Source organism: Onychostruthus taczanowskii, unplaced genomic scaffold (assembly GCF_017590055.1).
Source record: "Onychostruthus taczanowskii isolate IOZ18803 unplaced genomic scaffold, ASM1759005v1 scaffold87, whole genome shotgun sequence".
Classification (NCBI taxonomy): Eukaryota; Metazoa; Chordata; class Aves; order Passeriformes; family Passeridae; genus Onychostruthus; species Onychostruthus taczanowskii.
Window position 1 is genome coordinate 2,009,918 of NW_024506662.1, and position 270,822 is coordinate 2,280,739.

The following is a 270,822-nucleotide window of genomic DNA, read 5'->3' on the forward strand; positions in this document are numbered from 1 at the left end:
CCGGACTCGGGCCCCGCCGCCGCCCCCCGACCGCAACTTCGCCGCCGCCGCGGGGGGACGGGGACGGCGGGCCGCCCTTCCCCCGCCGCCACTAACAATGGGCCCTTCCCCCACCGCGGGGCTCCCCTCGGCCCGGCCCCCTCCCCCGCCGCCGGCCGATCCCCCCGGCTCCCATTCCCGTTCCCGTTCCCGGCTGTGCGCCGTCCGACGCGGGGGGCGCGGAGCATCGCCCCCCGCCCCGCGCCCGCCGCCCGCTCCGGAGCCGGCCGCTCACCTCATGGTGCTGCCCGCGGTCGGGGAGCCGCTCCCGCTGCCTCGCTCGCTGCGCTGTCTCCCCCGCCGCGCTCCGCCGCTCGCCGCGTCCCCGCAGAGCGAGACCCCCGGAGAGCGAGACCCCCGCCCGGCAGCGCCGCCCGCCCGCTCCGCCGCTCCCTCCGCCGCCGGGCCGGGCCAGACCACCGCGGGGAGCCGGGGGTGGGAGGGGACGGGAGAGGTGGGGGAAAGGGGCGGGGAGGAGCGAACCACCGCGCGGGAAGGGCGGGGGGAAAGGAGGAGGAGGAGAGCGAGAGCGGGCGGGAACCGCCCGCCCGTGGCAGCTTCTTCCCCGGCGGCCGCGGGAGTCGCCCCGGAGCGGAGGGGCGGGATGGGCTCCCGGAGAGCCGCGTCCCGGGCGGCGGAGCCCGGCGTGTGAACGCCGCCCGCTGCCCGTGCCCCGCTCGGCCCCGCGCTGCCGCACCGGGCTCTGTCCGGCCCGCAGCGCCCGCCCGGCGCGGCCCGAACGCCGAGCCCCGGTTCGGCAGGTACCGGCAGCACTGCGGGCAGCCGCCCCTCGGTGCCCCGGGAAGCCAGTGGCCTGAGCCTTTCTCAGGAATGCAGGAATGTTATTTCTGCATCTTTCGGTAGCCCCGCGCCTGCCCTAAATGCAGATTTACCTTCTGCTTTCGGTACCCGCAGCGGACCCAGCACACTGTGCGAGTAACTTTAACCCAGCTCGTGTTCGGCTCCTTTCTCTCAACTAGCGAGTGAATGAATGCCCGTTGTCTTTCGTCTCGGCTAAAAGAAGTGATGAGCAAGTGTCTTTGCAATTCCCAATGCTGTTAAGCCATCTTGGTGCTTCTGCACCTCCAATTTAATTTTTCCCTAAGGACCACTGCTTTCTAGGGTCTAGCAGTAAAAATATACATGAGAAACAAACGTGTAAACATCTTTATAAGTGTCTAGACTTCTAGCTATAAAAAATGAAGATTAAAAAAATTGTATATGTATTTCTGCTGTAGGTTCCACACATGTAAGGGGATTTTACCATGAGTCTCAGCTATTTGACACCACCTCTTCCTTGATCAGTGAGGCAGAGTTACTCTCTGTCAATTAATGGTGTCAGTAGCACAGTAAGAGATGAACTAATCAATGGGGAAAAAAAGGCCAGTTGTTAGAAAACACTAACTTGGGAACAAGGACAGGCTCTGAAACTGAAGCTAATGAAGAATAGTTTAGTAAGAAAACATGTTTTTACTGGCAAAGGAATGATGTCAATGAAAATGTTGCAGTAGAGGTGAATCACAAAATGCAGATGAGTAATCAGAAGAAAAGTGACATCGTGATCTTAAAAATTGTGTACCTTTGTCAACAATGTAAAGACAGTCTGAAAAAGGGACACAATTGAATCTGATAAATAAAATTACCTTAATTGCTTTCAACAAATGCTGAGGACTCTAATGACTGCCAGTGGACCTCAGTTCTTAAGGCATAATGAATTTTCTAAGATCTGGGCTTCCTATCATCAGAACATCCTCCAAATAAAAGGTTTGGAAAGAAAGCCATCCTGGCAGTGAAAAGTCTCTTGAAGGCAGCCAAGCAGAAATGTTAAAATCTGTATCTACATAGATACATCTAAGATGTATGTCTAGCGGGCTTCAGCAGGTACATCAGTAGAAGGAGTGGCAGAGACAGAAGAAGGAGGATTTTGTTGAAAGACACCAGTTGTTCTACAACAGAAAAAAATCGGGATCATAATGTGTTTGTCCTGATGCAACTGTCTGGTCTTATTAGTCAAACCTAAAAGAATTTTGACTGTGATAGGTATATAAAAACCACTGAAAGTATGCCTGGGCTCCAGGTCTGCCTGAGAGGGAATGAAAATAGCCAGAAGCTTTTACTCCTGCAAAATAACTATTATCGCCATTTGTGTTATATTACTAGGTGTTCTTAGCCAAATCAGATACGGCCATAGCTGGATTTCTCAAGACCTACTCAGTGGTACAATAGAATTTGTAAAAATGCCAGAAGAATCATTTTGCATGCTGGCATCGCAGATGTCACCAAGTGCAAAGTCATTTTGGACGCTAGCTTAGTCAAAAATCCCATTGAATTAATCTGTAACAAAATACTAAATCTGCAGTAAGTCATATTAGCAGCTACATGAGAAGGAGAGGAGCCAAAATTATATAGGGCAGAAATCAAATTATGAATGTTGAATGCCTCTTTCTTTCCAGGTCAATTTAGTGAGGTTATTGTCAAGAAATGAAAGTAGTCTAGCAGAGGAAGGAGTTAGTGTCATGTACATGTTTATGGTACTGAATTATGCATTGAGAAATCTGCCTGCTCTCGCAGCAGACTGCCTGCTCCCAAGCCGTAATAGCTCGGCGTGTCCTGTGTCCAAGTCACTTGGTGCGACCCTGCTGTCACCTTTCTCGCTGACAGGATCCTCCAGCAGCACAGCATGGGTGTCAATGCCCTCTGCACCCTCTCCCACCGCTCTCCCTTCTTCTGGCAATGATAAAACCAGTGTGGCAGAAAGCCTTCTTAGCTGCTGGTGTCACGCTAATAACCTGAGGCCCGTGGCAACCTACGAGGCAGTGCCATGTAATGGTTCTTCTAATCAGTGTCCGAGGATTGTGTTCATGCCTTTCTTCCTCTGGATCCAAGCAGCTCAGAATACCCCAAAACCACTTTGCATTCTTCCCTCCTGCATTTTGTGCTGCTCAGCTGCAAGTTAGGACTGGAGTTCAGGTGCTTTGAAAAGCTAAGCCAGCTCAGGTTGAGCGGTGTGGTGTGCCTGCTCTCCAAACAACCTGACTAATGAAGGCTTTCTGAAAGCTACAGAAATGGCTCACGCAGGCAGAAACCAGAAGAGGATGTGCTCCTGTTTCCTATCAGCCAAATGCAAGAGGCTTGGTAGGCTGCTCCTGAGTAAACCCAGTGGATCCCATCACATCTCATCAGTATGGATCACCCTTGATACAGGGTCAGGAGGAGGATACATGATGTTCTAATGTTCCAGAGACATTCAGGGAATCCAAAAGCTTCAAAAAGCAGAGTAATGCTTTCTCTCACGGTGAGATTTCCCCTGTCTTCTCCCGCTTTCCAGTCTTTGTTTCTTCAGAAAGGAAAAAGTAGCTGAGATCTTCATATGTCTTACAAAAGTCAGTGTCCCAGGACAGCAGCTCGTATGCAAGATTACTTTGGCCTTCTTCAATGACTGTAAATAACATAAAGCAGGACACGGTCAAAGAAGTTTCTGGAACAGGGGAAAGTGTTTTGCTGTTGTATTTTTTTCTGGTGGTTTTGTCTTTTTGAGGGTTATTGTTTTTTTCACTCGATAGACCCAGAGTTTGGTTTTTGAATATGTAAGAAAAGATACTTTATTTCACTTGTTTGGATTATTTTCTATAGAAGAAGTATAGAAAGAAAACACAATTTGCTAGATAATAGAAGTGAAAGAGTTGCAACAACAAAGCATGAGCTTTCTCTCCAGAGATAGTGAAGGGCTTTCCAAAAATGGTGGACTAAAAGAAAATAGCTCTGACAGTGTGCTTCTGGTATCATTGAAGATTATCAAAACAGAAGTGAATTAAGTAATTGAACATATTTTTCTCATCAGTGATTATGTTAATCTAATTTATAAATACATCTTTTGCTCTGGACCAGACACAGAGCTGACGCCTGAACCAATTCTGTGAGGTCATGGTTAGTTGAACAAAATGAAGATCCAACTATTATATAGATAGTTAAACTATACTGGCTACTATAATTCTTACTGTCCTCTTCTTGCTTTCCTTCAACCTCAAGTCATTTTCAATTTCAGGTTGCCATGAGTCAGCTGGCTGCTGAACTGTTGCATAGCAGACCATTAAAGGAAATGCTTTCAACTAAAAACTCCTTAGTTTTATTTTATTTATGAAATTACACAGTTTTTCCTAACTGCCTTCTGGGGAAGGGGGAGTAAACAATCTCTAAAATTCTCTAGGAATGCTAAAATAAACAATTATTGGCATGACTCAGCAGATAACAACAACAATAGCCAAGAAGGTCTTTTCTTAAAGGAACAATATTTTTATTCTGTTGTAAAAAAGGCAAAAACAACATCACCAGCAAAGGAAGCAAATCTTTTGCTATCAAACACAGTCCTTTGACTGCCAAAGGTGAAACTTGGTCTTCCTACCAGCACACCCTGCTCCTTGTTGTGCAAGTAAACAACTCCTAGATCTTCCATCAGGCACCTCCAAAGAGGAATGAAAACAACAGCTGACGCTTTCTGCTGTGCTTCTTTCCACCAAGATTCCTAAAAGTGCCCCCCACACTATCAAATAGCATCAGCACATCAAACCACAAGCCCCTGGAGATGTGAGTGGGGAGTATGGCATGTGTCTTTCAGGCTGTTCCCAGTAGACTCAAATACTTAAGTGAAAATTCCTTGTATAAAAAGGGATTGGTTTTCCCCCCTAGGTTTACCATGAAAAGAATTTGTATTGTGCTGCAGGCTATTCAGTGAGGGTTGAAGTCTCTTTTTGTGTAAGTACTGTCTATCAAGTGTAAATCGATGTGTTGTGTACTTAGTGCAAAAATGCTTTTCTGACACTCAGATAAATTATGATTGTTGTTTTGACCCTAGTCTTTCATTCGCCTCCACTCAGCTGCTGACTTTTGTGGTTTCTGAGATGAAATGTTGATTTAGGACCAGTGCAATTGACCAATCTCATCTCTTCCTTTCCATCTAATTTTATACTCTTATCCCCTAATAGTCTTATTTGCCACCACTCTGCATTCTTCTTATGCATTACCAATAAAATGTATTCATTATGTCCTCTCTCCCTTGCTAATGTCTCAGAACAAATTGTACTCTGCTGCTTTATCTTTTGCTGGAGCAAAGTCAAGGCACAAAGCTGGCCCAGGATTTGGTTAGGATTGTTTTGAGCCATCTTTTCTTACAACTCTAGATGAGTTCTTCTCTGAGGTCCTCAATCACAGCCAAATATTTGGGCCATTATTAATTAGTTATTATTAATAATTGTTAAGTTCCTACAGTGTTCTTGTAGCATAACAAAGGGCAGGCTTCTTGCCTAGAAGAGCTATGTATGGCATGTCTACACTGCAGTCTCCCATGTCTAAGCCAGCTTTAAAATACCCAGGTATTACTTATCTTACTCTACCTTAAAGTGCACTGAGCTCTGCAAGCAGCTTCTACAACCCCAGCTGAGCTCTGACTTCACCAGAGCACATTCACTGCCCTGAGATTCATCCTGTCTGAGATTAGGCAGGCAGATGCCAAAGGAAATGGTGTAGCCTTGCAGGTGGAAGCCTGTACTGAATTTCACCAACTTAACATTACCTTGCACTACCCTGGGGTTATTTTACTCAGACTCTGTTGCAAATAATGTTCTGCATTTTGTCCATCTTTCTCCTTTCTCCTCCCTTCTATTTTAGATGAATGACAACACACTTACTATTGCTGGTAAGTTTTCATTCACTACAAAGTTGGAATAACTTACCATGCAAGTACTGTCCCAGTTATAGATGAATGACAACACTTTTACTATAGCTGGTTAGTTTCCATTGACTGCAAAGTCGGAATAACTTGCAGTAAAAATAATGTCCTGATTATAGATGAATTACAACACTTTTGCTATTGTGAGTGAGCACCTGTGGATTGCAAAGCTGTTAGTAACCTACAATACAAATGTTGTTCCAAGAAAGGTTGCAGCTTAGTCAGATGATAACCTTTTTAGTCCTTTTCCAGCACTGCAGATTCTGCTTTCTGGCAATAGCTATAGCCAGTTCCATAATTTGGATTTCAAATTTAGTAAGTGATAAATCATGCATGAGACCCAAAATATACAAAGCAGCAGTTGCAAAAATATTCTTCCTCAGTATTTTAGAAAGAACATCACAAAATTTTTTTGCCAAAAGAATTAATGTTTCTATAAAAAGACATGTGAAGAAATGAGCTCTTAAGAGATTACAACGTTAACCCATGCCATTATTATTACTATAACTAGCTAGAAACTATTTCAGAATGTAGATATACTCTATAACATCAATGAGAAGGAATTCCTTGCAACTGGCCCTAAGTCACGCTTACAGGACTAGGGATCTTAACCATAATCACTCTCTGCTGAGTATTTATTTATTCTCCACTTCCTCTGTTAGTTCAGCTCCCATGTGTCACAAATACAACCACATAAACAGTGATGGATTTTCTCCAGCTCCTTCCACCCTCAGAGCACAGAACCACCTCGTACCCTGTTTCCTGTGTCACAGGTTTATTTCTAAACAACTCATCCCGAGTGTTTGACACTGACTGGAGTGCTGCAGTCAGGAATTCAGCTACACGGTCAACTGACTGCTTTCCAAGAATACCACTCATTAAAAAGTACTGCTGGAGACTCTACATTCAAATCCTTGCTGAATGCTGGGCTTTCCTACTGGTTAATAAGACAGGATTCATCTTCCGGAGCATGTAAATAAGTAGAGGTAGGGAAAGACCAATAAAAATTCCCCACCAGGCTTTTTTCAGACTTTTCAAAAAACAACCTTCTACTGTCTGGAATACATTTTACTGTAAGAAGTTCTTCTTTGTAAAACTTCCCTTGTTTCTCTTAGACTTACTGTATCTAGATAAATTCTATCTTCCCTGGTTTTTTTCTGTTCTAAATAGCTATAAATTTTGTCACAGATTTCTTCAGACATCAACTATCCCAAAAATATCAACTGCTCTCTGTCACCAAACAAAATTTTTCATTGTTCCCATAGCTCACTTTCTCAAAAGCTTCCACTGACACTTTGTGGTTTTGTTCTAAGCTCCATCTCATGTCTCTAGTCCTGGACACAAGGGCACAAAACTATTCTTTATTCAAGGTACAAACAACTGCTCTTTGCTTCTGAACATGGAAACAGAAATCATATTTCAAGAGACTGTTTCCACTAGAGTTGTTGTCAGTCTTAAAGATTCTATGGATTTATACTAAAGGACAGGTCAAGAACAGGTAGCACCAAGTGGAGACAGAATGATTTGTAACCCTAAGAGATGCTCAGACAATAATTTTATTTAATTGTCATGACTGGTTGAACATTTCTAAACTTCCAATTGTGAATAGAGGTTGCTTTGTGCAGGGAAATGCCTCTTCTAACAATGATCCATTCATTCTGCTGTGACTACACCAGTGGGCGAAGAGGAAATGCCAGCTTTGCAATGTTTTGAATTATTATTTTTATTAAAACAACTGTACTAGGGTATTGGCACATCTACAAAGAAATAAAACCCTTCCATTGCTTACCTGTTCATGGTTTAGAATCATGTTAACTTTTAGCAGCCATAACCATTAGCATCTAATAGGGTTGGTATATTCATAAAATCATCAATAAAACCAACCAAGAGCTCCTGGACAAAATCAAACAGAAAAAGGAGCCTACAGAGGGTGGAAGCAGGAACAGGTAGCCTGGGAGGAATATAGACAGAATTGTAGCCAGGGATCAAATTATGAAAGCCAAAACTCTCATGGAATTAAACCTGGCCATGGACATCAAGGAGAACAAAAAAGGCTTCTATAGGTACATTGATGATAAAAGAAAAACCAAGGAAAATGTGGGCCATCTTCAGAAGGAAACAGAAGACCTGGTTACCCAGGTGGGACATGGAGAAGTGTGAGGTCTCAATGAAGTTTTTGCCTCCATTTTCACCAGCAGGGGCTCCAGCCACACCAGCCAAAGGCAAAGGTGGTGACTGGGGGAATGGAGAACCACGGCAGTGTAAGGGAAGAACAGGTACCACACCACCTAAGGAATGTGAAGGTGTACAGATCCATGGAACCTCGTGAGGTGCATGAGATGCATGGGCACCAGTGGGTGAAGTGGCTGAGCCACTGTCCATCGTATGTGAGAAATTGTGGCAGTCTGGTGAAGCTGGCAGTTGGTGGATAAGGAATTGGCTGGATGGTCACTCTGCAGGAGCTGTGGTCAGCAGCTCGATGTCCAAGTGGAAACCAGTGATGAGTGGTGCTCCTCAGGGGTCACTGGGGACCAGTGCTGTCTAACACCACTGTCAGTGACAGGGACTGGGGATGGAGCGCACCCTCAGCACGTTTGCTGGGGACACAAGCTGAGTGCTGCTGTCAGTGTGCTGCAGGGAAGGGACACCACAGGGACCTTGACAGGACTGGGCCCATGGGAACCTTATGAAGCTCAGCAAGGCCAAGTGTAAGGTCCTGCACCTGGATCTTGGCATCCATCCCTGGAAGTGTTCAAGGCCAGTTTAGGTGGGCCTTTGAGCAACCTGCTGTAGTGGAAGGTGTCTCTGCCTAAGGCAGGGGGTTGGAACTAGATGGTCTTTAAGGTCCCTTCCAACCTAAACCATCCTAGGATTCTGTGGTTGTACAAATATGAGCTAATGTGTTGATAAATACATGTTCAGATAAAAATGCTAGGAAGATAAGATGCCCATCTCTTTCCACAAGAAGTGATGGATAAGGTGAAAAATGCACAACTGAATGGGAATCTATGCAAGGTTGCCAGGCTGTTCTTAAAACCCAGCAGCAAGGGCAATCCTTGTGTGCTCCTTTGGAGCAATGGCTAAGAACAAGAGCAGGAAATTAAATGGGGCTTCAGCAAGAAGGTGGTGAGGTTACAATGCTAAAAAATTTATAAAATCCTGTATGAATTCATCAGCATTTGTCATGAGAAAAGAACAAATCATTGATCTACAAAGGCAGGGAATTAATTTTTTTTAAAAGGAATTACCATATAATCATGTTTCATAGACATTATTCTAAACATAACAACATCACTCTAAACCAAATCCAGAGAAAATATAATACCAAAGTCAGTCTGCCATTGTAGAGGTGGGCTTTGCATTTATCCATTTAATTTTGGCTTTAAAACCAAAGGAGGCCAGTTACTTACACTGATAAAGCTGCTGTGCATTGCCCTTCCATCTCTTAACTTCATCACGAAAACTCAAAAGGAGCTTTAAAGCAGACACATTACAAGATTCTTTTGGCAATGACCATCATCAACTTCACATTCTTCTCCATAATCTGGAACAGATGGAGTGTCCAGAGGACAGCTGAAAGCAGATATGTGCCTCCTGTCCCACCAAAGCACAGAGATTCCTGCCTCATAATGGTGCTTTCAGGCTGACCATGCCTGTGGTAACTCAGAGCAGGCTGGAAGCTGCTGCAGCATTTGCTTGGGAAGGGAGAGGAGTTAGGTAAAGCTCAGAAGATGAACTAGCCCAGAGAATTACAGGAGGATTTCATGCATGAATCAGATCGTGTTAGGTCAAAGCACTCCACAAGAAGTGATGCCTTCGAACCTGAACAAAATGGGACTAAAAGCATTGCTTTGGAGTCCTGGTCTGTGACTTCTACAGAGATGTAGGAAATTTCACCCTAGTAAACAAATTCTGGTTGCATTCATATTAAATTAAATAAGAAAGAGGTGCTCTTGCCTCCACTTACATTCAGATCACTAAGGAAAGCTCAAAGCTGTTGATTTTTTTGGGAAGATCAGCCTGGTGTTGGCTGCAGGAAGGTCTTGGACACAGGAGTCCTTCTTGAGCACAGCTTAATCCACAAGCTTTCTCTACAAACCTCTTCATTTGTAGCATTTTCAGGCAATTTTTGGAATGGACCTTGTAAGTCACAGAATAAGCAAGTTACCCTCATTATCACTGCATTACAGCCTCACCCAGGACAGCAATGCTGGTTCATGTGCTACACAAGTCCCTGAGCATGTTCTCTGTGTGTGAGTTAACCTTTAACATAAATCAGCTGAGACTCCGACCCACATAAACTGTGACCTTACAACAGGGCATTTCTTCTTCCCTTCAGTTTCCAACACAGCAGCTCATCTTTTCATTTACATGAAGATCTTTTACATCAATTACAGCTGAATTTTATGCTATAATTAAGATCCCTTTGCACCAAAAAAAAGTGGTTCAAAATGCATTAATTAATTACATTAAATAAGCACACAAGAGACTGCCTTGCATTTTTTGTTCCTCATCTAAGAATTCTGTGAAGCCAGCTGCAATTCACAAAATTGCTCAGCTTCACAAGCATTTCTCCCTCAAATTCTTAGACCTTTTGGACATCTTACTGGTTTCTGTGAGGGCTCTCAAGCAGCCAAAAATGTGTTTCTCTTTCTACATCCTGCTGTGTGTACCCTTGCTAAATCCTTCACAACAGGTTTTCCTCAAAAGCTGAGAATTTTCCATAGCTGAGGTTTTACCTACAAAGTTCTGCAGACAGACTCTCCTGAGATGCTGACCTCACTTGTTTAATGATTTCTCTCCAGCTACTGCATTCTTACAGCAGAGTTCTGGCTAGTTGTAAGAACCAGGGGAAGACTTGTCCAACTGCATTCAGGGGACTTAAATGTAACAGCAGAGACAATCCTGTTAATCCACAAGGCAATTAAAAAAATTCGTCCTAAGCATCCAAGATTTTATCTTCATTGTCTCTTCTCCTTTATTCTGTAAAGAAAAATTTAGTTTAATGTTAAATTCATTATTATGGCTGTGACAGATGCGTATGGAAACTATGGAGTAATTGCAGAAGGGTGGTCATTAGTAGGGAAAAACAGAAATGCTTAGTTGGAAACAGTGATCTTCCATAATCCATCAAAATGCCAAGATTGCTGAATATTCACTTCAAAAGACAGATTCTTTGATGCTATTGCACTTTACAATGGGTTTGTCCAAATGGGAGTATTGTGCAGAATTCTGGTTTCTGGTGTCTTTAGCACAGCTGGAATAAATGCTGAAGAATTCCCATGCGTTTGCAAAGCTTACTGGGAATCTTTGTGCAAGAAAAGGGAAGGGTTGGAAGCTATGAGCACACGAGACACAAATCATAGTCCACATTCAGAATACCTGGCTGGCAGCACCCAAAAGGCTGGAGGATGGATCTGCTAATGCCATGTTCTCCCTCTGCACTGCCTGCTTAGCTCCTCTGGGATGGAAGGAAAGATAATGGCAGCCTTTGGCTTCGTGCCTGTCATTGCCATGACACTTCCATACGTTCCCTTCAGCACTGTGTATGTCTCCCTTTACCTCTCAGCAGCAGCAGCATCAGTTACTCCACAGGAAACGTCTCGAAATAAGCCTTTCATTCGAGGAGTCTGCCAAAATGAAAACACTTTTAGAAAGAGAAAACTGATCTGCTAAACAGAAATAAATCTGAAATTAACTGAAACCAAAATCACATGTTTCCCCCCTATGCCCCCACCCAGGTCTCTGGATGTTGGGAACCTTAAGCTCCACTTTGAAACTAAATTAGACTCACAGTCTGAAAACTGACCTCAGAGTGAAACTTTGGTGGAGTGGCTTGAGATGATATGTTCTCTACTTAGATATAAATGCACAACTTTAGATCCCCTGTACTCACAAGTTGTTTCCTAGAAACAAAATCTTATGATTTTCCATTAAATTAGATTGTGTATTTTAATTAATTCTCTAGTCTTTCTCTGGAAGCAAAACATCAAATAGAAGAGACATCTGCACTGTTCTAATTGACTTAAATAGAAATAATGAATGTGCAACCTTTGGGTTGATTGGACACCTGGATTATTTCTCACTGAGAAAAATAATACATCTATCCACAAGCAAATTTTCAGAAGAGAGAGTGTGATAATTTCATCAAAAAAGCATTAAGTTAAAAAAGTGGGCTAGAATTACACACATTTACTGAGCAGAGCCTCTACTCCATCCCCTGTTAGGGCTTCACTTTGAAGACTGAAGTGAAACAGCAACAGTTTATTTATTTTTGAGATTTCCATAATAGAGGAGAAAAGAGGATCTGGTCCATGTACTTAGCTACAGACTATCTAGGAATTCTTCTGAGTAAAACACACCAGGATTTGCAGTTGCCACCTTTATTGCCTCTGACAGAAATAATTCCACTGAAATATATATATTTTTTTTTCAGAGACATTGGGTTTACATTTTATTAAAAAGGATAAAGCTGTTGTTATACCTAGAAAGCAAGAAGCCTTTCCAAAAACGAGTACCTTGAACTAATTTTTACAGAATACAGACCATTTACTTCACAAAATTAAACTCTTGTATTTGGAATTTCATGTACAAAACACAAACCTTGGGAACAATTCCCATAAGGATTCATTTAACAAGCTTCATCATGTGGAAAGGGTATAAAGCAACCAAAAACCTAAAATGGCTGCTCGGCATTACATTGCTCTGTGACTGCAAGCATGATTTGCAACAATGCATTTTCTGCCCTTGTTTCTTTAGCTTAGTGCTGAATTATAAATGAACAACCGGATCCTGGCATTCTTCTAGTTCAAAAATAAAATTAACCTGTTTGAGGGACACTTTTTTAACACACTCAGTCAATTAATTCTTTAAAAGGAAATGCTTTATTTAAAGAAAAAAGGCCCCAACCCATCTCAGACCTTTCTGTTTTGCTCTTAAATGAAGAGTAAAGATAGCTGCATGTAAAACCAGGCCAAACAGTTCCATGTCAGCCTGTTTGATGCAGTTTAATCAATTGTGGATAACCAATCCACAGAAAAGGCAACTGGTTTGCTTTGGCTGGATTTGAATTTAGACATGCAGTAAATTTATCCACTGATGTAGGTATTTGACAACACATGAAGTTCTGCAAAATCACATTCAGTCTGCCTGACAGCATGAACCTTTTTGTCTGCTCAACACTTGTGGTCCATATCTGTTATTAAATAATGTACACAAATGCTGCAACAAACGAATCATAAATAATTACTGAGTGTTTTTTTTTAATAGATGACGCAAGTCCCTGCCTCAGGGGTTTGCTGTCTACCTCAAAAATGGGCTAAAAAGATGGAAAATTATACACAACACCAGAAATTAGCAGAGGTCTGGCACTGCTCAGTACTAAAGGCTTGAGAGAAGACGTTGGTGTGAACGAAGAAGAGGCAGAAGTGTGAAGTTCAAAGCCAAGAGCACAGGAACACCAAAAAGCCATCCAAGGTTTACTTTCATCCTGGGTGTGATCTCAAGAGCTGCTGGAGGGAGAATCACCAGGTAGCCAGTCCTTGCTGTATTTCCAGCTCTGTCCCAGCTCCACCTGAATGTTCCTCATTAAACAGATGCAGATCTAGGAAGGTGTGACCAATCTAAGAGATGCTGCTCTGCTTGCAGGCCCCCAGCTGGGCATGGAGCTTGTCCTTGTGCCTTTCCAAAAGCCTCAGCACGGGGCTGTGAGTGGCTCAGTGGGGCATTCCCAGGGGTTAAGGCAGACTGGAGGAGAGGACTGTCCCAGCACTTTGCATCCCCTGACCACAACCATCAAAATAGCTCTCAAGCTGTCAACCACAGCCCTGGGGAACAGGGAAGGTTCTTCAGCTCTCTCCTTGTATTACAGGCCTGGATTAGGCTGATTTAGCCTTTTTTTTTTTTTTTTTTTTTTTTTTTTGTAAATAAGGCATCAGAATCTGCCAACAACATTCCTCTCATTTTATCTGATCTCATAAGAATTATTTTTAGTGAGAACTGGTTTGCCCTGAAAGAAAGCTATTCTCTAAAAAAAGCTTTGTACACTTAAGACATATGGGACAGAAGGAAGCCTGCATCTAGCATTGCTTTTTTCTTTCAGTCACCAGAAAAACCCTGAAATTGCCCTTTTTAGCAAAGAGAAAAGATAAATGGGTTCATTCTGAATCAAAAATAATAGATATGTCTTGTGCCATTCTTGACAACCTTTTCTGAAGTCTCATTAGCTCACAGAACATGTGCACAACTCCTACCGCTAAAAAATCTACACAGGTGTAATTCCACCGAAATAACAGTTGAATAGCTGTAGTAGAATGAGAGCTATTTTTGTCACTTCTCTCACAAAAATTAATTGAAATAAATACTTTACAGGGGTAGGAGCAGCCAGTCCTCCTTTCTGACCAGCTTACAAGCACTGGAGACATTGCTCAGGGTCATCATACTCTGTATTTTGGCGCACAGACTTAGTGAATGGCATGCATGTTATGCTTACTAAGCTACTTTGGATAAACATGGAAAAAATCTAGTGGTGTAGTTGTCACAGACCAAAATGGTTTCATGTGCTATGTGATTTGAAGGGAGATTCCTTTGCTGTGTGTCATTTACCTTTTATACATTGCTGCTGAGCAGTATTTCATAACCATTCATTCTTTGGATGCCCACACTGACATTGTTATATACATACAGGCAGAAAAAAATGGGAACTGTGTGTTCTTACTCCACGTCACATTATAGTCCACAAACAGCTTTATTGCTCTTTACCATGTTTGGGAACAAAGGCAAAGGGATGACCTGTGTCTCACAGCAGAACAATTTCCTTCTCACACTTGGAAAACAGAGCTCCTCTCTTTTACATATGGTTTGTGTACACATGCATAGCCTTGGGACATCAGGATCTGAGGAGGAAAACCTCTCATGTTTCATATGTAAATCAGTGACAGCCCTGGTCATGTGCTAAATGATAAATAAGCTGGCATGGTGGAGTCAGCAAAAACCTTTCATGCTTTAATTTTTAACATCATTTCTCAAGCCATGATCCTGCAAGTCATAAGGGTTTTTGAGTGGGTTGGGCCCTGTCATGAATGAACTGTTGGCATAACTGATACAACAGCAAACAGCTTTGGGAAAAGAACTGCTTGTGTCTCTCTGGCACAGAGCACAAGACCATCTTGCTGATTCCTGCCTTTCCTGGCACACCTGGAGTGCACTCACTGTGCCTCAGTCACTGGGAATTCCTTGAATCCATTGACACCATGGGGAGAGAATGATGATATTTAGGATACAACAGAAATTGAAGTTAACATGGGATCTGTTTTTCCTTCCTGTCTCCTGTGGCACTCTGTGATGCCTCTGTGTCTCCATTTCTGCCTTCATGGTGATAATTTCCCCATCCCAGGAAGTCTGAGAGCCTGTAAATGTGTTTAATGTGAACTGAGGTCATTGGTTGCAACTTTCAAAGCAGATGTAGCTATTTTGTACAGGAGGTTATGACATTATGGATAATAAAGATAAGGCTTCCCGTAGCTGAGGTTTTTACACTCTCCATTTAATTCACTGTTTTCTTGCTGAATTACAGTATTCCAACATTAGCAAGTACTAATGATGACAGCTGAAAGTTACACTGCTGGATATCCAACTCATCTCAATGCTTTGGAATAAATAAAGCAAAAATGAAGGATACTGTATTGCCTTAAAAACATTCACATCCTTTCCTGTAGTAATCCTAGGCCATCCTTACCCTGAAGGAGGGATGGATCACAAATGCTGATACCAAGGAGGCAACTTTTACTGTTCCTTTCAGAAGCCTCTCATTTAGACCAAACCTCTGCCCATTGCTTTTCAGTCATTCAGTAAAGAATGGGCAGGCTTGGATTAAACTTTCATGCTGTGACAGAGAGCAAGGTGGAGCAAATGGGAGCAGCCCTGTGACAAATATTTAGGGTACCTGGGGTACCACAGAGCTTGGAAGCAAGGGAGCCCAGGATGAGGTCTAGAAGGAGGAGCTCCTGGCAGTGGAATATGGCAATGGTGGGGACTAAAACTTGAGGCTGAAAGGAGACTGAGAAACAGGGATGGAGACAAGGAGATGTAAGACTAAAAGGGCTAAACTGGGAGTAAGAAGGAAAAGCTAGAGTAAGTAGGAGTTGAACACTTCAGAGTTGTATTAAGAGCTGACACTATGCTTAAATGGGTTCCTCCCAGAACCTGGAATAGAACCCAAAATTTCTGACTTGCATATTTTTCTATTTTTCCTACTGAGATCTAGTAAAAAAATAAAAAAAGGATGCCTTTTCTCCTTGCAGCCTGCACAGCGATGATATACCTCTGCATGGTGAGAGCTGCCCATGAACCTCTGCTTCAATCTGTGGATCTGGAATTCCTTCCAACGAAACAAATGGAAGTGAATGTAGTAACATGTGAAAGGAAACCAACTTTCCTCCCTTAAAAAGCTAAGAAATTCTTTGATATGTATAAAAATATATGCACACACACGCAAAGTAGTGTGAAGAGAACTTGTGATGTCACTGCCTTCAGAAAGCAGGAAGTACAGGAATACAACAATTGGAGCTCAACCATTGCTCATCTGCTCTGAGCACTTCCATTTTTATCCAGCCTATTTCTTACACCTCGTGCAGAGGCTCCTCCAAGTCCTCTGGTGCTCCACAGTTACTTCAGCCTTTTATTCTCGGGAAGTGTTTGGGTAGTGGTAGTCCCTAAGTCAGAGATCCTGCCTGTTCATGGACTACTTCACCATCTAAAGAATCTGGACTGTAATTCCATAGCTGGAACTTTTCACTGCAGTGCTCAAATAGAATTCAACCAACCCCCAGCTTATCTTGCTGTTCTTCCTACTCTTCCTCCTTTTATTTTTTCTTTGCTTCTTGGGGTTTTATTTTTTTTCACACTTTTTCAACAAAAAAATGAAAGCATTCTATATTTCTTCATCGCTCTTTTCCTTTCCACCTCTTCTGTTTCTGTGCTTCTTTTCCACAATTAGCTCTTTTTTTTTTTTTTCTTAATTTTTATTTCCCTCTCCTGTCACAATGAATGGAGCTTGAGCCTGGATCTTGCATTATCTTAATAATTATTCGAACCTGTATTACGTCTTCAGACTAGTCACAAGAGTTAAAACTTTTTTTAAAAATATTTTTTTCTATAAAAACTGATCCTAGGCAGCCTTCCAATTATGATATCAGTCTTGTAACGTTTGCCTGAATTTGCTGACATCCTGAAGGAATGATCTCAAGAGGTGTATTCTCCTGGCTGAAAGGGCCAGCAATGACACATCAGTCAGTGTTAGCCTGCCCACAGCTGATTATTTTGGGGGTTGGAATGGTGCAAGTGGAGAGAATGGAGCCCCCCAAGAGGCATGATCTGGAAACAGCTGGAATAAAGATGTGCAGGAAGGATGAGGGGTTAGGAAAAGAAAATCTGAGGAGAAAAAGGAGGAGCTTAAGAGCCCAGAGGCAGAAGCAGCAGTAGCCTAGAGCAGAGATTTTCTGAGTGTGATGGAGAACAGGAAAATAAGAACTGATTAACTTTTAGTTACATAGTAATTTTAATCCATGAAAAAGCCTCCTGGTGGTATCAGAATGAGAGCCAGTGATAACTGGGGAGTTTATAATGAAACACCATAGCCTGTTTTCTCCTCAGCTCTGCTCTATCATCTTCTTATCCATCCCTATTTTCCCTGCCTAGACCTGTCCAGCTCCTACAGGAGTTAACAAAGAGCTTTGCCATCAGCTCCAGGAGGAGCACAGTTGTGAATTATTGTAAATTGAGGCCAGCCTTGGCAACAGGCTCACAGAAGGGCCAGTTCCACATCAGGAAGCAGAGGATGTTTCACTGACAGTGTTAATGCACTGTCAGTGCATCAGCAATAAAACTTCTGGTTTCTGGCATATTTTGGAGCAACATGACAAAAAATTGCAGAATCCACAATATTATCCTACCCACAGTTTTCTACTGACCCTAATTACAGTTCTGTTGCTCAAGCTATATAATTTGATTTTCAACAGCACACCAAAAAGGCAGGAGCTCAGCAGTTCCCAGAGCCATTGCACAATTTGCTGGACAAATGTGTTCTGCTTCTGGTCAGGACTTAGGTGAATAATTAATTAGGAAGTTAGATGTCCAAACATGTCTCCAGTAGGTCTACAGAGCAAGAACAGTTAGTTAGGGATGGCATGCCTGGATGCCACTCCAAATGCTGAAAGTTGCTGGTAGCTCTTTTCTCTAATGGCAGGTGATAGATCCAGTGGAGGCCACAGTGTTCTTGCACTTTCATTCCAAGTGTAATTTTCATGTTTTCAGAGATAACCAAAGGACTAAGCACCACTGGTCTGGTGGCACTTGGCCCTCGTGCATATGACAACAAAAACAATGCTGGAAAAGGAGATACTCATTTTACTCACCATGTATCTTGTTTGGCCCTTAAAGCATTTTGCCTTTCTCTTATTTCCATACAGGTCCATTTTTGTTTATTTTGCCATTGAAGTTCTCGATCTTTTTTTTTTGGCTGATTGTGTTGTCATACACCACGAGCTGACTCTGCCAGATGAGCATTGCTGTGGTTCAGTCAAGAGCTGACACCCCTCAGCTAACCTGTCCTTCTGAAGAAGGCTTCCACCTGATCCAGCAGGAAATCTTTGCTTCCACCTACCTCTGCAGAGACATCAATGCAAACCCAGTCAAAAGTCCAGCTAAGGTGAATGTCAGTAGACAATCAGGCTTTCCATGTGTTTAGGTTTGGAAAGACAGGTGACTGCTAAGGAAGGCAGGACCCTCCTCTGAAATGGAAAATGTAAACCACCCACTTCTGAATTGCTATACATTTTAAATTAAGGGTCTCTCAGGCAAAAAATATGGGAGCAAGAAATAACAGTTCATTAATAGGGAAGAAAATAAAAGGATAAAATAAATAATGCAGTAAATCAAAACAACACTGACAGAGTCAGAACACAACCTGACACCCTGTTGGTCAGAGTGCTGGTAGCAGTCCAATTGGAATTGTGGCTGCAGTCCTCCTGGAGTGTCAGGTGTGGCTCTGTTGGAGCAGGGATCCTGTAGAAAAGGGTGTAGTCTTCCTCTGGAGATCCAGTGGAAGAAGAGGCAGCTGCTGTTCCTCTGGGAAATCCAGTGGAGAAGCCGTGCTGGTGTTCCAGAATCTCCAGATTATATCCAGGTAGGAATGCTTGGCTCCTCCCTCTGGGTGGAGCGTCTCCCAATGGGATGCTGTAGTTGTTATCAGCCATGCAGTGACATTCCATAGCCTGTTATCAGCAGATGTCTCCCAGGAGGGAGGAGGAGTGGTTGTGAAAGAGATAAGGAAAACTGCCCACTGAACAGAAGACAGCTGCCATACAGACAGTAAATAGAATACATCTTGCCTTGCAGTCGGGGACACCATGAGGAAACTGAGGTGTGACAGCTCTTTGCACCCAAGGTTGCCTGGGTGGCAATGACCTCCAGCCAAGCAGCAGGCGGGAAGCCAAGGCAGCCACTTCTGTAGCTGTGGCAGCAAAATTCACCAGAGCTCATCTCTCAACATGGAGTAAAGTTCTTGGCATCAGTGGGAATCAGGCTTCCTCTGACTAAAGGGAAAAGTAGCAAGGGACATGATTTTAGATTGCTACTGATTTTGTTTCACTTTCAAAGGCAGCAAGATCAAAATTTGAATTCTAATTATGTGCCTTTTTTTTAAGGCACAGCAGCTAACTAATTCCCATCAGTGCTTTCCCTAAGATCAGAAGCAAAGTTGTCACTAAAATATATTTTTTCAATTCCAAGCCAGTCATATAAGTAGAGTGCCTAAGATGCATCAGTTCAATGGTGCTCCCATTCCATGTTTAATAATAAAATAAACCCAAAAATTACTAATGCAATCTCAAATCCTGCAGGCTATTGAAAATTGCAGACTATTGTCTGAGCTTGCACTCTGACCCCAGCTTATGTTTGTCTGCTGAAGCACAGTAAGCACATATGATATTACAGAGCAAATAAAACACACAATTAAGCCAACACATTCAGGCAGATAAAACTAATGAAAGGTTTAGCTCTTCTCAAAAATAATGTGCTCAGTAGAAGACAATCTCTTGAAGCACGTGCAATGTCTGAACATAATACATTTCCATGCTTAGATTTTCAAAACTGCAAAATACAGACATTTATAGATACGTGTCTCAAATGCAAAATAATCTTTTTGGAAGGAGTAGACAGTATCTTTTTCTGACACACTGGAGGGGAATAATGTTCATTGTTTATGCATTTGCTCAAGCAGTGGAATTTTGCATGGCTAAACTTCACTTCATCAGATGTATATCAGTTTAAATTAGCTCAAAATCCAACTCAACATTCATTTTTAGATCACAGTCTTCAGAGGAACTGATTTATCAGGATGCCTAAATCCAGATGCACTACAAATAAGCTAGGAAAGACAAATAAGCCTCTTGGCATAAAACAAATGAGCCAGAGGGAAAAAGAAACGTGAAAAAAGGAACAGCTCAGGGAAAGTAAGAAAAAACCTGCCAGTGGGAAGAATGCAGAGTTTCAGATTCCAGACAGTGCCCCACTTGGATTTCCTCATGCTCTACCTTCCCTCCAGCCCTTCCTTTTTTATTTTTATTCTTTCTCCTTTTTTTACCATTGCCTCCTGGACCACCTTCCCTGCTCGCATCCATCAGCTCTCCAGTTTTGCATTTGCATTCCTTTTGAAACCACATCTCTTTAACAAACCTTATAAACCATTTGGAGTGCCTGAATGAGAACAGTTTGGAAGGACCAAAAAAAGCTTTGGGCATGGTCTGAGTAATGGTAGCTGCCTGCGTATGCTTCAAGCTCCCAACAAATACAAAAACAATCACCCCAAGAAGAGGATCTTGAAAGTCAGTTAATAGCAGACCCTTATCATCCTTCTGTCAGGTGTATTGATTTGCTGACAGTGGAGCTGTGAAGATTTTGTAGAAGAGGAAAGTTTATATAAGAGAAAAAAGTGAAGGAAAATTGAAATGTTTGTAGGATACCAGTCCTGTCAAGAAACAGTGGCCAAGTGTTAGAATAACTACCCTTTGAGAAATTGGGGATTAAAGGTAAAGCACTTCTGGCCAGAGACCAGGCCTTCTTAGCTGGGGAGCAGCCCAACACAGAGAAATCCTTCTTCCTGCACAAACTTTCCACTGATGATGGCTAATTAACCTGGTACTTGGTTAAAAATTTAACATATTTGTCAGGTCTGACTCAGTTCTTGTTCATCACTATTTAAGAACACAACAGTGTCTCATTTTCATCCATGTTCATGTAGTCTAGCTTGTACAGAGAGGTAAATGAACTCAGAGAAGTTAGACCTCAGATTATGCAGAAGAAAGAGTTCTATCAGGTAGCCCTGAGTGTAAAGACAGTCAGTGCCACATATATTACCATTATACACTGCATTTCATTTTGCTCCTTTTGTTTCCTATCAGACTCCCCAGAGGCCTTAGCTTGTATTCATTCACTCTCTCAAACGTCTTCCCAGATGCTCAAATCCCACTTCTGTTATTGCAGTTTCTTTTAAATTTGTCTGGATCCCTTGTGCAGAGTCAGGACTTTACTGTTCCTCAGCTCAGCATTCTCCTGGCTGGACTCCAGCTCAGGTAATTATATCCAGAGCTCTCTCAGACTTCTCTCTCTAGCTGCCTTTGGAAAAGTTATTCTTCCTTTTCTTTAGCAAGCTGCTTTATAACATTGCAGATCCTGGGAACTGATGGGATGTGTATTTTGGAGAGGCTGTGCATTATGCATTAGGGGTGAACCAACACCTTCCTCAGTGGGACTGAGAGTACTGACACAGCTTCCTTTCTTTTTCATTTCAATGCTATTTTAAGTGGGCAGTTGTCACACCAAGCAGAAGCTGAAGGACAAAAATTTGGTCCAGATGAATCTGTTGTTGCTATTTGGATGTGGAGACTTCACCCTCTAATTTCCTATTCTGAATCTAGCCTGGATTTGTTCAATAGATGTTCAGTGGCTTATGTCACTTGAGCCGGTTGTCACAAGATGCTCACAAAAATAGATTCCTCACTTTTTGGGAGAAATATCAATACAGAGGCTAAAGAGAGAGCAAGCACTGCTAGAGGTGATGCTGCTACATCAACCAGGAGGGAAACTACAAAGCAAAAGCAGTAGAAAACTTAATCTTGCAACGCCTCTGTTCAATCCAGTAGTTCTCTCTTTCTTATATTTATCCAGTGCTAGGGCAAAGACAGGTCAGGGTATCCTTTCCAAGGAAAAGGATTCATACAGAATCACCAGGAGTCTAAAACATTAAGAGAGACAAAATATTTTCCTTCTTAACTAAGAAGTGTGAACAATAAAGTTAGGCAAATTTCAGAAAGGAAAAGAGATATATAGTAACAAAAACCCCGAAAATAAAGAATTGTAAGTGATCTCCTTACTAGACACAGCTCATTTCCTGCAGGATGTGGGCATGAGAACTGGCTGCAAGTACTTATGCAAGCTCATGTAACTGCTTACTGCAGTGCAGTTCTTCCAAGGCAAAGAAAAGGACCTTCACACATCAAACAAGTAAACTCTGATCAATTCTCACTCCCTCACCTTGGAGGAATTTGAGTTGTTGCTATCAGCAGAATTTTAAGCTGTTCCCTAGTCTGGGCAGAACTGCTGCACTCAGAAAAATCTTGGGAAGACAAATGATTCAGGAGAGGTCAACCTGTGCTCAGGAGAAGCTTAAGAAATGCTTTCCTAATCTAAACTTGAAGGTTTTACTTTCACCATGGGCCATCTCTCAGGGGAGGATCATCAGAGAGCAGCCTCATCTGCATGGCCTCACTTGGAATGGAGATTGGACCAAATTAGCTCCAGAGGACCCTTCATGCCCGCTCTGCACCCACAGGGAAATTCTTCACACCACAGAAATTCCTACCAAGGAAAAACAATAAAAGAAGCATCCATCAGATTAAAAAGTAATATAGACTATATACAATATATTTTTGTTTTCTTTTCCTCCCAAATCTCCAAGTTTTAAAAGCTGCCAGGTCCAGCTCAGCTTTCATGTTAAAAAACACCATTTATACCCAGTGAGGCCATGACTGAACTTGGATCACTTGCTGAATTAGGATTTCCAGAGAAGTCACAACCATCACAGCCTTCATGTGACGATGTCCAGCCAGCTGAGATGGTTTCTGCACTTGTCCCAGAAGTGAATAGAGGGGAAGGGAAGGAGCAGGGGTCTGCAGAAGTGTACATCTGGAAGTTTAACTTGACTCTGCTGCAGAGTTAAGTTAGCACAGCCTCTGTGCAGTTTTGATGGCAGGACTTGGCCAGTGCAAAAACAGCTGGCACCAAGTTCATCTTCCTCCCCCTCTGCTAAACAGCCCTTTCATGCAAAAAGAAATTGACCCCACTGTACTCAGTAACATTTTTATCCTCCCTCCCCTGCAGTTCAGGGGTACGTGAGCAGTCATAAATCCATATTTGAAGTGCTGCTGACTGCTTTAGAACTTGGGCAGTAAAGGAAATAAAGTAAGCACATAAGCATGTAGCCCTTGCACTGTTAAACATGGCATCTAGTGCTGGGGATAACTAAAAGTATGGCTGACTAAGGAACTAAATAAAACTGTAGGGCACTACAGTATGATTTATATCACATGTGTTTTTCTGTAATTTTTCTAAGTGGAAACCAGGAATAGGTGCAGGACAACAAGAACAAACATATTTTAGGATTCTTACTGCAATCAAAGCACTGGGGACGAGGAAGGAGTGAAAGTATACAAACATACTTGAGCAAGTATGGAATATTTATGACGGAGAAATATTCACTCTATAATGGTATCCATGTAGAATGGAATTCTATTGGCTTATATTATACCAGATGATTGATGATGGTGCAACATAAATAGGTAATGAGCAATGTAATCTGTATTATTTCATGCTTGTTTATTTTCAAGAGGTGATACAAGAATAAAGTGAATTCTACACCTTCGTAAACTTCAGCATCTGTTTCTTTTTTCTGTTTGAAAACTTTAAACATCAAGCAGGTTTTGGGACCTGCAAGCAAGCAAGTAAAAATTGCTTCCTTATGTCCAACCCAGGATTTTCTTATTAGTCATTATGAGTAAAGATGTCTAATGTAAGAACAGCAACAGTTTAATCTTCCACAGAACCCAAATATTTCAAGTACATTGCTAATGTTACCAGGTGAATTTGCATTGAACAGTGATATGGATTTTATCAAAGAGAAGCAAATGCACTGCTTCTCTTTATGGAAGCTATGGATCAAATTTTCAAGAGCACTCCAGGGACTTTACACACAGGGCAAGCACACCATGCTATAATCCTCACCTTATTTTAGTCCTTTGGTAAAAGAGCCTCAGACTGCTCCTGTACATTTCTCCAAATGCAGTGACAATCTCCTGTTCCCAAAATTTGTTAGGGCAGCTGTGTATTTTCCTAAAGAAAATGCTGTCAGAGAAACTAAAGGAATGCTTGAACTACGACTTTACCAGGAAGTCCTTTTTCGCTGTGTGATTGCAAACGTTTGTAGATGAGTGAAACTGTTTTGAGTCAAACTTAAAAAAGAATGTGGAAATAACCATTAGCAAGCCAGAGGTGTCTGTGAAGATCATAGAGGATATATTGAGGGATATTAAGAGAGTGCTGCGATTCAGCTGGGAAAGATCAAAGAGAGCTAGATAACAGCCAGGGGACATCAGAGTACCATGAAAGTTGCTGAGGATGTAGGAAAAGCCTGTCTAGTGCTGTGGGACATAAGGGAAGCTGAATAAGATATGTGTGTCAAGAAACATCCCAGGGTGATGCAGAAAACCAGAGGACACATCCTCATGGCCCAGCTGTCTGAGAAGGCCTTGCAGTGGCGTGAGATGCCAGCCTCAGGATGATGAGGAAAACCAGGGAAGGTGGAGAATTGCTAGGGACACAAGACTATTGGAATGTACCAATATTACTGATGGGACTGCCTTGGCAGCTAACAGGAAGGAATGTCACTGAATGCAATCACATCTAGAAGGGCTACAGCTGCTGGGTAGAGCTACAAGGATGTTTGAAATAACAGTCAGAGCGTCCCTATTTTATGGTGAATAACACATGACGCTGCACATCAGTGACTAATAAAGTCAAATGAAGAACAATTAGAAATATGCCAAGGGAAATACATCATATCACAAAATAGAAAAAAAGAATTCATTGCTAGAGAGCATAAGGGAGAATCTGGAAAATGCTTTCAGCAAAAAGCTCCTCAGCCTTAGGAACCTTCTTGGAGCAGCTGCTAAGCCTGAAGAAGGCTATAGCATGTTAGGGAATGAGAGAGCAACTGTAAGGTGCCAGAAACAGTGAAGCAGATTGTGAGCTGAATGACAAATGTGTCAGTGGCTGGTTGCTATAAGGGGCCGCAGTGTCAGGAAATGTTGGAGCCTGCTGTGCTGCTTCTGGAGGCATCCAGGAAGGATGCAAGTGAAAGAACACTGTACAGGTTAAATAGCAGCAAGAAACATCAGAGAAGAATATGAACACCTTTAAGCCTGTTCAGCAGAGGGATCCAGATTAAGGCAGTGACTTATTGGAGTGGCCACATAGAAACTAAGGCAAGGCTGTGATCTTCCAAGGGTCCAAGATACCAGGAAAAAGCTGGAGAAAGAATGCAGATTGCCAGGGGGACTGAAGAATCCTACATATAAACTAGGGACAACTGAAAGCTGTGAGATTGTCAGGAAGCACAGGGTAAAGTCACAGACTTAACTCAGATGTCTGGTTTCACCGTTTGACTAATAGAAGAAAGATGTGACCCAAGATAATCCTGCCTGCTTCTTTTTGGGAGAGCAGAACAGAACCCCTTTCAGTACTGTCTTAAAGCAATGAATGCTTCCTGCTGAACAACCATACAAGGCCTTGTATGGAAAATAGCTATCTATCCTATGTCATTGTATGTGTTTAAACTGGGCCTTGGAAACCACACGAGACCAGGAGAGGAAAATAATCTCTTTGGGACAAGGGAAAATCTTAAAGGACTAAGTTGTGCTTAGGTCTGTGTGCTGGTGCAAGGAGCCCTTCTGCCCTTCTCAGCACAGTTACAAGCAGGTAAATATCCCCAGTCTTTATAATGAGTTTAGAAAATACTGAGAGAGAGAAAAGCAGTGTGGAAAATATGTTTTATTCATGCATTCATCTAACTCCAGAGCACTGGCACTAAATAGAGTAACATGGCCAATGTATTTATAATTCAAGGTGCCAACTGGCTCTGGAGCAATGCCTTGCTGGAGCCTGGGCAGAGCGAGGCCCTCAGCCCCCATCTGGCAACCCAGTTTTACAGAGGAGACACTGTTTGAAACCTGCTCCTTGCTGCACATCTTCCCCAGGGAATGCCAGGCACCAGGACTTGAGCAGCACAGCTCCTCCCTCCCTCCCTCTAGCACAGCTCAGCCCCAGGAGAGCCACTCTGCAGCCTGAGTTTGGACAGGGAGGTGCAACGGGGAAGAAGACAAAGGGTTATTTTTTGTCAGATCTGCTGTGGAAGGCTGAAAACAGCCAGGTTTCCAACCTCTTTCCTTTGTTTGCCTTAGGTCTCCCAGTTTCTATATCAGGCTCTGGTTCAGCTTCCATTAGCGCTTCCTCATCAACATCGCTAACAATGGTTTCTTCACTGAGGGTATCACTAGGATTAGACTTACTGCCAGAATCCTCTGGCACAAAATCACTGTCTGAGTCAGAGCAGAGAAATAATTAACCCTCATGATACTTCTCTGAAGAATGAACAGAATACCTAATAAGATTTATGGGACATCAAACTGATGCTGCTCCTAAGGAGAAAAGCATCTGCTCACTGAAGTTGTCATCGCCACCGAGGAGTGAGGAGGTTCCTGAGTGGACACAGGAGACATCCTCACCTCACCTTAAGGCAACCTGCATCCCCTTAACTGAGTTAGTTACCTTACATGTCCAAACAGCAAACCAGTTGTTTACTGCTCTGGCCCTGGATTAGATCATGGTTTCATTTCCTTAAAAAAAAAAAATCTATCAGAGTCAAAGGATTCTCAGCTTCTGTGAAACTGGCCAGGCTGGAGGAAAGTAGGGCAAGACTATCTTACCTGAAATTACCAGCATTTGATTTGCAAATGGCCTTCAAATACTCCTGATCATATTCTTGTTATGTAAGATTAGATTTATCATTTCACTTACAATTCCAGAACTGAAATAGAACAGCTGAAAAATTTTCCCCACATATGGCGAAGAGTGTTGCCCCACAGAAGAGAAAATAAGCACCAAAATATATACAAATTTGCAGGCTTTTGCTGTTTTCAACTCTAGAGACAAGAGTTTTCTTTCCCTACAAAAAGCAATCAGTCACTTCAGTGGCAGACATTTGCAACCAAAACTAATTAACTTTCTAGGTCCAGAAGGATCCCCTCCCAAAAGCTGCTAATATGTCTCAGCAGGGTAGAAAAAGGATAGTACAGTCCTAGCTGGCTGGGAGGGATCTCTGGAGAAGTACATATGATACAGATTTCTTCTCTGCAAAAAACCAGTAGTCTGCTAAGATCTGGAAGCCTCAAAATCCTTTCACTTCTGCTGGGAATTTAGTTCAAAGCAGCTGCATGTAAATGTTGCATAGCAAATGCTACACTGGCCAATCTTTCTCATTATTCCTGTTTTTAAATCAACAAGAATAAACTATATGGAAGAGGAGCTTGGTTTAGGGCAGCCAGTTTTACCCTGTTTTAAACTAAAAGTGAAAACAACCCCAAGGAAAAAAGAAAGAAAAATATTTGAAATATGTATGAGCAACTGCCCTGCCCTGCCTCATCTCTTTGTGCTGCATAAAGGGGACACAGATTGTTGAATCTTTTATACAGAGAGATCTGGCCACAGATTCATCAGAAAGCATCCAGAAAGCATTCCCAGTTCCCGTCCCTCCCAGCCAGGAGTGGGTAAGAGGCAGGGAGACAAAGCAGGAGGATCAGTAGCAGGCTGGGAATTGCCTGAAGGCTCATCGTCTTTCTCCAGGCCCTAAAAGAGTGAGAGCAGTGAGTATTTCCTCCTCATTCATATTCCTTGCATAAGTGTTTCTGGTATCTGCGACCTCTATACTTCTGCCTCATCTAAAAGAAAGGGGAACTTTGTCAGTAATTCCTGAAGGAGGAAGATCACTTCAACCTTTGACTTACTACTCATTAAAAAAAATGAGATCAGTAAAAGTTGCTAATGGAGAGAGAAAAACACCTCAGCACGAATGCAATGGTTAGGGCACATTGTAAATCTTGTTAGGAGCTATCCCTTCAACATTAAATTACAGCCATGGCATGGAATTTATGCAGATATTCTCCCTGCCCCCACTCCTAAACACCACCTAGGTCTCCTTTCATATTTTTAATCTAATCCAAATCTTTTGAAAACACTAACCTTAGAGATTTGATGTTAAAATTCCTCTGCAGACCCAAGCCAACTAAAGAGCCAGGTAAATCCTGGCAACGTCCATGACAAGGGTCTTAAGAGCAGCAGTATGTTGGGAGTGAGGAAGCCCTTCCCAGCACTGATCCCAGCTCTTGTGTATGCTTTATGTGGGTCTGTGAGCCCAGTACTACACAAGGTCTGGATCAAACACCTCTTAGAAGAAGCTGCCATACTGCAGACATCCAAGGAATGTGTGTGCTTGCAGTTGTTCCAGGAACTGGCAACACAAATGTCAAGCATCCATTTTGATGCTAATTTGATCATAATTTGGACCTCCACCCTCACCAGCCCTTGACCAAGGACAAAGGCTTGAACAGAGGAGCTTGAGGAGCTTGCAAGGTCTTTATTCAGCCCTGCATTCTTGGCCACAGCTGCTCAGCACAAAGTTCTGCTGCTGCTCTGAGTCTGGGAAGGGGTAAACGGGGAAACAGCTCCTCTGCTGCAGCTTCCCAAGCTATGCCAGCCAGGCTGCCCAGCAGGCCCATGTGCTGGAGTCCTCCTCTGCCTGCAGCCCAGGGGATGGGAGAAGCTGCTGATTCAGATCCACTCCTCCTGCTCAGCCCGTCCTACTTCTTGTGGAAATTACCACCTCTTGAGATCTGCCTGCAGAGTAGGCTCCTGTGGACACCCCCTCAGCTACTTCGGTCAACCTGGGCCAGACTTAAATGGATTAAGTAGGAGGTTTTTGCTAGCCCAGTTTGATTGAAGTGGGTTGAGGGGTACTTACACATGCATTTCTGCAAACACATCCTGAGAGGGCATTAATTCCCTGGAAAAGGCAATGAATAAGTAGCAGGGACTACCAGCTCTTGTACTGCCACAGCTAAATCAAGAGTCCACTCAAATGAGGCTCTGTGAATTCGGGGACAGGCATGAATTTTCTCTGCAAACAGTGAAAGCTAATATTTCCCACCAGCTGCAGGTTGCTGCTCTCACAGCAGCGCTGGGGGAAGGGGAAGCCTGTTACTCTCACTTGAGCAAGAAGTTGGCAGGGTTCACCTGCCGGGAAAGTTGAGGCCTTAGCATTACAGCTGCTCTGTCTCCCTTTCTGTAGGCTGAACTGAGGAGGAGGCAATTTCCATCTGATCCAGACTCAGACATGTAGCTCAGAATTAGAAGTCAACTTAAGTCAAAAAATTCGGAAAGCCCTTCCACCCCAGCTGCAGTTACACAGCTCCAGAGGATTTAGGAAGGTATCACTGTAAGCATCTAATCTCTCTCTTGCCTCTTCTGGTGCTTTGTACTCAATTACGTCAGCCATGGCAGCATGAACAGCACAGGTAAACCAGCCTTAAGTCATGCCTATCAAATAAAAAGCTTTGCTGCTTAAAGATTAATGTAAGAAATCAATGTGCTTGCAGCGTGTGCCAGCAGATGATCTAAGCCCATCTTAAGCAGGCTCAGAAACTTCACGTAATGGTGATACAAAAATCTATGAGCAGTTAATGCTAAGACTGCCTGTCTGCTTCCAGAGTGCTTCAAATGCTGGTTCATGAGCTGGCTACCAGATGTGCTCCTCTTTTCCCTGAAGGCCATCACGAGGACTGCTATTTCATTCTCAAACCTCAACAGCCAGCGTGGTGACAGCAGAGAGGTTACTCTCTAACATTTGTCTCCTGCACGACAGCACATCCATTTGAATACCTTGTTATGCTGAAGGAACTGAAGTGACCACTTAACAGGAAGGGATGAATCTTTCCAGCTATCAAAACTGAGCCGCTTAACAAGAACACTGTCAGAACAGCATCCAAAAATGAAAGGGCAGTTTCTGTTCAGGATAGAACATGGCCATGGCAGGGATGACTCTCTTTCCAGAGTAATGGCTGTTGCCATCCACATACCTACACTCCCTAACAAAGTGTTAAATTTTAACACATATTAAATTACATTGTCTTTTCTGATGTTAAAGTAAATTAGGGAACAATGCTGCCTTGGGCAAGGTCATTGCTCAAGTGTCTGACAAGTGTAGATCACGGTGTGCCCTGATCAGGGCCCCGTGTTTGGAGCGTGCTCCTTTCACAGGAGCAGGGCACTGGGGAAAAGGAATGAGGATAGTGACAGGCATCCAGGTTTTACCCTGCCCTGAAGCTGTGACTGGGCTGTGACAGGTACCAGGACAGTGCCCTGGAATCCTGCTGCCCACACACAGCCTTAACTGCCATGAACTGTCTTTTAACAACAAAGTGTCACCAACATTTAATTATCCTGCTAAGACAATATGAGCCTGAATGACTCTGTAAAATGCTTGTGTCCAAAATAATAGAAAACTGGCATTGATGTAATTAACTGTGTATGGCTCAACCTGGCAAAACCTTCAGCCAAGCTGCGTAAAACATAAAACCCCTAAAAAGGAGCCGCGTGCTTTGTGCTCCTTCAGGAGCCGTGGAGTGAAACCTGTGGCTCAGACTGGCGTGTTCTAACCCATCCAGGAGCACAAAGTGCTTCTCACTGCAGGCTCGGTTCTCATGGGCACGGAGACTCAGAAGCCAGGGAGAAGTCAAGACCTCGAATCTCAGTGCATTCAAGATTTATCTGCATCCCTATGCACATAAATGCATCTTTCAAAGGAAAAAAAAATAGCCCCGTGTGATTAAAGTCTGCATCAGTACAAATCCCAGGCTGGTTTAGACCATACACACACAAGAATGGAATGTATAATCACAATGCCTGGGATTCTCCTTAACTTTGCTAAGGGCTGGGTTGAAGCTATTTTGAAAGAAGCAACTACATCTCCTTTAAGTATTAAGCACTCTTGGCAGTAATAATTGCCTTGTAACTAACTCCTCATTAGCACTCTCTCAGACCTGAATTACTGCGCCGACTTTATGTTGCTCCTGGTCCAAGAACAGGATTATCATCCCGGCACCAAAGTCTGCTCTTAATTATACTGTTACAGATACAAAAAAAAAAAAAAAAAATCCAATGGAATGACTCTGGATTTAGAGCAGCATAACTGAGATCAGTTTGTACCATTGTTTCCCATCTAATCCACAATTTAGCATGATAAAGCACAGTGTTCTATACAAAGCTTCTTTTAGCTGGGAAGACCAGCTTGTTTTACCCACCAGTAGTGTGTCATGGTGACAGATAACCATTTTAATGAATTTAGTACCCTTATCTGAATTCCTTATCCAGGAGAGAAAAATAGTTTTACAAAAAAAAAAAAAAAAAAAAAAAAAAAAAAAGAATATGGCACCTGCATTAGATAGAACAAAAGTGTTAATGTGAAGAACAGGAAACCAAATGTCTGACCCTGAGTGATGCTAAGCAGCTGCAGCTTCCACGAACTTTGCAGGAGTTGTAAGATCTCCGTGGATGATATTTTAAAATCTAATGCAATGCTTTCTCTATTTCTACTATTTCATTTCAGTTTGTCATTAATGCAAAGGAAAACACTAGATAAAACACCTGAAGAGATCACCATGTACAATCCAGATGCCTGAACACAGCTTTACGAAGCAGAACTTGCAGTGGCAATGCATGTAGGAGCTTGATCAAAGAGAGATAATTAATCATGTACATACAGGTTGGATGAGGGGAAAAGGCCTGAGGAAAACCCACATGAAAAGTCTTCATCACACAAGTACTTACATTATTGCTTCATAGCTTTTTATGGCCTTAAATCCAAGCAAAAAAAGACATTATCTAAGGTGGTCTAGGGAATACAGCAAGGATATACAGAGACAGACTGAGGAAAGGGTAAACGAGGCTTTACAGCATTCCACATTTCATTTGCAAGTGATGGAATGGGCCGTTAAGACCGTTGGAATGATTTCTTGCATGGCAGAAAGCAGAAACTCAAGAAAAGAAAGAAAGATAAGTATGTATGTTTTAGCAGAATTCTTACTAACTACTAAATTATTATTGGCTGCATACCAAACACTCCACACAGTGGTAAACAACTGTTCATTTTATTTCACTAAACAAAAAGCCCATTGAAGGATTTCTACTATTACTGCACTCACTGGAACTCACTTGAAAAATACAGTTTTGGACATACATCAAATACAACTTACAGCTGAATAGCTGCAGTGGTCTGACTTACTTTCCAAACATGTCAAGAAAATGTTCTGTTCTCCAGGCAAAAGGAGAACAACAGAGCACAGCAGTGCACTAACTACAGGTATCAGACATTCCCTGGGGCTCAGAAATAGCTTCTCTTCTTAATTGTGGAGAGTTCAGCAACTGGCCCTGCTTTCAGGAGAACTGGGGGCAGGGGTGGTTTCATATCCAGCCCCTCATTTTTGGTGGCAATCCAGCAAAACCAGTAGGAATTCCCATATTCTGTCTTGCCACCAAAAAAGGTGCGTTTTCAACAGCTGTGGCAGCACAACAGTACATAAGGCCACATATTAAACTAGAAAACCAAACTCATCTCAGTAAAAAAAAGTGTTGCTAAAAATGGTGTTGCTTTTAAGCCCAGCATTGGTTTGATCCCCAGTGCAGAGTCACAAACAGCTGTGGCAGCACAGTGTGGGGCCATAGGTGGTGGTGGCAGTGGCAGGGATGACAAAATCCTTAAGATCTGCAGCCAGGAACAGGTTATGCAGAGCTGTGTACCAGGCTGTAAAGAACTGTCATTGTGACACATCCCATTTCCCTCACAGGCAAGGCCAGTTATGAAATCCCTCTCTGTTCTTTGCCCTGGCTGCTGCAGTTGGTCACCTCCAAAATAGTGCCTATAGAACAGTTTTAGAAGCTGCATCCTAAAATGGATGCTGGAAATCATCTAGGTTATGGGGAAAAAAATATACTACAATGGTTTTTTTTTTCCTGATCTTGCTCTGTTGCATTAGCTCAGCTGCAGAGCTAATGACTGGGCATTGGCTCCTGAACCCCTTCTGTGTCAAAGAACACACAAAAGATCCTGAACATTTGAGTCAAAACTAAAATCCTCTCTAAAGTGCTTATGACTGGACAGCCCAAAACTGAGGCTCTTTCAGAAGGTGCACCCGTGTCCCACTTGAAGACCTGGACCCAAATTTGGTGAACAACGGCTCTGCAAAATGTGTGTTACAGGGTTTGTGCTCCCCACACCTTTCCTTTCCACATGTTTACATCCCCTACATGTCTGTACAACACTACCAAATGCAATTCTTACTCTGCTGCTATAAATAGGTACCCCAACTTAAGGAGAGTAGAGAACCATTCTGTCCAGGTTGGGTTCTGTGTCTGGGATGATTGCTTTAGGCTCTGTCCATAAACCTATCACCTGATAATCTGTTGATTCTCAGCATCTCTGAAGACAACTCCTGTAGATCTGAAGCTGGGTTCTATGACACATCAGTGCCTAAACCCTGTGAGCAGTGCTGGAAAGAAAGAAAAAAAAAAAATCCTTAAATCTTTCCACCCTCCATAGCCCCCACTCATTGGTGCAAAGCCCTTTACCAGAATTGTTTAGACCACAAAACACCCACAAGTCACAATTTATGAAGTTTGGCAGCCTAATCACTGTAGACTTTCTCAGAGTAGATCCCCACAGTAACAATTATTTTCTGCTTTACTGACTCAGGGATTTTCATTCTAGTTTTTCTCCCCTTACCTCCCATCCACTCTTTTATTTCTAGGCCACATTTCTTCATTCTCTCTTGCACGTATTGTGCCTTTTGTGGCCAAAAAAAGCCTGCAGCTATAGTATTTCCCCATGTTGCTAGTGGAGACTGCAACAGCCTGCATAATTTGTCCCCTCAAATGCAGATCTGCCCTAAACCTTCCGGTTTATTTGTTTGGCCACACTGGTGAGTTTCGAGTTGTTCAGTAAAACTTGGAGATGTGAATCATTATCGGGAGCTTTTGGGTTTTCAGTGAATCCCTGTGAAATAGAGAACAGAAACTGCAAGTTTTAGGTGCTTGTTGTCACTGCAGCAGCAGCACAAGCCGTGTGACACGAGGCTCCGTGCCTGGCTGCAGGCTTTGTTCTGTAAAGGCACAAAAAATATTGCGGGCAATGGGATTTTAAAAACACACCGGGAGAAATCTCAGATCCTTTTTTTTCCACCCTCATTTCCTTTTTGAAGGGGATTCTATTCCATTCAGCCTCTTCCTCAGAGAGCAGCTTTAGTTTAGCGACGCCTCAGCACCCCTCAGAGCAGGGAAGGCAGCGAGGGGCTCCCACACAACCTTTTTGTTCCACACGAAGCCAACCTCCAGCCTCACGCAGGCCCTTCCAGCCTGGGAAAACCTGGGAATTGCTCCAGCCGGGAGGGCCGGCCGAGCGAACAGAACACCTCAGCCGCACGGCCCTCACCTCCCGCCGGACCCTCAGGGCCCCGCTGCCCCACCCGCATCCCCCGTGGCCTCAGAGCGTGAATTTACCGCGGAGACACCCCGTACCTGGCCTGGCATCAACCCGCAAGCGCCGGCCCCGGGCGGGTGGGCGCTCCGCCGGCGGCGGGGCTCGAACCCGCCACCCACGGGCCCCCAGCCCCGGCCGCCACCGGGCGCCTCTCCCTGCGCGGAGGGCGGGGAGCGCCGCCTCCACCCCGCCGCGCCTCCAGGGGTCGCTGTGGCGGGAGCGCTGAGTTACGCGCGCCGCGATTGGGCGGCGCTGTGCCGCGGGCCAATGGCAGGCGGCGTCTCAGCCGCGCGCCCGCCCGCCCCCGGTGCCATCTTGCCGCGGCCGCGGGGAGCCGAGCGCGCCCGGCCATGCCGCACTTCCAGGCCTGGGAGGAGTTCACCCGCGCCGCCGAGAAGCTCTACCTCGCCGACCCCATGAAGGTGGGACAGCCCCGGTCGGGAGGGGAGGGTGCGCGGCCCGGCCGCGGGAGCGGCGATCTGGAGGCGGCTGCAGCTGCGCGCAGCTCGGCGGGGGCGGCGGGCGGTGTCGGGCCCGGGGCTTCGCTGGTGGCTGCACCGGGGAGGCGAGAACTGCAGAATCGCAGATTAGGTTGGAAAAGAGCTCTGAGATCGTCGAGTCCAACCTATGACCGAATCAGCCATATTGAGTAGGCCGCAGGTAACCCTAAGTGCCACGTCTGCTTATTTTTTGAACGCTTCCAGGGATGGCGACTCCACCACCTCTCTGGGCAGCCCTTTCCAATGCACGGTCACCCTTTCTATGAAGAAATTTCTTCTAATGCCCGCCCTAAACCCACCCTAGCACAGCTTTAGCCTGTGTGCAGGTGCACCCTCCTGTCGGGGAGTTGTGGGAAGCGATAAGGTCACTCCTGAGCCTCCTCTTCTCCAGGCTGAGCAAGCTCCATTGCCCTGCTCTGGATTCCCTGCAGCACCTCCGCGTCCTTCCTGCAGTGGCAGAACTGTGCCCAGAACTGGACACAGCCCTTGGAGCGTGGCCTCAGCAGCGTCGAGTGCGGGGAAAAGAGCCTGCGAGGAAGGGGATTGCTCCTTGGTGTTGCAGCTGGCAGTCCTTTCCTGTGGAGCGGGAGCGTCCTTTCGTTTACAGCCCCAGGAGCATCCCTAGGGAACGGTGTTCCAGCTGCTGTTACTGGCTGCTGGGGTGAACCTCAAGAGCTGAACTTCAAAGACATTGAGCTCATTCATTATATACCTGTGTGTTGGAAACCGAGGTTAAGAGTTCTGCTGAAGTATCAATAATTAGTTTATTTTAGGAGTTTATAGCGTTTAAGATCTGTATTATTTGAATTTGTCATGTCATTAGCTCAATGCGTTGCATTGTTGCCTGCAGTGACGTTTCAGACTGGAAGGCATTTGCATCCTAAAGAACAGTTCCTCAAGGACATAACTTCTTGGTTTATGACTGTTTCTTGTTTCTGGTCACTTTTTGGGAACGTGGTTTATGCAAATATTAAAATTAACCTCAGTCTTCAGAAAAAGCATGATAGTTCGCCTAAAAAGCAGCACAAAAATGTGATGTGAAACTCACACCTGAGAAAACTTCAGTAAAAAAGGCCTAGTGTTCTTCACCAAAAATAGGGTAACTAGAGAAACCTTCAGAAGATTAAATTAATATCTGATTATTTAAAGCAGATTAGCTCTGCCTTTTAGTTAGCACAGAGACACCATATGTGATTGCTGCTGATAATCATATTGCCCAGTTTTGCCTTCCTAGGCTCTGTGACATAAATTAAATGAAAGAAGGGATGTCACTGCAGCCAGGAGTTGCTCTTCCCCTTACCTCTAAAGGTAATCTCTTCCCATCCACGGCAGTAAATTTGTTACAGAGGGGTTTATATAGGCTCTGTTGTCACAACACAAGTACCCTCCTGTTAATTTGGCAGAGAATAAGCCCCAGCAGTTTTGTAATGGGGCTTGCTGGGAAGCTGAAGGAAGAACAGGAGCTGTGGGAGATGGGTGTGTGTTCTCCAGCCAGGTGCTGAGTGCTGTTGCCTTAGCAGGAGCAGGTTATGGATGCACGGAGCGTGTTCCTGCTGCCTGTGCCAGCCTCTGGTGCCTTTGGGGCTGCTCAGCAGGGAGATGTGCTGTTACACCGCTGCTGTGCTCAGGAGGTGGCAGTTTGTTAAACAGAGGGTGAATCTGTGGTGAGATCCACTCTGCAACAGGAATTTCAAAATGTATTTGTAGCAAAGGAGGTTGTTGGCCATTAGCACAAATCAGTGCACAATAAAAACTTTGCGAGTTCAGAATGCTCTCAAAGGCAACCTTGCTTTGTTTCCAGTTCCTGATGTTAGCTGAGGCTGCAAACTGTGCTGGGGCGGGGGGAACCACTTAATGCTCAGCCACTGAGGATGTGGATATTTAACAGTGTGACTTTGAGAACTTTGGTGATTTGAGGGTCCAGAGGGACTGGATGGGTCAGAGCTCAGGGCAGGTGAGCAGGATTAGCTGTGATAACAGTTCAGGTACCATAGCAGAAAAAGTGGTGGTGTTGAGCCTGCCCCACTCAGCTGATCCCTTTCAAGTCTTCATGTGGAGCTACTCTTTTTTGAAGTGTTTCAAGCCTACAAACACAGGCTTCCAGTAGTTTTTTCTGGGCTGTGATACACAGCGAGGGGGTGTCTCGTCTCCATGTGACTCTCATGGTTTGTCCTGCCTGTCTCCAAGGTCTCTGCAACTGTTGTTGCTGAATTTGCAGGGTTTTTGAACATGCCCAGTGTTAACCTTGCTGGTGCTGCTAGAAAACCAGCCTACATTGTAAGGCAGGGAAATGTGGGGGGTCAAATTCCACAGCACCTTGGCTGTGGGATCACAGCTCCCACAGCACCAGAGCTGAGCACTGCCACAGAGGTGCTGGAAACATGGTGCAGTACATAATTATGGTTAAGGGTAGTCTGAATGTGGGCAGATCCCCTTCAATATATGCTGAGAATTGTTGCTGTCGGTGCTAATTCCTAAAATATTAAAAATTAAAATGTTTGTCATTTCAGGTCCGTGTTGTCCTCAAATACCGACATTGTGATGGGAACCTCTGTATCAAAGTAACAGATGATGTGGCTGTAAGTACAGAGCACATTCCCCTTTCAGAGCTTCTTGTACCACTCACAGACTTGTGTTTATTGTCAGTCAGCCTGGGAGCTCCTGGACACTGCCTTGAGAGTGCCTGACAGTTTTCTAAAAACTTGTACTCAGCCTTTCCCTATTGCTGTGTCTGCGTTGACACTGACCAGTTCAGGAGCATTTTCAAACAGGTGTTTACTACTGGTTTACTACAGGTGTTTACTACTGTGAGTGGGGTCCTTTGATCTGCTCAGGGTGGTGAAAGCTTCCAGCCATAGGTGAAGTTCCTTCTTTGTGATTATGAGACTGAGTGACAGCAATGTTCCAGCTAAGGAGCTGTTTTTCTGCAGTCCAGGGTATTCTGGTGCTCTGCAGTCCAGACACAGTATTCTGCCCTACTCTTGCCTTCAGACTTGGAAAAGAGTCAAATTTCTTCTTTCCAGGAAAAGTAGTCTGGCATTGGAATTTCAAGTGCCTGGAATGGATGTGAAACTCCAGCAAAGGCACTTCTTGATAGGGCAGTAGGGCTGAGCTGTTGACTGTGGGGCACTGATAATGGGGAATTTAAGGGTAATTTTGTTGAAATCTCCCATAGGAAAAGTTGGAGTCAGGTGATAAAACTCTTCTGGGGTATAGGTTACCTTTAGGATGTTACACCAGGTTGGGGAAAATGGGGACTGGTTTCAGCATTTGGGTTGGGTTATTTTAGTGTTTGGGGGTTTTTGGTTTTTTGGTTTTTTTTTTTTTTTTAATTTTAATCAGATTCTGTGTTCCCTATTTAGGGCTGTCTTAGAAAAACAGGTTTTGCTTGGGGAAGGGGATCCCTTTCAATGGGAAATACTGAATTTTATGTCCCTGGCAGTGTAACATTAAGGACTGTGAAAGGCAAAATAAGCTTGCTTTCAGAATATAAAGAATTGGCAAATAACAGGTTTGAAATACGTTTCTGTGTTTAGACAACACAAAAAAAGGACAGCTTTAAAACCCAAGCTTTAACAGCTTTTTGGAGCTAGAAGAAACTAGTATAAATCATGAGTTTCCCTGTTCTCAGTATGGGAGGCATGAGCATTAAGGAGAAGTTTAAAAGCAACCACAGATATGTTTGTGCTCTGAAACGGGGTAGGTGTGTTGGTGCTGCCTCTGGTAACTGCTGAACATTTCGGTGCTCTCCTTGTTCTGTGTGTTCCAAGCACAAATGCACAGCAGCTACAAACAAGGTAAGAGCAGTCGAAGTGAGATCTGATATCAGGAACTTTGTCTTGCAGTGTTTGCTGTACAGAACAGACCAGGCACAAGACGTGAAGAAGATTGAGAAATTCCACAGTCAGCTCATGCGGCTCATGGTGGCCAAGGAATCCCGCAGTGCTGCCATGGAAACAGACTGAAGGGCTGCCAAGGAAATCGCTGCTCTGGTCATATTTCACTGGAAGCAAATCTTTGGGATTTCAACGAAAAACTGGGGCAGGAGATGCTTTTATGTACTGAAGTGGACTGATGACAAGTCTGAAGCATTTTCACCCCTCAGACTCCACTTTGGAAATCTAGGAAAATAAGTGCTTTCAATTGAAAGCTTATATTTATTTTTGGGTATTAAGCAACTATTCTTACACATTAGGTATGCTAAGAAGACAAGTAAATATTTTAAATCTACAGTATGTTAATGCAGATTTGTTAGGCCACAGGCATACTTCTGGAAAGTTACTGTAAAATTTCATATAGATTTCATTGTGTTCATACCTTATGCTGGTTTATTCTCAAAATGAGAGGGTTTATTAATCTAATACTGTAGCATGGTGACTGGGTTTAATAAATATTTACATACATTATATAAATCTGTTGGGTTTAGAATAACATGTTTTCTGAACTGAAATGTTGAAATTGCCAATTTGTATTACCACTGTCGCTGGCAGCACTCTAGCTTTTGGTGTTGCACTCAGTCATAAGATGTGCAACATTATCCATAATGCAGTTTGTAGAACTCTTATACTGGCTAAGTGATTAAACTTCTGTATTTTAAAAATTAAAACAGAACTTCACTTAATATTCCTAGAGATCTGTGAGAAACTGGGAGGGTTTTTTTCTGCTTGTGCAAATACTGTTACTAAAAAACAGTCAGTGGCTTTTTTACATACTTGAACTATTTTGTACTAGCAGGGGTTTGTTTTCCCATCCTTGCTTCAGGCAGAGTTGAAGTATATCAGCAAGACAAATTCTAGAAGCTCTTGCCTATTATGCTAATAGAAAATATCCAACTGCACACTACCCAGATTCCTTATTCTAGCAGCTTGTTAACTGCAATTTCAAATGTTACATGTGGCAGGTGGATGTCAGCCAAATGAATAAATGGATGAAAACACCTTAATAAATACTTAAATACCACTGTCAGAAATAGACCAATGCTCCTGTAGCTTAGATGTGTTTCTCACAGTAACCTCTGGTAAGCTGATGGAAGCTTTAATTGTCTCTTGTAAAAAAGCTTTTTGTTTGAAAACCCAGTAGCTAAAATTGATACTTGCTTTGACTAGGTCTTGCATGCTTGAAAACAGATCAATGTTTTCATGTAATTAGGCTATTGGTATAACTAGGTGCTTTCAGAACTGATTTTTTGGATTAAGCCAAGCCACAAAAGTAAAGCAGGACCATACTTGTAGTGGCATTTTTATATAATGAAACAATCTATTTAGGTAGCTACCTGCTGTCACTTACATAAAAATAATGGAGCTACTGGGAAGCAGTGGACTTTCCACATTTGCCAAAAGCTTGGAAAAAACCCACCAGGCTTGAATATTGCATTAGAGTACCCTTTCAGCTGAACACAGAATGTTGCACTTTGTTGTAAAATAGTGCAGCACTGAATTCCTGGTGACTGCTCAAAATTCTGGTCTGCAACAGTGACTGGTACGTGTGTAACATTTTTGTATCGGCTTTTGAAATATAAATAAAGCCAGAGAGAAGGCTGGACTCTGTTCATTGTTAAACTTTCATGAAATACTGTAATACTGAATTTTTTTTTTTTTTTGGTGCTCCAAATAACTTCACTAATATTTGCAATATAGTAGTAGGGGGACTGGGTGTACCAAGTGGCTGAAAGACTTCAGCTTTATTCCCCAGTAGGTTTTAGAGGAGGAGCAGTTACAGCACTGTATATTAGAGCAGCAGTTTTCAGGCAAAACAGGCAAGGGAACACATTTCTACTTTTCTAAATTCAGAAATTATTTCCCCAAAACCCTGGGGAAATACAGTTGCCACTTTTGTAGGAGTGATGTATTGTTAAGCTTGTTCTCCATATACTCAGAAGAAACGAGTGGTTCTGTGCAGTCAGAATGCAAAAGAAAATATTGCAAAGCTGCTGCTTAAGAAAATTAACTGGTATGGGAACTTGTTCAGAAAAATATAGGTGCTTCATGACTTTGTCCTGGAATTCTCAGCCATTTCCACGCTGTGTCCATGGGGCAGTAGAGAAGCTCTGAATTGCAGGCTCTGTTTCTTTCATGCCTACGCTCTCGCTGAGAGTATGTGTGCTTATGTACGCTGATCACTTCCCCAATAAACATCCCTGAGCTGGTCCATCATGTTGCCAACTACTTGACTGTGTCCTCTGGTGTGTGATTAAAAAATCAGTTTATTGTGGCTGCTGCAGCAAAGGGGTGCTCACAGTACCTGAATCTCTGTGTTGGGCAGCCCAGCTTGGCAGAGACTGCTGCTCTCCAGCCTGGAGCTGGTGCATATTACAGGCTGCAATCAGGCAGGAGCACATGGGCAGCCTGTGCAGTGACAGACAGGTGACCTTGGCAGAGGTGGAATGATCGGAAAAAGTAGGATGCTTTTCCATGCTACAGCTAATTTTGCTGCTGCCTGATAGTTATCTTCAGTAATTGTTCTGTTTGGTGAGGGTAGTTTAATGAAAAGATAAGGGCCGCCTTCTGTTCCAAGAATTTGGGTTAGTTAACCCATGGAATTTATTTTGTTTCTCTGGGGTTCTCACCTGCTGGGTTCCCTGAGTGTCTTGATTTCAATTCTTTGTGAAAAGCACTTCATATCTGAGCTCTCTCTTATATGCAACTACTTCTGTTTCCAATTTAAGGGGTTTCAACCCTGAGCTGCTCCATATGTAATCCATTGTGGAAGTGTATTCTGGAGTGCAGGAAGATTTTTAAATTATCTGGAGAAGTGAGAAGTTTGGTCACAGGTTTTTGTTTTAGAGAGTCTTTTGAAAGAGGCCTTCCTATTAAAGCCCTGACCTAACTTCTGGGAGTGACAGGTTTATTCTGGAAAACTTGATGCTTTGGTGCTGGAATCTGTCAAAGTGGGAAATGGAGCCAAAGCCAAGCAGGTGCTTTTAAAACTGTTTTAACTTGTCAAAAGAATTATGTTTCATGTGAGTGAGTTTCTTCACGCAGTATAAAAGCGGGTAATACTCAGCATTTTGCTGGAACAAACGTGAGGAAACCTTTTTGTCAGTAGGACTGGGATGATCCCTTGTTACTGTAGGCTGATCTTAAAGGGTTAAGTCATTTTAGATGTTCTTAGGTGTCCATCCTGTTTAGGTAGGATGAATCCCTCACTTTGATCACCTGGGAGAAGGATAGAGCACAGTTACCTTACCCACCTTCTCTCTTCTTGGAGGAGCACAAACCTCACAGGAATTACACTGTAACCACCTCTCAAATGAAGTTTGGTCTGAAGTGGAAGTACATAGAGAATAAGTGGGTTTTTTTTTCTGTAAACTTACCTAGGCTGCAGATTGTGCACAAGTCCAGATCCTTGAAGATTCTGTGAGCATTAGTGGGTGTCCTTAGGGAGCAGGAGCTTAGCTGAAGACTGGTATTCTTTGTACAGTGCTGTGTGCTGAGGCACCTTCCAATTGACTGAAGCAAAGCTGTTTTGATCAAATAAATCCAAGGAGTCCTTTTGTTAGGTAACTGTCTTAAAGGATCTTCACTTTTTTTTAGGAGAAACTAGTCTATGAAGAGCTGCATCTAATTCCTTGCTTATGTTAATAGTGATATGCTTTTCAAGACATGGGGGTGTCTCTTCTAAAATGCTGATACTACTTTAAGGGTAGATGCTGTGTGATTCAACACAACTTTTGTTTATAAAGATATTATCTGTTAAAAAGAGCTTTGAGAGTTCAAGGACTGGTATTTAAATACAAGCAGTGGTTGAATTGTCTTTGTTGCTGCAGACGACATAAAAACATGCCTTTCATCTCTTATTACTTTCACATAAGCAGATCTTTAGTGTAAGTAGGCTCTTCAGGCTGGCTTTCAGATAAACCTCCCCACCCTGATACTGGGCTGAAGTGTTTGAGTCACTACAGACTGGAGACAGATGTGGGCTTTTTAGTCTGTAGAAATGTTATTTTTGAGATGAGAATGATGCTTAAATGTATTTTAGCAGCAGATTAGTTACTCAGCAGAATGCAAAGTTTGTTAACCCCTGCTTATTATGCAAGAATGTGTGTGTGCCCAGTACCAGCTCCACCAGGATAAACGCTCCTGGGAGGAGGTGGGCTTAAGCTGGACCATGTAAAAGTGAGGTCTGTGGGAACTGAGCAAAAAAAAGCATGGTAATGGCGTGATAGCAGAATTACTGCCTTCCTGCAAGTCCAGGCCCATGCTGTTGAACATGATCTTTGTTTCTGGTGAAGGTGAGTCCTGATGTTCTCACACTGTGCCAAGGTAGTTGTAGGGGTGTGCTCTTGGATTCCTGTGATGGGAAAGCAATTACTTTCTGCCATTCTAAAAGCATCTAAAGCCCTGAGTGCCATCTCTGAGTCTCCTGTGTGGAAGTGCCTGATCTAGCAGGAGCCAGTGTGCTCGCCCTGTTATGACTCCTCAGACAGTTCCTGGGTGTTGTGAATATTTGGATTACAAAACCAAGAGTATAGAGTTTCTCTTAAACGGTAATGCTGGAATTTATAAAAGTGTTTTCCATTTAAATCAAGACCAGCTCTGAGGATATTTTGCTTTGTTTAGCAAGTTTTGGTTTTGTGTTCACATTCTTTTGCCGCCTTTTTGGTGGCAATTCTTGGTAATTTTTTTAGAACTTAAAATATCAGTCATACCGTGAGGTCTGGGATAGATTGATTTTTTTTTTCCATTTCCTTTGAAGGTGTATGTGCATGTTGGGTTCTTTTTCTGTCTAGAAGAAGACATGTTCTTCTGTTCATGAAAAGACTGGTCTGCATTGTCCTGCTTTTACTGAGAACCTTCCTGAGCTACAGCAAGATTCCAAAGACTGGCTCCTTGGAGAGGGGCTTGAGTTTTCTGGACACCTCCTGAATGGCTGTGCTGGCTGGCAGTGAGCAAATGAGAGTTCAGGCAGCTGAAATGTGCATTTTAACTGGGTTGCTCATGCATGTAAATACAGCCACCTCCAGTGCAGCTCTGCTAGCATTGTGTGGCTGGAGATGAAAGGCTCGCCTCGGGGCGCTGACAAATGAGCTCTGGCAAACCCAGTGCGGCTCCAAATGTTACTTTGCAAAGGCATCTGCTCCGGTAAGGAGTCAGCAAGGCAGGGGATGAACTAATGCCTCACACACGTCCCTGTGAAATTCGGTGTCTTGCTTTAAGTTGCCTTAAAAGACAGCTTTTTTAAATTTGGGGGCAGGAGGCAAAGTGACCTTTCAGTGATCGACAGTTCGGGGGTGGGTGTGCCATTCACATTCTCTGAACAGGGAGAGATGTAATTCTCTCTCTCAGAAAAGTCTGCATTGTGGCTCTTTGGGATCAGTTATTGGATTAAAAGGGAAAATAATCTAGGTGTCAGTTCTTTTCTCCTGGGTTTTACTCCTGGAGAAGCACAGAGAGAAGAAAGAGAAAATAATTCTCATCTCTACTTGCTGCTCCTGTTGTTTTTGCACGTGTGGCATGTGTTAGGAAGATTGTTTACCTGAGGTGTTTTGTCAATTGGATTCTACTGAGGATTTTGTTTCTTTAACCAATTGGAAAAAGCTGTGTCCTGGTTGTCTGGAGTTTTTTCTAATAGTATTATTTAGTATTTTTTGTAGTATAGCATCTCTTTAATATGGTATAGTATAATGTAATATAATATAGTTTAATAAAGCAATTATTCAACATTCTGAATCTATGGAGTCAGATACCAATCATTCCCTACGTTGGGGGTGCCCTACATTACTATAGGTGAGTTTTTCAAAAACACATTTTCTGCGGCAGTGCTCTTGTACAGCTGAGGTCACTAACCAAAGGAATAAACAAATTTCATCAGGGATTGTTGGTTTGTGCCCAGAGGCAAACCTTCTGTGCTTGCTCACACAGCAGAGCCGGTGACACGTGAGTAAAACCCTGCAAATAAGCAACCTTTGCAAATAGCCCCTGACCCTCCACAGATGTTGATGGTCCATGAGTGTGCAGGCTGGGATTCCACAGCAGCCTTGGTCCACAGAGCAGCTGCCTGCTGGTCCCCCTTGCCTCTAGCAGTGGATCCAGTGGGTCTGAGCCCCAGCTGAGCTGTTCCCATGCACCAGAGCATCAGAAAACCCCTTGATGTTCTGGAGAGCTGCCATGAGGTGTTCCACCTGGTTAGTGTGCTGAGGTGGTCACAAAAGGTCAGCTGAGGGCTATTGGTTCCTCTGGGTCTGGATTCAAGGGACTGGAGATGGTAGTTCATGTTCGGACTCAGGTGTTTATTATTTCTTATCAGTAAAACAGTCTCACAACCATGAGTTCAGCAGCTTTTCATTAGAAGGCACAGAATAGCTAACTGTCTCTTGTTACAAGGTCTTTTAGGACTAAACTATCTAATTAAGAAAGGACACCTGGATTATTTTCCCTTCTAACCCAATACCTGATCCCTGAAGCCCGCAATGCAGACTTTTCTGCCCAATTACAAAACACCACCCAAACCCATGAAGAAGAAAGAAGAAGAAGCATGAAGAAGAAACCCAGGACAACACCCTGTGCCTCCATCTCACTTCCATCTACAACATACTAAAAATCCCAAAACCTAAATTTCTCACCAAGTGATACACCTACACTACTCTCTATAATCTATTGTACACTTTTGTGGATTCTACTCTATGCTAAAGTCTAGGAAACTTTCTCCGTGAATGAGGGTCAAAGCCAGTGCTCCCCTGGGGGTCAGGACACCCCAGAGCAGACAGAGAAATATTCACTGTGCCCTGGGTTTCTACAGAGGGCTACAGGAGTGAAATGGAAGGGTTGGGAGCTCCGAGAGGGGTGAGGAAAACGATGGGAGTGAAGGAACCAGTTAGATTGCCTTGGCTTGCCGTGGAACCACAGCCTAAAAAACTCACCTTGGAACTTCCCTGACTTGCTTGTAAAAGCCTCCTGTCACTTTATATACTCTGTAATATGCATGCTATGTAATATTTACCTAAAAACTAGATTTGTCTGAATTTATTTCTGCATTGTTCTAGTTCTTGTGGATGGTACAGAAAGGGTGGAACCAAAACCTGTAAATTATATTCTTCCTAGAAGCCTGTAACGCTCTGGTAGTCTCTCAGAGCAGCCAGACCTGAACATATGGTACAAGGTGTAAATTGTACTATGGATTTATAAAACTGTGTTGTAGTTCCTAACGTTTCTGAAGTGCCAGTGTTGGGGCAGGATTGAAGAGGGATCAGCAGGTTAAGTGTAATCCAGCAGGAATGGTTCAGTGAGCGGTAGCTGTTCCAAACCAATATGTTCTTAAGATGCCTCCAGAATGTATCCAGGTGGCCAACCCTCAAAACAGAAACACTGAATCACCTCCTGGATGTGATTTTGCTGGTGGTGAAAATGGACTATTTTGATTTTGCAGAGAAAAGTTTTCCTTCCTCATTTTTTTGACTCCTGTATTAAGCTTCCTTTTCTGACACTTCACTCTCTTCTTTTTAATTTGTTTTAAACTTATTCTTTCTCTTCAGAGTTTTCATGCTCCCCTTATTTTCCTCTTTACAGTTGATCATGGTGATGTTATACTTGGCTTAGGGGAAGAGGATTGTTTTACAGTTGTAGCTTTACCTTCTGCTTGTGGGTGTAGATAAAGGATTTTATTCTCAAAGTTGAGCTTCAGAAGAGGGACATTCTGCATTGTCACACTTGGGAAGAGCACATGTGTAGGTGTCACTGAAGCATTAATATGAAACTGCATGGCCACCTCCCTCAGCCAAGGAAATGGTTTTACTGGATATGAACAGATTACTTGGACTTCAGCAAATCGAAAGATCCTTCAGCTCATACTCTGTATTGGAGTATCTACATAGATTGTAGCAATTAATTTGCTTTCCTATAGTGCAAATTGCAATCTTCTTGGCATTATTTTATTTGGCTGATGACTGTCTTCCAGTCTACAACTTGTAAAAGATGAGATATCAGCAATTCTCCATAATTGCTGGTAAAACATTGATCAAAATATTGATCAATACCTGTTGTACAATGTAAAGAGTGATTTTTAAAGATTAAAAACCATTGTTTTATCTGTTGTTGTCAGCTTCTCTGTACTTACATGAATCTTTGTTTGAACTCTCTGCAGTTGCCCTCCTACCAGTAGTCCCATAAGTTTCTATCATGGCCACATCCTTCCCTTAATTTCTGTAACAAACTCCAGCTGCTTTGAAGGTGGATATTGTGTGTATTGTTCCTCTATGCTGTGTATTGTTCCTTTACCTCAGCCTGATGCTAAAGCAAAAATTACTTAGAGGAATGCCAGACCATGGAGTTGCTAATGTTTTCCATTTGTCTTTCTTAGAATATCACAAGCTGGAAAGAATCCTCAAGGATCATCAATTCCAACTCCCTGCTCCTCACAGGGCTACCTAAAACTAATCCATATGATTAAGAGCATAGTGCAGATGCTCCTTGAAATCTGACAGGCTGGATGCCTTGAGCACTTCTCTGTGGCCTGGTCCAGTGGCTGACCACTCTGTGAAGAACCTTTTCCTAATGTCTAATCTGAATTTCCTCTGAAGCAGCTTCATTCCATTCTCTTGTGTCCTGCTGTTGATCACCAGAGAAAGGAGATCTGCACCTCACTGCTGGGCTGTGATGAGTTCACCCCTCAGACTTCTCCAAGTTCAACAAACCAAGAGACCTCAGCTGCTCCTACTGAGCCTTCCCCTGAGGCCTTTCACCAGGCTGGTCACCCTCCTCTGAGCACACTTTAATAGTTTCTTGTCCTTCTCAGGTTGTGGTGCCCAGAACTGCAATCAGGGCTCGAGGTGAGGCTGCACCAGCAGGGAGCAGATCAGGCACTCACCTCCCTCATCATGCTGAGCCTGGTGACCTCAGGGCATGGCTGGCCTTCTGCCTCTAGTGGTGTTTGCATCTCTGTGCTGTCCTCTGCTAGGCTCTGGGAGTTGTATGGTGCCACAAGAAACAGCCAAAGCAGTTCCAGTCGGGAGGGATCCATGTGAAGCACTAACCCTGCTGTAACCTTCCTCTGTCCATGTCTGGGTGAGGTACCCGTGGATGTTCTCAGTTCAGCTGAAGAAAGAGCAGGGATAATTTCTCCCAGGCTGAGCCTGGGAATCTTAGACAAAAGAATTCAAACAATTATTATCTCTCTTTCTGTAACCATTGTTTATAGCTATGGCTCTCCACGGTGTGCTGTTCGTAGTCACCAATAACATGAGATGTTTCTACTTTGAGACCAATCGGGTCCCACTTAGCGAGTGAGACTATAAAGCTCACAACTTATTGCTAATAAAATTATTCTTAGCCTTCTGATCCACCTGAAGACTGGAGTCTTTCTTTACATCCCTGACTCAGCAGCGTCAGGCACCTGCTTTGCCCATTGCTCTTTGCTGCTGCTACTGCTGTAAGGAATCATGGAATTGCTTAGGTTGGAAAAGAGCCTCTAAGATCTTCAAGTCCAGCCATTAACCCAGCACTGCCAATCCCACCTCTAAGCTGTGTCTCCTAAGGGTTCAGGGCTGCTAGAGCACGGAGAAAAACTACTCTGAAGTGATTTGTCAAGTTAAGAAGGTGAACACCCACTGGAAAACATCTATGCCAGAGGGATATCCCCACAACAGGGACTTTGAGCTACCCTGTCCACTTCAAAAAAGGAAGGACTGGGAGGGCCTCAGTGGTAACAGGGCTTTCCTGGATGACTGAGCACAGCTGTTTCCAGAGCCTGGGACAGCCTGGATAAAGTACACCTACCTACTTTGACACTGCATCTTCAGCAAGTTACAGAGGCTGGAGTTGCTAACTAGAGATTTGGAATTGACATCCTTATGACAAATAGAGGACAGAAAAAATGCAAATTGTCATTGGTTAAAGTAGTCAAATAGAGTATTTTGCTGGCTTTGGCTGGGGTAATTTCCTTTCCAGTGGCTGCTGTGGGGCTGTGGTTTGGATGAGTGCTGAAAGCAGTGCTGATAGCACAGGGATGTTTTTGCTGTTGTTTGGCAGAGCTTGCACACACCCAGCCCTGCTCTGCTCCTCTCCCCACCCCAGTGCCCAAAGGGACACCCCACAGCCCAGGGCATCGTGTCCAGCAGGTAGAGCTGGGGAAGGAGGAGGAAGGGGGTGTTTGAGTCTCATTTCCCAATAACTGCTATGTGGGATGGAGCCTCTCTTTTCAGTTGCCCATGGGAAGCAGGGAACTAATTCCTTGTTTTGCTTTTCTTGCATGTGCATCATTTGCTTTACCTCCTGAAGTGTTTTTATTTCTATCCATGAGTTTTCTGACTTCTACTCCTCTGATTCTCACCCTGATCCTGCTGGTGGGGGAGTGAGTGACTGACTGTGGTGCTTGGCTGCCAGCTGGGGTTAAACAGTGCCAACTATCTGTGTGGTAACTGTAATAAAGGGTTATGACCTTGGCACACAACACAGTTGCATTTTTAACTTTCATCCCCTAGAAGTTATGTTTACTATCAAATTCAGCACAGTCTTGTTTGTGTGTAAGTGAAATCTATGTAGTCTTACAGAAGAAAGGTGGACTGCTACTAATATTTTTGGTGTCTCAAGAAAAACAGAACAGAGCAGTTTGTGAAAATAGGTGCCCCAAAAGGGGTAGAACTCAGCCAGCACATTTGGTGTGGAAAAAGAAAACTACAAGAAAGGACAAAACTTGCTTACAGAACAGTTTAGGGATGTGTTGCTTTAAAGAAGACTGGTTTTTAATTTAGGTACTATTGCTGCTCATAACAAAAGAGAGTGAGAGCTACACCAAAGGCTCTGGGCAAAGGACTGCTTGAGCAGAATGTGGTGATTGGGCTGAAGAGGCTGAAAGATGTGAAAGGAATCTTTATCTGTGCCACAGGTCTATCTGTGGAGAGCCCAACAATCCAAAGAGGAGCTGAGATGGTGTGGTGGAGGTGATGGAAAAAGAAGATTGGATCTTGGGAGTGAAGCAATAGGTGAAAACTGAGATTGAATGGTAAAACCTCAGCGATGGTGAAGAGTTTAATGTTTGCTTGTTCTGTTTTTCCTGGTGGCATGAATTGCTACAGCCTGACCTTCTGAGGCTCATTGAGATCTCTCCGCCCAAATTGGGAAGACAGACCTTGGAGAGCACGTGTTCAGGGAACAAGCAGCTCTGTTTGAAGCATTTTTGGCTTTTTCCTTCTGTTGGGCACAGTCTGTGCTCCTCTCGAGTTCTACTCCCTGCGAGCCCGGCTGGGAGCCGCAGGGCATCTCCCGGTGGTGACACCAGCGGATTCCCGGCCGTGTCCCAGCCCTGCAGGGCATCTCCCGGTGGTGACACCAGCGGATTCCCGGCCGTGTCCCATCCCTGCCGGGCATCTCCCGGTGGTGACACCAGGTGATTCCCGGCCGTGTCCCAGCCCTGCCGGGCACCTCCCGGTGGTGACAGCAGGTGATTCCCGGCCGTGTCCCAGCCCTGCCGGGCGGCTGGCAGGCGGCGTTCGCATCCCGGGGCTGTGCGGGGACAAACCTCTGTCCCGGGCAGAGCTACATCTCCCGGCGGGCTGCGGAGCGGGGGCACGGCTCGGGGGTCCCGGGGGTCCCGGGGTTCCCGGGGTCTCGGTGCCCGCTCCCGCCGGCCGGTGAGAGCGAGCGGCGGGCGCGGTCCCGGGATGCGGCGCTGGGCTCGGGAAGTTCCCGGCGGGATGCGAGCCGTGCCCCGGCGGGGAGAGCAGCTTCGGCTCCTCCTGTGGCAAAGGAAAGAGCTTTCCCAAGCCAGTCCGTGTGTCCAAGCCCGCTGAAGGTCCGTCAGTGCCAGGGATTTGGAGAGTGCGCGGGGCTCCGCTGCTGCTGCTGCTCCGCGGATTCCTAACAATGGGAATTGTTCACGCGCTGGGTCCTCTGGGGACTTTTTGCTGATTTCGGGAACAGGAAGGCTCTAATCTGCATTCCTGATAGGGGAGCGTGTGTGGCATCTCCAACAGCTGGAGCCAGAGGTGCTTTTCCAGGGTAAGGTCCCTGATAAGCGGGATTTACCAGTGCTTATGGAAACAACAATTTTATTTAGCGTTCCTCGGGAATGTGGCCAGGTTTCCTTGCTTAGTTAAAGTAAGTCACTCTAACTATTGGCATGTGAATGGTTTCGGTTTGGTTTATTTGCTCATTTCTAAATGGGGATATGAAATCGAAGTTTTATTTATTTATGGATAATTTTGCCAGACCTGAGGATGATTTGATTGAGTATTTTATGTGTAATTCCCTTTGCTGAACAAGCGTTTTGGGCATGAGAAGAAAACATTGTAAGTTTAACGCCCATATTTTGTTGCATAATTGAGCAATCTGCAAAGACTAAGCAAATTATGTACTCTGCTCAAGCTGGGTTTAGTTTGTCAGAATTCAGTTGAGATTTTGATTGCCCAGGAGTTAAAACATACCATTTCCAAATGCATTGCTTAATTTTCCAACTCTGCTTAGTTAGGCTGCTTTCTCTTCCCTTCTTTTCCTAGCCTGGCTTTATCTAAAATAAGAGAAATTGCCTGGTAATTCTAGGTGAACCTACAAGATAGGATCAGTCTTAGAAGCCAATATCTCAGAGTTACTCAGAGAGTCACAAAAGCAGGGTTCATATTTTGGTTGGCACTACTCCTTGGAGATGCTGTGCTTCCCCCCTGAAGCAGATATTGCTCCTGTTTGAAGAAGGCTAAAGCTGAGGCCTGAGTGCACAGATTGCTAATGCTTACTGAAAATCGATGGAAGATAGTCCCCAAAAGCAATTAAGGAACTTTGAAAATCAATCCACAGTTGAAGTTGTCCAAGGACAGGGATTAGATCTTTGTCAGAGCTGAAGTCTTTGTGGGAAGGTCCTGGCACAGTGTCAAGTTCATGGCTCTTTGTTCTGCGTCTTTTCCAGTCTGAATTCGTTTCCAGTCAAAAAATTAAGAAAAAAAAATCATTCAAACTTGTGTGTGATTTGCTAAACTCTGCTGGCTTGTTATTTTTCCCAGGGTTTGAGGTTTTATTTTGTGTGATCATAGCGTTGAGGTAAATAATTTGAAATAGAGCACAGTGGGTAATAACCAGTGCAGTCAGAATCCACATGCAATTTGTCTGTATGAATTGCCCAAAATAGGCTTTGGATTACTGGGTGTTTTAAAAGGCTTTTTTGCCTCCTGTTGATTTACTGTACCTTAAGTATTTGGTCATTCTGTAGGGTAATACCATTCCTTTCAGCCTGTTTGTTCATCCAGGGTTTCAACAAAGCTTTCAGACCTACTCAGGATTTTTAGGCATCAAATGGCAATGTTTTAATCTTGTAAGCACTGTGAAACAAGCTCAGGCTCCTTATTGGAAGGACCAATTTGTTCTGAGTAATTACAAAAGGTAAATGAAACTGTTAGGGGTAATAATTCTGGAATGGTAATATTCCCAGAAATTCTTGTTGCTTCAATAATAGTTTGTCAAGTAATTTGTCAGTAGAGAAGCAGCAAAGCAGAGCTGGGGGTGGTAGGGGAAGCACAGCTTACAGCTCTAGGCAAAGCAAATCGATTATCTTACATGTTCCCATGCACATTTCTTGTTGGAATATTCAAATCCTGTGGCCAGATGAGCAGAGGTAAAGCCTTGCCTTTGTGGTAGGGTGTGCATTATTTCATTGAGCCTGCAAGAGGATTTTCTTCATGCCATGCACAATCCCAGAAGCAGGGCAGACTTCTGTAAAGTGCAAGTTCCAAATGTGGCAAATAGATCTCTAATTACTGTCTAAGTCCCTGAAGAAAAGTCACTTGGAAAGTAGAGCATCTTGCTTCTCTCTGAAGGGCTTTGGTGTGCTTGTAATTAATGTTGAAAATACTTTTTTCCCTTCTGAATACTACTGCTGAAAAAGTCCTGGATTCTTCCTCTGCACACATTATTTTTAATTAAAAGCATCACTGTGTGTGTAAATGGGTGTTTACATAAATAGTAAAGCACAAAACATCATCTTCTAAAGTGGCATTTGCTTTAATATCTTGGTCATGCTAGACATGGCAGGATGGCTGACAGTGATTTGAAAACACCCTGGGGTTTATGCTTGGTTCTTTTAAGCAGCATTCTGAGTTCTTTATATCTATTTAAGCATGTTGTTATTGATTAAATGCTTTCTGATTGGCAGGGCTGGGAATATTTTTGTGGGAATTGTGGCAGCCATGCTTTGCTAGTTGTTCTCTCTGATAGTGCATTTGCCAGAATGAAGAAATGGCCTGTGATCGTGTTTATGGAGGGATCCTGCTGGATTAAAGAACAGGAGCTGTTTGCTGGCTTTCCTCTCTGGAAAGTGAGCTGTCACCTAACATTCCTCCAGCTTTTTTTTTTTTTAAACATCTCTGCAGGAGATTATTAGGTGCAATCCATGGGACATAGAAAGGGCTCAGCAAACTTTTGGGCTTTGTTGTTCTTTTTGTCTCCAGCAATTCTCCTCACATTTATTGAGCCCAGCAGTCAAATTTTGTTCCTCCTGTGAGTTCTGCAGTTAGGACACGCAGCTCCTGCTCTCCCTGTTTGTTCTGTTTCTGCAGCCTGGGTGGGCTTGGCTGTCTGATAGCAGACAAGTCTCCCTCTCAGGTAGGACACCCGTGTGTGAGGAATCAAAACCCAAGCTCTGCTGGAGCACCAAGCCCTCCTGGGTGCTTCATCAAGAGTGCTAATTGCTCTCATCTGGTGGGGACAGGTAGTGCATTTTTCTAGATGAAGGCCATGAATCCAAACAGAACTTAAATATTGTTATTAAGGGAGAGATAAAGTAGCAAGAATTGTTCTTGTTACATGTTTACTCTGGCACATCCTTTTGGTGTTGCAGTTATTTGACAGAAAATGATGGCTACCATCTGTTCCCCTCCTCTGGCATCATTCAAAGTTCCTTTCCTCGTTGGGAACGAAGTCTTTGTAGAGAGACAACAAGTTTTGGTCTCTTCCTGTTTCCATAGTCACATTTAATATTATTTTTTCCTTTTACATTTACAGCTCTAGGCAAAATGAATTGATTATCTTATGTATTATTTTGCACATTTCTTGCATTATACTCGGAGTATGCAGGTTTTGTGGCCAGGGAGCCTGGTGTCCCAGAAAAAGAAGGAGATCTGAAATAATAGATGAAGTAAGGAGTCTCTCACAGGGGTAAGAGGGAGTCAGACATCATCGAGGAAGGAGGAATTGTAGCATCATAGAAAAAGGAGGAAATGTGGAAAAGTTGGACATGACAGAGGATTGAGATCATCTCACACTGAGGAAGGAGAAAGTCTCACACACTGGGAAGAGAGAGTCTGGCACCATGAAGGAAGAAGAGAGTCTGACATCACAGAGGAATGATGGATTTGGGCGTCTCAGAGGTAAGAGGGAGTGTGGCATCACACATGGAAAAGGGAAGGAAGGAAGGAAGGAAGGAAGGAAGGAAGGAAGGAAGGAAGGAAGTGCCATCACAGAGGAAAGAGAGAGGGTTGCACAGAGGTAAGAGCAAGTCGGCATCAGGAAGGAAGAAGAAAGTGGCACACTGAGGAAGGAAGAGAGGGGTCTGACATCACAGAGCTGGATATCATAGAGGTAAGAGGGAATGTGGTGTCCTGAAGGAAGGAGAGGGTCTGGCATCACTGAGAAAGGAAGAAATGGTCATAGAGATAAGAGAAAATCTGACATCACAGAGGAAAGAAATAATGTGATGTCACAGAAAAAAACAGGAAATCTTCACTACTGGAGGATGGAGTCTCATCCTAGAGGTAAGAGGGAGACTGGTGTGACAGAGGTAAGAGGAAGTCTGGCATCACAGAGGGTGGAGGTCATCTTGCATCCCAGAGGAAGGAGGGAGTTTGGCATCACAGGGGTTAGAGGGAGTCTCACATCATGGGGCAAGGAGCACATTCTCATTCATGCTGCCCTGACTACTTGGAGTCGTGATCCTAATTGAAATTCACAATGTGCACCTCATCTGTCTTGCAGTTTACCAGAAAATTCCTCTGGCAGTCTTTATATTCATCGTTTCTCTCTCCACACCTTCTTTTAACTGAAGGGTTGTCATGTACTTTGTTCTTACCTACCTCAGACTGCTTGCACTCTTTTTTTTCCCCTCTAAAGCACCACATATACATCAATTCTGCATGTTTTAATAATTAAAGGTTTCAGTAACACAGTTTTCTAACAGTGCTAATACAAAAAGCTTGTAAATCTTCTAGCTGAAAAGATCTTTCCCTCCCTGATTCCTTGGAAGAATCTTCAGAGACTCAGACTGATGGAAGATCCTGCAGTAGACAGAAGGGGCCATGCTGTGCTGTACCACCGAGCAGTTTGGGATGAAAACAAGACTTATCTGGAGATCAGGGCAGGCAAAACGTTGGCAATAAAGCCACGGCAGGGAAGGAGGGCAACCTTTTACTCTTCACTGCTGGAGGATTTGGTGAAGCTAAAATTAGAGCCCAAATTTGCCTCAGGACCTGAGGAACAATTACCTCGATCTCATTTCCTTATCTGTAATATCTCACTCTTTTGGTTCATTTCCACCTCCTCTGTAAAATGCAGATGCTGGCACAGGATGAGGAGGTGAACCTCATTATTGCTAGAAACTCCAGTGGAAGGCAAAACAGAGACCAAGTGCTGTTCATCATTTCTTTTCAGACGCTAGGAGAGAAATGTTGAAGTAAAGCTCAAGATATTGTGGCTAAGCATTGTTTAAAAAACTTGTTGCTGGCATGGTATCCTTCCCTCCTTTAACTGGAAGATGGGATTTGAGAGAGCTTTCAGCTGTGTTCATCCTCCATTGTGTGCCAGGCTGTTGTCCCTTCTCTGCACCCCTGCAAAAAAACCTGTTCTTGCTGGGATTTGGGGATCATTAATAGACTAAAGGCTGGATAGGATAAATAGGATAAAATCTTTGCATGATCTCACCTTAATGCATTATTATGGTAGTTTGAACAGCTCTTTCACCCTTAATTATTGTGGCTGAACAGTGCTGATTTAAGAGTCCTTTCGTGGCTTTTCTGTCTGCAGAGTCTGAAACAGAAATTATTGCAGATGGAGAGTGCATCTCATTTCTCCTGAATCATGCACACAGTCATTAGATCACATTAATGGGCATCACACAGATCCCAAGCTGGATTCTGTCAGTTTGTGTTTGTGCAGCCCAAAGGCTTTTTTTAGACTCTTGAAAGAGAGTGGGTTTGTTCAAACATAATAGAAGCAAAATAAGGAAAATTGAGATAAACAAATCACGTTTTTAAGCAGCACGGAATAAAGCGTAGGGCACGGCTTTGAAAGAACAAGTAATGTTGCTTAGATATGTGTTCTTGTCAATTGAGTTCCTTCCTCTTAAGAAAGCAGTGTGCAGTATTTTAAATAATGATGGGGTCTGAGCTTTGGCCGGCCAGTGGTTGCAGACATTCTGGGCAAAGTGTGTACCAGTGAACTTAGTCCCAGACTGCTTTTCTTTTGTGCTTAGTTAGACTCGGGTCTCAGTGCCTGTGGATTTTCAGCGTAGTGCTGGAGAGTTAACAAGGGATTGTAACTGCGGGAAAAATGCGGTGGGAATGCGTCGTGTAAGGCGCTCAACCACTGCTCTGGAATAACGTGCCTCCAAGGACAAGCGCTGTGGGTGCGAGCCCTGGTGAGGCAGAGGGCACCCCCAGAGCCTGAACTGGCCCTGTGGCTTGTTCCTGTTGGCCAGGGGACAAAGCTGCAGGGGAGCAGTGCTCAGTGCCAGAGCTGTGGGGTGTTCCAGCAGGGAACCCCAACCCTGAGCGGGAGCAGCGTGCCCCACTCCTGGGGCAGGCCTGAGGGACTGTGGTTTCACTGCTTTGGGGACGTGACCTCACTCCTTGCTTGCAGCCTTCTAATTAAGTTCCTTCTGTAATGGTTAATTTCTGATAGTGAACAGTCTAGGGAAAAAAAAAAAAAAGTAAAATAGGATGATATCATCTCTTCCTGCTGTTTTGGAGATAGCATTGTATGCCACCTCCCTGTGGCAATAAAAAAATGTAAATGCTAAATTTCTTATCGAGACAAGCCAGAAACTCTGTTGGATTTGTATTTCCTGTCTTTGATTTGCTTTCCTGCGTAGGATGCTTTATTTCATCCCATGCCTGCCTCTCCTCCTCCCCTACAATGTTAATGCAGCATTTTATGCTCACCTGGGAGATGTTATCACTTGTAGGCAAAGCAATTTCTGCGTTGCTAAGCTATTTTCAAGCTTGTCATGATGCTCCATAAACTACAGAAGTGGGAAGATTTTCTTCTATGAGTGACTTGATGGTTTTCTGTCTGTTTCTGGTGCAACATGATGGCAAAAATGTGGTGCCTGGAGAGGGTGGGGGACAGACTGAGGGTGAAGCTGTGGGGACTGTGCTGTGTCTTCACTCCTTTTAGGCTGTGGCAGTGCTCAGGGACTCTGTTACAGGTGCCATGAGTTTTTGAAGTCCTTCAGTGGGTTTGTTTTTCCTTTCTTGGGAAGAGTAACCTGCAATTGCTGCTCTTTGGGCAAACAAGCATGCAAACAAAGGTGCTGCAGCAGAGATGTGTTTTTGGTAAAGCCTGATGTGGGACCACATGTAAGAGAACAAAAGTAAACAGAAAAATCATTCCAAATGGAGCTGTTATTTCTCCTGCAGAGTAATTATTAATCAATAATCCTTGTGTCTCTCAGAATGTGCCAAGTGCTCTGAGCTGCCTCGCAGTGTGCTGGTGAACCAGTCCTGGAGAGGAAATGTTATTAACCCTAAGCCATGATTACCTCTGGAAGCAGCAGAGTCTCACAGCTCCTGCCTCAGCCACGCAGCAGCAGCTTTGCCCTGGCAGAGTTTGGTAGCCCCCTCAAAGCTGTGAGTGTTGTGCATCACTCATTGCAGCTGGGTGGTGTTTGGGCCAGAAGGCATTTCCAGCATTAAGCTGAAGGTCTGCACAGTTGGTTATTTGTCCAAAACCATGTTTCAGATGGATTCTAATTCTGCAAGGCTAAGATGGATGGTTACTCACAGAAGGAGAGGGGGATTATACCATAAAGCTGTTTAATAGATGACCTCTGTGAAAATGAAGAGCTGTGTTCTCTGGGGCATCTCTTCCTGTGTACTGATGAAGACAAAGCAAGAGACAGGACATAGCTTTGATGTAAATAATAATTGCTCTGTTCCTGTGGACCCCTTAGCTCTGATGTCAATGCACAGATAGGGGACCAATTGAAATGCAGAAAGGTGCTGAAAACCAGGAGTGTCTTGTATTTGCAGGGTTCCCAGACGAAGGAAGGAAATGATGAATCTAACTCCATGTCCTTAGAAGGCTAATTTATTATTTTATGATATGATATGATATGATATGATATGATATGATATTATATTAAAGAATGGTATACTAAAACTATGCTAAATAATACAGAAAGGATACAGACAGAAGGCTAGAAGACACTACTGAAAACTCGTGTCTCTCTCCTCCAGATCTGACACAGTTTGGCCCTTGATTGGCCAATAAGTAAAAACAATCCACATGAAACCAATGAAACAACCACCTGTGGGTAAACAATCTCCAACCACATTCCAAAGCAGCAAAACACAGGAGAAGCAAATGAGATAATTATTGTTTTCCTTTTTCTCTGAGGCTTCTCAGCTTCCCAGGAGAAAAATCCTGGGCAAGGGATTTTTCCAGAAAATATGACTGTGACAGGAGTGTTTCCAATAGGGAGCTGTAAGATACTGTAAGGAAGTTCTGAGGTTTTCTTGCAAAAGTATTTCACGAGATGTGCTTGGCCTTCTTCAAGAGGAGCTTGGTTTATTTACTGGGCCCATTGCATTTCAACATTTTTCTTTGAAAACATGTTTTTAAAGCAGCAAACCGAAAACATTCCTCCTTGAACTCTTTAGGATAAAAGTACTGTCTAAGGTACTTAAGTGTTGTCTGTAAACAATATCCACTTGGGGGTACAGCAAAGTCTCAGCACCTAAGGACCATGGAATAAGTGGAAATATTTCCTTCTAAGGTCTTGCCTTTGGTCACATAAAAAGAGGAAAAAGGCAAACCAAAGCATGAACTCCCTTTGAAGCACTCGTTTATAAAGGCATGGTGCCAGTGTGGTTGCATCAAGAGACTTCAGACAATAAAACCGCCAGCGCTTGGTTGTTGACATCTCTGAAAAATGAGGGTAGAAAAGCGTTTTTGTACCTGTTTGTCCTTCCACCTTCATGGTACTGTATCGCTGCATGTGGAACAAGTGTTAAGGAGCTGATAACTTCCACTCCAGCACAGATCCCAGCAGTGATTAGTGGAGGGAATTCTGGTGCCTCACAACTGAGGCTGCTTTGTGCCGCTCAAACAACTCACCAGGGCTCCAGAGAAGCAGCTTGGATAGCGACCTTGGGAAACCACTGCTCTGAGCTGCCTCCTCTGGGCCCAGGCTGGAGCTGCTGGCAGGAACGTGCTGCATCCCAGCAGCTCATCCCTCACAAAACAGTTCCCTTGGGTCAGCTGGTGCCAGTCCAAGCACTGCCGATGCGCTTGGTCCTTCCCTTCGCGGCACTCACAGCAAAATGTGACGCTCTCGGAGCTCTGGGAGCCGTGTTCGTTATCATCAGGAATTTTACAGGCACTTTCAAGGCAACTGGGAAAGGTTGGATACAGAGAGTCCCTCTGTTAGCAAAAGCTAACCCAACCAAAATCAGAGGTGGCATCTTCCATGTCAGGATGACATCTCGTGCAAAGCAATTTGTCAGCAGCCCCAACTATCTGCAGTGGAAGTCAGGATTCTTGTGGGACCTGAAGCTGGTTTTGGCACTTACTACTGGATGGTAAACAAGCTCATCCTCCAGTCTGGAATTCACTGCAAAAAATGGGGGCCTGTTCACACAGCCGGTTCTTCCCACACGTGGTCCAGGCTGAATGCAAAACGCACACATTTGCACACAGTCCCTCCCCAGGTCTTCTGCTGCAAAAATTCTGCTTTCTCAAGTATCCTTGAGAGGAGATGGGGGGAGCAGAGGTGGTTCTGCAGCTCTGGGTGTGGACATGAGGGTTTCAGGCTGACAGAGGTTCAGCTCCTGGGCAGAGCAGCTCCGTGCTGGGAGCTGTGCCCTGTCTGTGCTCCAGGGCTGTGCCGCTGATGCAGCAGGAGCCAGGGCAAGGAGAGCTCTGCTTTGGGAGACAGCCCAGCCTGAACAACGGGGCTGGCACTGACTGCAGCTCTTCTGTTTGCTGGGGAGCTCTGGACTTGGCCAAGAATTGGGATTTTTCAGTGAGGTGTTCGCACAGTTATGGTGGTGAACTTTTCTCATGGCTCCAGTTGTGTTGTGATTTTGGGGAAGCTGCTGTTTTTCTGCATGAAGGCTTAGGAGTAGAAATGTTATAAAATGCTGTGGTAGGTATCATTTCTATGTAAAGTGCTCTGAGGTTTCTAGAAGCCCCTCCAGTTTTGCTTTGCAGTAAAATTTAATTGTGCTCAGGATGCTCCTAAACTGCATTGGTTTGTGTGCTGAGGCAAGCTGAAATTGGATAAACTTTTTAATTCAGGGGAGAGTTATGGCCTGGGTGTTGTAAAGGTGGGAAAAGAGTGTTGTCCTGTGCTCCAGATAACATTGTGAAGAAAAACAAGTGGGAGAAATTATGGAAGCACTAGTGAAACAAATAAACAAATCAAGTTTTTTCAGTGCCTATCATTCCCAATAGCTCCAGCCTGTGAGGATTCAGGCACTTTCAAGGCTGTAGCACTTGCATGTGTAAAAAATAGAGTTTTAAAAATTTTTTTCCTCTTTTTTTTTTTAGCTTGTTCAATCTGCACAGTGCCTGGACAAATGTTCAATCTGCACAGATGTTTTATGGTTGCTTATCTTGACTTGTGCATTTATTTATTTATTTATTCATTTATTGTCAGCCATTAGAAAATTAAACTCAAGAAGTTGACTACAACATGTTCTGTCACATGAAGGCACTTAAACGATTCCATTCAGTTTCATTCCTGCTCTAATCCTGTGAATTCCCATTAACTTGTGCTAAAATTCCTGTTTTGATCCAGGAGTAAATTTGGTGCATTCTGAGGACTCTTTGAGCCATTCCAGAGCATCAAATTACTCTGCAGCAGCAAAACTCACAAAACCTTCTGGCTCTAGAGAGAATGAAGACGTTCTGGGTCATAAACAATCCTTGCCCTACAGAAGTTTTGAAATACTTGATGTCTTAGTAATTCCCCAGCAAATTAGTGTTTGAAGCATGATATTCTTTAAAATTATCCATTAAAAGGATGACAGTACTGTTCCCCAAACCACCTTGCTAAGGTTTCTTACATTTAAAGGCATGCTTGAAAACATTAATTATTAAAGACAAGTCTAAGTGTTTTTTCTACTTGCAGCACAAAACAGTCCAAGTATATCCAAGAAGGTTTTCTTTTGTTGTTGTTGTTGGGGTGTTCTGTTTGACTGCAGCACAGCAGCCCTGCAGCTGGGTTATGCAGGTGTGCTGTGAAATCAGGCTGCTCTGCACCTTGACAGAATTTTGTCACAATGTGATCACATTTTACAGCATGGGCTTTTGTTTTCTCTTTAAAACAGTTCACAGGGAGAAGGAAAGGGAAGGTCTGACTGCCCTTTACACTGCGTTCAAGGGTTGTGCAAATATATCCCTGCTCCACTTCCTGGCTGGCTGGGAGGTACAAGGTGGCTGCCCTCACGCTGTTGGCTTTTTATTCTGTATATATGTTCTGTCTTGCTTTTCTTTCCCTCTGAATCAGTAGACATGCAAGCCTTGCTGAAGATATGCTGTGCCCTGGGAGTTGTGGGGAATCTGGAACTTCAGAGGAAGAGAAGGCATTAAATGTGAATTGTATAATTGTAATTATGAAGCTATGTTATATTTATGTCATATTTACATTATAATGACTATTTAATTGCCACATTACCTCTTTAACTTACTTTGAGCTCTGTTTTTATTATGTGTCTTTTATTTAAAACAATTCTTCCTCATTTGGGTAGGTTGAAACATTCTATTTCAGAAATTTCACAGAAGTACTGATATCCTGTGAGTGCCAGCACATCCAGTAGCTGGAATCCTGTCTGAAAAGGGAAAAGCCCTCACAAAGAATGTGTGTCTCTCTGAGCTGGCTGGGCTCACCAGAGTTCTGTTCTTCTCTTGCAGGCATTATGCTGCTCGAGGTGCTCCTGGTCCTGGGGACACTCCTCATCTACTTCTTGTTTTCCAAGAAGAATGAGGAGAGGCTGCCCTTCAAAGATGGGTGGTGGGGCAGGGGACAGAAGCCTGTGACTAAAGAAGACTCAAGCATTAGGCCATTTAAGGTGGAGGCTGCAGAGGAAGAGCTGAGTGTAAGCAAATCTCTGTGCTGGGGGAAGGGAAGGAAGAAACGGCCAAATGATGCAGAACGTGTTTGGAAGTAATTTTTAAATGGAACCAACAGGGTGCCAGTGATGTGCAGGTCTTGGGGGAAGGGGTTTTTCAGTACTTCAGAAGATAGGTATGAATAGGCAGATCTCGCTGTGTAATTTTGTTCTCAGCTGGCTCTTGCATGATTGCTGGTAAATAAACTTACTCTGCAAAGCCTAATAAACATAAAAATCATATTACAGATTACTCAACTCTGTTTTTCTGTTTGTGCATTTTCCTCAGTTTGTGTAGACCAGAATAAGAACAATGTCTTTTTTCCCCCCCCCTTTCTTTCCAAAGCAATTACAAATACCTCATTTTCTTGACTGCTTTATGTTTGCAGCTGTGTTGGATGCTGATTCTTCTGTAATTAATAGTCTACTTTGGTCAACACTAAATTACTGTGGTAATTACAGTAAACACATACGTTGCAGAGTTTGTTGGATAGAAAGATTTTGATTGTGTGTGTTAAACCAGGGACTGAACCATTTCATAGATCTTTGTGGAGTCATGGTTCAAACAATACTCATGGGATTGCTCATGTTATTAATTTATAATAGATTCCTAATTTCTCAGCAAGGCCTGGGTTTTTTAACACTTTGCTTACCCTTCTTAATAATACCAAAAGACATTGGTCTCCATTCTGTTTTCCCCTTACACTGCAGACACTAAGATGGATAATTTCTAACTTTAAAATGATTGAGCAGGATTAGATTTCCAGACCTGCCTTTCAGCCACTCTGTGGTTCTGTTTGCAGCAGGAAGGGGCTCTTGGCTGTCTTTCCCTGCTGAGTGATTTTGGAGTGGTCTTGCAGTGTCACCAGCATCCCCTGTACTCCTGAAGAGCAGTGGGAAGGTGACTGCCATTGTTATACCAGACTGGCAAACTTCAGTCTGGTTTCACCAACTTTCTGTCTGTGCAAAATCCTTCTGAATGTTCCCTGGTGAACACCTCCCACTCCTGGGTTTGGGAAGGAAAGCAAAAGGTTTGGGCCAGATCCATGCACTGACTGTGAGGAAGGTACCCAGGAAAGGAGCAAGAGTTACCCCTTGGTGCCCCAGCGGGTCCAGCAGAGCAGCTTGCCCTCTGTGGTTCCCAGCCCGGCGGAACAAAGGCTGAGAACAGCTGTGAATGGAAGGGGAAGGAGGCCACCTGCAGGAGGAAAAGGACTGGAACAGCTGATGGAGCAAAAGGCACAGGTGTCTAATTAGAGATGTTATTTCCATTGTTCTCGTTTCACGTGGGAATAACTAGAAACCACACATAGCCCAAGAGAGCAGACACAAGTGCTTTTTAATGTCTTTTCTCTCTCTTTCCCTGTAGGATTTATTTAGGAGACTGGACCAGGCTCGATTCACTGAGCCACTGGAGAACAGCTGCTTCCATTATGGAACTAACTTGCTGCATCTCAGGAAGGTGGTGTCCTACTGGAAAAACCAGTTCAATTGGAAGAAACAAGTTGAAGTCCTCAACAAGTACCCACAATTCAAAACAAAGATTCAAGGTGTGTTGCTTTCCCCCTTAAAATACAACCAGCAATAGATAAATTTGTCTGCAGGGGAGCTTGGTGGGAAGAAGGCTCTGGTTGTGCCACAGGGCTTTCCCTCCCTGGCTGCCACAGTCTGGATCAGGGGCAGCACTGCTGAAGGAGCAGGGAACTCCTTGGTTGTAACTGAAGCCTTCAGGACAAGGAATGACAAATGGAATTCCCTGTGCATGAGCAGGCTGTCAGCTGGTGTTAGCAGGAGCCAAGCACGAGTGTTTGGGAGCAGAAGTGGATCTTAAGACGTACACATGTTGCCTGCCTTGCATGCAGTCATGCAAAAATTGCCGCAGATGTCTCCTCTTGCTCCTTGGAGCTGCCCAGCTGCTGCTGTCACAGTGAAGCCATCAGCCTGGCAGGACAGATGTGCTCTGCTGCACCTCCTCAAGCATTCCCAGGCCTAGGAGTGTGCAGTGCCTCTCCCCTGGGGTTGATGTGCTGCCGGGAATGGTTTCTCTTCATTCATTCTTTCCAAAGAGTTCATTCAGCCAAGGTCTGCTGGTGCTGGAGCTTGGCCAGACTGGCCTTTTTAAAATGCCTGATTTAGGGTGGTGCTTAGGTCCTCTTGTAGGTCTAGAGCACAGCAGGCAATTGTCACCCGTGATGGCAAAATTTAACCTTAACAGGGTATTTTGTTCTGTTTTTACTTGCACCCGTAACTGTGTGTTATTTCAAAAGGTGTAGTTTGCCATGGTACTTTAAATGGATTTGGGACAATAAATGGTGCTACATAGTGGTTAGAGCTTAAAGCACTTATTTAAATGATGGTTAGTGCTGAAAAAGATAAAACCAGAAAGTCTTCCCTTGAAAAAGAAGAAAAAAACACCATCTGAGACAAGAAAAGGGAGAAGCAGCTAAGGACAATGCTCTATGTATAGCAATGGGAAGGGAAATTTCAGTGTTGGGAAAGATTACAGAGAGGAGATATGAAAAGACAAGGTCAAACATGCTGTGTATCAGATTCCTACCTTCTGTCATCACTTGAAAGCTTTTCAGAGAATGCAGAGATTCACAGGAGTGTCAAGGATGGGGAAATCTCAAGTCAGTGAAAGACGGTGGGATTGCTGGTGAACTGGAGTTGATGTGAGTAAAACATGCTTAAATTCATCAAGAAATGAGGCAGTCAGGCTCTGCTGGGAACAAATTCCTGTTTCCTGGAAAACAAAGCCCTGAGTTAGTATGAGGAAGAGCAGCTCACCTGAAGCAGGTAATGAAATGCTGTGTGGAGCTTTCCTGCTGGAAAGAGTCAAAATGGAAACCACCCTGTTGATTTTACCTTTCACTGGTCAAACTGGAGACTGGTACTAGAACACAGGTTCCTGTCTTGGTTTATTCACTCAAAGAGATACTGAAAGCTTTGGCCAAAGGGTAGGAAAGAGCTACAAAAATGAACACTTTGACTCTCTTTTAGCAAGGCATAAAATCCTCAGTTTGGCATGATTGGTTTACCAGCAGTTAAGATGTGTGACCTGATTACAGGAGGCTTCCACAGACAGAGAATATTTAGTGAAGGCTTTTAAAATTCCTTTTGTGCAGCATTTAGAGTCAGTGGCTGGGGACAGGAGCCAGACATATTCAAATGGAAAGTAAGGCATGAACAAAATGAGGAAAGTGATTCATGCCCCCAGACAAACAGCTGCACGTTGTGATGGATTCCTTATCTCTTGGTGCCTTCAAGATGCAATTGTAGGCCTTTCAGGAAGAAAAATCTCGGGCTGACTGAAGCCCATCCTGTGCCATGTAGAGACATTTGGGTAAAATTTAAGGGTACTTGGACTAAATGATGTAATTGTCTCCTCTGCCTGTTAGCTGTGTGAGTCACTCTGTTACCGTTGGTAGATTGCTTCACTCCTATGTCTTAATTTGCCAATTTATTTTAAAACAGAAATAGCCAACCTCATTTGGCTGCTGTGATGCTTAATTTCCCATTATAAAGTACTTTAAAGTCCTTGGATGAATGTATCCAGAGAGGTGCAGTGTGTTTTCATGCTCACCAGAAAAAAAAAAAGGACAGGCAAAAGCTTTATTCCTAATCTGTTCTGTGATTAGCTTCAGTGTCAAGGTAAATTTGGGCATGCTAATGAATGATTTTGTTTTTACAGGCATTGATATCCATTTTGTTCATGTAAAGCCTCCTTGTTTGCCTGAAGACCAGGCTGCAAAGCCACTGTTAATGGTCCATGGTTGGCCTGGTTCATTCTACGAGTTTTACAAAATTATCCCTCTGCTGACGGATCCTGCAAGCCACGGCCTCGGCCATGAGCACATTTTTGAAGTCATTTGCCCATCCATCCCTGGTTATGGTTTCTCAGAAGCACCCCACAAGCAAGGTATGGCACAGGAGAAGAAACTGAACCCCCACAAGCCCAGCCTCAGAGTGAGGCAGCCTCTGTTAGCAGAACAGCAACTCCTGTTACACACTTCTTGTTTTCCCAGTGAGGAAACAGAGATCCTGTGTGTTGTGTGGGATGAGGGACATAAGGGGGTGACTTGGGGTGACATCACTGGCTAGCTCCTGGAGCAGTGTGTAGATAATTTAAAAAGAACCATAAAAAGGAATTGACAACTCAAGAGTTGTAGTTGCATCCATGAATTGTCTGTGAGCGAGCAGGCAGGGTAAATTTCATTTATTACTGTTCCTTTTTGGTGTTTTGCATCCATATTCGACAGCATTGTACAGGTAGGTGAGAAGGAAGAGTTGAAACAAAGCAGTTCATGTGTCCACGTGGCAGATTGCAGTCAAACACCTGCTTGCTCAGCTTGTGCTCTGAGTTATACAAACACAAACTGCAGAAAATTGAGGCAAGGTAGTGTTTAAAGTGATACTGAATTTAGTATTTTATTGCATGTGCAGATGTGGAGAAGGTTTGGTTTGCTTTTCTCTGCTTCCCTGGTTACAGTTTTTGTGGCCAGCATTCAGAGCAGTGGAGAGGTCTGCAACAAAGGCTGGAGTTTGTCCTCCTCATGTTTTCTGCTTGCTCCCTGTGCTTGGATGCTGAGCAAGGGCTTGCATACAGTCAGGCAAGGAGAAAGGGACTGGTAGCTTTGGAGGAGCTGGAACTTTGCCTTGATGTGGAGAATCAGTGCTGCAGGGTCAGGAGTGTGGGTGGAATTAATGCAACAAAAGTGTTCTTTTCTTTAAATGCAGGCTTCAATTCCGTGAGTGCTGCTTCTGTTTTTTATGAATTGATGCTCAGACTGGGATTCAATGAGTTCTACACCCAGGGTGGTGACTGTGGCTGGCTCATCTGCACCAACCTGGCCCAGATAGCTCCCAGGTGAGTACACCCTTGGTGCAGCTGTTTTATCTGTCAATAGTTTATTTCCTGTGCACTTGGGAGTTCCTGCCCAAGTCCTCGCTGTGTAGGTTCTCCCTTTGGTGCTCAGCATTAAGCAAAGATCCAAAATTACATACCTTAGTTTATATTCAATGTTTTTCTTTCAAACGGTTGTGCAGCAGTTTTGTGGTGGCCTCGCTGAGGTCTGTAGTGGGACAAGTACTTGTAAAGAAAATGAAAAGGAGGATTTGTGGCTTAGTGCCCTGGAGTGTGTGCTGATTACTGACTGTTGTCCCTTTGGCTTGTCCCTTGTTTTTGTGTGAAAAGCCACACCACAAAGGGCAGCTGAGGTCATGATGTAATTAACAGGCTGGGATTCAAGTATGTCCGTGTATTTTATGTTATTTCTGTTAATAACATTTTAAATGTTACAGGTCACAGCACCAGGCCTGGCAGAGTTCAAGAAGCGTTTGGGCAACACTCTCAGGCACATGGTGTGATTTTTGGGGCTGTCCTGTGAAGGGCCAGGAGCTGGACTTTGCTGATCCTTGTGGGTTCCTTCCAACTCAGGATATTCTATGATTCTAAATACACCAGCTTTGAACTTTTGTTAACTTTTTGTTAACTTATGGGTTTGTTTTTTTTTTTTTTTTTGGTCTTTAGCCATGTGAAAGGTCTCCATTTAAACATGGTCTTGGTTTCGAAGCTGGGACTCTCTCACCTGCTCTCCGTCCTGCTGGGCCGGCACTTCCCAGGGCTCTTTGGATTCCAGGATGAAGATGTCAGGAGGATGTTCCCCTTCTTGAAGAAATGCCTCTACAAGATCTTCTCTGAGTTTGGCTATGCTCACATACAGACTACAAAACCGGATACTGTTGGTAAAACAAACAAATAATAAAAACCCACAACCTTTTTTGAGCTCGGGATACCCGAGTCTCTTCACTTTAGTTGTACTTTCATAGAAACAAAATGTACTGCTTAAAACATGCAGAAAATAGGTGTTTTTGCAGTGTATCTGCACATCCAAACTGAGCATGCTCCGAGTGCCACTGACCTCATTTTCCAGTTTTCATAAATAAAATAGATTGTTTTACATTTTTCAACTTCTGCTATCACTGGGGACTGTAATTCCATTTGAAATGTAGCTCTGCTGAGAGCAAAAGATAATTTCTTCTCAGAGAATGGATCACATTGAAGTAATGTAAACTACAAGAAGCCTTTAGCTGTCTCAGCACACAATGTAGCTTATTTATTATAGTGATAAGTAATACCTGAGAAGTAAAATCAAATTTCACTTTCACTCATTGTTCTGAATCACTTGCAGATTTCAAGGAAAAAGAAATGTAGCTGTGAATGTTCTTTTTACATGAGTTAGTCACTCAGATGGTTTAACTGCTTCAAGTATCTGAGTATTAAGTGTTTCTATTTTAAAAACGTCTTTTGTGACTGAATTGGACAACTGAGTCAAGAGTACTGACTACATTTTAGTTTGGTGCAGTAGCAATTCACTGATGGATTTTATTAAAAATATAGCTAAGGGAAATATTTCTTAATGGCTTTCCATAAGCTTACTTACAGAGGCAGGTATGTTCTTAAAATGTGTAGGCAAAAGGATAATTGTATGGATTTAAAATAATTTTGCTTCTGTTGAGTTTTGGTTTCTAAAAATTGCCAGTCTTTTGTGCTTTAGGAAAGAGAGGGAAGCTGATGTTTGAAAGATGCCTAAGCCATGCTCCTTCTCAATCAGAATTCTGGCTGGTTGCTGTCCTTGCCACTCCTGAGTGGTCTGTCAGAGCAGACTGGGAACCAGCAGCCCGTTCATGCTTTGGGAGCTGGAGCATTTCTGCAGTTCTCCAAAGGACAAAGAAGAGAGGATCAGGGCAGTGGCAGGTTCCTAAAAGGGGAAAAACACTCTGAAGAAATTTCTGGCAGAAATGCCTACATTCCAAGTGCTCTGAGGATCAGTGTCAGTTTTTCTCTGTGTAAACAGATGCATTCTACTCACAGTGAGTAGCTGAGAACAGGCTAGTGCTTGTCATGTCCAGCACATCTGAAAGTGCTCAACAGAACTTTCTCAAACACTTGCTATTTCAGTTATCAAGAGTGGTTGCTTAATAATTGAAATCCCACTGTCATGTTTAAATTGCAATTACTGGTGAAATTGCGCCAGCTGCAGTGTTAGGCACCTTCCTGGAAGGCTGGGTTGCAAGGGTGGAACTTCTAATTCCACCAGATTCCCAAATTCAACTTCAAAGCTGTTGCCAAGGAACTTGCTGTTCCTTGGGAACAGCTTTTTCTCATGTTTTACTGAGAAGCTGGGACAGTTTACAGTCCCTGTATTTCACAGCATTAGGATGTGTGACCAAAGCTCCAAGTGCAGGTGTGTTCTTTCTGTCCAGGAAAAGCAAACTAATATAAAATCATATAGATATAAAATCTATACGAAGGCTTATTCTACATGAAAGCAGTTTGCTATTGCTAATTCAGAAGATGGAGCATTTAGCAGAGCCTTGCTGTTCCTTAATGACTTTCTAATAATCCTTAAAATGTTTTTGCTGTTAGATAATGCTGCAAATCCTCCTGGTCATGTGTAGGCATGCGGGGTTTGGCTCTGTAATGCTGTTTAGTACATGACAACTTTCAGATTAATGGAAGCAAACCCTCCTTGGCACATAGAGCTTAATCTTATTAGCTTACCAGAAAAAAAGAAAAGCCAGCAGAAATCCAATACTGTTACATCAGTTCAAAAAATGTTCAGTGAGAGCTAATGTGGAGCCTGCTCATTTGCAGACACTTCCAGTTTATGGTTTGGCATTAAATGCCTCCAACTCATTGTACTATTTTATTTATTTAAGAAAGCAGCTGATGGAACAGCTTTGTAAAGTTACATCCCCTATATTATAACAAGCAGCTTCTCTAACACGCTGAGTTCTGTAGTTGGATATCACTTACAAGTAAATTTTCCTCCTCCTTTCCAGGCTGTGGTTTGAATGACTCTCCTGTGGGACTGGCTGCATACATCTTGGAGAAGTTTTCCTCGTGGACTGATATGGAATTCCAGAACCTAGAGGATGGAGGACTAGAGAGGTAAGCCCTTTCTCCCCTGCCATTTTGCATGAGGTGACTGAGCCCAGAGTCACAGCTGAGGAGGTTTGTCTGCCGTGGTCACCTCACACCTCAGGGAGCCTGTAGTGACCACAGCTGGTGCAGGGCTGCACTCCAGCACACAGAGAGGCAAACAGGCCATGGGGGTTGGTGGATTCCCTTCCCACTTCCATCTCCTAGGAAAGAAATACACCCTGCAACTCCTGGATATTAAAAACTGACTTATGGGGAAGAATCTCATTAAGACACAAAATCCAAAAGTTTAACCCACATTAAGATGCTGGCAGCTCATGATTCATTGTAATACTAACAATTAACTCCCTGAGAATTGGCTTTGGATTGACTGTTACAGCTTCATCTACCTACCATTTGCTAATAAAGGATTATGTTTAGTGGGCAGCAGAAACCAGAGCTGAAATCCCTTTTGAGAACTACCTGGCAGGAATGGAGAGAGGGGGCATGCTACGGAAAGGCCCATCTGCAGCAGATTTGCATGGAAAGTTTGCCCTGCATACAGCTAATATTTTTATATGAAGCATGCACTGTTTACAGCACATGTTGGTGTGTGAGGGCTCTGTTGAGGGCTCACAGTAGCATTTCAGATTATCATTAATAAATGGCACAAGCTGCTGCCTGTGCTGTTCTGCTCCCACCCTCCCAGTCTGTGGACAGGAGAGACAGCCATGCTGGAGCATAAGGTGCTTGTTGGAATCTGCCTTCCATGTAGGAGTTAAAATGTGACTTCCCAGTTTATGTCTGAAAGCCTTTAGCATCCTTAATTGGTCAGTGGCAGACAGAGGGGGAGTAATAACTTCACCTCTCCACTCTTAACCACTATTTATTTCCTAAAATTTTTTTTTCCCCCTTACAACCAAACCAAAATCAAGTCCCTGCTAAAGTGATGCAAATCATTCTTCAGTTGTAATTTAGCAATCTCTTGGGCTTGCATTTTCAGGAAGTTCAGCCTGGATGACCTGCTCACCAATATCATGATCTACTGGGTGTCAGGATGCATTGTCTCCTCCATGCGTTTCTACAAAGAAAACTTGGAGAAGGGGATAGGCACACAGAAACATGAGAAGTAAGTGTATCTTCTTCTCTTTAAATATTTTGCCCTGATCTTAATTTTATAGTTGCATGCCTTATAGATTCCTGAATGCTGAGGAAAAACACTGCTCTCTCACAGTATTCCTCTGCAAGACAGACCAGGTGGTTGATGTGCTTGGAAAACACGGTGCTTAGGTAGGAATCCTGAGCCCTCAGTGAGGAGATCTGACTGGAGGCACTGCTTGAGGGCCTCCTATTCTTGGTGTAGCCATGTATTCCTGATTTCATTTCAGTTACTAAATCAGTCTGTGACTGAGTCACACAGTCAGTTTAGTTTAGTTTTCTTGGTTGTAGTTTTAGTACTTTTCTGGACACACTTTTCCTGTTTCTGCAAAAAGCTTAAGTCTTTCCTTTGGAAGGAACTTCAGGCTGCTGACAAACTGCATCATTGAGAAGTCAGTGAGACTGGTGTTCCTGCTGCTGCTCAGACTCTTCAGACAGCAGCTTGGTTGCATGTACTTGTGTCAGCCTGAGTAAGAGTGAAGGCTTAAACCTGCCCCGAGGTATTTTCACCCACAGCTTAGTGCCAGGGTATTTATTTAGCTGTGAAATGATGCTCCCAGGAAGCTGACTCAGTTCCTGAAGCCGCTGTGGCTATGCTGTGGGCAGTATCTTGCTCTGGTTCTGCCTGCATTAGATGAGCTGTGTGAGCTTCTAAGTGCCTGGAGGACAGAGTCTCAGAGTCCTGTGTGAAGTTCTGACCTCAGCCTTCCAGTGGCTATGTGCCCAACACTTTTTGTATCTACATTTTAAAGTCTGTCACTTCTGACAATGCAGCTTATGTGTATGGGATATTCAAATCTAGAAAATGTGGCTCTTAGAACAAGCACAGATCATTCACACCCCTCACATCCAGTTGCTTCCTTATGCTTCCTAATGTGAAGAATGTTTGTAGTGTGCATTTGTGCCAGTTAAAAGCAAGAGCTATTTCACAAGGTATAGTCCCACATATAGAAATGTTGCTTCTGAACTAGTCTAGATTATCAGTATTCCTCTCTTCTCCCCCCCATTAAGTAATTATTCTCCTGCCTACCCTCCTGTTGTCCTGCCAGGCTTAGCATATTTGAGTGATTTTCTTCTCTGTAAATCTCTCTCCATTCTTATAAAATGGTGTGCTTGCCCATCAATTTGAGCGCTGTGTGCAGCAAGAGGAAATTTGCTGCCCACCACCTCCTAGGGCTCTCCTTTCCCTTCCCATGCTTCTGAGCCTCATGCCCTGGATCCCCTGCAAAATTTCCTTAATATCACCGCATGCAAAAATAAAAGAGAGGGGTTTTTTTCCTTAGGAATTATAGTGTTGTCTTCAGTTTTAGGATCTGAAAGTCAAATTTTTAATGCCTAACAAGAGCTTGCCCAACTGTTCAGGAACATTTTTTTGGGACTTTTGATTTGTTTCAGATTTAAGTGTTTGGAAGATGACAATGATTCTCTCTCCTCTCTCAGGCTCACAGTACAGGTACCCACTGGCATTGCTGCCTTCCCTAATGAAATCCTGCACATACCCCAGGCTTGGGCCAAGAAGAAATACACCAACATTGTCTCCTTCCATTTCATGCCTCGGGGTGGCCACTTCGCAGCTTTAGAGGAACCTGAACTTCTTGCTAAAGATATCCTGCAATTTGTTGACAAAGTAGAGAAAGAGCATCTCTGGAGAAAGAAAGGGGAATAACTTCCCTAAGAAACAGCAGGGTAATTACTTCTAGCTTAGCACATGTACAGGGTTTACTAAGTCTGCTGTAATCCATGTAATTAGATCTTATTGTTGACCAGATGTGAGCAAGGACAGAAAGAAAAATACACTGTATCTCCATGAGATACTGCCATGGGGACCAACAGATTTCGGGCTGGTTTTTTTTTTTTTTTTTTTTTTTGTTCAGCTAGGCTAAAAAAGTAGCATGAAGAGTGCTTGAGTATCTTCTGAAACATGTTGTGTAGTATTTTTGACTCTTGCTTTGAGATTGAAAAATAGACCTCACAACAACTAATGTACCTAGTAACAGTAAAATTGTTATGAAAGGCTTTTTCTTTTCATGGCAGCAGTAAAATTTGAGTTGCTGTGAGTATGAAGTTCTTCATGTAAAGGGTAGGGAGCAGCCTGGCAGGACCTAACTTGCATGAGTGCATCAATCAATCAATCAGCATTGATGAGCTACTTTAAACTGATGAGTATCTTTAAACTGCCTTCTGCTGGCTGCCTTTCTCTTCCAGCCTGGGCTCTAAAGCAGCTTCCTGGCTGTGAAGAAGCTGGACTGCCCTGTGCCAGGCTCCTGGGATATGTGAGGAGCAGCTGACAGACACAGGTGCCTGTAGCTCAGCCCAGGAGGTGGGGCTGGGGAGGGGTAATTGCAGCCCAGCTACCTCTGCACAGAATTTGTACCCTTAAATCATAGCCCTAGGTAGGCTCAACACACTGTGGCTTTGCACTGCTTTGGCAGGGTGTTATAAATACCTCTTACTAAAGGATAAAAATATTATTAATTCAAAATTAAAGGAAAAATGAATTAAATTTTTTAGTAGCTCCTGTGTGATTTTTTAAAATTCTTTCAATAACTGAGATTTTGCTTGGTACCAGCTAGGAGAATCATCAGCTCAGAACCTATCAGTTCTGTACTCCATCTGTCACAGAGGTCAGATTGAAGGCAAACTGCTCAAAGAAAATTGAAGGGCTGTATGGCTTTACCAGCTCCTGTCCCTAGTGTGTGCAGCTGAGCTTCAAACAGGTCTTAAACCATTTCCAGATGACTGATTTCAGTGTGGTTTTGTTCTCCAGTCACTTCTGATGTCCTTCTCTACTTCTGAAAGCACAGGGAAATACACTCTATCAATAACACTTGCATGGATTAGTATTATTCCACAACATTAATTGAAAGGGAAGCTAAGATCAGAAGCTCAGCAGATCCATGCTCCATCCCACAAGGCTTTAGATTCAAGCATGCCATGCAGTTTGTTTCACAGGAGGCAAGTGGACTCTCCAGCTGGGCACATTCAAACCCTAGTGCTGAGAGCCACCACCAACCCTGACAGAAAATCATCAGGGCAGATGGGCTGTGAAGCCTGGATCAGTTTTCTGAGCAGAGGTGAGACTTCTTGCTCCCTTTCCTCTGCCTGCTGCTCCTGGGTGCCAGTAGAGCAAGGCAGATGAGCTCTCAGCTCTCCTTGATAGATTTGATCCTCAAGCTGTTCTTCAGTTAAGACAGCTACTTGCTTCCAGAACAGTAGTGAGCACTAATTCCATGCTTATTTGTAAAAGCTTTAATTCAGTCTGAATTTGTCTTCACATGTGCAAAATGGTGTGTGATGCAGGCCAGTCTGTTTTGAACACTCTGGAGGAAAACACAGAATCATTTCCTTTGAAATAGACTCTGTGGAGAAGACCCTCCCCAAACTTGTTTCAGGAGCAGTATGGTGAAAGCGAGATCCTTGTTCAGGAGGAATTGGCTCACCTCTGACAGGAACAGCCTCTACAGGCACCACTGCACACCCTCCTGCACAAGTCTGTTCTGTCCTGCCCTGGTCTGCACACCAAGTAATTTTCTTCAGGGTTTGATAAGCTACTGTCTGAAAGAGAGACAAATCTGGACCTAAAAGGTCTAGATTTTAGGAGCTTAAAAAAGACAATTAAATACCTGATATACAGCAGTTTTTGTTCTGAATTTTGATGTCACACTTCTCAAACCTTAAGCCCACAGGTATCAGTAGCTGTTACTCATCACCTACTTACCTGCAGTTAAATAAAAATGCAGTGAAATACTATGACAAAGTGAAAAAGCATGAAATTAGCTATAAGTAGCTGTAAAACCTGCCCTCAGTTCCTCTTCCATTTTCAAAATAACCCTCTGGCTTTAGCAAAACACAGCCAATCCCACCACCTCTAGTGCAAGGTTTAACACTGTCTGTGAGCCAGTGGTAGCATCTGCATCTCGTCCTGTAGTGAGCAACTCCCCCAGGAGCCTGAAATCTGGATCTGACATGCACCTTGAGTGAATCCAGATTCACTTCTGATACTCTCTGGTACCAGCTACAGGCAATTATTTGGTACAGATAACCAGAAATAGTTTAACAGTTTTAACATCTAATGGTTTTAACATTTCTATTACATTTCTATTACTATTAGCAAGTAGCTGCATATCAGACTATTGCAATAATAATAATAATAAGCAGTACAAAATGAGTCCCTGCTCTGTTACAATTGTTCTTATTTATGTCCCTGCCATTCAGCCAGGGAATTTTCTCTAAAAAGGCTAAGTGTGATGCTCTTGGGCTGGCTGAGCTGTTTCTTGGGAATAAGGCTCTGAAAGAGTAGCTACAATCTTCAGCATAGCACAGAATATGGTGACACTTTGATGCTCAAAACATTATGTTTTGCTATAGGGCCATTTCTTAATGAAGCACCAATTTCTGGCCCAAAGTTACCCCAAAGTCTCTGCTCAAAGACACTAAAACTGTCCTAAAAGCCCTGCCACATTAAGTTGCTCCAAAACATGCATTTATCCCACGCTGAAACCAGAAGTAGCTGACCTAAACCTTGCTTTTTAATTATCCAGTTATAGCTCATTAAGAGTCTCGATAAGAGGTTTGGAACCATGGAGATGCCACTGAAAATAAACAACTTGTACTCTTCCTCCCCAGCTGAAGTGCTTTGAAAAGTGTCTGCTTCTGGTATGGAAAAATACAAGTAAGGTCATAATCTTCTCATACAGCTCCAGATAAACAAACTCCCACTACAACCAAATTTGAGTTCTGATTTTTAAACTGCAAACCATAATGTCCTGAAAAATCCAAGTCACCATATGCAGCCTTTGGACATCTTACACAACAAGACAGGACTTCATATACATTAAACAAAAATGTCAGGCATTACTCAGCTCGTGAATGGAAAAAAATATGAATAGAACTCACACTTTCATAAGAAAAAAGAAGTGCAACCATCATTTAATGGAAAATAAGATGTGTTAAGACTAGCATCAGAGTTAGTTCTAGATCCGTGAAGGTCCCAATGATCACCACTGAGTCAGCTACAATTGCTCAGGGGCAGGACTGAGGTTCAAGGCAGTCAATCAAATGCACAATTCTGTTTTACAGCAAGTGCAATACATAATATGCACTAAATGAAGACACATTTTTGTCTGCAAGAGCAGTGGAAAGATCCTCCTGGTGCTGTGGAAAAAGACAAGGAATAAATCCATATTGATTTCAGTGCAGCTTATTTTAAACCACTGAGAAATGATGCTGCTTGTTTTACTTGCTGTAATAGCACTTCAAGGAACATAAGTCACACTAAAACTGTCTTGCTCAGGATTAGTTTTCTTTCATGGAAGAAATACCCTGTGCAGTGCCAGACAGCCCTGATGGTGTTATGCCAGTGCTGCTAGAAGAATTAGCCCCATTACAATTGTCAGCTGTCTTCTGGAGAGCAGATATTTATAAACAGGTCTGTGCTGAGTGGTGACAGCTCCTTCCCCTGGCTAGGTGTGGTCCAAAGCTCAGGCTTCCAAATCCCTTCCTGACTGGGCTGAAAGATGCTGAGGATGATGGTGCCCTCCCCGTGTTTAAGAACGGAATGTCTGCAGTTTTGAGGATAGGGTGAACCATAAAAGAGATTGAAATGATGATTTTCATCACCTTCTTAAATGAAAGACAATCCTTTGCAGCAGTAGTTCAAACCACTGCAGGCGATCAGAGGGAGTGCAGCACAGGGAAGGGGGAGCAGAAACACCAAGGGACAAACTCCAGTCAAGCACCCAAAGAACCAAGAGCTCTTTTTCAGCCAAGCCTGCATTGTTGGGTGGTTTTGTGTACAGACACATTTCTACCTCATGAGTTCTAGGAATTCTTGTACAGGCTTCAGGGAGCTAAGGTCCAGCCCTGCATTTTTGTCTTAGTGGAAGATTTTTATCACCCCAAGTCTTTTGTGGCTCAAAGTTTTTTGCAGTGATCAGAAGGCAATTTTTAGTATTTCAGAGAAACCAGAGGCAAAGGGAGTTTAAGAAATATCTCACACAAACTGAGCAGAAGAACCCAGTGCAGAACACTCTACTCTTTTTCTTTTTAAAGATAGATAACTTAAATTATTCCTCTTAAAGGTGCTCAATTGATTTATTTCTCAATTTTTGCCCTTTTCTTCCCAGCAGATTCTGATTTCCCATCTCAAAAGGGAATTAAGTTTTCCTATTTCAGGAACACTTTTGAAGTTACAGATTTAAAATATAAAAGAACAAGAAAACCTTACTTCATTCTCTAAATCTAGAATTCTATCATAAAGAATTTCAATGCCTGCAACCAAATTATGGTGCTTAGCAATTCTTTAAATCACTTGGTATTTTCATCTGTGGGGAGAGCTGCTGGTTTTATTTCTCTGTCTCTGTAGATGGAGGGGAAAAATACTGATAATTTGCCTTAGGGGAAAAAACCTATTTAGAATTCCAAATAAGTTTTGACATGGAACATCTTCACTTGAAAGAAACAACTTAGTGCTTTACATTTCAGGAGAGCAGGCTATAAAAAAGCCAATCAGTCTGAAAATCCAAGCATAAACCAGCACCAAATGCATGAAAGATTTTCATACAGAAGGAAGGCCAGCTGTGTACAAAAATACATATCTCTTACATTTCCTCAGCTCTCAGTCTTCCTCCTGTACTGCAATTTTTTTATTTCAATTAACATCTAAGAAGCACAACAGATAGGAACCTTTCAAAACCAGTCCCTAACTTTCACCCTTTTGGGAGGTTCACAACCACACAGCAGTAGTGATGAGACAGCAAGAAAATCTGGCTCCTGTTTTATTTAGGAGCATCTTATGACATACCATACATTGGACTTCTAGAATTCTATCTTCAACATCACTTTTGAGAAGAGTGCTTTCATTAATTATTAACCAGCACTTAGTTAACCACTGAGTCTGGGAGCAGATACAAAAATTTCCCTCACTCCTTCTTGGCTATTTACAGCCCCACCTATTTCCACTTGAAGTTGTATTGGCTGCAGCTGAGATGCTCCATTCTAACCAACAGGATGTGGGATACAGAACAAATGCCAGGACTTCACCCAAGAACCAAAAAATTATAGGGAAGAATGTCCCATTATAATGACCCAATCTTCAGTCTCTCCACATTTAGTTGTTTCCTTTCTGTTTTTATCCTTCAGACAGCTGTCCTCAGAAAGAAAAAAACCAACTTCTGTACTTCTGAAATATCTGGAACAGGCACTTGCAGCTGTTACAGACAGGTGACTGTCTGAATCCTTCAAGTCTTGTCTAGATATGACAGAGAAGGAATTTGCAAGACCAATTACAGATAAGACATGTGACCCCGGCTTCATTTGGAATTAAAAGTGTGTATTTCCTTACATTTTTGAAGTTTTGAGACAATAAAGGGTGTCTTTGCTTTGTAGTCAATAGACTTGGGATAGAGCTCCCTTCTCCCCATATCTTCTGCCTCTTACCTTACTTTTGCTAAAAGCCAGGTGAAAACTCTGTGGTCTGCTGCTTCTGGGATGAAAAAGCAGCAGACTTGAAGCCTTCTCTTCTTGAAGAGAAGGCTTCCAAAAGCAAAAGGCTTCCAAACACTCATAACCAGATTATCTGTAGAACAGACACAAGAAAGCTTCAGTTGTGCTGCCAGCATGTGTGGGCAAGCAGAGCTGGGAACTGGACCTCTGTAAAAAGAGACAGAAAGAACATGGCCTACTGCTACACTGGAGCACTTGGAAACTTAGCCAGCACAAAGATCTGCTTTTGGCTCAGGATATGGGAAAAGCCCAGAGGAAAACAAAGCACAAACGTGTGCACCTCATGCAAATGAGAAATTGCAATAATTTGGGTGTTGAGGATGTGTTGTAAGAGGGCTGGAGGTGAGCCAGATGGGCCTGGCACACAGAATCCTGGCACAGAGCTCCGTGTATCCAAGCAAGCCAAGGCTTCTGAGCCTCAGCAAACCATGTAGCATTTTCCTCACTCTGGAAGAAATTCATCTACCCTGAAGTGTTTGCAGAAGTGTACCCTGTTGTACAGTGTCAAATGAGCTCCATCCTTCAAAGTGTCAGAGGCTGCCCCTTCAGCTGTGTCACAGAGAATCCCATCACAGACCACGCTCTGGGGCTTCCTCCTGTGGAGGGAGAGTGTCAGCTTGTTCAGGATTCCTCCTGTGGAGGGAGAGTGTCAGCTTGTCCAGGATTCCTCCTGTGGAGGGAGAGTGTCAGCTTGTCCAGGATTCCTCCTGTGGAGGGAGAGTGTCAGCTTGTCCAGGATTCCTCCTGTGGAGGGAGAGTGTCAGCTGGTCCGGGATTCCTGCCCCGGGAGCCCTGCTGGAGGTGGCTGCTGGAATGTCGGGAAGGACTCAGCGTGGGGGAGGCACTGCTCCAACTGAGCAATGCAAGGCAAGCAGCAGGAGCTGGATCCCAACAAATATGGGAGCTTCTGGGAGCCACAGTCAGCAGCTCCAGCTGGGCCATTTGCTTAGGCTGCCTGCCAAAAGTTTTATAAAAAGAACAGTAAAGAATGTGCCATGGCTTTAAATACGAATTTCAAATACAGTGCAGCCAATATCCACATTTGTTGAGGCTTCCATCCCTCAGCTTTTCTCTAAGGCTCAGTCAGGAATGCAAGGAGTTTCTCCTGCTGATCTAATTTTATCCCCTCGCAGATATCCACCAGAATGAAGGAATGAAGTAGAGCCAGGGCAGTTTCCTAATTACTTCCAGCTTTTAGAGAGGGACCCAAAAGATAATAGTGAAGCAAGCACAACACAGCAAAGATGTTAAACCAGCCTATAATTTGTGTGTTGCTGTACACAGCTCTTGTGATAATTTACTAATAAGTGACCTCAGCCTTTTCTCCAACTGGTGCCTGTCCTAATACCATAGACATTTCTATGAGTTTAACTGCAACACAGCACAGTGGCAAACAAGAATGGCTGCTACACAATACGTGAAATATGCAGGTGACTTCCCCATCAGACACATGAACTGGTTCCTCAAATGCCAACAACGACTTTTTAGCAAGATGTAACTTTCCATTACCTCAGAGGTTTTCCATATTCTATATCTGAAGCACCTTAGCATGACTGGAGGTGGGTTTATTCAAGTTCAGCTTGTGCTGAGCTTGTGCCAGCCACAGGGAATGTCACCACCAAGGTTCAGCAACCTCCCAGGTACAGAAAGGAAATCAAATCATTAAAGGAGTTTTTGTCCTCAATATGACACACAGAACCTCACAGTGAGTATCAAAAGTCGTCTGTTCAAAAAAGTGAGTTACATCACAGAGCATAAAACCCCCACAGCACCAGCACAGTAAACAGGCCAAGTGTGGTAGCTGAATGATTTATTTGATTCTTCAATAAGCACACATATAAGCATCCACTGCTGCTGCAGACACCTGGATGAGACGGGGTAGTGCAGCTAGAAAGGAGTCAGAACAATCACAGGCTTCTGATCTAATTAACACAACAAGCTGCCTCCTCCTTGTGACCGCATGTCTGTATGAGACTCACAGATGAGTAAAAAATTGGAGTCTGTTGGGTTTTTTTCCTTCTTGGTTTGAACACCAACCTGGAATGGAGTGTGTGCACGAGGTACACACCACCTCATAATGCCATGAGTGCTAAAAATCAAAATGCACACACACACATGCACAAACCCCTGACTAAACTGCACCACTGAAGTGAGAGTAAAACAGTCTGACAAATTCAGGCCCCCCTCACTAGCCAAGGCTCCTCACCTGCCTTTTAAGAACCAGGAGGTGCATCTTCAGCTAACAGGATGGGTTTGCAATCAGAGGGCTCAGAGCTCCACAGGGTCCTTCTTGCAGCAGGAAGGTCTCATGGTCAGCACTTGTCTGAGTGCTGCTCTTGGGAAGCTGGAGGCAGTCCTGCAAGACACTGAACATCTGCACATATTTATGGCACAAAATCTCCTTCAATCTCAAGACTTTGCTGCTTTACAGACATGCTAGAAAAGGTCAAAGTCAGGAAGTAACAGTTTAACAACAAGCAAGGAAACAGAAGGCCAAAAGCTTCTCCTACCCATAGGTCACCAAGATTCATCCCCTAGAGAAATCCAAAAGTATTCAAATTCCTCATGGGACATACTGTCATTCTGAGGTTTGTGGCAGCGCTCTTATGAAGAGTTCATGACCATGCTGTGAGGCAGCCAGCAAAAGGACTGTTTCAATACACAGAGAAAAGAATAAATAAATCAAGACAGCCTGAAATGTTTCTAAACTCAGTGTTTTATTGCTCCGTGATTATTAGTTACACTTTGACACATTGCACTTCGGAATAGATTAGCACCTACTACATAATTTAAAAACTTAGTATTTTACAACTTATATAATTGGCACCAAAGAGAAAACCCAGAGATCTGTCATTTTAACCCAAGACTAAAAGAGATAAAATGTTTACATCCTTTATTGTTGGCAGGTGAGCTTTCATTGTGGAAGGCCCTTAAAAATAGTGAACAGAAACTAACAACCTAAATGCCCTCCAAAAATATATAAAAACAATATCAGATAAATCACTCCCTTCTTTACACCACTCTTTTTGCTTTGGTACTTTTAGTACCCAAGTGCACAGTTATTCCCTCATCACTTTAAAGGAAAAAAAAAAGTAACATGATCAAAACTATGCTGACTACTTTGGGTGAAAAGAGGAGAGACTCCCACACACCATTCTCAGCACCCACACAAACAGCATTTTCATCAAAAGTGGCATTGTCTCAGGATTTAACACATACCAAGAAGTTTATAAATAATAAACGTTGGGGGTTTTTAAAAAGGGAAGAATTCTTTTGAATAAATAAATGACAGCTCTAATAGCTGCATTGGCTTTGGTGACCAGTTATCTAGATGCAGCATAAGTTATCTTCATAAGGCAAGTGATGAGCTAGCAGAAGTGAAGTCCCTGAGGATCAGCATCTCCACATTCTACTTATTTGTTTCACAACGTGTGTAGACAGCCTGGAAAACAATCAGTCCCAAGGCATCTGCTTTTTAATCTCCCAGCACAGCTGCAGACCACACAATGAATTATTTCTGTACCTTTTCTGCAGGCAGGAATACATAAATAACGCCAAATACTTAGGAGGAGGAGGCAGGGAATTAGTTCTGCTAAACCTGGGCCAAGTGCTCCACCTTGTGTTCGTGCTCACGACACAGCTCAGAGCGAAGCTCCCGATGCCTGCTCCACACCTGCAGGTCCTGCGGCATAGCTTCTGATTCCTTCTGCCTGGGAGCAAGTGTTGTCCATGGTGCCGTAGGACAGCTGCTCCGTGGGGGCCAGCACCGTCCTTTCGGTGGGATGAGGACGCAAAACCTGGGGGACGTACATCTGAAATCACAAGTGAAGGCTTTTAGTGGTCTCTCAAAGCACAGGCCTGGGATAACTCACCCAGGAGAATTTTTCCCCTTGTCACTCTTCTTTTCATCTTTTTCCCATTCTTCACCTTAACACCTCAGGCCTTTTGCACCCTGCTGGAGGCTTCCTGGTGCAACACTTGCCTGCACCTCTTGATTGTGGCACCAAGGCCTTTCCTTCTACCTCAGTCCTACGTCCTTCTCAGTGACATGGCAAGCAAGACCTGCTACATGTCACAACATTCAGAACCAAAGCAGTGATGACTGGCTGCATTTGGCAGCTGTCCAGATGTGAGGCTCTCTGGGGCAGGGCACAGAACACAGCACACAGAGCTGCTGGAAGCAGTGTGTCTCAGCTACTCCTAAAACAGCAGCCAAAGGTACTTCTGGAACACCACCTGGGAGCATCAAGAAGCCCAGCTGCAGAGCTCTCTGGTCCCACATGCACCTGGGAAATCCCACAATCCATGCAGACTAATATGTGCTACACAAGCTCTTTGGTAAGCAGGGTGAGAAATTAGGTTTTTCTAGGAAATGCAAGGGAATATTAGTAACTCTTAGCTTCTTACAGAAGATGTTGGGACTGTTGGTACATCTGTGTCTTTTCCTCTTTCACCTTGTGTGTCTTCAATCTGTAAACAGCAATAGGTGGGGAAAGAGAGAGAGACAACATCAAAGTGGTGAGTGAAAACAATACACACAGATCATGAGCACCCAAAACCTGCACAGACAGATCTCAGTGCAATTCTGGCACTCTCTCCACCAGTCCTTCTACACAGAATCATAGAAAGGTTTAGCTTAGAAGATCATCCAGCTCCAAGCCCCTGACATGGGCAGGGACACCTTCCACTAGACCAGGTTGCTCCAAGTCTCATCCAGCTCCAAGCCCCTGACATGAGCAGGGACACCTTCCACTAGACCAGGTTGCTCCAAGTTCCATCCACCCTGGCCTTGAACACTTTCAGGGATGGGCATCCACAACATCACTGAGCAACCTGTGCTAGTGCCTCAGCAATCTCACAGCAAAGAATTTCTTACTATTGCCTAATCTAAACCTACTGTCAGTTTAAAGCCATTCCCTCTTGTCCTCCCACTACATGTTCTTGTAAACAGTCTTTCTCTATCTTTTTTTGTAGGCTCCCTTCAGGTACTGGAAGGCAGCAATTAGGTCAGCCCAGAGCCTTCTCTTCTCCAAGCTGAACACCCCCAATTCTCTCAGCCTGGCCTCAAAGCAGAGGTGTTCCACCCCTCTGATCATCTTTGTTGTATTCTCTGGATTTGCTCCAAGAGGTCCATGTCCTTCCTGTGCTGGAACCCCAGAGCTGGATGCAGCCCTGCAGGTGGGGTCTCTCCAGAGTAGAGGGGCAGAATCTCTTCCCTCAACCTGCTGGCCACACTGCTGGGGATGCAGCCCAGGATACTTTTTCCATACTGCTCTTTTCTCTCAAATTCAGTTCCTGCAGACACAGAGACTTTCCACTCTGCCAAGCAGCCAACCTACACTACAGGCTCTCTTCAGGCATCTCACCATGAACAGACAATGCCAGCAGGAAGGAAGGGACAACCCACCAGGAATAGCTGGTGCTCCATCAAGCACACAGATAGGTGCTGAAAGGTCAGGTATCCATCACTTACCCTATAATTCAGTGGGCTCAGGTACTTGAAACAGCCAAAACAAGTGTAAGCCAAGCAAATAATGATAGTGATGTTGACAACCAGCAAGGTAAACATTGTTGTAGGTGCTTTAAAACCTAGAAAAATATCCAAAGGATACAATAAAAAAATACAGCAGAAAAATCCAACAAAATCAAAAGAAGCCTTTATTTATCCTGTTCATTTTCAGAAGCCTCATGGATTTTTTTTTCTTAGAGAAATGGGCAGTCCACTTCCAGCCACCAACAAGAGAATACCATTATATACTAAGTTCTCCCACTTTTTCTAGAGGCCAAGAAATGTTGGTGCAATACCTAAATGATAGACAAGACTCAGAGTGATTCTTCTCCTCCCTCATTCCTCCATTCTGGACCCACTTCTTAAGTACTGTCATTAATGATCTGTGAAATATAATATTAATTACATTGATAATTTTGATGATGGCACCAAATTGGATGGTTTGCCATCAGCTCAAAGAGATGGAGGTGGGGCAACAGGAGAATCAAAATGGTCTTGGTAGATAAAACCATCCCACCTGCTTTTAAAGGATCAAAACAAAAAAAACAGCAGCAAGATAAAACTGTATGTAGAAAACAGCCATTAAATACAATTTGGAAGGAAAAATAAATGTAGATATGAGGGATAACAATAGCACTGCAGCATACAACTGCTAGAAAGCAGTCAATAGTGGGATGTATCAAAGAACACGGGAAGAGAGGAAAATGAAAAAAAAAAAAAAGACAAGTCTCTGGCAGCTATACAAAATAATTCAGTGCTACTAAGCCTTCAGATGGGTAGCCTTGTCTACAATAAAATATGGACAGAACTGGGAAGAATCCAAGGAAAAAGACCAAGAGAATGGACAGTAAATATGAACTAGGCTGATAGGTAAGTGTTAATTCAGAGAGGGTAATAAACTATAGGAAAGGACATGGTTGCCTAGCATGGAAAAAGCATTAAAGATTACAGTGACTTCTTATTTTCCAAATCCACTAGGGAAATATTCTAAAGAAATTAATCTCATTTTGCAGTAAAGATGACTTGAATAGAATATTAGGAAAAAGTAAACATCACTGCAAGCTCTAGCTGTTTCCAAGCTTCTTCAGACAAAAGAGGCAACACCAACTCTCAGACATTTTTGTGGTAACCTCAGCATATGCAGTGGCACAGAATAGACAAGTTTTACACTTTGCCAGGTTATAGAAGCCCTGCACAGGTCTGTTCACAAGGGGAAAACCACCACACACATGCAAAAAACAAAACCAGAAAAGCTCTATGAACACATCACTATTCAAACCAAAAAAGGGAAGTGAAAAAACCTCCCTAGGGGTATTCTGGAATGTCCTTCAGAGGGGCTTGTTTTTATAAGCACAGGTTACATGAGTATTTATCAGGTGGCAAGGTGTGTCTACACCAAAGCCATTGTATTTGTGCAAACCACAAGGCAAACAGTAGAGATTAGGGAAGGAAAAGTCTCCCACATCAGTTTTCCCTGCACTGTGTCCTTAGAACAACTCCTGCCTGCCAACAGCTCTGGAGAACATGGGATTCAAGTGACTGTCCCAGGAGATGGGGCTTGAACTGCAGATAGGGCCTCACCTCCTCTGTGGTGAGAGGCCCAGTGGTGTAGGATGGGTGGGTGGATGTCAGGCAGGCATAAGATTGCAGATAGAATACAGGCACTGAGAAGGAAAAAATGGGTGCAGCTTCTCACTTTCTGTATGCAGTCAGGTGGGTTTTGATTCTGACTGAGAATGGGGGAAAGGTTTTTCCACCCTTACATTAATGTATGAGGAGTGAGAAACCAGAGTATTGTCACTGGACTCTGCAACCAGACTGAAACACACATATCAAGCCAACCACACAAGTCAATGACCAATCAAGCTTTATACCATAAACTGATCTATTTTGCAGATAAGGAAGCAGAGCTCTCTTATCCTTCCTTCCTTCTTTTTGGCACAAGAAGCAGCAATGAAATCAATGGCAATGAAATCAAAGTATCAAATTCCTACCTCTCAGACTGCCCTGTGCACTGACAAACCACTGAACAACATCCTGCAAAACAGGATCCTCTACACTGACCAAGGCAAACATGGTAACCCAGCCTGTGTTTCCCATTATTAAGGTCCCTGAAAAATGATGGTTTTACCATCCAGAACTAGAAAACATTATAATAAACATTTCATTTTTACTTCACCAGGATTTCCTTCCTAACAATTAAAGAGGTGCATCAGAGGCTGAGTGCTTGGAGTTGATTTTTCTCAAGCATGCTCTAGAAATTCTCCTGTTAATTTAGAGGACCAGATTTGTTGGTCTTCCTGGTTGCAAAAGCAGCTCTCAAAACAAAGGAAAAAACAAGCTCTCAAACATACAAGTAATGCAGGAACATCTGTTCAAATCCAAGGACAGCCTGAAGCAATAGTTCCAAGTTCACCTTCCATCCACAGGGAGCTTTCCCTATAGCTTTACCTCTCCCTAAAGTTGGATGACAGTCTGCCAACAATACCTGTCTGAATGCTGCTATGCTAAAAAACACAATCATTTGTCATGAGGGCACAATACAGTTACCTATCAGGAGCTTCCTTCTAAAGAAGGGGAACCCAACCCTTCCAGCATCACTGATATCCCCATCCCATGCCAAATGCTTTCTCCTGTATCATGGATAAAGACCCATAAGCTGTTGCCTACCCTTTTTCTGACATCAAAGCTGTTGGTACAGCACAGCCAATACAATCAATGCCAAGTACTTGCAAAACACAGAATGTCTGTATTTTAAAGATAAATTACATACAAAACATGAGGTTTTAAACTCCAGTGTGGGGAAGAGAATCAACATCTCACTGCAGTCTTCAATGTAAAATTTGATGGATGATGTAGAACACAGAAGGAATAGCATTAGCCAACATTTTAGCATTTTTTCCTAAGTGATGGCTGTACAACCAAGGCAGCAGCCAATTCAGCCAGGCAAATCAAACTTATGCCCAGGCTGCACAAATGCAGGTAGTGAAGCCAGTGATCATCTCACTTTAAAGAGCTAATTCTGAGTAGATTTTTGTTCTATGTAATGATTTTTACTGTCTGTCACATCACAGCCTAACTGGCCAATTCCAGGTATACTGATTTAAGGAATACACGATCTCCTGTGAGATGAAGGAACATGGAGCCCCATGCTAACAGTTTAATATATCAGCCATCCCATCAAAGGCTCTTGTGCAAATCTTGTGTAGTTCAGTTCCACAGAAAACCACCATGACTCCCCCTTTAGGGAAGGAAATAGAAAAGTCCACAAAGCTTATGAAAGCTTTATGAGAGCTCACATCTAATTCAGGGATGCTGGCAAGAGAGCTGGGAGCAGCTTCCAGGTTGAAACAGGTCATACTTACCCAGCCTCACAAATGAGTAAAAATAGAGCCAGAAAAGGCAGAGGATGGGAGCTGCCAGGGCCTGATTGACAGCTGCAAAGTGCATCTTCTTCTCCAGCTTGGCAGGGAGGTAGGCGTAGTAGAGGTTGTGACGGTCCACCATGTGCTTCAGGAGGATGTAGATCAAACCTGGCAGGGAAAACAGCAGAGCCAAGCAGAGGCTGTCAGAGGTTTGATAAAAAGCAGCAACTCTGTGAGGAGGTCTGCACTAACAGAGTGGATGTAGCTCAGACACGAGGGGGGCACAGCTGCAAGACAGCACCTGCTCCTAAAGCTTAGGAGCTGAGCTTGTTGCACCTCCATCCCTCCCCTCTCCACACACTCTTCTGTGGTGCCTCTTGTGCTCCCAGGGAGAGCCCAGAGCTCCTGCCAAGTGCTGGCACATGAGGCCAAGCCAGTAGGGAAGACTTCCCAACTCCCCTCCCACTGTTGCTTGTAAGGAAGGCATGACAGTGGCTTAACACCTCCCTCTCAGCCTTCACCAGATTCATGACTGGATTTCAAGTCAGCTATTTCTTATCCAAACAAACAGCAAATCTGCTGTTGCAGATATGAATTGTAACAGCTCTGGGATGCAGTGGCACATTCAGATATTTACAACTGCATACAAAAGAGAATGTAAGTAAATATCAATTACATTGTTACAAAAAAATTGGCCACATTCTCTCAATAATAAGGTTGTTGATTAAACCAGTTCTGAACAATATCTAATTTGGATAATTATCTTGTATCTAGCTCTGTAAAGTTTTGGATTAGAAAATGAAAATACCAACTATATAAGATCATTTAGTACTACTTATATCTGATGTAAACCCCTCACTACCAAAGCCAGTACACTCAAATTTGAGAAATAAAATAAACATCTAATAGACATTAAATGGACTTTCAACTTTTAAAGACAGTACAAGAGCTAAGTAATTAATAATCTTTTTCACTGTTCTTCCACAAGAAGGGAAGGAAACTTGGATCCTAGTCCTAAGGATTATCAGCATTTGAATGGGAATAAGAATGCAGAGCTGAGCCTTCCAAACTTCCCACATGTCCCATCTCACTCCCACAGTGCCCACTGGAAAACTTACCAAAAGGGACAATGATGGGACATGTGATGCTGTAGGCCATGATGACAGTGAACACACACAGCATCCAGGCATACATTGCTCCAAATTCATATTCAAATGCCTGTTGCTAGGAAAAAAAAACAAAACACCCAAAACTCTCAAGTCATCCATCAATGTGTCAGGAGTTAAGAATAGATTCCCTAAAGCAACAATTCAGTTTATCTTATTCATTCTGAGAGATCAGTTATTTCCCTAAGAGGCAGAAATGATGTAATTAGATTAAGTATTTTGTGTTTTTATTATCTGGACATACAAAAAAGATGCAGTTTCTTTCTTAGCCTTAAAGTAATTTCTCAGAGAATCTGCATCTACAAGAAGAAGCTCCTTAAGATCACAAGGCAGAAAATAATTGTGCCAGACTCAGAACATTCACCTCACTGTGGTAGCTACATACAGTCTTAAGTTCCCATTGTAACACCTGGAATTTCAAGCTACAGGATGACACTTCACCTGGAAGTGAAAGTCCATCTCTTAAAATGCAATATAGGTAAAAATATATATTTTGCTAGATGTATGTTCAGTTTAAAGCAAGCTGTGCACACCTGATGGCTAACAGAAGAAACTAACTCTAGACAGTTTTGAATGAAAAAACCCATGAAGTTCAGACTATAAGATAAAATCAGAACTATTCTATAAAATCCAAATCATAAAACTCTGACTTAGAGCTATGAAGAGATTGATACCTGAAACTCAGAGCCTGGGTTTTGATTTTTGACCATCTCTGACTGGAATAAATCCCTCCCTGTTATCTGAGCTGTGAATGAAGGGAATATGAACCTGTCGTGGACAAGCGAAACAAAGGCTAAAAAAAAAAAATGTCGGGAGATGATGGTTAATGGTATGAAGGATGGGTGCTCCCACTGTTTCTGACAAGGATGAGTCATTGAAATGCCTCCTGCTCAGGAGGGGCTCCAATACCTGTTTGATGTTTTTCCTCTCTGCTGTGGACTTGGCCATGATCATGCGTATGGTGTAGAGGATGAGGCCCGGCAGGCGCAGCAGCTCCATCCCATTGCCCACGAAAGCTGAGGCAATCACGTAGTTCACAAAGAAAGCTCCCTGGTCAGGCAGGAAAACACATCTGCCAGGAAAGACACCAGACACTGACTGGGAGGAAGGCAAGCAAACATTGGAGGTGTACAATGTATGCCCATTGCCTTTGGAATTGTTATGGTAAGGATAAGCACTATCCAGGTTAGGAAGTGGCCAGCAGAACTTCTGCTAACCTTGTTGTAAAAGAATAGTGCACAGCTGCAAATGCAGCCAGGTATGTAAGAGCCTGGCTCAGGTGCAGTTCAGGTGAGGACTAAACTGTTCACAAAAAGATGCAGCAGCCTGATGGGTGGCTGACAGCAGACAAGAGCATCATCTGACGTCTGCAACAGCAACCTGACACAAGATGAGATAAGACTGCAATAGAATAATCATCTCTCCTAACTTAGTAACTCCTAATTGTCTTCCTGTTACTGATTTTGAAACTGCATTTGGAAATCTATGCCCTAATAATTGCATTGTATTCTTTCCCTCCAGGCACAGGAACTTAAAACAACCAATATCTGCACATTTGCGATGTAATGTGTGCAAAAACATACATTTTTCTTAAAATCAAGGTTCACTGGATTACAGAAAGAGAACTGCTGCAGCTCTGGTTTCACTGTAATCCTTGAGAAGATCCCCTGTCAATTATATTCAACAATCCTCATCCAATTCCAGTATCTTATCATCCTTTCTGTGAAGAAAGTCTTTCTAATGTCCAATCTTATTGTCTCCTCCCCTTATTCAGAAGCTCAACATTCATCCCAAAGTAGCAACCCTGAGCAAATTTTAATAAACACTAACCAAGGACAGTAAACAGAAAAAAAAAAAATCTTAACTCCTAAGCATTTCTTTACAAAGGAATAGCAAAGAAGAATATTACTTAGCTAATACTTACTCCAGCCTCACTGCAGAATCAGATGATTCTCTGTCAAACAGCCAGCGGAAAAAAAAATCAAGACTGAAAGAAAGATGGTGAATGTAATTCAGTCTCCCACACCTTAGTACTGTTTAAAAATACTTCTCTTTTTAAGCAGCTTAAGTCAAGGTAGTGCATTGAAAGAATTTAATCAAATCATCTAAACACTACTTCAGCTTTATCACAGTTACTGATAGCTAGAAATAAGAAAAAAGCTACAAAATTAAACAGAACAAAAACATCTACTTCATATTAAAGCTTTATTATCCATTTTTGTCAATTATTATACAGATAGGACAAATACATGTCATAAACTGTCATGGTGGGGAAACAGTCATAAACTGCAAAGGTGGGGAAAAAAGGACAACTCCAACTGAAGTATCAGACACGGTCAGGAATCTTGGTTCTCAGCTATAATGGTGAGTATGGGCAACTTTTAATTAGGCATTGACCTTACAAGGTCTTGAATCTCTTTGTTAAAAGAAAAGCCAGTCTTTGGAGACTTTTAAGGCTCTGAGGATCCCAGATGTAAGATGAATATTGAAACCTAATGTGTAATGATAACATAACCACACACACTGAAGGGAGTGGGGGTACATGACTATAGCTCACAACTACAAAACACAAGATTTCTCATTATAAAGGTAGTCAGCCATTATCTCATTAAACTATGATTCTTTACCTGGTCAGACCAAGGGAAGGCAGAATCAATACCATGAAGATCAAAAATATGTAGACTTTATGCATCATTATTCTGTTCTCTGCAGATCTATCAACATAAAAAGGCACTGAGTGAGAAACTCATACAAACAGCTGACACATATGAAGGATCTTTCCTGGACAATGCCAGCACTTGTCAGACCCCCAGCTTCCCCTACCATATCACATTGCTACCAGAAAAACCAAACATCTTTGAGACATTCACCAATATGGACCAAGCAGACTTTCAATACCAAAATCTTGCTGAATGTTAATCCAGCCTCTGGATGAGCACCACTGCAGGTGTGCACCACACGCACGGGGACGTGAGACAGGCACAGCTGGTCTCTCACCCAAAGACACTCAATCTTGCAACAGCTTGGAAACAAACAGCTCTTCAAGTGCCATGCCAGGAGGGATTAAGCAGGTCAGAAAAGGGCACCACTGCCAAGAAACCAGACACTTAGACAGCCTCCCTGTCAGGTGTCAAGTCTTGGGGAACAACATGACACTACTAATGCTACACCCCCACTACAGCAGCAGGAACGTGGATCCAGTGACACCCCGTTACCAGAAAAATGCAGCACTATGAACACTACAGACTCCTAGAGGTGGTATCTGATAGGGCTTTAAAACCACAGGGGTTTTATTATAGGAACATTTGGGCACTGTGAGACCTAACAGTGTAACTACACCGAGGCTTGAAATCAGACCTGTGATCTCTAGTGACTTCAGAAAATTATTTTAACTGATGGAGAAGGGCTCAAAGTTCACGTGTGCAGCACAGCTACCAAAACAAAGATGATGAAAAGCATAAAACTGTGACAAATGAACAACAGAATCTAGACATGGTGTCTTAGAAAAGCATTGTATAAAAATCCAAAAGCAAAACCCACCAAATTTACCTTAGAATATAAAAACAAGCAATGACTACAAGCTTTATGGATAAAGACTGAGAGAGGTTGAGATTGAAGTACCATGCTTTTATCTGTGTGTAGGTAAACAGGGCATCAAATCTGGTACTCCAAACCAAGCTGTGCTGATTTCTCCAAGTCAGCAGCTCATTAGTGGACTTGACATCTCTGGGGTGCACCAGCTCAGTGTGAAACCCTTGCATCAACACATCTGCTGGGCCTTTGGCCCCTTAAGTCTTCTCAGATCACCACTGATATCCAACAGATCTGAGCTGTGAACCAGGAGTTACATCCAGACCATTCTGTCATGCCAAACAACAAAAAGATGCATGCCCTTTTTATAAGTTGTCAGCCTGGAGGAGATCCAAGCCACATGGCCTGTCTTCTCAGAGGGCAAGTTAATTATGGGATTAGAGGCACTTGCCATGCTCCTGTTGAAGCTACACTTCCTGAGCCTGCTCAAACAATTTTTTTTTCTCATTAAACACAAAGAGGAGTGAGGTGGGGAGCAGGGGAAAGCATAAGCAAATCATGTGGTCGTATTAGACTTGTTGTGTGGGTTACAAATTACCCAAACCCTGAAGTGTGGTTACAACACTAGAAAGAGACAAGAACAGAAAATTCCCTGCTAGGACAGGTCTGCAGATTTGAGAACTCTGTAAAAGATCAGCACTTCATTTATCTTAGTAGCTCAGCTGAAAAGGTAAAAACAGAGGAAAAAGTTGCTTACTTTGTCCAGTGGGACTCCAGCAAAGTTGAGTAATAGACAATTGTTGGTAACAAAGCTGAGAAGGACCAGAGCAAGAGAGTTGGGAAAAACTGACTGATGACAGGATTCTAGTGGGGGAGAAAACGAGAATTAGTATTAAAAACACTTTAATGCAGTTGTGGTAGAACAGAGATGCTAATATTTTGCTTTTTGTAAATTATAGCAGGATAAACTGGAGAAATTATATTCAGAAAGTCTTAAATTGAGTGCTTAGCACTGGCATGCCAGACAAAAAACCAAAATGAGATTTGGAATTCAATTTCATTAGAGTGCAGTGTCACAGTAGTTTTTATGTAGTTTACACTTGGGGAAATATTTAAAAAGAACAGCTTGTAAATTGCTCTAGCTGCAGTCAAACTAGGATCAGATATATATGCAATCTTGTTTTGAATCCTATAAGCAAAATTTAAAAAAAAATTTACCTCAGAGCTAAAAATCTGAATTTCACCCTTCTTATAATAAAAATCAAAATACAAGTTGGTTTTGAAATTGCATTTTTTGGAAAGATTTTTTTGATTACAACATGTAGAGTTATTTAAGTTTGGACTGCAAATTTTTACCACAAATACATAAGCATGTTATAATAACATAAAACCTCAGATAAAAATTACTTCAGACTATTTTCCAGGAACATAAGAGGGCTAAAGACCTGATTCTGGACTTATGGTTTTCATCAGCAGCTACATAAAACAGTCCTGAGAATTTCAACTGAAGCTGCAAGGTAGGAATTTCAACTAAAGGTAAAACAATGAAACCCTATCAATTTACCAAAATTTTGGTCTGATCCACAGCTACATCCAAACATATGGCAATACTCACATTAAGGTAGTGAATAGGTTTAGTGACATTGAACTTGTCCATGGTTGAGATGATTATGGAAGGAGTAGTAAGAAAAAACAGCACAATAAAAAGGAGCAAATTAATGCAAGCCCATCTAAACCACCATTTCAATCCACGCACTGAAAGATTTTTCCTGGAGAAAGAAGTAAAAATAAAAAAGGTATTAAAATAAGCAACAAGCATTTGCTCTTAAAAAAAGACATATACACTATCTGTCAAGTAACAGGTGGCACTGCTTTTTCTAAGCTGAGCTTTCAAAGTTATATAACAAAGCACTACACAAGTTCCAGTTGCTATTAGAAATAAAGAGAACTGTGCAACCTCTCTTAAATGATACCATAAATTGTGCTTGCAGAAGAACATATCTAATCTTTCATTACACAAACACAATATCTAATCTAGTTAAGGTTTGGGATGAAACACTTTCATTGTACAATAATACATAAGCACTAAACAGAAATGGAATGAGAAGAGATAGAGGACACAGAGAATTTCTGCAAGGAGAATACCTATCAGAGGCAGAATCTACCAAAAAACTGTGATTTGAAATAAAATTTCAATTTGCAAACACTGCATCCCTTTCTGCCATATTAAAAGAGCAACTGTAGATTTTACACAAGTAAAGTTCTAAAATGTTATTTGAGATGGTTGCCAAAAGGACTGGAATGATTTGAGCATCAGGCAAAGCCAAATATTCAGAACAAACAAAACAGGGACACAGAGGTTCAGTAACATCCCTGATTATGACAAGTCTTCTTGTGTACTTGGCATATGCCTTGGTCCCTCTTCTTCAAGGCTGGAGGAAGAAAAGGAAAAGAACAGGAAGAAGACAGACCACAGTTTACAGAGTGGACCAAGTTATGCTCATCACATGGCAACTCTGAAAAATATGTACATATTTTGAGGATACTGAGCACCAAAACCAAGTTGTTTCCCTCAGATCTTAACAGTAGATATGCACTAGCCTCAAAAAAGGGAAATACTGAGGGACAGATATAAACAGGATTGGGGTTTTTTTTAAATTTTGGGGTGGAAAAACTCTAGTCCTATACCCCAATAATGTCCACAGACCCAAAGTCAATGAAGAACACCAGAAATGAAAATAAAGAGGCAGAGCAGCCACATTCCAACACCACATAAAGTTTTAGTTTAGTGTTAAAAAAATCCACACTCATCCCTATTTGTCCTGTGCCCATTCTAATTCTACATTATCACCAAGAAATGGATGTAAGAAAGCAATCTTACCAACAAATATTCTCAGGATAAGGAGCATATGTAACCTCCCAGCTGGATACACACAGCTCCCTGCTGTAGGGCGATGGCTGGGGTTCTCCTTTACACTTAATGCTCTGACATTTACAGGCATTGAAGTCCTTAAGGATGCTGTAAGGAAGAAGAAGATTTTTCCAATTTTATGCACCTGAAAATGTTAAAATTGTAATGAGAAAGTCTGGGAATAAGCGATAAAGGATTTTGGTTTTTTAAAAATTTTAATAACCTGTGATCAAGATAGGGCTTAAACAACACTCTAACACATTATCCATTAATGACCATTATTTAAACAGTTGCTACCAGAGACCTGAGATATGTTTTGTTAGAAATAAAAAGCAGTCTTGGTTTAAACTCTTTACTGCTTCTACCAACATGAACAACAGCAATGAGTCATATTAAAAAAAAATATCAAAGTCTGAGAGCATTGGGAAAAAAATCAAAGACAGAGAGTTTCCTAAACATCTTTACATAATACAGCTGCCTTCAAATCAAAGTAGACTAATGAAATGAGACTGCAGACTAATCCTTTACACTAGCATCAAATCAGCCAATTTTGCCTTGAGTACCAATTCTCAGAAGAATTTTTAGCATGCTAGTATTCTCACAATTCAAAATATTAGCCTCTTTCACCTACTCCTAAAATAATCACAGTGCTTAATTCTATCTTCCAATATTATGAGTTGACTGACACTGAAAGCACTTAAAGAAAATTTAAGCACGCCCAGAATAAATGCTATCAAAGATCTCTCAAAGGACAGCAGTACAAGGGTGAGGCACACATTCAGAAACTATTTTATTACAGTAGCATAGAAACAATCTACATTACATTTAAATGGGGTGATGCCAAAATCTGTGAACATGCTTTTTTCTCAGTTGTGGTCTTAACATAAAGAAGACAGAGAGCCACACACACAAACACCAAACTAAAAACACAACCCTCAATCCCCCAGACTTTTTCCTTACCAGATTCAAGCAGTGATGTCAGATTGCCAGCAGCAAGCAGCAGCAATTATTTAAGACAGTTGATTATTCTTTGATAGTTTATTTTAAAAAATACATACAGAGCAAGTTTTAGCTATCATTAAAAAGCTTCTACAACCACCTGAGCCCCCAGAACCTCACTTCTGGTGTTCTGTTTCTCTCATCCTATTTCAGGGCCCTGCACAGCAGAGCATCCTAAGGGCACCAAGTAACTTTCTAATTTAATGGGAGCCTCAGCTTCCCACATAATTGAATCTAATTTCCTAGGGAATGGAGTCCACCACATTAATTCCAAGCTAAACAAACTAAAACATTTTCAGGTCTTGATGATTGAACTCAGAGATGCCTGCAGTGCAACTCAGAACATTTGCTCAAGGAGGGACTATCCCATCAAAATTGTACACAACACACCAGTAGCTAGAGAAGGAACTTCAGTGCTTATTTCTTCTTTCATTTTCACATCTCAAAATGTTACTTCATTACAAAATTAAGAGAGGAGGAAGATTTCATCACACAATCACTACTCAATGAAAGAGTAGCAAGCAAAACTTTCTCCAATATACCAAATTCTTGAAAGAAATTCTACATCCTGGACTTCCTTGAAAAACAGCCTCAAAAACTGTCTCTCTAACATGACTTGAAGGCCAAAAGAATGCAGACAATTTAAATTACAGAAGCTAAGAACAGAAAAAAGCATGATGTGTTATGTTGCAATACAAACATTATTCTGCTTCCCTTTACCCACTGTGTTAACAAAAGATGTTTACAAAGTGCCAACAGAACATGAGAGGCTACACACATTTTTCTCTGCAAATGACTGAATAAAAGCACAAAACAACTTCTGCTATTAGGTCTAAACATATATCTATAACAACAGATAAGGGATATACAGAATATGTGTATCTATCACCTGTGGCCAGGTCCCTCACTGAGCCTACCCTGCTGAGATGACTTAACTGGCAGTGTAATTTGTACCCATTCTGATAGTTTGGTAATTGCACCATTTGCACAGTAGGAAATGGAGTTGTCAGTAACTCATATCCAAGAACCAATTAGTCTGGCCTCCTAAAACCTACCCTGATGGACTGGATCCCACACAGAAGAGAAAGGCTCTTTATCCCATTAAATGTCCCAAGCCTTTTAGTCTCTTAGATAATTTCTTCATTCAAAGCATAGAGGCTAAAACACATTTATGGGAAAACTTACCAGAAAGCAAAGCAGAGCAAATCCACAGAATGGTAAAAAAGAAGAAAGGAAGAACCAACATAAGCAAACAAGGGACATAAACAAGAGATCAGTTGTATTATTTTAGTAAAAAGAGAGCAAACAAGACAATGGACAACACTTACTAGGTTGCCATGGATTTCTCTTGAAATGTTACAAAGGCCATCCCCAATGGGTTATTATGAACAGCTTGTTCCTCTTTTGAATATTCTTCCTCAAGTTCATTTCTAACTTTGGTATAATAATCTACAGCATCCTCCTGTGGGGAAATTGGTGGCTGTTACGTGCAAGTACCAGATGGCCAATATCCTCATTAACACACAGCTTACACAAACCATAGTCACCCCTCCTCATGCCACTCCCACAAATTACTAATCATGTCACAAGGCAAAGACAGCAGGAAGATTTTCTTGTACTTCAGTCTGTGCACTAAGATTACATTTCACAAGTTTTCAGGAATTCCTTTTCTACTCAGTACAAGAACATGGCAGATTAGCTATAAATGAATAAAGAATTTTCTGAAGGTCAATGAAACATGACACAAACACTATTTTCCACTCCTCTAATAACCTACTTAGCTATAACTAGAAAAGAACAGAATCTCTCACCCTTTCACATCCTCTCATTTCACAGCAGCAGAATTGTCCACATGGCTTAGGGTTGATTTGGACCCTCTTGCCATACTTCTGATGCAGGTGTTCATAGTAAATCAGGCTTTTTTCTGCCTGTTTTCTGAAAAAAAAAAAAAAATCCATAACATTTTGCAAGAAAAAAGTATCAACATCAAGCTTAAAAAGATTATAATCCCTGAGAGGAAAAAATTATGCCAAGGACTGATAGCAAATTAATCAGTCACCAAAGATATCCACATGCAGTTTATTTTGGTTACTTATATAATTTATCTGCAAGTCTGTAATATCATTATACAGCCTACACTTGTAGTGAGGTTCTAGGACTACTTGCTGCTTCTAGAGAGGTTCCATGAAAAATAACAACCCAATGTTACTCTTAAGAGCCCAGAAGATAACACTTGTCTCTCCTGTGATCAGCACCTCTGGCCAAAGAAGCAGGGTTAACAGTTATCAATTCAATAGTTCAGTTTTTCACTTTGCACTGCCTGTCTGTAAATAATTAAGTACATACATACATAAATAATGAGTAAGTCAAAACACAGCATATCACACCAACAAGAGATGAGCTGAGCCCCATAATCTAACTGAAGTCCACAGCAGAACTTGAAGAGCAGAATCCATCTTTAGGATGCACCAGGTTAGTACTGCTGGTACCTGTTGATTAAGGACTAGCAAAACATTCATAAAATTATGCCAAACTCGTGTAGGTTACAAAAACAAGTACCTTTTTTTGAAGAGGTTAATAAGCCTGGCTACATCGTAACACAGCTGGACCTCCAGCACAGTGCAAGTTGGGTAGGCATCCCTGAAAGGAAGCAGCACATGAGAACAATAAGAACATAAAGTACAGTGAAGAAACTGTTTCAAAGAGCAGCACTGGTATCTAACTGGCATCTCATCACTCATTTAATTTCTGAATGAGGTATCAGAGAGCAGAGACTTCCACAGACAGTCACTGGAAGTTACTCAAGATGAGATGCGCATCTTTATTCCAATCAAAAGTTGTGTGGGGGCATGAGTGGCAAGTGTGGATACACATACACTTCCTTAAATTCTGATTTTAAGATCAGTTAACTAACTTGATTGAAATATAGTCTTTTCTGAATTTTAAACAGCGCAAAATTCAAAAAACTTATCTGCTTGGGCAGGGAAAACTACCAGGACAATTTTACATCTCCCATTCCTAAACAAAGAAAGAAAGAAACTTTTTACAAGGGCATGTAGTGACAGGATAAGGGAGAATGACTTCAAACAAAAACAGAATAGGTTTAGATTAGATATTAGGAGGAACTTCTTCCCTGTGAGGGTAGTGAGGCCCTAGAACAGGTTGCTCAGAGAAGCTGTGGATGCCCCATCCCTGAAAGTGTTCAGAGTCATGTTGGTTGGGGCACTGAGTAACCTGGTCTAGTGGAAGGGGTCCCTGCCTGTGGCAGGGAACTGGAACTTGATGATCTTTAAGGTCCTTTCCAAGCCAAACCATTCTATGGCTCTAATGTTATTACTCAAATGTGGAACTTACGTGAAATGGTTTTGCACTATCTCTTCACTCGCATGTTTTGGAAGACCAGTTATGAACAATGTGCACTTAACCTGGGAGAGAAAATGCAAGTTACATTTTGATGAAACACATTACAAAAGAGAAAACAAGAATGTAAAGAAGGCCAAGACACAGCACAATTAGATGTGTAGTAGAGTGGGGGAAAAAAAGTAGGTAATTCTGATTTTGGTGGGAGCTCATCTATTTAAGACAGCACCTTCTACACTGGCAAAAGATTACAGCAAAATTTCACTAATCCCTCCCCAACCCCCTTCTCTCCATCCATTTCCACAATTCACTCAGTAGAGCATTGCTTTCAGTCAATTCCTTCAGTTCCATGTCACTTTCTAGCATGCAGGAGGCACCTTAGCAATTTGCTATTTTAGCATTATCCATTGGCAAATACACTTTTTTTCACTCCAATACAGACACTTACTGTGTTTTCTTCTTTATATGTGACATATTTCATGTGATGTCTCATGAAGACAACAGTCAGAATCAGGTAAACAACAGCAAAAACTGTGTGCAGCCAAAGAAGATTATTGCTGTCAGAAAAAACAGAAATATGAGAAACAGGAAGAACCAATTGTCCAGTGGATACAAGCAGCCCTCAAAATGACAATCAGATCAAAACCTCTCACTGAACACAAAAAAAGAAAAAAAGGTGTAACTGTGCAGTCAGTCACACCCATGCAGATGCCTTGGACAGCCAACAGGATTATTTGCCTCACATAAAATTCTATGGATCATGGAGCTAAAAAGAAAACAGATGCTCTATGACATGGACATATTTAGGCAGTGTTTGACTTTTACTTTCTCACTCAGATGACCTATATGCCATATATGACATATGATGCTATTTGCCAAAATAGTTGTTATTTATTTTATTATTTACTGTGCTGAGTGCATAATTAAACTCTCCTTAAACACAATCCTTACTCAAATTGAAAACAGCCTCATACAGGGAGTAAATTCTGCTCTTCTGATAGCTCCTTCTTCAAAGTTTACAGAAGTTCTGTTCTGTGAACAGCTCTTCAGTTTTGTGAAGAGCATTAATAATTGCAATTAAACTAAAATAAACAAACCTATTTTACAGATTAAAAAAATCAACAAAGTAAAAAAATCCCCATTTGTTACTTAGTTTCATAACATGGTTAAACAAAACAGAAATTCTACTGGACACTGGTGCCAGGGATGGATATGGATTGATCAAGAATAAATCAAGAAGATTTGTGCAGCTTCGTACTTCAACTATTTTACAGACATTGAAAAACACATTGAAGTAATTTTAGTTATAATCTCAGATGGGAGAGATATGCACACACATAAATCTAATGTAAGGGAATTTAAATCATCCCAGTTGCACTTTCCAGTAAAGCTATCAGCTTTACATTCTTTCTGAAGCATGGTTTCCTTTAATGGGGAAATTTCTGAAAAGAATATCACTGGGTGAGCAGTCATTAGCCAAGAGAAACACGTGGTGTAAGAAGTGAGAGCTGAGAGACCAGAAGCCCAGCCTCAGGATTTCTTATCAGCACTGCAAGTGCACAGCCTGAAGGAGAACATATCCCAGTTTCAGCTGACAGACAGGGATTAAGTTATTCCAACCCCATGAGCCATGCTGCAAGTATCAATTGTTGTGTTTAGAGACCATGGCAGGAAACAGAATTCAGCACAGAGGGACTCTGCAAGACTCACCTGGTTTGTAAATTTACAATAGTTGTTCTTCCAAAACTATAGGGATCTTTATCTAAGAACAAGAACAAGTAGGCAAATTAACTGATGCAACACTTACTGTCAGAAAGTCATATTTTATTCTATTTTTTAAAGGAGTTGATATATTTCTTTTTATTGTTGAGCAAGTTAATTGATAAAAATATTTAGAATCATAATCAATGCTAGTTTACTCTGTCCTGTGTTTTAAAGTTGGAAAAGACACCCCTGGATTATACCACATTCAAGCCATCAAGAAAAACAGTAGAGTGTTTTGAAAATCTATACATTTCATCTTTGAAGCAGTTCTCTTTCTCCCTCCAATCTCCTTCCATGTCCATTAACAATATTGCTTAGGGATTGAACATATTTCATTCACTTTTTTCTTTCATCTTAACTGGTTTCTTATCTCAGGCTTTTAAGCTGCATTAATTCAGTGTTGACAAAACAGTGCTGACAACCTTGGTAAGGTCAAAAATGGGTTTACATGACATTATTTCAATAGACTGTCAAGTATTTAATAAAATTGTAATGCAGGTGAGGGAAAATTGAGCAAATGATCACAAAGAAAAAGGAGTTTAGTGTACCTAGAAAGCTAAACAGTCCTTCCAGCCCAGACTGTTAAATCACATTGCAAGTTAAGTCATCACAACCGAAAATGCACAAATCAGCTTACTGTGGAAGAGGAGGAAGAAGGGGAGAGATACTAAATCTTTGGTTTCTGCTGTATTTCCCAGACTCACAAAGGTTAATACAGAAAAACAGAAGCTATATTGCTCTGCTTTAATAAAAAGCTTGTTTTAATATAAACAGAGAATTGCCAAGAAAGAGCTCATAAAAGGGAGGTCAAAGATGGAAGCACCAAAGGTAAACAATACAAAAAGGAAAAGGTGCAATGTATTCTATTACAGACAAGAGCTATGTCACAAGGTTCTTAAAAACCATGAACAACACTTTAAACATCATCTTGAGGAGATTGATACAAAGTCAGGTATGAAATGGGATTGTAAGGGCTCATAATGAAAAATGGAAGAATTTATAAACAGGGTTTAACAGAGACCTCACTGAAAGAACTCAGGTTTCCCACCAGCAAACTGAATGGCAGACTAGAGGACATTGTAGGTGCCACAATGGAAGACATAATGAGGACCAGACTGCACCATGAACTTTATCTAGTCAGCATTGACAAAGTCTCTGCAAGATTTGTCCAATTTTGAGACACAAACAAAGACTTAAAGAAACAATGGGAGACAGTGTAGCTAGATTAAATAAAAAATTCAAGGCATGGTTGACGATTTTATGATCAGCCAAATGGAAAATATTTCTCATTAAAGACCAAATTAACTGGTTTGTTTATGAGAAAGAGGAAAAAGCAGATAAAAATGTTTATAATTCTCAAGCAGCTACAAGGATTTTGTAAAAAGGAAAAGAATAACCTATTATCTCAAATGACAGATAAAAACATTGATTTTAAATTAATTGAAGCAAAAGAGGTTCAGACTGGATACTAGAAAAAGATTCCTCAGCTGTGAAGATGTTTTCCATTGACAACCACCACCAATAAAAACCATAATGATCAACCCCAGTTAAGAAGGCATGGGTAAAGTTAATCCTGCCTTGAGCCTTTTTAAGTCTTGTCATCTAAGTCTTGTCTGCAGGAGCTCTGCAATCTTGTTTCTGACAACTGTTTAAAGAGCCCCCTACAATCACACAAATTTCACATCAGTCTGAGGGAGTGTGTTGGGTTTGTGTGGCCAGGTTTAGGTAACAAGGGGGCTACAGGGGTGGATTCTGTGAGAAGCTGCCAGAAGCTTCCCCCATGTCCAAAAGAGCCAATGCCAGCCAGCTCCAGGACAGACCCACTGCTGGCTGAGGCCAAGCCAATTAGGAATGATAGTAACACCTCCATGATAACACATTTCAGAAGGAGAAAAAAGTCACTGTGCAGATCTAACTGCAGACAGAGAAGAGCAGAGTGAGAATATGCAGGAGGAACAACTCTGCAGGCACCAAGGTCAGGAGGCGCTTCAGGCACCAGAGCTGAGGTTTCCCTGCAGCCCATGGTGGAGAACCATGGGGATGCAGAGATCCACCTACAGCCCATGGAGAAGACCCACACTGGAGAAGGTGGATGCCTGAGAGGAGGCTGCAGTCCTGTGGGAGGCCTGTGCTGGAGGAGGGTCCTGGCAGAGACCAGTGGATCTATGGAGAGAGGAGCCCATGCTGGAGCAGGTTTCCTGGTGGGATTTGTGACCCTGTGGGGCACTCATGATGTGCATAAAGGACTGCACCCTGTAGAAAAGTGACTTATGGTGCAGCAGTTTGTGAAGATGGCATCCAGCCAGAGTAAACCCACTAGTGTGGTTAAAACACTAAAACACCACCTTATGAACTTAACCAAAAAAAAAATCCTAAAGAGTTTTTGCTATTATATAAAATAAAGAACTGTTCTAAGAATACAAAATAATAAATTCTTACCAAGCAGATCACCTGAGAGATTGACAGGCAATATCACACACACAGACAAAATGCTGATAGCAATCAGCAAGCAGATGATGTGACGCTGGAAGGCGAGGTAATGGATGGCATCTTCACCACACCTCTCATGGATCTCATCATCACTGCATCAGCCAGAAAAGCACATGGTCAGCTTACTTAATGTTCTTGGGAGTGCTTTATGAACACACATTAGATCCTCAGTCTACTCAGTGACATCCCCATTCCCATCAATCCCTACTGGCTTTCAAAATGGCTGTGTTCTTTCACGTGTAAATTCAGGTTCCAAAAGTGTGTTTTTCTTGTGCAATACCACTATACAAAATCTAACACTAGGGAATTTAAGATTGAAACAATAATCTGAAAAGCAAATATGAATCCAAATTCTTTTGGACTAGAAGAGGACAAAGACTTTAGCTGTGACCTCCTGCTTTATGCCAGTCACAAGCCTAGCTCTCCAAATTTAAGATCAGTGACAGTATTCACTCATCTCTGGGAGGCAAATTACCATAGAACCACATCACTCTTATGACACCCAGCTAACAGGAGATATAAAAGGCTTTGGAATGAACTCTCACCATCTCTCCACTGTCAGCAGATTAGATCATTAGAATAGGAGAACTTAGAAAAGGAAGGAACTGAACTAGCAAAAATGAAGAAGGACAGGCTTAACCCCCACTCCTTTCATATTTCAATATATCCAAGCTAGAAACTGATTTTTAAAGTCATGATCTACCAAGCCCCAGAGACATAAAGAATGCACATCACATGTTTAACATTCAGTTTCTGGGAAACACTGGGATGGACTTTCCCTAGTTAGCCAATTCCAGCCCCAACTAAACCATCAGTTCTCCACAGAAACCCTTGCAGGGAAATCCCACTGCCTGCCTGGGGCCCTGCTGGCTTCAAACAGGGGAACACCCACGAGATACTCTTTGAAGAGTAAAATCCTAGAGTGTAATTATTAGCTCTGAATCCATATAAATGCTATAGATTCTCTCAGATTCACACACTGGCCCAAGACTGGGAAGTCCCTGGGTTTCTAGCAGGACAACTGTATCCTGAAAAAGCATTCCCATAAATTGACCTTATTTTCACTTCCTTTTTTCAACCAACCAAAGGCACCTGTATCAGTGCTTTTACTAAAACTCTATCTACTCAAATGGGAAAATAACCCCCAAAATTTTGGAATGAAAACCTCCTTTCTAAATTAAAAAAGATCAAAGCAAACCACAGCTCACTATTTCTGTTTCATATACTTACTGCATCCGAAAAGCAGCTGTAATCCAAGAACAAAACCCCTATTAAAAAATTTAAAGAAAAGAAGTTTTTAGGAGCTGACATACAAAAATTAGAGTCTAAACCATCCAATTAAGACAAGTCTTTCTATTAAGACAGTCTCTTAGCTAAAAAGCTGGCAGCTTGTTGCTCTGAAATACAAGGGACTAATAAAAGTTAATCAGTTAAATGCTTGTTAAAAACACTGCTGTGATTACATTAAAAGAAAGGCTTTTTATATAGGTTTACAAATCCTCCAATGAAACTGGATAGCAGAATTCACATCTCACTGAGCATCTCACTATGGTTCAAAAAAAACCCCTTCTCTCTCAAAAGGGCTCCTCTTTCAAGTGAACATTATCCAACTAAATGGGCACGTGTTACTCAACAGCTAAAGTTGCTTTAGGGTTTGAAAAAGATGAAGTAAAGTGCACAAATAGCAGAGCAATCCTTATCAACCACCAGTATGCTTTTGATGCTCACACAAATAATTAATTGCAAGGCTAGATATTAAGTTGATGCATGCATATATAGAATGTTGAAAACTTAGGATGCCACCACTGGACAACTCTTGCATGGCTCATTCTGAAGTTGCAACATAAAATTGTAGAGGTGTACCAATTCAACAACTTCAGAAAGACCATGGAGGGAGCCAGTTATTGGCCAAAATATTACCCTCCACTTCAAAGCATTTTGATTACTGAGAGTGCATAACATTATTATTAGCCTCACACTTGCATCCAGTTTTCTCAACACTGTGAGGAAAACAATGTACTGTAAAGAACAACTAGGTATTATTGTCAGTGTGAACTCAATGTATCTTTTTGAACAGTTATCCCAGTACAAATTATCTACTAGTCTTTTTTTCACTCTCCCCTCCCCCTTTGAAACACTAACATATAGTACCTCTCTAAATTAAAAAAAAAAACAAGCAACCAACAACAACAACAAAAAAACCAAACAAAAAACAAAAAAAAAAAAAACAACAAAAAAAAAACCAACAAAAAAAAACCACCAAAAAAAAAAAAAAAAAAAAAAAACCACCAAACCAAAACAAAAATCAAACCAGACTCAGAAACAATGACACAAGATACTGGTTTTATGATATGGCAATAATTTGTCAGGAAACAGAGATTATGCATGGTCCTATAAAAACACAGTTAACAGTGCATTATTAATTTTTACATAGAGATGAACTTCCAGTTTAATGATGGTTCATTGAACTTTATGGAAGGGCAAATTACAGCAGATTCCATTCAGAAAGTGTATTCAGAACTCTAGAGTACTTACCTTATCATATTCAAGATCTTCAGGTACTGATGATGATGTTGACAGCCGGTTGTATCTTGATTCACTAAAACACATTAAATGATGCATTTAAGTATCTTTAACAACAGATGATGGAGTTTTACAGAATTACTTCAACCTTAACAATTCTGACTAAGGGATGCAGTACAAACACACTGTTTCACTTATGAAAGCTGTGGTTTTCACCCTGCAGAACGTGCCTGATTACAGTAACTTGTGTATGTGTCCTGTTGAACAGAGAGGACGGGCAGCTCCTGACATGAGAGCACATAACTGAACTTGAAAGAAAATAACATTTTATCAGGATATTAAAGCCACATGATGTCACAGAATGCAACACAGGTTTGGGAGCCTAACCAGGATCAGATTTGCAAGCTGGCTTCTTGTTTGGATATTCCTCACTACAAGACATCACTTTTTTCCCCTTCACTTTTCTTCCTTTATGCTACAGGCACTGCTCACAATTTCTCTTCACAACTAAGTCCCTGCAAAGCCATCCTCCTCACACAAACCGTCCTGTAGCAAGGCTAGAAACATTTAGAAACTCTGTAGCCCTCAAAAGCAGCAGAGTGCCTGTTTTCAGTCTGTTGCTAAAAAGAAATGTTGCAATGGTAATTGCAGGAGAACACCTGTTAGAATGGAGTGTGTTCCTGGGCGTCTCTGTAATTTTGGCCAGCAGGCTCAGCTCACAGTCCAGCAGGACAAAAACACAGGCTCCTGGGTGTCTGTCTGCTCCAGCTTGCTGGCCCCACACCTCCACAGCCCAGTACCAGAGCACCTTCATGACTACTGCCTCAGCCAGCTGGATTAAAGCCTGCTCAGTTATTGCTCATTTTATTTTACATCACCTAGCTTTCACAACTGTCCACAGATTACACCTAAAAACAGGGTTTGAGTTCTTTCCAGTGGCTCAGCTGTGAATTTACCACAATTTGATTGCACCAGGAAGAGGCTCACTGTTAAAGTTTCCCCACCTCACACACACAGAGCTTAGATTCTAAACATCCCAATATATCATCCTACATTTAAAAAAAATCAAACACTTGTTTGAAATATTACTACAAATCAGTGAAGAATTTCAGAAACCTGCAAAAGTAAGTTTTTCTTTTTGAACCCTGGGGAGATTTTGTGGCACAGGCTGTGCAGGGAGCTCTGGGAGTACACTGGGCTTGAGCCAAGATAAACAGAATGGTTAATATCCCTCTGTACAGAAGCACACTGCAAACATCGGTGTGCAGCATGTCAGCAGACAAGCAGCCTATTTCCTTCCCTCCACTTCCTTAACTCACAGCTGTAGGATGAAATCCATGGCAGTGGAAACACAGGACTTCTGGCTGAAACCACAGTAACTCTCTGGGGGGAAGTATTTCACACAAAGCAGTGTGAGGGCATTTTTAATAAATATGTACAAGTGATTACAAGCATATCTAATTGATATAAATGCACCTAATATAAGCCACATTTACTGTACTTTCCTCCCCACTCCCCAAATGATTCAACAAGTCAGTCTGATTACATATCTTTTTTACCTTTCAACTTCTGACACCAGAGCAACACGACCATAGTCCCAGAATCTCTTTCTTATAATGGAAAACAGTAATATTAAAATCTAGAAAATAAAAAAGAAGATATTCAAATATTTCTTTTTCCCATTTCAAAATAATCATTCTTAGGTGTGTAAGAACTGACAAAAATGCTGTCCTAGCTCCTAAATCAATTATCATATGCAGCCAACTCAGTGGTGGCCATGCTACAGACCAACCTGTATGGGACCAAAACTACCTATCTCTGATCTCTGCAATGTATTTTTAATCTTTTTTTAATCTTTTTAATCCCCCTATATTTTCTCTTTTTGAAAGGGACAAAGAAAACAAGCAAAAAGCTCCATCACTGAGTATTTCATAGCTTACCTTCTTTCTTTTTTTTTTTTTTAACAAGTTGCTCTACAGAAAGCAATGAAGTAGCAAGGCCTGTTTTCTATGCATATGTAGCATACACCCTCACCTTCTGGTTCCTCCTCCATCCCATACCTGTTTGGCTGGAAAGTGGTGTTAGTGATGTAACTCACTGGGATCAAATACTGACTGGCCAGCCAGGATACATGTCCAGATTATCTCTGTGTCAAGATTACACAGCTCATTTCCACATTTCACAATTAATATAACTTACTTATGAGAGCCTTCCTCCTAACAGGGAGGATTAATTTAGATCTTCCTCCTTCATCTGGTCATTAAACTTGGTGGAAGCAGGAAACTTCTCTAGATTCTTCACAACTCTGGCTGAAATTGGTTATAGTATTCTACAGTTATTAGGCAGGACTGCCAGATAAAAATGGGAATGAAATATATAAACCTCACTTCCTTTGGAAACCATCCTAGAAATAACATATCAGAAATCCATCAACTGACAGCTACTGAAAGGATATGCAGTAAAAATGTCATGAAAATAAGAATACAGGAGTTGATAGATAATTTTCAGTACTTGGTACATGAAGAAGAGAGGAGCCTTCTGCACTGCACCCAACTCCCTACCTAACCCTGCCTGAGTGCAGAGTTCAACAGCAAGGAACTCAAAAGCAGACTTGGTGTCTTAAAACTGAGCCACAGCTTTAAAAAAAAAAAAGGCAAACACTTCAACTAAATCTTATTAAATGCTGTGCCATTGGTGACACAGAGCTGTAAATACTGCACATCCTCAGAAAATGGATTTATGGTAGCATACACCAAATGAACAGCAAAGAATGCCACTATAGAACTTTGAGGAATATCCTCTACATTCCTACAGAATGACCAGCTCAGAGCACAAGTACTTTAAGTTTCTACACAGCAGACTTCTAGAACTCAGAAACTGTTATCCTTTTTGTCTGTTTTACTACCACAGTCCCTCTTCTCAGGCCAATTTGCAGGTCTACAGCCCTGTTTCTGGTGGCTGAAGACCACCTATACCCAGCTTACAAAAATAACCACAAGTTTTAGTGCAGTTTCAGGCCTGTCCTGGAGCCCCCAGATAGCAACTAATCATATTCCACCTTTTGGCAGGACTGAGCTGGTCAGTATGTTATCTCATCTTCATCTACAGCTTCAGGAAATCTAATTGTAAAAAGTTGGTTTTTCAAAAGGAAATACAGTATGGAAAATCTGTCATTTTACAGCTTAGTAATGGTGTCTCCTTCCTGAAATGCACCCAGTACTTAAACCCAAATGTTCTTGCAGTTAAGATAAAACATGAAAATTTGAGCTACAACCACAAAATTCACTGACTCCACAAACAGATCCTGTAAAACTGCACTCTCCCTACATCTACACATCCAACATACAGTGACACCACCATCCCATCTGTATGCAAACATTTACCAACACTTGAAAACTGCCTTGATGTTCCCAGGATGGCCTCAACTCATTTCTTATTCTGACATACTCAGACACCAAATTCCAACCCAATAAATAAGAGAATTCGGAACAATCTCACTTTTGAGAAGGCCAGAAGTACTTTCAATACAAGAAATAAAAAACTGGGCTTACAAAAAAGAAGGTTACATCAAGCAGCAGGACAGTTGGGATTCCACCAAAAGTTACTCCTTGGAGCACTGTGCTGCCCTGGGCAGTGCTGTAGCAGTAAGTTTCATTTGTTCTGTTGAAAGGATCACTCCTGTTCCCGAAGAAGCCTAGATGAGAATGTCCAAAACCCAGAAAATAGAAAGGGTTCATTTTTTCTATTCCTTTAAAAGACACAAAAAAAAAAAAAAAAAAAAAAAAAAAAAAAAAAAAAAAAAAAAAGGAAAAAAAAAAAAGAAAGAAAGAAAAGGTGAAACAAACTTGTGAAAAGCCTGGTTGGTATTTGTGAGACATACTAATATTACAAGCATAAAAATGCAGGAAGATGCAACCAGAAAACTAACTACTTTGGAAAAGAAGGTGCCTTTGACAATCTCTTCCCTTCACATGTGAAATGTTTTGCAATAACTGGCAGGTTCAGCTACCAGCAGTGGCCAGACAAGAATTCCAGACATCTAGTGAGCCACATTCTCTACAGAGATCCAAGGATAACTGCAGAAGATCCCTCCCAAAGAAATTTCCCTATAATTTAATCTATAACATCTAACTACATATTCCAGCCTGGACTGTGATTCTAGGAATCACACAGGACATTACATATTCCAATAACAGCAGTTTGAAAATTTTGTTCCTTGTTGATGAGCTTGTGTGAATGCACCAGCTTGTGAACTTTGTATTTAAATGTCAAAACCTTGAGATCATTAACAAACTCACCACTAATTCCACAGAAAAGAACCACTACACAAAGACACATGTTCCTTTCTGTTCTTGGAATATTGAGTGATTTTCCTTTTTCAAAATAATTCAACTGAAAGGCCAGCACAGCTGGCCAGTTATCATATGTCACAAACAAGAAAGAACAAAGAGAACAGGCATCTTAGTCAACTGACCTGATCAGATAACGTAGTAGCATACAAGAATGCACGAGATTTGGCTATTGATACCAAGTTCTTTTTATCAGTGCAGGCAATTGCTCGTTTATTTTGGGGCTTTCCACTTCAAACATTTCCTTTCTTGGATCTTATTTACTTGCTGATTCCCAAGTAATGCTTCATGCAGAACACACTTCTGACTGATAAACTCACAGAGAAACCACTCCCCGAAAAAAACTCAATCCTTCAAAAGCAAATATTCTAGGTCCTCATCACACAGGTCCAGGGACATTACTTTCGGGATGTTTTGCCTCTAACAGGAATGCACATGTCTTTGACGACAGCACTATTCTGGATGCTGAAAACGAAACAAACAACAAAAAATACAAATAACTACATATTCTCCTTTTAAACAGCAGGAAAACAGCACGGAGACTACTCCTCCCAAAACAGCATTTGCTAAGTGTTGGGCAGCGCGACACGGTGAGGAAGAAATTTTGTCTCAGCTGATGTGTTTCATCACGGGGGGGGAAAAAAAAAAAAAAAGAGAGAGAGAAAGAAAAAAACCCCAACACCGCCCACAGAAGTTGTGCCATGACTCTATCCTTGCTTTCTACGGACTGAAATTTAGCGCTGAGGGAAAAGAAAGCATTTTTGAAGAGCCTTGGGGAATCTTCAGCGCAAACCTGCACGCTAAACTCTAAGCAACACACTGGAGTTTATCACACACTGCTTCCAAATTCTCGAAAGCTGCTCTTTTTAAACAAGCCGGCTGCCAGGCAGATAAAGGGCAGGGGAAGACCTCCCACGGGTGGGGCTGCGCCGCAGGAACCCAGGGAGCAGCGGACGGGCTCCAGGAACGGGAGCCGGGTCCCGTGTGGCGCTGGGAGCCCCCCGCGCTCCCGGCTCCGGCACGGACGCGGAGCCGCGGCGGGCGGGACCGGCTCCCTCAGGAGCGTATTGGGAAGCGCCAGGCTCGCCGCTGGGCAGGGAGCGGGTCCCTCCGCTCCGGAGCAGGGTGGGCTGGCTCAGCTCCCCGCGGGAAGGGGGCTCCGCTCCCCGCGGGAAGGGGACTCAGCTCCCGGCGCTGCCCGCCCCGACCCCGCTGAGGGAGGGTCCCGCTGAGGAGGGGCCGCGCTCATCTCGCCCACTCCCCTCCCCGCGGCCCCGCAAGGCGCCGCTCCCTTACCTGCGCTAAGGCGGCCTCTCCTACCCCTTCCCTGCCCTTCCCTGCCTTTCCCTGCCTTTCCCTTCCCTGCCCTCCCGCCCCGTCACCTCACGGGCAGCCCCGGTCCCCGGCCCGGCCCCGGAGTTACGAGCGCCGGCAACAAGTCCCGGCGTCTAGTGCGCATGCGCGCGCGGCCCGCTGTCAGCGCTCCTCCGCCCCCGGAGCGCGGTCCCCCCACAGGCCGCTCCGGCCGGGACAGGGCCACCCCTGCCGGGACAGTGACAACCCCGCCGGGACAGGGCCCCTCCGGCCGGGACAGTGACACCCCCGCCGGGACAGGGCCGCTCCGGCCGGGACAGTGACACCCGCGCCGGGACAGGCCCGGTCCGGCCGGGACAGGTCTGCCCCGCCGAGAGAGTGCGGCCCCCGCGCCTCCCTCAGGGAGCGGACCCTCAGATAAGCGAGGGAAAGCTGCTGCTGTTCAGCCTGGAAAAGAGAAGGCTCCTGGGAGGCCTTATAGCGCCTACCGGTGTCTAAAAGCAGAACCGAACAGAGCGTTTTATAGCACTGGGGGAAAAAAACGATCCGCTGGGAGGCCTTATAGCGCCTACTGGTGTCTAAAAGCAGAACCGAACAGAGCGTTTTATAGCACTGGGGGAAAAAACGATCCCCAAGAAATGTGAGATGCGATTTCCAGAGAGAATTCACAGTTTCAGGTCTGGTGAAGTGGGCAAGCACGCTGGTGGAAGTGGAGCAGGCCATACAGTGAGATCATAGAATCATGGAATAGAGTCGTTTGGAAAGGACCTGAAATATCATCCATTTCCAACCCCCACCATGGGCAGGGACACTTTCCACAAGAGCAGGTTGATCAGAGCTCCATCCAGCCTGGCCTTGAACACTTCCAGGGATGGGACATCCCTGCTTCTCTGGGCAACCTGTGCCAGTGCCTCACCACCCTCAGAGTGAAGAATTTTTTCCTGTTACCTAACCTAAACCTACCCTCTTTCATTTGAATCCCTTCCTCCTTGTCCTATCACTACATGTCCTTGTAAAAGTCCCTCTATGCCCACGCAGAAAGTCCCTCTCCAGTTCTCCTGTAGCCCCCTTCAGGTACTGGAAGATGCTCTAAGGTCTCCCAGGAGCTTTCCTCCAGGCTGAACAATCCCAGCTCCCTCATCCTGACTTTGTAGGAGAGGTGCTCCAGCCCTTTGAGCATCTCCATGGTCTCCTCTGGACTTACTCCAACAGGTCCCAATCTTTCTTGTGCTGCGGGCCCCAGGGCCAGACTCAGCACTCAGCTTGGGGTCTCACAAGAGCAGAGTAGAGGGGGAGAGTCACCCTCACTGGCCTGCTGGCTAAACCTCTTTTGACAGGTAGCTCTGAAATAAATTAACAAATTAATGGTGGTAGTATGAACGTTCCATGAAATATGAACAGCCCCTTGTCTCCACACACAACTCATGTGCTGTGAATTGGAACAAAACCCAAGACCTAGGGAGTTTAGGTTAATGAGTTTATGACAGAGCTGGGATAAGACCAATTCCCAGATATCCACAAGGACATCCTATCCTTTAAGGAGTTAATTGCTTCCAGACAACAGGCCAGAAACACTGTACAGCAGGTCCCTGCCTTCACCTCTTCTCTGCACTTTATTGTAGTGTTCCCTCCACAGCCATTTGATACCCAGCATTGCCTACCATCCTCATCCTCCTGTGCCCTCATCCTTTGCTCCTGACTGGCAGGACTGACCCCAGTGAGCAGCAGGCATATGAGGAAGAAGGTGGTTATGGAAATTATGAAAATATGACTGTTCAGAGGGAACCAGGGACCACTTGCCTTCAAAGGTTTGCACCCCTGCCTGCAGTCTCATGGATGAAGCAGCAGCGATGTCAGAACAGCAACCCACTCTAAAACCAACTAAAAATAATTAGGGCATTGCAAAGTTTAGTCTGATGTTACATTTATCAAAACCTTGGTTATCTGCTGACGTTTATGTTAAAAGGAATTAGTGTTCCAGCTGCCAAGAAGCCACGATCTGCTCCATCTGACAGTCCTGATCCTGCCTCTCCATCTTTAACTTCTTGTATTCCCATGTATTCAGACTCCATGGAATACTGAGAGCCCTGCATGCACTGCTGCTATCCTGCTCCCTGCCACTTTATTCATCCACAATTGTTTTACTCTGCCAAATCCTTGTTTCCCTTTTCAGGAGTGCCTGTTCAGTGGAGAGCAGCATTGGGCTGTATGTGTGCTATCTACCTTCTCCCACTTCATCCCACAAAAAGGGCAAAGTCCTGGTTATCTGCAGTCACTGAGAGACATTTCAAGACAGAATTTCGTCACTTACCTAGCAGATGCATTGTAGATAATCTGTGATTTTAAATTGGCTGTAATAATTATGCTAGTTAGAAAATGACATAAAAGTTCTCAGCTCAGAGTGGTTCAGATTCACTGCTGGAATAAAGAAATCCCACTGTTGTTGAAGGATATTAGTTTTACCTTTAAACACTCTCTCTCCTCTCTAGGGCTGTGTTGGTGGGAAAGTTGTTTGGCATGAGTGTTGTAGAGTTATTGTTCCATCCTGTCTTTTCTGGAACAACTCTTCCTGTGGACAACTTATTTCAAAACAGGATTTCACAGTGGAATAATTGTAATTACTTTCTTTTAAATTAAGTAGATCTACCATGAAGGTGAAGCATCATTGTAAGCTTGCAGCTCTTCCACTTTTAGGGCCAAAATCTGCTTGAGTGTTGGGAAAGAGCTGTGTTGGTGGGAAAGTTGTTTGGCATGAGTATTGTAGAGTTATTGTTCCATCCTGTCTTTTCTGGAACAACTCTTCCTGTGGACAACTTATTTCAAAACAGGATTTCACAGTGGAAGAATTGTAATGACTTTCTTTTAAATTAAATAGATCTACCATATAGGTGAAGTGTCAGTGTATGCTTGCAGCTCTTCCACTTTTAGGGCCAAAGTCTACTTGAGTGGTTTCTCACTGTTTCCTAAGGTTGATTCTTTCCAGGTTTTTAAAAATTAGGAAGGCTTTGCTCTGATTAGATTATCTTACTCTGTAGTGTAAAATAGGTAATATTAAGTGATCTCAACATTGTAGTCTTGACATTCTTCAATGTAATGACTTTTGCCTAGCTACAAAATAATTTTTCCTTCTCTCTCTCTCACAAGAATAACATCAAGCTTTTGTCATTTGTTTTTGTTCTTCCTCTGTCTAGACAGGCTCTTTAGCTAAGTGGTGTGATTTTGTTTATCTCTAATTTCAACAGCAGAGCCACATTTCCCTCCTCCCTACCTCTTGTAAATAGGGTTTTGTTTACCACTGTCTGTTCTTTTGGTGACAAAAGCCACATACTGTCATTAGTTCACAAACGTTTAATTATGTTGCTAGAGCAGATGGAAAACCACCCTCAGGACCTAGGGAGCAGGTCAAGAGGCTCTGAAATCCTTCCATCTTTCTTTTATTTTGCATCCTCCATATCCACTTCAACAGCTCTTTAGCACCAGGTCGAACAAGTGTGCAGGGTATTTACACGTCCACGTGTGACTCTTCCCTTACTTTATTAAATGACCTTATGGCTGGAGAACTCCCTTGTCACTTTAGTTTGATTTATCCCAGCAGGCTGTCCCTTGATGGGTGAATTCCCGAGAGGACTTCAATAGTCTCTGGAGGTGAGTGGCAGGTGGCCTGAGCTTTGCCATGCATGGCAACTCTCACCGTGGTTTCTTCTCTCTGAAGAAACTCATCAGCCCAGCTTGCTGTTCCCTACTTATCTGCCTATTCAAATATACCTTAATGGATTTAATTCAGGCTTCCAGCCTGGCAGCCCTTTGCTATCTTTTAATCTTTGCCTTCATCTGGCAACCTGTTTATGAGCTTCAATACACCACAGGATGCAGTGTGGGCATTATGGGATTTTCCTTTGAAAGGTCTGAGCATTAAAATGTTTATAATATAAACAAACAAGTAGCAAAATTTGGACAGATACACGGACTTAAATGTCATAATTTAGATCAGCAAGCAGCAAGACTTGATTTTAATTGACAATTTACCCTTATTTTTTCCCTATTCTTTTTAATAGTTTTTGGCATGCTGCTTCTCATTCATAGGTAATATGTTGACTTTCAAGGTAGAAAGTTGCCTTGCATTAAAGTAGGAATGTATTTTTGTTAATCAATACAACAGATTATTATACAATGTATTTAACCAAATATATCTGGTGATATATGATAGAAATTTGCTTTTTTTTTTTTACATTTTATGTCAGATAGGAAATGGTGAATGTAGCATTGGTATTGATGCTTGGGCATGATTCATTTTTCTTGTCATCTTCATCAAGTTATACTTGGATGAAAACTGGAATTTTATTAAAACACACAGGAAACTGCAATCTGAAATAGCAATGCTGAAAAGTATGGGAAGAAAAAGTAGGCTTATTGCAACATACTTTGCACAAGCTTGATTTATGAAGTAGTGAATCCATGAGCTTCCTCATCACTCACCTCTGGGCAGGGTGAGGTTTTAAACCTTGGTTTCTTTGGAGTAGTTGCAGGTGTGGAGAATCCCTTGCTGAAATATATAGGATTGTTAGGTTTATTAGCTTGTGACAATGCAACCACTGTTGGTGTGACACACCTTGGTACAAAACTAGGGCAGGGTGGCCTGCAACGTGGGTGACTTCATTGTTTCCTGAATGTACAAATTATCTAAATGCTTATCTGTGCATTAACCCCATGTGTATGGAACCTGAAGGGCCTTCATGCATGGGTGGCACAGCACTAACTATAATTAGGGCAGCTCCCTGAGAGAGAGAGGGAGATGGAGAAACCATCTGGCACAGTCTGGTTTGTCCCACTGAAGAGGAGAGCACCTGGCCACATGAGCCATTGGATTTATCAGGCACTAGGTGTGCTTGTTACCAGTATGAAATATCAAACCACTGAGCTTGTAAAGCTTTCCCATTCCCAGGTACAGCACACATCAATTTTCCTGAACGACTCCAGTGTCCTCAAGAGCCTCTGTGCTCCTCAGGTGTCTTCACTGTACACAGTGACTCCTGTTGCAACAGTACTGAGACGAGCCCTGGACAGATTTTAGCATCCTTGCCTCAGGTTCTGCTTTCCCTGGAGCACAGAGATGAGTGGTTGTTTGTGCAGGAGACACAAAATGCTCTAGGAGATCATGCAGTCTAAATCATTGGTGAGTCAATTCAGTGGGGTTTGCTGCAGCCTTGGATTGAGAGTAAATTTTTGTGAAGCAAGCTCTGAAATCCTGGTTTCAATCCAAATAGGTCAGAAGAGGAACACTAGTTTTTCCCTTTTTATTTTTTTTGTTTCCAAATACCACTTAGTTTGACAGCTTTGAAGAAACTACTCACAGCTGATCTGCTGTATCCACGCTCTATCTGCAGAGAGTCCAGTGAGATTCCCAGCTTTTAGACATAAGAACCCTGTTCCAAGGCATCGGCAACAACACTTCCTGATTTACTGGCTTGATTTCCCTTAAAATGTCAGCATCAAACATGCTGCTTGATAATTTATAAATTTATAGATGAAATAGTTTTTTAAAGTACTTCCATAATGAACAGGCTTTTTTTTTTTCTTTTTTTTTCTGTTGGGCAAGAATTCCCCCTTCCCACGTGTGGATTTACAGATGAAAAGAATTCAGTGTCCAAACTGTGAGGATTTCAAAGAGCTGGCAAGGTCTGAGTTCAATTTCCACAGGAGCAGCAGCGCCTTGGCTCCTTTGCAGACAGAGCAGGCGAGCACGGGGGGCCACTAATGACAGCAGGATGATCCTGGTGAGCCCAAGCAGGGGGTCAGGTGCCAGGGATGCAAGGGGCAAGTGGCTGGGGTGACTTGGTGTCAGGATGCAAAGTGGCTTAGGCAGGAAGATGTGAAGAGCTGTGGCCATGGCAAACAGCCACGACCAAGGGCAGTGAGGCCTTTTCCAGCAAGGAAGCTCCTGAATCCAGGGGAGCATGGCTTTAGTAGAGTATGACTGGAAGTTGTGAGGAGCAGCAGCATCCAGGCAGTTCCAAGTGCATGCTGCCTGAGGCACACCACAGGCACGTGGATCCTTGCTGTGTGCTTTCTGCACCTCCACTTTAGGGAAGCAGAGTGGCCTAAATCTGCTTCCCTAAATCTGCTTCCTTAGTGTGTGATTTCCTGTTGGACATTTTATCACCATACTTTCTGATTTTCCCAATCTTTTCCCTCCCTGTCCACTCTTTCCTTCCTCTTTGTGTAGTATTTTATTTCTTTCCCCATTCATCCTTTCTCATATTTCCTTTCGTGTGATTCTTTTATTCTCTCTAGATCACTTTCTTTTCTTTCTGCTTCATCTTTCTCCTTTCAAATGTATACAAAGGATATAAAGGTATTTCCTCACACCTCTTCCAGCTGGACTTGTCATGTTTGACATTGCCTCATGAGTGGGAGTGTGGCCTAATCTGTGTAAAAAGGGAAAGTAATGTAGTCACTGCAAGCTGAGCACCTTAGACACACAGGTGATCTATGGATCAATGGAGAACTTTCTTCCCTGGAACAGATGGTTTGTTTTACAAAGATACTTTAAGCACAGTAATCATTAGAGTCTATTGCTGATTAGAGTTTTGTTGGTAGAAGCTGTGGTGCTTTGAAAATCAGTTTATTTATTTTTGTGTCTGAATATGGACTTGAAAATTTTGTCCAAGGCAATTTGCTCAAGGTCATCATCCTGACTCAGGGACAGAACTGGGAAAAGAGCCCAGATGTTTTCAGCTCTCCTTTCCTACTGATGTTATGTACAGTTTCAGTAAAGCAGATGTTTCTATTTGGAATCAGTGAAGTAGATATTTATATATTCAGGTTATATATCAGATGATGGGGTGAGTGGTCAGAATTAATCTGGGAGAAGTTAAGAGCAGGTCCTGTAAAGTGGCATGGTTTCTGGAATGAGATGAACTCCAGGATAGAAGAAAGGATCAGTGTTACATGGGAACACCTAGGCAAACTATTCTTGCTTTCACAAAATGGTGCACCTTTTCTTTTACAGCCTGTCTGGGTCAGTTCCTGGGGCTGGACAGGCACAGCTCAGAGAGCAGGTGCTGCATGCAGAGCCCTGGCATGAACAGACCTGAGGTTTAAGGCCCCAAATTGCCAACTGCCCTGGGCAACAGTGAGCCAGGATGCTTGTGATTCCTTTGGAACCATATCTCCTGTGAAGATTAGAAGAGTTTCATACATCAGTGTAAGAACTTGAACTTATTATTCAAATTATCATAGTAAGAGCATTTCTTAGTGGACATGAAATTGTCTTAAGGGACAAGTTCCCATCTGCTCAGGAAACAAGACAACTGTGTTCTGTTATTGCTGTAGTTTCTGGATCACTTTCAAGGCAACTCAAGCAACAGTATATTTTCATGCCCTATTATGAATCACAGCATCTTCTCTTTAGGACAGCAAGTGTTCAACAGTTTACCAGCCTGGGAACACAGAGAAGGCCAGAGGTAAGCTTTCCTACCACAAGGGACTGAAAGCAAATCAAACAGTGCAGCTTTCAGAGAGTTTTAAGAGCCAATTTTCCAAGTCTCCTTCACGTAATGATTTTCAGATTCCTCCCATTGGATTTGCAGAAATGGAACTTCCTTGAGAACATTGTTTTCCTGTAGTCTGCCTTAGAAGTTCTCCAACAGATCTGGTCAAAATGATCAAGAATTTCAAATTAACTCTCAGGTCACCTATGTCTCTGCTCAAATTGCAGTAATTTTTTCTAGTTTTGCTGTCACAGGATAAACTATTCCTTGCTTGATTTTAGAATCAAAGCAGAGAAAAGGGACTAAGCACCCAAGTTTTGCTCAGTGAGAAATAAACTCTAAATTCCTTCTTGTACCTTTGAAAAATCTTCTCCACGTGTATGATTTGTCAAAAGATGCTGAATTCTGCACTGGCAGCTGCTAAAGCTAAGAGCCATGCTGCATAGATAAAATAAATTTTAGTCACCACATCTTTAGTTATTCAGCCTGGAAAGCTGACAGATGCCAGCTTCAAATGCATGGCATTTCCTGCAGAATCACATGTCAAAGCCAAAATTAAGGTTCAGAAATGCATTTGGTTGCTATGTGGAAATGTTGGCCATTCCTGGATTAATGGTTTTGAATAAGCAAATGGTAAGGTAAGAAAAGGAAATAAAGAAAAAACCAAAACAACTGAAGCTTGTGTTTCACGCTTTAAGTGACCTGACCAAGTGTGGCTAAATTCCCTTTTAAAATCAAATGACCATGATGCATCTCCCATGGTGCTGCAGTATGAATGCTAAAAGGATTAAAACTGGTCAGGTCACAGAGCTTTATTTTTTGCTCTTTTAAGGGCCATGTTATATCCGAGGCCTTATATTCCTTCTTTACATAGATATGAGTGCATGGCAGGAAATTACATAATTTCCTGTGCCATGAAGTAAAATACCCTTTTCTGTTCTCTTTGGAGTCAAAACACAAAAACCAGTCATTTTTAAAGTTCTTTTCTTCTGAATTCTTTTAAATTAAACAGTAATAACATAAAAAAATGTTAGAAATCAATACCATGACAATATAAATATTTGTATTAACTGCTTGAGTAGGAGCAGTCTATCCACACACCCTCCTTTCTGAACATTGTAGCATTTTTTGAAAACAAAAGAAAATTAGGGGGCTGTTTTGGTATTTGTTACTGGGCAATTCTCAATGGTGTGACAGACTACTCAATCTAGACAGGAGGGGAATGAAATGAAGAGGATAAATAATAAATCACCACTAACAGTAACCAGCTCACTAGATTTTAAAAATGAGTTAATGATTTGAAATTTTATTAACAGATCTAAAATATTTTAAAATGCATTTCAAATAATCTACAGGCCTTTAAGACCATTCTCTGAACAGGCATCAACACTCTGAAGAAGACAAAGAAAAGCTTCCTGCAAAAATTCAGTGCCATGCTTACAGCTTCTTCCTGTTTAAAAAGAATGAACATCAAGCATCAGGATGAGGGAGTATAGTCTGATCCAGATCATCATTTCCAAGATGGTTTTGTACCTCTTGGAACTCCCAGCTTCCAGGCGTGTTCTCCCTGTATGAGTCCAGCTCACCCAGAGCTCAGACAGGCAGGCCTGGTGTTGTTGCTGGGCCCATCCAGAATTCCACCTCCCCACCCTTTTGATCACAGCCCCAGTGTGTTGTAAACATCAAGGACAAAAGCCACGTGCAACTAATTATTTTTGAAATTGAATACATCTAAGTTCCATGGTGTAAAACCCACTGACATGCAATAGCCCCAGAGTCACTTCAGCAGCAGATGTTACAGTTGGAAAACAACCATGAGAGTAGTTTACCTCATTTTCCTGTTGTTGCAGGTATCTTTTTGCCAATCAGTAAATTTGCTAAGGCACTGCCCAAGCTAATTTTGAATAACTCGGTGAAGACTAGCAGAAGCCTTTGGGCAGCTGCTCCTCACTCTATCTGATGTACCAGATTAGGGAAATCTAAACTATCAATTCTGTCTTGTCATGTGTGTGTGTGTTAGCACTTAATTTTGCCTTCTACAATCTTTCATTGGGTTTTATAATTTTCCGTGCAAGTAACAGGCCTTTTTAGAGTTTTCTTGCACTCCACTAACAAATTACTGTTTTGCACAACAGTTCATCATTTTTAGCAGAAGTTGCTTTTTAGGTCTCACTCATCTTTGCCTTTCATCTTTATTTTTGGCCTGCAGAAAAAATATATTTTCCAGCAAAGTTAGTAATGCAAATTATTCAACTTGCATTAACACATACTTCATAATCTTTCTGCCTTTACAACTTCTTCTGGCAATAGAAATAAATTACAGCTGCTAGAATACAGTGTCATTCTTTCTCTGAGTTGGGGAAAAGTGATTCATTTTCTCTCTTTCTTAGCAAAAGAGGACAGTCTGTTCAGTGAAGCAAAACTTATTAGAGCTAAATTTAACTGGAGGAAATACAATCCATAATTAAGCCAGGTTACTTAGTGCCACAGATGCAGTATAAAGAGTATTCCAACTGTATTAGCATGACAGGAAAACCGGGACATCACTCAGTTTTTGGAATGCCAATTGCCACACAAACTTGGTACAGAATCAGTAAGGGTTATGGGACATTGAATCTGCACAATAAGGCAGAAGAAACATACTTTTAAAGAAAACGTTTGCTAAACTTCTACGCTAAAATAAAGTTGCAAGGGAAAAGTAGCATTTTAACAAGGCTGATAAATGGGCTCTGATTAGAAATTAAGTGGTGCTCCTACAGAATTCAACTATTTCTCAGTAATTAGGACATTCCTTAATGAAGTGGACTGTGGTGTAAAACAAGCAATTCAGGGCTGTATGCTTATTTATCTGATTCAACTGCATGAGCTAAATGTCAGTGTTTTTGCCAGCAGCCTATGCTGCAGCCATCAGAGCAGTGACAAGTCCTGCTTCCCCAGCTAACAAACAAGGAACAGGCTGGGGCAGTGGGAGGAGACTGCTGAAGGCATAGAAAATGCTGTATTTAAACAGTTGTATTTGCTTTTCTGTTTAAAAAAAAAAAAATCTTGAACATCTCCTTTCTGCCAGAACACTGGCACTTTGCAAACGCTGCCAACACAAACCCCTGCGAGCGAGCCAGCTGACATCAGCTGACCAAGGACATGGGGGGACTTTGGGCATTTTATCCATTCCTCCTCAGACAGATAGCCTTTTGTCCTGGCCATCTGACCAAAACAAGCTCATGAGTAAAAGCAGAAGCTGCCTCTGGAAGATGTGCTTATGTCAGTGCAATCAGAGATACACAGCGCCAGGAGGGAAGGACCCAATAGGATGTGATCTTTCAGATATTCCCATTGGATATTTCAGTCTGGCCTGTGCTGGTGATGAGGAAAAACAGTCTCATGTCCTTGCCTAGATTAAATGAGCTGGATAATTTCTGTATAGCTCAAGCAGGTGATAGTTTGGACCATAGAAGTTGCTACTGTAACTGGCTCCTCAGCAGGAGAGTAAACACTAAGGACCGAGGGTGAGGTTGCAGCATCTTTGGAATGAGATCTGTGCACACAGAACAACCACAATTCGTCTCAGACATGGGACATGAAGTTCTATTTCCCAGAGTCAAGTTAGTCATAGCTCACAACACTGATCCAAAGTCCCCCTTATGACTTTGCACCCACTGGAAGGAGGAAGGGAATGCAAGAGAGGCAGGTAAGTCAGCTGATACCCGACTGAGCACAAAGCCTTTTGGCACAAAAATAACAAGGCCAAATTTTTGCAAAAAATCAGAAAGATCAACACAACTGCATTGGGTAGCTCTGCTGTTTTCAGTCTAGCCCTGGGAGACACCCAGATGTCTTGTGTTATCAGGCCTTAGCTTCTGGAAACTTTTCCATTCCAGATACTCAGATACTAGCAGAGCAAGCTGAGGCCATAGGGAGCAAACTCCAGGGAGCTGTCCTGGCCCACAGAGGTTGCCTTTCACATCACTCAAGCTAGAGCCTTTTTAATATGGGCCCAGCTGTGACACAAAAGAGTTATGTCCATGGCAATTGAAATCTTCAAAAGTTTAATATTCAGACCCTCAATACTGCAAATACATTTCAAACATTCTTGTTTCCCAGGATAATAGCTACATAATTAGGGGAAGCCTTTCACACTTTCTCTTTGATCCCACTGGATTTATTTACCAAAAGTCATTGCACGGATGTGCCCAGCAAATGTCTTACAGAAGTGCTTGTAAGAAAATTAAAAGCTTAAATATAGAGATCCTCTCTCCACTAGGTACTGGCTTTTATTAAAACTGGGAGTTGCTCATACTTCACCCCTTGCAGCCTCTTTGAATCCTCTGTTTGACATTTCAAAAGTGCCATGCAGGTTCTAATACACATTACACAGAAAGAGCTATTATAAAATTCCTGACTTTTTCTTGTTTGCACGACAAAGGGGGAATGGCAAATCCTCCAATTGGACCAGATAATCACTCTCCTGTGAAAAGCCTCCAATATACATCCTCTGTTTTCTTCTTAGCTGCACTTCAAGTGTTTGGTCAATAATTTTATTTTGAGTGTGAAGCCCATAAATCACCTTCCAATACACATTGGACAACGGAGAGTCCTGGTGGATTTGGCATCAGCCACAGGAGAAATCACATCCGGACACAGGAAAGCTGTGTGCTGCTGGAGCAATCAGACATTTTCATTTCATGTTGTCATGGTCTTTTGAGGACCACTCTCTGGGGCAAAGACTAATTGTATGGATAAATAATTATGGAATTGTGTCTTCTAACATAAGAGAGAGACCATTACAAATCCATGGATTGCAGTTTTATCCAGGTGACCTTGTAAACCTAACAAACTCCCTGCTGGAACTGAGCTGGCCAACATTTTGAGAGCCCATGTGCAGAAAACTTTGTCAGCCATGTGAACATTGCTCAGGTGGTTCCAAGCCTCTGACACAGCCCATTGTGTGAGCAGCTCTTTTACCCCAGCCTCTAGGAATCAGTGGTGTGCCATTTGGCTGGAGAGAGAGTCCTGAGGGAAGAGCTGGGTGTATGGAGCTTTCCTAAAGGGATGAGGGGATGAAATCACAAAGATTTCAGGAAAAAACCTTCCCTTTTATTCACAAGTGCAGGAGTATTTGACATGAGCTGAACTTGAAGCCGACAAATGAAGTGGATATTTTTCACTGCTGTTTGCATCTTGGGAATGGATGTATTTTGAAGTAATATACAAATGCATGTCTAAAATTCATCTCAAAGTGCAGGATTAAAGAATGCACTGCCTTGGGCCATACACAGGCTGTTACTTTGTTCCATTTTCATCTTAAAACTCAATTTAGCTAAATAAGGTGCCCTTTTAACATCTAACAGGGGCTTTATCATGCTTAAGAAGACAAGCTTCTTAAAAGGTTGTAAAGACAAAGTGAGCAGTAACAGAAATGTTGAGTGGGGCTCTTTCAGACGGCTTTATTGCCTTCCCCTGGGTACAAAACAGGCTGCCTCCCTCAGCTGACACTTGTTTTAATGAGGGATGAGCCACAAAGGGGTGATTTTGTACAAGTTCATTACATTGCATCCTCCAGCCAGACTGTCCTCAGGGCACAACATTCAGCCTGGGCATTGGGTGAAACTGGACCAATTTAAAAATCATTTACAAAGGCACAAAAAATCCAAAAGGGCCTTTGATGCTGAAGACATTTATAGGTAGGCTCAGGTATGTGGCTGCTGGAGAGGGTGAGAATCTGCCCCCGGTGCCACGATCCTTCATGCTTTTATCAATCACATTTTATTTCTTCAATTCAATTCTCCTGGGATTAATGCCAAAAATAGGTTTCCACACCTTATGCCAGTAAAGACTGTGGAAGAAAAGGGTGTAAGTTTCTAGTTTAAATGTTACAAGGTAAACATCCAGCCTCCTCACCCCAGCCTTCAGATCAGCTTCACTCTCCAGAGCCAGTGCCCTGTTGTGGCTGTTAACAGCATTCAAAATACTGATATTCTTCATCCATGCTGGGAATAGTGCAGTGGTTTCTCATGCTCACTGAGAAATTATTTGCCTTTATATAAAGCCCTCTTCTTCTAAGCATGAGTATTATGAGACCCACAGGAATCCATAAAGAGTGATGGGGCGTTTTTCTAAAATGTCACACCCGTACATCTTCCACCTTCTGTGATTCAGAAGCAGCATAAAAGCCCATCAATCATTCAACTGCTGTGACTCACTGCCCTGATTCATACACTTGATACAAATATTCAGAGATCAAAGTGGAACCTAACCCCCCCACCCCAAAGATTAAAATGATTTTTCAATGCTTGCCATAAAAATGGACTTCCAGCTAAAGCTAAAGCTTCTCCTGATTGTTATTGGCAAGTCCTCTGCAGCAAAGATTGATGCTGCCTTTAGGAATCATATGGTGTAGTACATAAAGCAATGTATTCTGCAGTTGTGCTTCCTCCCTAGCAAGGCTGAGCAGGGGACACCGATTGCTCAGGAGGCTTCTGGGCAAATATTTACAGGGGATTAAAAAAGAAAAAAGGAAATTTCTTCCCCGTGATGGAATCTAGGAGCCCCCTAAACCTTCTTGTATTAACTTTGCAGTGGATGAAGGTGTTAAACTGGCATGTGTCTACCAACAGGGGAGTGATCCTTTTAAGTCCTCTGCTTCGTCCCCACTTGTGAAATTTGTTGTGCCAGTGGGACGAGGCTGGCTATAAAACCCCAGCACCGGGGACCTCCATCCAGCTCGGGCAGCCTGCCAGCACATCTCTACATCTCTGCCGAGAGCAGCCCCAGGGAGATCCCCCCCTTCATCTCTGCCGGGCAGGGAGCTGCTTTGCTGACGGAGGAGGATGGACCTGAGGCGTGCCTGGATGCTCTGCGTGCTCTGCCTCGTCCTCACGGTCCAAGCATTCACCCAGGAACGCTTCAAGGAGGTGGTGCTGAAGCAGCTGGGGCTGTCCGAGGTCCCTAAACTTCATTCGAGAGACTTGGTGGACCTGGTTATCCCAGACCACGTCAAGAACAAGTACATGTCCATGCTGAAACGCCAGAGGGTGAAGCGCCGAGCTCTGCCCAGCCTGGCTGGCATCCTCAGGGGGATCCCGGGACACACAGGTAACGTTTCTGCTGCTGGCAGCATCCCAAGCATCCTGCTGCCGCCAGGGAATCTGCCAGGGCTCTCCCGGCTGGCCGCAGCATGGGCAGAGGCAAACCCCCGAGGGGAAAGGGGAATGAGGGTCGGGTTTGGCTCCAGAGCTCAGCTGGGCAGAGGAGGTGCATGCAACAACATCGGAAAGATTAACAGGCACCCTTTGCACCTGGAGAGGGAGTCCCGCAGTCCTTCCAAAGGACAGGATGCTGCTGGAGCTTGATGGAAGCCTTGGTAGCCTGGGAACAGTCTGGGCAGGTGGAGGGGAAAAAAAAGTGCAGGCCGTGCAGGTTTTGGGTGAAATCTACAGCAAGTCGTCTAATAGGAATCACACCTCTTGGAGAATGTTTCACTCTCACTCATTTCTTTTTTGTTTAGGTTATTTTTTTACAGAAAAAAATTACCAAGGAGGAAAATAGCCATACAGATACAGTAGTGGCTGTACAAGGGCACTTAGAGCACTTATTGTGCTTTCAAAGGGCATACACAGCACCCTGGGCAGCAAACGAAAATACTTTTTCATTCCAAGTGGTGCAGTTTCCTGCTTTCATGCCCAACAATTTTTGAGGTCTGCTCAATTTGGGGTCATGTTATGGCAGAGATTTAGTTCTTCCAGGCTGCAGAGGCTCAGACATAGGAGAAGAATTAGGGCATTTGCAAGACATTGATTCGAGTATGCATTAGAAAAGGTGTGTTTAGTGGCTGTCTCTGTGACTGGGAGCATGGAAGGAGTGTGTTGTGATGATAATTGTGCATGAAATGTGGCAGCTTTTCTCAGCAGGGTGGCAGTGACAGGCCATCCTTTTTGTCCCCAACTGCACAGGTATGACAGGGGAAGTCCTCTACTCCGACACAACCACACGCCAGAAGCTGATGTTTGACATGGAAGGCAGAATACCTAAAAACAGCGAGGTCACAATGGCCGAGCTGAAACTCTTCAAAAAGCCTCTGGACAGAACAAACCTGCCTGCCAGGCAGTCTCACAGGCCCGTCTCCAACGCCAGAGTCAGCGTGTACTGGGTGCAGCAGCAGCACGATGGTACCAACAGCACCTCCCTGATAGATTCCAGGTAAGAAAGGAGCCTCTGCTGGAGTTACAGAGTTTAGGTCCTCTGGGATGCATTTGGGTGTCATGGGTTGTGCCTCAGCTCAGTCTGATGGGGTTTGCATCTCCACAACTGTGTTATATGGCCTCTAAACCCAGAATGACCTTTTAAGAGCAGATATTATGCTGAGATGGCAATATATGATGATTCTTTGAAATAATCTATGAAACGATGTTGTGTACTGCTACATCTTCCTCTCTAAAATCCTCCACCTGGTTCAATTGTGTGCCACTAATTCAAGTGGGGTACTGGCTGCTGGTATTCTTTGGCCATTTTATTAGCTGGTTTAGACAAGTAAATTATGCAAAAATCATCTGATTCTGTAATGGTGAGCTCTGTGGAAGTTTTGCAACCCTTGAAGGCAGAACTAGACTGGACTGTAAACTTATGGCCTTAGTGCAGCTCAGACAGGAGCAGGTGGGAATCTGATGCTTACCATCGGCTGTTGTCACCAATACTGAGGCTGCACACGATCCTGCACCACCTAATTTTTTGTATGAGCATGTAGAGAGGATTTTTTCTGGCCCTTCAGTGTCTGTTAGATCTTAATTTTTCTTTTTGAGGTGGCAGTTAACTGCTGTGGGTGCTTGCCCAGAGCAAAAATGATCATGTAATCAAGGCATGTGACAATCTACAGGAAGTAAATTATTCTGCTGCAATAACAGCGCTGCGAGCCCGGGATTTTTCTGATGGGCTTTTCTAACGCCAAGCCCTTGTCATGCAGGCTGGTTCCTATTCGTGAGTCGGGCTGGAAGAGCTTTGATGTGACCCAGGCCGTGCATTACTGGCTGCGAAACAAGAGGCGGGAGCCGATGTTCCTGGAGGTGTGGATCGAAGGGGAGAGGCTGGGCAGCTACGCCTCGGAAATGGCCAGAGCCGTGCGCTTCGCCTCGCAGGACCCCAAGGACAAAGCCCTGGGCAAGCCTGAGCTGGTGCTTTACACCCTCAACTTGGACGACTACGGGTACGTATGAAACCTGAAGCTGTGCTGTCTCTGGTGTAATTTTGTGCCTGAATTATTGGGGGGCAGAGGGCAAACCCAGGGTAGGCAGCTCTTACCCTTTCTTACCCTCACCAGCTGTGAATGGAGTAGTTAGAAAGCTGCTGCTGAATCTCACCTCTCCCCTTCCCACATCTGTTGTCTGAATACTCAAACAAACCCTGAGCACGGCCCAGCTTTCATGTCTCAGAGCCCACCTACGCTATTAGCCTCAGGGACGATTTCTCCCACTCCCCATTTTCCAGTTGCAGCACCCATTCCTGTTTCTCCCTTGGTGTCCAGGAGCCCTGGGGACTGCAGGGAGGAGGCGGTGCTGGGGAAATCCACCTGCTGCCGGCAGAAGCACTACATCAGCTTCCGCGAGCTGCCGTGGGCTCAGCACTGGATCCTGGAGCCGGCGGGTTTCCAGGCGTTCCGCTGCTCCGGGAGCTGCCTGCAGCCGCCCCGCGCCCTGCGCCGCCCCGGCTCCGGCCAGCGCTCCTGCGCCGTGGCCGGCAGCTCGGCGCTGCCCATCATCTACCTGGTCAAGAGGGGCAACCACACGGAGATTGAGGCGGCCGAGTTCCCCAACATGATCGTGGAGAGGTGCAGCTGCGTCGCGGACGGCGTGGCGCTGGTGTGACGAGGGGGTGGCCCTTCCCCTGCAGCCCTGCCAAGAGCCACCCCGGCCCCCAGCCCCGGGGACAGCGGTGAAGGTCCTGGGGGTTCCTGCCTGCACTGGGACCCTGCGGAGAGAGTGCACTTGGAGGCACTGGCCGTGTAGGTGGGCTCAGAGGAGCGTGCATTTCACATGTGGGAGGGGTACCGTAGGAGCCTAGTGCTTCTCGGGGCCTCCTTAGCGCCAGCTAAATTTTGTTAAATTTATTTCAGCCCCCACCCAGGTAAAAGAAGAGTGCCCATCAGCAGGTGAAGGACAAATTCGTGGGCTCAGCTTTTCGTTCTTAGGCTGCTGGGTTTGGTCCTTGTCTGCCCAAGCTTTGTTTTTGTTGAGCTGGAGAGCAGAAGCACTTACATGTATATAAACTGTACACACACACGTGTACACATGTACAGAGTGTATGAATAAATGTGTGTATTGTCTACATACTGGATAGCTACATATTGATTACTTACATATATATATATATATATATATATATATATGTACATAAAATATTGCCTAGAGCTTAAAGGAGCATATTTATGTGCATAAGTATTGCATGTACATATACATATCCACATGTACATAAAATATTATCTGAAACTCAAAGGCTTATATTTTTGGTCCCTGCACCATGGGCTTCACACTGTTTTAGGCAGAATTTAGAGTCCTGGAATCAACAGGAACATTAGGACTTGCTTGTGTGAGTAACAGTTTGTTTTTCTGATTCTGTATTACAATTATTTCAATTTAGGGATATTGTCCAAGTTGTGTGTGCCACCAAAATCAAGGAAACAATAAAATACAAGTATTAAAGTCGCCATGTGTTCTCTTATATTTATTCTTACATCTAGAAGTGGAGGGGAAAAGGTCTGTCATGCTTCTGTGAGTATCCAGTGCCCAGCTCCTATAAACACACACACAGCAACAGCTCTTCTCAGCTACCTGTGTGATCTTACCTGCTCCCCCAGGGGCTGGGCTGAATCGGCAGGCAGAGCAGAGCCTGCACTGCCAGTGCTTCATCCTGACCTGCTGCGGGGTTTAAACCAACATTTTCTTAGAGAGAAAACCTAGAATCTTATCTGCCAGCAGGAGGTGATGCTCTCCTCGAGAGCCGCAGCGGTGGCAGAACCTGCAGGGATCAGCTGGAGCTGGAGTGCAGGAAGGGATGAGCTGCCTCCCATCCCCTTCCTGCCCGTATGGATCATTTTAATCCTGATCCTTCCTGTTGGACATACCCTGGAGAAATGCCATGATCATGTGGTTTGATCTCGTTATGAACTGTTCTGAGCTGCTGGCCTTGGTGTCACCCATGCTAATTATTTCCACCTTTGTGTCAGACTCCTCTGCTTGGCCCATAACCCACCGAGATGGCAGTGGCTCTGGGGATGAAGCATTTGCTGCTGACCATCTCTGTTGGATGGTGGGATGTGGTCCCTGAGGCTCTGGTTGAACCTGCTGCTGGACTTTGAAATGTGTTTGTCTGGTTAAGGTGACCATGGATGAAGGGAAAAGAAGGACCTGTTTGACTCTGCAGTGGCTATACAGTGGCTATGTTATCCATCAGGAAATGTGAGTGTTCCTGCTGCTCTGCAGGACCCCAGGTCTGAAGTCACCCAGGCATCTCTGCCGTCACCTCGTGAATAGGCTGGCACCTCTCACTCATGTAAATACCTGCGGCAAAAGAGCTTTAAGGGGAGGAACAAGAGCAAAAGCACAGACTCACCATTCACCAGCGCTGGGCTACAGCACCGTGGGTGGCTGGAGGCCGAACTGGATGAGCCAGAAGGATCTCTGGCATTCCCTTCTCATGACTATGTATCTACCTAATGGCATTGGCATTCAGCCCCAGGTCCTCTCCACCCAGCTCGGGGCTGGGCGTAGCCTGAAGGCCAGGAGCTCAGCTATCACCACGAGGAACAAAGCCCATGATCCAGCCACACACTGAGCCTGGGAAGAAAGCGTTTGAGCTGGGGAAGAAAGTATTTGAGCTGGTTGCTTCCTGAGAAAGAAGAGCATAAACCCTGGCTTTCCTCCAACCTCCAGCACTTGGACTTGGATCATTCATCCTCCATCCCAGGGGAAATTCCGTGCAGTGCAATTTGGGGCAGGCTGTTGAGGGAAATGGGGAGCAGAGCATCGCTGGAGCAGCGGCGTGGACGAGGCTCCTCCCTCCACCAGGATCCTGGGCTCTGTCCGGCACCTCTTGCTTTGTGTCTGGCTGCCTTTGCTGGTGTCCTGCGGACAGGAGGGACACAGAAGGAGTGAGCAGTGGGTCTGTGAGCATGTCTGTGACACCTGCAGGGCAGGGGCCAAGGAGACCTGGTGTTGCTGTGGGGAGAGCTGTGGGAATTGCAGGGTGCAAATCTGTGAGCGACAAAGCCCTGCCTGCCCTGCTGCCTGCATGGACACTTGGATTTATCGCAGCTGCACGGATGTCACAGCATCTCTGCAGGGGCTGGGTTAGAATTTACACTGGGATTGAAGCTCCCCACTTTTGGGGAGACAGGACACTACTCCTCTAAACTCCAGATGGTTTTGCAATGAAAATGTTGCAGACTTGGAGGCTGGGCTGATGTGAAGAAGGCTCCAGAGACTTCTACACTGAAAACTCCCGGGCAGAAGGCTGTGGATGAAATACTTCCACACCTGGGACTTCTTCAGACATCAGCCCGTGCTACAGGTAATTATCTCCCAGCCTGTCATCTTCAATCCAGGCTGCATTTGCTGTGACACCTTCTGTGTGTTACTTACATGGGTACAACTTGTAATGCACACAAAGGCTGCCAAGCTGTCATGTTCTCCTTTCCGTCTGAGCAGCAGCAGTCTCTGAGGAGAGGCAGAACATCTCACATACCTGGCAGCAGCGTGCTTCAGCATTGTCATTGATGCTGTGCTCTAATACAACAAAAAGGAAGCTCAGTGCAGGGGTGTGATGAACACCATATAGCCAGAAACTATTTAAAAAAATGGAAAGGTTGTTTAAGGCAAAGCCAGTGTTAAACCATCAGGCATCCTCCTGCACTGCTAAGGCACAGAGCACCCAGGTGCTGCTCAAGGAGCAGGAGGTGTGTGCTCTTCAGCTGGAGGACTTCAAGAGCCCTGTTAGTCCCACACTCCAGGTTAGGCTCTTGTGTGAGCGTTCTGTTCGCGTGGCAGCCAAATCTTACCAGAAGCATGAGTTTATTGTGAGTGCCTGCTCTGGCTGGGCCTCATGGCAGTGCTCACAGGGTGACCTCTAAGGGCCTGCAGTGGTTAATGGAGCTGGACAGGGCGTCTGGAGCTGGTCCCATGAGTCTCAGGAAAGCTTTCCTTAAGAGAGAGGCTTGGCAATGCCAACAGCACTTTCCCTCTCCATTATCTCTACCGTTATCTCCGTTCTAGGAGAGAGAACAAAAGTTTCAAGCCACATTAAATGTCTCTCCTAGCTGGATTACATTGCCCTCTGTGATCTTTCCATGGTTTCATTTAAATCAAAGCTGCTTTCCAATTTTCTTTCAAAATCTGTGAGAAGTTGCAGCTTTTCCCAGCTGGTGAGGCCTTATTTCCTCTCCCTCTCTTGTTTTTTCCCTTTTGCACTTCACAGGCTCCTACCAAGGGTGTCTGACACTTTGCCTTTCAGGGCAGCCTCCTAATTGCCTGTGTAAGCGGAAAGTCGGATGCCCAATCCACATCCCTGCAAAGGTGATAATCAGGGAGCTCCTCTGGCTTTGGCAGGCAACAGCTGGAGTCTGGGAAAGGGGAACCGAGGGCAAACAGGGATGGGGAGCTGATAGGGGTGGCAGGGAGTCTGACAGAGATCCTGCAGGACTTTGATGTTTTTAGAGGACTGGGGTTCCTCTGTCCATTCATGGAGCAGGTGCAGGAGAGCAGCGTGAACATCAGCATATTCCAGAATAAAACAGAATAAAGAGCTCATCATGACTACCGCCTCTGGCCTGTGCTCTGGACATGCTCAGGCCCTCCACAGCTGATGGGGTGCCTTGGTTTCCTGTGGTAAAACCAGCAGGTGCAGAATGGCCAAGAAAGAGTTTTTAACCATGGCAGGAGATGATAGGTTATCTGGAGATGTTGGGCACTGGAAAGTCATGTAAGCAATCCACAGCTCTCAGTATTCTATTTTTGATAAACTATTGAATCAGGGTGGGTTTTTGTTTGTTTGGGTCTTTTTCCAAGCTATTTATTAATTTTGTTTTAAAGCTTGTCCTAAAGTTTATTTATGTGTTTTCTGTTTACATTTTTCCTTCTGATTTTAGTTATGAAAAAATCTGCCTCTTTGGAAGCCTGGGATGCCTGTATTCCCTTTGAAGGTCTATTTTCTGTTTGCTGAAAATGAATGCAATCAGTTCATGATCATTACTTCCCAGGTGACTGCCAACTTCCAGCCCAGTGGTCAGGAGCCCTGTCACCCTTGGGAGGTGCCAGGTAGTTGCTGCATGCTGGGCACAGCATCACACTGGCCATAAGGTGCCACCTATAACCACCAGACCTCAGAGAATTGTTTAGGTTGGAAAAACCTCCAGGATCATCGAGTCCAGCCATTAACCCAGCACTGCCAAGCCCACCACTAAACCATGGCCCACAGGTACTTCCAGGGATGGTGACTCACTCACCTCCCTGGGCAGCCTGTTTGTGTTTTCGCTGAGGTGTGTAATGTCCCCAGCAGATGTTTCACAAGCTGGCTGGCTCCTTACAAACACTCCTCTTCTCTCCATAGAGCCCAGACAGGTCTTTCAAGAGCTCCTTGCTCCTCTCTGCTCTGCAAGTTTTGTGCGAATTCCTGATTCCTGGTGCCAGGTTAGAGGCACCCAGTGAAGGCAGCAGGGAGAAGCAGGCCAGGCAGCTCCTGCATTCAGCTGCTGCCTCTAAACCCGGACTAACTATCCTGGCTTAGCCCAGCCTCTAGCAGAGCTGGAAAGCAGTGGTGCCTGTCCAGCCCCTCCTCTACGGCTGGGTGAGCTCAGAGTTGTCACCTCCCTCCCTTCAGGTGTCATTAGGCATGTTGATCTTCAAAGCCACCCCAAGCGCTCCCTATAACCAAAGCAAGCCAGCTGGGGTGCAGGCATTACCATTGCCACACAGATGTCTTGGGGAAAGCTTTAGGATTTAAAACCAGCACCTTCCCGAGAATAGGCATCGCTACAAACCAGCCTTTCAAATGCCAACATTGCCCGGAAAGCAAAATGTTGGGTAAGACTGAGTTGTGGGGGGATCAGAGGGATTGATTGCGGCTGTTTCAGGAGCAGGCAGAACGGTGTAAAGGTGAGCCCGTGTCCCTCGGCAGCTCCCGCGGGACTCGCTCAGGTGCCCTGTGCGGAGGGACGAGGCTCCGGCAGCGCTGCTGGAAGCGGACCCGTCCTCCGCGACAGTCCAGTGCCACCTACAGCAGCCAGAGCAGAAACTGCAGCAGCCGGCAAACCGATGGAAGCAATTCCAGCAGGCTCCAGCCAAAGGCGTGCTCACATCACTGAGTGGCCTTTGAGGAACTTTTTCCTTGGCACCGGGCAGGTGAGGACAATGGAATGGAGGCTTCTGGTTGAAGGCTGGCAGCTGTTGTGTCTGCTGGTGGTGATATTTCTAAACCTCCAGCAGTTCCCTCCTTCTATGATCTGTCCTGTTCCTTGCTGTTTTGTGTATTAGATGTACTCATCTTTACCTCCAGGGAAGAGATGGATCCCTGTGAAGTGAGGAAAAGCCCTCCCTCAGGTTTGTGCCAGTGTTTTCACTCATTACTTTTTTTCAGTTGGTAACTCTGAAATGTCAGTGAAACACGAGGCAGTGCTTAGGTGCTTGAAATAAATGCATTTAAAATGACACTTCAGAAGTGTGACTTCTGTAAGTGGCATCACTTGCTTTTTGGGGAAGTGATTCCGTAGGAGAATGAACCTTTTCTCTGAGAAGATATTCACAGTTTTGGTGCATTTACAACAGAAACATCTTTGAAATCTAAAGCTGCATAAATACTTAGGAAAAGACAGACACAGGCTGCAAACTGCATTAACCTCTTGCACTGGACTAGAAAGATCACCTCTGTTCTGCTGCCATTCTCTCCTACAGAAATAGCCCATGTAACACTGGAACTGGTCCTGTTTATTTTTTTTTCCCAGCTGTTGACTTTTCTGTTCTTGTCCAAATTCTAAAAAAGCTCAAGCACTTCACCTACTTGTTTCTCCTCTGTTGAAGGATCAGTCCAAGTCCTGTTGTTACCCAGCTGTTTTCAGAAGGATATCCTTTGAGCATGTGAAAGTCCTGAATTGACAGTGAGCACCCCTCTGGCTCTCCAGACACAATAATGCTCCAGGCCAATCCTCGATGTGGGAAGATCCTAGAGCAAGTGCTTTTTCCTTTTTTAACTCAGCAGGAGCTAAACAATTCCCAAATACACTTGCCAAAGTGTGGAGCTGGTTCAAGGTACAGCTCTTGCCCTCTAAGACAGATGTAGGGCATTTCTTTTAATTCTGGCATTACTGAAGATGCAGTTGGTCAATAGTGTTTGGTGCTACTGGTGGTTTGAAATATCCCAACCAGTGTTTTTATGTAATTCTGCTTCTGTTGTGCTGGCACAAATTTGTTAGAGCCACATCAGGGAACTGATTTGGTTTAATAAGGAACCCACGACACTAAAGGCAAGTAGGTGACACATGGGGTAAGCTTGGAAGTGGCTGCATCACTACAACTGAAACAAGAGAGCAACTGCAGTGAGGGGAAATAACCTGGGTAGGAGTTGCTGCCAAAACACTGACACAGCCAATTCACTTTTGTCCCACACTCTTCTTCTCATACTAGAGAAGCTTGAGTGTGCTCAAAGAGCTGAAGGCTTTTTTGTCCTACACACTGTCACTGCCTTTTAGAGCTGGTGACACCAAAGGTTTGCCACCTGGGCAGGGATTGCCAGATCTAACATCCCCAGCCACTGGATTTACACCAGCAAAACTTCAGCATGCTAAGGTGACCTCCCATGCACCCTGCATCCCAGTTTCCTAATGAAGCAGTCAGTAAACACACCCATTTCCTTCCCACACAGAGTCCACTTGTCCTGTCACAACCCCCACGAGATGTGGTTTGCAGAGCCTCAGTGTTTCTCTTCTCCCTCCAACACACTGTGGAACAGATCCCCAAGCACTGTGTCTACGATGATATCCTTCCCACCTGTCCATCCTTTCCATAACTCCTTGGGATGCTAACAAAGCTTGTGGATGTGAGTTCAGAAGCTGGGGATACTCAGTTGAAAGGATACCAAGAGCTTTTATTTAATGACATCAAATACACAGGCAAAAAAGGTAAATATTCCCAAATCTAACCAGAGGTTTTCCCTTTAGGGGGCTTTGCAAATAGGGATGGCTTGATCTGGTCTCTAGACAGACCTCTCACTGAAAAAAGCCTTGCTGCTCTTTCCTTCAAAGTGCCTCCACATTTCAGTCCCAAAGACATCAACCCCATCTTCAGCTTCTCTAAGCCCAGGGCTTCCAGCTCAGCAGCAGAGTTGAAGGCCAGCAGGTCTATTGGTTCTACCTCCTGAAAAGAGAAAAACATTTGAGAAAAACATTCAAGAAAAAACAGGAGTTCAAGAAGCATTTGGACAATGCTCTCAGGCAGATGGTGTGATTCTTGGGGCTCTCCTGGGCTGGGCCAGGAGCTGGACTTTTGACTCTTGTGGGTCCCTCAGAAGATTCTATGATTATCCCAGGAAAGTTCAATACTCCCAAGAAAACTGAATGAAGAACCATTCAGTTCACCATCTTGCCCAGCAGTTCAGCTGCTTAATCTCAGCTTCCAGAGGCACAGCAAAGCTGACAGCCCCTTTTTAGCCTGATGCAGAATATAACCAATATACCTCCAGCAGGAGCAGGAAGGAGGATAAAAGTTATTTCTAATGCAGTTACACTGTATTTAAATAAATTTATTAAGAAGCATCTCTTTTTAGTAAGATTAACCCCAAAAAACAAGTTGTGAAGTTCACATCTCATCCTGCCACTAAAAGAAAATGTGGATTAAAATTTCATCTTCAAAGGAAATTGGTATATTTGTAAATTAACTGAAGGTAAAAAGGACCCCTACAGATAGTCTAGTCCAATCCAGAGCCTTGTCTACAAAAAACCATGGAATAGACAGGATAATCAAATGCTGGAATTTACTAACACACTATAAAGGATGCCAAAATCTAAGTCAATTTTGTTCAATATTTAAATGCACATACTGCCCTTATAGTCTGTACCTAAGAGACTTCAGAGCAAGGAATAACAGCAGTGGGAATGAGAGAACTCCCCTTATGCACTCAGCAAAAACAATTCTTGCCAGCAAAATCAGAACCTTTGTCCTGCTAAGCATACAAAAACCCAACTGGTTACCTCATTATTCTCACCCTACTTCTGAAAAAAAAAAAAAAAAAAAAAGGAAAAATTCACCAAGGACTACTATAAAAATATTTCCACCTGCAATAACAATCTGCCACAGCATTGGTGGAGTTTCCTGTTCTAGGAATAGAAAGTCTCACAAATACTGAGCAAAAGGTAAACAGTGAAGAATGGTAAACATCCTGTTTAAAACTTGCTAGCTCTAATAGTACAGTAGATGACAAAGTTCTAATTGATCAGATTACATCCCTGGTCTTTTCCCTGTTGAACTGTAATGAACTTTCACACATCAGAGTTCAGTTGCCAGTGGCAGACTTTACACCCAAGGTGAAAAAAGGCAGCAAAATCCCAGTAACTCCCCAGCCTGAAAAAAAGAGCTACACTCTTTTTTTATTATTGCTAGAGCAAACCCAGATTCATTATCCCGACAAATCTTTAACAGCAATATTAGGCAAGAACCCATAAAGCAGAAGTATTGGCACCTTTTGCTGCCAAGTATCAGTTGGGCTTTCATCAGTCCAGTGGGAAAAGCTACACTGCTGGAGCTTGTTTGCTTCTTCAGCTCTAAAAGCAGCTGAAGACACACCACATTTTGTCCTGCTTCATACTTACTGTGCTCTGTGCCTGGTTTGTGTCCTGTGCCTTAGCAGGAACATTTTCCTGCTCTTCTTTCTGAGCTTGAGTCACTCCATTCTTTCCTTGGGTGTCTTCCTTTGGGGCCTCTGTCATTTTACTGTTTTCTTCAGAGAGAATTTCAGCCTGCCCACTTGTGCACACCTCTCCTTGCAGATCTTTTCCAGGAGCTTCTGGCTGCTCCAGTGGTTTCTCACTTGCACTGGCAGGTGAACTGTCCTCTGCTGAAGCCACAGAGCTGCTTGAACACTCATCTGGATTTCCAACACTTCCATTAGCACTGCTGCCTGATGGACAACTTCTGTCAGATGTACAAGGGGAGTCATCCTTATTGTCATCCTCACAGCCTGAGCCTGTGGCCTCATCCAATCCTGGCCTGGCACAGGGAACATGTTACAAATTAACACGCATCTATCTTAACTTTTTTCTTTTAAATATTTTTTTTTAAATTGCTACATTTCTCTTTCTAAAACCCTCTTCAGAGAGATATAAGGAGCTACTCTAATAGCTATTTAGGTTAGTTTAGTTAGTGGAAGAGCTATCAACACTGAAAAGGAGCTACAAATGCCCAAAACAGGTATTACAGCATTCCCAATACAGAAATGACTGGAATCTTTGACTTCTTTTCCATGTTACATTAGATGAAAGATGCCAGGGGAGAAAACTAATATTTTTAAAGTTCATTGTAAATTATAATTAATTTATGAAGAAAAGGATAATAGGAAGTAGTAGAATATAATCATTTAGAAGGGGTAGGGGGAAAAAAGTGCCTTTTTTTGCAAATGAAGTTTGTCTGCTCCATCTGGGACAGAATTATAGGAATGCAGAAATGTTCACTTTCAGTTCTTTGATTTAATCAGTTCAGTTTTCTCATTTCTATTTCAGTCTACATCTCAGACTAGACTCTGCTTACTCGTATGTATCTAACTTTATATCCCTTCTAAGGCTTAAGGCTGGAGTATAAAAACAAGGTATAACTCTTACCAAGGACAATTTCTTTTTTCAGATTTTGTTTCGCTCTTTCCAGGCTCTCCTGGTCGCTTCCGACTCTTTCCACTTTCTGATGACACTGCTTTGCTGGCAATAACCTGCAAGCCTTCAAAACAAATTTGAAAGTGAACTTCATCAGGACACAATTAATGTCTGTTGTAAATTCTACTTTACTTTCACTTCAGATGCAATTTAAAACACTAATGGAAATAATCACTATTGGTGATACAGACTCAAAGCTTGAACATAAACTGAATAGCAGCAAAAGCTTTCCTACATGGATTTACTAAGAGACAATTAAAATTGGATTCCTGAACTGAACTATTAGGTTCTTCATCTCATTCAGCCTCAAGTTTCACTATCTAGCTGACAACAATGTAGGGATAAACAAAGTGACTACAAAGACCAGGAAGTGAAACAAGGTATTTGGCAGTTGGATTCAATATCTAGTTTTTATGTACAACCCCTTTATAGTTTCACTGTGTAACTCTTACAGCTCAACTAGCAACAACACCCTCACAGAGCCTGGATCTTATTAGGAGGCGACCTAGCTAAGCAAGATGAAGCATTTGTATTGTGTCATGTAGCCCAGTGGAATTTAACAGACACGGCAGACAAAGAGGAAAAAAAATCAAGTCAATTTCGCTGAAATTGAAGATTGCATTTAACTGTAAAAAACTGTTAAGAACCCAATTATTTTTTAGATTTTCCTGCTGGAGTGAGGCTAGAGGAAGCCGTACCGATGCGCAGGGACTCCTCCTGGCGCTCGGCCATCTCGCGGTACTGCCGCTCGTACTCGGGGTCGGTGAAGGTGTGCCGCGGCTCCGCCAGCTTCCGCTGCAGCCTCTCCAGCCGCCGCTGCTCCTTCTCCGCCTCCCGCTCCGCCTGCTTCTTCACCCACTCCGCCATCCTGCGGCGACACAAGGCCCTCATCAGCGCTCACAGCGGGAACAGCAGCTCCCTGCTCTGCACTACAGGACGCTCCCACCCCTGCTGGGCTGGGAGGCAAAGGGAAAAGACAGCAGCACGCAGCGGAGTGACTGAGGAGACAGAGACGCGGCTGCAGAGAGGAGAACAGGGCTTATTCTGAAAGCCAGAAACAGCAGTTAAGTTCACACATCCCCAGGACTGCGGTCTCGCAGCTTCAGAGAGAACTGTGAGAATTCCACACAAGGAATTGTGAATTCTGCACCAAGAGGGGCGGAAAAGCCTCTCAGACTCAGGCTGCAGTAAAATCACATCTATTTTTGCAATAATAGAATTACACTCAGGAAAGCCCTGTTGGCTCCTGGTCCATCTGCACTTAATACTTCACTTTTGCTCTTTTTAGTACTCAAACCATTTCATTGCTACGAGAGGCAGCCCCTTGACCTCTTTTGTTAACAGAGGGCTACAGGATCAGGTTATTTTGTGATTTCAGCTTCTGAGAAAACGCCTTACGCTTTCTCGTGATTGACGTCCCGCAGTCTCCTTCCGCTGAGATCTCGACAAGCCTCTCTGTTTGTTGTCTTCTCAATCTGAGCACCCAGGGCTCGCAGCATCGACCCAAACCCTTCCAGAGGAACAAAGCAAACAGGAATTAGCTACACAGAAACATCTTGTCAATGTAAGGGATCCAGCTCAAGTTGAATTCTTTAGTTCTTTGGCTACTGAGATCTTGGCATTTATACGTATATTTTTAAAATAAGAGAAGATAAAGTCAATTAGGTCACATAACACACTCAAATCACAGACTACTTGTACCTGAAATATTTGCCTTAAGTGACCACTGAATGAAACCTGGCAGTCTAAGATGACAGGTCTATAGAAATGAGCCCCCTGTTGACAGAGTGTCAAAACTATCCTTTGTCCCCTTTAAAAAGAATTAAGCCCAGAAATTTCTTTTTTAAATTAGGTAAAAAGACACCTCATAGGACCTGGGGAACTTGACCTCAAAGTTAAGGATAGCCAATTGGACAGGAGCCAAAAAGTCCCACCTGGGCAATTTACTAGAAAAAGAAGAGAACAAAGGAACTAATTGCTTTTGTGAGGTGTTTTACCAGGGGCAAGGATCTCCTGCACCTGGCTCAGTTTCTCTCTGTAAAGAGTTCTGTTATTTTGCCTTTTATTAAAACCTTTTTGTTTCCAACACTACCACAGAAGCCATCCTGCTGATTTTACGCTTTCTAAGGTAGCTGAGCTATCTTGAGTATGACATAGATCTCCAGGAGCTTAGGAGAGAGACCTGGCTCGAGGAGACTCCTATATCACAGGTCCTTTTCAACACAATTTCAACTCTGAAGTCACTTTGGTGCATGCTACAGACTTCAACTAACAGAGATAAGCTGAAAAGGGATGTGAGGAAGATCTGGACTTCCCTGGTCAATCCTCAGCTTTGCCCAAACACCTCGGTTTTAGCTCAGAGACTTTGTACCAGTGATACACACAACAAGAGATCTGCCAGCATCTGAGACTCCTGCTATCAGTACAGACTACGGCACAGCAGCAGTTTTTTAACCTAAGAATCTAATCACTAAGAGGCAGAATAAACAACAAACCTCCTTTTCCAGCACAGAGTCTTGGCTCCAGGCTATAAACAACTCCACTCTGCAACTCATCTTCATCGCTGACCAGTCGCCCATTACACTTCACATACAAGCTTTCTTCTGGGATGTTCTAAAAATGCAGCAAAATTCAGTCAGATCATTGAGCCAGAAAACATGAAACATTCTGACAAAGAAAATAATTCAGCAGTCGTGTTTTCTTCCTTCCAGAGGAGGGGAAAAAAAAATCAGACAATCTGAAAAGCATTCTCTAGTGGTGCTTGCTTTAATTCCTGGTTACCAAAGGACTGAATACAGTCTAAATCAGCTTGCAAACATGAACAGGGAAAAACCATACTATGGGGAAAAATTCAGAAACAACCTGTGATGATCTGACCATAACCTTCATTCCCTGTCCTCCGGTGCCACTAGTGGGAAGGAGATAAGAGCCTGGGAAAGGGGAAGAGGGGAGGAGGGAAGGTGTTTTTAGGATTTCTTTTACCTCTCATAACCCTACCCTGATTTCGACTGGTAATAAATTAAATTCATTTCCCCAAGTCAACTCTGTTTTGCCCGTGACTGCTGAGAAATCTCCCCATCCTTATCTCGACCTTTGACCCCTTTTGTTACATTTTCTCTCCCCTGTCCAGCTGAGGAGAGGAAGGAGAGAGCAGCTTTGGGGTGCGCCTGGAGTCCTGTCAGGATCAACCCACCACAATGTGTATGAACATATAAACACACACACATATATATATATAACGTAGATAAGAGGCTACAGGGGGTCCCGCACCCACAGCGCGTCCGGCCCCGGCGCCGCCATCGCTGCGGCCCGCTCGTCACGTGACGCGGAAAGGGGCGGGGCTGCCGGTGGAGGCCCCGCCCCCTCCGCCCTGGCGGCTCTCGGCCCGTTTTCATGGCATTTTATAGTTCGCTGTTCCTTGTGTAAACGGCTCAAGGCGAATCCAAGGAGCCTCGCCGTTCCAGTTCCCGGAACTCGTGCGGCCCGCCGGGTTGTGCAGCCTTTCCAGAGCCCGTCAGGGGCGGAGCCGCGGGGAGCGCGCGCCGTGGCTCCCGCTGGCGGCGGCAGAGCGGGACGGGAGCGCTCGCGCCCCCTCAGGGCCGGGGGAGCCGCGGTGGCACCGCCAGTGTGGGAAACGGGACCTGTGGGTCCTATGGGACCTAAAAATGCCGCGGACACGGGCAGCCCCGCGTTCTCCGGCCAAACAGGGTGCGAATTTCACGCGAGGAATTGCAGCGCGGTGGAATCCGTCCCTGCGGATCCTTCGCCTTGTTTACTCCCACACGCGGTTTTGCGTAGGGGTGGGAACTGGCCCCGAACTCTGGTGTCTGAGGGCGATGCGCCTGGGTCGGGGTGATCCCAGACGTGGGGACAGACTGGGGGATAAATTCTTTGGGAGCTGCCCTGCAGAGGATTGGGGATTCTTGTGGTGAAAATCTGGACAGGAGCCAGCAGTGTGTACTTCCAGTCCAGAAACCCAAACACGTCCGGGGCTGCATCCGAAGAATGACAGCTGGCAGGTCAAGGGAGGTGTTTCACCCCCTTTCCCCTCATGACATCCCACCTGGAGGGCTGTGCCCGGCTCTTCCTCAGCACAAGAAAGGCAGCCTGTCGGAGCAGATCCAGAGGAGGGCTCGGTGGAGCTGGAGCACCTCAGCCATGAGGACAGGCTGAGACAGCTGGGGTGGTTCAGCCTGCAGAAGAGCAGGCTCTGGGGAGGCCTTGTTGCAGCCTTCCAACACTTAAAAGAGGCTTATAGAAAAGAGGCAGGGACAGATAGTGAGAGGGCAACAGGGATTTTAAACTAACAGAGCAGAGATTTAGATTAGATGTTAGGAAGGAACGTAGATAAGAGGCTACAGGGCTCTCTTACAGCAAACCCTGCTGCTCAGCTAAGCGAAAGCAAGGTGCGTCCGGCTGGGCATCGCGGCCTCCCGGCGGGCAGAGGCCGCGGGCGGCCTGCGCGGCGCCGCCGACACCGGAAGCGCAGCGCCTCCCGAGGCCGGCGGGCCCCACACCGGCTCCCCCGGCACTCACCAGCTCCCGGGCGCGGTCGCGGCGGAGGCAGAGCACGGAGCCGCCCCCGGGGGGCAGCGGCAGCGGCCGCGCCCGCGGAGCAACCTGGGCCAGTGGGTGACATCCCTGCCCATGGCAGGGGCTTGGAACAAGATGATCTTTAAGATCCCTTCCAACTTAAGCCTTTCTATGATTCAATTACGTGGTCACATGTAACGTGTTTAAATTAGAATGAAAGTTGATCTGGAGCAGGAGTCCACAATCAGCTAGCTGTTCATGACATGTGGTAACTACCTGTAAGCAGAAGACTGAAGAATTAATTAGGAAAAAAAAAAAATCCCACCTCTACCTGTTCAGGAAAGGATGTGTACAGAGGTATGATGGTGATCCAGTGCAACCATTGTACTCTTTGGTGGTTTCAGATCTCCTCCACGTCTTCATCTTCAGTATAACCATCCACAAAGAGGATATTTGAAGGCAGGCTGCTCCCAGATGTCTGTGGTGGGAGTTGTTTCAAACACTAGCAAGGATGTGGTTGGACTGCCCTGAGACCTGCAGTGTGGTACACCTGTCACTTTATCTCCACACAGCAATGTTTCCTGCAGTGCCTTTTTGTTTAACAGCACCATGGGCAAGGACTATTGCTCACGGTGTCATCTGCCTACTGCAGGTGTGTCCCCAGCCGAGGTGGGAGCTTCCCTGCCAGGGTGGCACCTGGGACCCTGAAAATCCCTGTTAGCAGGTGAGATAGGCTCCTGTGCTGGAGCCTGCAGCTGAATCCAGCTCTCAAGCATGGTGCTGCTTTAGGAAGGTGGGGGTTGTGTCTGAGCTGCTTGGCTGTTCCCGAAAGTTTGGTGGTGTGGCTGTCCCACCCTTTGAGCCTGCTGAAGAGCCGTGCTGCCTGGCCAGGCCTGTGCCAGCATGGGTAAGTGGTTCTCATGCCTGGCTGTCTTAAGCTGATGTGATAAAGAAGGAGGAAGCTGGGAAACAAAGAGGCTGAGAGATGACTTGAAGTGGAGACTTCAAAATGTAAACAAATGAGTAATAACTTAATTAAGGGGATCTCTCGATGGGTTTGTCTTGGCCAACTCACAAATCAAACATCACCCACCATTTCTTACACTGTAATTTTAGCTAAAATATTTTTGTAAAGGATTCTGACCCAGTCCAGACAATCCCTTACTGTCTCTATTTGCTACAACAGGTTGATATTTCTGAATTATGTGTCATGTTGACACAGTGGAGCCATTCAAACCCTATGTGTCTGTAGGCTGCAAAAGCTATGGTTATTTTTTGCTGGATCAGGCCCAAATTCTGTTGACACTGTATTTGAAGTCGTGTGGTAGTGCTTGTTTCATGCCATATCTGTGGCATGCCACCTGATGTTAAATTCCACCAGATTTGGCGTATTTTTATTCATTTGTGGTATCTGATTGAAGTGTAATTGGTGAACGTGAGGTATGCATGTATACTTATGCAGATGAATTTTCTTCTGATCTGCAGGATTTCACTTCCATTCTGAGGCCATGAATCATTTCCTCCTCTGAAACTCCTGTTCTTGACATGGAGGGTGTGGAACTTGCCAGAACAGGCCAAATAGGTGGAGTTGTCCAGGAAAGAGCTGGGCCACAGAACTGCCCTGTGGGTGTTCTGAATCAGTGTAATCCCCAGGTTGTTTGAGCCGTGTCTTTTCTGAGTGTTTCAGTCTACTCTTTTATCTCTGGGATGTTGTATCACCTCGGTGAAAAGTGGACCTAAAAAGAGGCCCCACTGCATCCTGAGAGATGTCCATCCATGACAGCAACCCATCATTCCTAACTGTGGCAGCTGGATTCTGCCTGCAGGTTAGAGCTGTGAGACCCTGAGAGCAGGAGAGCTGACAGCAGTGGGGTGCTGCTGGCACAGATCAGCTCCTGCATCACCACCTTACAGGTGGTTTTGGGCTTCTAATCCATCCTGTGTCCAGTGCTGGGGCTGTGGTTGGGTGATTGTGTCTGTGACTTGCCCAGATCCTTGCACACAGTCAGACTACAAGCAAGCAGCATTTAACAAGCAGAGGAGTGGCTTTGTCTCAGCTCAGCCCTACAGCAGACCCTGCTCTCAGGATTTATGCAGCACCATTCAGCTGGTTCATGTCAGTGGGCGAGTGTTCCTGTGTCTCTTGTTCTTCATTATGCTTCTATTCCTAGAACTCATCAAAAGTCTATTGCCTTGCTCCTCACAGAAAAGTCAAAAGGGCTGTTATTATAATTTCCCATTTGAAATGTATTTTATGAGAAGTGTTATTCTCTTGGTAAAACAATGAACACTCTCTGATTCTGCAGTGGTGCTTTGGACTTAGTTAATAAATCATGCTTGCCACTTTTCATTTAGAAAGGATTTCACAGACATAATTAATTAAACCTGACAGTATCCTAGTGGGATAAGTAAGTACTCTGACTATTTCAGTGGTGACACTCAGGCAAACTGGTTATTCTACCTGATCAAATCAGTCAAAGGATCAAGTCTAGAATTTAAAACTTTCTTCTATCTTGACATAATTTAGGAGATGAGACCACCCATCCTTTTTGTATTTCATCCTGATATCCGTATGTGGTGGAGATAGTGGGTGGGGTTCTGTGGCCTGCAGGATGCAGTGTGGGAGACCAGGCTGTGATCTGCTTCAAATCTATTCCTTGATTTGACACGGAACACAGATTTTTCAGTCTGTCTGGAACCATCAGACGTGTTACTGTCATAACACTGCAATTCATTCACTTGTTCATTCATTCACCCTCATTGTTTCCTCCAGTGTGTTCCATTTTAATGGTGCTATCAATGCTTTCCAGTGTTCTTTAATGGTTTGTCAAGACCAGGATCACAGCAAGGTACTTGCTGGCCCTTGTCTTCTAATCTGCACTTGAAAGATGCTTGTGGGAGTGAAGAACACGAAACCAATTGTTCACTAGGGGCCCAGACTAGCAAGGATGGGTCAAGAGTTGTTCTGATAAGAATTCAGTGGTTTTCACTTCTAAAAATGCTCCTAGACACAGAGAAAGGATGGAAGGCTTCACTAAAAGCGTGAAACAGAAGTGTATGTTCCTTTTAGTGTATTCTAAGTGTGCAAAGATATTAACAAAGGTGAATTTTGTCACTTCCAAAATTTGATAACATGTCCTTTAAGAGTAGGGGGGGGTTTGTCTACTAGGAAGTCAGTCATGTACTATCATAAATATATGGAACTGGATCATCTGGATGTATTTTGTTTTACATTTTAATGATATCCCAAAGGGTAAATTCCACATAATGCATTTGCAATTAAATCTGTTGAATGCTTTCATATTATTTTTATATGGAGGATAAGGGATGAAAAGAAACCTGTGTGTGTGTGTGTTCTTAGGACAATAACTAAGAGGCTGTATAACATGAGGGAACACTTTTTTCTTCAGAGAGCATGATACTGTTTGACAAAAATGTAACTAACTGTAATGAATCTAAGCTGATACTTGCAAGAGCAGTTTCCTGCCAAATGTCAATAGTCAGTTGCTTCAATTTCTGTGTCGTCTACGCAATGGGGAGAGACAGGGAGTTAAGATACTTGACACTGGGATGGGAGCAGGTGAGGCAGAAATAGAAATGTTCATTGTATGAATGCAATAGATACTGTTTAATATTCTTATTGTCTCACAGGGAATGCCTGGATTTCAATCTCTGAACAAGTCTGGGGTGAGTGGCTGGATTTTTTTATTCTTACAGCCCATAGTTGTTACTAGTGCAGATACTTAGAGATAATCAAGATTTTAAGGTAACTATAAACCCAGTTTTACCCTCACATTGTGCTTAACACCATTGTCTCCATCCTATGCAGGGATATTTAAACTTCAGTTTTTTCATGGGAGGAACATGCACTACTCTGCACCTGCACATGTGAAGAACCTGAGAAACCAAGGTCCCTCTTTGTTTGGCCATAAATATCATCAGCACAGTCAGCCTTGTTAGTGTTCTTAATAGCAATTTGAAATTTGGCAGCAATAGCTTGAAATGAATTCATTAATTAGGCACCCAGGTAACATTGTAGAAGGTAACACTTCAGGTTCTAAGAATTCCTTAACCTTGGGTTTTCTCTGCTTTGCTAGTCTGAATGCCTAGGTTTGGTCTGTTTTGGTTAATTTTAACCAAATACAGGTGGAGAGTGCTGGATGGGTCACTTATAGTGAACAGTATATTTTATAGGAAAACAATACCAAAAACCAGGCCTCTGCCTCTTTACTTTTGCTCTCCCTCTGATGAAGCTTTTAATTACAGCTCGCAGACACACTGCAGAGACACTGCTTAATTACTAAATCTCTGTGTAGGGACTGGATTCTCGTTTCTTAATTATCACCTATGTGTTTGACAACTTCATAAAAATCCAAAGCTAAGAGTGAGCATAAGGTGTTAAATGTATATATTATATGCAAGGTACATCTCTATTTTCTGTCAGACCCCTATACTTTAAAGTTTTTAAGAAACAGGAGAGAGAGACTGAACATTGTATGGCTTTGCAATGTGTGCTTTCCATCCCATCATGACACTGTCTGCAATAATTAGACCAAAGTTACACTCTTCTTGAAATGATCAGCTGAAGGGGGAAAAAAAAAAGATCAGGTATCCTCATTTGTTTTTCAGCTGAGATGAAAATTGATTTGGAAATGTTCCTTGCTAGAACTGAAGTTGCATTTCCAGTAATTGGGAGGAGCTCCCAAATTATACTGCCCCACCCACGTCTGCCTGCTTTCGGTTTACCTGAAGAGACTACAAAGAAACAGGAAGAGGAAAAGAGGACAGCAACAAAAGGGAGAGCACACAGGACAGGTGTGCTCTAAAAAGACAGAAATTTCAAGCAGAGTGGGTAAGCCCTCATTTTGGGTTATGTTCAGCAGAGATATCAGCTGCTCGGCAGTCTGTGGCATGGTGATGTTCATAAATCCTGTTTAAAGCAGAGGGTGGCACTGATAATTTGACCTTTGATCAAGTGTTATGAGTCAGATCCTCAGCTAGTGTAAATTCTCAAAGGTCCTCTGGCTTGAGGGAGAGATGCCCCAAGTTAAGGATCCAGTCTGTAGTGGAGAGAGGCCTCATTCTTTGGGTGCCGAGTTTGACATGGCTGCCTTTTCACTGGATCATACAAGCCCCACTTAAACAACATTCTTGTAGGAGTAATATTTATCTTCTTGTGTAGAGAATGTTCTGCCAGCTTGCTGAGGACCTACAAATTAATAATAACACATTCAGATTTGTATTTGTTTCTCTTAGAAAAAAAAAAAAAACATACAAATATTGATTTAGGGAAAATGTGTGGGGTTTTTTGTTGTTGTTCTATACCACAAGTTTGAGTTGGAGAATACTGACATTATAAGATTACAGATATGTGTAGCTTCTTGTTGATCTGATATTGGAATAATTTGCCATTTTGTTTACTAAATATCTTTTTGCACCCATGCAATTGAAATTAAATTGTTAGTGTGATGTTCAGGGAATACCACTGGTTGGATTCCCCTCCAGTGTTTCTTCTAATCCTTTCCAAAACAGAGGTAATTCTGTGTCATCTATGAGGAATTTGTAATACAGCTCACTATGCCCCTTGAGGATCTTTCTTAAGTCATATGTATGTGAGGCCTGGAAAAATCATGTCCTCACATGGTTATATTTCAATATTAGAAACATGATGATGATACAGCTGTGCCTTTGCTCCTTCATGTTCCTGTCTGATTTGGGCTCTGGCCTGGAAGTGATGTTGGTGTCAGAATATGCCAGATTGGTTGTTTCTCAAAGCAGGGCTATGAAGAAGTTCTTGCCAGTGTGTGAAAGTCACAGCTGGAAAATCTTGTTGATGATGGTTGTTTTGTAGTGTTTTTTTTTTCCCTCCCTCATGTTCTTTTGTATCAGGAAGTTACAGGAACAGTTTGTCAGGAGAAGCCTTCGTGCCAGTTGTCTCTCCCCACATGTGCAGACCAGGGCATGGCTCCTATGTGTGCTCACTCCTGGTTTGTGCAGGTGGCCCTTTGCCTGTAAAGGTTCTACAGGTGACCTTGTGCTTCTCAGAACCAAGAACCTTAAATATTGCAGATGTGGCAGGAGCAATCTCCCAGGCCCTCTGAGCCACATCCCGAAATTCAGGGCTGCCAGGCAGCCAGCTTGTCCTTCAGTGCACCACGGGAGAAGGGTGCTGTGTGCTTTTAGCAGGGGGAAGTGACAGGGACTCCCAGGAATGCTTGCTGTCCATTGGGCTGGGGCATATTGGTCAGGGCTAGGCCAAAGGACATAACCTCCAGATGGAATGAAGCATGTAATGTCAAATTCAGTAGCATCTGATAAATGACTCCCTCTCACAGTGGGGGTTTATCCTGCATAAGCACAGCCCCTCTGCTGAATGTAGGACACGGTGCCAACATGGAAACTGTGCCTGGAAGCCTTGTAGCCCAGGGGAAACAGACTGGCAGCCTTTCCTGTGGTTCTCTGTTGAGGTTTCAAGTGGTGCTGCTTCTCTTTCTCTGTCCTGAGATCTGTGCCCAGTGGTTCATGTTTAATCCAATTGATGTTCTCCACTTTAGTTGCCCAGGCTTGTATTTTAACATCACTTGTGCACTGTAAGCTGTAGTGCCAAGACTTAACATGCAGAAGTTATAGTGAATCCCCACAGAACGTATGATTTGCCAGAATCATGCAATGTTAGCACATGCTGAATTTGTGCATTCTCATTTACCTTCTGTTGCTTGCTTGTTTTGATGAGTTTGGAGATGTTAGAGGATCAAGCTTGTGCCTGCAAATACTACTGTCTGACACTTTCTTTAGATTTCAAAAACAAAAGATGAGATTTTTGTGTTATCACCTGTCTGAGTTTTGGTAAAACTCCCCAGTCTCACTGTAAAACTTAAGAGGGAATTTTGTCAGCAACTGACTAAGACATACAAGTCATATATGATGAACTGGTGCTGCCTGACAAATCCTTCTCACCACCAATGATCCCTGGACTCTTTAAGGCAGCTGGGCCCCATGAAAGCAGCTTTGTGGCCCTCACAGAGCGAGCGAGGCTTGACAGGCACTGTTTGATCAGAAGGAACCACCTATTGCCACACGGTTCCTGTGTGCCCTCGCTTCCGGCCCCCTCCTCTGACACAGGAGATGTGTGCTCAGAGCGTGTTTGGGAGACAGGAACTTCTAATTCTGGCTCTGGCACTTTCTTCCTTGTGATGTGAAAGCAGCCCTATGGGCACTTTAAAGGAGTTTTTAAAAAATAGCCTCTAGTTAGGGTGCCCACGCCTGGGTTTGTAGTCAGAGGCACACTAGGTCTCATTTTCAGAAGTGAATATTTGTGAATCCTGTTATTCTCAGCTGGAATTGTGGATATTGAACATTGAGTAGTCAGGGAAAATTGTTCTTCAGTAGGCTTGTGCATGAACTGTGTTGCAGAAGTTTCTGAGCATTAGGAAACTAATGAGAAGTGCTACTATAAAGTGCTATTCTCAATAGCAATTGCAGTTTTCATACCGTGATGCCTTGTGAGATGTGAATTTGAGAAGAAGAGGAGGAGAAATGAAGAAAAATAACCTAAAAATATGGCACAGAAAAGTAGAGTCTACAGAGTGTGTAACTTACAAAGAATGTTGGGAAAATAGGAAGCTTTCATTTCTTTAAAAACCCCCAAAGCTCAGTAGTCTCATAAGACTGAAAATAACTTCATGTTCTTTGCTGATGCTTTAAAATATAATGTCTGCTACTCCATCTTCCCTCTCCCTTTTCTGCTCTCAGGAGACCACTTTCTCCAGAAGTGGGTTTTGAGATTTGGGAATACTTGCTAAGAAAGATGGGACATGTCAGAACACTTCTCAGCTGTCTTAGAGCCAGACCTCAGAACAGTATTTTCAATTTTGAGACCCTTCCTCAGCTGAGGCTTGAGGAAGCATCACAAGTGAGGCTTATGAAGCATCCATGCCATTTCAAGACAGTCTTATGTTTTTACAAGGAACAAGCAGATTTATTTTGAAAGCAACCAGCCTACAGAATATTGTTCCAAATAAATTAAGATGTAGGGTGTCATAGCTGGTATTTTGATCTACTGTTTACTGTTGGAGCCTGAGTACTTTGGTCTGTGCTGTTTGCATTGTACTGAAGAGTAGCTGAGTTTCATTCTGCCTGCTATCCCCAGGGCCCTCATGAAGAAGAGATTCATATCTCATGAGATTATCCTACTGAGCAAAGAAATGAAATAAATAATATTATCTTTTAGTTCTGTCAAGTATAGGAGCTCTCAGAGCCTTTCCAGGCAGTGTCAGCAGGGGCTGCAGCCTGCATCAGTGTGTGAAAAGGCATCCTTTACAAGAGCAGTGCTGCAGAATGGAGCCAATGGAAGCCTAATGGGTGGTGGGAAAGAGTGAGCCTTCTTTTCCCCTCCCTAATGCAAGCCTGCAGGGGTTTGTTTTCCAGCAGGTGTGAGCCTTGGGGCAAATCATCCTGCTGGAATTCTCCTACAACAGGAGCTCCTAGGAAATCAGTGTACTTGTAGTAGGGATCTTATTTGGGAACCAATTAGGGCTTGTCTTGGTTGTTTCTCCTTGGCACTCTTAATGAACTCATAACACAGAAGTACTGGAAATAAAAGATTTTGCAGTAGTTTCTGTTAGAAAACCATGGGCTACCCAATTCCTTCCACAGTACAATACAATGCTTCAAAAGACAGCAAAGGTTGTTATCATAACTTAGTCATGTGTGAAGAGCCAGGAGAGCTAAAATCAGTTAAATAATTTTATTATGCTGTGATGTTGGGAAGAAATATTCCCCAGAACAATTGTTCTTCCCTGTTCTGCAGAAAATTCTGCAAAAACCCACTTGAAATGTGTCTGTCAATGCAAACTAACTCAGGCAGCTACAGTAAATTTCAGATTCTTGCATTATCATTACAGAGGAAAAACTCCCTTTTCTTTTTACTTGTCCACCAGTCTTTTCACCCAATGCCTTTAACATATTTCTATAATTAAATTTCACATCATATCTCTGAAATACGTTATCATGTTTGATCATGCTTCATCTAAAAAATCACAGATACTCATTGTCATACCATCCAATTTCCAGGCTTTGGCAGGGCTGTACAACAACATGACAATTATCTGTTGTGCCCTGTTCCCTGTCGGGTGCTAGGACTTGGTTTCTGTTTCAGTTAACCCCTCAGTACACTCCAAACTGGCAGTATCCAAGAATAAAGCACAATACTTTCCTGAGAAATGGAAGAAGATTGGGCATAAGCTTAGAGAAGTCAATAAGAATCTGCAGTTCTACTGACAAGGGGGTTCTGTTTAGGATTTTTATAGTGCCAGTGTAATAGGAATACAGCTTTTTTTGGCATGATATTGCAAGTCCTGTTTCCACCTTAAGATACTGAACTGTTGCATGCCAGTCCTTCTAAGCTGATAAGAAGAAATGAAGACTGTGGTTGCAGCTACAACACATTGTATGTACCTGGAACTGTTCTTAGCTCTGGATCAGGCAATTAAAGATATTTTTAACTTCCAGTCTTCAAAAGGTAATGGAGGTTTTTTACTTTCTATTAGAAAGTATACTAAAATATTAAGCATATCTAAAAGGCTATTATGAACAAACAAATAAGCAAACTAGATTGGAATAGGAATGGATTCTCAGGATGTCATTATAGGGTGCTCATACAGGATTTTTATGACTCTTTCCACCAGTAGAAACTCACTAGACCACAGAAAAGAAAGAATTAGCACTATTCTATGGTAATGTTACTTACTCTTTCATGTTCTGTGGGACCTCATTAGAAGGATGAGAGATGAGTTCCAGCAGTGCATGTGTGTTAATAATAATACAAATGAGATTATAATAAGAAAATCCTGGATGATACATAAGGAATTAGAGCCAGGAGTCCCTATATAAAAGCAGGCATATACTCAGTGAAACTAGGAGCTTGGTAAGTCTTTATAGGAGAGGATCCTACAAGTCAAACTCACCAAGCCTCCTAAAATGAGTGGTAATCTAAAAAGAGAAGCAAAATCCAGAAGTCTTGAATCTTATTCTCTGAACTATTGTAGGCTTATTTTCATTCTTTTAGAATTTTTGTCCTTGAAATACCTTTTGGAAAAATTTTTCCATTGAAACAGTGTTAATTACCAAAAAAAGGTTTGGAAAAAAACCCCAGATTTACTGCTTTTGGGTTATGAGACATTAGAAAAATGCACTTTGTCTCCAGAGCAGGTTGTCCTGAATCCCCATGCCATATGTGATGCTCAAAGTGTGAAAAGAAGTACCTTTGGACTTTGGATGTCAGGACTGATGATTTTGCATTTTAAAGTAGCTGTCTCTTTTAAGCTTTCCTGAAGAACACAGGAATTCCAATTTTTTTTTTTTTTTTTTTTTTTTTGTGTGGCACATGTACATTCTATTGTTATTTAAACAGGGAGACTTTCCTTCGGTCTCAGTTTTCAGGGGTCCACTTTTTTTACAGGCATAAATTAAAAACTATGAATCCTTCCCAGAAACCCATGGAGCTTGAGAGCTGCTTAAAAGTAAACACTTGTGGAAGAGTTTTCTTTGAACAGTGGGACCATAATGTCTGATGTATGTGAAGCATTTCAGAGAACTGCAAAAGGCAAAAGACACTATTAAAAGACACCATAAAAGTAAGAAAAATGCTGTGTCTACTACTACTGCTACTACACAACAACTTCTTATCTGTGTTTGCAGTAGGTGCCAATCTCTAAAGATAGGTGTACCACACAGCTGCTGGTTCTGGCCAGGGTACTTTTGGTGTCTGTATTGACAGAGAATATAGATATTCCAAAGGACAGGAAGGTGTCCTGTGTGATGGGCAGCCCAGCATATCAAACAGTTCTGCAGTACAATGGCTGCTGTTACTGTGCTGTTACTGTTCTGCAACTTCTACAAACCCCTGACATAGAAACCTTCAAAACAAATCCTAATAGAAAGCTATTTACACAGAGGCAAGATTATTGTAACTCATTTTGAGGTTTTTAGGTGACTTTTCCTTTCCTTTACAGGTGCCAATGATTGCCACCCCTAGTAACTTCCCAGGAAAAAAACAGCAAATACGTATTTTTGTCTTTTATGTAGATGATTATTTAGGAATATGTTTAAATCTGCACCAAGTGTACTGTTAATGCTAAGTTAAGGCTGCAAATATTTTAATTCTGTCAAAATGCACGTTAAGAGGAAGATAGTTTTAAAGCTTGTGAGCATTTTGTACTGACAACTTTAATTTCCAGGAGAAATTGTAAGTGCATAGCAGCCATAACCACAAACTGGGTAGCACACCTGCCAGGACTGGAGTGAGGATGAAGAAACACAGTCCAGTGTTTTTTAAGGATGGGATTAAAATTGGCTAGGAAAGGCTGTCCAGCCTGGGAGCTGCAGAAGGGAACACAGCAGGTATGGGACTGGGGCTGGCTGAAAAACTAGGGGAAGGTGGGAACTCTTTGGCATCAGAATCAAGAGGATGAAAGACATAGAAAAAAAAAAACAAAGAGAAAGAAGAGAAAAATGCAACTGTCTGAGCAAATACATTGAGTCAAAGAGGTGTGTTGGGAATACAGAACAAGGAAATGGCCACCAGGCTGGAAGCTGGGCAGGGAATAGGTGAGAACTTGCAGATCTGGAGTGCAAAGGTTAATTGGAGCTTCAACAAATTAAAGAAGGGAGATTGAGAACAGGAATAGAGAATTGGGTCTGGGAGGAGGTGAAAGAAAGTAGGAGTCAGGTGAAGGCTGTAGATAAGTAAAGGCAGTCTTTTATACTCCTTCCATCACCAGAATGTCAGAGTAGCTTTTAGATAAAAATAATAACAACCCCAGTTTTCCCTGGGTGACAGGAGAGGACCTTTATCTCTTGAGCTGGATCTAGACTAAGTAATTTGGGTGTTTAGTTTGTGCTTTTGGGGGGATAGGGAAGAAATATTTCTTTGATCAGAGACCCTTTGGAGTTTGGTGGCAAACTGTGAATGTCTTTTGTAGTGGGAAGCCTTTCTCAAATGATTCTGAAAGATTAACCTGCAGTGCTGCTTGAAAACAACCTTACTGATCATACTCTTGACTCCTTTTTTTTTTCCTTTTTGGTCCAGCTGACCTCAAAAAAGGCAAACTTCATCTGCTCTGCTGTGTTTTGTTTGGCTTGTAATCTGTGCTGTTGCAAAGGGAAGCAGCTGCTGCAGTTTGTAGATGTTCCTGCAGTCTGTGATGTTACTGGGGTTGATCTGGTAGCTCTTCCTCCAGCTGGTCCAGTGCATTACACTGGCGTTGGAAGCTGGCTAGGAGCTATTTGGAAAGGTCCAAAGCAACAACGTGTTAGTTTTGATTGTTTTATGTTTCATTTTGTTTCATTTAGTTTGGGTTTGTTTCTTTTTCTAGTAACAATTTGAAACAGTGTTTTTAGGTTGATATAATAGTTGCAATTAACGCATCCTGATGGGGAAAGTGCTTGCCTTCCTCCGCCCAGAGTCTGCCAGGCAAGATGAGAGTTTCCCAACAAGGGAAAGGTGAAAGAGATTATTTTGGAAAACATCTGCTACTTGGACAGCCCAAAGAAGTACAAGCAGTGGAAATCCGCCTCTTTTTTGCTGAATGAGGGCTGTCTACTTTCTGTGAAAGGTGCTGAAAACAACTTTTGATTTGAGTGTGCCTCTTTTCTATTCATTATCATTTGAGTCTTCTCTGGCTCCAAGCTGCACCAGCTGTTTTCCACCCTAATCTTCTTTCCCGTAGCAATCTGGCCACGTTTGCAGCAGCGGTGGTTGCGCTGGGTGAGGATGGAGTACTGCAGTTGTCCTTGGCGTGTTATTGCCGGCTAAACCAGTGGAATCTCATTAGGTTAGATTTCTTCATGGCCGCTTATGGATGCCTTAGGGTGGAAGATGCCTGTGGTCTGCCGAGATAAAGGCCTTTGGGAAGGAGGAGCAAAGGCTTATCGGTGCTGCCAGTGAAAGATGAGCGTCTGGAGTCTTTGTAGAGTTGGGCCAGCTCTTTCTGTGCTGTTCTGTAGGCACTCGAATAGCATTTGTGGTAAAGCTCAAAGGGCCGTACCTGCTCCTATAGCTCTGGAAAAGCATTAATCAGCGAGGCTGAAATGAAGGTGGAAAACCTGATAATACAGGAACAGTTTTTCCTTCCCAGTGCTTTCCCTGTGTTCCGCTGTGGGCAGTGGGCAGACAATACCCTGCAGTCCTGCCTGCGGTGTTCCTCACGCCTTTGAAAGCAGCCGGAGCCGCCAGCGGCAGGGCGGGAGCAGCTCTGCGGCCCTCCAGGAGACCCCAGAGCTCGCTCGGCCGCCGAGTTCCCGGAGGAAAACACGGGCTCGCCGTGGGAGGGGGCAGCGCCGGGGCCGGGACAGCCGCGCGCCCCGCCCCGCCTGGCGTCATGGAATTCCAGGGCGCTCCCGCCAATGGCGGCGGGGGCACGTCCGGTGCCACCCGCGGCGCGGGGGGGTCCGGGCCCCGCCGGTGACCTCGGGGCTCGGTCACGCCCGGCTGCCAGCGGGGGCCGAACCGGGGAGCGCGGAGGAGCAGCTCCTCCTGCGGGAGAAGGGTCGGGAACAGCCGGACACCCCCGGGAGCGGGCAGAGCTAAAGCTGACAGGGACAACCTATGGGTTATTAACCTCCGTGCAGCTTCTTGCGGCTGGGAACTGGTGCTGCCCTCTTTTAACTTTTCCAGCTGCTCCTCATGGGATGTGTGTGCTGTGTGGGGAATTGATGCCAATTTCGGTGCCTGACTTTTAGAGTTTACATTTGCAAATAGTCTTATTGTATAATACTGAACAGCTCAGAGTTCACTTCAGAGTGTCCAGTAAGGTGCTGTTCTCTCATAAAATGCTATCAATAGATAAATTAATCCACCAATACTTCTGTAAACATAAATAAAATCCTTTGTGGTTTCTCTTTCCTGACAGCCACCTCTCATAAACTCACTCTAGGGTCAGAGGTGTGTGTGTGTTTGTGTGTGGCATGTCTGGTCATGTCTGTGTAGTGCAGCCCTTGTTTTTATCTGAGCACTAATGCAGACTATATCTATTTTAGCAGGGTGTTCTGCCCACGATAACACTCTCTTTCTTGTCAGGTTTGATTAGCCCCAAGTGAATGCTCACATGGCTAAACCACTTCTGCTGCTGGAGGTAGTTTGGATGTCTCCACGCAGAGCTGCCTTACATCATCATCCGTAATAAAGATTTTGCAAATCAAATATGGCTCCTTCTAATGCCAAAATGACAGACAAGATGGTGGCACCAGTTGTGTGAGCAGAGGAGCTGACTCTGGAGCTGAGATGTGCTTACAACAATTGCTCGTGGCTGTTCAGTTGTTTTAGAGTGCAGGTTACATTCCCCCAGGGCATTTTGATCCTGACATTAATAGAAAATAAAGAGCAAATTTTCCCACTAAACATCATGGCAGCTGATACAACTGTTGGGTCTGCTGGCGATGCCCGTGCTAAACTTAGAGTTGCTTTTGCAATAGCTGCACCTCAAACCCCAGACAGGGGCACAGCGCTGCTGCAGGAAATGAGGCTCCTCTTCCTTCCCCAAGAGCAGATTTTCCCTGTGAACCATGGTGCCTGCAGCGTGTTTCTGAGACAGAAGCACCCCCAGCAGCCCCCTCCTGACACTCAGCTCTCATTTTACAGACCAAGTATGGCCCTCCCACAGCAGATCCTTGCTCTCTGATGGGTCAGCTTACTGGGAGAAATTTTGTTTTGCTTCCGTGTAAAGAAAAAAGCCACGGAATCAATTAGGTTGGAAAAGATCTCTAAGGTCATCGAGTCCAGCCTTTGTCTGAACACCACTTCCTAACTAGACCATGGCACTAAGTTCTATGTCCACTGTTTCCTTAAACACATCCAGGAGACAGTAACTCCACCACTTCCCAGGGCATCCTGTTCCAATGTCCAGTCAGCCTTTCAGTGAAGAAATTCCTCCTAATGTCCAAACTAGACCTGCCCTGGTGGAATTAGAGGCCATTTCCTCTTGTCCTGTCACAGGTTGCCTGGGAGAGGAGGCCATCCCCACCTGGCTACAACCTCTTTTCAGGGAGTTGTAGGGAGCAATAAGGTCACTCCCGAGCCTTCTTTTCTCCCGGATAAACACCCCAACTCCCTCAACAGCTGGTCATAAGACGAACGCTCCAGACCCTTCCCCAGCTCCGTTGCCTTTCTCTGGACACTCCAGCACCTCCACGTCCTCCCTGTAGTGAGCGGCCCAGGACTGGCCGCATCCCTCGATGTGCGGTCTCACCAAGGCCGAGTAGCGGGGTGGAAAATCACCCCCCTCGTCCTGCTGTCCAGAGGGTGACCCCCAAACGGAGGAGAGCCCAGCCAGAGCCCAGCCAGAGCCCAGCCGCGGGCGGGGGCCGCGGGCGCAGGGAATCCCCGGGCGCGCGCGGCGTGCCTTTTGTGTTTGTACACACGGGCCGGGGGCGGGGCCGGGGGCGGGGCCGCGCCTTCCCTCCACCCCACAAACTTTTGGGGGGCTCGGGAGGCGGCGGCGCCTCGGGTTCCCCTCGGCCGCGCCGCCTTCCCGGCGCAGCCGGAGCGGCTCCCTCCGCCGGCACCCCCGGCCCCGCTTCGCGCCGGCGTTGCCCCCCTCTGCTCCCCTCGCCCCCGCTCCAGACCCCCCCCAGCGGCCTCCCCAGCCCCTTAGCTGCCTCCTCAGCCCGACATCCCCCGGATCGGGGCCGGGAAGCGCTCGCAAAGGGGAGCCGCTCGCCAGCCCAGGGTAACTCTCCTGCCTTCCTTCCCCTGCTCCCCACAGTTGTTGCTCAGCTTCACCATCTTGTCTCTTTTCTCTGGTCACCGACCATATTTTTTTCCTATTGCATAAAAAACAATAAAAAGGGAAAGAAATTCGCCGAAGGAACGACCCAAACGCAACGCAATTTTTTGGTTTTCGAGTGCAAACTTTTCCGCTGCCTCCCCCTGCATCTGCACCCGCATGGTTTGGAGTTCCTGGCGATATTTTTGGCGTTATTTTTTGCAATTTATTTTTTCCTCCTTTGCAAAAGGACTAGGGCTGCGTTTCGTGATTGTTTCCATTTTGTTCTGGCTCTGGGAGCTGAGTTTGCCTGTGAGAGGCGCTTGGGAGCGAGGCAGCTCTTGGGGAAGCAGTTGCACAGAAAGAGAAGGACGGCACCCAAAAAACAACCCCCCGAAAACAAAGTTTGTTGCTTTCTCGCACTTTATCCGGCCCCTCTCCTTTTCGCACGACAATCGCCGGGCTGCCTGCGGTTGCCGGCGGGTCGGGGAGCGCGGGCGGGCGGCGCCGGGCAGCCCGGGAGGGCCGGCGGGGGCTGCCGCTGCTCCGGCCCCCGCTCCGCAGTTTCGGAGGAGGTTTTCCGGCGGGTGGGAGCGGCGGGTCGGTGCCAGCCCCCCGATGTTTGCCGGGCGGTATTTGCAAACACTTGGCAGGTGACGGGCGGCCGGCGGGGGGGAGGCGACAGCCGCCTCTCCGCGCCTGCTGCCGTGCGGCTCGCTCGGCTTCAGCCGCCGCCGCTTTGATATTGAATTCGTGGGCAAAAAAAGCTGTATTTTAATATTCCGCGATCGGCGGGCGTTTAATTTCTAATTTAATTTTTTCCTTTTTTGGTGTGGGTTTTTTTTTATTTCTCTTTTTTTTTTTTTTTTTTTTTACTGGCCGTCGGAGGCGTTCGGCCGCCGCGGGCTCGGCGCTCGGGGCCGGCGGGGCAGGGACGCGTTGCGCGGGACGGGGGCCGCGCTGCCGGGGGCAGGTGCCGCGGGGGGCGCACGCCGAGCGGGGCGACCCCCTGCCCCGTCTGCCCACGTTCCTCCTGGCAGGTGTAAGGCAGCGACGTCGGCAGGAGCATGGCCCGTACCAAGCAGACCGCCCGCAAGTCCACCGGTGGCAAGGCGCCCCGCAAGCAGCTCGCCACCAAAGCCGCCCGCAAGAGCGCGCCCTCCACTGGCGGGGTGAAGAAGCCGCACCGCTACAGGTAACGCAGCGCCGCGCACAGGCGGCCGCGGGGCGCGACCGGGCAACCCCCCCACCCCAAAAAAAAATCCCTCCTTCTCCCCCGACCCCGCGGGGCCGATGGGGCGGGGGGCGCTTCTCCCCGCCTCCTCCGCGCTCCGCTCCCCGAGACCGCCCGCCTGCCGGCAGAATAACCAAAAAAAAGAAGGAACAAAAAAAAAAAAAAAAAACCCGACCAAAAAGAAAGCAAGCGCGGGTCTCCGCCAGCCGCAAAAATAACCAGAAATTCCCAGGGCGGCTCCGACCCCCGGCGTTTCTCATCAGCTCCTTTCCGGGCGTTCCGGTGCTGGTGACTACAAAACCGACACCCCTCCCCCCGCAGCGGCCGCGGCTCGGCGGTTCTTTTAAATTTTTCTAATTCCCTACTCGCGGTTCTCTGGAGGCCGCAGCAGGGCTGCGCCGCCGCCAAGTTTATTGTTACCGGCGCGCTCCGCGCTCCGCTCGCGGCGCTGGATCCGGCGGCGCGGGGCCCTGCAGCGCGCGGAGCCGCCGCCAGAGGGAGCCGCGCACCCGCCGCTGCGCCGGGGCTCCCGCGCCCGTCCCGAATCCCGGCCTTGGGATGACCGGCCCCAGCGGAGCGCAGCCCGCGGCCGCACAGCCCCCCTGCCCTGGCCTTCTCCAGGCCTGCCTCGGTGCAGAGCGGCGGAAGTCGTGTTTCAGCTTGGGGGATGGTTTTGGGCCGGGTGTAGGTATTCCTTGGGGGAAACATGGGTGGGGAAGAAGTGGGTTTTGAATCTAGAAGTCCACGAGGGGATTTATTAATGTATCGAGGAGTCTGAAGAGGATGGAGCCAGGCTCTTCTCAGTGGTGCCAAGCAATAGGACAAGAGGCAATGGGCAGAAACCGATGCACAGGAAATTCCACCTGAACATGAGGAAGAGCTTTACTGTGAAGGTGACTGAGCATTGCCACAGATTGCCCAGAGTGGTTGTGGAGTTGTCATCCTTGGAGATATCCAAAAGCCATCTGGACACAATCCTGAGAAACGATCTCTGGGATGACCCTGCTTGAGCAGCAGGTTGGGCCAGGTGACCCACTGTGGTCCCTTCTAAGCTGACCCACTCCAATTCTTGCTCTAGGTGTGAGGCAGAATTCATCAACTGGGAGAAAAGTAATAAAGCTGGAGCAGGAAAAGACAAAGCTTCCACGGAAATAAATGTGGTATTAGTTTCACAGATGGACATCATGTTTGCAAACATATGTTGCTATTCCGAATTTGTCATTCTGACACCAAAACTAACATGAGGAAATACACTGGATACTTTTGACTGTCAATATAACAGAGAATATACATTTTGTTGGTTCTGTGACTGTTGGCAGTAGAGAAGAAGAACCGATTTTCCCTTAAAATCAGGGTTCCTGTCAGGCCCCTTGGGGGTACCTTTGGTGCAGCTGAGCTCAGGGCAGCTCTGTGGTTTGCCACATCTGCACTGAGCTGTGTTGGACAGGACATGTTGGCCAGCTGTTCCCTTGGTGAAGTCAGGCCTTGGGAGTGTGCCTGAGGGATCCCTGCTGAAGCCAGTGGAAGTTGGCAGAGGTTGGTGGTGAGAAGACAGCGACCCTTTGCCAGCAGAGCTGATGTTGTGTTGTAAAGGTTGGGACTCTCCTAGGGAAAACAGGAGCCTATGGTGCTTGGTTTAGTCTGGAGGGTGGACCCATATTTTTAAGGCAACACAGAATGTATTTCCAATACTAATTATCTTTATTTTCCCCGTGTTTCATTTCAACAGGCCGGGTACTGTGGCTCTGCGTGAAATCAGGCGCTATCAAAAGTCCACCGAACTTTTGATCCGCAAACTCCCCTTCCAGCGTCTGGTGCGTGAAATTGCTCAGGACTTCAAGACAGATCTGCGCTTCCAGAGCGCTGCCATCGGTGCTTTGCAGGTGAGCCTTGCCGGGTCCCGGAGTGCCCCATCCCGGCCGGGATTCCCTGGAGCCCCCGGAGCTCCACCCCGCTCCCCCATTGGCCAGGCTGTTTCCAGGGTTCCTCTGGGCGCCCTCTGATTGGTGGGAATGGCGCGGTGGGCGTGGCCCGCACCGCTGGGGAGGGATGCGCACCTCGCTGAGCCTTGCCTTGCCCAGGGGGATCTGGGAATGCCTCTGGGTGCCATGGAATGAAACAGCGCAGGGGCAGCTCAGCAGTCCTGACAGAGCCCAAAAGTCTGCTTTTGTGGGTGGTGCTTTGGTTTTGTTTGTTGTTTTTTTTTAAAGTAGCCCCTTGATTTGTTAAATAGTGCTTATGATGCTAAAGAAAAACACATTTCCTCCACCTCTGAGCTCTGCAGTTGGAGGCAACATTGTGTAAAGTGGGTTTTGGGGTCCTCATGGGGAGGTCTTGGTGTCCTCAAATGCTCTCTAAAGAAAAACACCCAATAAGCCACATCTAAACACAGTTAGGGAAATAGCTGCTTTCCTAGGATGTAGTTGATGCTAAGCATATTTTAAAAATATATTAGTTATGTAATTTATTTAGATTATACAGAGAGAAAAATATTCATTGCTCTTTCTGGTCCAAATTTCTGAATCTAAGTTAGGGCCCCCCACAAGACTGAATTCTTATCATGGAGACATCTCCCTCTCATGATAAAAGACAATTCTGATTAAAGATAGCTGTTGAAAGATTGTTCCAGAACGTATCTGTAATTGTAGTCTGTCTGACATGCAGACAAAATGGTCTCTTTCTAGTTAATGACTTCCACTTGATAAGGGGCCAAGATATTTGCCATGAGAGCCCATAAACTTGGGCATATGCTTAGCTTCAAAAGGTGCCTGTGTGTGTTGGCAGAGTTGCTGCTTTTGCTTTTAGTTATATGTGGTAGTTCTTAAATCCTGAGGTTTATCTGTGTGTCTCTTTATCTACATCTGCCTATTAAAATTTAGTAGCTGATACACTTTCAGAAAGCTCCTGGTTTGAATGTTCCTGGTTTTGCATTAAGGAGTTGTTGGTACAGAACCTGGTCACATACAATTCCTAGTGGGTTCTGCTCGCATATTTGAAAAAACAAACAAATTTTAAAAAGTAATTTTTTTTTTAATTAATCTCTTTGGTACCATGTTTGTGCCAGCATGGATATTTGGTGAAGTGTCTTAACTTTTCACTGAGTGATTTGACAAAACTTTATTAGGGATTCTCATATCCTCCTGCAAATTAAATGACTTAGTAATACCACAGTCCTCATCTGCTGTAGTAAATATTGGGGTTTTTTCATATTGGATAATCTTATGTTTTTAAACAGGATCTTTGAACCTAATAAGTTGATTCTTGGAGTTCCTGGCAATGAAGTGGTTCACACAAGTTTTTCTCTTGTGTGTATTGTAGAAAGGGTGACCTCTCCTTCCTTTCTATAACTGAGCCCCATCATTCCCACCTTCTCAGCCCACGAGTGGCTGTGTCCAATACTGACACACTAAGATGCTTCCTAGGAGATTGATAGGTGCTGGAATTCCACGTGCTCCAAAAGTGTTTGAACAATTACCATTGCTGTGCTGGGCTTAGCAGCAGCTAACTTCACGTGAGTCAGGAAAATATTCAGGTCCAGCTGAGCATCTGTGTAGCTCAGAGTCCTGTCTGCAGCTGTTTAGCAGCAGGGAAAACCACTGTGGTCAGCTTTGTTCTTGTGCTGGCCCTGGTTCCCTGTGGTGTGAGCTGAGACCTGTCTGTGATGGTGGGTCCAGTGCTGTGTCCCCAGATAGGCAGGAAGAAAGTACAGGAATGGGACAAGTGTCTGATGGTAATTCCCTGACTGATGTCCTGGTTTTGGTGGTTCAAGGAGCTCCTGAACTAAAGGAGTTCTATTTCTAATAGTTCTCAGTACATTTTTTTTTCCTGCTAATTTTTGACTTAAGCCACCTCTTCAGTGTCTGTGGAAGGAGCTGTATGCCTGACATGTGTGTTGGGAAGGAATACATGTTCTTCTTTTCCCTGGCACCTCCCAGTTTCACCTGACACTCAGTGCCTCTTACTCTGGAAGAGGCAACAAACAAATCCCTCAAACAGTGTAACCCAGCCTTTGAAAAGAGAATTTCCTAAACAAACTCACCTGCTAATAATGAATGTAACCCCTTCCTGTCTCGTGAGAGTCCCATGGGAGTATTAGTTCTCTTGTGCTCTGGAGGATGTCCTTACCAAACAGCAGCAGTACACTACTTTAGACATAAAATATTATAAGAAAGTGAAGGTTTTAATTTCTGAAAATCCAAAACTTCTGATATTTGTGAGTAATAAAGATCAAAATATCAACTTAATGCCGCGTTACACTGTACTTTTAATTCTGAACTGAGTCTGTTTTTTTAACTGGTCCTCAGAGATTAAAAATGTTCTTACCTCTTTCCTTCCACACTAGGAGGCAAGTGAAGCCTACTTGGTTGGCCTGTTTGAAGACACCAACCTGTGTGCTATCCATGCCAAACGTGTCACAATCATGCCAAAAGACATCCAGCTAGCACGCCGCATACGTGGGGAGCGTGCCTAAAGCCTCACCACGATGGGTTCGTCATTCTCGAAGCAAAATCTTCTTCCTGTTATTGGTAGTAATGAACGTTAGATATTTTTTCCATGGGGTTAAAAGGTACCTTAAGTATATGGTTGCAAGTGGAAAAATAGGGGACAGAATTGGGTATTGGCAAGTTTTCTTTCCATTTTCATTTGTGTGTGGATTTTTAATATAAACAAGGGGACATAAAAACAAACAATGTGGTCAAAAAAAATAAAAAACATGAATTGTTGAAACTTGTTCACCAAAACAACTTTATAAAAAAATTATAAATAAACCTGTCAAATTTTTCTGGACAATGCCAGCATTTGGATTTTTTTAAACAAGTAAATTTCTTATCAATGGCAACTAAATGGTGTTTGTAGCATTTTTATCATACAGTAGATTCCATCCATTCACTATACTTTTCTAACTGAGTTGTCCTACATGCAAGTACATGTTTTTAATGTTGTCTGTCTTCTGTGCTGTTCCTGTAAGTTTGCTATTAAAATACATTAAATGATGCCTGGTTTTAGTCTTGATTTTTAAATATTACCCATGGGTTATATTGGTTCAAAAGTGACCAGCCTTTCCTCCCCTTTTGCTCTTCAATGCATGGCCTGATTCCTTGGGGCAGACCTAGGAAATGCTGGGGGTACTGCCTTGGCTGAAGTAGTGTATATGTGAGGTTCTTTTAAGAGTATAAAATTGGTCTGCCCAACATAAAAGCGAGTTTAGTGAGTATAGTACCAGACAGAGTCTGGAGCTGAACTGAGCTCTCTAAGCTACAGTGCTGAGAAGCAGCAATTTGTTACTTGGATTCCTTTCTTATTTGATTTTGTGCTGAAGTTGGAAGCATTTCTGATTTTGGTGGTTTTTTAGTATGGTAAAAGTGGTGGAATGTAGCGGTTTCAATTTTTCTGTTTGGGGGTTTTATTTTTCTTGGGTGTTTTTTGTTTTGGTTTTTTTTAGCCTTTTTCACTCTGTTAGTTTCTTGGTTTGTGGGTGTTCCCTTTTTGGTTGATTACCTTTCTGTTTCCATCACACCCTCTAGCATTTTTGAGAGCTTAGTCCACGTGTGGTTAGTTTCAGCTTGTACACTCCAATCTAAAAGATACTTTTTTACCATTTTTGTTACAATTCTTCACAGAAGCAGTACTTGGACAGGATCACACATTTAAAACCAGCTGGGTTTTTACGTTCTCCCGCAATTGCTGATGAAAGTTCACATGAAGAAATTTACTGCTGAAATTCCGTCCTGTGAAAACCTGGTTTTAATTTTTCCCCCTGAAATTTGTTTAAGGGTTCTGGCAGACCAGTCTGGAAACGAGTTATATGCTGGAGTTCTTGATAGCTCTTGCAGATAATGAAATGAGCTCCACAGAAAAAAACGTAGGCGGTGAGCAGATTTCACCTCCATGCTAAGGCTCCTGCAGAGCTTATTTGCTGCTAACTTCTTTCGAGAGGTTTTGAGTGAGCTCTAAACACAAGTGAATTTGTCTGAAGATTTCCAAAGAGGATTAATAGAGATATATTATCTGCTTTGGTATCTTGAGCAGAGAGCCAAAAATTACAGAATAAATCACATTATTCATAACTCGCTCGGCTTTGGTAATGAATGCTGTCTGCCAGGGTTGTGCAAAGTAAAGTCTATTTAAATGGAGTAGCTTGTCACAGGCAAGACTAATGCTAGACAAAACGTGATCACATCCTTTTGATGCCAAGCAGTTCATAGCTATCAACTAAAAATTAAGGAAGACTTGTCTTGGAGCACCCAGAACAACAGAAATATAAAAGGTGAGCAACTGAGATGGAAGTGATTTAAGATGTCACTTCTGTCTACTTGGTAACAAGCCTGTTAAACTTGCTATCAATGCATTTCAATATAATTAACTACTTGTTTTGTCCTGTGCTTCAGAATTCTGTTTCACCTATCAGTCAGCAGTGCTGCAAGCACCTACACAAACAGCTAATTAGGCTGGGAGGTTTTTTTATTAAATAATCTGGAACTGAAGTATAGATAAGGAATTTAGGCTTTTTTTCTTTCTTAGGAATATTAGGAAACCAAATATCGAAATTTTGGTACTTAAATACTGAGCTCTCTCTCTTTGAGAGAATTGGGGTGAGGAATATCCCAGTTTAACCGACAGTGCAGTTAAATTGTTCAAGACAGAGGAAATCCTAATGGAAGATGAGGGGATCAGGAATCTGAGCAGATGGCATTTTAGTGTGCAGTGCTTTACCTCCAGCTTAGGGATGAACTTTGCCTTTTTGAAAGTTGTGGTCCTAGAGATGCAGGTGAATCCTTTTAGTGGTTAGCTGTCTGTGCCTGAAGCAATGCCAAGAAACTTCAGTTTCTAAAACAGTTTACCTCTTCTCCCCTCCTTCCCCTCCCATACCAGTTTTGCTGTTTCCTGGGCAATGCAGCTCAGCTGAGATTTTGAATACCAGACACAATTTCTGATCCTGTGGGTGTGCTTCTGTGGAGCAGTTTAACTGTACTGAGTGGAGGGATGGATGTGAAGTGGCTCCGTGTTAGTATCAGTCATTTTCAGAAGCTGAACATCTCTTTAAGATGTTTGATGCATGTCCAGTGCCCAATTTCTGAGTTATTTTGCTGAAGTCCTTTATAATGTGTGTGTGATAATTGGTTTTTAGGTCTCTGTTTTACATTTGTATTTTAGCAGCTGTATTTACTTGCTGTTTCCTCCAGAATAAATACAAAACCTTGTTTTAAGTTGGTTGCTTTGTATCAGCAACACGAAAAGCCAACTTGCTTACCAGAGCCAAAAATTAACGTAGTGGGAAATAATTTCAGACACAAGATCAGTCCCTCTTATGTGGCTTTATCAAATTCAACTAGCAGTTCTTGAGAGCTTGACTAGGAGGGAGCTTACACCCAGCATTTCAGACTTTATTTAGGAAAGTAACTTGCTGACTATAAAGTAACTAATATTAGTGCATCTACGTTTCAGTGTTGCAGCTGTGGGCTGTGTTCCTCCAGCCCTTTATCCCCCCTGGCAGTACTTGTTAGGTGATCCTAATCCAGGCACCAGATTGCACTTTTTGAAGTGACTGAAAGCAGTGTGTCTCACATCCATACTCCCTGTGCCACCTTTTTTGGTCTCTGCATATGTCCTTGCTCTGAAGATCTGGAGCTTAACTTTAAGATTCAAAGTTTAATAAAATACAGGCAATATTCTGGTCAAATATTTTGTTCACTGCGATTTTATTTCTTGCTCTGGCAAAAAAAAAACCCCAAACCACATGACTTTTCTTGGCCTTCATAGGAGTAAGAACTTAATAACACTTTTCATGTAACTTAGTTTCAAAGGCTGGAATTAAGAGGAGGATTTTTAGTGTCAGGATAGTTGTTGGGTTATTTTTTCCCCCTGGTCCAGATCAGGAGGATATTGAGGAGCTGTTTGCTCAGCTTTTACTTTGTCTTGCTCACATGTGTAATGACTCATCCTCAGTGATGAAATGTTTTTGCACTAAGTGGATGTTGCAGACCTGTTTGTGGCAGGTTGGCCTCTAAGTATTTTGTTGAACAGAAAGCCACTGTTCATGTATTCTTTTTTTTTTTTTTTTTTAATCTGTGAGGAGGCTTAGATCTTTTGACCTTGGTAATAGAATGTCAAAAAGATAGCTGAGTGTGTAAAAAGCTTTACATCTGTAAATAGTAGTGTTAAAAAGGGATTGTTAGGATTGCATGGGCTTATAGGATCTTAATGTAAGCTACCTTTTTGATTGCCTTCCTGGGAATATTACCTGTTACATGATCAAAACTAAATAAGTATACAAGAAATTACTTATTTTAAACAAAGTGACTTCCTAATTCTGAGAAATGGCTGCAAAATGCTGAGGCTCAGAACGCTCTCAGCTGCTGTACCCCTAGGCTGAAGGTTTTTGCTTTTTCCTAGGTGTGATCCTTACTGTCCCTCCTCAGCAGTAACACCCAAGATCAGGACACTGGGGTAAGATCCCACAGAAAACAAGGCTGGGGTCAAAGGCAGGGTATGTGTGCTCTCCAAGTCAACGTCATAGTTGCTCTTCAGTGGGAAATAAACCTGGATTTTCTGTCCATCTCTCTTGAGAGCACATTTGTAGGTTTATATGTGGCTCGTGGTTTGAGACGTGCGCTCACATCCTCTGCTGTTTCGTCCCCTGCCAGCAGCATCCCCCTCATCTCCTTCTGCAGGCAGGCTATTACACACAGCAGGGTCTCTAGCAGCAGGGGTGCTTTATGTTACTGAAAGCTCCTGTGATGTCAGAGAGATTTAAGTTTAAAAAAAAAAATCCTGTAAAAGAGAAAAAAAAAAATCCCTACAGCTCTGGAAACCACTTGTGTCTCCCGATGGTATCAGGGCTGAGGGTTCTCACCCTGCTCCCATGGGAGGAGCTGCCCTCACCTCCTCTTTGTGATCGTGGATGTGCTGTTGCATGGAGGCATCCCAAGCACAACCCAGCTGGAAAATTCTATTGTCTCCATGTCCCAGAGTAAGTGAGAGCTAATCCTGCATTCCTCTGTGATAAATATTGACCCTTGGGTTTGCCCCTACCAATCCTTGCTCCTGAGGGAGTTGCTCCTGAGGGCAGTTGCTCTCCGCTCCTGCCAGCCTAGATTTGCAAGAAATTGTGTGATTTCGGCCACTTTAATTTCCCCTCAGCATCTGTTGAGTTGGTGAGGGGTAAATTCTCCCTTCTGCCTTCATCTCGCACCTTCCTTGAGGAGAGGCTGGGACACCGCCTCAGGTGAGGGATGGAGGAGCAGGAGGCCTGCAGGAGCAGCTCGGGCCTCCCTCTCCCGAGGCCTGCAGGAGCAGCTCGGGCCTCCCCCTCCGGGGCCTGCAGGAGCAGCTCGGGCCTCCCTCTCCCGCTGTATCCGTGCCTGGCGGCTGAGCCCTGTCGGGCAGGCTGTGGCTGGGAGGGCTGCCAGGTGAACACATGGCCGCGGATGCCGGCCCTGAGGAGCCGGGCATGGCAGGATGGGCATCCCGGCTGGAAGCGGCCCCGGGAACGGCTCCCGCTGAGGGGCTGCGTGTCCCTGCGTCTGGAGCCTGGAGCCGCTTCCAACAGCCCTGGAGCCGGGACACAGGAGGGCTGCCGGGCTCGGGCGGGCAGATCCAGGGGGAGGGAGCTGGCAGGAGCGGCACAAGCTCCGTGTGCTGCCCTGCTTTGCCCGGAGGGGCTGTGGGTGGATGGATGGATGGATGGATGGATGGTGGCTTTTCCGTCGTGCCTCCTGCCATCTGCACCACACTGGGCCGAGGGTGGCGAAGATGCTCAGAGGACGGGAGGCTTCTCCAGCAGATCTTGGGGCAGCATTTGGAGCACGAGGGCAGGCTGAGGGCAGCGCTGCTCTCCCCAGAGGATGGGGTGGGAGCTGGGGCTTCAGCGGGCAGATGTGAGCAACAGGAGCAGTCCCAGGTGTTGGTTTGAGGGATCCTGCTGTGGATGGATGCGCTGTCTTCCTGGCATGGTTGAGGCCTGTTGTTCCAGGAGGGTTTTGCCATATTCCCAGGGCATGCATGGTTTGCAGTGCTGGCTCTCGGAGCAGCCGCTGGAGCGACACAAGGGAGCTGTGACTGGGCTGGAACTGAGCTGGGTGGGGAGCTCAGGTGTTTCCTGAGAGAGCACAGCCCCAGCGAGGGAAAGCGGTACACAATGTGGGGACATGCAGTAGCTCTGGGCTCCCTCCAGCCCCCTCTGCGGGTCTGTGGCTGTAAAAAATGAGCTGAAGCCTTTCCTTTGCATTGTTGAGGCAGAGGGACTCATTTTAGTGGATCAGGGTTAGGAGCTTTTGTGGTGATGCCATCCCTACCCCCAAGAGAAAGAAATCCTTCCTCCCTCCCCTTCCCTGGGACTTTAATGCTTTAAAATTATGGTATTTGTCTTTGTTTTGAAGGGTGGAACTGGCTCTTTGATAAAACCTCCAGCTCTGCTGAGCAGCTCCAACAGAGTGGAGTTGAGAGATGTTTTCTGCCTGGTGTCATCTTGAAGCCTCACAGACACTGAATCCCTCTAGAGGAGGGCACATCTGTTCAGGAATCTGATCTCATTTCTGCCTTATAGGTTCTCCAGCTAAATGGACCATTTGCTTTCATGAAAGTAATTGCTTTGAATGCTGTGGAAAAGAGAAGCCAAAGCCACAGACAGCATCTAACCTCGCTGGTGTTTATTCAATAAATTAATAAACACTAACACTAACATTCAAGTTCACAACAGCGCACAGCCTATTTTTAAGCCATCCTGGATACTGCTGGAGGAGCACTCAGCCACTCTCTGCAATGTGCAGACCCTGGCTGTGGGTGCAGACAGGGCTCACAGTGCACCCGGGAGCATCGTGGAGCCGGGGCGTAACAGCTCCATAGAAACACATCTGCTCCTGCCCTGCCGAGGAGGAGCTGCTCTGGCTCTGCTGCTGCTGGCACTGAGCTGTCCCCCTGGTCTGCCTCCCCTGAGCCTCGAGAGAGGCTGTGAAACACACCAGTGCTAGCAGCAGGATGCTCTCGGCCTCGGCACGCTGTTCCTGAGGCTGCCCGGGTGCTGTGCAGGCAGGGAATGTGCTCCCAGCAGGGAAGGAGCACAGCCAGCCTGGGAAACCCGGGTTGTTCAAACTCAGTGTCACGGTGACTTGTGAGCTCTCTCTGCATGCCAGAGAGGCTTAATTCCCTTCCTGCCATCAATCTTCTTCTCTCCCCTGCTGCACTGCCCTGCCCCTCCCTGCACATCCACAGCCCTGCTCCCTGGAACACAGCAGTGCCACAGCATTCCCTGTCTGAAAGGAGAGAGGGTCTTGCCCATGCACAGGCTCCCTCTCTGCCACTGCACCCACCCACAATAAAAATAATGTTATATATATACATATACTTATTGTAAATATGTTATTGTGAATTGTATGTAATTACATATGTGCATGCTAAAATATATAGTAATAATATGTTATTATTAAAGCATGCGAGGTTAGACAGATGCTTTTTTAATGTTTAAATTATAATATATTTATGATAATGATATATTTAGGCATATTAAAAAACATTTCCTCAGTCTCATGCCAGTGTCACAAGGGGAGAGGAATGGAGTATTACGATAGAAGCTTGCTGCCAACTTTATATATATAACTCTATAAAAATTATATTTTTCTGTAGGGCTGTTGAAGTTAAGTTGCCCTAGGTTTACTTGGTAATATTGCCTTTTCTGTATTTTTTTTTAAGTAGCAAAAGTGATGTGGATTCTTCTGAAGGAAGAAACATTTTTACTGATGTACAGTGTTTAAATGGCACCAACCAAAGTGTGGAGCTCACTTTCACCACCCAGGCCACAGCCACCAGGGGCCAGCCCAGGCACTTTCTTTAGAGGCTGTGAAGGGCTGTGAGGAGATTTCTCTCCCTCCTGCTCTGTCCTGCCCTCTTCTCACCTCCTCTGAGGGCCACCCTCACAGCCTTGAGACAGACAGCACAGTTCTAATGATGATTTCATTCTTGGTTCTTTTTTACTAAGTATAAGGAAATTAATTTTGTTTCTGCAGCAGTCTGCCATCCTGGTGGGATTGCAGCACGTGCTCTGCAGAGCAGCTCAGACTCAGGGAGTTTCCTCAGCCTCCAGCTCGCAGAGGTGAGGACTGGGGTGCAGTAAAGACAGGGGCAGAGCCAGTGTCCAGTTCCAACAGGCTCCTGGCTGGATTTGGGGTTGCACAAACCTGTGGGGTTGTGGGTTTTACTGCCAGATGGATGAAGATGGCTCCCCTGACTGCAGCTCACTCTGAAGTGAAGTGAACAGGGAGCAGATAAGGTCCATGGAGCTGGCTGGCACCACATGGAGCTGCTTTTATTTAGCCCCACGGTGCTGCTGCTGTCCTCAGGATGCAGCGTGGCACTCATCGCTTCCTCAGCTGGCCTGGTTATGATGTGTTGGTGCTGCTTTTATCCCATCACCGTGGGGATTCACAGAGTACCTGTTGCTGCATCCCATGGGTGCAGGCAGCTGCTGGACCAGGGTGCCAAACCTCAGCCCCTGGGTGAAACCTGTGAGGTGCTGAGCTACAGCTTTGGGGTGAATGCAGCCAAAATAAAATTAACCAATAAAATACCCACAGGTATTTATACAATGGCACAGTTGTGACCAGGCTGAGGAAAGAGCACGAGCTGAGGAAAGAGCACACTGGGAGTGTTTCTATGTCAAATAAACTAAGGACCAAGTACAACAAACCACAGGGTAGAGCAAAAGTGTGATGGAGACTCAAAGAAGCAAAAAATGAGGACTGGGGATGCAGTCAGCACTGGGAATAGATATCCAACTCTCTCTGTGAGCCCAGGAGCAGGATTTCCCTTCCAGCCTTGCCCCAAGAATGACTTTGTCAAGTTTTTGGGCAAGTTACTTCACTTCTGCTTTTTTTTTTCTTTTTTCTTTTTTTTTTCTTTTTTCTTTTTTTTTTCTTTTTTCTTTTTTTTTTCTTTTTTCTTTTTTTTTTCTTTTTTCTTTTTTTTTTCTTTTTTCTTTTTTTTTTCTTTTTTTTTTTTTCTCTCCTAAACATGAGGTTGCTGCTTTTATGCCTTGGCAGTGTGGCTGGGACACTTGTAACTGTTTGCAGCACGCTCCAAAGAGCCACCAGGCACCAGGTGAGATTTACCCAGGAGAGGAGGGGTTCAGCTCCTGCAATGCACCCTCCTCCCATTACAGGTCCTCTGGAAGCTGGAATGGATGCTCCACTGTTGGCAGAGCAGGAATTCAGGTGGGACCATGGAGGTCTCTCCTGGGAAGCTGGGAGAGGAGTGCATTCCTGCTGATGGAAATCAGCTTTCAGCAACGTTGCTGAGCTCCCTGCTGCTCAAAATGCTTGCCTAGATGTTAATAATAATGTTGTTCCATAGCTGAACAGATTCAAACAGTGGGAAATACACCCACCTTATTTAGAGGTGGCTAAATAAGCATATTTTATTTAATAAAATGTCATAACACTCTTTTGGCATTAGGCCTGTTCTTGGTGTCCCCTGTGCTGGTTCCTGTGTCTCTGTTGGGTACAGGGCTGCCTGGTGCTGATATTGGCAGCCAATTTATTTTTTTTTTTTTAATGAGGAACCAACATTTTTGACTGAGGATTTTGGCTCCACTTTGTGACTGCAATCAGCCAGTGACAGTTGAAGACTATGACATTAAAAATATATTTTTTAACTACAGTTAATTGATCCTCATGGGAAATTAGCATGCAATGGGCTGTTTGCTCTCTATTTATCACTGCTGTGCTGAATGAGCCTGGCTGTGCTGTCTGCTCCTGCATTTCCACTGTCATCCATGAATCCCTCCGTGCCTCGGTGATGCCAGGCTTGGATTTCAGAAGGCAGAGGCTTAACCCCAGGCTGGGACAGGGAGCACCCAGGTGCCACTGGAGGACCTAGGCTGCTGGATGGTTTCACACATCCTGTGGGTGCTCTGCTCCAGTCTCCATCCCCATTTTTACTTTTTGCTGCTTTCCTTCTCCTGCCCTGCCGTGGCTCCAGCTGGGAAGCCAGGGCCATGTGCATCTCCAGGCTCCTCACACATGGAAACTTGGCTTTCTGCGACCGACCGTGGCTCTGTCACAGACAAGGGGAGCCTGCCCTGCCTGGCTGGCACGTTGAGCAGATGTTCAGTCTCCAGGCCTCATCTCAGGCAGACAGAAATGAGAAGGGAGAAGAGGATTTTCTCTCCTCCCCAAGAGCCAGCGATGCCCTCGCGAAGCTCCTGCAGAGCCGGCATGGGCAGCTGTGCTGGAGCTGCTGGCTGGAGTGCAGGGATGCTCCCTCCCAGGATATCTGAGTGTGTGTGGGGCTGGCTCCAGCTGCAGAGATGGAATGGGCTGAAAGGATGCTTTAGAGGCACTGAAGAAATGCTGAGAGAATCTGCTGGAAGCCAGGGGGTTATGGGGCTGTGTCACGGCTGAGCTGACCGCTTTAGCTCTCCTTCCAGCTACTCTATTTATTTCTTTCAGAAGCAGCTCCATTTTTCATAACTGCCCTGTGTGAAAGGCTTATTATTTTCTGTTGCTGTTGTTATTCTCCAAGGTTACACAGCATCTCCGTGGCAGAAATGCAGCCCCAGGAAGGAGCTGAGCCATCTCGGCTCCATTTCCCCATCCATGCAGACACCTTTGCCCTCATGCCCAGGCAGCAGGGATGGGGAGATGTCCCATTGGTACATGGATTAATAAGGGTTATAAATGAAATAACTGGGCACAAAGAGCTAATTAATGTGTAGATGTGCTCTAGTTAATTGGGGAGACCATAAACACCACCCTGCCTGGGCTGGACACTGTTAAGGGGAGGTGGTTCGCTCCTTTCCATCCAACACATGAGGAGAAGAGAGAGAAGTTCTCAGCCTTGTGCTGCAGATAAGAGGCCAGCTTTCCCATTTCCAGGTTAGCCACACTCTCCAACCTCCAGCTATGCAAACAGTTGTTAAAATGACTCCTTGTGTTCCCATTTGAGTTGTTTTAACTGCACAAATGACCTCTGTGTAGCCATCAAAATTACAGGCAATGGCTACTTGAGGAGCAGAACATCCGTGCAGCAGGCCGGGGAATTCTGAGTATTTCTTGGAAGAAAAAGAAAGGGCAGTGGTGCCCTATTAAAGCTGTTCCAGCATAAATCCAGCACTGAGAGGAACCACTTCCATCCACATGCTTCCTAAGGAAGGCTTTCCTTTCAGCAGCAGCACAATGGTCACCACAATGGGATGCTCCAGCAAAAACCATCTCAGGGCTGCTCCAGGCAGCGTCTGCCTTTCACAGGATGCTGCAGGAGTGACAGGCTCCAGGCTGCTTTCCCCTGCTTGGCCGCTCAAAAAAAACCCAGGAGCATCACTTGTAGTGACAATGGTTGAGGCTGTTTTGGGTGAAAGGCTTCAACTTCCCATCCCAACCACAGTGTCCTAAGGCTTCTCCTCAGTCCTACACCCACCCAGGGAGCACCGCCGGAGCTGCACTGAGAAGAAACCTGCTGCCAGCTGATCCAGGTATTCCACTCCCAGCAAGGCAAGGCTGTGGGAAGCATTCCCATGGGAACCTGGCCAAGCTGTGCTCCCCAGAGCTCCCCAGAGCTCACTTTGCTGTGCCCTCAGTGGGACAGCAGACCAACCTCGTGCAGGGCTGCATCCCCAGCAGTGTGGCCAGCAGGACAAGGCACGGGATTCTGCCCCTCTGCTCTGGACAGACCCACCTGCAGGGCTGCATCCAGCTCTGGGAACACCAGAGCAGGGAGGACAGGGACTTGCTGCAGTGAGGAGAGCTGGTTGTCCAGCTTGGAGAAGAAAAGGCTCCGAGGAGACTTTGCAGCACCTTGCAGTACCTAGAGGAGACCTAAAAAAAGAGCTGGAGAAAGGTTTTTTGTGAGGGTCTGTTGTGAAAGGACAAAGGATGATGGCTTTAGACTGACAGAGGGCAGGTTTTAGTTAGATATTGGGAAGAAATTCTTCACTGTGAGGGTGGTGAGGCACTGGCACAGGTTGCCCAGAGAAGTTCTGATGTCTCATCCCTGGAAGTGTTCAAAGCTCATTGGATGGGCTTTGAGCAACCTGCTCTAGTGGAAGGTGTCCCTGCCCATGGCAGGGGGGTCGGAACTGGATTTTTTTAGGGTCCCTTCCAAACCAAACCATTCTGTGATGATTCAGTAACAGATTACTTTTCTAAAGTAATTGAAAATTGCTCCTGCTATTATGCACATATTCAGGGAGCAGTGGTTACGAAAAATTCCTGAAGATTTTTTGTGAGGGGTTGTTTGGTGTGCATGGGGACAGTTTGGGCAGTTTTCTTCCAGCAATAAGGCAAAAGGAAATGAGGGTTAAAGACTCACACGGAACAAAGTCTGCGTGGGGCTCAGAGTCAATTCAGTGATGTCCTAGAGTGCCTGTGTGCAGGAAAAAGGGATTTAACATTCCTGCTCCATTCCCAACAGTGTGGGATACCTCGAGCCCAAGGGGAGGTTTTCCCTGGAGCTTCTCTCTTTGGCAGGGCCTCTGAGGGCAGTGGCCACCCCAGCACCCTCACTGGGTGAGGCACAGTGCCACAGCACAGGTCACTGCAGCTCCACCAGGGCACCCAGCACTGCTGGCTCTCCTGGAGAAAATGGCAACTGGGGCTGGAAAGGAGGAGGTTCTTGGGTTCCCTGTGTTCAGGGTGACCCAGAGAGTCCCTTTTTCCCAGCCCGATGGTGGAAGAAAGAGTCAGAATTCTTCAGCTCTGGTTCACAAGGTTGTTTGTTGTCAATTATCTAAAACATTCTTTTTCAGACCCGCAGAGTTCTGTTCTGCAGGTCTGTCAGGGGCACACTGCCCACCCCTGGGCTGGTGTCTACATTTTATGCTACAAACTACGTGTACTTTATTTACCATTATTATCCAATACCTATCACTTACGTTAGACTGTCTACTTCTACCCTAAAGCAATCCAAAAGTGCCAACATCACACAGAAGATGGAGGCTAGGAAGAAGAAGGAAGAAGGACAGGACAACACCCAAATCCCTTCCTCTTTCCTCCTAGACCCCTATGGTAAAAATCCCTAAAATTCCACTTTCACCTGGTGATTAATTCATTATTTCAATGAATTTATTTCAAATAATTAAAATAATTCATTATTACTCTATTTAAACTTCTGTGACTTGTGATTCTTCAAACAAGGTTGTTAATTTGCTCCATGGGTTAAGATTGAAATCCCAAGTGTCTTCGGCTTCCTGCCAGGATTCCAGAGCCCCCTGCCAGGGGCTCGAGCCATCCAGGGCACACAGAAGGATGTCCTGGGTTCCGACAGGAGGTGACAGGGCTGGAAGGTGATTTTTGGGTAGCAAGGGGGAGAAACTGAGGGTGTTTGCTCAGCAAATCTGCTGAGGCTGCCCAGCACAGAGAAAGATGGATCCCTGCCTTCCTCTGAGCTGGTCTTATCACATGAAAACAAGAGGCCAGAGAAGGAGGTTTATGGCTGCTGTGTCTGAAACAAATCAAAGCACAGCATATTTGGCTTGCCTGAGCATGGCAGGGAACATGCCAGATATTTCATGTGGGAGCACAAGGGTCAAGGTGCTGCCATGCTCTGTGTTGGAGTGGCACATCCTGATGGGCAGGGACTGATGGCAACAGCAAGGAATGGGCCTAAAGTCACAGATTTTCAACCAGAATTTAAATAAAAACTCTGCAATTTATTATATTATATATTATATTTATTATTCCCAGCTCAGTGGGACACAGCTGGGAACAAAAATCTGGATGTCACCCCAGGGGACTGCAGTCTGCTTTAGGGACCTCCAGCTGCACTGCACTGCTGATTTCCTGCCTTCCCAGTCCCTTCCCAGTCCCTTCCCAGTCCCTTCCCCTTGCCACCTCCCTTCTGCAGCTGATGTTGGCTATAGAAAAGGACAGGATTTCAGAGACAAGACAAAAATGCTCTTTCATTTCCATCCACCTGTGTTTGCTCACTCACTTATCTCTCCAACTTCTTGAGTCAGAATTTAGCACTTATCACCTCCCCTTCCCACCCCTGCTAATTTTTGTGATTTGGGTTTTCCCTGGGCATTACCCTACTCCTTGGGATGCAAAATTTCCTGCTGGGGCATCACTTGAATACACATGCAATATAAAGGCTGACAAGGAGAGATGGGAAGCATGGAAGCCAAGTGATATGTGTGATGTCTGTACAAATCTTCCAGAAATGGCAGATCACAGAACTGGATGGCAGGAATGGCTCTGCAGCCTGAGCCCACCACACTGGGCCAGCTTTGGGATGGAGGTGGGTATGGTGCTGGAGGGAATCTCCTCTCCTTGGGCAAGCTGCTGGAGGAGCAGCAGAAACTCCTGGGCAAGCTGAGCCAGACAGAAAGAAACATTGTCATGTCTATTTTAGGATTTTCGTGCTGCTGCTCCTCACCACCCTGTCCAAATACATCCCTTTAATGGATGCTGCCCGAGAGGAAGCACATACATCCTCCTGTGAGAGGGTGCCTGTGCCCATAAGCCTGTTTCCCAACACTATAAATTGGTGCTATAAAAGATGTTTCTCCTCAGTCACTCCGTGCCGTGGCCATAACAGCTTTGCTGCCAGCATATTTGTCACCAGCCCCCCTCTCTTTTTTTCCTCCTGGGTCCTGAACAGCTCCCAGCAAAACCAGGCAGTTCAACATCCCAGAGGGGTCTGAGGGATGCTCTGGGGGAGGTGGGACACTGGGTGCAGAGGGGAGGGTGCTGGCAATAGGGCTCCAGCAAAAGCAGGCAGTTCAGCATCCCAGAGGAGTCTGAGGGGATGCTCTGGGGGGAGGTGGGACACTGGGTGCAGAGGGGAGGGTGCTGGCAATAGGGCCGGGGGGGAATTTGGGAGCTGAGTGGGTGCACAGAGTGAGGTGCCAGCAGCTCTGCAGCCACAAGGGTAAATCCCCTGCTTTTCCAGGCTCACCCTCCTGGGATGGTCCCCCTGAGGATCAGCCAGCCCTGAGCCAGCAGCTGCAGTGAGGGCTGTGGGCTCGTCCTCAGGGGCTCAGCATTCCTTGTTGTGTGAGGAGCTGCTCTCCTCCAGCCTGCCTTCCTGAAGGATTGCGCTGCCCAGTGCCCAACAGCACAAATGTGGGGGTGAAATGGAGCAGGGAGGGCTCCCAGCTGGCTGCCCCATCTCCTGCCCATCCCAGCACACCCTTGGCACAGTGCTGGGATGCCCAGGGAGCACCAGAGACCCTACTGACACCACTCAGAGGGGGAGACTTCCAGCTTTGTTTAAACAGTAAATGCCCAATTCCCCCTACAAGTGACCAAGTGGGGAAGTGCCCATCTGCTCCCAGTTCCCCCCTCCCCAGTGCCACTGGGACCAGTAGCAAAGTTAGGTCCCCCCTGCATGGCTGGCACCCAAGTTGTGGCTGATAATGTCTTTTTGGGGCTGCTGCTGGGGGCTGTTCCTTTTCCTTTCATGCTTGGGGAATGCAGCAGAGTAATTTTTGTCTGGAAGTTCGTGTTCCCAGGTTTCTTTTCCCTGAGGAGGTCAGACCCCTTTCACTGAACACTAAAGAGGTGACGTGGTCTCCTTCAAAAATAAATGCATTCCTTGGGTGCTCAGTGCGTAAGCAGAGAGCAGGGTGGCTGCTGGAAATCTGCACAAGCCCAGCACCAGGGAATTATTAAGATAATAAAGGTTTAAAATAAACCCTTAGAGGGTTCTCTGACAGCTGAAGCTTGGGGGCATCCCTGGGTCACTGGGTAAAGCCCTGGGGGGAGCCCCAGGATGTGGTTCTTGTGTCACTTGTGTGCTTGGCTGGGTGCCTTGGGGGTGACAGGGCTGCAGGGGATCCCCACACCTGGGAATCCACAGGGTTGCATCCCTCTACACAGAAATGGGATTGAAACACGCTGATCCTCACTGGTGCTCGCTGTGTGAAGGAGAAGGGGAACAGCTCAAAGCTATAAAATCTTGTCAGCTCACATCTGGCACGTCCTGCCCCACAGGTTGGGTAAAACCACGCAGCTGCAACGTCTTCTCTCTCACTTGTGCCTGGATTTTTTTAACAGAAGATCCCTTCCCCTAGCTTTTATTTATCCCCTAGCTTTTCATTCCCTCTCAGCTGAGCTGTGACTCTCCTGCTGCAACCCTGCAGCAAGTTGCTGCTGTCAGGAGCAGCCCCCTTGCTTTATGCTCTCCCAACAAAGCATGGCCAAGTATTTGCATGGGGGCAGCTTTAATGAGCTGCTTTCCTGACAATGTAAATAATCTTGTCATCTTCCTGACAAATTAATGCTTAACCCCCCTCCCCCACCTCTTTCTGGCTGACTAAAGTGTTAACCATTATTGCTTTGGGGCTTATTAATATTTTGGAGCACAGCAGTGACACTGGGAGAATGCCAGGAGGTTGTGTGAATTAATGCTCCTTTGCCTGTCAGGGTGTTTAAGTCTTAGGTTTGGGATGATTTAAATAATTCCCATGGATTCCTCAGCTTCCCTTGTCACATGCATGGGGACAGGAGAAATCACACGTACAAGCATGATTAACTAATGAGCTGTCTAATGAAGTGCTTCTGACTACAGGCATTAACCATCTACTGCCATACAGATCTGGGAGGGAAAAAAAAAGCATAATCCCGTGTCAGAGTTCCCCAATGTGTCACCCTGTCTGTGGTGACAGAGGCTGCTCCCACCCCACGTGTGAGAGATGCTCCCTTCTGATAGGGAGAGGTTTATTTAACCAACCCAAATGAAATCTTCTCATTTAGCAGCCTGGAGCAGGGGGCTGCCAGCTACAAAACCCAGCAGGAACCCGAAACAAATAGCCCACAAAATGAGGAGAAATTTAATAAAAGCAAAAAAACCCAGAATTTTTCATGGCTGCGTGTATAAAACACAGATTATCACACAGATGCTCTGACAACACACCTTTCCAATATGCAAAAGTCACTCCCTGTCTCTGGAGCTGGATTTGCCAGCTGCAGGCACTGCCTCTACCAAACAGGGGCTGCAGGGCCAGGAAACAAATGCAGCTCTGCTTCCTAAAGCAGCTAAATCCAAAACTTTCCATGGAAGCAGGAAAAACCCTGTCTGCAGCTGGCTGAAAAGCTGTGCATGGCTCAGCAGTGCTGCTGGGGATGTGGAATGTCACCTGTGGGATGCAGGGAACTGCACCAGGCAGCCACTGCCTCATCCGAGATTACTCCAAGGAATTAGAAGCATCTCCTGGGGCTCCAGTCTTCCTGCCCCTTGGGTTAGGACTGAGTTTTTTATCCAAACATGGCATTTCTCAATTCCCAAGTAACCAGCCTGTCTCCCTGTTTTTCTCCTGGAGCAAAGGGGGGTGTTGAAATAAGGGTGTCCCTGCAGGCACACGGAGGATCAGTGGCATTCCTGGTGGCCTGCCCCTCCCTGGGAGGGGTTTTGTGCTGAGCTGGGATGCAGATATGGATCCTGGAGACTTTGGTCCACCTGTTTTCTGAGGTGAAGAGCCATTCCCAAATCCAGGATTTGTGAGACATCAAATGGGATTTTTGCTGTGGGTGTGGGCTGCGAGTTCCCATGTCATTCCCTGTGTTCAGCCTGCTTCCCCAGGGGCTGTGTGGGGCCCTGCTCAGCCTGGGCTGGGCATCTCTGCCGTGAGTGTTTCCTGACTCCCAGCGCTCAGGAAGCGCTTTGGAGGGATGGTGCGGAAATTCTTTGTCTCCACTTCCTCCTTCTTTTCCTGCTCCCCCTCCTGATGCAGGCACGTGTGCTGCCTGCTCCAGCAGCCCTGGCCTTCCTTCTTCTGGGCCATGTCTGCTATTTTATGCTTTACAAAGGATGGGAAGGGCTGGATTTGGATTAGCAGTGGTGCCCCGCGCCCTTGGTATGGCGGGGCACTGGTGTGGCTGTCCTGGTGGAGCACTGGGGCTTTCTCCAGGCTGATCCATCCTTCCCAGGGGCTGGGGTGGCCCTTGCCCTGCTGAATGTCCTCCCATTCAGGTGCTGGGAGAGCAGAATGGGTTTGGGTGCAGCCTGAGGGGATAAATGGCTTTATTCCCACAAACACCAGGAGGTGGGAGCTGCCAAAAATCCTGGTGTTTTCTGCCGGCACTGTCATCAGCTGTTCCTGGGCGCTCCTGTCCTCGAAGGGACAGCAATTTTCCTGCTGCAAAGTGAATTTCTGCTGCACAGAATGTGCCTGTGCAGGGAGGAGGCCAGTGCTGGTGCCTGCAGTTTGGTGCTGTGGTCTTTGATCCAGCAGCTCCCACTGTGGTGGGAGAGGTGCTGATGCTGCTGGGAGCAGGGCCAGCCCAGCTCCTCTGCCTGCAGCCTCTTCCAGCACCCCAGAGGCTCCTGAGCCTGAAAAAGGGATGGGATGGGATGGGATGGGATGGGATGGGATGGGATGGGATGGGATGGGATGGGATGGGAGGGCCCCATGGCAAAGGGGTCTCACTGTGGCTTGGAAAACCCTGGGCAAGCTCTGCTCCGTGATTCATCCCCCAGCAGTGCCACGGACGTGCTGGTTCCTCCCGGTATTATTTTTGGATCTTCAAAGCCTTCAGCTGGATTTTTTTTTTCCCCCTAAGCATTTACCCAGCTCCTGCAGCCTCGGCAGTTCTCTGGTTTAGGCCAGGAGCTGCTGAGACTCTTCCTGTCATTCCAAAGAGCCCACGGGCAGATCAGCACCAGGCACCTGCCTTGGCCAGGCATTTCTGTGATCCATGATCATTTCCCATTTCTGTCATCTGTGTGCCAGGGGAAAACCAAGGGATGTCACAGGGGAATGGGGGTGGATGAACTGCAACAGCAGGAGTGGAAATGTGCTAACTTCTCCAACCTACAGCTCCCCCCAGAGCCGGTGGGACTCCCATCCCTCCTGCCGTGCCTCTGCATCCCACAGGAGCCCATCCCGTGTCTCAGAGCGTCAGAGCAGAGCAGGGATGCCCAGGACTCACCTGCTGACCCCGGGCAGGTCCGACTGGCGGTCTGACAGACAAATCCTAAATCTTTAACCACAGCCCCCTCTAATGGCCCGATCCCAGCAGCTCCCCGGGCAGCGGCGCTGCTCGGCGGGATGCGAACCCTGCTCGGGACACGGCAGCACCGCTGCCCTGCCAGGAGCGGCTGAGCAGGGACACGGCTCGGCTGTCGCCTCCCTCGGGACACCGCCGCCTCGGCTGTGCCCCACGGCAGATCCGGGTTGGGTCCCCCCTTTGTACTGTGTAAAAAAAAAGCTTGGATGGGCTGTGCGGGGCTCTGGCTCCTGCAGCAGGGCTGGGCAGCATTCCCTGTCCGGAGAGCCCTGCAGGAGCGGGGTGGGGCTTGGATGGGCTGTGGGGGGCTCTGGCTCCTGCAGCCGGGTGGGCAGCATTCCCTGTCCGGAGAGCCCTGCAGGAGCGGGGTGGGACACAGAGCAGCAGCCCGTGGGGACACGGAGCAGCCATGGGGACACAGAGCAGCCCAAGGACACACGGAGCAGTCCATGGGGACACACAAAGCAGCCAAGGACACATCTCCTGGCTGCTGCTGGGGCTGGGGCACTGATGGAAACCCAGACTCAACCGGCTCCCTGCCCTTTCCAGCAAGGACAATGGGGAAATCTTCCAGCAAAGCCATGGGGTGGCCTCGGGGCACAGAGCTGGGACAGGCACTCTCTGCTCCTGGGCTGAGCTCTGTGTGGGACCCTGCTCTGAGATCCCAGAGGCATCACAAAGGTGACCTGATGGTGACTTCAGCTGGATTTCAGTGCTGTCAGTGGCTGAGGATGGAAAAGCCATGAGAAATCAGGCCTGTGGGGATTGTTTTGCCAGGATGGCTCAGCCCAGCTGCTGCCTGCGGGAGGGGTGCTGCCTCTGCTTGGTGCCTTGCTGGCTGAAGCATCCCTGTCTCTTCTGCAGGGGGGCTGCCTGGGGCTGGCCCGAGCCTTTGGGGACAGTTTCATGGCAGCCAGGCCAGTAGCTGGTTTAGGGTGGTTTGGTTTTGGGTTTCTTTTTTAACTGTGTTTACACAGATCTTCAAATGTTGTTGTTGACTCAAACCCAACTCCTAGTGCCAGATGTGGCTGATCTTGTGTTCTGGAGCCAAACTGTGGTGTTGAGATGGTCTCACAGCAGGCTGGAACTCCTGGATGCTCTGCTGTGTCCAGCCAGGGTGGAGTGAGGTGGGCAAGCCCTCCGTGCTGCCCTGGGGATGTTTCAGTCACATTGTCCACCTGGCTGTGTCACCCAGCCCCCCTGGCTGAGCTTGGCTGGGTCTTGGTGCTGCCAACAGCAGCACGCAGCAGGGAAATGAGGAGCAGCAGGGAAATGAGGAGGAGCAGGGAAATGAGGAGGATGAAGGCCCAGCAGGAGCCCGGCTGCAGCTCCTCGCCTTGCAAACAACTTGGGGTTGAAGCCAGGATCAGGATTTTTCCAAGCCTGGCTGAGAGAAATGCTCCTGTGGCTGGGCAAAGGAGCTCCTCTGAACATCCTACACCACTTCCAGTGCTCTGGGTATTTCCCTTCAGCTCCCACGTCTCCATGCACGGGGCTGTGCCCTGGCCTCCCCTGTGACCTGGTCCCTGAGACCCTCGTGCTGGTTGAGTCTGAATGGGGATGGTGATTTGGGGATTTGGGGGCTTCTTGGGAGCCCTCGGGGGCACAAGGGCATTGAGAACAAGGTGGCACCATCAGGAATTGTCCCTCTGGCTCTGGAGCACGCACCATGGTGGGAGCAAGCCCCAGCTCTCCCACAGCAGCAGGTTACACACTATCCCCCAAAAGCACAGAAATGCAGCAAGCCAATGCTGCAGCCTCAGGATATTTATTTTCCCACTGTTTTCAGTCTTTTCCCTTCCCTTGGCGTAGGGCAGGGGATCGATCCTCCAGCAGCTGGGGCCGTGGAGAGGCTGTGAGTGGCCAGGCTGGCAACACCAGCCCAGCCAGCCCTGCTTGGGCTGCCCATGCCAGGGGCTCCCTGCTCCTCCATGGTTTTCCTTTGCTTTGTGGCCACTGCAAGTTCCACCAGCCAGGCTGGAAGGGAAACCTGGCCCCTGTCCCCCTGGGCTGGCTCCAGGGGAGCAGAAAGTGGCTCTTTGTGGGGTCCCTTTTGCTGGGAGGGGGAGCTCCCCCCCAGCCCCTGTTTACCCAAAGCCTACCTGCAAAAATGAGTTTTGGCACAAGAACCCCAAGGAGAGCATTTGCCAGGGAAAAATCTTGTCAGCAGGCTTTAGGAAAACAGGATTACTCATCCAGGGGAAATTCACCCAGCCAGGCTGAGCACCCTGCTCAGACCTGCTGAGCACAGCTTTACCTCCAGCTGCAGAAGGTGCCTGCAAAAGGATGCTGCTCCTCCTCAGCGCTGCCCACCTCGGGTCGGTGCAGACTTGTGGGTCCCCACTCCCCTCTGGGGGACACATCAGGGGACATTTGTGGGGCGAGGCTGGCTGGGGCAGGGGGGGTTTGTGTGCTGGGTGCTCCTGGAGCTCTGCTGAGCCAGGGCACAGCCCAGCCCTGGGGCACTGCCTGGGGGCTGCTGATTCTGCTTCCTGCCTGGTTCTTCCCATCACCTGCATGAAGTCACTTTTCCCTGGGCATGGAGCAATCCCAGCTTTAGTGTCACTTTCTTTAAACACTAAAAACCTCTGTTCTCTTCAATCCAGAGCCAAATTCAACAAGCATCAAGCAAAACTCTGCTCGGTGCCCCGAGCTCTCTCTGTGATCCTGTTTGACTGTCCTGACACAGGCTGCAAACCACTTCCCAAAGTTTTCCACAGCCTGAGAGATGGGATTTGAGAACTGCAACCCTCCAGTGCAAGCCACCGCCATGGGCAGGACATGGAGTGGGTTATGTGAGGAAGGAGACCCCTTCAAAATGTCCATGTAGGCAGGTCTAGAAAGGACACCTGGGTCACAGCTGGCTCACAGCTGGGTCACAGCTGGCACAGGAAGGGTCTGAGGGCCATGGGGACAGACAGAGGGGCCCATGCCCAGCCTGTGCCCAGCCCTGGGGCAGCAGAGGGCTGTGCTGGGCTCCCCCAGCTCCGTGGGCAGAGCTGCCCCTCATCCCTCTAGCAGAGCCTGTTCCCACATGCCCTAGAGGCTGTCCCAGGCATCCTGTGCAGGGGTTTCCCTAGAGCAGAGCCTGTTCCCACATGCCCTAGAGGCTGTCCCAGGCATCCTGTGCAGGGGTTTCCCTAGAGCAGAGCCTGTTCCCACATGCCCTAGAGGCTGTCCCAGGCATCCAGTGCAGGTGTCTCACTGAGGGTGGTGGCAGAGGGCCAAGCATCTGCTCTGCTGGCTGAGCAGGGACGGCTCTCCTGCCCACAGGTCATCCAGAGGGCAGGGGAGAGCCTGTCCTCGAGCAGCCCTGGATGTCCTTCCCCAGGACGTTCCTGCCACGCCAGGGGATGCAGGCACAGCAGGAAAGGAGCTGCAAGCAGGGCTGGAGGGGTGGCACAGCAGCTCAGACATCCCTGGGGAAAGGGAGGGGTGAACTGTCCAGGCCAGGGGAATCGGCTTTTTCCACTCAGACCTGCTCCTCCATCAGGGGAGCACAGCCAAGGGGAATTTTTGCTCAAAGGCACTGGGAAGGATAAAACACCTGCTGAGCCTCAGCCCAGAGCAGCTGGCAGGACAGGTGAGAGCAGTGCCCATCACCCAGCAGCTGCTTCCTTAAAACAAACCTGCACAAAAGCTGGAGTCCAGCACCGAGGGAAACACCAAACTCCAGAGAAGTGGAGGCTGAAATAGGGAATTACTCCTCCAAATCTGACCACCAGCAAGCCATGCCAGTGCTGACCCCCTGAGTAAACAGAAAGGAGCAGGTTTCTCACCAGCTTCATGATGGAGATGGCACAAGATGAAAATAACAAGGGCTGGGAAAATAATTTATTACAGAGAACCAGTATTGCCTTGTTTTTCCTCATTCCTTGCAAGTTTCTTATTTTTAGGATACCAGATGATAACTTTTTATCTATATTGCATGGCCATATCTATATCTCTACCAGTCCAAGCAGTTTAGTGTATTTCTTTAAGCCAGTCTGATGTTCAGTAAAACTTTTGATGTCCAAGGGGCAGGCCTCAGATGAGCAGTATTCAGGGAAATATTTGGGATGGTATTTCATGCCTTGCTTAATCTTCCAGTACATGGGTGTAGCTGTGGTGTGAGTGTAGAAATTTTTTAAGCAATGGAGCCAAAAGCAGGTAGCTGACATTTGTAACCTGCCCTCTGAAGCCAGCAAGCTGCTCACCCCAGAGCCCAAGGCAGGTGTGCTGCTGCCCTGGGCCAGCATTAGCACAGGGACCTGCACATTTCCGTGGCAAATAAAGCAGTGACACAGCAGCCCTCAAATTTGTCCCTTTGACTGCAGAGTTTGATGACCCTGCCCACTGCAGTTACTCCGAGGCAAATAAAGCAGTGACACTGCCCTCAAATTTGTCCCTTTGACTGCAGAGTTTGATGACCCTGCCCACTGCAGTTACCTCAGAGGCTGCTCTAAACCACAGCCTCTCATCTGTGACGGGCAAAGCACAAGGCAGGAAGTGCCCAAAGCCAAGGGCTGGGAAGGACAGCAAAGGGGATAAGCAAGGATAATGCCACAGAGCAGACAAGTGGCTTAATGAGGAAGTTGTTTTGAGCTCACTGCTTATCCTCCCGGGATAGCAGAGCCAAGGAAGGCCCTGCCTTGCTGTCTCCCACCAAAGTGCCCCAAAGAACCTGTTCTAACAATGTTTTCTAACAATCATTTAGCTTTTCTCAAAGGACCAGTGCACTCAGAACTGAGCTTTGTCAAGCTGTTGGTGTTGTGTCACCTGGTGCCACTGCCAGTGACTGTCCATCGCACAAAGTGTTTATAGGAACTCCTGTGAAGGGAGCTGCCCAAAGTGAGCTGTGAGGAGCACAGTGCTTCCCTTCTAACTGGGGAAAGGGAATTTATACATGCATGAGACATGCAAAATAGGCTCAACTGGAGCAGGCTTGCTGCTGTAATTACTTTGGTTTTCAATGCACTTGCAGATTTTGTGTGAAATTAGCTTTAGCATACCCAGACTATGGTACACTGAACTTCTCAGTATCTTGCACAGCACTTGCTTTGTTCTCTCTGAAGGGAATTCTGCTCCCCAGGTGAACTCTGGGACCAAATTAAGGCACATCCTGGCCTCAGCTCCAGGATAAGCTGCTTACCAGCAGCAGCAGCAGCAGCTAAGCAGTAAGTTTTGACTGACACAAACCTCAGCGTAACTTGCCTTTTTGCCTCTGGGTCCTTCTTGTTCAGCCTAAACCATGCATGATCCTGTCTCCTGCCCTCCAGGTGAGGGATTTCAGGACTCTTGGAGGAGAGAGCTTACAGGTTTCAGCTGCCCACATCCAACCCCTTCTGCTACCCACTCAAAACCCAAAGAGATGATGCAGCTCAAGCTGGGCTCTTCCAGTACTCACAGATGGCCCCATGCAGCGAGCCAGAGACATTCCTGGGCACAGGAGTGAGAGTGAGCGTGGTGCTGAACCTCTGAACATGACAGAGATGATGACAAGCTTATCTTAGCTCAAGAGCCATACACAGCAATGCCAAGGTTTGCAAATTAATAAAAAGCCAACAGCATTACAGATAAATGTCTTTTAATTAGGATTAAATACTATCTCAAGGTATCTTGAAATCGCACTTGTACTGTACTATCAACAGCCAGAGGCAATAAAAAAAAGTCTGAAAATGTAGAAGTTCTAGCATTCAACACATGACAGTAAGTGCTGCCATTTAAAGCAACAAACACCGCTCCCAAGAACAGATACTCTTAAAGGAAGAAGTTGTAACATTTTTGTATGGACAAAAAAAAAAGTAATTTGAAGACCAGAAGAAATATATTAGTGCCTGCCTTTTTCAAAGGGTTTTTTTTTTGTTTTCTTTTTTTTTTTTTACATTAAATACAGTTTTCTTTAAAAGCAAGGTACTTTCTAAATTCATGGTTTATATACTGTATGTACACAAGAGCAGAACATTGTACAGTGTTTTTGGATAAAGCAGCACTAACTAGCTGTAAGCTGGTACGGTGTTGCTGACCCAAAAAGCAAGATGACAAGTTAAGCACTCTAGGAGAAGTATCTCCGTGGTTGGTATGAGAAAAGTAAAGTATCATGTATGTACAAACTGACCCTTCACACAAACCCTGCCAACTCGGCGTCGTTTGCCGTGGAACTGCACACGCTGCAGCTGGTCAATGGAAGCCTGACTGCAGGAGCTGCTCTGAGACCCACAGCAACCACTTCCCTTCAACCACAAGGTGCATCACCCATGCAGAGAGCACTTGCACAAGCCATTATTGCAACCCCTGGGCTCTGGGGGAGCGGGTTCTCACTGCAGCCTCAAGCCAAGGGACGCCTGCACTGCTTTTTCACTTTAGAAATACAAAATGCCTCAACCAGACCATGTGAAATTGAGATTAAAGCTACCTTAAGCATCTGTATGTGCACCTGGCCTTTCTGCCCACAGCTACCAATTAAAGCAGAAAGTTTGCACCCCACTATCACCAGTTCAGACTACAAAGGAGTGGCAGTGATTTCCATCATTAGTGCAACATTAACTCCTATACTCTGTCAAAGTGACTGACTGCTCTCCAGATGCACAACATGCATATTCTGGTCTTACAAAACTGGTTTCAAGTTTGTAGCCTTGTAGTTTTTTTTAGTCTACCCCATTAAAAACCCTATTAAACTCAGGAGTAGTCTGTGTCCTGTTCAAAGTCAATTGCATCAAAATATGACTTTTATTCTAGGGTTATCAGTGGGGCAGAGATTAAGGTTCTTCTTGTTACACATACTTTTAAACACCATTCAGCTTATGCCTTCAGAAGAGGTTATTTGCTGTACTTTCAGGACGTTGCTCATCCTTGTCTTACACACTACACTGGTTTAAGGAACTGAATGTTTCTTCTTTGATGAGGACAGAAGTGAGACAACTTGTTTCTAAACTGCATAAACTTAAAGTTTCAAGTTTTAATGGTGTAAAAAAATCTGACATTCAGTTACAGTTAAGAGAAACTTGCTACACAGAAAACTGCATCCAAATCTACCAGTTACTGATGGGACCTTTAAATTAACCACCAACGAGTTATTGAAGGCATCCAGACCTGGAAACATCAGATCACCCAGCCAGTGAGCCAGCAACTCCCTCCCCCTTTTTCATGAGGCTTTAACAAGTGCAATGGATGTGACCTCAGCACTGGAGCCAATGACTCCAATCCCCAAAAAGGTTAGGGAGATCCTGTGTTAAGCCCAATGCAATATGCATTAGTGTCATGGAGCAGGAAGATCCCAGTGTCTACTTGTTAAAAGTTCACACAAACCATACAGATACAGACAGGATGAAACACAGACTCAAAAGGATCCATTATGCTTGAAGAAAATTCCAAATAAAATGACATCTTCTGCACAGCCCAGCCTCAGACACAGCCACACCTTTATCTAGTATAATAAACTCTGTAGTAAACTGTTTTTGACCTCCATAGAGAGTAGGAGTTGTCAAATTTAAGAAGATAAACTCCTCTCCCTGGGTACTGGTGGCTGCCAGCATACACTTCTTCGTGACAGTCTCGTCTGTACACAGGCACTATTTCATCTAGCTGAGGCTTGTTGGCATTCTTTTTGGCTTTTTCTTCACTGCTAGTATTTTCTGCAAGGGAAAAAAAAGAGGTGTCAGTGAACATGGGTGGATGCTTTATGAAAGAAAGTCAGACTGATCTCCAGGGGACAAAGCCCTCTTTGTTAGTTCAGGAATGAGAGGAGTCACAGGGATCCATACCAAGGCTGGGGCTGAAGCACTCAGAAGCAGGAGGAACAGCAAGGAACAGCTCATTTTGTCATGATTTTAGCAGTTTGATATTAAAACTCACCACACCCATCTCCCCAGCACAGCCAGGTCAGTTTGTGGAGATGCCAAACTTTGGTTTTCAGTATGACAACCACCCACCACTGATGTGCCATACTGACCAGCACAGATTACTTGGCAGTGACTCCCAAAAAGCCACTGCTTCCTAGGTCAGGGCAGCTCCTTCCAAGCAAATCACATGCTCATTTCAAAACACTTTTGTGATGGTATGTTGGACTCCTCCACAGGCAAAGGCTGTGACCTGTGTCAGCACTTGCCCTCTGAGGCTGTTTTGCTGCAGCCTCAAGGAAATTCCTCCCTAGAAACACCTCCTGAACAGCAGGACAGGATTGTTCCCAAGGTTTCAGAGGGCAGATCCACTGTGCTCTGTTACACCATGGGTTTCAGTTCACTGAATAGCTGACTTAGGAAAAGGATTTCCCCAGCTTCAGCTGCTTTAACCTGCCTGTGACCCAAGGAGGGGACTGAAGCTACCTGCAGAACTGCAGCTGCTATTCAAAACTGAAAACATGACCCCAGCCAGATGGAAGCCAGGGAAAGCAGGAGATTACACAAGACCATCAGTGGGGGTTTCCCTCACAGCAAACCCTGACAGTTTACACACAACAGCGTGCTTACCTTCCTCTTCCTCCTCATCATCACTGGACTCGCTGACATGCACACTGACTGCAGTATTAGGGGAGTCTGTCCATTCAAAATACACCCCAAAACCAATGTCATAATTGTCTGTAGCAAACTCCCAAAAGAGGTAAGAGCCCTCTTCATGAGTTGGGACTCTGACTGTAACCACTTCTCCTCGGCCCACTGTGATCACAGAGTCTGCATCCTGACGGATTTTTTCCTTGAAGTCTTTGATCTGGGGTCGTGTCCACATGGATGGGGCAGCAATCACTGGGACAGAATCTGGAGACAGGGGAGGAAATACTCCAGTTAGGCTTTGTTTCAGTTATTTATACTGCATAATTAAGTGTGTTCCTTAGGTACACTTGAGGGCCCCAAGCATTAAAGTTGCTTCCAGGTGATTTTTTTAACAGAAGCAGCAAGTTTCAGCTCTGAAAGATGTATGAATCAGTGCAAATTTAGTTATAACACTACTAAATTCTACCAGTTCACCCATCCAGCACATTTAAAGCCACACTGCTTATGCAGACAAGCCTCAGAAGGCAAATGTACTGCTACAGGTGGCAGGCTTATACTGCGCTACCAGTTCACCCACCCAGCACATTTAAAGCCTCAGAAGGCAAATGTACTGCTACAGGTGGCAGGCTTATACTGCACAGAACCCTTCACTGGAAGGATCTTTAAACAGATCTGACCCAGCTCAAATAAAACTAAGTCTATTTCTGCCCAGAACAGCTTTGTGCTAGAACTTTTATGCCCCTTTTCTTCAAGCCTAGAGTGAGAGGAGGTTCTGGATCCCATCAGCTTTGCTGAAATGCCCCTCTTTCCCTCCCCTCCCAAAGCTGAGCTTTGCCTATGCAATATTATCCTCCCATGAGAGACAGAAGTCCCAGGAATCAAACCTAGCTTTTCCACAGGCAAATGAAACCAAACAAAGAAACACAGTAACCATACTTAAGACACCTGAACCCTAAGAAAGGCTTTTACTATTTATTTTTAATTAAGAAATTCAGCTAGTCCCACCTTTTGGTCCATTCTCCAGTGCTTCTTCCAAAACCTCTGGATCCAGCTCTTTCTCAGGGCTGTCTGCATGTGCACTGGCCTGCCCATTGATGGATGGGGTGTCCCCTGGGGCAGGGGTGTTCACCTTCGATGCAGCAGTCAGGGGTGTCCCTGTCGCTGCCACCACTGCATCCTGCTGCTTCTGTAAGGCTGCCTAAAACAACAGGAATTTAAAGTCAAGTACAACCAAACCCTCCCAAGATGACAGTGTTAAACCTTCCAGCAGAAGGCTTAAAGACAATGTAAAGAAAAAACCTTCCCCTTCAGCCTACAAGGGGGCTTGACCCCAAAGACCAGAAGCAGCACACATTGACCAGTTACATCTGGGATGTGAAGTCACTTGGTTCTAGGCTGGTGGATACAACCTGAACAAAAAAAATTCAACTTTCAAATTAATTATGGTGCACACAAACTCTTGCCTTTAACTATGTAAGTTTTTCATTCCTATAACATTTCTATCAAAGTTGGAAGTGTGACTTGTTTGCTGGGTTGTTTTTTTTTCCGCTGCCTGTAAGGGTTCCATCCAGAGTGAGCTCATCCAGGTATAAAAAGAGCTGACTATTGAAGGTCTAGTAGCTACTTGCCAATTTATAAATCAGAGAATCTCCCTGTCCCTTGTTACCAGCCCAGAGAGACAACACAGGCTTTTTTTATTGGGACAGGGAAAAGATATAAGTGACAGTGCCACTCTAAAGGATAACCTAATAATCACAAGATTTTGATGAGCAAATGGAATATAGGTATCCTGCAGGAATATGAAGACAATACAGAAAAATATCAGTTAAGATTTCAAATTTAAGCCAATTGCACAGATGCTGTCCAAATTTCACTATCTACTACAGCAGTTTTGTGCACTGAGAGAAAGGTGGTGTGAACTTTTCTACTTCTAAATCAATAACTACTGCACACAGCCTTTCCAAGATTAATCGCATCAGAAGCTGATCTGTAAGCAGAACAGCACTAACAGATCCCAGTGCACCTGACTCACAGGCATCCAAATAAAGTATTCCTCAGAAGTGTTACAGAAGCTACCTGAGGGAAGCCCAAAGAGTAATTATAACAGGGCAGAAAGTCTCTGATTTTCCTACACCACCTCAGCTCCATCCAGTCGTGGGCAGCTTAAAAGGGACCTATAAAGATCATCTAGAGCCACATCCCTGCCATGGGAATGGACACCTTCCACTAGACCAGGCTGTTCAAAGCTCCATCAAACCTGTCCATGAACACTTCCTGGGATGGGGCTTCCACAGCTTCTCCGGGCAATCTGTGCCAGTGTCTGACCACCTTCACTATAAAAAAGTCTCCCTTATGTTCAATCTAGACCTACACTCTCACAGATGAAAACCTTTGCCCCTCGTCCTGTCACTACAGGCCCTGGTAAAAAGGTCTTTCTTAAAAAGCCCCTATAGGTACTGAAAGGCTGCAGTGAGGTTTCCCCAGAGCCTTCTCTTCTCCAAGCTGCACAGCCCCAGCTCCCTCATCCTATCTTCAGAGCAGAGGTGCTTCAGCCCTCTGAACACCTTCGTGGCCTCCTCTGGACTTGCTCCACCAGGTCCACATCCTTCCCACGCCGGGGACCCCAGAGCTGGATGCAGCACTGAGCTGGGGTGTCATGAGAGCAGAGCAGAGGGGGAGAATCATCTCTCTCCCTCAGCCTTCTGGCCACACTTGTTTTCCTGCATCCCAGGATACAAATGACTTCCTGAGCTGCAAAAGTCCACTGCAGATCATACCCAGTGTTTCACTCACCAGGACAGCTCTCAACCCATTCACCCCAAGACTGTACTGATACTGGGGAGTGCCCTGACTTGGCCCACTGCAGGGGCCTTGCTGAACTTCATGAGGTTCACATGGTTCCCTTCCTTGGACATGTCTTTACTGAGAGCATCAGCCTCCACAAAATCCAAATGACTTAACAGGAAATCAGTTACTGAACTTTAGGTCTTGAGCTCAAGCACAGACCTCAGGCTGGCAGCTACAGTCTGTCCTCCCACCCACATCAACAAATGACTTAACAGGAAATCTGTTACTGAACTTTAGGTTTTGAGCTCAGACCTCAGGCTGGCAGCTACAGTCTGTCCTCCCACCCATCATTGCAGCAGCTTATTGCAGGCAAGCAACTTCATCAGGTATTAGTATGTGATGAAGTCAGGCAATAGGTGCAGAAGGAGAGAGCAGTCAGCAGTGCTCAGGCTGGCAGGGAGGAGCAACCTCCAACCCAGCAGTGATGCTACAGTGCTGCATATGCATGCTCAGCTAGAAACACAGGGCTGACCACAGCCTGCTGCTCTGCACTGATCTCCAGGAGTCACCTGAAGAGGTCTGTTCATGCTCAGATGCACTGGTGTGTCATTAAATTACACACACACACCACCAACGCTGCAGCAGAGCGGCTCACACTTCATCTCTAACAATAACATTGAACCAAGTCATTAGCAAAGAATGCTTAGTGTTTTCTTAATTAACAGCTGCTTCAGAAAACTACTCCAAAAGATGAAACAAATAAAGGGGCTTTGGTGGTTGAATCTGAAGCAGCATTAGTCACTAGCAGGGTAGCTCTCCCTGTGGCAATTATTTTTCCAAGGAGATAACAGCGGACAAGTTAACGTATCCCAGTGACAGCCTGGGACACAAAGGCCAGGTTCCCCAGGGACACAAAGCCCACGTTCCCCAGGCATACCTGCTGCTGTGCCAGCTGGACCTGGTAGAGCTGCTGCATGTACTGCTGGTAGTGCTGCTCCTGGAGCTGGCGGATGAGGATCTGCTGCTGCTCGTAGTTGCCCGGGTACTGCTGTGCCGCGTACTGCTGGAACTGCACGGCCGTCTGCGAGTTCAGCGCTGCCATGATCTGCTGCCTGCACAGCACGGGGAGCACACACAGCCTCACCAAGAGCTCAGCCTCTGGGCAATCCCTGCACTTAGCTGCCTTTCAGGCCACTTACTGCACCTAATGCCATTCTGCAAAACCCAATTAAAATGAAGCTACGTAATGGACCGGAACCCAGAGCTAAGGCAGATGTGCGTTTTGCCCAAAAATACGCTGAGAACAGAAGAAGGGAGCAACGTTTTCTACCCATTGTTTGGAAACATCCAATGTTAAAACAACAAGAGCTCTCACATAGTTCCAATCTGTAGTCTGATAAAGAAGCAGGGCTACACAAAACCCACATGACTGAATTTCTCAAACAAGCAAAGGAAAAAACCCACACATGCTTTTTCCAGAAACCATCCTTCCAGCAGACCTTCTATAAATATTGGTAGGAACAACCTGCTGTGGCACAGCACACCAGTGCTTTTTGGTGATCTAAGAAAAACACACCACATAACTGTCTTAGTTTTCCTGGTCAGTGTGCAAACAATTATGAAAAACATGACTGACAGTGGCCTAATTCAGGAACAACAACAAAAAAATGCTGCCAGATGGGGCATCTGCATCTCCAGCAAACTCAACTGCTGAAACTTCAGGAGGAACACATGGGTTACATATACACAGGCTGGTTTTCTCCTCTCCCCAAAAACTAACAGAAATCCTATGGCTAAATGACAAGATAGATCAAGGGCCTGTCTCATGTTACTTCCATCAGTCACCAGCTATCAGTGTTTGAGAGGAAGGAAGAAGTACCACACAATTGCAAGAAAAATTCTTTCCTTCTCACTCTTCCATCCCCAAAATTCACATTCTAAAGCACCAGTATTAGACTGGTCTAATCTAGTCTAATATCACAAAGAGCAGGATTTACTGCTTTTCAGCAAACTATGACCAGTTTAGATGCACTTGGTACCCACATTCCTTTTCTGTCTAAACTCTGTAACCTGCTACGACCACTTAATACACAACTCCTATTCATGTGAAAAACCCTCTCAACTTCAAGGCATACCACACTTCTTGTTACTTAGCACTGTGCAACACTTTCTATTGTATATATAAATTTACATCTGCCTCTTACACTCCTCTGGCTCTCACCAGGTTAAACAAGCAGCAAAACTTGTGGTTTAATTATTTGCTCCCTTCTCAAAACCACTACATGGCAAGCATTGGGTCTGCTTCAGAGACACCCCCTGCAAAGACATTCTTATGGTGGAAAATAGTTGCTGACTGATGGGGAACAGCTTTACTATTCTCTTAAATATTACATGTGCAAAGCCAGATCTGTGTTCTCAGCATCTGGATGTGATGGGAACAATGGAATACAATTAGAACTGTATATTCCACGTATACAATTGTCTCCAATGCAAGGCAGTGGTTTTCTTTTAAGTGTTGTTTCCACTACTCACTTCTGCTGTTCCATCCGAAGCCGTTCCTCCTCTATTCTCCTCCTCTCCTCCTCTTCCCTTCTCAGCCTCTCCTCCTCTTCTCGCCTCCGTTTTTCTTCTTCCTTTTGTAACCGCTCCCGCTCCTCCTCCTCACGCCGCCTTCGCTCCTCCTCTTCTCTCCTGCAACATCCACTCAATAAGCCATTTCAGCACTCCTACAAACCTAGCATGAGTTAGTGCATTCCTACAATCCTACATCCTAAATGAGTTATTTTCAACATGCTGTAACCTGCCTTTTGCCTGCCCAGTGAGCCTTTTTGTCTGGTACCACCTCCTCACAATTAAATTGGCCTGGAGAAGTGTCTTACTGGACACACAAAAAAACCAGATTATTGCAGAGTTTTATTGCACTCAGCAGCATGACGTGGGTAAATTCTGTGTTACAATTTGATAGTCATGATAACCTGTTACTATGCCACCTGCATTGCAGAAAAAATTGCCTGGAAGCTTTAAACACGTCTTCCAAGCTTTCACACATGTTCCATAATGATGTGGATACTATGGTTTAATAATCACACCTGGAAGCAACAATAAGGCAGCCTTTATCAAGCTGCTAACCCGTATCAGAAGAGAAGTTTAAAACTGACAATTTAATATTCTCTGTGTATTTAGTCCACAGACATATTGGGACAGACATTTTGTGAAGCATTTCTTCTAAAGCAGATGACAGTACAAACAAAATTTTTAAAACTCCTAAAAACCACCCATTACTGGCAAAGTAAAAAGGCTTAAAGAGATCAAATGGTACCACAACCACCTACATTTCAAGCATTTCCCTTCCCAAGACAACTCCAACCTAAGCTAGCTGTGATACTGTCCCCAGGCCAAGAGTTACACACACCAAAGCACCCAAATGTTACCTTTTCTTTTCTTGCTCTTCTTTCTCTATCTTGTGGGAAGTGACATACGTTGAGAACAAGTGGCAGCACCTATGTAGGAGCTTGACAAACTCTGTCATAGCTTTTTGCTTTGACATGTTTCCAAGGGCAGCCCATTCCTTCCTGAGAGAGAGAACTCAGCTGAAATAACAGACTCAACTCTTTTTAAGCCAGTATTGAGTGCTGACAGCCCAGCAAATAAAAAAAAAATTGGGAAGACCAGGAACCAAATATTATCATTTGCAGTTTCAGAGAACCAACAACTTCTTCCCAATGACAGTACAATGTTCTCTTCTGCCTGCACAACGTTCTCTTTTCTTGTGTCTTTCAAATAGACATAACTCAGCTCTTACATGAAATTTCATACATCCCATCAACCCTAATTTGAATTCAGATGCTATGTCCAAAAACTTCCCAGCTACAAGTGAAGCTGAAGTATTTTTTAACCTCCTTCCACTCTAGTTTGTAGAAAAAAAAAAAAAGTATACATTTTCCTGAATGAACAAACATGGTAACAACTATTGATTACAGCAGCACTTCAGTTAGCTGAAAGACACTGCCTTGCTCTTTCTAAGAAAAGCTGCATCCTTTTGTCCAAAAGCAGTGCACTGGGTCCACCTGAGAAAAACCACTGCTGTCTTGCACATTGCCTCCAGTCTAGAACCCCAAAAAGAGCAACAATGAACATGAGAAGTGCAGCCTGAGCTGCAAGCAACACAAGAGACACACCTGAGACTTCCCAGGTCTCATAAAAGATTTACTCAGTGTTTGAATGCATCAGGTTTTAATTTTGTGACTTCAGAAATTAGCTTTGGTGTTAGGACAAGCTGTGATGAATGCTTCTACCACTGGCAAAAGCCTTGGCCTGCTGTAGCCATGGTGTGGAGTTTGAATGAAACATGGGCCTGCACATTAATGCATCTTAAACTGCTATGAGAAACTGGACTGTCAGCAGAGCAGCTTCTAGTGTGGTTGAAAAAAAACCCACCCAATAATCTTCTGTTAGTTCCTGTACTGAACTGTGACTCACACTTCTTACATGTATTTGAAGAGGCCACTTTCACTTTCCACTAGCACAGACACTTGAGATAACCCACACACTTGCAGAAATCGGATGATGTTATCTCCTCACAGGAAAAGCAGAGTTAAGACCAACAAAAGCACCAAGCCCTTTTACCTTCTATCATTGCCCAGCACATCAAAGAATCCAACTTCAGGGCAAGTGTCAGGGTTGTAAGGTCCCAGCAGAACCTGCTTGTGCAGTGCCACAAGTTTGAGCTTTTCTTCATATGTTGGATGAAAGGCTTTGCCATCTTTTTCTGTAGGGGAAAAAAAAAAAAGAAAATTTCACTGCTGTGATTAATTAAGCACAGAATATGAATGAGTATGTTGCATAACCATTACCATGATTTCCACCATAAAAAAAGAGAAAAAAAAGTCGAGTCACAAAAGGTTAGACAAATTAAGTCAGTTCTATTTAAAATATAGATCTGTCCAGAAGAAACACATCTACTTCAGCTAATGAAAACTTCAGTGTGGAGTGCTTTGCATCCCACTATCTACAGCCAGTCATCACACAGATATTTACATTAATTTGTTGAACATCACACCATATGGATCTATATCTCCAAAATATTTAAAGACCTTAACTGAATTCAAATGTGTCTGCCAAGTCTACTCTAGTGTGCATAGGAAGGATTTCCACAAAGAAAGACGTGATGTTAGCTTTATAAACTGCTCTCCTCTCATGCTCTTCACACTGATAAAAGCAGAACAACCAAGGCTGAAGGCAAGGAGGACTGCAGAGAGCAAAAATTAAGAGTCAAGGAGAGTTTTCCTTGAGGGAATACAATTGCTGCCCTTGGCCAAGGCAGCTGGAACAGCCTCTCACAATGAAAAGCCTTGCAGCTGGCTCCATCAGCTCCAACACATACAGTGAACTCTGACAATAAGAAGGAAACATAAGCCTGAAAATGTTCCAGTGGCTCCACAGGAACATCTTCTGAAGCATTCCCAGCTGGATCCCACCATGCTTTTAATGCTAAGAAGATACTTGCATTGATTTAAAATTATGTGTGAATTAGTCAGCTAGGACTTACCTCAACACATTTAAATTGCCAAAACAAATCACAGAAACAGGCATTGCTCTGTGTGACTACACTGCTCATTAAGAAAAAGACATTTTTCTAGAACAAGAAAACAAATAAATAAGCACCATCTCCTTTTGGAAGGAGAAATGAGGAAGCTACTACCAGAGGTAAAAGATAGTCACTTCTCATGAGAGCTGGAGACAAAGCTGCCACTCATTCCCAGCTCTCCTTTGGAGCAAGGTGTTTACAGCCCCAAACTGAACACTCCACACCTAGATTTCAGGCTTACACATACTGCAAAACTGCTTGGCTGACACTTGTGAACAGTTATTAACAGGAAAACAATCTTAGAACTACAGAGGAAGAAAAATACTCCTACTACAGTATTGAAAAACTCAGAGCAAACCCTTCTGGAAATCAGAAACAAACCTAGTGGGAAAGTGCTTGCAGGTCACAGCAAGACATTCTATTTTTGACAGACAAAGTTCAGTACATTGCTGGACTTACTCAGCTGAAACATCAAAAGGAACTACTACATGCATGCCATTTATTTTGAAGCCACGATCAAATGATTAGGAAGGTAAATATTTAATTACTTATTATCCATTCCTAGAAGTCCACATCACTGTTGCAGAATTTCAAGTATTTGCTCTTGTCCCGGTGTCACACAACCTTGCAGCAAACATAATTGCCAGCTTCAAAAACAGAAGCATTTCACCCTAAAAATATCTACGTCCAAAAAAAAAATTGGATGGGGTAGAAAAGGGGGGGATGTAAAAACTGAACCAGAGTTTACTCTGTATACAATGAAAGGACAAGAGGCAGATGACACAAACTCAAGTATAAGAAATAACACTTGCTTTTTTATGGGATTTTGTTTTGTTTGTTTGCTTGAAGTTGATTGTTGGGGGTTTTTTTTATGTTGTTGTTTTTTAAACTGAGAGTGATCGAGCACTGGAACTGATGGCCCTGAGAAGTTTTTTAAGTCTCCATGACTGAAGATATTCAAAACTCAAAGAGAGACAGTGCCATGAAGCCTGAACTGAAAAGGAGGGCTAAATCTGACAACCCCCAGCAGTCCCTTCCCACCCAAGTCTGTGATCTTTAAGGGATTCAAATCACCACGTTCTGGTGAGCTTTCAGCTCCTGCTCTCAGGCCTACCAAAGAGCCCTTTGGCTTTTCCTCAACTCTTCACACTTTACACTCAACTAAGAATTTACTTATCAGGTAACAAGCACTTCCATTAGCCTCAATAAATAGCACTACTTTGAAATAATGCTTAATATCCTGGGGCATCATGCTACAAAGCAAGTCAATTGACAAAGGTACCACGCTGAAATTTTGCCAGGCTTCTGAGCAAAGCATGATTCTCAAGGGGGTCCCTCTAGCACAGTTAAATCTTCATAACCTGTGTACCTACATCTGTCTGGCAAAACTCACAGCTATCTGCTGTACTAAACTGCTACCTAAGCAGGATAACATCATCAGTATTTGAACTCACTCCTGGGGAGAGTTAAAGTGAGAAAACCTTCATTTTCCATGCAATGCACAGCACATCTGCATTTTCACGGAACAGAGAAGTCAGACCTCATGCCCTAATTACTGTGAGAAGCCAAAATCTGCATTTACAAAGAATGGTGACCCAAGGGAAGAACAACAAACAAGCTAAATAAGAGAGGGGAAAAGACAGAGGATAAAAATACAAGACAAGATTTCAGTGACTTGTGGATAATGTAGCTCAGAAGCAAATTATCAGAAAAACACTTGCAGCCAGTCAGAAAATGAAGTTTCACCCTAACTATTTTGCAGTTGAACTCTACAGCATAAACCACACTCTATGATCACCTCAAAGATCAGGAATTTTTGGTGTTTAACTGAACCAGAGGACCAGAATTCATCTGCAGAGTCAAATATGCCAAAAAGAGCATTAGTGTGTCTAGACAAGCAGAAGTGCCAAATGTATCCAAGCATCCGTGAAGGCGCCATTGAAGCAGGCATTACCCACACACCTCACACAGCTGGGGCAAGTGGAAGAACATCAAAGAGCTCCAGGGAACACACTGAAAAATCCAAAGGACGTGCACAGCAGTAAAACAGCAGCTGCACAACCTTCCCTATGGCCACTGGGATCCCTGACCCAAGAAGGCCAGGAAGATGCTCAGTTTTCAACCACAACAGCAGGATGAAGCTGTTTGTAGCAATTTGAGGGGCTTATGTTACTGTGTGGCACTGTATTATTGACAAGGATTGATAAAAGCCCGCAAATTTAGACACAAAGGAGTTTAAGAAATATGCTTAAGAGATTGCATTGTGCAAGATACTGTTACTGCTCTGTAACTTCAGATTTTTTCTCCCCATCAGAAACACGGCACACCATGCTGCACCTTCCACTCCAACTTCACCTACCGCACCCACTCTAAATACCTAATTCCATTGGGATAGCATTCAGTTGAGTCATCCAGAAAACAATTTGTGAAGAGGGATTTTTCACCTCATAGCTTTTAAAAGCAGAAGTCTCATATGTTAATTATATTCATTTGCAACGTTTTAATGAGCAAGACCAAAACTGAGAAGTGTGAGGAATGAACTGCTGCCTGCAGAGCCCAGTTCACTCTTACACTCCTAATCCCCCTCTCCTGAAAGTGTGTTCTGCCTCAACAGAATTCCAATTAAACAAGATCAAAGCTCAACTTCACAAATGTAGGTACATTATAGGGGTTTTCATATTCTTGACAACAAGAGCCTACTTAACTTACGAATTACAATCATACCATCAAATTAGTGCTCAAAAAAAGAGGTCAAACAATTAATCGAGAAAGATGTTCTGCTGAGGCTGAAGATGCATTCTTGTTAGGATAAGAGGAAATAACTTAGAGCAGTCAAAGAAAATTAGAGTACTTAACATTCCAGGAGAGCTTTTAGATACCAAAATGATATGGTTTGTGTACTGTCTGCTCAGATGTGCTGCACTGCAAATCACTTTAGACAGTGCATGAACACTTCAGGGACTGTCATATATTGAAGGTTGGGTGCAATGGTATTTCAATGACAGGATGTGGAAAACAACAAAGCCAGGCTGATCCTGGGAGAGATTTGCTGGCAGAGCTATGCAAGCCACCCTCTCCTGAATCAGGACAGAGCTTGAACAGGTTACCTTCACTGGCTTAACTCGTACCAGCTCAGCAAGCAGAGGAAGCCATCAGAGACACTTGCACTGTGCCAGATGCCCCAGGGCTCACAATTACAGGCAGTCCTAGAGACACAGAAATGTACAATGACTGTAACAGGACTGTTCTCCACTGTACACTGGATCCAGCACAGTGGAGCAGCTTCTTAATGGCAGCTTCTAGTGCTGCTTGACCTGCACTAGGCTTAACAGAGCAGGAAGGGTAAGAGTGCATAAGGGAAAGAAAAGAAGGCTCGTGTTTCTCACAGAAAAATGGACTGGAACACTGTTACCATCTATTTTCTATGCCTCTGTTATTCCGAAAAGCTCTCTTCACAAGCCATTATGAATCTTAAAAAAAAAAAAAAAAAGATAGTGCACATCTCCTGCACAGCCTAAGGCCTGACAGTTGAAGTGACCCAGGGTCGAGCATTTTAGATCTGCTTTAGATTTGTCTTTATCAGAGACAGAATAAAGTAGCTTTTGAGTCTCTTTAATATCCTAGCCTAGTTTCAGTTTGTTTTGCTCATTGTTTATGCACACTCTCACCCTGCCTTGTCTCTGAGCAACTCTGTTCCTGCAGTGGTGTGCCACCACTGACAAGTGCCAGCAGTCATAGCAATAAGCAAACTCGAAGTATTTTGATCAGATTCAACTTCTCTTGGACAAAAGTACCCCAGGAGTTACAGACAACTCGGGCTGCACACTGAAGCAGAAAAAAAGCTGCTTAACTATCAGCATAGTTTTTAGAAGAATGGTCAGAAACAAGATCTCAGCACTGACCTATTAAGATGGGCCACCCTTCAGATGGATCTGTTGCCTCTTGAAGTACAGGAGGAATCCCTGTTTGCTCCTTGGCATGCACAGGGCTGCTAACCAAGCGTGCCCACTCCCACAGTTGTTCTGACAGCATGAAAATAATTTGGAAACGAGACCACTTATTTTTGGAGCTGCGCAGATATAGAACAAGCTGGCAGAATCAGTAACCCAAGTATTGCAAGCTCCTGTAGCTCCCCATCACATCTATAAATAAAAATCTTTGTGTTATGTCACTTTTAGGAAAAAATCTACAGATAAAATGACAGGCAATGACTTTGTGTGAGTTATTCCAGCCACAAGGATAGAGAAACAAGGTTTTCACTGGAAAGATTGATAACACAACTGAATGGGGAAAATTATCATCTTATGAGCGCAACCACTGCAGAAGGTTAAAAAAGGAGCAGGAGTAAACTGAAACATGTTGATATTAAGTTTTGATTAAAAGAACAGCAACAAATAAAAACATTGCTAAGAGAGCACAAGGCAAGCAACTGGAACCTACACAAAAGTAACACCCCACAGATTTCACCATCAGAGAGGAGATAAAGCCGGAACATAAATTCTGTTCAAACGTGATATACTAGATATAGGTTATTGCTAATAGCAACAATATAGATAAAGTCATTCACAGCACACAAGGTTTGCACTGTAAACACAAGTTCACACTGTAAAAACAGGTTCCTGTAGAATATTCAACCCAAGACAGAAAAAGACCATAGCTGACCAAGAACAGGAACTTGCTGCTGCAGAGACATTTCTTTCTGCATCATTAAACACAACCAGAACTCTTTTAAGCAACTTTTACAGAAATAAGAGAGAGACATAGAGTACAATGCTTCCACAAGTTGATAAGTTCTGATACAGAAGGAAAAAAAAGATCTTATGATCCCTCATGCTTTTTACAGCTTAAAAAAATAACACCTCTCTATATTAGCATGCTAACAAAATAACTACTTTGTGGAAGGGCATCAGAACAGAGTCAAAGAACCTCAAGGGCTTGAGAAAACTGCTTAGAGCCTCACATGCTCCTAACAACTACCAGGTGCAGGTCAGCCAATGTGAAGAAAGACAGCTTTGTCCTTCCATCAGCGTTTCCACCTGCCAGCGAGTGCTTGCCCTTAGAAAAGGCAGCCTCCCTGGGAGGTCATCTAACAACTGATTGCCACAGGACTGACCTTTCCAAGTGCACAGCTTGTCTTCCCTAGTGCAGGCATGAGGCTGGGCTCCCTGCTCCACTTGAAGCAGTGTCTGCCTGAAAGCCACAGGAGCGACACATTGCTGAAATGTGCTCAATGCAGTAAGCACAGCTCTCCCCTCAAAACCTCACAGCTCACTCCTCCCTTGGGAGGAAACGGAGCGTGGCAAGGTACGTCCACCTTCTCACAGAAGCAAACCTGGCTACAGGGGATCCCAGCAAAAACATTCCAGGTCTACACCCTCGGTATTGCACAGCTGCCTGCTGGGATCATGGTGGCACATAGAATCATAGAATCACTTAGGTTAGAAAAGACCTCTGAGACCATCGAGTCCAACTTCTTACCGAACACCACTGTGTCAACCAGACCACGGCACCGAGTGCCACGTCCAGTCTTTCCCTAAACCCCTCCACGGATGGTGACTCCACCACCTCCCTGGGCAGCGCATTCCATTGTCCAACCACCCTTCTTGTGTAGAAATTCTTCGCAATGTCCAACCTGAACCTCCCCGGGCACAGCTCAAGACTGTGTCCTCTCGCCCTGAAGCAGCACAGCCAGCCCTGCAGCTGGCACGCTGAGGAGAGGGCACGGCTCCTCCCGCCACGATCCGGGCTGGCAGCGGGCGCGGCACCGCTCCTGGCCCCCGTTCGGGATCTTTCCCCTGCCGTGCCACCGGCACGGAGCTCTGTCGCTGCGGTTCCAGCCGGGGGGCTGCACACCCACCCCGGCAGTGCCACACCGCGGCCCGGGCCGGCCGGCACCAGGCAACGCGCATCCCCGCGGGCCGCCGGGACACGCCGCTCGCCCCGAGCCCTCCTGCGGCCGCCCCCCGCGGCTCCGCCTGAGCCCCGCAGCCCGGCCCGGCGGGCGATGCCGCCCGGGGCTCCCCGGTACCGGCAGCTGCCCCGGTTCCGGGGGGGCGGTGCGGGCCGGGCCGGCGGCCGGGCTCACCTTTGAAGAAGCGCAACGCCAGCCCGTAGAGCTCCTCCAGCGCGAAGCCCCAGCGCCGCTCCAGGCTCAGCGCCGCCTCCTCCGCCGCCTCGCCGCCGGCCTCCGCCGCGCCCGGGGAGCCGGGGCCCGCTCGGCCCCGCCCCGCCGCCGGCTCGCCCTGCGCCGGCCGCGCTTCGCAGGGCGGCACCTCGGCGTTGGGGCTCAGCGTCAGCCCGTCCACCGAGACCTCGAGCCGGTCCGAGCTCAGCACCGCCGCCATCCTCCTCCTCCGCCGCCGCCTCCCACCCGCCCTCCGCCTCCTGCTCCGCTGCGGCGGCCACGTCCCGACTTCCCGTCCCCTCCGACCCGGATCTTCCGGGCCCGCCCGCGGCCCCGCCCCGCCCCGCGGCTGCCGGGCCGGGGATGCTCCAGGAATGGGGCCGGCGGCCGGCTCGTCCCCTCCCCTCAGGGGCACTGCCTGCCCCGGGGGCTGGGCTGCCGCTCCCCGGCAATCCCGGGATTGCCGTGAGTGTCTGCGGGAGCCGCCGCCGGGCCCTGTCCGCGCTGCGTGGGTTGATAATGGTTTTCCAACAGCGATATCTCCCTCGTGAGGAGAGGCTGCGGGAGCTGGGCCTGTTAAGTCTGGAGAAGACAAGACTGAGAGGGAATCTCATTAACGCATTAAAATATCTGAAAGTGCCGAGACTTTCGGTGGTGCCCGTGACAGGATGTGGAGCAATGGCTGTAAGCTGTAACACAAGAAGTTCCACCTCAGCCTTTGGCACTGAGGCTGGCAGAGCACTGGCACAGCTGCCCAGGGAGGTCATGGAATCTCCCTCTCTGGAGACCCCACCTGGATGAGTTCTGTGTCACCTGCTCCAGGTGACCCTGCTTTGGCAGGGGGTTGGACTGGTGGTCTCCAAAGGTCCCTTCCAACCTTGACAATTCTCTGATTCTGTAAAATCCTTTCGGTCCAGGTGGAAGGTGCTGTTGGGTCTGCTGCTGACCTCTTGTCCTCCTCTCTAGAAATCATGCTTCAGGCCTCACACAGGAGAGGAAAGAAATGAGCCAGAGAAGGGTAAAAAGAGCACAAGGCAATTACTTCTCCAAGAGCTGTATCTGCAATTAGCTCATTCCCTTGTGACCGTGAAACACTGCTTACAATAATACTATTATCGTGGAAAGGGAGAGAGTCGCTGCCATGCACGGCTGCAGAAGTTTATTCCCAGCTCACACAATCTTGCTTGCAGGATTTTGAGAGACTGTGTTAGCAGGGAGTGCTTTTGGTCACATTTTTCAGCCAAACCACGATTCAGGCTTCACACCTGGGAAGTGGCACATCCCTGCCTGCTGGTTCATGAAGCCAATGCTAAAGAAGACAACTGCACACCTCTGCAGCCTCCTGAAACTCGAGGGGGTGGGAGTCTCACCCATCTCCCCAGAGCCTGTGCCCCCTTCTAGGGTTATCCCCTGAAGTTTGTCACACTGGCTAGTTTATCTGCCAGTCAAAGTGGCTTTGGATCCATCTGTTGATCTCTCGAATGTTGAAGAAATTTCATTTTCACACTTACAAAGTGCTTAGAAGCCTTTGTGTGAAAGGGACAGTGAAATACATTTCTTTACAAGAAATGTAAAGCTTTAAATTAAATTACTTCATTTCCAGTTAGTATTTCTTGGGAGACAATGCCACTCAAGACACTGTTTACTACACATGGGGCAGAATTTGGTTTGGATGATGAGTCATCTAAGCCTCAAAATAAATTTTACAACTAACTGGAAGTCCTTTGTAGCCCCTTCCACTAGCATTTTTGTTTACTGAGGATCAAATGTAACACCATGTAGTTTGTTTTTTCCTGCCAAAGACTGCAAAATGAGGCTGCATCCTCCCCTTTTGTTGGCTGGAGCTCCAGAGCACACAGTTCTCTGTACTGACTATTTGGTGCTACCTCACAGACCAGTCAAACAACAGAACAGATGATTTTATCTCCTCATACAAGCCTGCACCCTGCCTTACAGGTCTGTCACTTCACCATCATAGCCAGCTTCACTTTAACATTTAATAGTTAATTTATAAATCACTTCTATTGAAATTTCAGTTTTCAAAGTTTTGGTCTAACACATTTCCTTCTTGGCTTGAGGAATATGCACTTCATAAATATTTTCTTCTGTCATTAATTCTACAATTTAATCCATAGTTCCTGCTTTAAGAAACTCAATTCTTTATCCTTAAAATGCATCCTCAGAGTAAGAGAAGCTGAAGTTCTGACTGAGCACTATAGATTTTCTCTTTTACCCAAATGGAAGAAAATACTTTCTCTGCTGTTAAAACCAGAGGTGTTTCTGCTTCATGGAAGGAGACTGGCCTGAAACCTGGCAGCCCTTTGTGTGTTTGGAGGCCAAGCTAAATCCAAGGTGCCGATGAGCTGATTTTGGAATAATTACAGAAAATTGATTTATCTCCTGCTAGGCTGTGTCCCGCAGCAAATGCTCGGTGTGCTTATCAAATGTGAGGCCATTCCTCTCTCCTCGTGCCAGCTTTGCTCTGCCATGCAAGGGGCATGTGAGCTGGCACCAGCAGAGCAGCTTCCTCCAGGAAGGGCACCATAAACTCTTGGAGAGGTCCCAGCTGCAGAGTCAGAGCGAGGTGTCTCTGAGAGAGCTGTGTCTGACTGAAGTTCCGTCAGGAGTAGCTGTGAGGTGGTATTTTAGGAAAAAATTGAACTTTAAATCTTGGGAGGAGTCAGGAAGTCCTGGTCTGGGATCACAATTTTTCTAGAGGAAAATTTTGAATTTGCAGTGATGGTTATTTGAGCTGACTGTTCCCTGGCATTCAACCAGTATCACTTGCAACACCTTCAGTGAATTGCTCATCAATCCTGTAAATGGAGACATATTTCCCACATGATTATGACAAAGAGTTCCCAATAATTTATGTGTTGGAGAAAACCCTTAGCTTAATTCACTGATAAGATGAAAATGCTAAGTTCAGCCAGTAAATTGTTCATTCATTCCTTGGAACAGCAGCTTCTGCGTGGGAAAAGAAGAACTAAAGAAATACAAGTCCCAGAGAGGGAGTCTGGTCCTTTAAGTACAGTGCTCTCCAGTAAGGAACATAGACCTAGAAATTTTATAGAGAATAAATCAATTATTTAATTCAATCTGCTGAATGTTTGACAGTTAAAAATACCAACCTACTCACTGAAATTATACAGTAAAGAATCAAAATGTTCATAGGGCACTGGCCTCATGTAAACAAACAGCTCTTCCACTCTTCCTGGTACCAGAGCAGCAGCCCTTCCTCCCAGACAGCCCTGGATGAAACCCATGTGCTTCCTGTGGCTTTGGCTGTCCTTTGGAGGAGTCCCACAGAGTGCTGGTGTCCAGCAGAGGAAGAGCCCCACTTTGAGAGATGTGGCCTAATGTGGTGTTTGCTGCAGCAGCAGCTGCTAAATATTTGATTATCTCAAAGGAACATCTCTGAGCAGCTGGGTCTGGCACTGTGCTGTGGGCTCAGAAATGCAAATCTCTCGCTCAGGAAATATTTTTATCAGTTTCTCAGGCATGGCTACAGTCAATAAACTGGGTGTGACCATCACTCCCAGCCCTAGTGCTATGGTAGCAGCCCAGGGCTTCCATAGCTGGGAAGGAGTGCAGTGCCTGGTAGGTAAGGCTACGTGTATCTCTGGGAGGGTGACCAGATTAATAGATTAATTAAATTCCTCAAAGTTTGGAAAGTGAGTTGCTTTTGTGGGTATTAACAGGATTGACCTTTCTCCATAACATGACAGTCCTATTCCTCTTCTTACCGTCTTTGTTTTCTGTTTGTGGGAGTTGTACTGGCTGAATAGAACCAGGACCAGAAGGAAGAAACTGTTCAAGCTCTTTTGGTTGAATTAAAGGTTTTCTCTTGGTCTGCCTGCCTTTCCTTACAGGACAGAGATCAGTTGTTTGGTTAGGAGCTGGTCTGACACTCTCCACCCAGGAAGGCACTGTTATGGTGTAGTAGACTCTCAACTCTGCTAGAAACATGAAGAAAAACAAATTTTATTTGTGCTTATGTCTGATACAAGCCAGAGTAAGAATATATTTTTGTTTTCCCCTTATAGTTCTCTTGATCACAGTCATTTCATAGAAATTGACTTTGGATGTTGGAAAACATCTTTTTCCAGGACTTAGAATGAATCATAGAGTCATCATTATCATCTGCCCTTGTTGCCCATGTCGGTGACCACTCAGCCTCATTTACCACCAAACTGCTCTTTTTTTGTCTACTTGTTGCTTTTCCTAAAGTTTAGGAGTTCATGGTGACCCTAATGTACGTGTGACAGGCAGCAGATGTTCTCAGTAACTCTTTAGATGTTCAGGACGTGTTGAACTCAAGGATCACACTCCAATGCCTTGCATTTCTGTAATTTATGATGACATTCACACCAATTTCTCTAACTTACTGTATGAGGTGCAGAACAAGTTAATTGGATGTAGGATCTTGGCAATAGCTTTTTAGCCATGTCAGCAAATCCTGCTGAAATCAGGTTTATTGGCAGGGTGCTCGAGCAACTCCTGAGGAAGCATACACCTGCTAAGGTCCATCTTCACTAAATATTCCCATTCTGAGAGACAGGAAACATCCCATAGCATGGAGGCAGCTATCCCAGCTCCAGGTGACCATAAAAGAGCAGCTCAGCCTCATAAATGAAGCGATACCGGTTCCATTATCTCACGCTGATATGATTGCATCTGCTGCGGTGTAGCTGTGTAAACAGGCACGCCCTTCACAGGCACAGGACCTGGGAGAAGCAGCACTGCACTTTTATCTGCAAGTCTTTGCCAAATGAGATATGGCCAGGAATTGGAGCACTTCCTGAATTTAACCAACTCCTCTAATGAAGTGATTTTACAGAAGAGAGAACAGGGAAATTGATGCAATTAGCAACTGCAATTTTGGATATGTGCCCAGAAAAAACCGAGAACCAACAGCCAGATGAATAATTTCTATCCATGTAAATTCAGAGCACCTATGGATCCTCTTTTCAAACACATCCAGAAAGTGAGTTGTACCTCTGTGGCAGGGTATGACCTCAACTAGCATGTGTCCCCAAAGAGGACAGAGGTGGCACATGGGTGACCCTGAGTTCTGATGCTCCAGACACGTCTTTTTCTGTGCTGTGCTACATACCAGCTTCTTCCCTCCTGTGTCCTTTTCTTTTTTGGCTTTATTTTCAAATTAACTGTATCTACCTCTGAGACTCCAAGCTATCCAGTGGCACAGGAAATGTTAGGTTGAGAGGAGATTTCTCTGCAAAACTGCTGCCCCCGCTGCCTCTCTCTTGGTGAGAGCAAGGCTGTGTGTGCAACACGTGGCGCCATCCACATCACCCCTTCTACTCAGCAAACAGAAGGATAACACACCTTTCAAAAGCATGCAGTAAGCCTGTCCCTCTTCCTCTGCACTCTTTAATGGAGAGCATGTGGTTGGTTCTCAGCTGCTCAGCTGTGGCTCACTTTTTATGTTGTTGTTTGGGGTTATTTCTCCTGCTTTGAGTTAAATTGAGAATGAGGTTTCATGCAATGTCTGCAGCCCTGACCTGCTCCCAGCCATACACCACACACTCCCATCAACATCCTGGTTGCCAGCTATTAAGCTAGCTGGCCCTCTCAGCAAGCCTCTTCACCTTTTTAAGCGGCTGGGTTAGTTCTCTGTTGGCTCAGAGGGCAGGCCTGGTTCACCAAGGGGTCGGGAAACCACTGGCAGCATCAAGAGCATGCTGCCAGGAGCAGGGAAGTGAGGATGGGAAAGCTTTGGGCACAGCAGTTACAGCCATGAGCTTATGCCAAACAGCAGTGGTTACTCCACTGCTGCTCCCAGCTGCATTTCCTGCCCTTTCCCTTGCACTGCATCTAGCAATGGAGTGGCTTCAGGGTGAGTTGATCCAGCTGGCCTATATGGCTGAAAACTCCTAATTTTTATGGCATGGTTGGTTTGCCCCTGTTGTCAGCCAGATGAGCAGATTCTCCCTGTGGCTGCACAGCCACAAAATGCAACATAAGGAAAGCCGTGCAAATGGGAAACAGAGACAGAAACCAGCTTGTACATAGCCCAGCTGCAATACCAAACTTCAGCCTAAAGAGCAGCCACGCCTATCCAGCCATCCTGCTGTTCTGCCAGACTCAGATCACTTGATAGTTTGCTTCCCTACCTGTGCTCTTCTGCTCTAATGAACATCTTTCCAGTACAGGAAGTGTATTTTTATCTCCCTTGTTCGGTATGAGTAGTACTGCACTCCAGCAGGCAATTTCAACCTGCTCTCATTTGTGGACTGCTAGTGGAGAGGCTGGCAGGACTAAATCTATTGACTTCCGTTCCTTTGTGGCTTTTGTGGACCTCGGAAGTTACTCACAGTGGCAACAGCTATAGAGTGAAATGTACTGCACAGCAGAACTGCTGAGAATCACATAGGACTCACCAGACTGGCAATAGTCTTTTGACACCTTTTTCTCCTCTCATTTCTTTTTGTTTCCTATTGAGGATAATAAAATCAGAGCAGATTATCGAGAGTGAGGCTAGTGAACAAAAATGGAAACATTGAGCTAAAACCTTTTCAGTTCAGTTTCCTAATGGACAGCACAGAACAAACTACTGAGCCAGGACTTCCCATTCTCTCTGTGAGTAGGCTGTCTTTTCAGGAGATAAGCAGTAACACCCTTTCTCAGTAGTGCAAGATCCTTTGTTGCAAGCAGAGTCACAAAGCTAAGTTTGTGTAGGGGCTGCAGTGTTTAACTGTGCCTTCTCTTGGCTTACAGATGCTCCTTTTGGAAAAGCTGTGGCTCCTCTCTCCATCATTGCAGAAGGCTGTATTTTGGTATGAGGGGGTTTCAGTGGCAATACTGGTTTGCAGTGAAATGCAGCCTCCTTCCTTTTATACCTCTTCTCCCTCTCTCCCTCTCTCTCTCCTGGCCTTATTCCCAGATCTGATTCACAGCCCAGCCCCGTAAACTGAGTCAGTACAATTGTCAGGGTGAAAGGCTGCAAGGAGAGGAGTGGGAATGAGGGAGATGGCAAAAGAAACAGCAGGGGGGATCTGCTCAAGCTGCCAAGCCCTTACTTTTCACTAACCCAGACTTCAACACTGTCATGTTTAGTACATCCATCGTCTGGCCCAGCCCCTTCAGCTAAAATTGTCTGTAGTTTATTTACACACCTTCTGGTCCCTATCTTGCTGATGACTGAGAGGAATTGCTGCTGAAGACATCATACATTTTTCTCTTAAGTACAGAGATACATGAATAATTTTCACATGCCTTGCTAAAAGATAATGAAACCTTTGACTGAAGAGGGGAACAACATACTAACATATGATTTAAAGTAATCATTAAGTCATCCACTGGGGACCTCATAATGTACCTTGTTAAGTGGGGTCTGGGATGGCTGGCACGTGTGGGAAAAACAGGACAATAGTTCTCAAAGGAAATGCTTAACCAAGGTCAGTACATTTCAGCAGCTAGATTCCTGAACAACATTCCCAGGAGAGAAGTATCTGAATGCCTGATTCAGTGGTGATGTGCTCCTACACACCAGTCCTAAAGCAGCAGAGGTTAACAACGCTCAGAATGTCAGCACTGGCCCCCGTGATAAAACACTGTCATGATGAAAGGAGCAATCCTCTGGCGTCCTTCTGCCTGCAGAATCTATATAAGCTGGGCTGCACTCAAGGAGCCTTAGCAGTACAATTATGTGAGTTAAGAACTGGGTCTTTTGCTGATAAAAGCCCTCTTTAAGGTGTAGCTATACACACATATGCATGAGGAGTGTCTTTAACATCACTGAGATACAGCAAAAAAAATGTATCTCTAGTATAGACAAGCCCTTAGGATCAAAATACATGAATATTTCATGGTGTTGATTTTAATACAGGCCTCCACAGAGAGTGCCCATCACTGCAATTCTTCAGTAGCCTTTAAACAACAACAAAGTAATGGTGTTTTCCAGCTAAAGAACGAGCTCTAATATTTGGAGCATCAACTGACATTTCTTTCTAGATCAAAACCTGGGGAAGGAAATTCCTTGCTGGATGGAGTCCCAGGCATCACTGGTAGTGTGCCCATAGCCTGTTAGCCATGACAGACAGCTGGTTCTTGCTAATCCTCTCTATCCAAAAAGAGGGCAGTAGCAATCTTTGAGGGTTGAACCTTATCACAGTGGTGTGAAATGCCACTTGCAGGTCAGTGACTACTTGTTCCAAACTGCCTCACTACATTTTGGGTGCAAAAACGTAATTATCTCACTGTTGATTACTTTAGGAGAATAGTCCAGTCCCCTGGCTTAAGTGGTCAGGAAGGGGCTGATCCTGATTAGGACTCCCAAATCCCACAGAAATAAGTAAGAGTATCCAGTATTATCTGGTTTGATAATAATGCTTACTTAGAGGCAAGTAATGTAATGCACAACAAAATATCTAACAATTTTCATCTTTCTAACTGTCCACTAAGAGATAGGAGAAAAATCCTTCAGAAGGGCTGGAAAGTCATGAAGATCCAAAGAAGAAAAATTGTTATAACCACATGTGAAAGAACAAGATGTTATCTTTGTGATCACATTCATTGCAAAGGGGTCCAAATTTTCAGTTAATTTTATTTTTTGAAAGGGCTTGTTTTTTTCAACTTGTGAAATATATTACAGGGAAAAAACATGTGTTTTGAAAGGAAGTAGGTTTTTTATTCCCCAGTGATACAGCACAAGATGTTCCCTTCTAATGTGTTGCAGGAGCTGGTTTGATGATTCCTCCTGACACCTCAAAGATCCAAGACTACAAAGAAGTAGTGAAAGGATTAAATAAATCACTTGGTCACTGTGGAAAATCATAGCCAGGGAGTCAGAACACCGGGAGCCAGAGGTTTCCATGGCCGTTGTATGAGACAGGCAGTTTCATCTTGTCACCCATCTAGGATTGCACGGCTGTTTTTCCTCTTCTTTAATCAAATGGGCTCATGGCCAACAATTTATCAGTCTCACTTCTAGAAGTGTGGAAGCCTCTTGCTTGTCACAAATCCTCAGACAAAGGTAGAGAAAAGCTTTGCGAAAAGTTTCAGCTGTCCCTATTTAGAATGGAGGCTGCTCAGCATCTAAAGAACTGAGCTCTTAGTTTTCAAGGGATATAGTAAAATCTTAAATAATCTGCAGACTGTTAGAGGCACTGGTTGGGAAGTTATTGAATGGTCAAGGATTTCCAGTATCCTGTTTCCTAGGTGCTGTTAAAGAAAACACAACCTTAAATTCCACAGCAACTCATCTCCCGCTGTGATACCATTATGTGTACATGGCTGGACACGAAAAATGTGCCAGCTCTGACCTTACACCATATTGCTACACACTGTAGCATGTAAATTAGTCCCTGTGTGTTGACACAAGTCACCTTTCTTCAGCGCCACTTTATTTAAACAAGCATACGCTGTGTGTTTGCATGTGTATCTGTAGGTAGAGGAAACCACCTCCCCAGCCAGGTCCTTTTCCTGCTCACAGCGTGCACAGCCAGGAGCCCTGGCAAGGTGGGGGAGCCTGAGGGGGTTCCCAGAGAGCTGTCAGGGAGTCAGGGAAGGATAGGCACCAGGGCTGCTCCCTGGCTCCCTCCCAAGCTTTCTGTCTGCCTGGAGACTGCTTGCTTTCATTTCTGGGTGCCTCTGATTCCCTCATGGATCAAACATCCCTTCTTGGGAGCTGGGTGCAGCCAGTGCTCAGAGACATGCCAAGCCCATCCCATGGCGTGCATGTTTCCATCCCAATGGCTTTGGCTGATGCTAAACCATTGCTCACATTGCCTGACTGTCCTGTCACCTCTGGGAACAGCCGTGTCTGGCAGGGACCATTTCCTCACAGACTGGTGAGCTCATGGCTGCTCCAAACTCCTGTCACAGGAGTTGGCACGTCCCTTGGAACAGCCTGCTCCACACCCACACTACAAAGGCCTATCTGCACTACAAACCAAACCACCCTGCCTGCAACATTGCAGCCACTTTGCACTGATTAGTCCTGTCAAGGATGCAGAAAGGAGATGGAGGCTCTGCAAGGCAGAGCTGTCCCTCAGCCTGGCTGGTCCCCACTACCGGCCCTGCCAAGCCACAGCTCAGCCCAGCAGGACTTCCACCAACCACTACAGCAAACTGGGCACTCATGAGATTTTCTTCTGAAACTTTCCTTGGTTTTTTTTATGTAGCTGCTGCTTCCTGGACTCATATTATTTGAGCTGTCTCAGCTGGTTTCAGAAAGTGGAATTGCATGTGCCACTGGTGATGTCAGCTCACCAGATGGCAGGCCAGCAGCTACGGGGAAGGGGGAAAGCACAGCCGGGCTCACCTTCTTGCTCTGCCACTCACTGACTCTCACATCATTGTGGGCAGGCTGCTCAACCCTTCCCATTTTCTAGTCAAGCAGACATATGCCTGGAAGATTTTTCAAAGTCCTCAACAGAAGCAAGTCCACAGTGAAATGCGGGGATTACTCCTGAATGTTTATTGCTCAGATTTTTTGGGGGAAAAAACCAACAAAACAACCCAAAAAACTTTAAAGACTTTACTACTACAACATCCAGCATTTCAAAGCTGTTCTTAACAAAGACCCGGCCAAAACCACCTCTCTAGTACTGTGAGGGTGTGCAGTGCTAGCACAACTCCACAGTCATTCACTTCTGTCTGTTCTTCTAGACTAATAAATAACATTTCGTTCAACTGTTTCCTTTCCTGCTTTTATGGGAAATTTTGGCCTGATCAGTGTTTTTTTAAAATATATATGACCAAATCCTGTTAAGGATGAAAATGAGTTTTATATTTTGGGTAACATATTGATGGACTTACCCCACACAAGAGCTCAGTTTGTGTGTGTGAGCAGCACCCAGCAGAGCTGCCCAAAGGAAGGTTTGCTGCTCTGTTGTCACTGTGTAGGGATCATTGATAGCACATAGTCAATGGCAGGTAAAACTCAATTTTACAAATCCAGGTAAAATTACCTTTCTGTTAACAAACTGCAAAATTACTCAGTTTGTCTAACCTTGAATTCCTCCTGGGGAGATTATGTCCCAAATTCCTTGAACTATTTAATGATTGCTATTGTATTTTATTTTGGTTGTGTGAACATGAAGTAGGGCGGACTTGTAATACACCAGGGACTGTGTAGAGCAGCAGCTGTTACACTTTCAAAGAGCATTAGAGAGCTTTTTATAGTTGGCTGCAGTTGACATCACAGCTAAATAGAGTCTTGTTCTAAAATATATTCCACCCAGCCTATGCAGCCTGAAATCTAGGCATTGCTGGGAGGAGAGAGGGTCAGAGGAAGCAATGCAATACCAGCACAGGAGTAAAAGCCTGGGGATGTGTTTGCTTGTTTTTTTCTGCATCCATTAGAAATGCCCTTGAATATTTTTTTCCAGGAAGAGCAGAAACCTCTGGAGAAGAATGACAGAGTGAAACCTCTCCTCTCAGGATCAGCAATCAAATGTGGCCCAGGTCAGCAGTGACCAACAGCTGTAAAAGCTCACTCTAGGTAGCTCTCTTAGTGGCTCATGGATGACCATCCAAACCAAAAGAGGCCAAATGCTTTTACACTGTTATCACTGGTGCCACCAGGATGCTGCTGGAACCTGGCTAAAAGCTACTGTGCAGTAAAAATCATTGGAGAGGAGCACCACACACCCAGCCCCCTTTCTGAACTGGATTAGCAGCTTCCAGAGCTTTTGGGAGAGAGCTCTGCACAGTAGCTCCTATTAAAAAAATAACAAAGCTGAGTTAGTTGAAATAAAACTGAAGCTTATCCAGGACTTAAGGCTAGCCCCCAAAATGTCTAAATCCACACTGTCCTTGTGTGTGTCTGAGTATCTATACTAGTCTACAGCTGGACATACTCCATGTGAATGGCCTGGGTTTCCTGGGGTACTTTCACAGCTTTACATGCACTGCACCTCCTCTGAGTCTGTGACTGAGGGCTCTTTGGTTTTCAGGTATGGTTTCTTCTGGGATCCTACATGACCTCGTAGGGAAATATCAAAATCGTGCTCTTTGCCTGACACCTGTTTCATCTTATAGGGACCCACTGTCATGGCAAGAAGTCCCTCTAAGGGGCCAAGCCAGGGATATCTAGCCTACCTCCACCAGCAAAGACTGCAAAATGTGAGGAGACAGTGCATCACCAGTCTGTGAGCCTTCCCTGGGTGTTGGTTAGATGGCCTGCCAAAAATGTCACAGGTGAGACTTACTGGCACAAGCCCTTTCACAGCTTGACACTGTTTACTGTTTGTGGGGTGTGGTGGCACAATCCTCCTGAAAACTGCACAGACACAAGCCTCCTCTCTGCTGCAAAATGCATTCTCCTCAGAGCCAAATGAATCAGCATGTCCCCAGCGCAGCAGCCAGGACTGACCAGCACTGCCTTCCCCTTCCAAAATGTCAGACAAATTTCTGCTTCAGCGCATGACACCAGCAACCACACAAATCTCCCAGCCTCAGGGTTGTTGCTGTCCTCTTTATGTTATGCTCCCCTTCCTGTTCATGTCCATGTTCAATTATCAATTCCCAAATGGCTCAAACTCCACCCAGAGAAGAGAAAAAAAAAGCTATTATCTAAACTATGGCTATTCTGCAAGCACTCCAAAGAGCACTTCATCACCCCTTTTTTCACAATTCATGATTTTTACATGCCTACATGGAGAAAATCAGCAACCTGGACCCACAGATCTGGAGAGGATTTCACAGGAGTGGGTCTCCTTTTGTTGTGGAAAAAAAAGAAAAAGTGAATAAATCTTTACTTTTGTGTGATGTGGTCGATGGTTTCTCCAGCTGCTGAAAACATGGGCTAGAGTTTGAGAGGTGACCCTGCGAAGTGTGGACAGGGAAAGAATCAACTCATCCACTCCTGGAATGAATGACCTGGTCTTTTGCAGCATTTTGTGCCTACACATTTTACATAGTCCTAAGCAAAATTCCCACCTGAGAACAGCTTTTGCACTTTGGTTAGACAAAGGAACCTGGTGAAGCTGCACTGCTTAAAGATTACATAAAGGCCTGGAGAGCAGGAAGCAGGCACCAATCCAGGTCTGGAACAGGCATCTTCTAGGAACAGCCCTGTGTGTCTTGGCCAGTGTGCCACGCGCCTGCTCTTCAGCAATGGGGTCACAGGCAAGTTACAGGGGCATTTGGGTGTGTGTGGACAGCCCAGACTTGGTCACACACTGTTAATGGCAGCTTGCTGCTCTGGAAATCTGAAATGCAAAGACTTGTTTGGAATAAAGGAGGCCAGGTTGAGTAGATGAGGAACGAGTGCAACATGCAGGGGGGGTTTGCTTGGTTGGACAGCTGTGTGGCTCAAGGAATTGTCCTGGTCCCTAAAGCAGGAGTCTGCTCCATGCAGCCAGAGGAAAGATCACCATTTGGCTGAAGAGATGCAAAATCAAGCTCCCTGGGCAGGTAGGATCAGTCCTTGGTCTGTCAGGATTTTTACTGGCAGAAGGTTCCCTGTTTATCCTGAACTGCTTTGTATGTGCCAGGACTCTTGCTGCAGTAGTTGATAGAAATGCAAAACACAGAGGAAGGAGAGCTTAACCAAGTGAGATTAATCAAAGGAAACTCATTATCTTCTCACTTCTGCCTTTATCTTGGTAAAATTTGAGAGAAATACAATGTTTTTGAAATGCCAGAAAACCATGAACACTGCTATGCTGGCACTGACCAAGACACACACGATGTAAAACACCCAGGTGATGCTGTGATAGATGTGATATCCTACCCAGCTTTGCAATTTCCAGCCACTGTCATAAATATTTTGTCTACAGCCATATTTCAGGCATTGTCAGTGAGTGAAAAAGGAGGCCAGCAGCAGTGGAACTGCAAATAGGAACCTACACTATGATGCTGCTGCACTCTTTTTTGATCACTCAGATGCAGAAAACCCTCAGCATTCCTTTAACCTCAAATACTTTACTAAGAGGTATCCCATCTGCAAAGATGTGACTGCAGAAGAGGAAAAGTGTGGTCTTGTAAAGATGTGGGGGATGGCTGAGATGGCAGTGGAGATCTGCTGAGATCACCCCAGCCTGGAGTCACTCTCATCTTGGATTGCAGCTGTCCCATCTGCAGTAATAAATGCATTTGCTCTTTGCCATGTGTCCAGCAACATGGAAAGCCTTCCAGGGGCAGGGAAGAAAAGCTGTCAAGGAGAAAAATCTTAAATCCCCCAAGTAACATGCAAAACAAGCTTAGTCGTATGCAAAAGAGAGGGGCAAGAATCAAGGGGACTAAAAGATAATGGAGAAAGAGATAAAAGTACCAATAAAAGGAAGGAGAGGAAGACCTTTAGTCAACAAAGGAGAGGATCAAAATAAGGAGGTGACAAGGGTGTGGCCTTGGCAAACAGAGCCAAAGTCAAATAGAAAAATAACCCTGCCAGAAATAAAAGCAGAGGAGTTGAGCTTGAATAAAAGGGGAAGAAAAACAGCTGTCATGTAAAATGGGAGTGAGAGAATGAGCAGGGCAGCCCAGGGGGGCAGTGGTGCAGGCTGGAGGCAGGGACATGCCTCAGAGGGCGCCTTTGCCAGAGGAGTGATCCAACACACAGGACTCTGTTGGACAAATTAATCTGGGATGGCTGAGGCAGGGGGACAGGACAGTGGGGGAGGAGGAGGGAGATACTGATCCGTGCAAATGTGTGGAGCTTCTCTGTGAGTCAGGCACCAGAAAACTGTGCTGTGGGCTTACAGAAGTCAGGATAACCCACGGAAATAATGCCTGCCGAGTGTGTTGCGTGGCACTTCTCTTTAATTTGACTTTAAATGGCAAAGAAATATGAGTCAATTCATGCACAGAAGAGAATGACTTTATCAAATGGCATAGTAACCACTGCACTCCCCAGCTATGATCATGTGGTACTGCTGATTTCATGATCAACTGCAAAACCCCAGCTCGGGTGAAACTTCCTACGTTCCATCCATGTCAAACCTGAAAATCTTCCAAACTTTACTGAGGCTTGAATACCTTTGAAATTAAAGAGCCAAGGAAAAAAATGCAAGAGCAAAACCAAAATGGTTTTGTTGTAAGTGTTATGATACGTGAGATTAAAAGTTCCCAATCTCCAAAACTGATCAGAAAAGAGGGTGGGAAATATTTAGAATGAATGATTAGATTGAAGTCAGAGCACTGACCTTGGCACTTGCCCGAGAAGCAGCAGGGAAGCACAGGGAAGCCAGATGAAGGATTCTCCAGGCAGTACCACTCGGAGAGGGAAAACTTGGTGGATTTTAATAGTACCAGGGCAGCCAAGGGCAGAGAAAGATCATGGGCTTGTGTTCATATTGTAACAGACATCCAGCCATACTGGGACAGTTCTGGTTCTGTGTATTGTCTTCTGGTTTTGAACCATTGCAGCAAAACTTGCTTCACATATGGATCCTTTTCTCAATAACCATGAGACACAAGCTGTAACAAACAAACAAATAAACAAACAAACATTTACATAAAAATTCATTAATTTCAGCAGCTCGTGCTCTCAGATACCAAACACTGCAAGACAGAAACAGAGAGTGTTGTGACTCATTTGTTATGTTGGAGTAGAAGGAAGAGCTTACCACATGCAGGGGACAATGATAAGGGTTTAAGAGCCTGCCAAGAAAAGGTAGAAAACAATGCCTAACACTGCTTGCTAAGGCTAAGGAGCCTGAAAATGGAAGAGAGGGGACTGTTTGGAGTTTTTCATGCTGTTATTCAGTGCTGTTAGAGGAGACTGTGGCCTCTTTGCTATCCATCACCCAGCCTTCCCCTGCCTGCCCTACTCTGTGTGTGTATTCTAGCTGCACCCTGGCAGACTGCCTCTCCTATGTAGGTGCTGAATGAAAAGCAGGAAAACATTGTCCTGTCTTTTTCCTTAGCTCTTCCATTCTTATCTTCTTCCTTCTTTCTTTTTTTGTTCATCTGCAAATATATTCCTTTGCTTTCACAGTAAATTAATTAAACATTCTTGGGGGTTTGGATAATGCCATTATTTTGTATGCACAACCACCTGCACCAACAGTTAGCAAATCTTCATTAAGGAAAATATCTCTAAGAGCTGGGAATGACCTTGTTCAGAGCATGTGAGTAAACAAAGCAATACAGTAAATTCTATTAAATAGAAGCTTTAGGTTCTCTCACAATTTAAATATAAATGTAAAATCAGAGAAGGCACACAGAGAAATTGCAACAAGCTTAGGGTTTGCTGCCACAGCAAACTTAGTGGGACTGTCCCTTCACTGCAGAAGCATCAGTGAGGGTCAGGTACATGCACCCTGCCACTCTCAGGGTATCTCAAAACCCAAAGTTAAGCTGAGATTTAAGTATATTTAAATTCAACACTAAACATCCCATGCTCTTTCAACCAGGCCCTCCTGTCTCCAGGTAGCTTCCTCCCTGTTGCCCTTTCCCTCTTCCCACCCCCACCATTTGCTCTTATCTCCCTTCCACTCCCAAATCCTGAATCTTCCTCTCCCTCCGATGGTAGGGAGCCAGCTGCCAGCCATCAGACATACTCTGCTTTTGCCCTGTTGCTGTGTCTGGGTCCTCTCTGACCCTGGGCATCTTGCCCCAAATCTGTTGCTGCTGGGATTTAGCAAATACAGCCCCTTGATCTTTTCATATGCATTTGCTGGGTTTTTGCGCCTCCCCGCCTCCACCACGGCTTCCTTCAAGGCTCTCTGTGTGTCTGAAGCTCTTATCAACTCCTCGGAGCACAATACACGAATGGCACCACCAGGTCTTGAAGTCACGTCTCACACCTCGCAGGAAATGGCTCACCCCACCAAGTCACATCCCCCTCCTAAGCACAGGGCTAAAGTCACAAGATACTATTAGTTCCTCATGGCCAAAACCAAGGGGACACGGCAGCTGAATGCTCAAAGGAAAACAGATCGTGCATATACAGAGGTAGTCAGGTCTGAGCCAAGCAAGGCAGGCATCTTTCAGAGAGAACAAAACCTCTTGTCACATTGCATTTATTTTAACCCTCTGTCTGTGCACAGAGCTGCTGGGCAAGCCTGGTGATCTGAAATAACCTGTGCTGGGGACTGCTATCGCCAGGCTCTGACATCGTTGAGTTCTCCAATGCCACAGGCTCCATGGCACTGGAGATGTGCCCAATGTACCTTTTGTACCAGTACAAAAGTGCTGAACGGGGTTCAGGCCAGCCCCTTGGTCAAGGTCACACTCAGGACACTGTGGCAGCACCAAGTCCCTTTCACTCCCCAGTGCTCAGGCACCTGGACACCACTGGGACAGTCTGGAGCAGGCCAAGTGCCATTTCTGACCTGGCAGTGAGACACTGGCTGTACCCCCTCACTGTGTCCCAGCTGGAGCTGAACCTCCCTGGGCTGAGCAGCAAGGCAAGCCCCCTCTTCCCTGTAGAGGACTCTGGCAAGGAGCAGCTCTCAGGGACACAGCTGAATATCCACAATGGACATGCAGCTTAGGCCTTTCAAGAATATATTTCAAGGCTTCTGCAAACCATGCCAGAGTGAGGACTATACACAGCCCACCCTCTTCAAGCTCTTCCTTGTTAAAGCTGTGAGGACTAGAAAAATGACAACTCTAAATTAAAAACATGACATCATTGTAAGATCTCAGAACTCTACCTAAAAGCCTGGATGGGCCTCAATATATGGATCTTGTATCTGTACATTGGGAAGACCTGATAAACCTCTAAAAGCATTTCGAGGTTGTAAAGAGCTTTGTCGCAACGACTAGAAGCAATCAAAGGGAAATTAAGTATTCATATAAAGATTTCCTCTTAGGCAGAATGAAAAAACCTCAAATCTAAGCCTAGCATGCATTAACAGTTTTTGCTATCAGAGCCCTGCTAGAGAGCTGGAAATTATATGGTATTTTCCTGCCAGCAGAAACTCTGGAGCAAATATAGTTATATATGCAACCATAAAAATGTGTCTGGGTTACAATTAATTTAATTTGTAGGATAATTATCCAAGGATTGCTTCTTCAGGGACAAGCTATCCAGGGATAGCTTAAACTTAAGTCTTAACATCAAAAATGTGGTTTTATTTCTTCTTAAACTTTCTCTAAATGAATGAAATCAGGCTTGTGTGACCACTGTCCCTTTTTTTTGGTCAGTCTCCTAATACATGGAGAGGGACTTTTTGCAAGGGCATGTCATGACAGGACAAGGGTGAATGGCTTCAAACTGAGAGTAGGTTTAGATTAAGTATTAGGAAGAAATTCTTCACTGTGAGGGTGGTGAGGCCCTGGCACAGAGAAGCTGTGGATGCCCCATCCTGGAAGTGCTGAGGGCCAGGTTGGATGGGGCTCTGAGCAACCTGGTCTGGTGGAAGGTGTCCCTGCCCATGGCAGAGGGGTTGGAATTAGATGATCTTTAAGGTCCTTTCCAACCCAAACCTTTCTATGATTCTGTGATAAGATTTTAACTTTTTGGCCAATTAAATTAAAACTGATGTAGAAATTGAGATGCTCAAGATACCAAATCTTTGCAAATTTACTCAGGTTGACAAGGGACTGCTAAATCTCCACTTCTAAAAACCTCAATCTCGGGTTTGGTGACCAGAGAATTCATGTTGAAGACAGCCACCAAAAAGAAAAAAACAATAAAACTTGCTGGAATGACAAAAGACTGCACAAACTGTGTCCCTGCAGAGCCCTAGAAGGAACAGGGAGATGTGACATCTGACAATCAGGGGAGTTTGAACACAGCCAAGGCTGCACAGCTGGTTACAAATCACTGCATGGCAAAACCCCAGGTGTCCCATTCCCTCCAGGACTGAGCAGCAGAACTGCTGACATGTTAGCTATTTAAAGGGGTGTGTTTGTCTTGTCAGCTAAGCCATTACTGCATGTCACACTGCTGCCTACTCTTGCCATCTATCCTGGGATGCTTCCCAAGCTCCAGGTCCTCAAGTCACATAAAGCAGGATCTTAAACCGCACGTTTAAAAGATGACTTTGTAGCTCCAAGAGCCTGAGAGAACCTCCCCAGCTTGACATGCAAAATGCTTCATGAAGAGCCAGCTAGCTGGAAAACTCACCACAGGGCCTACCTCCCCCTGCTTCTCCACAACCTTGGTGTTTCACAGCCTGTCTTACCCTTGCTGGATGCTCAGAGCTGGCAGCAGTGATGTGAGAGCATGTTCTCCAGTTGAAGCTTAAAACTGTTTTATTGCAGGTACAGGCACATTTTGGATTGTGAGTTCCTCTTGGCACAGATGCTTCAGTGCTGAAGCACTCCCAGCACAGACAAAAAAGCACAAGTTTCTCTCCTGACAAACAGAGTGAAGATCAATGTAAACAGCTTCTGAAGCAGCCTGTAATTTTTCATATCAACACAAGGCAGTCTGCTTTTCCCTTAGAGATAGCTCTCTCAGTTTCTGCCATTTAATTTCAAAAAGCAAGCCACATCTGGACTTCTGTCACAGCTTCTGCTTCTTGAGGGAAGACACAAAATCCCCTTTTTTGCCTCGGTGGGACACAAATAAAAGTGAGTCTGCAAAACAGGAAGGGACAAAATGGAATGTCTTCTACATGCTTCCAGCCCTTACCTGGGTATGAGTCTATGCAGATGTTGGCACCTACAAGGCATCAGAAGCTTTGTCAGACTACAAGGGGCACAGCAGGATGGAAAAGTACTTGTCAGGGAAAGGAAACTCCATTGAATCCAGACACAGCACTTTTTCCTTGCTACAGGAGGCACACTGCACTACCCCACAGGCACAGCTTTTAGGAATCAGTGGGATGATTCTCTCTGGGAGCTGTGGAGAAGTATGCCAGCACTGGGAGGGGACAGAACTGCCAGAAGGAAGCAAGGAGCTCTTTCACGTCATCCTGCTTGGCTGGGAGGTGGCAGAAGCCTCCTATTCTGATGTCCACCTAACAACACACTCCTTTACAATCAGTACTGTCCCCCTTTCTTTTATTCAATCTTAGATCTGTTTCAAACCAAGCCAATACAGAAGGGTGGCCACAAGGGTCCCATGGACAAAATTAGTGTGCAATGCTCTGAGCAATAGGAAAGGGAAAAGCACATACCACTAGTAAGCAGAAAAGAACTCATCACCAAGATATATGAACATGCTGGTAATAGCCAGCCCAGACAGGGAAACTGAGGCAGACTAGGAGTAAACAGAAGTCAGCACCTGCAGACAGGCAGCAGAGCCTGACCTGCTCAGAGCAGTCTCATCCACTCACAGGTACGTCTGCTAGAAAATACAATTGTCTGCAGCCAGGTAATGAAGAGTCTGAGTGGGAACCCCACAGCCAGGGGTCTGTGTGTGCAGTCCTGGGCTGCACCAAGGGTTTTGCCCACAATTCACTCACACAGGGTTTGCTATTCCACACGGCACAGCCACGGGTCACACTGCATCCATGTAGTGTGTGGAAGTTGTTTTGCTTTCATTGTAACAATGTAGACTTTTTAAGAGTCTATCATTGTCCCATCTGTGTCTCCCAGTGAAAAGTTTTCAGGCCTGGGAAGGCTCACTGTTCTTTTCCTCACCAAGGGAAGCATGTTAGCTGCTGTCACAAGACAGTTGTTGGAACATCTCTGGAACCATAAAGGGCAAGGGAACGAGGAGGCTTTTTGTCTGAAGGATGTCACAGCAGTGAGAGATCAAAGAGTCAGCCCATTTCCAGATTATGAGTTGGGAACAGGTCTATTAGCTCCCAGTACTCACTCTTTCCTGAGTATCTGTTCAATATACATTGACAGTTGTCTTAATGGGAAGTCTGACACTGAAAACCACCATGCTCCTGGGCAGTCTGTCTCAGTTTTGTTCTCTGCTAGCTCAGAATCAGATCCAGGTGGGGATCTGTCCTAGAAGCACCCCAGATGGGATCCCCTCATGTCCCTCCTGCACCATCTGGCAGTGTTCTTGTACAGCTGTCCTGGGGGTGTTGGTAACTCATAGGTAGAAACCCCAAATCTGGATTGAAAAAACCCAACCAACAAACCCCAGCTGTTGTTACTGTACAGTTAATTTAGCTTGGGTTAATTCCCTGAGCACACTGTGTGGCCTGACACATGCTCAGCTAAAGGGAAGGCATCAGGACAGAGGTGAACAGTGGGGGGCCTGTGGTGCCAGCAGCTCCTTAACCCTGGGCTGCTGCTGAAAGAAAAACTCATGTGTGTGTGTGTGAAAAAACACATTTCCTCAAAAACCTGCTCTCTCTGTCTGGCAGCCTTAATCAACCTCAACCAAATACTAGAAACGATATTCTTATAATGGCATAATTCCAAGCAGGATTAAATCCTTCAGAAAATAAACCTCTGCCATGTTTTACGGAATATTATTTGATGTGAAATACAATAAAGCATTCATCATGTAAATATAATCTGGAATAATTCTCTTTTGCTGCCACCTGTGGCATCTTCTAAATCTGCAAGCAATCTACAGAGTGATTCAAGGAGTTTTTCACTAAAAACCTTAAATAATGCTGTCTGTGCTTTCTGGATCACTACTCATCTGTGCCCTTTCTCACCACTCTGCCCTCTCATTACACTGCTAATTGAGAACATTGTACAAGTCTCCTGTGTCTGACTGTTGTCTGCAGGCTACAGCCCATGATTTTGGGAACAACCTAGAAACTTCAGTCATGAAAGCACCTGGACTGCTGCATATGTAAAAGCACATAGGTACAAATGTTTTAGAAACAAAACTTCTAAAAACAGCTTTTAACATTTGTAACATGATTTTCTGTACAAAGTAATTTTTCTTGGGAGACAGTTGTAAAAAGTAATATGAGGACAAACCATTTTAAGTGCCTTGGTGTTGCTGGGGTGTGTAGTCAGCATTTCAGCACAAGACCTCTCCATCTGAGAATGAGTTTTGGCAGAAGCACACGGGATGCGCCAGTGTGATGTGTAAAGGCATTAGCAAGTGCTGGAAAAGGTGATGACACCAATGTCTGCCTCGGCTGTGGCTCTCCAGGTGCACTTAACTTGCATTTTAAAAAGAAAGAGATGTTTTTGCAGCAGCAGGGAGCTGTACACCACCGCACAGCTGGCAGTGAAGCACTGCAAGCGGAGCAGTCCCGACCACGGGAAGAGATAACTTCTGTTTGCTTTATGTCTCACACCATGCACGATCCATTAGTTGCCAAAGCAGTCAGCTGCTCGAGAGCGTCTATCTCCACACCAATAGCTGGAGAGAGTGAACTCCATAACCCTACCAGCCCAGAAGTTGTATTAGAAACACCCCAGCCGCTGCTCTGGTGCTCTCCGGGGTGCCAAACTCCCAACACCCAGCGGATGCAAAGCCCGCTCCCTTCTCCCTCCTGCTGTCTATCCTTAGGGCGGGGAGTCGCGGGCTGCCAGCCATCACCCGGCCCCGTCGGGCACGCGTAGGGCACCACTGACTCCTCTGGGCTGAGCAAGGCAGGGGCCGCCCCAGCCGGGCACCCCCGGCAGCCTGGGGCGCGGGGCCCGGCGGGGTGCCCGGAGCTCGCCTTCTCCGCGGGGCCGTGCCGCCCCCTCCCGGGGGGCGGCGGGCCCGGCCCGGCCTCGCCCGCCCTCAGGGCGCTTCCCCCGGCGGAGCCGTCGGAGGGGGCGCCGGCGGCCTCGCAGCGTCGGAAGCGGACCAGCTTCACGGCGGCGCAGCTGGAGACGCTGGAGCTGGTGTTCCAGGACACCATGTACCCCGACATCTACCTGCGGGAGAAACTGGCCGACGCTACGCAGATCCCCGAGTCCCGCATCCAGGTGAGGGGCGCCGGCTGTGCCGCGCCCGCCGCCGCGCCGGGGCCGCCGCGCGCCCCGGAGCGGCCCCGCTGCGCCCTCTCCGGGGTGGCCCGGACGGAGGACGGCTCGGCCCCCTACGCGTGGCCGCCGGCCGCCGGCTTCCCCCCCGGCCCCGGCTTCGAGGGCTTCCCGCCCGGCCAGCCCGGCGGGGCCGAGCCCGGCCCGTTCGCGGGGAGCGCCGCCGGCCCCTTCCCGCCGGCCCGCGCCTTCTGCGGGCAGTACTCGCCCGTGTCGGACGCCGAGGACACCAGCGGCTACTCGGAGTCGGGCTCGGAGTGGGAGGAGAACGCGCTCGGCCCCTTCCGCGCCCTCTGAGCGCCGCCGCGGCGGGACCGGCCGGGCCGGCTCAAGGCTCCCGCCGGAGCCGTCCCGCTGCTCGGGCGGGGAGCAGCCACACCGCGCTACCTCACTGCTGCTCTGCCACTGTTGCACTTTATCCGGTACTAACGGATTGTACCTATTTATTTAAGAAAGATACGGGTCGGCTCCATCAGCTGAGGGCATCTTTTTACACTGTATTTAAGCTTTCTTGTATCATGTTTAGTGTATCTATTTAACCTTCTTTAGGCAAAAAGCTAACTCAAATCCACTGTGTTTTTGGGGTGGGGGTTGGTCTTAAAAAAGAGTGATGGTCTGTTGGGGTTTTTTGACCAAGAAAATAAAGGTTTACATTTTTGATCTGTTTGTGTGTGTACCTGGGGTTTCTTACCTTGGCTGATGGTGGGGTAGAGAAGCGGAGATATCCCAGCTGCAGGTTCTCCTCCCAGGTCTTGGAGAGCTACAGGTGCAGTTCAGATGTTGATAAGAGACCTAAAGGGCCCGAAGGACAGGTTACAGAAAGTGCCTTAAACTTCCTCTGTCAGTGTTTGTCTTAAATCTGCCTTAAACAAACACCCGCATTCCTAAATGAAAATGGAAATGTCTGGCCTAAGTAATACAAATCCCCAAATCGCAAATGCTCAGACAAAAGTCTCCAGTCTGCCACTTATGCCAAGGATAATGTTAAACTAAGAGAAATGGGAGTATTTTGTGGACACTGTAAGGGTGCTTTAGCTGCAGGCAGGGAGCTCAGAAGCTGTGCACATGATCACTCGTGGGCTGAATGGCTCTGCACTGAGAATGGCAAAATCACTAGCAACAGAAGCCTCTCCTCTAATTCAATTTATTGGGAAAGGATACATTACTCTGTACGTATTTTGAGCATAAGGCCAATTCTTCCTGCTTACACAATAGTACTTCAGAGCCTAGCAGAGCAAGCTGTAAGTTATAGAAAAGCACCCCAAATGCCAGAAGCAGAGGAAAAATGACCCATGTACTGGTGGCAGAAATACCCTGTATCAGGAATCATGCCCCACAGAATAAGGTTACCAATGCACAAAATCCCTCAGTGTCACCCTGTAACATACCTGTGCTTGTGAGATCTGGGACAGCTGAGCACTGGTTGGACTGCAAGGTGAAGTGGCATGGCAGGGTTGCTGACAGCACTCTCCATCAAAAAACCCCCAGAGCTATCCTTGAAAAAAACATGAACCAAAAACCAACCAAACTACCTCAGACAGCAAGTGGACTTGGGTGCTATGCTGGGGAGCAGGCAAACCCCAGGAGAGAAGCACTTGCAGGAAGAGACAGAAAATGAGACCACGGTTTCTTGGGGGCTCAGGGTAAATTCAAGTTTACTGATTACAATAAATCAAAGTAACTTGTTCTGCAGACTTCATGTATGGTAGCTGCAGTGAGCTCTTGAGACTCCTGCTATGCTTGGGGTACACTCAGCAAAAATATTTCTATTTGTTACTGTCAACAAAATTCAAAATTCAACATTAGCTTTGAACACATCAGTACCCAAGGAGAAATGTAGCCTTTCAAAGAAAAGATGTGTATATTCACATTGCCTACATGAGTGGGACAAATTACATGTCAAATTAAATGGCTGATCACAAATGACAGAACTTTCTATGATATACTACTCTCCAATAATTAAAAAAAAAACTACAGAAAACATGCTGGAGAGCACATCCACAAGTGAAAACCATCATACCTAGGGAATCAGAGTTGAGACTGGGGTGTGGTGGTTACTGCAGTGTATTCTGTATCCAGTAGGATAAAAGGTTGTCATGAAAAGTAGGTTCCCAAATCCTCTGGTATCTACTAGTGTCTACAACTTGTCTCCCCCTCAGTTTGGGATGTTTGCCATCAACAGGGCCAAAATACCCTCCTGGTGTATCCTACTGGGAAGTCCTGCTCCTCAAAAGCAGTGAGTGCACGTGCTGAGCTCGAGTCCCAACAGCAGGACAGGATCAGAGCAGAGGGAGCAGCAGGCACCTGAGTATTGGGGTGCAAGGGGATGGTTCCTTCTTCCTGAGTTAGCTGCAGAGTAGATTACTTGCTGCCTGACTAAGCTTATGTACCTTAAATTAGGCTTTGGCACCTTTCTCTGTTTACATGAAAAGGGTGGTGGGAGAGGACTCCTCTCTGTCTTCTTTATCAAACAGATGGTAACACCACAAAACAACGAGTGATATAATGACAAAAGCAACTGCAGGGACCACTAGGATGTTCTATTGCATTATGAGAGGTAAGTTTTCCTGGGTAACTCAGCTGAATTACTGTTTATCATTATTTTATAGTATCTCTTGTAAATTTTTTAAATACCTTTTAAAACAGCTACTCACCTCATCCTCGTAACATTTCATTTTCAGCAATTAGCTTCTCTTAAAAAAATGACCTGAGACCATCTGCAAAAAATTTTGCATTTTTGTGAAATATATCAACTCTCATAGGTCAATTTATTCAGTTACAAATTTCATTGAGAATAAAAGATTTATGCATTTCTCTTAATTAACAGAACAAATGTAGCTAAATATAAACTCTGCACTAAAGTTTTGCAGTGGCACAATACCAACACAGAATACAGAAGCATCTTTAAACTATACAAAATTTTAAAATTGAAAATAATCCTGTTTACATATTCTTTATACATTAACATATAAAAGACCTTATTTAGTGAGGCATCTAAAAGAATCAAAAACATCTCTACAGCTATCTCTGAAAATCCATATCTGGAAACAATTCATTACACAGAAGCTTTACAAGACTATTTAAACAAACCAATACACACTTTTTACAAGATTAACATTCCAAAAGGTATAGGCAGGCTATCACTTCTCATTTTTGCAGTTTACCTCACTGGTTATCTTTAATTATAAAAATCTTCATATTTATATATGGTGGGTATTGTTGAATAACCAGTAATCTAATTTAAAACTTGTGCAAAACAAACAAGAATTTGGAAAAACAGTAAGTTTAACCAGTCACTTATATAAAACACCACCTAAAACACTTCTTTTGTCCCGTGTGCAGGGAAAAAGCCATAACCAATCTCTTTCTGGAAAGTTAACAGTTACATTTTTATATTCCTTCATTAGACTCCTTCTATAAGTTATGATAAATTAAGAGTTCCAACAAGACACTGACTGATCGATAGACCTGCCCAACATCCTCCAGTTGACAGCTTATGTTTGCTGGCTGTATCCTGCTGCTGCTTCCTTAGGTCAGGGCTTCCCAAGGGCTGACCTGGCAGCTCTGAAGAGCTACACAGAGGTGTAGCTTTACACAACAAAGACCTGCCATGTGGCTACTAACTCCAGCCATTTCCTCTTCAGCACTTCTAACATACCAGGAGATCCAACAGCAAGAGGTGTGCAGAATTAATCTGAACTTTTAAAAACCAAGTTCAAATGATATGAAAGTATGCTTTCAAGTTTACTATAATCAATGCAATTACTAAGAGATTACCAGTTAGCAAAACTACTGCATGTGAATAACAAATGGAGAAATCTAATGTAACGCTGGCCAGTAATGCTGGTTTCCTTAAGAAGCAGATATAATATATTTAAAAGGGTCCTTTCTGAGAGGTTTTCTCTTCCCTTATCTTCTGGCAGTTACGGTATTTGGTGAAGCCTATAGAAAGGAAGAAGATTTTCCAGAACTGCTTGCTGTACACTTGAAAGGAAGTTTTCAGTCTCTGTTGGTGTTATTGGCTGCAAAAGCATGCAAGTTTCCCATCTGGCTCAGACCACTCTGAATATGTGCAACATGGATCTCAACGTTATTCTGAAAACAGCTATGGGAAGATAAAAAGAATGAAAGTAAGAAATGCTGAACCCCATATGTAAGAGTTATGTCTGAATATCTCTATAGTGAAAAACCAAGATCTGAGCCTAGCCAGCAAAAAAATTCAGATGAATCAGCGAGCAGTACATACAAATGCAACTTGACAGAGAAGTATGAGAAAACACAACTTGCACACACAAGAGTCACTGACTTAAAACACTTAAACACTTAACATGTCCAGAGTTAGTGAACTTAAAATATTATGAAGAGATGCTAAAATGGCCAAAATAAGTATCACAAAATGGAAACATCACCCCTTTCTTTCCTGGGTACATCAACCTTCACTTGAATCAATTCCAATATGCAATTTGCAGGGTTGATTATAAAGAAGTTTCACTAATGTCTGAGGTTTGGTTTTGTTTTTCCTAATGAAAATTGCTATAAAACAGCATTTCTCAATAACTATATTAAAATCAAAAGGCCATCCTTTTGGGAAAAAAAATTAAAAATTCAGGTATACAGCCTCCCATTATAATGTAGCAATACAAGTAGTAAGGGTAAGAAAAAATACTTAGCATTTGGATTTATTTTCTGAATGACATAATTTAGCAGCATAAAACGCTTATCACAAATTGCTGGAGGCTGCAGAGAAGAATCACGACTCTCTTGCTACCACATTCTTGCTATTTTTATGATGCCTCCTCAGGCAGCTGCTCATGACAACTGCTGAAAAATGGCCCATGAAGACTAGACTGGCCTTTGATCTGGCACAATATGGCTGCTCTTCTGTTTCTTGGCTTAAAATCTTGCCAATGGAAGCTGCTCAGAACCTCTAATTGTCTCATATGCCACCTTTTGATATTTACAGACAAGAGTATGCTAAAGGTATACTGAAATGGTACTGTTCTCTGGTTAAAAATACTTGTATTACTGGTGAGATTTCAAAATCTGACAATGTTCTAAAATAAGATTTTGTCATAAATTACTAAAGAACAAGAAAGTCTAGTTGTTGCTTCATCAATTAAGCACTTTTTAACTTTTTTCTTTAATATGTTACTTCACTGATAGGTTCAAACAGAAAACTACTCATTTCACAATCACTTTAAGAAGCCCCCCTTTTAGATGGGACCCTTCCTGTAAGTAGAAGTTACCAGATTAAACCCCTTAATTATAATCAATGTTCACCTCTAAAATACAGTAAGACCTATCACAAAGCGTGTAATTAGGAATTAAATATTCAAAAAGTAATACCTGATATTTGAGGAGTCTATTGAATTCTTAATGTCATTTAATGAATCTGTTAGTGATTTAAATTCAAAGGAATTCAGATCACCTCCTTCTGCTAGACACTGTAGAAGAAAACAAAAAATGTTCTCACAGTTCAGCACAAAAACTGGCAGAGCTTTAATACTACGTATTGTATGGGAGAAGCTATTTTGTGCCAACTTTTTACCTTAATTTGCAGTAATATTGCTGTAAGTCTAGAGATAAGATCAGTTAGATTTTCACTCTCCACGCAGAGTTGTCCTGTTGACAAGGTATTTGCTTGTCTGACGACCTCCTGAGCCTCCTCTTCACACCTGCGCCTCAGATCCGTGGGCTGGTCAGCCGGCTGGAGGCCCTGGTCAGGAGCAAGCTGCAGGGGTATGAAGGGGAGAAATTCAGAATGAAGATGTCCTTTGCATTTGGTGGAGGTGTGAAATGAGATGTTTTCAAAGACAGTTTGTGTGTGTAGAGTACACAGTGTTTTTTCTTTATGGATGTCTACTTGAGAACATGCCACTGGTATCGGGAAAAGTGTTGCTCAAAGGCAGCTCAAATTCCAGAGAAGGAATCCAACACAGCTACCAATAGTTTCATTTCAGTGTGACCCCCACCCACCCCCTATTCCCAGGAAATTCAGTTTTCTAATTAGGTTGAGCAAAAGCACCAAGTACACAGAGATTCCAGCAAAACTTACCTCATAGCAATACTGTTGAACTTTATGCAAAACTTTATTTAAGTCTTTGTTTAGTTGTTCTAGATCTAGAACAATAGTTGCATATCTCCTCTGAAACTCAATGCCAATTGGCATGGAATAGGATTTCTGTGGAAAACACAAAGCATATAAAAGTTAATCCAATACTAGACTTTGGACTCATCAAAAGGAGCTTTTACTTGAAAATAATACTGAGATATTTGAAATCCTGGTGTGAAATAGCAAAATGTTAACATACAAAATATTAAAATGCAGTATTACTATTTAAAACTCCGGTGAAACTGTGTAGGTAACAACTATGCTTTTATTCCCTTCCTGAAGTGCTACAATAATCCATGGTGGTAAATGCTACAGAAAATGACTGTGGTGTGACCTGCTTTTTCCTCCAGTAGCTGGGCATGGCTTCTCCCTACTGGCTGAGCAGAAAACTGCTGCCAGCAGAGGAATAGTACAGGACAATATGGCCTCGACCACCTCTGCTGCAGGATGGGAGGCACATTTGGCTTGTAACTTATTGGTCACTTGAGGATGACTCAGTGCTACACACCTTCTGTTACAGCTAACAGTTCGGCCACAAAAGAAAGTTACTAGAGCTTATATTTGGTAACAGTATTTTGCAAGCATGATTTTCCAGAAAAAAGAATAAATACCAAAATACAGTACCTTTCTTCTTACACCCGTTTTAGAATACAGCTTGACATTGTTGGGGTGATATTTATGAAATTGAAACAAAACATACAATATATTATAAAATTTCCTCTCCAAATTGCCTCTTGCAAGAGAAGCTAGAGGTAGTTCCAGCCACAGGATGAGATACAGGTACCTCCTACAAGCAAAACTTGTAGCTATAGATTTCACACACAAGATAAAGCAAACTGCAAAGTCAAGAGCCTCCATAAGGATAATCCTGGTCAAAAACTCAAAAGCTTTGAATTACGAGTTCAGTTCAAAGTTCCCCATTAAACCTAATCACTGAGATGTTGTCCAGGGATTTACAAATCTGAATACCAATTTAACAGTGCATTAAACTAACACCATAATTTTAGAATTCACTGGAAAGTGGCACAAATTTGGCATACTTTCTGCAGCTGTGGAACATAAAAAAACCCTATCTTTCAGACCTTCTCCAGTGACCAGTTCCCTTAGAGCAAACTGAACTGCTCCAGCTTAGCTGTGAAAGCTGCAGACAATGATGAATTCCCTGTTGGAGAGGAAAGGCTAAGGGCATTCTATGCTAGTGATGACAAAAGAAATATTTCTCAGCAGCAGCACTACTTCTGACCTGGCACAACCCAAGACCTGGAAACACTGATGAACAGCTAAACTGACAAGAGATGGATGGCTTTCAGTAGAGGGGAGCAGGTAACACCTCTGTCACCAAGGATCTAGATGCTTCTCTGAGACAACCAGCATTACCTTTACCTTGTTTTTATTGCACCTCCTTTCAATTTTTACATGTTTATCCAAATGTTTACTGGTTTATGTACACAGTAATTTGTTTATAGCCTGCAACTCAGACTAGTACAGGGATGTCAAGAAAAATTAGACAAAAAATGTACAGTTGTATACATTAATAGCTTCTCTGAAGGCATCCCCTGACTCATGTAAATTTATTATTATTGCCAGAAAATAGTGGCCTACATTCAGTACAGTTTCTGATTTTGGTCAGTTCCATTTTTTTCTATATTGAATCAGTCATTGATCAGAAGTCTTCACAAAAGGATCACTTTAAACCAAACAGCAGTGGTACTCTAACAATTATCAAATGACAAATGTATGAATTATTACCAAAGTCTGACAATTAAGGTACACCTGAATGAACTCAGAGGATTCAATTTTATTCAAGTTCAGGTATGTTATTGATGTTGAAGTGAACTGGGGTCAGAAAAAGATTCTTGTTCAAAGAAAATATATTTTAAAGGAGAAGCAACACATACTCGGTGGCACAAACACAGATGGGATTGCCAAGGGACAAAGAGGATTAGAAGATGGGCTAAGAATATGGGCCAATAGGAAGGTATCACATCCTCTATTTTTATCAGGACAGCCTTGAGTAGTAATAGGGGTTGCTTTATGATTGCTGGTTTTCAAAGGAAGTAGAGCAGAGAAGAATGTCAAAGTATCTCAAAGTCCTTAGCCAGGTTACAATTGAGCTAAAATGTAGCAAATTTAGCATTTATTTCTGTATTTCCTTCCCAGTTGCTTTTTTGCTCTTTCAATTCTGTGGAAAAAGGAGACGAAGAAAAGTAACAATTCAGGTAATTTATGACTTAATAGCTGAGCTAACATTCAGGTTCTTGCTAGAGGAAGGATACTGTCATCCTATGGACCTTATCTATGCAAAAGTACGAATATCTCAAAAAAAAATTTAAGAAGAGCTGGAAATTTTTCATTATCAGAGTTGCAGGTTGCAATGACATGTTTTAATCTTGCTTCTCTTTGCATCTAGTTTAGTTACTAACACACAAAATACAAGAAAAATAACGTAGTAACTGAAATGATAACAAGGTTTTGAAGAACAACACCATGGCACAGAAGAAGAAAATTATAGAGACAGAGATGGGGCAGTAGGAAGCAGAGTAACAGAATGCACACAATCACTGAGATTCACAATCCCAGGAGAATTCCATGGGAAAAAAAACCCAACTGTTTCAAGAAATAAACCAAGTGTTTTCCCTTCTTCTCCACAAACATTTAGCCTTCTGTACACTGCAGAGACAGCAGCCTGGATGGATGCGGGCAGAAGGCTGAGACTGAGACCTTTCTCAAGTTAATTTATAGCCATGGGTGGTAGAAGAGCCACTCTTATAATTTTGATTTACTGACTGCTGTTTAGATAAAGTTAGCAAGAAAAACTCTTCTGCTGCTGCTGCTAATTACACTGTAGCTGCTGTGGTACTGTAACTTTAAATGCCAGTCAAGGGCACTCAGAGCTTTATACAAAATACATAATTTTTACACAAATATCTCTGAATGAGTAATTGCTTTAACCATCTACCATCTGCAAAACAGTTTTAGTATAAATGTCTTACCATATAAACTTGTACTCCAAATTCTCAAGGTACAGAGTATTTCTTTACTTTATGTGTTAACTGACACGTGCTACCCTGACATAACACTAATCAGTTTCCAAAGCACAGTTCTTTCAAAGGAGAATCATATTTGAAACAACTGATCTCTCTGACTTGTCTTTAAAAATAATAAAGACATTTCATGTCATAAAAAGAAACAAAATACAGATTTTATTTAGACTACACTCCTTATTTGCATTAGCTGTTAAAGCACATCCTGTTTTAATAATAAAAAAGAGAACATTCTCACCAGCTTTTCTGCTTCCGTGTTCATCTCTCTCAATTGTTTGATGTGCTCCTTCTTGATCATAAGGATTTTTGATAACCTGGTCTAAAACAAAGGAACTATTTTTAGAAAGAATAGGTCCTTAAGCAGTTTTGAAATGCCATAGAAATTCAAGATAAAGAAAACATACCTGTTTCTTTCATAATTTAAAATGTATTTCTCACTTGTTGATCAAGTTAAGAAGCAGAAATAAAAACTAATTAAAATTAAATGATGGAATTTCCAGAGATTTTTAAAGCTATTCCAAGTGCCCTAAATTTATGAGTGCTAAAATCCATTAGCTAAAATTTCCTATAGGAAGACTAACATGATTTATGGCCAGCTAGAGGCAGAAGAACCTTTTTTTAATAGGCTGAAGGAGAGTGAAGTGTGTTATGGTCATGATACTACAATTAGTATCACTCACCTTACTGCACCTTTTTTCCCACACAGTTCTCAGCTGTGCCCTCCACCAAGCACCAGCCCTTTGTGCAAACTCCTGCAGTTAACCCTGGTATAGAGATTGGATCTGTTTTGTACAGAATAACTCTGGGCTTTCCATTTCCCTCTTCTATAATGGGAATACGCTGTGTCTCCTGCCCTGGGGACCTAGCAGGCTGAGGTGGAAACCCCTGGGAGCACCTTCAACATACTCATCACTCCCAAAACTATTCATACTCTAGGGCCCTGAGAGAAATCCTAGCTTCACTACAACCAGCAACACTTTTATTACTGGAGTAAACAGAGCAAAAAAAATTTCAGGTTTTATAAATTCCAGAGGGGTTAACTGCATCCTAGCAGTGAAACACGTGACTGGGAGAAATAGGAACTCCTAGTTCAACACACATCTGATTTATATATAATCACTTTTGTGATTTTTAAGTTCAGTCTTAATGCAGCCAGGTTGCTTACCCCCACAAATTGTAATTAGAAAATTGTTCCAGGATCTCTTGCAGCTAATGAGGAATAGTCTGGGAATTTCCATGCTAAATGCATTCTTTTTCACTTCATAGCAATTTGTTCAGAAGTGCCAAACAGCCAAAGCTGTTTTTCAGCTAAATATAGTGTTCCCTCCTTGTATTTATCCCTGTTTATTCAGAGACAATAAAATCATCTCTTCCCCACTGTTCTTCCACCAGACTAAGCACAACCCAAGCCTTTTCAGACTCCCTTAAAGGGCTCTTCATCTAAACTTTTGAGGTGCTTTTTGTATCTTTTTCCATCCACTGCCATCTTTCCTGTGTGTGAGCACAGGAAGCCTGTAACAGTATTCTGAATGACACACCAGGAAACTAAACCTGTAAAATGGCATCAGTACTTCTCTCTTTCTTCTCCAAATACTTTGCCAGATGCATCTTATGAATGGATAGTGAGCCATGGCCAGAGGCACAGAGGCAACACTGCATGGGTTATCAGCCTCCCAATTCCAGCTGCTCACTTCTGTCCTTGTGCAGTCCCCCAGTGACAGCACTTACATTTTTGCTCTTTGCATTTCGCATGAAGAACCCAGTCACAGAAGAGATAATGACAAAAAAATTCAGAAGGGGCAAGAAAGAAAAGGTTTAAAATTGTTACTTGTGAGCTGGATTGCCTCTTTAATCTAGTTTCTAACACACCACACAAGTGCTCATGTTGCCAATAAAACACCTGTGAGGAACAAAAGCACTGTACAACATCTGCCACTGCTGCCAAAAAGTTCCTTGTCAAGCTCTGCTGTCATCAACATCCAGCAACTGCCACATTCTTCTCCTTCATGAAGTTGATGAGTCCCCAAATTAATGCAGAATGCATAAATTGTTCCCCGAATTTGCAAGGCATTTGATTCTTAACTTCTGCTTTGACGTGCAGACACATGTGAGGATGCACAGTGCTAGTTCTCCATTTGATGAGCTTGGATTTTCTATTCTATTCGTCCTACTCCAAGATATATTCCAGTGATTAGGATAATCTGATTCTGAGGATTTTCACTGTATCTATCATGTCCACCAACTTTCTCTCAGGGGTACATTTTATTACATAGACCTCCATTTTCATCTGCCAGTGAATGCTATAATTCAGTTCAGCCCTATTTGTCTTGAGAAATTCTTGCCTAACAACTCTATTTTCACCATAACTCATCCTGTTTACTGTTACAATTTATAGTTCTCAATAAACTGGAAACAAGTTTTTAGTACAATGCTTTTCCGCATTAAAAGGAATGAAGGGACAACCCAACCAGAATGTTTAGATTTTCACTTCTGATTTCATTTGTTAGTCATCAAATATGAGCGTTTCAAAATGTAGCGTGTGATAACTTACTATGCAATATTTTCAAAATTTTCATAAGGAGAAAACAGCCAAAAACCGAGTGCCCATTTTCAGATTGTTCCTCGTGCATTTAAGTTGGGAAGATCCCTCCTCTCCCCCGGTGCAGACACGGGGTCACTGCGGTGCCCGTGCTGCATCACCACACTCCCTCTGCCGGGCATGCAGCGACCCTGCCAACATCTGCTTTGTCCTACAGTGCTGCCTTCCCATCGAATCCTTCACCCCCAAACAAACAAGGAAGCAGGGAGGAAGGAAAATAAAAAAAGCTGTAGCTGAATACTTGAAAAAACGTCCTCCAAATTAAAATACTGTCTAGGATGTACAAATGCAATATATCGATTCTGACCTGCCATATAGCATACGAAATACGTAGGGATACATCACATAATTAATTAAGCATGAAAGATTAAAAAAAAATATTACTCATTTATTGCTGACTTTATTCTTAATATCATGTTAATTTTTGAGCCAGTCTTCTAATGCATCAGTCCACAGTCTCAGATGTCAAACTGTAACATGTAGTAATAAATATAAAGATTTAGAAAAACTAAGACAGTGTAGAACAATGATTAAAATTGTAGTTACAAGTCCCAATGTCTGCTTAAAACGTCAAGTTATAGGTAAAGAGAATATTCCTAATATTTATTTGTCATTGTATGTATGTGATTTTGAATTCATTTCCTCTTCTTCCCAATTAATTTCAGATAAGAGAAATAAAGGGCTGGGTTGAAACCTTATTTGAGGTGTGCTCTGTATTTTCTCTTTTGTCCAAAATTCTTCCCATAAAATGGTTTCTTTGTGGTCTTATAAATAACAGCCTGGTAATAGTTTTCGAGAAAGTTTTCTTGGAATCAAACTGTTTTTGACCATTAATTTATGAATCAACATTAAATGAGAAAAAGGGATTTGACTTTTTTTAAGTACCAATCTATCAGAAAGGCTAAAAAAACCATCCCGAACAGCAACCCTTAACACAAAAATACATCTGGACTGGTGAATACAGCACAATCAATAATCAGCATTCACCAGTCTCATGTATTGTACAACACCAAATTTCAGTACCTCCTAAAACTTCTAATTAAAAAATTGATTCTTAAAAACAATGCTTCAAGTCCTTCAATAAATGTTTAAGCCCTGTGATTCTTTGTCATTGCTCAAATAGACAAACACCAAAAATCTGTGGATAGATTTTATTCAAAGCATTCTGAAAATCTTCAAGCAAGAATAAATATTAATGTGGTATCTTTGTAAAACGCCACCATTTGCAAGAGGCGTATACTTGTAAAACTCAGATTTCCTTACACTGAGTAGTAACATACAACCACATGTGACTGACAAATCACACATTTTCATATTTAAAATGCAGAAACAATATCATAAACAGATCAATTTGATGTACTAAGTGGATGTAAAGCTCAATACACCTTAGTTACCGAGTCTCACTGATCATAGTCCGTGACTCAAACGGGACAGCTGCAGATACAGTTTAGCTGCATAAAGACTGTATCTTTTGTGTATTTCAATGTCATACACAACTGTGTACAGCTGAAATACACAAAAGACTGTATCTTTTGTGTATTTCAATTTTACCATAATTAATCTTATAGCAACTACATCTATTTTCAATTTTCTTAGCTAAGCTAGATGCCATGCCACCTTTTTCAAAATCAGCTTCATACAAGTTTCCTTTTAAAAAGCTGAATAGATGATACTGTCAAACAAAATTCATTATGTTGAATGGCCCAAATGTTAGTGTGTCATGTGAGCTTCTGACACAAATTTATTCATTTGACCAATTACACAGACTTTAAAATCTGAGAGTCATTTTATTTCTCAGTTCTTAATATTTTAAACATGAATCATTTCAATCTCCTTTGGCATGTTCAAAACTGCTTTTCTTGTTAAAGACTTCAATCACTGATCTTAAGCTAAGCCAACATGAGCAATTACATTCCTCCACCACCCTGGAAAATGCTCCAATGTGTTTTAATATTCAGTGAGCCTCAGCTTCCTAACATTACTTGTCTGTGCTCTTCTGAACTAGTACACAAAAAAACTGAGAAATTATTTCGTAGAAGTGAAGAAAAAAAGGATTTTCTGTGTAGCATCTATGAAATGAATGTTTTCTTGCACGGAAATGAGGGTTGCTTTTCTTCTAGAACATTATATAACATAAAATATATATGATAATGCATAGGCAAACGTTCTTTGCACAATGCAACTATACTTTAAATAAAAAAGAAGTCTTAAAGTCTGCACATAAAAGTAATAATTTTTTTTTTAAAGATAAAATGGTAGATCTGGGAAAATAAGACACTTTTGAGGACCTCTGTGGTCTAAACAGCTGCATATTTCAAAAGTTATAAACAAGTGAGAAAATTAAGAAAGAGGGAATATAAACCAAATATGAACGTCTCTTCAAAAGTTAATTTGGCTATAAATACTTGTCACAAATTAACAGAAGGTCATTGAACTGCAGAAGAATTGGCAGAAAAAACACAAAAGGACAATAAACAACAAAATTAGGAGCTGCAGTTAATACTTACCACTTGAATGAGAAATTCTACTGGAAAGCCTCCTAGTGTTTCACTGTCTGTGCCTGAAATTTTGTTTTTCCATGAAGATTGTCCTAATAAAGGATCACTGTCCTATAAAGGATAAAACATCTAAATGAATACCTTCTTTTCAGAGGGTTTCACTAAAATTTTGATCATGCTAAATAACGTCAGAAAATGAATCTCAAAATCTTTTTAAGGTAACAGCTCCAACATGTATCAAAAAAACACTTCAGTGATTAACACCACTTGAACAAAGGAACTCACTGTGATTGGAGACTGGAGTGAAGGAGTGTATGGCAATCGGGGAGGAGTCATGAAGAAGCGCGAAGGCCGTTGCTTCTGTCCGAAGGCAGCGATGGGCATGGTTTCATGAGGCTCGTTACTCTGCCGGACACGGACAGGGAAAGGGAAATTAAGGATATACTTCAGGGTCTGATTAGTTTTTACCCTTTTGGAACACGTAATTTATTTCTGGGATCTGGACTAGCCATGCCTACCCACACCCCAACCCAACAGCGGGAAAAGATTAACGATTTGCTTTTGGCCTAGGAGTTTTCAAAGTGTTCTGGCATCACAGCAAATAAAACCTGCATGAACATTTCCAAAAATGCCATTGGCAGGAAAATCGCAGCAGGAGTTCAGCAGAGGATCCAAACTCAGATCATGACAGAGACTAGAAGTATAATGTAGATCCAACACCACACAAGATACAAAAGAAAGTGAGGTCCTCCAGAAATCTTCCAGTCTAGGCTGGACTGCCTGGCAGGAGCCAGGGAGATAATCTCCAATTGTTTGACCAAAACAACATCCTCCCAGGTAGCTTCATTAGCACAAGAAACTCCAAAATCAAGTTCAGTCAACGCATAATACTTGTTTCCAACTCCCACAGCCCTTTCCAGACTTTGGGAAATCACAAAGGGACAAGGCTTTCTTGAACATTTTCTGCAAATCCTGGTAGGATCTCATTGCAGAATTCTCTTTGGGATCTTATACTACTCATTGTATTTATTCATACTGAACTCAGGCTATTTTAACAGCCTACAATAGCTGGTCTAGTAAATTATTCCACCCTGAGCCATTTAGCTTTAATCATAGAGGGTTATCCTGTTCTGTAAAACCATAAACAGTAAAATTTTATTATCCTGGAATTTCCCATGCATCTGTTATGCTTGTTTCTACTTTATGACAATACCACCCGGGTGTAATTTCTTATTTTTGTTTAAAGCATATCATTGCAGATTTTTAAAATTTCATTTTCTTATTACAGCTACTTTTAGACTGTGTCGTTAATACTTACAAGAACTTCATAATCTGGGACTGTGTGTGTTCCAAGACCTGCCCTGTCAAAAGTCACCCTGTAGGTAGCATTAAGAGTGTCTACAGCATCAATTTGTCCAGTGAACAGACCATCGTGGACACCTCGCAAACGGGCTGAAAAGCACAACAGGAGAACCAAGAAACCAAACATTACAATGCTATGATACGAATAAAAAAACCAGATTTATTACATCTTATGCAAGTAATTCTTCATATACATACTTAAAAGGCCATATATTAAATGATTTTTTACAAAATTTAAGTTTGAAGGTCAAATATTTCCCTAATTTAATCCTTAGTACTACATTTACATCTAAGAAACTCCCACTGTTTCATACCCAGTACCTTCTGACAGACAGATTTTGCAGGCAAAAGTCAATTTCCAGATGATTTTGCACAGCATTTCTCTCTGAACCCCTCCTCTGATGACTGCACATTTAGCAAAAAAAAGTGTGGAAGGCAGGTTGTTCCACACTGGAAGGATACAGGTCTAGGAAAGTGAGGAGAGGCAGTGTGGTGCATGTCTGCTCTTCAGCAAGAGCTAAGGGCAGCGGTGTGCAACACAAAAAATGCAATGAACACTCATGGCTTGAATAGGAGATACTGAAGTGAAAAGCACCTGGACCAAAATTAGACAGGAGAGAGGAATTCAAATTTTCATAAAACTAGGCAAAACCTGTGGAATATTTTCAATAATATTCCTTCCTCAGTTATGTGTAAGGTTTTTTAGCAAGGCAATGTCATGTTGAGCATACATGTCCAACTACACTGCAATACCAATTGTATATCTGCTTCAAAACAGGTAGTTTTCTATTTTTGGAAAAATTAAGTTCAAGTTTATATTAGGTCAGATTTTAAACTCAGCCAACACTCAGAATTTCAAAATTAAGCATCTCCCTCTCTCCAAAATGTGTTGGATATACTAGATATGTAAAAAAATCCTACAATTTGAACAGCAGAAACAATAAGGCATACTAAGCTTGCACCTCAAAACCTTATCACTGTTATAAAAATACCACCTAATCTTCACAAGCACCTTCCAATGAACGAACAAAAAACTGATACAATTTTGATGTTTTACATTTGTTACAATTATGTGCACTAAGTGGATTATGACTTACTAAAATCTTATCAAAATACACTTGGCTGCTTATTTTGTTTGTTTTTAAGAAATTACCTGTAACTTTTGTTCCTATTACAAGTGGTAATGGAATTTCTTCTGGAAGATCTTTGAACTGTGAAAGATCTGCAACTTTCCGCTGCTGCAAAAGTCTGATTTTCTGCCGTTTCTGTTTTAATGCTGACCTCTCTTCCTCAAAGAATGCAGAGGAACACCTGCAATATCATTAGATAAAATATATATTATACTTTAATCACTCAAAACATATATATGTGAAGGCACATCATATAAATAGGCACAGTTTAAAAAATCAGTGCGAGAAAATGAAAAAGGTTGGGATGATGTGTTCAAGAGAAAAAAAATCTCGTTTAATGCATTTAGACAAGCTTACTCAGAATTCTCACCCTTAAAATAAGAGTCTATTTTAAAATAATACTCAGGAATAGTAGCTGTTGCACTAGTATATGTAAAGAGCACAACATTTCAGGATTTTTTCTGCTTATAAGGATCCATCTAGGGTCACAAAGCAGCTAAGGCTGGCCCCAGTCTGCTCTGGATGCCAGTTCAATGCACGTGAGGAGGGCGTCCTGCGAGCGCCCTGGCTGTCAGCACTTACTGGTACACAGGAGATCCCTCTTACGTGTGCTTATTAGCCCAATTAAGCTAACTAAGTATGAAAGGGCACCAGCCTCAGCACATAAAAGGGCACTTCTCTGTCTCATCTCCTTGCACCTGTGCAAAGCACAGCTCAGCCCCAAAATCTGCTACACCGATGAACTGTTCTGAGATTGATCATAGTAAAAGTGTATTTGATCTTGGGCTACTGTGTAAAAATCAGATCATCTCTAGTAGTCCCCTTCCCCATTTTGCAGGGTAGGGTTGTTCTTAAAATGCAAGCTTAAAGATGGAAGGCTCACTCTCAAAGTGCTTATTTTGTATTAATTTTCATTTCTAACATACTGAATAGGCAACATTCATGAGGGAGATAAGCACAAAGCACAAAGACATCAAAGACTCAAACTTATCTTTCATTCCTTCCTAAAAAAAGTTTCTTCATTCTCATGTCAATGAAAGAAGCAATTTTAAAAAGGTGCACAAATGTTATTTTAAGTCTGCCTGATTGCAGAAAGTTATTTATCAAATATTTTGCCACCTTTGTTAATCGCTTTACTGCAGAAAAATGCAGATTAAACATTTTCTGTGGAACTCATACAGTTATATATTGATTACTGATCAATATTTTATCAAGTTATTTGAGAAGACTTTGTCAACTCTGCTGATGGTTCCCTCTACTACAATACACATTATTTTCTGACTTAAATCCCTTCAAGATATTCCTCAGTCATCTCCAGCCCAGTACTAAGAAGTCAGCTCCTTTTTTCAAGTCGGTTTCTACTACTCTCCTATTATATGCTGAAACATTCTTAGGCTTTCTGCTCTATATCCCTCACTGGGAGAGTTCCACAAAGCCCTTTTACTTTTCTCCATGATTTCTCTTCCTGGCATTGTGCACAAGACTGTAAGCACTAAGGGGCCAGGATGCTGAGACCATTTTGTTTCACACTGACCAGCAGTTTCACACTCTATATGCACACACCAGTTGCCTTTTATCTTATACATGTTTTTTAAGTATATGGGGCATAGGCCACCTGTTTTCTCCCAGTGTTAACACAACGAGATCCTAGTCCTAAGCAAGACATGGGAGAAAAACATAAGCAAGAATGAACTGAAGCTGTGAGGTACTTTTGTCAGGTAATGCAGAAATGCACTGCACTGAAGGCTCCCATATGAGGCTTTCCAATCATATCAGCACAGAAATCACCACTTTGTATAGTCTAGCTTTTGTATAGCCTAGAAATTCTGTTGTAGATTGAGGCTGTAGGTGTGTGTCCCACTCACCAGTTTACCACTCAAGAGTAGAATGTGTTTACCTGGAATTATGTACTGTTCCAGTGCTCCTCTTAGAAAATTAAAATATCTGGAAAGGGATGTGGCAGACATAGAGAGGGATAGTGGCTGGGAAACTTAGGAAGAGCTTACTTGGATATTCTCATTTATTGATGCTACTGACTTCATATTTACTACTGGGGAGGAACAGGTGTGAAATAATGCTTGAAGTGGGCTGTGAGTATCAAGTTGCAAAATGCAGGTCAGAGCTTTTCAAGTCCATTGAGGAGAAGAATGGCTAACCACAGTGAGACAACAAAATAGGCCAAAAAAAAGAAAAAAAAAGAAAAAAAAGAAAAGGAAAAAAGAAAAGCAATAGAGACTTTGTATTAGTCCTTCTAATAATGTCCAGGGTTTTGCACTAGGAACAGCAAATATCACCTAATGCTTTTTGACTCATGCTCTTAGAAATACAAATTGAAATGCTGATGTACTAATCACTGACCTTGGAAGGTCCCTACAACAGCAACTACTGTTTTACTGATAGCTCAGATGGTCTTAAAAAGTCTCTGTCCCAAATGCAGTAACTAAGGATATAGAAACTATCTGCAATACATTTCTGGCTTCTGTTAAAGGAAACCTCCACCCCAGCATTCCCCAAATGCATTTAATAAAGGTTATCTTCATGCCATCCTATGAAAAAATGAAGATTAAAACTATGGTACAGATCAAAATTGCAAACTCATTAGTTTTCTGTAGAGACTTCTTAAGAGGTTGAACATTTCTTCACAGTTTTTACCTTGCTTGTGAGAATTTGAATTAACAGAGGAATCACCATCATCATGTAGTGGCAGGAAAAGCAGATCTAAGCTTAATTCATACCCACTGCTATTCCACAAGCCAAGTTAAGTTTATACAGAGTACACAAAACTAACTATTACCTCTTCCTTTTCCTGGTGCATATCTTTCCCCACAGTCTACAGGAATCTTACAAGCTTTGCAGGCTCTCATGAAGAATACTGCTGTGCCAATTAAACACACTGTTGATGTGTGATAGGACATTTAAGGTAGCAGCACACATAAGAAAATACTACAATATATTTAAACAAACAAAAAAAAAGATGAAAACCATGTGCATAACTATCAGAGAGACACTATTATCCTCTGCCATCAACACTGTGGCTGCAAAATGTTATTTGAATCTCTCATGGGGAGATATCAGTGTTGACATGGTATATAGCTTACCTCCATATGATGAGGACAGAGACAAGAAATTTCTAACAGAATGTAAAATAAAAAATCTTTGCTCTAGAGAAAGATGAAAATTGTCTTGAAAAAGCATTAAATATTTTAGAATAATTCAAAATCTTTTAAAACTAAGACCAAAGACTTATGACACCTTGAAAGAGACTACCAGTAATTTAAAAAACAGTATTAGTGAAGAAATAAAAAGCAAACAGGAATGCTTATTTCATGTAGCTATAAAGCAGTAACTCAAAGCTTGCATTAACAAACAATCAGACTCTTTATGCAGTCAAATACTTCTACTTCAGAATTTAGATAAAGCAATTTCCTGCCTATTTAGACCTTTGGCTCCTTTAGCACGAGTCTCTCTTTTTAAAAAAATAACTCCATGATAGCTGAATAAAAAAAAAACCCAAATCAAACCCAAATCCACTCTCCACATGGCTTTAAAAAAGAAAAAACCAACCCAAAGACCCCCTGAAAAACAAAAGGAAATTTGAACCCACCAGGCTGGATGGGGTTTTGCAATCTGATGTAGACAACGTTTTCCTTTTTAAAAAGTCTCTCTTTTTAAAAAAATAACTATGATAGCTGAACAAAAAAACCCCAAATCCGCTCTCCACATGGCTTAAAAAAAAAGAAAAAACCAACCCAAAGACCCCCTGAAAAACAAAAGGAAATTTGAACCCACCAGGCTGGATGGGGTTTTGCAATCTGATGTAGACAACGTTCCTGCCCAGGGCATCCCCTGACCCCAGCCCCTGCTGGAACCAGACAATCTTTAAGGTCCCTTCCAACCCAAACCATTCCAAGACTCTGAAGTTTTACCAATGGCCCACCAGACTGCTGAATGAGGCAAGCTGATCTTTTAGAGAGGTAACCACTTCTGGCAAAAGTCAAATGAGAAATTGGTAACTTAACCTCCAAATATAGCATTTCTGTCTCAGTAGGAAGCATGACAACAAAGGAAAAGCTATCTAAGCTAAACTCAAATTTCATGAATATCTTTCCAAGAGGAGCTATTTTCAAGCTGGCTCTGCTGCCTTCCCTTGACTGACAATTTTTACTTTTGTTGTTTGCAGGTACAGAAGATGAAATGGTCTCCATCATGCAAAATATAACCTGACTCAGTGATCTATGAAGAAATATATTCAGAAATATATTCCGTATCTTCCATATGAAGAAATGGATTCAGTGCCTTAGTGTTTGCATTTACAGAAATAAAAGGCTGATTAATTTATGAAACACTACTTATACAATAACAGGGTGGTCAAGTTTGGAAGGACTTCTGGAGGTTACCTCCTCCAACCCCTCCAGCAGAATGACCTCCAGGAGGCCACATCCAGAGGGCCTTGGACTACATCTTAGGATGGAGATTCTACCACCTCACTTGTGCCCACTCCCTCTTTTCCTGTCACCAGATAATGCTGGAAAAAAACCTGGCCCTATCTTCTCTATACCTTCCCTTCACATATTTATGTAAAAAAAGGAGATCCTCCCTTAGCCTTCTCTAGGCTAAACTGTGTAGGTTTTGTGAAAAGGCTGAGCTTAATCAGAGGGTCTAAGAACTAAAAATTCTGAAACAGAAAAGGAATCCCATGTCTTTCTTCTCTACAGTACTTTATGGGTGACTTCATCTCTTCTCTGTCTTGACAGCCAATCTAAGAAAAGTTAAGGATCTAAAAAATGGTTTAAAAACAACAATAAAATAAATGAGGTGAAAATGTACACTTGTTTTCCCCAAGAAGAGCTGGTTAAACAGAAGAAAAAAATCTGAGTGAACAACTGGCCAGTTCTTCCAGGCCAGGAAGCACTGCAGTACAGAGATACAAAACAACTTTAATACAGCCTAGCTTGGATATTTAGTTATCTGGAGTGGGAACAGAACATTTCAAGCATAGGCTCATGAAAGCTGCATGGACATATGCATTTAAGGAATAGGGTGTGTGGTGCCCAGAGAACACCTCAATAAAATTAGTTTTACTACTTTAAAGATATTGCTTTGTTCTACTATTTGAATGCAAACATTTTTAAAAGCAATAATTTCAGTAACACCAAAACTCCTTGTAAGTAATAGCTGAAAGAAAAGAAAGAAAAAATTACCTCCGTGGTTTTCCCATTAATCGCCTGATTTTCCCCCATTCTACTCTTGTCAATTTTCTGGTTTTCAAAGTTGGAAAAGATTCTTTCAGGCATATACAGAAATCATTATCTCCTTCAAATAGTGGCCTGTTGAAACATAATTAGTTCTACATTAACCACACTAAGTAAACTTTTGTCACAAGATTCCAAAAAAAATCCATCATCAGAAACACATTTAAAAAATATTAATATAAATTAGTCACATGAACAAGACACTCCTATTCAAAGAAGAATTTTAATTCAGCCAAAAACAAAATCAAGAAGTTTCCAGGACTATTATTCTTTGACTCTTACTATCACTGACATTTCAAAATGCTCCTTTCTTTAGTTTCTACAGAGAAATACACATAATTCATCCTGCTCTATAATGGATAAAAAGCCACCAAATGAAACTTTAGCAGAGTCAGCTCAGTGTCATGCGGATACTGCAACACACTGAAGGAAACCAGAGAGTGAAATATTGAGAGTAAAGGGAAGGACAATACGGTACTGAGAAACAGCCAGACAGTACCTTTTTTTCATCAATTCATTCAATTGTAACTCAGATTCTCAACAGAAGTTTCCAAAATACAGGAAATGGAACCAACTCATCATTCTCTACAGCTGTTCAGGTGAGACTTCTATTGTATCACCCCATGACTCCATGGTGAAGCACAGGATCAGTATGAGAGAAGTGACAGTTCAGAGAACAGACCTGCACAACTCAGGAATTTCTCTCTGATGCTATGACCCATCTCTATTCTGTTTTATGACTGCCTTTTTTCTTTGTAGTACCACATTCTTCTTAGGCTGAGGAGACAAGGGAGCAGCAACAGATATGCCCATCTAATAGAAGGTTAATCATAAAAGACAATGTGCAACTGAAATAGATCCCTCCTGGCAAGAACAAAAGGATAACTGCATCCTAGAGAAAGCTGCTTTTCTCCACTCTGTGCAGGGCACTGGGGTTTGGAGGGGAACATACCCCAGCACAGAACAAAGAGGACCTTGGCAGCAACACTGCTTTCAACTGAGTGTCTGGGGTGGCAGGAGAGAGCAAAGTTGCACAGATATAAGGAAACCCAGGCAAGACTAGAATAGAATAGTTTTGCAGTAGGAGAATCTGCAGCTGCGGCACGAAGTGAAAAGGAAAACAAAAAGAATGAGCAATGAGGCTCAGGAAACAGACACAGAAGAGTATATAACAGTATCATTTTATCCACATTTACTATTGCTAACATAAGGTATCTATATAAAGAATAACTATTTAGCTTGTGTTTTGGGTTTGTTTGTTTTTGGTGGTTTGTTTTTTTTTTGAGAAAGATAATCTATATTTGATTGTTCTTACTAACTCTTGTCCTTAAGAGGCAAACTCTAAATCCACAACATCACAAGACTGGAAGCTCTGGAAAATGCTGGAACCGAGTTACAGTGCATCTACTTCTGAGGACCTGTGATCACTGTAGTAGTAAGTAGCACTTCAGAAGTCTCTGGAGGCCCAAAATCAATGGCACTTTACAGAAAACAGTCCACTGCAGTAGTATATAGACAATTCAACTGAATCAGCTTCAATAATCTAATAACCACAGATGACAGTTGTAGAAATAAGTATTTCAAAACCTTACAGAAGACATGGCATTTTATTTGATTATTTCAATTTTGGATGCAATAACTTGATTAAAATATTCCGAGATTTGTACAGTGAGCCATATTTTGTCAGTTGATAGCTCTACGATTTAAACTTTTTTAAGCCTCTCATTAAACCTGAATCATATCACTCCAAACAAGATGTATCAAAGTTTTCCTTCCAAAGATATGCAGTCTCTTAGTAAACTGTGCTATAGTAGCATGTTAACATGATCATATCTCATGAGCATTACAAGCTGTATTTGATTTGCGAGGAAAGGTTTTGGCAGAGGGGGGATTCAGAAGCTGCTGGAAGCTTCTCCCATATCCCACAGAACCAAAACCAGCTGGTTCCAAGGTGGACCCACCCCTGGCCAAGGCTGAACCCATCAGCAGTGGTGGTTGTGCCTATGAAATAATGTAGACAGGAAGGGGAAATTGTGTGCAATTGCATCAGGACAGAGCTGCAGGAGTATCTGAGAGAAACAGCTCTGCAGACACCGAGCCAAGGTCAGGGAAGGAGGTGCTCCAGGCACCAGAGCACAGATTCCTCTGCAGACCACGGTGAAGCAGCTGTGTCCCTGAGCCCATGGAGGGCCCCACACTGGAGCAGGTGGCTGCCCAAAGGAGGCTGTGAACCCATGGGAAGCCCCTGCTGGGGCAGGGTCCTGGCAGGATTGTGGAGCCATGGAGAAGAGCCCACTGGAGTTGGTATTCTGCCAGGACTTGTGACCCCATGGGGGACCCACACTGGAGCAGTCTGTTCCTGAAGGAGTACATCTCCTGGAAGGGGCCCCACTGGAGCAGTCTGTGAAGAACTACAGCCTGTGGGAAGGACTCAGGTTGGAGAACTTTGCAAAGGACCGGCTCCCATGGGAGTGGGAGGATTCCTTCCCTGGAGGAAGGAGCAGCAGAGAGGGACAACAAGTGATGAACTGACCACAACCCCCATTCCATGTCCCCCTGTGCTTATAGGGGATTGGACATAGAGAGGAGAGAACTGGGAATAAAGTTCAAGAAGAAGGGAGGTGTTTTAAGATTTGATTTCTTATTATCCTACTTTGATTTGATTGGCAATAAATTAAACTAATTTCCCAAAGTTGAGTCTGTTTGCCCATGACAGTAAGTGGTGTGGCCTCTCCCTGTGCTTATCTCATCCTTTTGTCACATTTTCTCTCCTGTGTCCAACTGAGGAATGACAGAGCAGCTTTGATGAGCACCTGGTCAAGCCAAGGAGAACCCACCAGACCTGCATACATATATATATATCAAACTTACCTTTGATATATATCATTGTATTTTACCATTATATATCTTTGATAACTATCAAAAAGGATTTCAGAATTACCTGCTAAACTCAAAATCTAGTCTACTGATAGACCTAGAGTTTTGTAGACAGTTCTTTAAGAATAAACTAAAAGTTCTTGGTCTGTTGCAAAAATCATTATTAAAAATGTCACATATTAAAATTACTCCTTGAAATAATAATAAGGGGTTTGTTTTACTCATTATTTTTCATGTAATTGGGGAAGAAGCATGAAAAGACTAATTCTTTCAAAGGAATTAAATTCTAGTGAGGATGAATTTAAAACTAACTAAAATGGACGTGAAATTTTTCCACTTCTGATGAATATATGCCAAAATGTTTTTCTGTTGCTATGACTGCCTTCTCAGTTAAGGAAAAAAAGCTACAGCAATTGTGATTAAAATAGAAAGGAAAACCAGTCATTATTTTGTTTGTACATTCTGGAAAATAATGCTTAACTCTGAAGCCATTCTTTAGAATATTAAATACTTGTGTTGCATCTATTAGTCAAACAGTGAAGATTTTAATATTCCATTGATCAATAATGTTTTTTACATTTTAGAAATTGTTTATTTTAAACAGTTCACACCACTGTGATAGTGGCATTAAGAGAACAAGTGCCAAAAACTCTGAGGCACAAACTGCAGAAACAGTCCAGGAGATACATTATGAGATCCAAGCAGGATGCTGATATCTGGACAACAGTTAAACAGTCACAGCCTGAAGCTCTGTTAGTGATCACAATAAAAACAGGATGATGGGAAAAAATATTTAATACAAACATTTACACCTTTTAGGAAAGCAGCACTTTATGAAGAAGCAGTGTCCTTCCTATCTCCTCTGTACAGCACTGATGCAAGGGTTCAGAAAAGTCTAAGTGTTCTGATATCTTCATGTTCAGATGCTAAAAGCATTATGAATAAAATCTGGTGTCTGGCAGAGGCAGAGGTGATAAAAAGAAAATTACATCCATGAAGGCAGGCTTTCTATAGAAGCCTTTCTAAAGTTGGTAGTTGCAAAGAACCAAGAGCACATACATTGCTCATTAGAAAAAAGAAAAACACCCACCACCACCACCAAACAAAATAGTTTTCCATAACTAGTAATTTAAGAATAAATTGGAGTATCTAACAAATATATGGAACTATGCAGCTGAATTTTAGAAAATTATTTGTTTCTATGCTAGTAAGAGATAATTATACAAATCAGACATACTTATCTATATTTGAATAGAACCATTCGTATATGCACCACTTGTGAGCTTTGGGCAGTTTGAGCAGGTTCCGAAGCCTTAAACCAATCTTCTGTGACACTTTCTTTTCTGGTGTGGACATTGTTGTACTAAACTTCTATGTAGTAAAAAACAAACAAACAAACAGTTAAACAGAATCTAACATTTTCAGTATTCAAATAAAGCAGATTTTCCTGATAAAAGTCTGCACATATTGTTTCATAGCAATGTTTTTCTTGCAGATCTATAACAACCCTTACTGCATTATATCAGCAATGCAATCAAACAGAACAGAGAGCAAATTTTAACAGGATCAATACCATTATCTCCATACAAAGCTCTTCTAACAGAAACATTTTCCAGCACTGAAAACGACATTATTGGTAATAACAGCATGGCACCAAAATACATATAGACTGCCACATCCTGAGGCCCCACCGACTGTCTCAGGTGAGCATAACTGGTGCTGCAGCTCAGATGCCAGCAACAGCACCTGCCTGATTTGCACTAGAATTTCTATTCTTGCTCACTCTTCTTAAGTGAGGATGAAGCTAGGACAGGACTGTAACACAGGCAAAGCTTTGAGCAGAGTGTCTGCTTAGAAAACTGCAAGTGAAACGAGCAATCAAGTTTTAACTACATTTAAAAGCTATTTGATAAATCATGGAAAAGACAACTGTTTTAGTTTTCATAACAGATAGACCCATGTTTAAACAAGAGCATAAAAAAAAAAATCTGCAAATTTGTTCCAAGGATGGCTGTCTTAACTGACAAAAAGAACAACTTTTCTGCAAAAAATAACAGCTTTTTCAAACTATAGGTTTAACGGGGTCCCTGTGCCATCATCAATTTTTTTCCATCCCCAAACATTCAAAGTATTTTGGACTTTAGTAGCAGCAATAATAGGATAAAGCATAAGGTAGGCACCTTGTTGGCTGCTGCTGCCCTAGATACAAGCCTCTTTCTCCCACTGGAACTCCAGGAAACAAAACCTGGTGGGACAGCAAGATCTGTGAACTGCAACAGCTGCAGTCCCTGCAGGAAATATTTATCTGGCAACCACTGGACCTCCTGAATCAGACATTTAAGCAAAAAACAGCTGGGTTTAGAACATTACCAAGTCTTTCTACTCTTAAGAAATCATGGTAATGAAGAGAAATGTCATGGTTCTCACCTCTGGCAGAACACACCCAGCTAAATGGCAAGTGCCAAGCTTTTCACATCAGACACTGCACAGCACAGCTCAGGAGGCAAATCAGAGCAGTATTCAAATAGTACTTTTTCAGTGAGGTAAATTCAGCCTCATAAGGTGATGGCCCAGAGAAGTGATGTGGATGACAAAGGTACTACAGAGCCAACTCACTGAGACTAAGAGATGTTCTCCTTTCTATCATAACAAATAAAGGCTGACAAATTACAGCTGCTTTTTTGTGCTATATCAAGGAGTGGACGAACAAGTGGAGGATGGAAAAACAAGCTCTTTGAACTGAGGGCTTTAGCACTACAGGATCAAAAAGGTAAAGCTGGCCATGAACACAGTCAGGTTACAAATTTAGAACAAGTCCCTAACTTGTTGGGATACATTAAATTCTATAGCAGCCTTCTCAGTTACATAACCAGTGCAAAAAAATTAGGCAGTTTTAAACTGAAGCTGAATAAACTTATGCTGACTACAGGAGATAATTGTTTGCAGGAGCATGATGGGCAGTGAGTCTGGAATCCTTTCCAGCTCTGTGTGTTCATGTTCAAGATCAAAAAGAACAGGTACTCCCATAAACAAACTGAGGAAACCAGTGGTAAGAAAGAAAAATATTAATCTCTTTTTAATTGTGGCTTACTTCTAACAACAGTTTTCCTCACAAGAAGATTCATAAACCAAAAATGCAACTTGAAAAGCAAATATATTCAAATTTTCAACTAGAACAGATAGGCTTGTTCCCCTTTTTGGTAAAAATATCTCCATACATGTACGTAGGTACCTGTGGAACCATCGCAACCTTCTGATTTCTTTTGGGGGACCTTGTGTTTATTTGTCTGTCATCTTCCTCACTGAAGAGTCGACTCCTTTTGGAATTTCTGAAGGGCTGTATGGAACAAAATTAAGAATTACAAGCAAGAAACCTGATTTCTCTGTTCATGCAGATAATTCACAGTGAGAGAAATGAAATGCCTCTTGTCTTGTCACCTGTTGGTTTTCAGGCACATGGTACCCAATAAATAGTGGCTCCCAGCACTCAGAAATCTAAGGACTGAGAGAAGGAGGAGTTCAAGATTCCAGGCTTTTCCAGTGCTAACTATAACCATTACTATGCTGCTGGCCCAGTTTCACAGAAGTATTTAGAGCCTAACTCCCACTTGTTTCCATTAGAGTTAGGTGTCTAAACACTTGTGTATCTTAGCTTGCCTTGGTTATAAGTAGTACATCTGTTAATTTGTTTTGAATTTTGGATTAAAAAAAGCTTTATTCAAACACTGTATTTGTTTGGTATGTTCTCAGCTACACAGAATTTTAGCAAGAATTTTCTAATAAAATGACATGTGTTTGCTGGTTTTTTAACTCACTGAAAGTATCTGCATAGCAAAATGCTAGGAAGATTGAGCCTGAAGAAACTACATCTTGAATAAAATATGTGACAATCTCAGAAAAAAGAATTTAGAATTCATACTAAGTGAAATTTACTTGTGTACTGCTATAGCTCAGAAAGAATTAGAAGGCTGACTGAAAACAAGAAATGATATTGCAAATGTGTCATGAAAAAAACTCATTTAGTTATTCCTCAATATCTGACCCTATGACAAAAGGCTCCTGCTTTCACCAAGGACAAAAGAGCAACCTGTGACTGGCTGTTAGCACTGAGGGGAAGCAGCTTTTCCTTTTCCTTCCATGAAGGTTCTGTGGCCCAGCACAACAGCCAGAGACAAAATAAATCAACACAGCTAAATAAAACTTCATTTACAAGCATCTGCACTTTATAAAGACATTTAATACATTTGTGACTGGTTAACTGCTTGAAAAGAGATATTTTCTATTAAATTAATCAATGGTAGCTAAAAATCTGTCTGTCCCATGCCATCTGAACATGGGGCTTTCCCAGGAAATGTGCCTCTCTTACTCTAAATTAGATATATTTTATAAAAAGAATTACACAAGTGTATTTAAGTAACAGGAGTGTTCTGTGTGTGATAGACACCTAACCACATGCAGCACACAGAAGAAAACATTAATTCCTGATAGACAGTACAAACCAGGGACTACACCCACTGGACAGAGGAACTGTATATTGACAAGGGAACCAAATCATCATGAGCCAGGCCAAGAAAACTGTTTACAACCCTCAACAGAAACTGCCAAACTCGACTCCAAAGAACTACCTAAAATGAGAAGAGTGTTTCATCACTCTGGACTGAGAGTGAAATAACAAGTGTTGCAAAGAGGTATCATCCACAGTGGCTAAACAGGTCAGGCATTTTTGGAAAGATTTTTCAATCAACAGTAAAATATGTCTTCAAAACTTTCAACATTCAGTAAACTAACCTACTCCATTACATCTTAGCAACATGGGTCACTGCCAACATGTCAGACTATGCTCTGATCTTTCCCCCAGCTTTCTACAGAACACTGAGCTACACTCAAGGTTTGACTCTGTGTTTTTACCACTCACAGCCACCATACCTAAGGACTGACAAGGTTTTTATACAGGTATTACAGCCAGTCACTTTGGGTCTTTAGCACATGTGATCTTCTAAGTTACCAGTAAGGCTTGTTTCTGTGTGATGATGGGCACTCCTGGGAAGCAGCTGAAAACTGTGACATGAACTGCAGCAACTAAGGGTCTTCACAAAGTTCTGGTCTCTGTCTGGAACTGCATTTTGTAGACCTTATGTCCTCTAGCATCAACACATAGCAGCATGTGTGTATACATGCATCTGTATGAATCCTACCAAAATAAATACCAGGGAGAAGATCACAGGACAAGAAACAGTGAAGCAAAAACCACAAGGCTGAAATGGTCAACCCAAACACCAGACATCCCCTTGGAAGCTGCAGGCTCATTTCATATCCCCACCCCAAGGTTGTTCTTCAGTGTAAGGCCTCCTATGAAAGTTCTCAGAATACACAAATTTCACTGACAGTCCTTCACTTTTATTAAAATCTGCCCCTCAGAAGGCACAATGATGGAAGTGCATTATGATATCTTCCCTTCCTTTCCTTTATGCTTCAGTTCTCAGCCATAATTAGAAGTGAGATATTTCATGAGATACAAAAAGAGTTGATCAGAATTGGTGATTCCTGAGCTCAAGGTGGTAGATACAGTACAAGTACTTCACACAGCACTTGCTTTTCAAAAAAAAAACAGAGAGGAAATTATTTTGACCTATCTTGAATGAGGTCAGAAATTTAATGTGTTTGATTATTCATTTTTAAAATATGTTTTCATCTCTTATGCAAACTGTGCAAAGTGCTTGTGAAGGATATAGTTCTACCTTTGAACATTACAACCTTTTTTTGTGATCCTTACACTTGACTCCTTGTATGGTACTTTACTAATACTGAAGCTTTTTACTGCTTCTTACCATTTCCACTGCAGAACCAGCATTCTTGCTTTTCCAAATGTGTGTTTTCTGCAGAGAATTGTATTTTTCATTCCATGAACTGGATAAACTTCCCTCTGTTGTGAAGAAAGTACATCATGAATATGTATATATATATATGTATGTTTTAATGTAACTACTGTCCAAAACCCAGTATAACATCATAAACTACTAAAATATTTACTTGCAACATCTTTGAATTCAGTAACAAACATATTTTAGATTTCACTATTTTTATTAAATAATTCTTAACATTAATTTTAAAAACTGAAGGAGATTTTCACTACAAAGAGGAACATAAACAAGTATTTTTTATTTATGACAACATTTAAGTCTCTTGAAACCTTCTTTGCTGGAATCAGTTACTTCCACTGTCAGGTTGACACAAATCAACAGTTGAACTGTGGCTGTAACTGAAACCTGGAGAAAGCAAAGCTCTACAAGACACAGACACCTTCTAGTTCTAGAAAATTATTAAGTGGGTGTACACTAACAAGTAAATAAAATCTTATTCCAACAAATCTGCATTAATGACAACATATTCAACAGACCATGCCTTCTTCTTTGTGTAACAAAAACCCTGTAACACATAAAGAAGCTTTAATTATAGGGCAAATTAGAAGTATTCAAAATTTTAATGAATGTTCATGAAGATAACTTCAAAGAAAAAAATATAAGCAGCAGGTTTGTGATTTAACCCACAATTTGCTGACAGAGAACACCATAAAATTATGAAATGCCTTCCTAATGTAAATTGTGTCACACATACAGGTCTCACTAAGAATCCTTCCTGTATCTCCTGCTCAAGAGATGAAAGATTACCCCAATCTTCTCATCAAACTTGATGTCTAGGCAGTACTTTTGAAGAAAAAACACATTTCAGGAATTTCACCCAGAAGAGCAGTGTCTAAATACACCACAATACATGTAGTTTCAACTGCCAAGGATTATTATTCTATAGAACTACAAATACCTATAATAAACCCTACCATATTTCAACAAAAAAGCCTGTGATTTTCTTGAACTTTCTGAAGACAGAAACTAAATACACCTGAAGTCAGACTGGGTACAAGTAAATAACACATTAATTTCTTACCTTTCAAGCTCACAAGTGCTTTTGCTGAAGAACCTGCAATATAGCAAAAAGTCCACATAAATCACAAGCTATTTCAAACCCTTCAACCTATACAGAGTCTACTCATTCTTAATTAATTCTCAGGCAGAAAGTGGACTTTAATATTAAAATCTTTCACAGCTGAATGAGCAAACCCAGCACATCCTCCATGGCACTAGGCATAGAATTATAATTTTATTACCAATAAATCCTGAAAGCATATTCACATTTTGACTTTTTCCTTTAGTTTCATGCCTACAAAACAACTTTAGATGTTGAACACTTGGGTTTAACACACCAAATTCCCAATAGGCTTTATGTCCAAACTGCATTCTCCCATGTGGCTGCTTGTTTAATGCAGTTGCAAATGTATTTTACAACTGACAAGAAAACTAAAGAACACTTCTACTTTTTTTTTTTTTTTTTTTTTTTTTTTTAATGATTTCTACCAGTTCAAAATTCTTCAGTGCCCAAGATTTCCAGGAAAGGAGTGGTTCATGCTGAAAAAGAAGAAGATGGATAGCTAGTTGCCCCCTGGTGGTACCTCTTTGTTCAGAAAGGCAGCAGATTCAGATCTCAAATGCAGACAGGACTGTTACTTTGCTCAAACTGTTCAGTGTAATAAACACATGAAAATTTCAATGCTCCCCTTCCACTGCATTTGTAGAACCTCTGCAATGCTCCTGCGCCAGGAAAAACAAAACTGGGCCTGACTACAGTGGGCCTTCATGCTCAGAAATGTTCAAATGTCTAAGAATGAGTTGTCTGAAGCAACTGCATTAGCACAGGGGAAGATATTTCTGCATGACAATGCCTTCCCAGATTCCTGCTTTTCTCTCAAATCAATTCTACCTTTCCAGTTATGTTCCTGTGTGACAATTACTTCTCCCTGTCACTTTCTCTGCTCTCTCCTTCATCTTCTCTTCAAAACTGCTGCTCTAAGAACTTTCTGACTCCAAAGCTCCAGAAATTCCTTGCAGCTCCAGAAATTCCTTGCCATTTATTCAGCTCCTTACCTCACTAACCTCACAGTGCCAGAGATACTTGCCTCTAAGAGAACACATTCCAGGGAGTGTCACAGAGAATACAGGTGCAGCAACAGCAAAAAAACAAAAAAAAACCAAAAAAACAAAAACAAACAAACAAACAAACAAAAAAAAACCAACTCTAATCCCTTATGTTTTCATCATAGCATTTTGTTTGCTGCCATCTTATTATGCCATTTGTTAAAAAACAAAATTTCAATACAAAAAAGAAACGAAAAGGAAATAAAGTTTCTATTTCTTTTTCCCCAAAAGCTTAAAAACAGAGTATAAGATATGAAACAGAACTAACTTGAACTCACTGAGGGTTTAGAGAGCTTCCATCCCAGCATGTCCCAAGCTGTTCAAATCTACAACAGCAACCACATCTGGGATTACATGTCAGAACCACGGTGACACACCTGGGCTGTACTGTCACACCTCCTGCACATTTCTGTTCTGATGTGTCACCTTTGTTGGGTTGGAGCCCTCTCAGTGACTGGTACAGCAACATGATTCTGTGATGATCTGAGTCACAGGGAGTTCAGCTTTTGAAACAAAGCTGTATGTTCAAGGTATCAATTTTGTTTTTACATTTTATGCTAAAAATCCTATACCACACTGTGCTTGCATAAATGCACAGGTAGTCTGCTATCAACCAGGAATGAACAGCTCTGAACAGTAACATTAAGAACAGTGAAGAACCACTGTGTCCCAAATTTACATAAAGGATGGTGGGAAATGTGAGCAGGGGTAAGTACACACAGCTTAAGAACACAACACTGGGGATGGGGACACAGGAGCAGGGTCATCAGGGTGGTCAAATGGAGGAGATGCTGCCTTTGCAGAGCAGATCACCATTCTGAGAGAGCTCAGGCACTTCATCTGAACACACCAGCATTTTCTTTTTTCTCACTATCTTGTTGATATGAATCAAGTTCAATCAATCCAGTCCAGGGTGAGTATGGACACTGTTAACAATGCAACAGAAACACTCAGCAAGAGGCAGCAAAGCTTTATCTAGGGCGGTGTCAATCTCACAGCTGAAGTGCCCGAGATGCTTCGCTAACCACGGGATGCTTCACCTGTGAGGATGATGATGGGCCAGCAGAAGGTTACTGTGCTACTTCCTAGCTTTACAAGATTAGCACTCCAAAACAGCATTAGTTGCCAAGGAGTTTTCCACATGGGATAGTTAATCTTCCATAAGTGCATGTTAGAAGAGGGCTGCTCATTTGTTTTCACTTGACCTATAATTAATGTATCCAGGACATCTTTATTTAGGAATACAAGTGTCCAAATCAAATACTCCTGATCTATGGAAGTTCAAAAGTTAAACTACACTATTTTACTGTAACAAAGTACAGAAAATGAACATCAACACTTCTACAGCTTAAAGCTTTAGAATACATGTAGGATACTAAAATGACAATGGAGATGTCCATAAGCTTCATTTTACCTCAAAGGTAAACAATATGACACAACATGGCTTTTCTTGTCAAGTTTTTCTATATTGATTTTAGGGCCACCTGCAACAACACCAACTCCAAGGAATATGGTACATCTCCCCACTTTTTCCTTTTAATTGGGCAGTACTGTCAATACTACCAGGGCCACAAAACCAGAAATCAGGATGGTGATCTATAGCAATATTGTGTTACAATAAAAACCAACCAACACTTAATAGAGATAGAAGCATTTCAAGAACTAAAAAAACTGCCAAGTGATGTAGGATAGATTAAGTTTATTCAAACTATACAAAACTTCATTTACAGTAATTATTAGATTTATAATATACTAGCCTCACACTAAATGCCAGTAATCTTGTATACTCCTGTTCTGAATAACAAATATATAATCACAGGCAGTCTTTTTAAACTGCAATTTAATAGTAAACAGAGATTAAAGTAGAATACACACACATACTTGAATGTAAATATCTATTATGACAATGACACAGAAACACTCCAAAAACAAATGGGTGGAAAGCAAGAAATAAGGCCTGTGAATCATACTGGTTATTACAACTAAAATGTACTTCCAGCCCCTCCAGGTTCAGAGGATCTCAAAGGAGACTTTCTCAATACTGAGAGTAAAAATACCCTCAACCTAGGGAGGAAGCACAGGCAGCTCAGCACAGCAGTGGCACTGGCACATGGCTCCAGAGCAAACTGTAAATTACCTTAGCTTTGTCTTACTATCCTACCGAGCAGTGCTCTGCATATGCTGTTGGTAATTAATTACCTGAACACAGTGTTCACACTTGACTAAGTCTGTAAAATTAGGAAAAGATTCAGCAGAGATCTAGGAGACAAATTTCAAGATCTAAAGACGCGTATTGTTGTGAGAAAGTTAAGACACTCCAATCTTGTTCTTCCCAAAGAAGGTCAAGATCTGCACTGATCACGTGTATCTACAATGCAAGATAATTCAGATGGATAAATAGCTCTGCAGCCTTCTTTTTTTTTTAATGGAAAGGCATAACTAGACCTATTTTGTGAAAGATTACATTGGGTAATTTAGATTAGCAATTAATACAAAGTTTAAGAGATTTTAGGTAACTATAACAAGAAAAGGCATGTTGAGCTCCCTGTAACTCAAAATCTTAAACCAAGTTCAAAACATTTTTAAAGAGAGAACTGTAGCTAAAAAGGAAGCTTGAAACTGATGCAAAGAAATTTGAAAATACAAGTACACCCAGCATGTTTAATGAAGAATCTAAGATGATTATAATGGCCTTTCCTGGCTCTGAAAAAAACCACCAATGATTCTGTAAAATATGTGCACCACCACAGATGTGCAATAAAAATAACCCTGTTCTAGATTATGAGGTATTAAATAGTATCATAACAGGAAGCTCATCAGTAACTAAGAGTCAGGAATAAGTGTATTTATGTGTTTTGTGACACTCACAAGAAATGATTTTCAGCAAGTCCAGATGAAATCAAGTCGATAAAAAGCCACCAAGGTTAAAACCATGCCAGGTCTGCCAAGCCTGGCAGGACAAGGGCCCTGATGTTTTCATGTGTGGCTGGCTGCAGCAGCAGCCATGGCATGGACAGCTCCTCCAGTCCTGAAGTGCTGCTCCCTCTGAGCACACAGTCCCCAGCAATCCTGCCTCCAGCCCACAGGGAGGGAGGACACACAGAGCACTGCAATAAAGAGAGCTTAAAAACCTCCTCTATTTGCTCCAGAGGCTGTATGAACTCTCTGAGAAGTATTTCTGATGTGGAAATAGGCTTTGAGGAGTGGGAGAAAAGTGCAAAAGCTTTTTACCCTTTTCAAAAATAAAAGAGAGGTTTAAGTTTAAAAGCAAGCACCTACTACTGCCTGCCCTCACCTGAAAACACTGCTACTGAACAAAAGAGGAGGAGTTTGACCACTATTCAATATGAGCAGCTGTGAATGCCTTGATGAACATCCTCAGTACTAAGATGGAGTAAAGCAGTTTAAACGTGGCTTCTCAACTGCTGATTTGAAAATCCAAACAGGAACACACACAAGCATGTTAGGTTTGTACAAGTGTTTTCAATTTAATAATAAATTTATAACAGCCGATAATTTTGAAAATAAATGTTACAAGTAACCACAGGGATGTTCTATAGCTGCTGATTTCACTAATGTATGAGCACAAAGGGGCATATCTAAATCAATATGGAAAATTCTAGGATCCAGATCAGCAATTACATTTTGTAAAGGCTTTCCTCTCCAGATTGTTAGACTATTTTGTCTAAATTTGCACAGGTGAGCAGTTATTTTAACACTGGTTGCATGACTACCTCAAAAACCTATGTAATTAATCTGCATTGCCAGCACTAAAAATGGTGTGACAGAAGAAAGTCCTGGAGAAGAAGGGAAAAACATGAGCCTTTATTATAGACTGAGTCATTAATCCTCCAAGAGATCATTCATCTACACAAGCACGACACAAGTTGTTTTAGCAGAGGAAGCACCTCAAACAACTGGCCACTGCAAGGAAAGCTTATTCAGGAAAACTGAAAGTAAAAAACACACAGAAGAGAGAAAAGTGGCTTTGGGGACTTTTTAAAGCTTCCTCCAAACTTTGGGCTCACTGAAGAGGTAAATAAATAAATAAATAAACACTAACTTTTCACTTCAAGATGAGTCAGTATTTCCCTCATGTTAAGAGCCCACTAATAAATTGACACATGTATATTTCCAAATTCTACTTTAACTACTGGATGGAAGTAGGTTTTCCAGCCATGTGAACCCTTCTATATAGGACTTCTGTAGACAATAACCACAATAATAAAGCCCTCTTCTTGAAATTGTGTTCTCATAATGGACAATACACTGATACCATGGTAACATACAATTTTAAAGGTAGGCAGCACAAATAATCCCAAAAACTATTAGTTGTGAGTACTGCATAGCAGCCACAAAGCTAACCTTGAGCCTTCTCCCAAATACTGCAGTCTCGCAGAGTTCTGCTGATTTTTTTGGTCTCAAACATCCAGGCCACAGCAGTGCTGGGCTCTTGGGGCTGAAAAATGGAAGTGCCAGCGGTGTGCTACAACCTCCTGCAGCTGTCTAGGAAAGCAGCAGAGCAGAGGACCCGTGAACCACAGCAAAAGGTCGTGCTGGGGGTAAAGACAACAATTTCTGCTTGAAGTGCTGCCCTTATGCTGCAGCCTCCCACCACGTGATAAAAACCCATCCAGTAAGATCCTTATCCTGCTTCCCTTCTTCCTGTCCTAAAACACAAGCCTTTATGAACAGTACCAACCATGCCTACCAATACACGATGCTCGGCAAAACACCGACTTCATTTGTACTGTAAAAGCTGAACCCTGACACTCATCACCCCTGGAGCCTGCCTTTCTCTGATCCTCCTGCTGCTGGTTGGAGTGTGCAGCACAGGCAGCAGCCCCGTGCCCCTGATCCCTGATCAGCACCCTCCTGTCAGAAATGGCACCTCCCTCTCCCAGAGCAGGTCCCAGCACCCTCCTCCCTCACGCCAGCTTGTGCCAAGGGATGCACCAAGAGGTGGCAGAGCTCTGCCTCCAGCGGGACCAGGACAATCTTCAGCCACATCTGCACGTGCTGCCTGTTTTAGCTGAGCCTCGCCTCAGCAGAAAGTTCATTTCACATCAGAGCCTCCCCTCAGCTTCGCTGCACAAGCTTTAGAACCGCACAGCCCACAGATCAGATTGCTATTACCAGTAGCAGGAGACAGGGCAGCATTATGTATGCTCCAATACAATCCACTGATTCCCTCTTTTGAGACACAGAGAAAAAGCCATCTGGTCTGCAGCACCAAGGCTGCCCACCATTTACCTCCACTGCAAAGTTACCAGGAGATAAGAAGAAGGAAAAAAAGGCATTGACTAAAATTAGTCACTCATTGGGCACCGGCCCAACAGCCTGCAGAAACAATTTTTTTGTCTTCAAAATATAAATCAAATTATTAGTATTTGAAGTATTTCTGCAATTGGCACCTTTAATATTCTGGACTTTTTCAGCTAGAGGATTTGCCACAGATTTGTTCTTTCTTCACCTGCATCCCAAATTACTGCATGGCCCTCCCCTGGCAGCACAGGAAAGGCCTCAAACTACAAGAAATGCATGTAAACTTACACACCATTTCAGGCTGTCAGCATGAAGCCTCACTGTTTTATATGGACAGAACAGTAACTTTAGCAGATAAAACAAGTACACATCATGAGAGACAACTGTGTGCATTACATTCATCTCACTCCTGGGTTAAGAACAGTCATGGCCCAGCTGCATTACAGAACCTGCCGGAGGGCAAGTAGGTGCTATCAGAATACTCTGGGACAAATTCCTCTTCATCAGACATCCAATCTGAAAGTAAAACTGTGTGGTTCTTACCATACACCAGCAAAAAGTCAGTTTTCTTGTCAAGTATGCTGTGTTTACCTGTAATTATTTTTACGTGAAAGCTCAGTTGTGGTCTACTACTTTACTATAAACTATGTTGGAGAAAACTCACAGGGGTGATGGACAAATCTCCAAGTCTCTTAGTAATGAACTATTCTGACTTTTTTTGGAACTTCTTTTTATACCATAAGAATATTCCAAACCCAATTTTGCAATGCTTACTGCTATTGTCCTTTATATATTAAGCTGCAGACTGAGAGCTGCATGAAGTCAGTGCTAAATTAGCCAGGACTAAGTTTACATCTTCGTTTTAAGTACAGGACTGGAAATGAAAGAACTATGTGTGGCAGTAACTAGTGCAATTTGAAAACATCCAGATCACCAAAACTAGATAGAATAGGAATGGAAGCACAAGGCAGCCACTCCTTGAAACTTTCACAGTTCCAGCAGTTCAGCAATGCTACAGAAAACATGAAGCTTGCTGTCTGATGGAAAACACCCCTGACTTGCACCAAACTTAGGTAAACACAAACCATAAGGTCAAGGTCAGCAGAGCAGAAGTTTACTGCCTTTAAAAAAAAAACCACACGGTGTCTGCTTCACCTGCCAAGCAGAGACTGTAACACTGACACTGCTGGCAAGGGTGGCCAGCAGAGCCCCATCCTAAGGGAAACTGAGTCACACACTCTGCTACTGTACCTGCTACAGGTGAAGTGACAGACCTGTCAAACCTTCCCGATGTCACTGCAGGCAATATAAGAGTGACAGAGAAGAAAAAGTTGTTTCTCATACTTCACATCAACTTCTTGAAACACACAGTGCTTTCCCTGGAAAATGGGCAAGGCAAATGGAAGAACAGTAACTTAAACGTTGCCCATTCCAGTGAGCAGGGAAAGTTAATTTAATAAGCAATAAACCACAGCTAATTATTAATTACAGTCGTATCAGTTGGTCCATGACTTGTATTAATCAGTCTCTAAATGCAGCACAGCATCCATGACTGAGCTGCACCAAGTTGAGAATGTCAGCTCCATCCATAATTTATAATGATCCTCCATAAATCTGTTCAGTTAACACAATGACACCGGCCACGTGGGCACATTAACCAATTTTTCTCCTGACAGTTGTTGGAGCTGTAACAAAGACCCACAGAAGCAAGATTTCCACTCTGAGTCACCTCTCTCTGAGAGTCTTTGGATATGGAAAGAGTTGGTGTCTTGATGAACTTGTGTGGTGCTGAACAAAACAGTGTCACCAAAAGATGTCTGCCCTGCTCTGTGCACATCTATTGAAACTAGTAAATGCCCTAGTTTTAGCTTGGCAGGAGTTCACAGTTTGTAAGAGGACATAGCAAGATGGCATCTGGACACATTTTACATGGAATAATTTCCTCTTCTGCAGCGCTCAAGTACTTTGTGCATAAATCTACATATACAGCAACACAGGTCTGTTTTTTAGCTACACTAAGTTTTTATCAAATCCTTGTGCTCTTTGAAAACAACATCCACACAAACCCTATGGAGATCACAGAATCAAGGAGGTTAAAAAAGACCTCTGAGACCTTGGAGTCCAGCCATGTCAACTAGACCACGGCACTAACTGGCACATCCAGTCTTTCCTTAAACACCTCCAGGGACAGTGACTCCACCACCTCCCTGGGCAGTCCACTCCAATGTCCACTCACCCTTTCAGTGAAGAAATTCCTCCTGACATTCAATCTAAACTGAAGCTTGAGATTATGCCCTCTCGTTTGCTGCCTGGGAGAAGAGGCCAATCCCCACCCGGCTACTCTCTCCTTCCAGGAGTTGGAGAGGGTGATAAGGCCACTCCCGAGTCTCCTCTAGGCTAAACACCCGCAGCCCCCTCACTGCTCCTCATCAGACTCATGCTCCAGCCCCTTCCCCAGCTCCACTCCCCTTCTCTGGACTCTCTCCAGCACCTCAATATCTTTCTAGCAGTGAGGGGCACAGAACTGGACACAGCACTCGAGGTGCAGATATACAGACCTGTATGCATGAAAACACATGTTTACATTCTATTTTCCTGTACAGCCAGGTTTCTGCTGCTGACACACAACACGAGGGCTCTGAGCTCTTCCCTGCGCATTCATCAGTGCCCCCTACACACAGCGTGTGCTCGCCCTGACCCCCAGCCCTGCGGAGCTGCTCGCACCGTGCACGGCACGGGCTACGAACACACAAGCCCTTCTTGCCCCCACGGACGACAGCCGGGTCCGGAGCGCCGGGCAGCTCGCCCCTTCCCCGGGACAGGACGCTCCTTCCCCCGCACTGCCCCGACCCCCGCGGGCAGGGCGGGCTGTCACTGCGCCCCGCCCGGCTCCCGCTTCCCGCCCCTCCCGCCCGGCAGGTGCCGCCCGGGCGGGGCGGGGGGCCCAGCCCCGGCAGCCCCGAGGGCAGCGGGGGTCGCACCCTCGGGACGGAGCTCCCCCAACAGCCTG

At 44.0% G+C, this 270,822-nt stretch overlaps 10 protein-coding genes across 22 annotated transcripts in view; 5 read left to right on the plus strand and 5 right to left on the minus strand.

The window, feature by feature from the left end:
* The window catches only part of ENAH (ENAH actin regulator), a 91,943-nt gene extending 91,412 nt beyond the window's left edge, over window positions 1-531 (minus strand). For 9 of the 11 annotated variants that reach the window (XM_041425079.1, XM_041425075.1, XM_041425073.1 and 6 more), the window contains exon 1: window positions 275-531. In XM_041425079.1, coding sequence (XP_041281013.1) covers window positions 275-279 — 5 coding nt within the window. In that variant the 5' untranslated portion in view covers window positions 280-531. The remainder of the gene's footprint in view (window positions 1-274) is intronic. The other 2 variants (XM_041425083.1, XM_041425081.1) reach the window with 1 other exon arrangement.
* Window positions 532-34,810: 34,279 nt separating this feature from the next.
* Window positions 34,811-41,166, plus strand: SRP9 (signal recognition particle 9). Its single transcript, XM_041425132.1, has 3 exons — window positions 34,811-34,939; window positions 37,528-37,596; window positions 38,863-41,166. The coding sequence occupies exons 1-3, from the start codon at window positions 34,868-34,870 to the stop codon at window positions 38,980-38,982; spliced, it is 261 nt and encodes an 86-aa protein (XP_041281066.1). The 5' UTR covers window positions 34,811-34,867; the 3' UTR covers window positions 38,983-41,166.
* A 9,667-nt stretch (window positions 41,167-50,833) lies between these two features.
* Window positions 50,834-73,837, plus strand: EPHX1 (epoxide hydrolase 1). The gene is made up of 9 exons (XM_041425125.1): window positions 50,834-50,946; window positions 62,059-62,243; window positions 63,625-63,805; window positions 65,947-66,174; window positions 66,993-67,122; window positions 67,786-68,000; window positions 70,101-70,209; window positions 71,183-71,308; window positions 72,778-73,837. Exons 2-9 carry the CDS (start codon window positions 62,064-62,066, stop codon window positions 73,001-73,003), a joined length of 1,395 nt encoding a protein of 464 aa, XP_041281059.1. The 5' UTR covers window positions 50,834-50,946; window positions 62,059-62,063; the 3' UTR covers window positions 73,004-73,837.
* Window positions 73,838-81,543: 7,706 nt separating this feature from the next.
* TMEM63A (transmembrane protein 63A) lies at window positions 81,544-112,254 on the minus strand. 3 transcript variants are annotated; one of them, XM_041425146.1, is made up of 24 exons: window positions 112,190-112,254; window positions 111,128-111,272; window positions 110,010-110,206; window positions 108,018-108,097; window positions 106,471-106,534; window positions 105,166-105,203; window positions 103,885-104,027; window positions 101,392-101,443; window positions 100,130-100,238; window positions 99,676-99,746; window positions 98,881-98,961; window positions 98,133-98,256; window positions 97,650-97,783; window positions 95,293-95,430; window positions 94,027-94,180; window positions 93,169-93,275; window positions 91,508-91,594; window positions 90,805-90,867; window positions 89,790-89,952; window positions 88,833-88,938; window positions 87,715-87,882; window positions 84,314-84,429; window positions 83,248-83,310; window positions 81,544-82,652 (listed from the first exon to the last, which is right to left on the minus strand). In XM_041425146.1, the coding sequence occupies exons 3-24, from the start codon at window positions 110,193-110,195 to the stop codon at window positions 82,482-82,484; spliced, it is 2,418 nt and encodes an 805-aa protein (XP_041281080.1). In that variant the 5' UTR covers window positions 110,196-110,206; window positions 111,128-111,272; window positions 112,190-112,254; the 3' UTR covers window positions 81,544-82,481. The 3 variants fall into 3 exon arrangements, with proteins under 3 accessions (XP_041281080.1, XP_041281077.1, XP_041281078.1); XM_041425143.1 differs by having other exon boundaries at window positions 110,933-111,272; XM_041425144.1 differs by lacking the exon at window positions 112,190-112,254 and adding an exon at window positions 112,104-112,153 and having other exon boundaries at window positions 110,933-111,272.
* Window positions 112,255-126,459: 14,205 nt separating this feature from the next.
* Window positions 126,460-130,302, plus strand: LOC121346938 (left-right determination factor 2-like). The gene is made up of 4 exons (XM_041425133.1): window positions 126,460-126,703; window positions 127,570-127,807; window positions 128,568-128,807; window positions 129,126-130,302. The coding sequence occupies exons 1-4, from the start codon at window positions 126,460-126,462 to the stop codon at window positions 129,463-129,465; spliced, it is 1,062 nt and encodes a 353-aa protein (XP_041281067.1). The 3' UTR covers window positions 129,466-130,302.
* Window positions 130,303-136,708: 6,406 nt separating this feature from the next.
* SDE2 (SDE2 telomere maintenance homolog) lies at window positions 136,709-144,940 on the minus strand. Its single transcript, XM_041425122.1, has 8 exons — window positions 144,890-144,940; window positions 144,039-144,143; window positions 141,998-142,115; window positions 140,901-141,012; window positions 140,201-140,370; window positions 139,455-139,566; window positions 138,450-138,846; window positions 136,709-136,998 (listed from the first exon to the last, which is right to left on the minus strand). The coding sequence occupies exons 1-8, from the start codon at window positions 144,938-144,940 to the stop codon at window positions 136,780-136,782; spliced, it is 1,284 nt and encodes a 427-aa protein (XP_041281056.1). The 3' UTR covers window positions 136,709-136,779.
* A 15,773-nt stretch (window positions 144,941-160,713) lies between these two features.
* LOC121346912 (histone H3.3A) lies at window positions 160,714-166,024 on the plus strand. Its single transcript, XM_041425087.1, has 3 exons — window positions 160,714-160,991; window positions 162,760-162,913; window positions 165,373-166,024. The coding sequence occupies exons 1-3, from the start codon at window positions 160,864-160,866 to the stop codon at window positions 165,499-165,501; spliced, it is 411 nt and encodes a 136-aa protein (XP_041281021.1). The 5' UTR covers window positions 160,714-160,863; the 3' UTR covers window positions 165,502-166,024.
* A 23,492-nt stretch (window positions 166,025-189,516) lies between these two features.
* Window positions 189,517-207,183, minus strand: ACBD3 (acyl-CoA binding domain containing 3). Its single transcript, XM_041425138.1, has 8 exons — window positions 206,895-207,183; window positions 199,849-199,990; window positions 198,654-198,794; window positions 197,755-197,913; window positions 196,160-196,334; window positions 193,441-193,633; window positions 192,415-192,699; window positions 189,517-191,580 (listed from the first exon to the last, which is right to left on the minus strand). The coding sequence occupies exons 1-8, from the start codon at window positions 207,151-207,153 to the stop codon at window positions 191,369-191,371; spliced, it is 1,566 nt and encodes a 521-aa protein (XP_041281072.1). The 5' UTR covers window positions 207,154-207,183; the 3' UTR covers window positions 189,517-191,368.
* A 21,785-nt stretch (window positions 207,184-228,968) lies between these two features.
* MIXL1 (Mix paired-like homeobox) lies at window positions 228,969-229,983 on the plus strand. Its single transcript, XM_041425124.1, has 2 exons — window positions 228,969-228,995; window positions 229,236-229,983. The coding sequence occupies exons 1-2, from the start codon at window positions 228,969-228,971 to the stop codon at window positions 229,941-229,943; spliced, it is 735 nt and encodes a 244-aa protein (XP_041281058.1). The 3' UTR covers window positions 229,944-229,983.
* Window positions 229,984-232,377: 2,394 nt separating this feature from the next.
* LIN9 (lin-9 DREAM MuvB core complex component) overlaps window positions 232,378-270,822 on the minus strand; it is a 38,706-nt gene continuing 261 nt past the window's right edge. Inside the window, exons 2-15 of the mRNA XM_041425113.1 lie at window positions 261,463-261,495; window positions 260,349-260,443; window positions 257,753-257,857; window positions 255,758-255,891; window positions 251,593-251,718; window positions 246,415-246,572; window positions 245,218-245,351; window positions 244,185-244,304; window positions 243,909-244,010; window positions 239,041-239,121; window positions 235,702-235,827; window positions 235,195-235,377; window positions 234,993-235,090; window positions 232,378-233,751 (exon numbers count right to left, since the gene is read on the minus strand). Of these exons, the coding sequence (XP_041281047.1) occupies window positions 233,646-233,751; window positions 234,993-235,090; window positions 235,195-235,377; window positions 235,702-235,827; window positions 239,041-239,121; window positions 243,909-244,010; window positions 244,185-244,304; window positions 245,218-245,351; window positions 246,415-246,572; window positions 251,593-251,718; window positions 255,758-255,891; window positions 257,753-257,857; window positions 260,349-260,443; window positions 261,463-261,495 (1,601 nt within the window). The 3' untranslated portion in view covers window positions 232,378-233,645. The remainder of the gene's footprint in view (window positions 233,752-234,992; window positions 235,091-235,194; window positions 235,378-235,701; window positions 235,828-239,040; window positions 239,122-243,908; window positions 244,011-244,184; window positions 244,305-245,217; window positions 245,352-246,414; window positions 246,573-251,592; window positions 251,719-255,757; window positions 255,892-257,752; window positions 257,858-260,348; window positions 260,444-261,462; window positions 261,496-270,822) is intronic.

Excerpts from the sequence above, each read along its gene's own strand:
- SRP9 (XM_041425132.1), top strand. The coding sequence starts at position 34,868 with ATGCCGCACTTCCAGGCCTGGGAGGAGTTCACCCGCGCCGCCGAGAAG. Across the intron at positions 34,940-37,527 it reads ACCTCGCCGACCCCATGAAG|GTCCGTGTTGTCCTCAAATA; the intron begins GTGGGACAGCCC and ends TTGTCATTTCAG. Across the intron at positions 37,597-38,862 it reads AAGTAACAGATGATGTGGCT|TGTTTGCTGTACAGAACAGA; the intron begins GTAAGTACAGAG and ends TTTGTCTTGCAG.
- EPHX1 (XM_041425125.1), top strand. The coding sequence starts at position 62,064 with ATGCTGCTCGAGGTGCTCCTGGTCCTGGGGACACTCCTCATCTACTTC. Across the intron at positions 67,123-67,785 it reads CTGGCCCAGATAGCTCCCAG|CCATGTGAAAGGTCTCCATT; the intron begins GTGAGTACACCC and ends TTTGGTCTTTAG. Across the intron at positions 70,210-71,182 it reads GAGGATGGAGGACTAGAGAG|GAAGTTCAGCCTGGATGACC; the intron begins GTAAGCCCTTTC and ends TTGCATTTTCAG.
- TMEM63A (XM_041425146.1), bottom strand. The coding sequence starts at position 110,195 with ATGAACCCTTTCTATTTTCTGGGTTTTGGACATTCTCATCTAGGCTTC. Across the intron at positions 95,431-97,649 it reads GAGAAATCCATGGCAACCTA|CATCCTTAAGGACTTCAATG; the intron begins GTAAGTGTTGTC and ends TCTTCCTTACAG. Across the intron at positions 93,276-94,026 it reads AACCTATTCACTACCTTAAT|AATCCTGTCATCAGTCAGTT; the intron begins GTGAGTATTGCC and ends CTCCCCCACTAG.
- LOC121346938 (XM_041425133.1), top strand. The coding sequence starts at position 126,460 with ATGCTCTGCGTGCTCTGCCTCGTCCTCACGGTCCAAGCATTCACCCAG. Across the intron at positions 126,704-127,569 it reads GGGGATCCCGGGACACACAG|GGGAAGTCCTCTACTCCGAC; the intron begins GTAACGTTTCTG and ends CAGGTATGACAG. Across the intron at positions 128,808-129,125 it reads CTCAACTTGGACGACTACGG|GAGCCCTGGGGACTGCAGGG; the intron begins GTACGTATGAAA and ends CTTGGTGTCCAG.
- SDE2 (XM_041425122.1), bottom strand. The coding sequence starts at position 144,940 with ATGCTGGCACAGGCCTGGCCAGGCAGCACGGCTCTTCAGCAGGCTCAA. Across the intron at positions 140,371-140,900 it reads GACGTCAATCACGAGAAAGC|GATGGCGGAGTGGGTGAAGA; the intron begins GTAAGGCGTTTT and ends GTGTCGCCGCAG. Across the intron at positions 136,999-138,449 it reads CAAACCAGGCACAGAGCACA|GAGGTAGAACCAATAGACCT; the intron begins GTAAGTATGAAG and ends TTCTCTTTTCAG.
- LOC121346912 (XM_041425087.1), top strand. The coding sequence starts at position 160,864 with ATGGCCCGTACCAAGCAGACCGCCCGCAAGTCCACCGGTGGCAAGGCG. Across the intron at positions 160,992-162,759 it reads AAGAAGCCGCACCGCTACAG|GCCGGGTACTGTGGCTCTGC; the intron begins GTAACGCAGCGC and ends TCATTTCAACAG. Across the intron at positions 162,914-165,372 it reads CTGCCATCGGTGCTTTGCAG|GAGGCAAGTGAAGCCTACTT; the intron begins GTGAGCCTTGCC and ends CTTCCACACTAG.
- ACBD3 (XM_041425138.1), bottom strand. The coding sequence starts at position 207,153 with ATGGCGGCGGTGCTGAGCTCGGACCGGCTCGAGGTCTCGGTGGACGGG. Across the intron at positions 197,914-198,653 it reads GAAGAGCAAGAAAAGAAAAG|GAGAGAAGAGGAGGAGCGAA; the intron begins GTAACATTTGGG and ends TGGATGTTGCAG. Across the intron at positions 191,581-192,414 it reads TGATGAGGAGGAAGAGGAAG|AAAATACTAGCAGTGAAGAA; the intron begins GTAAGCACGCTG and ends TTTCCCTTGCAG.
- MIXL1 (XM_041425124.1), top strand. The coding sequence starts at position 228,969 with ATGCACGATCCATTAGTTGCCAAAGCA. Across the intron at positions 228,996-229,235 it reads ATCCATTAGTTGCCAAAGCA|GGCACCACTGACTCCTCTGG; the intron begins GTCAGCTGCTCG and ends GGGCACGCGTAG.